The sequence below is a fragment of the Amblyraja radiata genome, chromosome 20 (genome assembly GCF_010909765.2).
Source record: "Amblyraja radiata isolate CabotCenter1 chromosome 20, sAmbRad1.1.pri, whole genome shotgun sequence".
Lineage (NCBI taxonomy): Eukaryota > Metazoa > Chordata > Chondrichthyes > Rajiformes > Rajidae > Amblyraja > Amblyraja radiata.
The window spans coordinates 25545534-25823386 of NC_045975.1; the positions used below are offsets into that span (position 1 = coordinate 25545534).

General features: G+C 42.8%; 7 protein-coding genes across 18 annotated transcripts in view; 6 read left to right on the forward strand and 1 right to left on the reverse strand.

Annotated features, from left to right (window-relative positions):
• Positions 1-24058, forward strand: part of LOC116984405 (sodium/hydrogen exchanger 10-like) — a 147787-nt gene extending 123729 nt beyond the window's left edge. The window contains exons 15-22 of the mRNA XM_033038559.1: positions 574-699; positions 3789-3887; positions 13724-13921; positions 15596-15733; positions 18418-18606; positions 20465-20576; positions 22191-22252; positions 23491-24058. Of these exons, the coding sequence (XP_032894450.1) occupies positions 574-699; positions 3789-3887; positions 13724-13921; positions 15596-15733; positions 18418-18606; positions 20465-20576; positions 22191-22252; positions 23491-23598 (1032 nt within the window). The 3' untranslated portion in view covers positions 23599-24058. The remainder of the gene's footprint in view (positions 1-573; positions 700-3788; positions 3888-13723; positions 13922-15595; positions 15734-18417; positions 18607-20464; positions 20577-22190; positions 22253-23490) is intronic.
• A 10916-nt stretch (positions 24059-34974) lies between these two features.
• Positions 34975-49728, forward strand: uevld (UEV and lactate/malate dehyrogenase domains). Of its 2 annotated transcripts, XM_033039102.1 has the most exons (12): positions 34975-35053; positions 35309-35393; positions 36676-36741; positions 37867-38030; positions 39531-39666; positions 41191-41309; positions 42277-42382; positions 43725-43895; positions 45247-45420; positions 47563-47656; positions 48581-48704; positions 49425-49728. In XM_033039102.1, the coding sequence occupies exons 1-12, from the start codon at positions 35012-35014 to the stop codon at positions 49587-49589; spliced, it is 1446 nt and encodes a 481-aa protein (XP_032894993.1). In that variant the 5' UTR covers positions 34975-35011; the 3' UTR covers positions 49590-49728. The 2 variants fall into 2 exon arrangements, with proteins under 2 accessions (XP_032894993.1, XP_032894994.1); XM_033039103.1 differs by lacking the exon at positions 35309-35393 and having other exon boundaries at positions 34997-35053.
• Positions 49729-61039: 11311 nt separating this feature from the next.
• On the forward strand, positions 61040-84936 carry tsg101 (tumor susceptibility 101). The gene is made up of 10 exons (XM_033039109.1): positions 61040-61192; positions 63403-63487; positions 67972-68037; positions 69553-69716; positions 71236-71362; positions 76235-76298; positions 78751-78854; positions 80716-80915; positions 82839-83078; positions 84643-84936. Exons 1-10 carry the CDS (start codon positions 61127-61129, stop codon positions 84730-84732), a joined length of 1206 nt encoding a protein of 401 aa, XP_032895000.1. The 5' UTR covers positions 61040-61126; the 3' UTR covers positions 84733-84936.
• Positions 84937-85127: 191 nt separating this feature from the next.
• LOC116984754 (L-lactate dehydrogenase A chain) lies at positions 85128-99538 on the reverse strand. 2 transcript variants are annotated; one of them, XM_033039110.1, is made up of 8 exons: positions 99433-99538; positions 92250-92383; positions 91532-91649; positions 89909-90082; positions 87882-88055; positions 87216-87333; positions 85675-85798; positions 85128-85532 (listed from the first exon to the last, which is right to left on the reverse strand). In XM_033039110.1, the coding sequence occupies exons 2-8, from the start codon at positions 92376-92378 to the stop codon at positions 85368-85370; spliced, it is 1002 nt and encodes a 333-aa protein (XP_032895001.1). In that variant the 5' UTR covers positions 92379-92383; positions 99433-99538; the 3' UTR covers positions 85128-85367. The 2 variants fall into 2 exon arrangements, with proteins under 2 accessions (XP_032895001.1, XP_032895002.1); XM_033039111.1 differs by having other exon boundaries at positions 92250-92386; positions 99433-99518.
• Positions 99539-112607: 13069 nt separating this feature from the next.
• On the forward strand, positions 112608-152948 carry gtf2h1 (general transcription factor IIH subunit 1). 5 transcript variants are annotated; one of them, XM_033039105.1, is made up of 17 exons: positions 112626-112885; positions 116778-116831; positions 122591-122758; positions 130260-130461; positions 134356-134518; positions 135163-135256; positions 135594-135743; positions 136277-136356; positions 137397-137518; positions 140362-140449; positions 141003-141091; positions 142458-142575; positions 144505-144595; positions 147060-147175; positions 148170-148262; positions 149115-149215; positions 152364-152948. In XM_033039105.1, the coding sequence occupies exons 3-17, from the start codon at positions 122605-122607 to the stop codon at positions 152377-152379; spliced, it is 1677 nt and encodes a 558-aa protein (XP_032894996.1). In that variant the 5' UTR covers positions 112626-112885; positions 116778-116831; positions 122591-122604; the 3' UTR covers positions 152380-152948. The 5 variants fall into 5 exon arrangements, with proteins under 5 accessions (XP_032894998.1, XP_032894999.1, XP_032894996.1 ...); XM_033039104.1 differs by having other exon boundaries at positions 112626-112811; XM_033039106.1 differs by lacking the exon at positions 112626-112885 and adding an exon at positions 114352-114404.
• A 3089-nt stretch (positions 152949-156037) lies between these two features.
• Positions 156038-204330, forward strand: hps5 (HPS5 biogenesis of lysosomal organelles complex 2 subunit 2). Of its 4 annotated transcripts, none has more exons than XM_033039112.1 (23): positions 156038-156202; positions 160482-160686; positions 162995-163105; positions 166244-166308; positions 167364-167556; positions 171060-171190; positions 172692-172907; positions 174050-174121; positions 174216-174304; positions 176303-176481; positions 178087-178245; positions 179740-179896; positions 180347-180470; positions 182014-182163; positions 183032-183103; positions 185467-186344; positions 187896-188016; positions 194483-194638; positions 196964-197083; positions 199630-199743; positions 201827-201933; positions 202443-202728; positions 203940-204330. In XM_033039112.1, exons 2-23 carry the CDS (start codon positions 160582-160584, stop codon positions 203998-204000), a joined length of 3666 nt encoding a protein of 1221 aa, XP_032895003.1. In that variant the 5' UTR covers positions 156038-156202; positions 160482-160581; the 3' UTR covers positions 204001-204330. The 4 variants fall into 4 exon arrangements, with proteins under 4 accessions (XP_032895003.1, XP_032895006.1, XP_032895004.1 ...); XM_033039115.1 differs by having other exon boundaries at positions 156102-156202; positions 180380-180470; XM_033039113.1 differs by having other exon boundaries at positions 156123-156212.
• A 5531-nt stretch (positions 204331-209861) lies between these two features.
• On the forward strand, positions 209862-234204 carry saal1 (serum amyloid A like 1). 3 transcript variants are annotated; one of them, XM_033039116.1, is made up of 13 exons: positions 209862-210033; positions 212235-212387; positions 218998-219105; positions 220100-220183; positions 222183-222262; positions 223390-223449; positions 224533-224648; positions 227920-228097; positions 228618-228700; positions 230183-230368; positions 231328-231548; positions 231892-231984; positions 233174-234204. In XM_033039116.1, the coding sequence occupies exons 2-13, from the start codon at positions 212262-212264 to the stop codon at positions 233258-233260; spliced, it is 1422 nt and encodes a 473-aa protein (XP_032895007.1). In that variant the 5' UTR covers positions 209862-210033; positions 212235-212261; the 3' UTR covers positions 233261-234204. The 3 variants fall into 3 exon arrangements, with proteins under 3 accessions (XP_032895007.1, XP_032895008.1, XP_032895009.1); XM_033039117.1 differs by having other exon boundaries at positions 209892-210033; positions 212244-212387; XM_033039118.1 differs by lacking the exon at positions 209862-210033 and adding an exon at positions 211908-211944.
• The last annotated feature ends 43649 nt before the right edge of the window (positions 234205-277853 follow it).

The window sequence follows — 277853 nt, forward strand, 5'->3', positions numbered from 1 at the left end:
TGAACCCGGGTCTCCAGCGCTGTAAGGCAGCAACTCTACCGCTGCGCCACCATGTCACCCCCTAAGGTGTGATCTCTGTTACTAAATTATTGAACATGTACAATAATAGTTTTTTTTTTTAACTATGGTAATAAGAGTATATAAACAACACCAATATAGTAAAAACTTGGTTATTGCTTCACCAACTGGAATTCTCTGGTAACTTGCACTTCAGATGGAGCATCTGGGTTGATATCAGGACAGCACCGAGCAGGCATCCACCGCCACTACAAATTGTTTGTGTCAGTTTTCCGACCTGTTCAATAATGGTTACAAATTCATTAATGAATATAGTATAACAATTCTCTTTAGTATAACAATTCTCTTATTCTTTAACCTTGAGTATTATCAATGAATTGAAAACATACTTAACTCTTAACTAATCTACATGTTTGACTAACAAGCATCCAAGCCTTGTACCCTACAATCCCCACGGATGCCATATTGCAAAGCTTTGCTGTATATACACCTGCAGATACTATTCTATGTTAAGTTTGGACTAAGATTTTATTTCCTGTTATTTTTGGGAAATAGATGATTGAAATAAAGATGAAGCGTCTTGTGAAATTCCCTCCTTCTATACAACCTCCAACTGCTGAAGAACTGCTAAAAAATTTGCCATGGCTGCAGAATGCAGATAAGCAGATTGAGTTCATTAAGGTATTAATTTACTGATGCTTTCTTTAAATGTTGCTTTTTTTCAATACCATACAAATTCATTGAAGATGCCAAATAGCAGAATCCCTGCTAAGCATGAAGGTAATTGAAAGGGAAATATATCTGTCATACAGAAGAAGAATCCATAACAGATATTTTGATCACGATAAAGCATATATTTATGAATGTAGGAGCAAATCGGGAAACTTTGAAAATATTGTGGTTTGACCCAGTATTTGCTTCTGCATTGATATGAAGTCATGAAGTCATCAGCATCTCCCGTTCCCCTTTCCACAGACTCTGTGTGAAGAAGGGTCTCGACCCAGAACGTCACCTATTCATTTTCTCCAGAGATGCTGTTGACCCACTGAGTTGCTCCAACTTTGTCTGTCTGTCTTCAGAATCAAACAAATATTGGCCTGAATGTTGCTGGTACTTCTCCAATTCTTTGTAGAAGATTTGTCTCGCTAACAGGAGTTCGAGGTTATCCAGTATGACTGTTGAAAACAACTGAGAAGTTGGCACATCAAAAGGATCTTGCTAGTAAATGTATGCAAGTCTGATACTTGCACATGTGTACTCAAATATTCAATTTTTGAATTATTTCACCAGTGATTGGCACTATACCCTTTAATGTATTCCTTCAAACAACATAACAAAAAAGCCTTGCTTCTGAAACTCAACTCAACTGAAAGCTTTTGACAGTATACAAAATGCTGACCACTGCTGTGCTGACTGCCAAAGTATTCAGAAAGATTTAAGAGCCATTAAAAGTGAAGTAACCAATGAAAGAAAATGAAAATTAATGAGAGGAAAAAATTAATCAAGACAGTTATTTGAAAACATGAAACAAAACTCAATAAATTAAAAATAAAGAAACTTCCCTCCTTACCTTTTTTCCCCAGCATACAATTTCCATTCCAAATAATTGGGACATGAATCTTGTACCAGCTGTAACCTGGAGTGGGATGTGGCAGCTGGATTCTCAGAATAAATGCAAGATGAATCCTTGCCATTGCACTCCATAGAGTATAGTGGTGAAGTACATTGAATATTTGAGTACACCTGTGCAAGTATCTGACTTGCAGACGTTTACTAGTAAGATCGTTTTGATGTGCCAATTTCTATTAGCGACTGTCTGATCTTTTTACACAGATAACTTCACACTACTGTTGATTTATTTTGATTAAAGCAAGGGGGGAAAGTGATTTTTGTAATGGAATTCACCTGTTAACAATAAATGTAAGACTCTTCTGTACAAAGGTCTTTCAGGAAATTTAGTGAAATGTTTAAAGATTTTAGGAAATTATTTTGCATTCTATAAGAAGTATTAAAACTGGACTGTGAATGGACACTCAACTTGTACAGCAGAAATACAGTTATTCTAGTTCCTGTTATGCATGATTTGAGAATGCAAATAGCTTGTTACTGTGTGTTAAGTACTTATTTTTTCCAATACTGCTGATGCTTTGGTCCACTAATTGACATCAGAGCTCCATCCCATAGGTACACCCGACAACAAACCATTTGTCCAAATTAAATTCCATCTGCCAATACCTCTGCTCGATTTCCAAGTTGATCTAGTTCCAAGTTTATCATTGCTACCTGAGGAAAATGGCAGGCAATCTATCCTATCTATGTCTCGAATAATTTAATAAATTTTTGCAAACTTCAATTATGTCTCCCCTCAGCCTTCGACACACTCGAGGAAACAAGCTAATACTCTCTAATCTAGACAACATCATGGTGAATCTATTTTGCACTCTTTCTAAAACCTCCATACCCTTCCTGTAATGTGTGATCAGAACTGCACACAGTACTTTAGATGTGGCTCAACCAAAGCTTTATACAGCTGCAACATCTTTCTGGCTAAATAAATTGTTTATAAAACTGGCCATATGGAGGTAACCATGTTGGGTTGGTGTACATTATTATGGGAAGCTCCTAAGAATTTTCCTTCCATTCCAAGTGTATCGTGATTCACACTGTAAGAAGTGTGCTTTCAGTCAGCAGAGGAGATGGGTTTCAAAGTGCAAGGACATATTTTGACCTTAGCTTATTCATTGTTAGTCAATTCTACTTTTTCTTTTAAGACATTTTTTGCATCCCATTTAAGTAGCTCATTGCAGGCTTTCTACAGATGCTGACTACTCAGTATAGATGAAAAGTACCAGTGTGATAATTAGCATGTGGTTCTGGAGAAGAAGATAAACGTGATGTGATCAGCAGGGCTTGTGGAATGCCAAGTTATATTGACGATCGGGGGAAACAACAGTTCTGAAGCTTCTGACCAAAGCCAAAGGGAACCAAGGGCGCCCATGGTTAATCAGCTTTGATTGCATGTTTTGGAGCAGTATGAATATTCTTCCAACAAGGTTTGATATAAGCACACATTAGTGCTTAGAGGACATTGTATTCCCTGATCACATGTTAATCATTTCACTGACTTTCACACCAGCTGACTTATGTATGTTCTATAACAATGCCAAAACATAAACAAAACATATAGTAATGTTCCTCATGTTATCATCCTTATAACATCCTAAATCCCCCTATTAATGGAGGAGAAATTGAATAATCTAGAACTGAAAATATGCAGTCAGGTCACACTAATTTGACATGGTGCAGGTTACACATAAAATATGTTTTATCCCTCACTATTGTCATTGTAATATCGAGCAAAAGCAGATTACACTGACTTTTGCAATAGTGTGTGTTCAGGGGGTATGGTTTTGCATGACTAGCACCAGGTTAAATTACTGGATTGAAATTCTGCTTCCTACTCTGAAATGGAAGTGGTCATTCATCCAGCTGACACTGGTGGTCACCCCAATTCCTGGGAAAGTTTATTGCAAACTGCTGGAGCAGAGCAGAGGTGGGCCACTGATTTTCAAAGACAGCTGTTGATCCCTTGTCAGATGAGATGGAGCAAAGAAGACAAATCTGGTTTGCCCATTCATTAACCTCATTAATGTAAAATGCAAGTTCACTGTTCATTAGATTTATGATTTAGACTGGATCTATCTTTAATTATTAGCATATTTGATTTCTGTGCATTTGAAATTTCATTTCAACTATTTTTCTTTCTACAGTACAGAGCAAAGCTGCTATATTTCGATTATGGTGATATTGTTGTGCACCAAGGTGAACAGCCACGAGGGATTCATCTGATTGTATCAGGAATGGTTAGGGTAAGTCTTCAGTTAAATAGTCAGATTTGTGTCTCAGCTGAAATCATTCATTTCAGTAAACTTGCAGAACCTATTCCCAGTGGTGTAATTACCAATATTTACTATGTTCTGACGTTGGATCCACAGTAGCAATTATGATAGGGTAATCTAGATATGTTGACTTCCACTGATCACCTCACATTTTAAAGACCAACCTCATGAGTAGATTGGTCATCTAGTTCAGATCCAGTTTATGTTAACACGAAAAGTGATGTGTTGGGCACATCTTTTAAGGGATTAATATAACCTCTCTATTTTGATCTGTGTACCAAATTTAGGAGACAAGAAAAAATCCTTGTATTTTATTTATGGCATCACAACAGCAGTAATGTTTTGACTCACTCACGGCACACTTTTTTAAAACTATTTTACTGTTCTTTTTACTTGTACTTTTTACTGTTCTTTTTTTTAACTATTATTCTATTATGTGATGTGGGAGACACAATTACCTGCAGTTAACTGCCCTTGAAGAAGCAATGGTAAGTCATCCAGTGGCGAAGCTAACTTGTTGTATGGAGTTCCATTGCTTAGATCCAGCAATGGTAAAGGATGAAATGTTTTCTGCAACATACAGTGTAACCTGAACGGAAACCTCTGATGACCTTGCGCCCCACCCAAGGTTTCCGTGAGGTTTTGGTCACTCTCCCTAATGGTGGAAAGTGGTTTCTGCGTAGTCGAGGCTTCTTCTAATTTCTGCGATTATTTCAACAAAATCAAAACCGTCTTCGACTAAAAATAGGTTGCCGTTTGGTCGAAGCCAGTGGAGTGGGGTTGCTATTTACTTACAGGCTGTCGAAGGCAATCTCCTTCGCTGACCGGCCATTTTGATTGGCTCATTGGAGTTTTCAGCAAAGATCCTGTAGGATCTTTGGTTTTCAGGACCTAGAAGATCCGCCGGAAGGTAAAATGCCTGCTAACTTTATTAAACTTCTTAAAACTGTCTCCACTCCTTCTCCCCCCACTTTTCTCCCCTTCTCTCTCCCCGTCTCTCTCCCCGTCTCTCTCCCCGTCTCTCTCCCCGTCTCTCTCCCCTTCTCTCTCCCCCTCTCACTCTCACCTTCTCTCTCCCCATCTCTCTCCCCATCTCTCTCCCCCCTTCTCTTCCCCTTCTCTGTCCTTCTCTCCCCTTCTCCTTCCCGTGCTCTCTAAAGGACTTACCGTGCTCTGTGGCAGCTGTTTACCTTCCTCTTCATCGCGCAGACAACACTCCTCCGCTGTCCCTGGCCCCCACCTTCGCGATGTGTTTGTTTGTGTGTGTGTGCGGTCGGTAGCAAAGATCCTGTAGGATCTTTGGTCAGTAGATGCAGCTCACGCTTCGGTCGAGGCTTTCCAGGCGAGTGACCATAACCTCTGGTGACGCATGGAAACCTTGGGTGGTCACCAGAGGTTTCCGTTCAGGTTTCCTAAGTGGGACAGGGGCATAAGTATCCTTAGGATTCCTCAAAGCAAGGAGGAGTTCAGATGCAAAATACGCCATCCATGCAAAATGATTCATTATACTTATATCCACAATTTTTAGAGATATTTATATGTAAATACTTATTCAAAATGATACTCAAATACTTGGACGGTTTTTTATGTACATGTGTGGAAATTGGATTTTGTTATTTTTGATGCGTTTCAACACGAGCATTGAGCCAAAATTGTAATATTGGTCAAAGGGACATTTGAAATTAGATAATGGTTGTTTACATCTATGCAGGGTGCTAAAATGAGACCTGTGTGGTTCCTGACTTGACATGTTCTGGTGAATTCAGCTGCCAATATTTTGCTGAAATGTAATTATGGAAAGGTATCGGTTCTTAAAAGGCATTATTTCCATGGAAACCAAACAGTGGAAACATAATTGACCAGAGATTGCCATTTTCATTCCATGTTTGTGCTAAAAGGGTACTGCATGTAAGAAAATTGAGGAAAAACAATTAAAACAAATAATTTGTGGTGTTTTAATCCTGATTTGAAAGTAAAATCAAGACTGTGAAAGAAGAACTCTTTGTTTGAGAGTAATGAAGCAACTCCAGGAAAGACTACAGAAAAGATGAAGAAAAGCATGGGGAGGGGGAACAGGTATATTATTGGTGTCTGGGCAGCTCCAACTAATCGTCTACACAGATCTAAGTTCCATGGTGCAAGTGGCCATATGTCACTGCAAAACATGGACTCTGGCTGATATGTCTGTGCTCTATGTAGAAAGGCTACAATAAGTAAAGGGACACCTAGCGATACTCTTTGAATCGTGCAGTTGGCACATGCAGAGAAAATACACCCTTGGTATAATGGGGACCCTTTCACTGATGTCTATTTGATGATATTCACTTGTTATCTCTGGAGAGTCTGTGCCCCTGTGCTCCTGGATAATGAGGACTTCATGTAATTGCACAAGTGATGCTGAGGATTTGGTTATATTATTAAATGCACATCTGATAATCGGCAAATGTTATTTCTGCTCAGGTGATTTTTCTCCGAAAGTACTTGAATCAATTTCTCAGAAGCCACGCTGAAATAATTGCTGGCACGCCATGCACAAAATAGTATACACCATATAACTTTTATGCAAATTTGTATAGCTAGGTCCAGCTAGGCAATTATGACTGCTGTGAAAGTGAGAGGCTGAATTGTAAAGACCGAGCCATCCTAGATTGACTATGTGGGTGGAAATAGACATTGTGCAGCTGGTGACATTTTGACGCGTACCTGACCTTGCAAAAAGACCAAGCATTTTTATACCTGGAAAGCTTGGTCTAATTTATTGAATGGTACAGTTTCACCTGGAAATGATCGCAAGCACAATTTGCTCCACAGAACATCAAAGTTGGATTGCATAGTACTAAAGAAATAAGTGCCCTGTGATTTAATTTTAAGACAACCTTAAGTTTTCCAGCTGTTTAATCCTGGAACTATTTTGTTCAAACAGCAACTTATTTGATAATATATAAAAGTTCCTAATAGTTATTAATTAATCCTTTTCTGTGCTTATGTTGTTGTGATAGTGAAGCTAAATGACAAAAACGGATTAATTGCTGTTTGTCATCAAAGTATTTAAATTTGCAAGATTTGCAATCAGTTGCTAAGCTACTGTCGGGATGCATTGTTTTGAAAGAAACAGTGAACAAATATGAGTTTGTATGCAACCATGCAGCTGTTTCTCCTTTTTTATCAGTTATACTCTTCAGTTATTTAACTGTTGAATTCACCTGACATTGAAATAGAACCATTGAAAAAGCATTCCTCATGCATCAGACATCCTTTCCTAGGCTAGTGGTCGGCAGTGGAATGGCTTGGTGGAACAAGAAAATACAGATAGAGGTGGACCACATATGTTTCCATGCTGATCCAGTTGGGTCACCCTGGCCCTGTTGGCTGTTTGGCACTGGTTGATAGTAGTTGAGAGGATGACAGCCCGAGAGTAGGAGCACCAGAAAACATGTGCTGTTATCGCACATAATTTCCAAATAACTATGGGGAACAGATTTTTTTAATGCTGAAGGAGCTCGTGAAAGGTCCTATCCTTTTGGCCCATCAATCAGCTTCAGCTGGATGTTTATCCCATAAAGACAAGCAGGGTGACCTTTTCTAAGATAGAGCAAATACTTGAGACACAAGATCAACATGTGCAATTGGAGCCACCAGCAAATGGCAAACACTGAATGCACGAAAATCACCCTTGTCATAATATGTAGCATTAGTATATCTGCAGATGTGCTACCATAGAGGCTGGAAGTGAAATTTTAATATAACTAAGGTTTATTACTGGGTCTCAATCCGCTTCTTGGTTCTGCAGATCAGATGGCAGGCAGGCACTATGCCCTCACTGCAACCTTCAATGGAAGATTATCATAAAGGAAAACATAAGGTGCTGGAGGTCAGGCAGCATCAGTGAAGAAAAATGAAAATTGAATTCTCTAATTTCAAGTAACATCCACTCCCTGGTTCTTTCCCCTTTCTGCACACGTCTGATATCGCCAATAACTTGATATCTCTCCCCCCCCCCCCCCCCTTTTACCCATATCCCACCCCACTGGGAATAGATTTCATTCCTTTCCATATGTGACACCCTTTTGTCTCCTCACGTGGAAGATAGAATCCATAGCAGCCAGTCCATATCTGGATCGGAGCTGCATACCTGCTGGCTTCTCGTAGAATTGTTAAGCAGGAAAACATAGCCCAGCTTGTCCATGCCAACCAAGATCCAAAGTCAGTATTCATTGAAAGTGCTATCCAAAGTTGAGATTCAATTTGGCGCAATAGAAGTCTCAGTGGTGAGTGGGAGCTTTAATAACTTTTTCTGAGAAAACTACAGAAGTTGCAAATGAGAGTGTAAATTTAATTAAATTGGGCAGTTGTAGAGCAAGGAGAATACTGAAACTTTGGTTGTTTTAGGAATGACTCGCAACAAATGTATTATGAAGTAATGTAACTAAATTTCATGCAGGAAGGATGGGAAAATGCATGAAACCTGGCTGCAAAATGTGTCAAGTGTTGAATTTGAGAGAGAAAGTGAAAATGACTGCTCTTGATGTCAAGGTAGCATTAGACCTAATATTGCATTATCGAGCTTTCATACATAGTGGGTATAATTGGCTGGAATCATTTTGCTTTAGAAGAAAAGTGGTTGTGGTGATTGGAGATAAGTCAACATGATCCTAGGACACTTCTACAAGAGTTCTTCAGGATTATCTCCCAAGTCTTAACCACTTACAGGTGCTTCATCAATCCTCATAAGGTCAGAGGTATGAATGTTTGTCGATGATTGTGCAATATTCAAATTCATTCACAACTCATGCCTTTATTTGACAAGCCTACACCACATTCCAGTTTAGGCTGACAACATGGCAAGTGACAGAAGAGCCAAGACTATCTCCAACAAGAAAGAGAGTAACCACTGACCCATTACGTTTGATAGCATTAAGGGGCGGTCCCAATGTGGCGACCTAATCCGCGAGTTAAGAAGAATGTCTTCAACCTTCAAGCTCGAGGGCACTCGCCAGGAAAGCCTCGAGCTGGATCGACCGTCCGCGTTGAAACCGCGAGCTGGATTGACCGACCGCGCACACACACACACACACACACACACACACACACACTGCAAAGGTTGTGGCCAGGGAAAGCGGAGGAGCGCTGTCTGAAATTCACACCCGCGATGAAGAGGAAGGTAAATGGCGGCACAGTAACGGTAAGTCCTTTAGAGAGCGAGGGGGGTGGGGAGTGAAGGCACTTTTAAGAAGTTTATTAAAGTTTAGCGGGCATTTTACCTTAGTCCTGAAAACTCCAATGAACCAATCAAAATGCCCGGTTAGCGAAGGAGATTGCCTACGGCTACCCTCGACTGCCTGTAATTAAATAGCGACTCCACTCCACTGCACTACGAGTTCAAAAGAACCATGCCGACCAAATTTTACTCGTGGAAATTTTTCACATGCTGAACATTTATCGTGACCTAGCTGAGGCCACAAGTATTCGGGAACTTCCCTCGAGCATGAAGGAGAGTTCCAGCGACTTCATAGGACCTCCTAGGAACACGTGTCGACCATGCTGCAAGTTTGAAGGTGGAAGACACTCTTCTAAACTCGCAGATTAGGTCGCCCAAGTGGGACAGCCCCTTAAGTATTACCAAGATTTCCACCTTCAACATTCTGAGGTGTCAGCTTTGACCGGAATCCTCAACAAGATTAGCCACATAATTGCTGTGATTAAGATTTGGCCCTCGGCTTGCTTGCCAACAAGTAACTGACCCACTGACACACCAAACCTTTTCCATCAGTTATTGTGCACAAATCCACCGTCCACATGCTCTCCACTTATCTGTTTGAATACACTCTAACAAACATTGAAGATGTTTGACAATTGCAAACACAATGAGCTGAATGATCTTTCTCTTGTATAACATTTTATCGTATTCTACAACATTTGCACATTTCGTACTGGATAGTTGTAAGCGAGATTTACAGTTTATAGTTTTTAATAGCTAATTAAAGTGTTAATGAAATGTAAACTATTAAATTATTCCCATCTCCTGGCCAGAAATCTTATCCTGATGTTTCTGGCTTCTTTGTTATTGGGTCTGCCCCATATCACAACAGATGTATATTTACAGTCTCTTCAAACTCCGTAAAGATCCCTGATGTAGAATGCTCATGTTATTGTATTATATTTAGGTCATGTGCTCCTTGAGATGTTTTTCTTTCATTTATTGTGCTTTCTCCCTTTTGATCATGTGAGCTTTTTGCCTTTCATTCATTTTATTCTATCAAATAATGGAGGCTTGCTGCCACCTACAGAGTAGACAAATAAGTTCAACAATAAAATCAGAAATTGTTGGAAGTATTCAATAGATTAGTTAGTAGAAGGAGGACAGAGAAAGACCATTTAACCCATTGTGTTTGCACTTCCCTTTGGATGTGGTCAAACGTCAGTGCTGTATAGAAAGAAATAGCATTCCAGCTGGACGTCTCTTCATCAGAAGTAGGTAAAGTTAGAAATCATACACATTTGAAGTTGCCAAAGTGGGAGGGATTGAGAGAATAAATGGTTCTGATGCGTGCTGCGGCAGGGCGATAAGAGTTTGTTAATTTGCAGTTGATCAATCGGGAGGAGATGTAAATGTGGAAGGGAATAAAATGCTGGAACTGTAAAATGCAAAACACTGCACTTAAATGTATTTTTGTCAACATAAATGCAATTTGAAATGTTATTTCTACTATTTTCTCTAAAATAAAATGTCCGAAAAATATATAGCATTGTCTTTGGCTACAAAGTGGAAATTTTGTAGCAATTTTTTTGGTGCGATTACTTCAATTTTGATAAGGTCCTTGCTTTATCTGAACCCCATTTCTTCACTCAAGTGATGATACAGGGCATTCAGAAAGTATTCAGACCCCTTCACTTTTTCCACATTTTGTTACGTTACAGCCTTATTTTAAAATGGATTAAATTCTTTTTTTTTATCATCAATCTACACACAATACCCCGGAATGAAGAAGCAAAAACAGGTGTTCAGAATTTTTTTGTAAAGTAATTAAAAATAAATAACTGAAATATCACATTTACGTAAGTATTCAGACCCTTTGCTATGACACTCAAAATTAAGCTTAGGTTCATCCTGTTTCCATTGATTATCCTTGCGATGTTTCTACAACTTGTTTGGAGTTCACCAGTGGTAAATTAAATTGATTGGACATGATTTGGAAAGGCACACACCTCTCTATATAAGGTCCCACAGTTGACAGTGCATGTCAGAGCAAAAACCAAGCCATGAAGACGAAGGAATTGTCTGTAGACCTCCGAGACAGGATTGTCGAGACACAGATCTGGGGAAAGGTATAAAACAATTTCTGCAGCATTGCAAATCTCAAAGAGCACAGTGGCCTCAGTCATTCTTAAATGAAAAAACTTTGGAACCACCAGGACTCTTCATAGAGCTTGCCGCCCGGCCAAATTGAGCAATCGGGGGAGAAGGACCTTGGTCAGGGAGGTGACCAAGAACCCGATGGTCACTCTGACAGAGCTCCGGAGTTCTTCTGTGGAGATGGGAAGACCTTCCAGAAAGGCAACTATATCTGCAGCACTCCACCAATCAGGCCATTATGGTAGAGTGGCCAGACGGAAGCCACTCCTCAGTAAAAGGCGCATTAGGCACTTAAATCCATTGATTATCCTTGAGATGTTTCTACAACTTGATTGGAGTCCATCAGTGGTAAATTAAATTGATTGGACATGATTTGGAAAGGCACACACCTGTCTATATAAGGTCCCACAGTTTACAGTGCAAGTCAGAGCAAAAACCAAGCCATGAAGAAATTGTCCGTAGACCTTCGAGACAGGATTGTGTCGAGACACAGATCTGTGGAAGGGTATAAAACAATTTCTGCAGCATTGCAGGTCTCGAAGAGCACAGCGGTCTCTGTCATTCTTAAATGGAAGACATTTGGAACCACCAGGACTCTTCATAAAGCTGGCCGCCCGGCCAAACTGAGCAATTCGGGGAGAAGGGCCTTGGTCTGGGAGGTGACCAAGAACACGATGGTCACTCTGACAGGGCTCCAGAGTTCCTCTGTGGAGATGGGAGAACCTTCCAGAAGCACAACTATATCTGCAGCACTCCACCAATCAGGCCTTTATGGTAGAGTGGTCAGACAGCAGCCACTCCTCAGTAAAAAGCACATGACAGCCCGCTAGGGGTTTGCCAAAAGGCACCGAAAGGAGTCTCAGACCATGAGAAACAAGATTATCTGTTCTGATGAAACCAACATTGAACTCTTTGGCCTGAATGCCAAGCGTCACGTCTGGAGGAAAGCAGGCACCAGTCATCACCTGGCCAATACCATATCTACGGTGAAGCATGGTGGTGGCAGCATCATGCTGTGGGGATGTTTTTCAGCGGCAGGAACTGGGAGACTAGTCAGGATCGAGGGAAAGATGAACGGAGCAAAGTACAGCGAGATCCTTGATGAAAACCTGCTCAGGAGCGTTCTGAACCTCAGATGTTCACCTTCCAACAGGACAACGACCCGAAGCACACAGCCAAGACAACGCAGAAGTGGCCTCGTGACAAGTCTGTGAATGTCTTTGAGTGGCCCAGCAAGACCCCGGACTTGCACCTGATCGAACATCTCTGGAGGGACCTCAAAATAGCTGTGCATTGACGCTCCCCATCCAACCTGACAGAGCTTGAGAGGATCTGCAGAGAAGAATGGGAGAAATTACCCAAAACCGGGTGTGCCAAGCTTGTAGCGTCATACCCAAGAAGACAAGGCTGTAATCGCTGCCAAAGGTGCCTCAACAAAGTACTGAGTAAAGGGTCTGAATACCTATGTAAATGTGATATTTTAGTTATTTCTTTTTAATTACTTTGCAAAATTTTCTAAACACCTGTTTTCGCTTTTTTATTATGGGGTATTGATAAAAAAATGAATTTAATCCATTTTAGAATGAGGCTGTAACGTAACACAATGTGGAAAAAGTGAAGGTCTCAATACTATCTGAATGCACTGTATGTCTAATTTATGGTTTTCCCCAAAGCTATAGAAGTACTGTGTTTCTTTTTGGTGCTATAATTGACAGAGTGACACAAAACATAATTGAAATTTGAGTCTGTTACAAATAATGGTGAACTAAGCATCTTAATATCCAATTAATTTTGGTTCTTGTAACGAGATATAAGCAGGATTCAAGGATTCAGATCAATGAATGGAGAAAGCACATGCTGAAGAGCATTTAATAAAGCAAAATACAAGTAAAACACAGAAAAACTATCAACGATCAATAAAGTAACAGTACAATAAAGCATCAATACAAAATAACAGGTCTGGCACCCCTCTGAGTATTCGATTCTCATGTCTCGCTGTCACCAAGCTCATTCTCTCCCTCTCCCTCTACCTCTCTGGAGAAGTGCTTTTCGTCTCCCTGAAGGTGAAGCTTATGCTCTAATGGTAGAAGCATGTATTTGTATAATAATTCTTATCTCCAAGAACAACAGGTGATTATGTGTCAAACTAGCTATCATCCTTGGTACCACAGTGGCGTGAGTTACATGTCTGATCAGATGCCAAACTAGTTTTGGATGTCTCTGGGAAAGCAAAGCTTATCTTACTGCCCTCGCAGGTATCCTCATAATTTACTGGTCCCTTTAAATTAGCCTAAGCATTCTTTGAAAACATCTACTTGTTTTCCTAAACAGGGTTTGAAATGCGGTGCTGCTAATTTAGCTGACAACTCAATTTTAGCTGACATAGTCTGTTTAACCCTTACATTACAGTTCTCTAATTTACTCTTCTCATTTCTTTGTCCCATTTTAATAGCTTCACGGTGTCAAACCCTCACTTGGAACCAGCAGTAAAGGGTTGGAAATAGATGATGAAGAAGATGATGATATACCGACAGACAAAGACGGACCCACCTTCACAGATTACAGAAGCAGTGGGGCCATTATTGGAGAGCTGAACTGTCTAACCCAGCAAAGGATGGAAGTAACTGTTACTTGTGAAACTGTAGCACAGGTTAGGAACAAACCCTTCACTGGTACTACTAATGATCATTTAAAGCGCATCATTTTAAATAGAAATTAATTAATGGGATACATTGGAGGAAAGATATACATAGATAGTTATCCATCCAAAAGTAAAACCCACGCGGTCACGGGGAGAACGTACAAATACCGTACATACAGCATGCGTAGTCGGGATCGAACCCAAGTCTCCGGCGCTGCAAGTGCTGTAAGGCAGCATCTCTGCCACTGTGACGCCTTAATACATAAGGAATGCAAATAATTTGATTTTTTTTTACAATGAGTTGTGGATGTTTTATCTTTAATATTTAACCTTTAATATTTTTACCATTAAAGTGGCCTCAAAATTGTGCACTTAATTGGTGTGGAATTGGGGAGGAAAAGTTATCCATTGCATTAATATTAGGACAGTTCCAATAAACTAGATAACTGATATTTCATTCTCTTCATGGAAGCATATTTACCCCCTAGCTGAATTCTATGCTTAAAAGGAAATCATATTGCAGACCGACAATATATTTTAGCTGCCTCAGAAGTTGAGGTGCAAATAACAAATAACAAAATAACAAATCATTCCGATCAATCTGATGGAGTAATTGAATTAAAAACATATTAACTAATTGCCTGCTTTTGCAATCTGCTCAAAATCTCTGATCAGCAGGGTCTAAAGTTAGATCTTGACACTACCCTTTGTTGAACATCATGTAGCTAAATGACAAGATTAAAAAGATGGAAGGTGTGAGACAAAAGGATTGAAGAGTTGCAAATGGTGAAGCTAGAGGAAAGAATGTAGATGGAAGGGAAGGGCGAGGAGAGAAATAGGTGTGAGTCAAGTTAGGGCACAGGGGAGGGGGGAGGGAGAAAAGTGAGGGAGGGAAGCTCCCCCCCCTCCCTCCCTCCCCCCCCCCCCCCCCCCCCCCCCACCCCTACTGCTCTCCTGTGCCCTGTCTGGACCTGCCGTTCCTCTCCTCCAGCTTTTTTCTTCCCCCACCACCACCACCACACATTGAGTCTGAGGAAGAGTCCTGGCCAGAAATGTGATCTATCCATGTTCTCCAGAGATGCTGCCTAAGTTACTCCAGCACTTTGTGTCTTCTTCTATGGGTAACCCAGTTCTGAATCTAGACCACCAGGTCACCATGGATCTCATGAATCATAACCTTCTGGATCAGCCAACCATGAGGGAGTTCAGTAAATGCCTGACTAAAGTCAATGTAGACAACATCTATGCCCTAAATATATCAATCAGCTTTGACACCACCTCAAAAATCTCAAATTTGTAAGACATGACTGAGACAACCATGCTTACTGTTCCTAATTAGCCCATTCTCTTCCAAATGTAAATCATTTTACTACACCCAATATATCATCATCTAATTTTTCATAGGCTTTAAGTAAACATACTTTCAAATTGAGTAAAATAAAAAGGTTGAAGCAAACTTTATGTAGGCAAAATATATACAATTTGCAATCTTGTGGCTATATGAACCTTCAATGTTCCTTCTCGCTCCAATATGTCTTTACACAAGTAAGTCTAAAAGTAAAATCACAACATATATCAGTTAATGTAAAACATCTCTAGATTTATTTTTTAGCAAATAATGCTTAATTTTCTTCATACTAACATTTCTTTAGACACAGTTTATTACTTTTATTCCTTGTTTAGACTTGTTACATCTCCATTGATGACCTCTTTGAAGCTTTTGATGTCTTCTCTGAATATCCCTCTCTTGAATATAAAATTTGGTTGGCATTGGGTATCCGTACTGCTGTTACTATCATGCTAGAAGATATTACATATCAGGTAACTATGTTTCTAGTCTTTAAAAAGCATAGAGCACCTCTCAGGTAATTATATTTATTCCTTGAAAATATTTAGTAATTTCACCAAGCCTGCACTTTGACCAGACATTATCTTCAAACAGAACATGGATCAGATTTAGATACAACACTATTGCATCAATTCTTTGACTCTTCATGACTAATTTGACAGAGTAGCATATGACCAAGAAAGTAATTGATGAATCCAGCATTTTTGATGAAATGCGATCGACTTTTGCTTTTAAGAATGGCTCACAGAAACAATATTTGTGATTTGCGCAATTTGCAAAATAAAGAGAATAATCTCACCGTGTAACACTTGTTTGGAAAAATTGAATCACATTTTCCCGTTTTAAAAATATCAGGACACTTAGATGGAATCAGCTTGGTATAGTGCTTCTTTTACAGCAGCTGAACTATTAAAAGGCTCTAAGGTCATTCTTCAGTGAGTTGAACCTTGTACTAGTTTTGGAAACAGCGACAGTAAACAGTCTCTGATAATACTGGGTAAGCTGCTTGAACATTTCTACAGTTGGAACGATGTTGCTGTGGGCTTTGTGCTGATCCTATAGATAGGATGACACAGAAGCTGAATATAGTTCAAGTTCAAGTGAGTTTATTGTCATGTGTCCCTGTATAGGACAATGAAATTCTTGCTTTGCTTAAGCACACAGAAATGCATTTACTACAAAACAGATAAATGTGTCCATATACCATGATATAAATATATACACACATGAATAAATAAACTGGTAGTGCAAATAACAGAAAGTTATATGTGGTGATCCTGAAGGAGAGGACAGTGATTGGGCTCATGCGTTTAGAATTTAGTTCCCAGTTTGTGTGGGAAAACATGCTGCTTCTTCAACTGTCTAAGGTGAAAAGTATCCAATATTTAAAGTTTTTGAGGACATATGTAACAAGAATATGTTACAGACCAATGTCAGTCACACTGAACCCTGAGGTTCCAGGTAATTCTGAGTATTAAAGGTGAAACTTTATAATTGTTTTATCATGTAAGCAATGATAATATATCATATTTGAATGGTCCAAAGTAACCAACTTTGCTTTAATTTTAATTTTGCTTGGCCTAAAACCCCTCCGACGATTTAATTAAACTTTTCATTGTATGAAATCCCTCTGTGGACTTGCTCCATTGCTGTAACATTTTCAATTTGTGCAGCCCATTATCAAATGGTGGTGTTACATTCACAACTAAACTTATACAGTAGTGTTTTTTTCGATAGGACATTGCTAGGTGAGAAGAGAATGAACTCAAAGAAAGGAGCAGAGATATAAATAGGTAGGTCTGGTTCTGGTGAGAGGGAGAAATGGTGGAGGATAGAAAAGAGAGAGATAAACTGTTAAGGGAGAGGGCAAATGGAAGGACAGAAGGGGGGAGAAGGGGCAAGAAGGCAAAGGGAGGAGAATCCTTTCATCTTTCCTCAACTTTTTCCCTCCCTCCTCTGCCCCACTTTATTTTGCCCCCTCTTTCCTTCCTATCCTGTCCCTTTCTCCCATTTGCTGTCCCTTAAACCATATTTTTCACTCGCCCAATCTCCTTGTCCACTTTTTCTACCTGCTTCTTTATTCCAGACACTTTTCTTACCTTCTACCATCTACAGGTCTTTCCTCGTCCTCTCTCCACTCTTCACGTTTTTCCTTTTGCTTCACCTCTCTATGGACATTCTTTCTCGTTGCCTCTTTCTTCTCACTCTCTCAGACCCTCTGCCCTTCTCCATTCTCTCCCAATGTCTCCCCATCTCTCCCTTTCCTTTTTGCTCTCCCCATTCATTCCTTTTCTCCACCTACTCTCTACCTGTCTCCATTTTCTCTCCCCAATTCCACTATCTCTTCCCCATCTCTCTTCCCTCCCCTCATTTTCTCTCCGCACCTTCACCCATTTCTTCTCTTCCTGCAATCATTTTCTACACTTCCCAACTCTCTCTGCTCTTCCCTACACTTGTGTTCCCTTTTACACACCCTCTCACTCCTTGCCCACTTGCGCCCCTTCAGATTCTTATTCCTTACAGCTCTCTTAACTGTTCTTCACCCTCCCTTTTTATCATTTTTTCTCCCCATTGTCTCTTCCCTTGCTCATTCTTCCTCTCCTATTCATTTCACCTCTGTCTCTTACCTCTTCACTCCCTTTCTCTTCCCTTCCCCAACTATTTTTATCTTTACAATGCTAATTTTCATCTTTCCCCACTGTCCCTCTCTCCCTGTTCCTTATCTTCATTCGTAATTTCCTATTTTCTCAGTCTACCTCTCTTATCATCCCTCTCTCTTACTCACAAGTTCTATCTGTCTGTTTCTCGAGTGCTCCTGCTGCCCAACAGATTAAATGAAAAATAGGTTGGAGCTAAGTGGAATTACCTGCAATGCTGCAATCCTGTCTTTATTCGAGTTAATAGGGATACTTAGGGGAGCAGGAAGAAGTTGGGTGAGCAGGGTGCAGTGGATTCTGAGCTTTGAAGATAGGGAGTGTTTGTGCTGAGACGGAGGATGTCTATTTTCACATTTCCACAGACCCCCTGAGTGCTGTACTGGAGTACAATCTACATTGTGACTCAGGCGAGAGTACTACCAAATGCCTGGTAAGAAAGAAAATTATACAAAGTAGTAATCTATTTCTATGAGAATTCAATTATTTTAATTTTATTCTAGGGTTGGGCATATAACAGCATCTGTGCTTACCTGGTTCGTTCTTATATTGTGGATATAGAGAAAAACAACAAATTTGATCTTTATGATGGGACAGTAGAGGATGCATTTCTTGTTTATGGAAGTGCTGAGGATGTACAGTCACAGAAACAGTATGATGCTCCCTGTTATATTTCCAAAACGACACATCAGGTATAACCCATTTTTAAATATCAATAAGCATGGCAGAAAGTACAGTATTGTACTTTATTTGTGCAAAATTAGTAACTGTACAGAAATGTAACTGCTTCTCAGCTCTTATCTGATGCACAGAATACTAGGGAAGTAGTTTCTATTGTGGACATTGCTGAAGATACATGCTGCATTTTAATTGATATCCCTGTAATATTTTGTGACACATATTCTGTATTTGCCAATGTCTTGGATGAAAACTAATTAAGTGAAGATAGATTTTTATTATTTCATGACTTTTAGAAACAAATCTAAAGGCCCCAAAAATAGAAAAGTGCCTAATTTTTACCATAATCTTCCTCATAATCCATGGTCAGGTGGCCAGTGCCTATCTGTTCCGAGGATTGTAGGAGGACCTATTGCTTTTGTCATTCTCATGAGAACTCCAGAGCAACCAAAAATATTAGTAAGAAATATATCCCCGCAATCTTAATTTTTGTGTACATTCTCAGACCTCTTCAACGAACTCTTGAGATGACGTACACACACGTGATCCAAACATCTTCACCAAAATTGGTCTTTACACTATTTCATTCATCTAACATGACAATGCTTGCAAAATAAACTCATAAAGAGTATCATCATAATCATCATCATCATCGTTGAAAACATTAGCGACGCAGTGGTGCTGGTTTCCGACGGGCACGGTGACGGACGCACCACACATCTCTGTCCTCCATGCAGCTGGCAAGCTCCTCTTTTATCTCTACACATGCATCTTCCATCAACGTCCAGCATTGTCTTGATTAAAAGAGTACCTGATCAAATAAACGTCACAATATATTTGTCTACTTGTTGGAGGGATGTATTTCCGTTATTCCTTCTATCCAGAGATGCTGCCTGTCCCGCTGAGTTACTTCAGCATGTTGTGTCTATCTTTGTTGTAAACCAGCATCTGCAGTTTCTTCCTACACATTTCACTAAATTGATGTCTGGAATTAAGTTTTTGCGGTTGAACGGGTCGGGCCAATACCATTCGAATTTTGAAAAACCGAAGGTGATCTTGCATAACGTTTAAAGGGAGTTTAACAAGGTAGAAGATGTGATTATTTGCACTCATGAAGGAAGTTTTCTAAATAAATGATTGCTTGTTTAGAAAAGAAATTAAGAGGATTTTTTTCTTCCTGAGGGCTTGAGTCTTTGGAATTATCTACTCCAAGCAATAACAGATTCCTCAAACATATGAAAAGGAAGATAGATACTAGACAGTATCTAGACAGTAAATGTCCTTTGGAGACCAATGAATGAATAATGGGAAATAAATAAAACAGATATTTTGAACAAATATTTTGTATCTGTGTTCACAGACAAAAATACTTAAGGTATTCCAATAAAAGAGAATTCAAAGCCATAAAGGGAGATAGAAATAATTCAATATCTATTACAAGAGAAAACTAATGGGACTAAAGGCTAACAGGTTACATAGTGAAAGAAGTATTGCAAAAAATGTGTTGGTTGTGATCTTTCCAAATCGGCTTGAAAACTAAATGAAACTTCCTTAATTAAAAAAAAAAAAATAGACCAGATAGCCTGATAACTGTCATTGAGAAAATATATGGATCCATCATTAAGGAAGTAGTAGCAGAACGCTGGGAATACTAGCAGTATCTATATGGTTTAATGAAATAAAAATAGTGTTTGATAAATTTACTCAAGTTCGTTGAGGAGATAACAACCAGGGTGGATAAAAAAGGAACCAGTGGATGAAGTATATTTGTATTTCCTAATTTGTAGAATGTGTATTTGAATTTAGAATTTCTTTGCTGAAACTTTCTTTGGCATTGCTTAACAGATGTTTACTTTTCTGCGATAATCTTAGGTGCTGGGATTGGCTAATATAAATAAAGTGTTGGTTGTCGGTGCAGGAATGAGACATTTCGATGAGTGCAATGGTGGCCCATGCCCTCAACATTCATCACCATCAAAATCTGGTAAGCAATATATTCCAATTTATCTTCATCAGTTGGCTGGCAAAATGATGAAATGTTAATAATGCCTCTCTGATATCATAATAGTTTAGCAAATTTCCCCATCTTTACATAATAAAGGAATGGAGAGTGAAGCCGAGGTTTTCACCTAACATGATGCCCTAGGCTTTGCACAAGTGGTCAACATGTGGCACAATGCTTGAAGCTTTGCATGGCCTTCAAGACTGGAAGCTTCACTACTAACTTCCACCCTTTCCTCACATTCACCTGGATTATCTCTGACACCTCTCCCCTTTCTGTCTCTCTGTCTCCATCACTGGGGACAGACTATCAACCTACTGACACCCAGAGTTATCTGGACTACACTTACTCCCACTCTCCCACTTGCAAAAACACTATTCCCTACTCCCAATTTCTCCTTCTCCGCAATATCTGCTCCCAAGATGAGGCTTTCCATTCTATTCTAGGACAACTGAGATTCCTCTTTCTTCAGTAAATGTGGTTGCCCCCATTTTGTTATAGATGAATACCTCACCTGTGCCTCCTCTGTGACCCGTAGTTCTCCTCTTGCTTAACCCCCACCACCCCCCCCCCCCCCCCCCCCCCAGACGGATCAACAATAGAGTTCCTCTGGTCGTTGCCTTTCATCCCACAAGCTTTCATTTTCAACATATCAACAACATTTCCGTCACCTCCAATGCAATCCCTCCACCTGTCACATCTTTCCAGCTCCACTCCTTTCCGTCTTCAAGAGACCGCTCCCTCAGCAATTCCTTGGTTCACTCATCCCTTCCCACCCAAACCATCCCCTATCCAGATCCTTACCCCTGCAACTGTAGGAGATATAACACTTGTCCCCATACCTCCTCCCTCTCCTCCATCCAGGGGCACCAGCAATCCTTCCAGGTGCAATGGAGGTTCCTTTGCATCTCCGCTAATGTTTTCGACTGCATCTGGTGTACCCAATGTCGCCCCCTGTACATTGGCGAGACCCAGCGTAGAGTCAGCAACAGTCTGGCTTTTGTGCTCTAGTTTAGGAATGATTACATTTATTTTTTCAGGATGCTTTCAAGGTAACAATATATTGGAGAACCAACAAGATTATCAATTGTGTCAATATTCAAACTAAGAGAATATTTCTGAAACAATATCTGTTGTATGATCTAATTTAGTGTTAAGTATGTTTGATGCTTTGATTTCCTTCCCATAGTGGAATGATGAGAACTGCACACACTAGCCTGACCTAACAAAAAATTCAGTTCTTATATTTTTGCTTGTGCGTAGTCCAGCTAGAAATAGGGGTTGGGGGATAAGGAGTGAGGAGCAGTTTTGGGGGCTGGTTGTTGCTGGAGGGGGTTTGGGAGGAGGCAGTGATGGTAGTGATACTGCCGTCTTCATCCATAACATCAGTAGATTTGGTTTTGCCTGGGACTGTGATTGTTATTCTGTTCGAATGGAGCAAACTCAAGATACTCGCTGGGTTAGCATTAACATGCCAGAGGATTGCAGGTAAATGCAGATAATAGATTTGTGGAGACTTTCAATTGAATTATAATGACAAAGCATGAATTTCCAAGAAGTTGACGATAATTTTAATTTTGTTATTTTCTGTTTCAGCATCAAAATCAGCACGTTATACAGAGTCCTACAGTGCCAGCCAGATGGAGATCCACACTGTGGTATACTATTACATAGAGAACTATATTTTGATTGTCAAAGAACTACTTTACTTGACGTAATCTAGCGGTTTTGTTTTACTTTCTGCACACTCCCCTTCCGATTTTACTTCTATTAATTTTAATGGAATGGAAAATCGTGGGATATAAATTTCAGAATAGAATAAATTCGACTTAAGGTTTATTTCATTAACCTCACAGCAAAATCATAGCAGAATTAATGCTGCACATAGAGGTGTCCAGTATGAGCAGGAAGTGCACTTGGAAGGAATTAAAATGTAAAATATGTACATACAGCCATAACCAACATAATCTCATGCATAATATCCATCATTATCTATAATGGAGGATTTTGGGTCATTCAATCATCATCATCAGCACCATCATCGTTGAAAACATCAACGAGCACGGTGCCTTACAATGCTATGTACGACAGTGATCGCAACTTCTACTGAAGTGTGGATGACCGTTGGCTCACTAGGAGCTCACCCGCCCTTTGACATGTCTTGTTTTTGGTCCTGCTGGGGGTCCACAGCCCCCTCCTCACCTGGCAAACCAGGTAGGGGAGATGGTTTATTCGCCGACTACCCGACCATGGAGCAGGTAGCACGGGATTACATGGTACCCTTGGCGGGCCTTTTTCCAATCCCCAGCTTTATCTCGCTTCCAGCCAGATGCATGTTTACCCCCTATATGATTGTCAATTTACTCCCCAATCATTGCTAGTCTTTGATTACAAACCTTTGTTCATCTCCTCGTGCCAATCTTCGTGCTTCCAAATTAGTAATGATTTTCTCATATTCATCTTGTGAGCTAGAAATTAGCTGAGTGCTGACCACCATTACTGAATGTTCCATCCACTACTGATCCCCACCTCCCAAATGCTGACTTCTGAGTATCTACTTGAAGGACGTTGGATGACTTGAACAACACAGCAGTAGCTTGGATAAGGTCAGGCAGGCCCTTTGATTCATACCAAAGCAACCCTCATGCAAGAGTCAACACTAAAATTTAGTGCACCTCTATTTTAGGGTATCTGAACACTCAAAGCCTTGGTTTAACATGTTATCCAAAATATGGCTACATCACATATCCACAGCTATAATTCTACCTCTAAATGCTTTTCCTTAAAACTAAAATATATGAAAGGAACTACTTTACGAGCTATCTTTGTTGTTACATTATTTGAAAGACCAAACATATAACAAAAGGTTATAAATGTCTTCTTCTAATCTCATTAGGATACCACATTCAGCAAATTGACACAACCATCATCAATGCTGTTCCCTCGAATGGAAGGAGGCCGCCTCCAAACTTCCACATCAATTGCCAATGTAAAGCTATTTTGACTGAAGAAAGCTTTTAACTTTCTGATTCTGTATTATAAGAGTCCTATGCCATTTCATATTATTCTCACAATGTGCTTAAAATGAACATTTGAGCAATAAAAAGTTTATATTCATATTTATTATATAAACACATTTTTAGTTCTACTGAGACAAATCTTTGTCTATTTTATCTTCGGTGGGGTCACTGTATGTAAATGTTATTTATGTGTTTGAAGCCTATGCACGGATATTACTGTCTACAACTATCTAATGCATTACATTAAGTAATGGTACTACTTTCTATACATAAAAAATGAAAAAAAAAAAATGTGTCTGTTAAACATTATTTAGTCAAGGTGTATGGGGATAACACCATCAGAAAGATCCCCTTCAAGTCATACACTATTCTAACTTGGAAATATTTTGCCACTTCTTTATCATTGGATTAAAATCCTGATATTGGTGTTGGTTTATTATTGTCAGCTGTACTGAGATGTAGTGAAATGCTTTGTTTATATGCAGAATATATTGTTATAGCATTATAGTGTTACAGTTATAGAGAAAGGCCAGATAAAAAAGTGCAAGGTCCATAATGAGGTAGGTTGGAAGATTGGGAAGACTTTGCTTATGGGAAAACTATACAGTATTCTGATAACAGTAGAGAAGTTGTTCCCGAAGTTGGTGGTATATACTTTCAAACTTTTGTATCTTCTGCCTGACGGGAGAAGAGGGAATGATTAGGGTATAAAGGGCCCTTGATTTTGTTGGCTGTTTTCCCAAAGTAGCGTGAAATGTGGATGGAGTAAATTTGGGAGGGAAACCGAAAACTGAAAATTTTGAGTAAATTTGGTGGTGGTGATGCTGAGGCTGCTTTCTATGGAGGACTGGGCTACATCCACAACTGCAATTTCTTGTAGTCTTGGGCAGTGTTGTTGTCAAATCAAGCTATGATGCATTCAGATAAGGTGCTTTCTCCAATACATCTGTAGAAGTTGGTAAGACATGTTAGAAACATACTGAACTTTAGTCAGAGTAATTACAGGAGTTGATGTGCTGTCTTGGCCGTGGCTTCAATGTGGTTGGTTTAAGATAAATTGTCGGTGATATTCATACTGAGGAACTTGAAGCTGTCGACCATCTCTACTTGAATACCATTGAAGCTGAAGCTGACTGGGGCATATGCATCACCTCGCTTCCTGAATAATAATAATAATAATAGCTCTGTTGTCTTACTGAGGTAGAGGTTGTTGTGTTGACACAAATTATGATGATTTATCTTTCTCCTTCCAATACTTCGTCTCGTCATTGTTTGGGATCTAGCCCACTATAGTGGTGTCATCTGCAAACTTGAAGATGGATGTAGAGAAGAACTTGGCCATACCGTCATGAGTATATAGGGAGTATAATATAATGAGCCAAGAATGAATCCTTGAGGGGCACCAGTGTTAAGAATTAATGTGGAGATTGTTTTGTCCTATCCTCACAGATTTTAGTCTTTGGGTCAGGAAGTAGATCCAATTGCAAAGTGGGCCGCTGACTAAAGCTCCAGGATCTGGAGATGAGTTTGGTTAGGATTATTGTGTTGAAGGTGGAATTATAGTCGATAGATAAGAATCTGATGTAGGTGTCCTTGGTGTCTTGATGTTCTAGTGATGGGGATAGAGCCAGCAAGATGGTGCCTGCCATGGACCTGTTACGACAGTGGACAAACCACAAAGGCTGTCTGGGAAGCTGTTAATGTCCAGTCTCTCAAGGTACTTCATGATGGTGGATGGCCGAGCAATTGGATGGAAATCATTAAGTCACGCTACCTTGCTTTCTTTTGGATGACAGTGATCATTTTGTTGGCATCTCAGAATGGAGTGAAGAGAAGTAGCAAATGTCTGAATAGTCCTACCATTGGTCTCTGCAAGTCCTGAGGACATGGCTGCACTCTCCAGCTTAGTTTAGAGATACAGGGTGGAAGCAAGCTCTTCAGCCCACTTAGTCTGTGCTGACCAATGATCAACCGTACACTGGTTCTATCCTACACACTAGGGACAATTTACAGAAGTCAATTAACCTACAAACCTGCACACCTTTGGAATGTGGGAGGAACATCTGGAGAAAATTGGAACACCTGGAGAAAACCCATGAGGTCACAGAGAGAACATACAAACTTTGTACAGACAGCACCCATAGCCAGGATTGAACCTGGGTCTCTGGCACTAAGGCAGCAACTGTACCATTGTGACACTGCTGCCCCAAGGCCAGTTGCTATTCACAGGTTAAACTCTCTGGAAAGCTAATCTGGCATCTGTTACTGTAACTGTGAATACAGGTGCACCAGAGGCTATTGGAGTGGATGATGTCGTTCCACTTCCGTTCAAAGCGAGCATAGAATGCATTGAGTTTGTCAGGGACGGACATGTTGTTGCCTGTGATACCACCTGACGTCCATTTGTAGCCTTGTATGATGGATGGGTGACCATGTGGTTACCCTGGAACTTTAGTTTGGTCTGGAATTGTACCATACCATCTCCCAAACCTTGTTTCCAATAATACCTGGTAAAAATGTGTCTGTGCATGATAGATGTCAAAAGGACTAGCTTAGCTGTAATAATTCATGGATCCATTTGTTGTTGATGTTAAGGTAGACTTTTGATCAAATGTACCAATAAATTGTATTAATGAATTTGAGGTTAATCATGGTCAAAAGGAAATCTCTCCAAAAGCAGGAGTTGAACAAGACAAGGAGATATTTTTGTCAAACATCACCACAAGGGCAGGAGATCACTACATTAGTATGTTGAATATTTACTTTCCAATTCTAGACATGCCTTGAGACAAACTGGCTCAATGGAGTCCCAAACTGTTCCAATTCAAACTTGGAAATGTTCTATATGGCCAGGTATTGTATTGTATTGTATTGTATATTAACGACCACCTAGAAAACTTCCCAAGTGTGTCCTGTTCAAACAGGGACAAGTCCAATTTGGTTATTTACTACTCACCAAATTTCTTTTGATCATCAACAAAGAGATGGAACGTGCCATGATAGTGCGGTGAAGCAACGCTTAAACATTAATAACATACATACAGGCAGTTTGGATATCACCAGAACAATAAATTGCAAGTTTCCCTCTTTGTTAAACACATTCCTGACTAGGAAAATATCTGCTCCTTCATCGTTGCCAAGTCTACATTTTATATGTTGTTGGAGTTTCATCATTGGATGGGCTGCACTCAGTTTAAGAAGGTACAGTGCCCTCCATAATGTTTGGGACAAAGACCCATCATTTATTTATTTGCCTCTGTTCTCCACAATTTGAAATTTGTAATAGAAAAAAAATCACATGTGGTTAAAGTGCACATTGTTAGATTTTAATAAAGGCAATTTTTATACATTTTGGTTTCACCATGTAGAAATCACAGCAGTGTTTATACATAGCCCCCCCCCCCCCCCCATTTCAGGGCACCATAATGTTTGGGACACAGCAATGTAATGTAAATTAAAGTAGTCATGTTTATTATTTTGTTGCATATCCTTTGCATGTCATGACTGCTTGAAGTCTGTAATTCATGGACATCACCAGTTGCTGGGTGCCTTCTCTGGTGACGCTCTGCCAGGCCTGTATTGCAGCCATCTTTAACGTTTTGGGGGCTAGTCTCCTTCAGTTTTCTCTTCAGCATATAAAAGGCATGCTCAATTGGGTTCAGATCGGGTGATTGACGGCCACTCAAGAATTTACCATTTTTTTGCTTTGAAAAACTCATTTGTTTCTTCAACAGTATGTTTGGGATCATTGTCTTGCTGTAGAATGAATGAATGAATGAATGAATGAATGAATGAATGAATGAATGAATGAATGAATAAGTTTATAGGCCAAGTATTCAAATTCAAGGAATTTGCCTTGCTGCTCCGCCCACAAGTGTCAACGACATACAGTGACAGTTAGGAATGACACATAAAACATTAAACATTAACAAAACATTATTGATTAAACGTGATACGTAAATATGTGAACCGCCGGCCAATGAGTTTTGAGGCATTTGTTTGAACTTAAGCAGATATGATGTGTTAATACATGTCAGAATTCATTATCCTACTACCATCAGCAGTTGTATCATCAATGAAGATAAGTGAGCCAGTACCTTCCAGCAGCCATACATGCCCAGGCCATAACACCCCCACCACCGCATTTCACAGATGAGGTGGTATGCTTTGGATCATGGGCAGTTCCTTCTCTCCTTCATACTGTGCTTTTGCCATGACTCTGATATAAGTTAATCTTTATCTCATCTGTCCACAAGACCTTTTTCCAGAACTGTGGTTGCTCTTTTAAGTATTTCTTGGAAAACTGTAACCTGACCATCCTATTTTTGCGGCTAACCAGTGGTTTGCATCTTGCAGAGTAGCCTCTGTATTTCTGTTCATGAAGTCTTCTGTGGACAGTGGTCATTGACAAAAGTATAAGAAATTAAGTGAACGAGCTTGAGGCTCAGTTAGAAATTGTCAACTATGATGTGGGAATTACAGAGACATGGCTGCAAGAGGATCAGGGCTGGGAACTGAAAATTCAGGGGTATACGTAGTAACGAAAAGATAGACAGGTGGGCAGAGGGGGTGGGGTAGCTCTGTTGGTAAGGAATGAAATTCAGTCCCTTGCTAGGGGTGACATTGCGAGGAGATGTAGAGTCAGTATGGATAGAACTGAGGAATGTAGAGTCAGTGTGGATAAAACTGTAAGACCCTAATGAGAGTTATCTACAGGCCCCCAAACAGTAGCCTGGATATAGGGTGCAAGTTGAATCAAGAGTTAAAATTGACATGTCGCAAAGGTAATGCTATGGTGGTTATGGGAGATTTCAACATGCAGGTAGACTGGGAAAATCAGGTTGGTACTGGACCCCAAGAAAGGGAGTTTGTGGAGTGCCTCTGAGATGGATTCTGAGGGCAGCTTGAACTGGAGTCTACCAGGGAGAAGGCAATTCTGGATTTAGTGGTGTGTAATGAACTGGATTTGATAAGGTAAAGGAGCCATTAGAAGATAGTGACCATAATATTATACGTTTTAATCTACAATTTGAGAGGGAGAAGGGAAAATCGGAAGTGTCAGTAATACAATTAAGCAAAGGGGACTATGGAGCCATGAAGGAGGAGCTGGCCAAAGTTAACTGGAAAGAGATTCTAGCAGGGATGACAGTGGAACAACAATGGTAGGTATTTCTGGGAATAATACAGAAGATGCAGGATCAATTCATTCCAAAGAGGAAGAAAGATTCTAAGGGCAGTAAGATGTGACCGTGGTTGACAAGGGAAGTCAAGGACAGTGTAAAAATAAAAGAGAAGAAGTATAACAGCAAAGATGAGCGGGAAGCCAGAGGATTGGGAAACTTTTAAAGAGCAACAGAAGATAACTAAAAAGGCAATACTGGGAGAAAAGATGAGGTATGAAGGTAAGTTAGCCAAGAATATAAAGGATAGTAAAAGCTTCTTTAGGTTTGTGAAGAGGAAAAAATTAGTTAAGACCAAAGTTGGACCCTTGAAGACAGAAACAGGTGAATGTATTATGGGGAACAAGGAAATGGCAGACGAGTTGAACAGGTGCTTTGTACCTGTCTTCACTAAGGAAGACACATACAATCTCCCAGATGTACTAGTGGCCAGAGGACCTAGTACATCTGGTCTACCCAATACCTAGGAAATGGTATTGGGTAGACTGATGGGACTGAAGGCTGATAAATCCCCAGGGCTTGATGGTCTGGATCCCAGGGTACTTAAGGAAGTGGCTCTAGAAATTGTGGACGCATTGGTGATCATTTTCCAATGTTCTATAGACTCACGATCAGCTAATGTCAGCCTGACATCGGTGGTGGGGAAGATGCTGAAGTCAATTATAAAAGATGAAATAGCGGCACATTTGGATAGCAGTAACTAGACCAGTCCGAGTCAGCCTGGATTTACGAAGGGGTAATCATGCTTGACTAATCTGGAATTCTTTGAAGTAACTAGGAAAATGGACAAGGGAGAGCCAGTGGATGTAGTGTATCTGGGCTTTCAGAAAGCCTTTGATATGCTCCCACATAGGAGATTAGTGGGCAAAATTAGAGCCCATGGTATGGGGGGTAGGGTACTGACATGGATAGAAAATTGGTTGGCAGTCAGGAAACAAAGAGTAGGGATTAACGGGTCCCTTTCAGGATGGCAGGCAGCGACTAGTGGAGTACCGCAAGGCTCGGTGCTGGGACCGCAGCTATTTACAATATAGATGAATGACTTAGATGAAGGGATTAAAAGTAACATTAGAAAATTTGCAGATTACACAAAGCTGGGTGGCAGTGTGGACTGTGAGGAGGATGCTATGAGGATGCTGGGTGATTTGGACAGGTTGGGAGAGTGGGCAGATGCATGGTAAATGCAGTTTAATGTGGATAAATGTGAAGTTATCCAATTTGGTGGCAAGAACAGGAAGGCAGATTATTATCTGAATGGTGTCAAGTTAGGAAAAGGGGAAGTACAACGAGAACTGGGTGTCCTTGTTCATCAGTCATTGAAAGTAAGCATGCAGGTACAGCAGGCAGTGAAGAAAGCAAATGGCATGTTGGCCTTCATAACAAGATGAGTTGAGTATAGGAGCAAAGATATCCTTCTGCAGTTGTACAGGGCCCTAGTGAGATCATACCTGGAGTATTATGTGCAGCTTTGGTCTCCAAATTTGAGGAAAGATATTCTTGCTATTGAGGGAGTGCAGAGTAGGTTCACAAGGTTATTTCCTGGGATGGCGGGACTATTATATGATGAAAGAATGGAGCGACTGGGCTTGTATAGGAATTTAGAAGGACGAGAGGTTCTCTTATTGAAACATAAGATTATTACGGGAGTGGACATGCTAGAGGCAGGAAACACGTTCCTGATGTTGGGGGAGTCCAGAACCAGGGGCCACAGTTTAAGAATAATGGGTAGGCCATTTAGAACGAAGATGAAGAAAATCTTTTTCACCGAGAGAGTTGTGAATCTGTGGAATTCTCTGCCTCAGAAGGCAGAGTTTGATAGAGCTCTTAAAGATAGCAAAGTCAAGGAATATGGGAAGAAAGCAGGAACGGGGTACTGATTGTGGATGGTCAGCCATGATCACAGTGAATGGTGGGTGGTGCTGGCTCGGAGGGCCGAATGGCCTATTCCTGCACCTATTGTCACACTTGACTCCTGAAGCGTTTCTGATCAGTCGGACAGGTGTTTGGGGATTTTTCTTTATTATAGAAAGAATTTTTCTGTCATCAGCTGTGGAGGTCTACCGTGGCCTGCCAGTCCCTTTGTGATTAGTAAGCTCACCAGTGCTCTATTTCTTCTTAATAATGTTCCAAACAATTGATTTTGGTAAACCTAAGGTTTGGCTGACGTCTCTAGGAGTTTTATTCTTATTTCTCAGTCTCATCATAGCTTCTTTGACTTTCATTGGCACAACTTTGGTCCTCATGTTGATAAACAGCAATAAAAGTTTCCAAAGGTGATGGAAAGACTGGAGGAAAGACTCGGTGCTGAGAGCTCTATTATACCTGCATTTAAACACACCTGAGCAAGTACAAACACCTGTGAAGCCATGTGTCCCAAACATTATGGTGCCTTAAAATGAGAGGACTTTGTATAAACACAGCTGTAATTTCTACATGGTGAAACAAAAATGTATTAAAAAAAAATAAAAAATCTGACAATGTGCACTCAGATACATATGATTTTTTCTATTACAAATCTCAAATTGTGGAGTGCAGAGGCAAATAAATAAATGATGGGTCTTTGTCCCAAACATTATGGAGGGCACTGTAGCTCACCACAGTCTTCTCAAGAGCAATTAGAAAAATATAATAAATACTAGCCTTGCCAATATCTGTGGCCTGTAACCAAATGTGAAAAGAAAGAGTTACTTTTATCCCAATTAATGAGCTCGTGAAAAAAAAGCAACTATAGTTGAAGGGCATCATCATCTTTTAGCTCCAACCATCAAAACTGGCAATTACGTTGACCGAATATGAGTTAAACCAGCTGTTTCAACATCATGATCCCATGAACAGAACAGAAGCTGAGTAATCTCTGACTAGTGTTTCCACATTCAGACCACTGGAGTATTGGCTTTTTTATACATTGTTTCTCGTGAGCAATAGCTGTCAATATCTATCGCAGTGTTTCCACTTTGAAAGAAATTACCCGAAATTCGGGAAATTCTGGTTGTCTTCGGGTAATATTAGGGAAATTGAATAATTTCGGGAAATTTACGCATCCGGCCCGCGAAGGGGTCTAAAGGTAATACACACAGCACTGCCGGTTTGGCTCTCAAAGGTTTAAACAGAGCGCTGTCAGTTTAATGCGTGGGAATTGAAACAAAGAGCTGTCGGCTGTAGCACTATGGGTTCTAAATATAGGCTGCAGCGCTATGGGCTTTAAACATAGCGCTATGGCCACAGCGCTATGGGTCACAGACTGTTCGGGGAAATTCTCGTATAACATTGTCTTTGGAATTCTCTTTCTCAGTGGAAGTTGAGCCTTTGATTATTTTTCAGGCAGTTATAGAATTCTGGATAAGCCTAGTGATGAAACATTACCAGTGGGCGGTGGGATTGCAGTTACATTGGGATTGGCCTTGATTTTACAGAACGGTGGGTCTGCTCTAGGGGCTGAGAGGGAGGGGTGGAGAGAGGGAGAAGGGAGGGAGAGAGGGAGAAGGAGGGAATGAGAGGGAGGGGGATCAAGAGAGGGAGGGAATAAGAGAGGGAGGGAGAGAAAAAAGGGAGAGAGAGGGGGAGGGGGAGAGGGAATGAGGGAGAGAGGGAGGGACGAAGAGGGGGCGGGAAAGCGAGAGTGGGAGGAAAGGGAGAGGGAGCGAGGGAGGGAAAGGGGGAGGGAGGGAGTGAGAGCGAGAGGGAGGGAGAGAGAGCAGAGACTGAGACACATGAGAGCAGGTTCCAAAAACGAAGACAACGAACGCTGTTGGAGGCAACGAAAGCTGCCATGCATAACACTGTACAAGTGAGTAACAGAAGCAGGCAGATACGGTGTACATAGATCTGTTTTGCCTTGTTCTTCTTTGTGTTGTTAAAGTGTGCCCACAAAAATAAACCCAACAAATAGCACGCAGGAAGCATTTTTTTACATTTCAGGAAATACCATCAAATTCCAGGAATATTTGGGACCACTGAAGGACATTTTTTTGAGGTGTGGAAGCACTGATCTATCGCCCCTTCATGCACAGGTTGTAAGTGTAAAGGGCCTGTCCCACTTTGGCGATTTTTTAGGCGACTACAGGCGACTAGGCTGTCGCCACATGGTCGCCGGGGTATCGCCTGTATGGTCGTGAGTAGTCTCAGTAGCCCAAAGAGTCGTAGCGTCTTTTTGGGCACCACTGGATTTTCAACAGAGACAGTCGGTGACAGTGGGTTTGACGTCAATAAGCGTAGCTTGACTTCTCCTGATGTAGGTGCTGTCGTAATTGTCGCCAGGTTAACATAGGTTGTCGCCGGGTTAACGTAGGTTGTCGCCGGTGCTGGCTTTGTTATTTTGTTGTTGTTAAAGTAATGATTCTAATTCAAATTTTATGACGAAGAGGGTCCAGTCGCCGGTTTTTCGGCGACCTGCTACGACTATGATAGTCGCCAGCAGTCACCTAAAAATAGCCCTAGTGGGACAGGCCCTTAAGTTGCACCCGAGTGTTAAGCAAGAAATCCAGGCAAACACTCTCCCAAAGGAGCATTGCAGAGTTGAGGATAATGTAGAAATTCAGTCATATGGTCATAAATGCTGTCCAATCGAATTTGTGCATTACAATCCTAGTTTTAATCAGCCAATTATTTTTGATCATGCTCCATTATTTGAAGTTGTATTGGTAGCTCCCATATACATATGGGATATAGATATAACTCGTGTACAGGGAATGCAAAGAGCATCGTCTATGATTATAGGGTGACTTCACGAAAGGTCCCTGGAGCGTAAATCCCCACTCACGTGACCGAAAATTTTAACTGGGGGACAAGCGTCACTTCCGGTACATGTTAGTGAATGGGAAAACACGCACTTTCACACCCGTTAAAAACATCGAAAACGGCCAGTTTTTGAGCTGCAATTAACTGTACCAGTCGGGGTGACCGTGAGGCACAGCTACCTAAATTTACAGTTAAAAAAAAGATAGAAACTAAGGTAAATGCAAGAGGGAGCTGAAGGGGCCAAAAAGGCGGAGGTTGATTCCCGACATTTTTCGTGGAGATGTAAAGTTCCAAAATATCGGGAATTATCGCGTTTGCTCGCTGCATTTCATCAAAAGTGGCATTATTGACTTTGTTATCTTTATTCATTTGTTATATGAAAAGTATTAAAAGTTAGAAACCCGTCAGTAAAATTGCAAAATCGCCCATGGTTCTCGGGTGGGTTTTAACATGCAAAATGAACACGCTTCTGAAGCTCCATTTACCATTTAAATAATCGTAAACTATCAATGCGTTTGTAAATCAATTTTACTCAGATGCAAGCTTACGATTATTTAAATGGTAAATGGAGCTTCAGAAGCGTGTTCATTTTGCATGTTAAAACCCACCCGAGAACCATGGGCGATTTTGCAATTTTACTGACGGGTTTCTAACTTTTAATACTTTTCATCTAACAAATGAATAAAGATAACAAAGTCAATAATGCCACTTTTGATGAAATGCAGCGAGCAAACGCGATAATTCCCGATATTTTGGAACTTTACATCTCCACGAAAAATGTCCGCAATCAACTTCCGCCTTTTTGGCCCCTTCAGCTCCCTCTTGTATTTACCTTAGTTTCTATCTTTTTTTTGGACTGTAAATTTAGGTAGCTGTTCCTCATGGTCACCCCGACTGGCTCCGTAAATTGCAGCTCAAAAACTGTCCGTTTTCGATGTTTTTAACGGGTGTGAAAGTGCGTGTTTTCCCATCCACTAACATGTACCGGAAGTGACGCTTGTCCCCCAGTTAAAAATTTCGGTCACGTGAGTGGGGATTTACGCTCCAGTGACCTTTCGTGAAATCACCCTATGCGCAATTCGAAGCTTCCTGAGAATTATAAGTAGAAACAAAGAAGTGCAGAAACTGGTTAATGCACAAAATTATAAGCACATAATTGCAATGTCACCATGTGGAACACAGATAGGTCTTACAATCGCTTTGTATCTATTAGACATCACTAGGAACACAAAGCACTGGAATAACTCAGCAGGTCAACCAGCATTTCTGGAGAGCAGGGATGGATCGGTGATGTTTCGGGTCGGGACGCTTCCGCACACGTGGGTCGCGCTCCACGGATTGGCTGGCCGTGAACACAATCCCGCCCCTCTGTTACGCCCCGCCCACACTGCCCGTCCGGCCAATCGCTCGTCTCCGTTTACCTGTGTGACGAGCAGACGCAGCCGGAAGTCAGGGAGCAGCAGTAGAGGAGCCAGAGGACATGGCGTTTAATGAGGAGATACTGAAGAGACAACTGGGGAAGGTGAGAGAGTTACAGGAGAGAGACAGGGTGAGAGGGGAAACATATGGAAATCGACCTTGTGTGTGAGAGAGGAGAGACTATGAGAGGGAATGAGACAGGTAAAGTGTAGGTGGGAGGGAGACAAAGTGTGAGAGGGAAGGGGACTGGCGCAGCGTGAAGGGGATGGGCAGAGTGTGAGAGGGAAGAGAAAAAGTATGCCACAGATGCGCGCACACTGCATCTCATCGAGATTCTGACCAGGCATTTATTTTTCAGTATAAATTCCGGGATTTAACAATCAATGAAATGAAGGATGTGCATCAAAAATTCCCTGATCTTAAATCTTCACAGGACACATACAGTAAGCTTTACAATTGTTTTATTTCTGGGTTTATTATTGCCATGTGTACTGAGGTACAGCAAAACAACTTTATTCTACATGCTATCCAATCAAATCAGAACTTTTTTTATACTTTTCTCTGTAGTTGTATTGCATGTTGATATGTGTTCAATTAAATGAAGGATCGCTATGTTGAAATATTACAATAAATTAGGAAGTATTTTTTATCCCGTGGAACACAGTTCTGCAGGAAAAGACAAAGTGCTGCAGGAACTCAGCGGGTCGGGCAACATCTATGGAGGGAATGGACGGAGGATGTTTTTGGTTGGGACCCTTCTTCAGACACTCACCTGTGGAGTGATGATAGACTTGTGTTATGGCATGTGTTGTTACTCTTGTTGTAGAACCTTGCTCACACAATTTCCTACAAAAGTTGGGCTTCTCAAGAATCAAGTCAATTCAAGAGTTTTTTTGTTATTTGTCCTGAAGCACATAAGGTTACATAAATCCTAAATGGAGACTGTCACCTTACTGCTGTACATGGATTTGGATTATTTTCTCTGGTATTTTCGAGACTGAGTGTTGGCTTGGTAGAAGTATATACAATGATCAGAGGTTTAGATAGGGTAGCCAATCGGAGCCTTTATCCTAGAGTGGAAATGTCAAAAACTACAGCGCGTAGCTTTAAGGTATGAGGGGCAAAGATTAAAGGAGATGTGCGGGGCAAATGATTTTACACAGAGTGATGGGTGCTTGGATCACACTACCAGGGATGGTGGGGTTTAATTTTCTTTTAGACAAGCACGTGGATATGCCAGGAATGAAGGGATTTGGATCGCATGCAGGCAAAAGAGATTAGTTTAACTTGGCATCATGTTCTGCATGGACATTGTGGGCCAAAGGGTCTGTTCCTGTGTGCTACTGTTCTATGTTTTATGTTATGACTTGTGCTTCATCCCCCACATGACCCTCTATTGTTTGTTTTCTGGTTAGGGGGCCCTTATTCTGATTAGATAGATGACATGAACGTGAAGAAAGTTCCCAACCAGCAACGCCACCCATCCATGTTCTCCAGCGATACTGTCTGACCTACTGAGTTACTCCAGCACTTTGTGTCTTTCTTTTTCTTTCAAAGTGTTGATTTATAAAGAACATGATAGTTATGTTTGTGAATAAAGAGCTCTGCATTGTGATGAAAGCAAAAATTGAGACACTTTGCACCCTCAACTAAATATATTACATCCTGAAATTGTGAGATTCTCTCAGATTCATGGGACTAAAAAAACATGTGTTAAAATTTCAGCTTTCAGTGATGGCTCGCAGAAAGATTTGTTGAATATAATTGGAACCATTCCAGTACGACATCAAGGTAAGTCCCTTCTCCATAATAGACACAAAGCTGGAGTAACTCAGCGGAACAGGCAGCATCTCTGGAGAGAATCGTCTGAAGAAGTGTCTCAACCCGAAACGCCACCCATTTCTTCTCTCCAGAGATGCTGCCTGTCCCGCTGAGTTACTCTAGCTTGTTGTGTCTATCTTCGGTTTAAACCAGCATCTGCAGTTCGTTCTTACACAAGTCCCTTCTCCATGTTGAAAAAGGGACAGGTTTCTGTTGGATATTGAGGTTCTCAATGCCTGTCAAAAACAGGAGTCCAATATTCAACCATAATCTATCATCTGGAGATTATTAGGTCTGCACAATCTAATATTGCTACTAAGCATGTAGTAGATTATGCTGAAGAGAAAAATATTCATTAAAATGGCCATGGTCTTAATTAAGGCTCATGTTTTCTCTTGTTTCTCCCAAGACAATCTGAAAACAAGCTTTGCTTGGCTCTGCCTTTATGCCTATCTATGAATGTTGTTTATCTTGAATGGATTTTAAATATGTTTTCTTTACTGTATTTAAGTTGCTGTTATTATTACAAGATGCCCAATCATTGTAGCTTTTATATATTTCAAACTTCAATAGAACATGTACAGCACAGGAACGGGCCCTTCGGCTCACAGTGTTTGTGCTGAATATCTGCCTGCACGATCCATGTCCCTCTATTCCCTGCACTTCCATGTGTCTATCTAAAAGCCTCTTAAACACTGCTATCGCATCAGCCTCCACCACCACCACCATTGGCAATGCATTCCAGGCGTAGACTTGCCCCACACATTTCCATTAAACTTTACCTCTCTCATCTTATAGCGATGCCCTCTAGTGTTGAACATATCCCCTCTGGAGAAAGGTTGTAATCATTTTATATATTTCAATCAAGTCTCCCCTGACGTTCCAGAGAAAGCAATTCAAATTTATCCAACCTCTCCTTTGTAGCTGAAACCCTCCAATCTAGGCTGCCTTCTGGTCTTATTGGTATATTCTGTTGGCCTGGTTTCCATGTCTCATTGCTTGTAATGAACGTTTCTAGGATTTTGTTGGTGGGCTGTGTAATTTGCTTGATCAGATACAAATCTCAGATATGATTTTCTTTCCTTGATCATCTAGGATTTCCCTATAATATTCCTATTCGAATATGGATTCTTGACTCTCATCCCTTTGGTCCTCCTTTGTGTTTCCTGAGACCAACATCCAAGATGGTCTTACGCGTTGGAAAGCATGTGGACACAGGGGGACGCATCTATTTGCCATACCTGCAACACTGGAGTCATGTAAGAAATCAAAATCCCCAGCATCGTTCTGGCTTGATCAGCAAAGAATTCAGAAAAGCCAGGAAACATTGGCACAAAAGTCCGTCAACACAATGGTGGCACAGTGGCACAGCTTGTGGATCTTGCCTCACAGCGCCTGAAACCTCCGTTTAATTCTGACGTTGGGTTCTTTCTGTGTGGAGTTTGCACATTCTCCTTGTGACAGCGTGGGTTTCCTCCTTGTGCTTCGGTTTCCTTCCTTATCGCAAAGATGGGTGGGTATGTAGGTTAATTGGTCCTCTGTAAATTGCCCCTAGCGTGTAGGGAGTGGATGAAAAAGTGATGTAACGTGGAACTAGTGTAAATGGGTGATCGAAGGTCGGCATGTACTCAGTGGGTCAAAGAACCTGTTTCCATGCTGTGTCTAAACACAACGAAAAACAGTGACAGGGTTGTATTGTGTGCCTAGAGCTCACAGTGCTGGTGTAACTCGGTTGGTCAGGCAGTATATCTAAAGGGTGTGGATTGATGAAGTTTTGGGTCAGGTCCCTTCTTCAGACTGATGACAGTAGAGGGAGAAAGCTGGAAGAGAGGTGGGGATGGGTCAAAGCCAGGCAAGTCGTATGTGAATGCAGGTGAGGGGGATTTTTAATTGAGAGGTGGGTAGAGATGAAAAGGAGACAATGACATGTAAAGCCTGAGAGAAGGATATAGGTGGAAGAGGACGGGGGGGGACTGGGGAAAGGGGTGTGGGTTAGTGTGAGATATGGGTGTGAGCTAGAGTGGTATGGGACAGGATAGAGAGAAGGGTAAAAAGTGGGGGAGACCATTGGGTTGTAAGCTCCCCAAATAGAACATGAGGTGCTGTTCCTCCAATTTACCTGTGGTTTCAGTTTGACACGGGTGTGATGTTTTTATTTAGGAATTTAACAAAATGTGTGCTGTTAGTCTTTGGATTTGGTTAAAGCAGATAGAATCCAGGGATAATGGCAGAGTGGTTCGTCTGGAGGTGAGGTTGCAGCTGGCATGGCGCCTGTAGGCCCTGACTGGTTAGCACGCAACCAAAGGCTTTTCACTGTACCTCGGTATATGTGACAAAAAACTAAACTGTAGGAGAGTACGTCTTTGATCTCTGAGGGTTGGCAGTGGCTTTGCTTGTGCCCTGTTGTGAAGACCCGTCCCCCAAGGGAGAACTTGGGATGTGTCTTAATTAGGATAAAATCAATACTGATGCCAGGACTTCATGGAAGGAAAACTCTTAACTTAATCACTCGGTTCAAGGTGTTTTGTACAATGTATCACTAAATGGTGAATTATGCCAAGTTCCCCATACATCATCTTATCACAGACTGACTGTAGGTACTTGGTAGCCGAAGGGTTTGGCATTTCTCATTGTGACTGAGAATGCTGGTTACGATTTATCTGGTGCACAATATATGACCTGATCATAAAAGGGAATGAGGAGAGAAAGGTAGCTACTTTAGTCATTACATGTGCACTAATTGAATTTTCATGCTTTAGCCAAAGACGAATATCACTGGTTTGCTGAATGATATGATCGCAAAGTTTGAGGAAGTAATACCATTGTATACGAAACGCTCTGCTGAGGCTCCATCCTTGACGGATCTCAACACCATCATAGCCAAGATTTCATCGGGTTTGTAAATTCTATTAACTTTCACCTGGGCATAGACAAATAGACATGGAAAGCACCAGAATATATATCATCTATCCAGTCACAAGGCTCTCTTTTATAACACTCTTTCACTTATTTCTCAAGAATAATTATCCATTTCCAAAAACATGTCATCACCAACTCGCTCCACATAAGCCTTGGGCATTGGATTATTTATGAATATAGAACTGTACAGGGACAGGTCTTTTGGCCCACAATGGCATTTCAGAGAGTTTTGAATAGGCACATGGATATACAGGGAATGGAGGAATATGGATTACATGCATGTACATCATGTGCGGCACACATATCATGGGCCATAGGGCCTGTTCGTGTGCTGTATTGTTCGAAGTTCTAATGTCAATGCTGAACACAATGCCAAGATAATCTAACCTCATCTGCCTGCACGTGATCCATAACCCTCCATTCCCTGCATATCCATGTGCTTATCTAAAAGCCACAATTGTTTCTGACTCCACCACCGCACCTGGCAACATGTTCCTGGCACTCACCATCCTCTGTTTAAAAAAGAAACCCGCAACATTCCTTGAAACTGTGCCCCTCTCATCTTAAAGCAAATGCATTTTGATCTCTGTGTTAAGTAGTTCATTTTAATCTCGCTGGTCTGAGTTGAAGTCCATGTTCCCTTTGTTTTGGCAAGGGATAAATATTGGTATTTTCATTCTGCCCATCACTTGAAATATTGAATTATTTATTTCTCCAGACTAAACTCCTTACTCTGCCAGAGAACCTAGGGTCTTCAATTTCCACTGTAACTTTAGTTGCATTCCTCAGTGCCATAGCAATTGCCTTAAAGGCTCCCATTGAAAGTCTGATACCCAGAACTGTTCACTGCTAAACCATCAGAGCTTGTCTGGTGACATGTGCCATCGCACTAGATCTTTATTCTTTTTGGGCCTCAGATTTTCCTGCAAATAGACATAAAATTGCTTGGACAGTGAACGAGGTATAGCTGAGCATTCTAGTTATGCGTTGATTTGAAATGAGTTTTAAATGAAAATAGTGTGATCTTTTCATGATCTGGCCCTGAACTTGAACAAACAACACAGCTTTATGTAGCAGCCTAGAACTGGGCCTTATGATCTGCTGTTATAATTTTACTGATTTACTTTGAAGGAAAAAGTGTACCATACTTAACTGGTCTGTATTTGATGTGACTCCAGACTTGGCAGAATAGTTGACTCCTAACAGCTTCCACAGTTCGGGGACAATTGGAGATGAACATAAGGTTCCTGCTTATCTTGTGAACACATTAAAAACAAAATATAATATGTAATAAAAAGGAACTGAAAATGCTGGTTAATATCAAAGATAGACACAAGGTGCTGGAGTAATTCATCGGGTCAGGCATCATCTCTGGAGAAACAAAAGATACTTGTCAGTACTGTGAGGAAAGATGGGAAGAAAATAGGGAAAGTTAAACTGAACTTTCCCAAAATATGTAAGATTAAGCATGTGTGATACCATCTTATTCGTACCATACAGGTGCCTCTGATATCAGTGCTGAGCCACCAATGCAAGCTGCCGACTATCACCCCAGCAAAGTCACGGTGCTCGGAACTGGTGATTTGGGAATGGCGTGCACCATGAGCATCTTGGCGAAGGTAAAGCAATCGAATCACGCATACTCCATGCGTATAATCGATCTCGGGCTGGAGTACCACTCGCTGGTGGTGTGTATGGTATTTGTTGTACATGAGAAACTTCATTAGTCGGGAAGTGATCGTAATGTGGAAATTGCTGCCACGTGGATTTCACTTGCAATATGCACGGAGAAGCTGCATCAATGCACACATTTGAAAGAGAGATGGATTGAGGGTGGATGAAGGAGGAGGGAGGAAGGAAGGTTTCTGTGGAGCTTAAACACCTGGCTGGGTCAGTCTCTTGGAGGTCAGGTGGATTTCCCCAAGGTTGTCACTACTTGCAGGGTTTTGGTAAGATTTGCTGAACCACATTGAAAATGTTCTTGGGGCAGTCAGGATAAAGCCACAGGCAACAAGTGAGAGCAGAGAGTGGGTAGGCGAAAGTGGTCAAGGCTGGAGAGGGTCACAGGATGTGGGAGTCGATTTTCATCTGTTCAAGCAACTAGACAGTTGGTCAATCAGGTTCCAATGTGCAGTGATTCTGAGTGGGAAAGGCACATGTGAATCTCACCTTGACACTGCATTAAGCTCAGCTTAGATAACAGTTAACTGGCCAGCTAAAACTGACATCTTAGACTGAAACCTGTAGAATGAATGTTATACTGAACAGTTCACTACACCAGAATGTAGAAACGAGGAACTGCTGATGCTGATTTATCAAGGAATGGCAGAAAATGATGGAGTAACTCAGCAGGTCAGGCAGCATCTCTGGAGAACATGGATAGGTGACTCGGGGTCTGAAGAAGGGTCTGGACCCGGAACGTCACCTATCCATGTTCTTCAGAGATGCTGCCTGACCCGCTGAGTTACTCCAGCATTTTGTGCCTTTGATACAACTGGTGTTTGTATCCACTGAAAAGATGGAGGGGTAAGGTGGAAAACTGGAAAAATTAAATCATGCAAATTTGTTTTTCTCTTCCATTTTTAGGATATTGTGGAAAAAATAGTATTTATTCCTACCACAGAAAATACAGTGAAGAGTGGAACATTGGACATGGAGATCTTCCATCTGCCCAAAGTTGAATTCAGCAGAGGTTTGTGATTGGAAAAATTCAGTAGAAAATGTTTTTGTTCCATTAAACAAACTTTGAAACAATCCTAATCAAATGTTTGAAAATTAGTAATGAAATGGAACTACAGATGTTGATTTATACCGAAGGTGGACACAGAATGCTGGAGTATCTCAATGAATCAGACAGCATCTCCAGAGAAATTGGATAGGTGACGTTTTGGGTCCAGACCCTGTGTCTATCTTTGTGCTTTTCTTTATTTCCAAAGCTCACTTTTAAAATTCCGGGTAGGCTGTGGGCCGAGCATCAAAAATGTGTCTAGAAATCAGCTTTCATGACCCATGTCTTGGAACTACATGAAATTTTGCACAGATTTAGATAAAATATAATTGAGAATAACTCGTCAGTACCAAAAGTTGCACATTAATTAATTAAACTAATTAGAAAATGAGTTCAAAAAAGTAAGCGCCATCCAATGCCCATATTACACCATGGGGAGCCTATTTCCGTGCTGCAGTCTATTTAAACCATATTATTATACTATATATATATATCGGAGGCCCGACCCAACTCTCACCACCCACGGGAGGCCCGGTCCAACTCTCACCACCCACCTGAGGCCCGACAGCCCGACAGATCCTCCACAGCATCCATCAGCCTACTGACAAGCCCGACCGACAGATTGACCGACTGACACTGGCCCTAACCCTTGTTCTACATTTGTTATTGCTCATTTTTATTTAACAGTTCACATCATAACTTTATAAAGATAAAATCAATTGAAAAACAAAACAAGGTTCGCATTACCTTTATTCCTTCAAAACCTTGTTATTGTTTTGATGTAATGAGGAGGCAGAGCGACCATAAAACAAAACGCGGGATTGGTCAATTTGCGACCGACCTCAATGTCAAATGTGCATTGATTGGGCAATTACTACTCGGAAAATTTGAGTTTTTTCTCATATTTTAAAAACATTTGCAGGTTTTGGTCTTGATGAGTTCCAGGTATGATTTATATATTTTTACACAATATGTTAAAAATTCAGGTAGTTCCGTGAGTTGGGTCACGAACTTGAACGAAAAAGCTCCTCGGCCCACAGCCTATGGGAATTTGTTTTGTGTAAGATTTTGTCATTAGTCAAAATGACCAAAGAACACATTTGGGGTCGAGTTACAGCTAATTCATTAGTCGATTTAAATCTTCTTCCCTTCAACACTTTGTTGGCTACAGTAGAGTTTGCTCCTTTGATTCCAGCAGCCTCACTAACAACAGGGAGACATCTGCACATGAATTTGCTGCACATGGCTTTTTCCAGAGGTTTGTTCAAGACCCTTCCCTGAACTGATGACACTTTTCTCCCTCCAGATTACTCGAAATCGGCAGATTCTTCTGTGGTGATCGTCACTGCCAACACCTGGGGTGATGAGGAGTCCTACCTGGAAGCTTTGCAGAGCAACGTGGACTTGTTCAGGAATATCATCCCCAACATCGTGCAACACAGTCCCAACTGTGTTCTTGTTATTGCCTCCCAGCCAGGTACACAGGCCGCTGATGTCACTGGGAGATGGGGGAGAGGATTTATAAGGCAGTCGGAGGTAATAACACTTGTACAGGAAGTGTTATGGAGTATTGATGCTGGTGATGTGTGATAGAAAAATCATTACCAGTTGTCTGATATTGTGGAAAATCCAGGATAAAGTGTGTGTTTGGTGAGGGAGGGGGGAGCTTAAAGCCTATTTCAATTTCAGAGAATAGCTGTTGTATTGGGCACATCATAGGTGTTCCATACTGCATGTTATTTATCAATGGGACTTTATTGTCATACTAGACCAAGTGCAGACCCGTTGGGTCTGTTCCCCCAACGTGCGGTTGTGGGGGGGGGGGGAGGCGGCATGCAGCGTCACACACACTAACGTGAAGGGGCAGAGACAGAGAGAGAGACACACAGAGAGGGGCAAGAGGGATGGGGGGTGGAGAGGAGGAGAAGAGGGAGGGTGGGTGAGGGGGGAAAGGTGGGGGAGGAGGGGAGGAGAGAGAGAGAGGGTGAGTGAGGGGGAGAGAGAGGGGGTGCTGAGGGGGGTGAGGTGGGGAGCAGGGAGGGGAGGGAGGGTGGAGGGGAGGGGGTTTAGGGGAGGGTGGGGGAGGGGAGAGAGGGGGGGGGAGGACGGAGGGGGGGGGGAGAGGGGGTGCTGAGAGGGGGGTGAGGTGAGGGGAGGTGGGGAGCAGGGAGGGTGGAGGGAAGGGGGTATGGGTATGTGGAGGGGAGGGGGGTTTAGGGGAGGGATGGTGGGGAGGGGATGGAGGGGGAGAGAGGGGGGAGAGGAGAGGGGGGGGGGGAGAGAGGAGAGGGAGGGGAGAGGAGAGGGAGGGGAGAGGAAAGGGGGGAGAGGAAAGGGGGGGGTGATGGGGAGAGGAGGGGAGAGAGAGAGAAAGGGAGAGATACAGGGGGGGGAGAGAAAGAGAGGGGGATAGGGAGAGAAAGAAGTGGGGAGAGAGAGGAGGGGAGAGAGAGAGAGGGTGCCTTTTTACTTCAACCCAAACAACCATTTGCAGGCAGTGCTTTTTTCCTCAAATTAACCATATTTTCATTTTCAAACCACATTATGGGTACACAGTTGTGGAGACATTTGTTCAGTGTTATTCAGAGCTCTGATTGAGGCACACCAGTTGCAGAGACTGATTGAGGCACACCACTTGCAGAGACTGATTGAGGCACACCACTTCCTGGTTTTATAGTCCCTCCCCCTCCCTCCAGCAGGGGCAGCAGAGAGAATGGGGAATTTTGTAAAAACATTAATATCTCTGTCATCGTGTGCACATGCTAGATGGGCTGAATTACCACATGTTACGTTGCATGGTGATTAACCTTTGTCTTTTGCCTTGTCAGTTGACGTGATGACATATGTGAGCTGGAGGCTGAGTAGGTTTCCTCCGCATCGTGTGATTGGGACAGGTTGTAATCTGGATACTCGCCGCTTCCAGTACATCCTGGGGAAATCAGTGAAAATGTCACCGGCTGAAACGGAGGCCTGGATCATTGGAGAGCACGGGGGTAATGAAGGTATGCACTTCATGAGTCACTGCACTGTTATTAGACTGGTTACTGACAGATAATTCAAATAAAGTTATAGTGGGTTCTTTATGTGCCCTGCTATTGTTGTCATTTCCTCTCTATTCCCAGCTCTCTTAACTTGATGTAGAGGGTACAACTCTTTCTTAGACGTATTGTACAGGTATTAAACCTTAATTTTTCACATTCACCTCCAACATGGATGGTGCAGCTGGTGGAGCTGCTGCCTCACAATGCCTGAAAACCGGGTTTAATCCAGACCTCGGGGTTACATGTTCACCCTGTGACTGCGTGGGTTTCTTCCAGGTGCTCATGTTTTCTTCAATGTCCCAAAGACATGCGAGTTTTTAGGTTAATTTACCTCCTGCATTGTCTTGGCTGTGTGTTTAGGGTTGTTGTCCTGTTGGAAGGTGAACCTCCGCCCCAGTCCAGAACGCTCTGTAGCAGGTTTTCACCAAGGATCTCTCTGTACTTTGCTCTGTTCATCTTTCCCTCAATCCTGACTAGTCTCCCAGTTCCTGCCGCTGAAAAACATCCCCACAGCATGATGCTGCCACCACCATGCTTCACCGTAGGTATAGTATTGGCCAGGTGATGAGCGGTGCCTGGTTTCCTCCAGACGTGACGCTTGGCATTCAGGCCAAAGAGTTCAATGTTGGTTTCATCAGAACAGATAATCTTGTTTCTCATGGTCTGAGACTCCTTTCGGTGCCTTTTGGCAAACCCCTAGCGGGCTGTCATGTGCTTTTTACTGAGGAGTGGCTGCTGTCTGACCACTCTACCATAAAGACCTGATTGGTGGAGTGCTGCAGATATAGTTGTCCTTCTGGAAGGTTCTCCCATCTCCACAGAGGAACTCTGGAGCCCTGTCAGAGTGACCATCGGGTTCTTGGTCACCTCCCAGACCAAGGCCCTTCTCCCCAAATTGCTCAGTTTGGCCGGGCGGCCAGCTTTATGAAGAGTCCTGGTGGTTCCAAATTTCTTCCATTTAAGAATGACTTCGAGACCTGCAATGCTGCAGAAATTGTTTTATACCCTTCCGCAGATCTGTGTCTCGACACAATCCTGTCTCGAAGGTCTACGGACAATTTCTTCATGGCTTGGTTTTTGCTCTGACTTGCACTGTAAACTGTGGGACCTTATATAGACAGGTGTGTGCCTTTCCAAATCATGTCCAATCAATTTAATTTACCACTGATGGACTCCAATCAAGTTGTAGAAACATCTCAAGGATAATCAATGGAAACAGGATGAACCTAAGCTCAATTTTGAGTGTCATAGCAAAGGGTCTGAATATTTATGTAAATGTGATATTTCAGTTATTTCTTTTCAATTACTTTGCAAAAATTTCTAAACACCTGTTTTCGCTTCTTCATTCTGAAGTATTGTGTGTAGATTAATGATTAAAAAAATGAATTGAATCAATTTTAAAATAAGGCTGTAACGTAGCAAAATGTGGAAAAGTGAAGGGGCCTGAATAATTTCTGAATGCACAGTATGTCTAAGAAAGAGTTGTACCCTCCACATAATAGAGCAGATAACCTCCCAACCCATATGAATTCAATGAATGGGATGCACTATATCTTAGATGATCCTGGTGTCTAATGGGTTTAGCTGTTAATTGTGGCATGTTGGGAATTGTTATTGATTTAGGAATTGTCTTTTTTGTGGAATCTGAAGATTTGTATTAACTCAGATTGAGAGAATGAGGTCCACTTTCCAAGTCAGACATAGCAATCCTAAAAAAAATATTTAAGAAGGAACTGCAGATGCCAGAAAATTGAAGGTAGACAAAATTGCTGGAGAAACTCAGCGGGTGAGGCAGCATCTATGAAACGAAGGAAATAGGCAACATTTTGGGTCGAAACCCTTCTTCAGAAAAAAATATTTTCCCCCATTATTGTCTCCCAGCAAGGTTCCCATTGGAGCTTTGTTTTGCATACTAACTGTAGACTATCAATCTGAGAAATGTAAATGTTTCAAAACACTTCTAGATTTTTCTGCATATTTGGGAATGTGTTGACTCATTTCAAAAACACTCATTTTATTTTTGAGGATTTGATATAGAGGGAATGAAAAAATATTTGAGAAGGATAATTCTTATAAACATTTGGTTTTACCCTTGGTTTTCAGTGTGTGTGTGGAAAGGCTTGGAAGGGGATAATGGCCAGAATAATAACCCGGGTATGGTAACGGACCATGAAACATGTAAACAGCAGGCATACAGGTACACTTATTTGAGTGCACACGTAAACATATTTTATTGTCTTCATATATGAAGGACAACTTTCCCACAGGCTAAGTGGTATTCACTACTTGAATTAATTGCTTGAAAAGTACGGCATGGAAACAGGCCCTTCAGCCCACTGAGGTTGATCATCATGCAGAGACCATCACCTTTTTGTACTTGTTCTATGTTATCCCACTTTCTCATCCACATGATCTGCACACTAGGGGTGATTTACAGATGCCAATTAACTTACAAACCTGCAAGCCTTTGGAATGTGGGAGGAAACCGGAGTACCTGGAAGAAACCCACGTGGTCACAGGGAGAATGTGGCAACTCAGCACAGATAGCACCCAAGGTCAGGATTGAACCTGGGTCTCTGGCGCTGTGAGGCTGCCAGCTCCACCAGCATACTGGCGTGGACGGTCGTGTCTGAAATGCATCCTTGGTTCAATTCAATACAACACACTGCAAACATAAACATTAACTAGACATTAAGTGTAAATACTTTATTAGTGATTTTATCAGTAGAAACCTCTTGCTGGGGTTCACTAATAGTTTTCAGACGTGCATGGAAAGATTAGAGGGCATAGTTTTAAGGTGAGGGGGATAACATTTAAAGAAGATGTACAGGGTCATTCTTTTACACAGAGTGGTGGGTGCATGGAATGTGCTGCCAGTTATCCTGGTGGAGTCAGATACGATAGTGACATCCAAGAGGCTTTTGGATAGCAGTATGGGAATGTATGGAATGGAGAGGTATGGACACAGGAGATTAATTTAACTTGGCATTATGTTTGTCACAGACATTGTGGCCAATGGGCGAGGTCCTGCACTGTACTGTTCTGTTTTCACAGCTGGGGATAAAACTTGTCAATTATATTACTGCAGTTATGGATTTGAATGCTTTGTTTTATGTTCTAGGGCTTTTAAAGGGTTAAAGGATAAAAGTCAAAGGTCGTGGTCTGTTGGCTTGTCCGTGACTGATTTAACTGAGACTGTCTTAAGAAATCTGGATCATTCGCACTCTGTCTCCACGCTGGTGAAGGTGAGTGGAACATAATTAGGTTGTAAGTCCGCAATGACCAGGTATAGAGAATAATTCAACTTTTGTTGCTGCATTGGTGATTGGAAGTGTCGGTCCAACTGTTTGCCTTCAGTGCATTTCTGGGTAGCTTCCCTCCAGCTCTGGTTATGCTGATTCATGGATTCCAGTTTAAAATTAATATTCCTGAAGGATTCTTTTTTTTTTTTTACTTTCACTGGATATCTCACTCAAATATCTAAAACTGGTGAAACAAGGAACTGCAGATGCTGGTTCGCAAAAATAGACACTAATTGCTGGAGTAACTCAGTGGGCCAGGCAGCATCTCTGGAGAACATGGATAGGTGATGTTTTTATCTGAGGAACTGAGGTTTTTCCACCTTGGAAGGAAGAGCAGTAAAGGTCTTTCTTTCGCATGACAAGTCCTGCAACATTCAATGGGCAGTCTTGCCCCAACACCACCTGTTTGCAATATTTGGAGATATTACAACAGTAAAATATTACACATGCCAGTGAAAAGTATATAGTGTCTACCAAGACTATGAAGTCTTCGTAGAGTCTGAAGAAGGGCCCTGACCGGGAAGAAAGGTTGTGACCCACAATGTCACCTATCCATGTTCCCCAGGGATGCTGCCTGACCCACTGAGTTACTCCAGCGTTTTAAGTCTTTCCTTGGTTTTCTTTGTCACACTAAGGATTAACCCCAGTGCATTGTTCCCACAGGGCTGGTACGGAATCAGCAGCGAGGTGTTCCTCAGCCTGCCATGTACACTAACCAGGGCTGGAGTGGTCAGTGTAAGTGCGCCAAAAATATCGGAGCAAGATGAAGAAATGTTGCAGAACAGTGCAGCAACTCTCCAAAACCTCTTTCAGCAACTGAAGATTTGAGCTGCTTTAGACTTCGGAGATACAGCGCGGAAACAGGCCCTGGGACCCACCACATTCGCACTGACCAGCAATCATCTGTACACTAACACTATCCTATGCACTAGGGACAATTTCCAATTTTACCGAAGCCAATTGACCTACAAACCTGTACATATTTGGTGTGTAGGAGGAAAGTGGAGCACCTGGAGAAAACCCACGCAGTCACAGGGAGAACGTACAAACTCCATCCAGGCAATACCCGTAGTCAGGGTCTCTGTCACTGTAAGGCAGCAACTCTACCACTGCGGCACTGTGCCACCCCTGTTATTTGTACAATTATTCGTAACAGTGAAGGACACTCATTGTCTTCCTGTGCTCATGCCTTGAGAGCATGGGCACTCTGCAACTGGAAGCAGTTTGCCTTAAATGGACTTGCAGCCTAAGGCACTTTATACCCCACTGCCATGTAGCCTCTGCTTAACTCAGGAGATAGGCCTGATTCTGTTATTAACAGTTTCTGGTTAGGTGCACGTTAAATGATCTTGCATAAATTTAGAATAGATAAAAAAGACACAAAGTGCTGGAGTAACTCAGTGGGTCACGCAGTATCTCTGGAGAACATAGATTGGTGATGTCTCATTTTGGGCCTCTTCTTCAGACTCTAGTTCAGACTAGAAGGATCCTGACCAAAATGTCACTTATCCATGTTCTCCAGAGATGCATGCTGCCTGACCCTCTGAGTTACTCCAACATTTTTTTGTGAACCAGTATCTGCTATTCCTTGTTTCTACACTCAGGAAAGCAAGTTTTGCCAGTAACCTGGCTGACATTCCTTAATCAAAAATCACAAGGAATATAGATTTTACTATTACATACAACCCTACTTGGCATCTTCACAAGTCCAAAGTGGTGACTACAGGTCTACATGGCAGTTATCAACTCTGAAGGGCAGTGGATTGCTTTTATTTTCCGGGGGGAGGGGGGGGGGGGGGGGGGGGGTTATTGACGATTGTCTCCTTGAAACGAGTTATTTAACATTTTTAAATGTTTTTTTGTTAAGGGCCTGTCCCACTTTCACAACCTAATTCACGACCCTTTTTACTCGTGGACATTTTTCATCATGCTAGAAAAAATGCCCCGAAATAACGAAGGTAGACTACTTATAAAACCGCTCTTTGAGTTTAGTTTTGAGTTCTGAGAAACAGGCCCATCAACCAACCTGACCATTGATCTCCCATTCACACTAGTTCTATGTTATCCCACTTTATCATCCACATACTACAAACGGGGACAATATTTAGAGGGCCATTTAACTTACAAATCCTTTGGGATGTGGGAGGAAACCCTAGGTCCCGGAGAAAACCCACACAGTTACAGGGGGAATGTGCAAACTCCACGCCTACAGGATCAGAGGTCAGGATCGAACCTGGGTCTCTGGCGCTGTGAAGTAACAGCTGTGCCATTCTGAGGTACTTGACCCCTCACTCAGGGGAAACGTTCTCCCTGCATCTCTGTGCATCAGCCCCCTTAAACATCTTCACAACTCCAAAGAATGTTCCCAGTCAGCCTAATCTGTCCTTCTATGGCACACCCACCATTCCCAGAACCTCCATTGCATATGCTTTATGGCAAGTTCATATTTTAAGAAAGCAAACCAAAGATATGCACAGTATTCTAGGTGTGGTCTCACCAAGGTTCCATACAATTACAATTAGTCTTCCCAACTCCTGCAATCAGACCTTTTAATGAACATTAATATTACCCCTCCAAAATGCTTGCTCCTCCTCTACGCTGTCGTGCAGTGATATGTCCACAGCGACGTGAGGCGATATGAAGAATAAGAGTCTGGACAAGCAACAAGAAGTATCAAAATAGCGGTGGCTGAAGTTCATGCTGCAATTAGGCCTGTTTGTGAAATATATTGTCCCAGAATGAGACAATAATTAGAGCTATGAGCAAATGCTTAAAACACTATACTGTACATGTAAAATATAATAAATAATAATGCAAGCCAGTCCAATGTAATTGTCAAGTCTCAAACTTATTGATAGTGGGCTGTCGCATTCTATTGAGCAATGAATAATGAGCAATGATTGTCACTTTGTGAATTCATGTGATAGGAGCAGAATTAGGCCATTTGGCCCTTCAAGTCTATTCTGCCATTCAACCATGGCTAATCCATCTTTCCCTCTCAACCCCATTCTCCTGCATTCGCCCCATAACTCCTGACAGCTGTATTAATCAAGAATCTATCAATGTCTGCCAAAGATATCCATTGACTTGGCCTCCACAGCCTTCAATGGCAACATAGTTCTCAGTATTGTAGCGCATCAGTCCTAGAGATAAATTACAATGTCCATCCACATTGTGGTGAATTTGACAGTAAGTACCTTAGTGAGGAAAGTTTGAAATATCTTGACAAGCAAGCTTTTGATATCTGGAGGCATGAAAGATCTCATTTGCTTTTGTTTGCATTCTCCCTCCCTCAGACACTGATATTGTAGCAATCGGTAGCTTGGTGAATGACAAAACCAACATTGTGACAACCTCCAAGTGGTTTCTTTACATTAAGTTCCCTAATCAAATCTGGTTCTCCAGTGATGTTGCCTGATCCCATGACTTACCCCAGCACTCTTTTTAAAGGACAAATTGTACAGTGGACATTTTAAAAGCTTTGGAATACAGAAGCAAGGATTTCATATGACATTTATATGGGCCAAGGGAGAGACTAGACCTGGTGCGTCATGGCTTGGGGCAGAAAGGCGAGGAAGGACTCTGATATTGGAGGCAATTTTCCACAGATGGGATGAGACAGCTAGAAGTGAAATTTGTAATAAATTCCATAAACTGAGGTACTGTCCAATTCACCCCATTGTGGACATTGGACTTTATCTCTGGAACTGATGTGCTACTATGGTGAGAACTATGTTCTGTACTATGCATCTTCCTCCCCTTTGAGTGTAGGGAGGTTTCACGGCAGTCGGGTCACGACCCATGACCCGCACTGTTGCTAGGCTACTCCAAATGGATTACACGCGATGAACTGCAGGTAGGCACTTACCATTGTTTCCAGCGTAGCGGGCCCGTTAAAACCCGCTGAAATTGTCAATTTTTGCGCTGTAAATAATTATGGAAATCGGGATAACCGTGTGAGACATTTAGCCTACTTCCAAACGAATTCCAAAAGTGAGGAGAAATGACGGTAGATAGAAACAAGAGCTGAAGGGATAACAACAGCCAGAGTGCTTGGCGAACATTGGCCGTTTGCTCACTGCATTTCATCAACTAAGGCATTATTTGTGTTTTTTCTTGATTCCTTTGGCATCTAAAAAGTTTCAGAAATGATCAATCTGGCTGTAATTTTTTTAAATCGCCCATGGTTCTCGTGGGTTTTTACATACAAAATGAAAACGCATCTGAAGAAAAATTTACAGCCAGATTTATCACTTCTGAGAATTTTTAGGTGCCAAAGGAATCAAGAAAAAACACTGAGATATATTGTTTGTGCTCACAATCACTACTCAGAGACTAAATCGTGGAAACAAGAAATGCTTTATTTGCGAGTCTGCAGAATCGGGTGCCTCTCCAAGTTGAGACACACTGAGCTAAGGAAAAACGTCTATTTTTATACAATTCAGTATACAGTCTTTATTGATCGGACTACTCCCCTTCTGACCCCTTCCAATCAGGGTACCGAGGTTCACAATCTTCCAACCCTCCCCTCCGTGCGTCATCAATCATTCCCTCTCCTCCCACATCATACATCGCATGTACATTTAAATTAGGTTCTTTGTCATGAGGGGCGTAAAGTTAATATTCATTTAACTTATTAAGCATGCGCAGTATCTGTTGGCCTAACCTATTTAATTGCCTTTGACCTAAAGAATAGCTTCTGTGTTGTCAGCTACATTCCTTACCTCATCTTGTTATTCTACAATGTTATCAACAGCTCTGAAGGTCTGACTGTTTGTTCGAATCACAAGGTTGGTGATTCCAGCTACTCGGCCCATCACAAGATCGGTGACTACAATCACTCGGCCCCTCACAATGTTGGTGGTTTAATCATCTTATCCCTCACAATCCTCCCTTTTTCTTTTGCTACGCATCCTGTATTAAACCCCATTCCTAGACTTCCTGCTGTTCCAAAGCTAATAACATTCTTTTTATCTCTCTTTCCTCTGGGTCCTCTCTCGGCCTCATTATCATTATCTTCTGGACGCCCCCTTTCTCCCCCATGGGGACTACAACTGCCTGCATTTGGCTTATACTTCTAGTTATAAGAACCCTGAGACATGGTATACAACAGGGGATAATGATCAATGCAGCTAATGCCCATAAAATCACCAGTCCCACCGCTTTCCACCAGGCTCCTCCTAAGATGTAATCCCACCATCCTGCTCCCATGATTGTGTTCCATCTCTGTACCGGGACATGTGCTATTTTTCTGATTCCTTCTGATATATCCATTACTGCTTGCCCGTTGTCATCTATGTTTAGGCAGCAATTAGAGAGGTTGAATTTTCCGCATACTCCTCCCTCTTCGGCTAGTAAGTAGTCTAAGGCCAAACGGTTTTGGTATATCGCTGTTCTCATCTGTGTCTGCTGCTTCGCCAACATCTCTAGTGCAGATGCAGTCTGGTTAGTAATTACTTCCAGCACTGCCTGTAGTCTTATGATCCGATTTAACATATACACTGGGGTCCGGTAGCCCCAGGATCCGTCCTGTGCCCAAGTGGCTGGTCCATAATATGAGATGATTCTTGCAGGTGGCCACTCATCATTTTCCCATTTTCCGATGTCCATTCCTCTCTTCGTTCGGTGTAGATCGTCAAAGATGGGTGTTCCTAGCGACCGCCCCTCCTCAGTGGTCAACAGAAAAAACCCTGGTTGTACCAGTCCAATTAAACAAGTCCCACTCCATTTTTCTGGCAATACCGAGTATGCCTTGTGTCCGCCTATCCATAGCAGTCCTTCAGGGGCCGGTCCACTAGAGGTAACATTGTCCCATATGCCCTGCAACACTGGGATTCCCTGGTAAGGGTTGTTCCCGGTGCAATTCCATAATCCAGTCGATTCGCTTCCATCAGTCTTCATCCAGATAGTACAGTTTCCTTCATCCTTTACAGTGGGATACCATTGAGGTTCCTCTGGCCACCACACTCGGGATTGATTTGGCCACTGGGTGATGATGCACTGGCAGGGGCTGCTGCCTACTAGGATGGCATCCTTTGCCCAGGGCCTGGCGATACACTCAGTTCCAACCGGGGTGTGTGTCAGGACCCATTCCTGGGGACTTCGATCTCTTCCCACCGTCAAATTCCACTTTATCAGGTCCCATACCTCAATGATAGATCCTCTCCATGGCCAGCGTGAGCTCATCAGCGGTCCTCCACAAACCCAACAGTTAGTCACATTCAGGGTTCTGGCTATCCGGAGGGCCAAGTCCACAAACAGGTTTCTCCCCACTTCGGGGATCTCAATCTGCTGCTTTATTTCATCATACATAGTCTGGTGCAGTTGAGGCTGGGAAGGTGGGGAAGGTTTGTTGACTACTGCTTCTGCTAACTTCCCTATCACTACCTCCTTAATTTTGACTAATGTTTCCTCCCTGGCTCGGGAAGGGATGCCTAACTGTCCTCTCATTTCTCCCCTTTTGGGCAGGTAATGTGCCCAACACTTCCTACATGTCCCTTATTTTCTACTACATAATATCCCCTCCCCCCGTCCTGACAAACAGCTCTAGTCCTTAGGTCGTAGCAATCATCACTTACATGGGAATGATAGGTAAATGATCTGGTTGCTCGCCCTCCATATCTGATAGGATGGTAGCACTTATCACAGTTATTAACACTTCTTATAATGGCTACATACATAGTTAGTAATACTACAACTGCTCCTTTCATGCTGTTAGTTTCATACACTTATTTCTTACTGAAAGTTAATGCCAGGGGCTTATTCCCTGGTTTTACCGTCCACTGATCGTCTTTCTCAGGAACTGAGGGCGGGTCAACGGGTCCTTTAACCCGGGTCGCATGTGTCCACCCTTTTTCTTTTGTTCGTACTGCTGTCTCCGTTGTCAGCAATGCCAGGTATGGGCCAGTCCACCGGGGCTGCAGTTTCTCCTCCTTCCAACTTTTAATCAGTACCCAGTCACCGGCCTTTATAGCGTGTATTGGAAAGTCGAGTGGTGGACTTTGTGCCAACAGTCCTTTTATTTTTAATTCTGCAAGGGAACGAGACACTGCCAGTAAATAGTTCCTCAGAAACACATCGCTGCCTTCGAAGGTCGGCATGCCCTCTACCTTTCCAAGATAGGGCAGCCCAAACAACATTTCGTAGGGAGACACCGCAATATCTTTACGGGGTGCCGTTCATATTCTTAATAATGCAATTGGTAAACACTTAGTCCAGGGTAGTCTGGTTTCCTCCATTAACTTAGTTATCTGTGTTTTAAGGGTTGCATTCATCCTTTCCACTCGCCCAGAACTCTGGGGGTGCCAGGGTGTATGCAATTTCCAATTTATTCCCAAGGTACTGCAAACCAACAGGTGAACCTTAGAGGCAAAATGTGTTCCTCGGTCGGAATCTATGGATTCGATGACCCCGTATCGGGGAATGATTTGTTCTAATAATATCCGGGCTACTGCCTGAGCGGTGGCATTTATCGTGGGAAATGCTTCCACCCACCTGGTGAAATGGTCTACAACTACTAGGAGGTACTTCCACCTTTGTATTCTTGGAAGTTCTGTAAAATCTACCTGTATTCTCTGGAAGGGTCTTATAGCCAATTGTTGTCCTCCACCAGGGACAGCTCTCATTACCTTCTTGTTAACCCTCTGACATAACACACAACCGGAGACTGTCTGCTTAGCCAAAGTATAGATACCTCGGCAAGCGTAGGTCCGTAGTAGTGTGTCACACAGGGCCTGCGCTCCCCAATGTGACTGGGAGTGCAGTTGTGTCATCAAATCCCGAGTTAATCCTTTGGTTAACATTTGTTTCCCATCCGGCGTCCACCACCTCCCGTCAGTGGAACGCCGAGCCCCTAACTCATTCATTTTATCCTCCTCCTCCTGTGAGAATACAGGTATCTTTCCTACTCCTTCCCTTAATGGTATTAAAGACAACATCCTCACTGTTCCTTCTGTCGCTGCCTTTTTGGCGGCTCCTTCTGCCGCTTCATTTCCCCTTGCTTCTAATGAGTTCCCCTTTTGGTGTCCCGCCACATGGACCACCGCTATCCTTTCTGGCAAATGTAATGCTTCCAGCACCTTCTCAATTAATTGCTCATGTGCCAACTCCTTTCCTCTTGCTGTAATCATCCCCCTTTCTTTCCATATTCTCCCAAACGTGTGCACTACTCCAAATGCATATTTGGAGTCGGTGTACACCGTTCCTTCCTTCCCCTCCAACAATTCTAACGCCCGTATTAAGGCATACAATTCACATGACTGAGCCGACCAAGTACCTGGCAACCTGCCCGCCTCCACTCCTTCAAATCCTTCTCCTCCTATTATGGCATACCCACTATATCTTTTTCCATTTATACAGCGGGAAGAACCGTCTATAAACCACCTTTCTCCCTCTACCAGAGGCTGCTCCTCCAAATCCTCCCTGCTCTTGGTCTGTAGTTCTATAACTTCGCTACAGTAGTGTTCTGGTCTCTGCCCTTCCTGCTCGTCGTCCGCCGAGTATAAAAACTGGGAAGGGTTTAAATTCTTATCGGTCAGAATGGTCAAATCGTCTTTTTCCATAAGTATCACTTCGTACTTTAGGATCCTGGAGTCAGTCAACCACCGGTTGGACTTCTGAGTTAGTATTGTCCGGACCGTGTGGGGAGTAGATACTACCAGGTCACCTCCAAATGTCAATTTTCTACTTTCTTCCACTAATATTGCTGTTGCTGCGACCGCTTGAATACATACAGGCCACCCTCGTGATACCGGATCCAAGAGTTTAGAAAGGAATGCGACTGGCTGTCGCTTCCCTCCTCTCTTTTGTGTCAGTACCCCCAACGCAATTCCATTCTCCGCATTAACAAAGAGATGGAATGGTTGATCAATGGACAGGAGGGTCAGTACCGGTGCGGTGATCAGGCTATTCTTTATTTCTCCAAATCTCTGTTCGTCCTCAGAATCCCATTGTACTTTATCAGTCTCCTCACACAATTTATCATACAAGAAATTGACTTGTCGGGTGTAATTGTCTATCCATAATCTACAGTATCCAATTAACCCGAGAAACTTCCTGATTTCTTTTTTGTTCCTTGGCATCGGCAGCCCGGTGATCCCAGCTATTCTTTCGGGGTTTATTCTCCTTTTCCCGTCACTAATCAGGTGTCCTAGATATTTAACCTCCTGTTCTACAAATTGTAGTTTATTTTTGGACACTCACAATCCCTTTACCCCTAAAAAGTTTAAGAGGGTTATGGTTGCATCCCTTACTGGCTCTTCTTCTCCGCCTGAGAGTAACAAATCATCTACGTACTGCAATAATTGTGTCCCATAGGTCCTGGGAACATCCTCTAATACTTGTACTAATATTTGCCCGAATAGGTTCGGGGATTCAGTAAATCCCTGAGGGAGCACAGTCCATCGATACTGTTGCTTCCTCAGTGTGTCTGGGTTTTCCCACTCGAATGCAAAGAGGTCTCTACTTTCCTCAGCCAGGGGGCAGCTCCAAAAGGCGTCTTTCAGATCTACTACACTGAACCACCTATGGTTAGGGGGTATACGTCCCATTATGGTATAAGGATTTGGGACTACCGGGTGTCGAGCCCTAACTACCCTATTCAATTCTCTTAGGTCCTGGACCAGTCGGAATGTTCCGTCAGTCTTTCTTACAGGGAGTATTGGCGTGTTGTAGGGGGACATACAACTCTCCAATACTCCATCCTTCAGTAAGTTTTCTATAATTGGCTGCAGCCCTTTCCTTCCTTCCATTGAAATCGGATACTGTCTTACCTGTACTACTTCACTTCCTTCTCGCAAGGCTATCCTCAGAGGTGGTATTCTTAGCCCTCCCCTATTTCCCTCTCTTGCCCACACCTGTGAGACTATTCTTTCTTCATCTTCGGTCGTCAATTTATATAGTTGTACTATAATCTGTCCACCTACGGGAGCTGTGCCCATTCCTAATTGAACTTGTATGTCCCTTCCCATCAGATTTATTCCTGCCTGGGGCACCAGGATTAAGTCTTCCATGGCCTCTCGATTTTCATATCTTACCATTACTCCTTCTATCTCGGAAGCTTTCATTACCTTTCCCCCTACTCCAGAGATTTTGACTTGCTTTTCCCCTAATCCCATTCCCTCTGGTATCCTGGTTACATTTGATCTTTCCGCCCCTGAGTCCACCATAAATACCGTGTCTTCTCCTTGGGGACCTAATTTTAAGTTTACCAAGGGTTCCCGTGTACGTCCTACACACCCCAAGGAGGGGAACCCCTGACCCCCCTATTCCTCCATCAGTGTGTACGATTGTACTTCGTGCCTTATGTTTGGACATTCTCTTTTAAAGTGTCTTTCTTTGTGACAATGATAACACCGGGATGGCCCGGTGTGCCATCCCCCTGATCCTTGTTCTTTATTTCCCGGGGGACCCCAACCTTGGTCCCTCCATTCACCCCTTCCTCTTTCTCTTCTTTGAAAGTTTGGGGTCCCTGGTTCTCGCCCCCCCTCACGGGAGGAGCAGATGCCCTGACCACGGGGGTTCTTTGGGTTGGGTTCCAACGCCACTTATTTCTCAATCCGACAACTCTTCGGATGTCTCAATAAGCCAGACGCACACCTCACCCCCCCCCTCACCCCATCCGTGCAACATCCGCCCCAATGGACTATCAGGCGGAATGTGCGGCTCTTCACCAGTTTGAGCCTTTTTCCCCCGGGCCCTTACTTTGCCCGTTCCGGTTACCCATCCCTGTCAGACCTTTTCCCGTCCAACAGAACCCAATCGCCCGAGTAATACTTAATAGTCAATATTCTTACCCGAGTCCTGTGCACAGAAATTGCTCGATTGATTGATCCCTTTCACCGGATTCCCTCTTGTTTCCAGAGTCTCTTGTCCGAATATCACTCGCTCAAACCGCTGACGGCAAGCAAGGAGATCAGAGACTGCTGAAATCAGCAGGGTGCACCTTCCCTTCCTTTCGTGCCTCCGTCAAGCGGCCGGAGTGGCGATCCCGGACGAGCCCCCAACTTGTGAGATATATTGTTTGTGCTCACAATCATTACTCAGAGACTAAATCGTGGAAACAAGAAATGCTTTATTTGCGAGTCTGCAAAATCGGGTGCCTCTCCAAGTTGAGACACACCGAGCTAAGGAAAAACGTCTATTTTTATACAATTCAGTATACAGTCTTTATTGATCGGACTACTTCCCTTCTGACCCCTTCCAATCAGGGTACCGAGGTTCACAATCTTCCAACCCTCCCCTCCGTGCGTCATCAATCATTCCCTCTCCTCCCACAACATACATCGCATGTACATTTAAATTAGGTTCTTTGTCATGAGGGGCGTAAAGTTAATATTCATTTAACTTATTAAGCATGCGCAGTATCTGTTGGCCTAACCTATTTAATTGCCTTTGACCTAAAGAATAGCTTCTGTGTTGTCAGCTACATTCCTTACCTCATCTTGTTATTCTACAATGTTATCAACAGCTCTGAAGGTCTGACTGTTTGTTCGAATCACAAGGTTGGTGATTCCAGCTACTCGGCCCATCACAAGGTCGCGGACTACAATCACTCGGCCCCTCACAATGGTGGTGGTTTAATCATCTTATCCCTCACAACACAAATAATGCCTTACTTGATGAAATGCAGTGAGCAAACGCGATAATTCCCAATATTTTCAATGTTTACCAAGCACTTTAGCTGTTGTTGTCCCTTCACGTTTGGAATTCTAAAGTTAGGTACATGTCTCTCACACTTACCCCGACTCCCACATTTTTTTTCAGCGCAGAAATTCAACATTTTGGCGGTTTTTAACAGGTAGGAAAGTACGCGTTTCGATCATTAATAACATATACCGGAAGTGCCGGATGTCTTCCAGTTGGATTTAGCGGCTCCGTGCGTCGAGCCCTATGACCCAGTGACCTTTCGTGCAACCACCCTATTTAGGTATCTGAGGTACACAAAATTGCTGGAGAAACTCAGCGGGTGCAGCAGCATCTATGGAGTGAAGCAGCATCCTTCGCTCCATAGATGCTGCTGCACCCGCTGAGTTTCTCCAGCAATTTTGTGTACCTTCGATCTTCCAGCATCTGCAGTTCCTTCTTGAACTATTTAGGTATCTGTTGGGATCGCAAAACAAGCGCATAGACCACGCCCCATTGACCCGTCACAGAGCCCCGCCCACCGCCCCATCACGTGTCAACGAGCCCCGCCCATAATCATCGTCACTTTACCGCGCCCCGCCCATGATTTATGTCGCGATGTGGCGCTCCGCCCTCTTCTCTTATCACGTGACGGCGCTCTCCGCGTCTTCGCTTCCGCTCGGGGCCTGCGTGGGCGGAAACGGAAGCAAAAAGCAAATCAGAAGACGCAGTGAAGTAAATACATGGAAAGTAAGCGAGCTGTCGCCATGGCGGTCACCGAGGGGGCGCTGAAAAGAATGGTGCCAAAGGTAAGTGCCGCAAATGGGGCGTGTAGATATACGGCCGGAGGTCTGTGGGTATCGGTCAGTGGGGAGGGGGTAAAGGAGGGGGAGGGGGGCCAGTGTGAGGCCGAAGCTGGGCGGTGGGGAGAGGGAGAGATGGATGGATGGGAGGGGGAGAGACTCGCTTTTCGTCACGTAACCGCGCACCGCTCACAATTCGTCACGTCAAGGTGGGCTGTTCAGGAGGGTGGGGTCCAGGGAGGGAGAGCTGAATGATTAGAAAATTGTCTTCATGGAACATGTCTTCATCACCTCTGTGATGGTGGGAGGTTGCTTTTCGGACTGAAGACCAGTGCCTCAAGGTTCAGTGTTGGGTCCATTGCTGTCTGTCGTCTATATCAATTATTTGGATTAAAACGTACATGGCATGATTGGCAAGTTAGCAGGTGACTAAAGTGGGTGGTATCCATTTTGGTGGCAAAAACAGGAAAGCAGACTATTATCTAAATGGTGGCCGACTAGGAAAAGGGGAGATGCAGCGAGACCTGGGTGTCATGGTACACCAGTCATTGAAAGTAGGCATGCAGGTGCAGCAGGCAGTGAAGAAAGCGAATTGTATGTTAGCTTTCATAGCAAAAGGATTTGAGTATAGGAGCAGGGAGGTTCTACTGCAGTTGTACAGGGTGTTGGTGAGACCACATCTGGAGTATTGCGTACAGTTTTGGTCGCCAAATCTGAGGAAGGACATTATTGCCATAGAGGGAATGCAGAGAAGGTTCACCAGACTGATTCCTGGGATGTCAGGACTGTCTTATGAAGAAAGACTGGATAGACTTGGTTTATACTCTCTAGAATTTAGGAGATTGAGAGGGGATCTTATAGAAACTTACAAAATTCTTAAGGGGTTGGACAGGCTAGATGCAGGAAGATTGCTCCCGATGTTGGGGAAGTCCAGGACAAGGGGTCACAGCTTAAGGATAAGGGGGAAATCCTTTAAAACCGAGATGAGAAGAACTTTTTTCACACAGAGAGTGGTGAATCTCTGGAACTCTCTGCCACAGAGGATAGTCGAGGCCAGTTCATTGGCTATATTTAAGAGGGAGTTAGATGTGGCTAAAGGGATCAGAGGGTATGGAGAGAAGGCAGGTACGGGATACTGAGTTGGATGATCAGCCATGATCATATTGAATGGCGGTGCAGGCCCGAAGGGCCGAATGGCCTACTCCTGCACCTAATTTCTATGTTTCTATGTATTGTAGACATTGAAGATGGTTGTCAAAAAATGTGGCAAGATCTTGTACGGTTGGGCAGGTGTGCTGTGGAATGTTTGATGGGATTTAATACAGAGAAATGTGAGATGTTGCATTTTGGGAAGTGTAACATGGGCAGGACCTACCCAGTGAATGGTAGGGCTCTGGGGAATGTTGTACAGCAGAAGGATCCAGGCGTGCATGTACATAGTTCCTTGAAAGTGGCGTCACAGGTAGATAGGGTAGTCAAGAAGGTTTTCGGCACATTGGCCTTTATCAGTCAGAGAAATTAGTATAGAAATTGGGAGATTATGTAACAGTTATATAAAATGTTGGTGAGGCCACATTTAGTGTATAGTGTTCAGTTTTGGTCATGTCATTGGAAAAGGGTCAAGCTGCGAAGGGTGCAGAGAAGATTTTACGAGGATTTTGCCAGGACTCGAGGGCCTGAGGTATAGGGGGGGGGGGGAGGGGAGGAGAGGAGGGGGATTTAATACGAACCTGAGGGTTAACTTTTTCACACAAGGGAGGGTGGGTATATGAAACAAACTGCCAGAGCATGTAGTTGAGGAAGGTACTATTGGAACGTTTAAGAAACAGACAGGTACATGAATAGGATAGGTGTGGAGATTGAGGAAGCGTTGGGAAGGGGGGAGACAAGGGTGGCATTGGGAAAGGGGACAAGGGCGGAGCGGGGGAAAGGAGGAGACTAAGGTGGGTGGGGGATTGGATTGTGAAATGGGTTGGGAGTGGGGTGGCCAGGAAGGTAGTGGGAAGAGGTGGGAAGGAGAGAGACATGGCCGTGGATGGAGAAATCGTGGTGGGGATGTGGGAGGAGAGGGGGGGGGGGGACTAGGGTGATGGTAGGAACGGGTGAGGAGGGGGAGGCAAGGGTGGTGGAGGGGATGGGTCAGGAGAAGAATGAAGCGCAGGGAGTGGAAGAGACCTATGTGGAAACTGCTATGTGGAATATTTTATCTCTTGCAGTATAAATACAGGGATCTGACAGTGCGAGAAATTCTAAACGTTACCTCAACATATAAAGACCTCAAGCCTGTGAACGATTCATATGGTGAGTATTAAGATAACACTTGTAAGATGCATCTGTTAATTTCAGTGATGTTGGTTTTGACTTTTCTAATGGCATGGCAAATGTGTGTTTTGTTTAACCCAATGTGTTGTGAAGATCTGGAATGCATTGCACCGAAGATATTGGTAAGGCAGTGAATATGAATTCACTGTATTCACAGATGGTTGATTGTTGATTTAGTTCAGCTTTGAAAGTGCCGGTCTGGATGAGCAGAATCTTCTCTTCTGGCATAAATGACTGACAAATGCAGATAACACAACTTCAAAGTATTTATCGGAACTCAGCCAATGCCCAAAACCCCTGGTAATGGAATGTAAAAAATGATACTACCTGCATCAAATGATTCCTATTTCACTTTGCTTTGACGCATTCTATTTAATTATGTACTTTCAAAGTGACAAACTTTCTATTTCTTTGTCCTGATGGAGTTGCTGCAGCTGGACTGGGACTGCCGATGATGAAATGAGAATTGACAGAGGAACAAAGCATTTTCCAGCACAATATGGACCTATAAAACACAGGAACAGGCCCATCTGGTCTGTGCCGACCAAGATACCAATCTAACATATGTAACGCATGATCTGCAGCCCTATCTGTTCATGTGTGTTCAATTCCTCTATTCTAGACGGTCATTCCCCCCCCCCCCCCCACCATGCCCAAATCTTAAACCTATTCCTTCTAGTATTTCATATTTTAATCCAGAGATAACAACTCCATGCTATCTATGCCCTTCGTAATTTTACATACAGGTATCAAATTTCCCCACCAACAGCCTCCCCCTTGGGAGAGCAGCTACCATAATCGAGGATCACTCGTACCCAGGGCTCTCGCTTAACTTTATTTCCCTGTTGCCAGCCGGGCAACCTTGGCAGCTTTTTAGGTTGCCAAATGACAGTTTAGGTGGTCATTTAAGATGGCTTGCATGACGCGTGCGATAATGTGCTCGGACGAAGTGCGTAGTTACCAGTCGGAATTATACTCAATGAAGCATTCACATATTATTTCTGCTTCAAATAAAGTCACAAACTAAACATTCATCAATCAAGACATGATATATCCCACAATGACATGCAGCAAAATTATAAGACAGTATCTCAACTCTTTTTACACATTGCAATTAATGCAATTTCTATTAGTTCTTTCCACTTCCAAACAAAATAGTGGTTGAATTATTCAGCATATGATCAACCTGTGTCAATAAATCCTGGACCATGGTAACATATATGCGTACGTATAGTTGTGAATGTTGCTCTTTAAATAACTACAGTACTGATATTCCATATTAAGAGCATTGATTTGCCGTTAAAATGAATTCTGTAATAACGTGTCAACGGTAGCAGTGACAATCGAACATTGCGGTTTTAATGTTTCACGTGTTCACAATATAATTAATCCATCTTTATGGATTAAAACAAATAATAACATTGGGAATTAAAACATATTTGATTGCATTCCATTATCAAACATAATCAATGTTCGCTCTGAAGACATTTCCAGGACAATAGGGTCAGGGAGGGGGGTGTTCGTGAATCAGTGCGGGGTGGATAGATGGGGGGGGGGGGGGCTAGAAGGCAGTCGGTGCAGAATGGATGGATTGAGGCAGGTGAATTAGTACGTGTTGGAGTAGGTAAAATTGTGAGGGGAGAGCACGACGGATGTCAGTGATGTTGAATGGGGGGGTTCAGTACGGGATGGATGGGGTAGACAAAAGTGCTGGAGAAACTCAGCGGGTGAGGCAGCATCTATGGAGCAAAGGAAATAGGCAACGTTTCGGGTCTAGACCCTTCAGACTGTTCCCCCCATTCTTCTTGAAAGGGAGGATCAGTACAGGATGGATGGGGGGGGATCAGCGCAGGATGAATGGGGGGGGGTCAGTACAGTGTGGATCGGAACGTCTGTGCAGAATGAATGGGGGATCACTACAAGATGAATGAGGGGAAGGTGCAGGGTAAATGGAGGGTAGGTCAGTACGGGATGAATGCGTGGATTAGTACAGGATGGATGGGGGATCAGTACAGGATGGATGGAGGAGAAGTGCAGAATGGATGGGAAAGGGGTAAGTACAGGGTGAATTGGGAAACCAGTGTAGGATGGATGTGGGGGGGGGGGGGTGGCAGGAGGATCAATGCGAGGTGGATAGGGTGATCAGCGCAGAATGAATAGATTGGGGGGGGGGGGGAGATGGGGAGGGGAGCACAGGGGATGTCAGTGAGGACTGAATAGAAGCGGGAATGGGGATCAATGCTGGATGTAGAGGAGGGGTCCCAGGATAAGGGGGGGTGGGTGGAGGGGGCTTACAAGAGAGAGAGAGAGAGAAGGGGGGCGAGGTGGGGAGGAAGGAAGGTCAGCGCTCCTCGGACAACATCGGCCCGCTGCCAGCCAACAGCGAGGTGCGGGGCCGAACGGTGCAGCTCAAAGATCCTATAGCTATAGTATCTTTGGTGCAGATGCGTCGGAGCGAATGACGGGGCCAGGAGGGAGGGAGAGGCCTCGGCGTGCAGGAGGGTTTGTTTTGAAAGTGCGCCGTTAGCGGCAAAGATCCTATAGCTATAAGATCTTTGGTTAGCGGGTTTGCAAGCAGTGGCCCTTATCAGGGCGGGTGGGGTGCGGGAGGAGGAGGAGATGGAGACGCTGCCGCTCGCTGTTCAGCGCCCGTCATTCGCTGCGACCCTTCCGCACCCCGCACCTAGACCTAGTATCTTTCCCACGCAATACAGCCGTCACCGCCGACACAAAACGTCGCGTTCGTTTTGTACAGAGATGCTGCCTGACCCGCGGAGTTACTCCAGTTTTTTGTATCTATCTTCGGTACAAACCAGTATCTGGTTGCCAAGCCGGGCAAAATTACTCGGTGTTTAGTTGCCCGGCGGCGCTTTGAGTGGTCAATGGCACCCGGGCAACCGTTAATTTTGAGCCCTGCATACCCGTCGTTCTCTCTTCTTGCTGCTCCCTTTCGGCAGAAGATACAACAGATTGAAAGAACGTACAAACCAGACTAAAGAACGGCTTCTTCCCTGCCATCCCGCTGCTATCAGACTGAAATGGACCTTTCGGATGCTGAGGATGAACTTCCATCTTCCAGTCTACCTTGTTCTGGCCCTTGCATTTTTTCATCTGCACTTTCTCTGTCGATCTAACACTATATTTTGCACTCCGTTTATTTCCTTTTGCCAACCCAAAGTACCTGTGTATGATATTATTTTGCCTGATTAGCATGCAAAATATTTTTTTAATTATGTCTTGGTACACGATAATAATAAACCAATAGTGTAGTTCAAGGATGTAAAATCTGCCATGCTTGGCCCATTTGCTCTATGTTTGATTTAGTTCCTAACATGGCCCACCTTAACCAATAAGCTACTCAATTCAAGGAATAATTTGGGATGTCCACATTGTGCGATGAGTGAAAAGATCATATTCGCTGCGTGAGCCATGCATCAAAGACTGATGTAAAGGCAATTGAGATGCGCTGACATTGGTTACAGTGTGCTGCTGTCATGCATAGGCTGACTACCTGCTCATTGCATTGGATGGCCTCAATGAATTTGGTATCCTTTCTGGGTACTTTGAGTTTTCTCCCAATGCCTTCAATCTATCTGTGGTTTGTGCACTAGAATTATTATTGCGTAGATTAAATTTACGATTTTGCTAAGTGACCTACAACTCCATGGCCCCCTTCAATTCTACTGCATCTGTGGCACATTTCCACCCCATTTGCAACCGTCCAGTGCCTCTCGCTAATGGCATTTTGTCAAATGGGGAATGTGTATGTACATTGAGCAGTGTTGTCCTGTTTGACTGCAGGAACATATTGTTGCCCTTGTGCCCACATAATTTGCCCCTTAAGGTAGGATCCAGTAGTCATCAAGAGTGTTTAATTGTCATGTGTACCAAAAATGAAACGGTGAAATTCTTGCTTGCAACAGCATAACAAGCCTGTAGACACAGTAAACAAAAATCATAGCACAGAAACAGGCTCTTTAGCCCAACTCATCCATGCTAACTAAGATGCCCTATGTATGCTAATCCCATTTACCCATGTTTGGCCCATGTTCTTCTAAACCTTTCTTATCCATATACCAATCCAAATGCCTTTTAAATATTAAAACAAGGAACACAGATGCTGGTTTACAGAAAAATACACAAAATGCTGGATCTCTGGAGAACGTGGATCGGTGACATTTTGTGTCTGGACCCATCAGACTCGAAGGTTCATTCCCACTGACGTTTTGATTGTGGTAGGTCACAAATGTGTAGACTTCTTCAGCTCCACACCACATGCAGCTCTACTACTTGTGGAATGTGTATTCTTCCCTGTGCTAGTCTCCTTTGCTGCACCAGGTGGCATGGTTTCATTACATATTGGTGGTGCTTGAGCATTTTCTCCGTAGACCCAAGTCCTTTATCACTGATGTTTGTGATAGAATGAAATGTTGATTTTATTTTCTTCCTTTTTCTTATTTCAGTATTTAACAATGGTTCTTCTCAGGAGCTGATGAGTCTCACTGGAACGATCCCAGTTAGCTACAGAGGTAAGAAAGGAGAAGTGAACAATTGTTGGGCTTCTTTTTCTGTCAGCTGTTGCTGATTTTAAACCCTTTAAATGTCTTAAAATAGTTACAACTTTAAAATAGTTATTTGAAACATACAAACATTGAGATAAATGTAAATTAATTGAAGCAAGCTCTTTGCCTCTGTTCTCGAAACCAGTTGAAATTATTGGGCTCTTGGTTATGATGGGTGTGGTTTCACTGGCTGTCTGTTGTATGACAGGAAAATCACGAATGCTTGTATCATTAATGGGCGACATATCTGCTGCATTATTTAAATAGAAAGTGAAATCTTTGAGAAATAGTCCATTCTATATTAAATATGAATGCTCTTCAACATATAGTTTGACATTAAGATATTTAGTAGGTAGTTCTCAGGGGCCATGTGGCAAATGGTTAAAGCGCCTGATTTTGACATTTGTTGCAATGTCATCAGAACATTGGGCAGTGCAGTAACACAGCTGGTAGAACCGCTGCACCAGAACCTACAGCATCAGAGACCCGGGTTCGATCTTGACGGTGGATGCTGTCTGTGTGGAGTTTGCATGTTCTCCTTCTGACCATGTGCGTTTCCTCCGGGTGCTCCGGTTTCCTCCCACATCTTAAAGATGTGCGGGCTTGTAGGCTAATTAGTGTCTGTAAATTGCTCCCTGCTATGTAGTGAGTGGATGCAAAAGTGGGATAACATAGAATTGGTGTGAGCACGTGCTGAAGGGCCTGCTTCCATGCTGTATCTCTCGAACTAAAACTAAAAGTTGTATCACTGAAGGGAGATTATACTACATGCACTGTGGAGCAATGCCATTTTGAGTATGAGACAACCTGTGAGCTGAGCTAACTTGTGAACCAAGCTACCTAATGGGTGTGATCCATTAATTTCCGGCGGAGGTCTTCCTGTAATTTTCTTTTTGGATGCATGGTTGGGGGCAGGTGGTAGGGGTTGGCAGTGAATAGGGAAGATTTTGAGTGGATCATTGGTGATGGCCTTCTGACCTGGTGCTTCAGTCTTAATTTTAGTTTAGTTTAGAGATGCAGCATGGAAACAGGCCCTTCGGCCTACCGAGTCCACACTGAAAATTAATTCAGACATGATTCCAGTTTACACTAGTTCCATGCTATCCCACTTTGTCTGCACTTTAAAAGCAATTTTACAGAGGCCAATTAACCTGAAAACGTGCACGTCTTTGGAGGTGTGGGAGGAAATCGGAGCACCCGGAGGAAACACGCGGTCACAGCCAATTAACATGAAAACCTCTCACAGACGGGTAGGATTGAACCCAGATCTCTGGCACCGTCAGGCAGCAGCTCTACCAGCTGCCCCATGGTGCCGCCCCAATGTGTTAGTTCATAGATATAGATAGGAATATAATGTTTATCATTGTGAACTTTTCTTTGTATTTGAAATAAATCCTGATCTCCTGCATTTATCCTATTTAAATAAACTATAATGTTTTTTGGCGACAAGAAGTTCTCTGTCTGACCTCTTTATCTTTGCAGGAAATATGTATAATATCCCTATATGCGTGTGGTTACTGGACACTTACCCTTACAATCCTCCAATCTGCTTTGTAAAACCCACCAGTACCATGATGATTAGAACAGGAAAGCACGTTGATGCCAATGGGAAAATCTACCTCCCCTATCTACACGAGTGGAAACATGTGAGTATCACAGGATTTAAAGAAGACAATTACTTGTGCCCCTGCGTTCTACTGAAGAGGCAGATATTGGCACCTACGTTTTTGGGGAGAGGCATTTGTTGGCAGCTGTTACCCCTAGAGGTAGTCAGAGACAAATACCCTGAGTAATAGAGTATGGAAGCGATGGAAGAAGTTAGATTATGGAGTGTCAACAAATTCATTTAATGGAAATCTAGGTCCTTCAGTCTGTACAAAATTATAAACTAATGCACGAGAAATCTCTTCGACCCAGTAAAATGACTCTCCTCACGGCTCTAACCCTGTCATTGTCTAACTTAATTTAAGAATGCATTTAAAGTGTATGGAGCCAACATTCCTAGAATCCTGAAGTCTTGGTGGCTTTCAATGCGGATTGCTACTCTGAAGGAGAGGGAATTTAGAGAATTGAGATTTTGGATAATGCCTGCCGAAGTATGTCGGAGGAATCGGGACAGCAGAGGCGACTGAAGTCAGAGCTCCATTTTGCTGCTCTTTTGAATAACATCCCTCGTTTCTTTTCTGTGGTTAGTTTAAGTTTGTGAGTTTATTCTGTTGCGCTTCTGCTGTTGATCTGGTTTGTATTTCTTGACATTGTATCTCTGTCATCTTTGCAAATGTATTCAGTAGCATCTCTACGGAATTAGGAATAGAGAACATTGGTGAGAAACATTAATAAATGTCTTAGGTACACAAAATTGCTGGGGAAACTCAGCGGGTGCAGCAGCATCTATGGAGCGAAGGAAATAGGCGACGTTTCGGGCCGAAACCCTTCTTCAGACTGATAGGGGGTGGGGAAAGAAAGAAGGACAAAGGGAGGAGGAGGAGGAGCCCGAGGGCGGGCGGATGGGAGGGTGGGAGGAGACAGCTAGAGGGTGAAGGAAGGGGAGGAGACAGCACGGGCTAGCCAAATTGGGAGAATTCAATGTTGATGCCAAAGGGACGCAAGGACCCCAGACGGAATATGAGGTGCTGTTCCTCCAATTTCCGCTGTTGCTCACTCTGGCAATGGAGGAGACCCAGGACAGAGAGGTCGGATTGGGAATGGGAGGGGGAGTTGAAGTGCTGAGCCACCGGGAGGTCAGGTAGGTTATTGCGGACTGAGCGGAGGTGTTCGGCGAAACGGTCGCCCAACCTACGCTTGGTCTCACCGATGTAAATCAGCTGACATCTAGAGCAGCGGATGCAGTAGATGAGGTTGGAGGAGATACAGGTGAACCTTTGTCGCACCTGGAACGACTGCTTGGGACCTTGAATGGAGTCGAGGGGGGAGGTGAAGGGACAGGTGTTGCATTTCTTGCGGTTGCAACGGAAAGTGCCCGGGGAGGGGGTGGTGCAGGAGGGAAGTGAAGAATTGACGAGGGAGTTGCGGAGGGAGCGGTCTTTGCGGAAGGCAGACATGGGGGGAGATGGGAAGATGTGGCGAGTGGTGGGGTCACGTTGGAGGTGGCGGAAATGGCGGAGGATTATGTGTTGTGATAAATGTCTTGTCTTTTTATATTAGCCACATTCTGACCTCTATGGGCTGATTCAGATGATGATCGTCATGTTTGGAGAGGAACCTCCTGTCTTTTCAAAGCTCGCTGCACCTCCATCTTACCCTTCGTATCAAGCTGCAGGGCCGCCAACTCGTAAGTAACTTTTGCAAGGAGACATTGTCGGCACGGTGGCACAGCTGGTAGAGCTGCTGCCTCACAGCACCGGAGCACCCATTCCGATCCTCACCTTGGGTGCTGTCTGTGTGGAGTTTACACGTTCTCCCCATGTGGCTATCTGGATTTTCTCCATGTGGTACGGTTTCCTCTCACATCCCTAATATGTAGTGAGTGGATGAGAATGTGGGTTAACATAGAACAGTGTGAATGGGTGTTTGCTGGTCGGCACGGACTTGGTGGACCAAAGGGCATGTATCCATGTTGACGTATCTCTCAACTAAACATTAGAGCTATTTGCTTGCATATTAAATTCTGTTCATGTAAACGTATCCTTTTTACAGTTGGAGATATATTTGGAATAACCCTTTCACTGCTGAAGCAGAAATTCATATTTTGTTTATTTTAGAGATGCAGTGTGGAATAGAATAGAATAGAATATGTTTATTGTCATTGCACAAAACTGAGCAACGAAATTCCATTTGCTTCTCCTCCGTTAAAAGAAATACAACACAACAACCAATACACATATGTACAGTTAATAGTAAAATAATAGATACAGTTTTGAAAGAGTTTAAAAGAATTTAGCGGTATTCCTCGAAGTTACTTCTTGCTTCCCAGTGTTCACTATTGGAGTTAAGCTCTTTTACCGTACATGGGTAGAAACTATTTTTTAGTCTGCAGAGACCTGAGTCGCCTCCCCGAGGGTAGCAGAGTAAAAAGGTGGTTGGCAGGGTGGGATGTGTCTTTCTTGATATTTATGACCCTGCGCAAGCATCGGGCCTTGTATATGTCATCCAAGGAGGGCAGGTTAGCGTTTGTAATGCGCTGCGCAGTTTTTATAATTCCCTGCAGCGCCCTCCTCTCAGCCACAGTACAGCTGGCAAACCACACCAGGATTCCATAGGTGAGGATACTTTCCACGGCGCATCGAAAGAAGGACAGCAGCAGCGGCTGTGAGACGTTAGCTCTCCGTAGAGACCTCAGGAAATACAGCCGCTGATGAGACTTCTTCAAGAGAGTGACGGTGTTCATTTGCCATTTGAGGTCCTGGGAGATGTTTATTCCCAGGAACCTAAAGTCGTTGACTCTCTCCACCATGTCTCCTTTGATGTATAAGGGAGCAGGTTCCTCTCTCCTCTTCCTCCTGAAGTCAACGACAAGTTCTTTTGTCTTTGATGGGTTTAGTGCCAGGTTGTTTTTGGTACACCAGACGGTCAGTTTTTGGACTTCATCCCTGTAGGCAGACTCGTCATCGTTGTTTTATCAGTCCCACCACAGTCGTGTCATCCGCAAACTTGATGATCCTGTTTGTACTGTGTGTTGGTGTACAGTCGTAAGTGTATATTGTATACAAGATTGGACTCAGCACACATCCTTGTGGCGCACCTGTGCTAAGCGTCAGGACTGGGGAGTAATTGGACTCCATCCTGACAGTCTGTGGGCGGTCTGTTAAAAAGTCCTTAATCCATCCACATGTGTTTGCATTAACACCTAGATCAGACAGTTTGTCCACCATTCTTAAATGCAGAACTAAAATCTACAAATAACATCCGCACATATGAGCCAGGACGCTCCAGATGTGCCAGTGCAGAATGTAGATCTGTGTTGATGGCATCTTCCGTTGACCTATTAACTCTATACGCAAATTGATGCTGATCCAGGGTGAGTGGGAGTGAGGACTTAATGTGGGCCTGGACCAGCCGTTCAAAACATTTCATCACGGTCGAAGTGAGAGCAACAGGTCTATAGTCATTCAAGCTCGTAAGGAATGTTTTTTTGGGTACAGGTACGATGGTAGCAGTCTTAAAGCATTTAGGGACAGTGCACGTTAACAGAGAGAGAGGTTAAAGATTTTGCTAAAAACCTCCGCCAACTGGTCTGCACAGTCCCGCAATACTCTCCCTGGGATGCCATCTGGTCCAGCAGCCTTTCTGGGGTTGACCCTGCGGAGTGTTCTTCTGACGTCCTCCGTACTCACAGCGAGTGGCGGGTTGTCAGTGCTGGGTGCGGCTGCGGCTGCAGGTGCATGCTCTGCCTCATTCAGCTCAAACCGGGCGAAAAAATGGTTGAGCTCCTCAGCTAGCGAGTTGTTACTGCTGCAGATGATCGGCCCCCCCTTGCCCTTATAGTTTGTGAGTTGCTGAATGCCCTGCCAGACACGCCGAGGGTCCCTCTCGTTGAAATACCCCTCTATCCTTCTTCCATAGGCCATCTTTGCCTCCTTAATGGCTCTCTTTAGTTTAGATCTGGCAGTGCTGTACAATTCATCACTGCCAGATCTAAAGGCTGAGTTCCGTTCTCTCAGCAGGTTCCTGACATCCCTGGTCATCCATGGTTTATTGTTTGGGTAGCACCTGACCTCCCTGTTGACAGTGACGTTGTCAAATCAGGCCATTCGGTCCACCAAGTCTGCACCGACCCCGCACACTAATACTATCCTACACAAACGAGGGACAATTTACAATTTTACCAAAACTAATAAGTGCGTTTGGTATTCCCACTGCGCATGCCCAGGTCGTAGGTCACTCGCGATAAACATTATAGTTAATAAGTGAGGATACGAAGGAGCTTAAAGTTGTGAGATGCAATGCTGTGGGAAATGCTCAGAGAAGAGCAGAATCAGTATCACACATTCATCCCTCCAACTGCCTTCCTTAATCCTTCAATTAAGTGGCCCTTCCAATTTATCCCCAAGGCAAATAAGGTCATGTGATAGGAGCAGAATTTGGCCATTCAGCCCGTCTAGTCTACTCCACCATTCAATCATGGCTGATCCATCTCTCTCTCTCCTAACGTCAACAGTGACCAGATAGTATACAACATTTCCTATTTGTGTTTTTGTTCCAGTGAAGTTAAATTAAAGCACATTAACTGTTGTGTTTCAGTCTGATCACACACACATTTATGCCTGTAATTCTTAAATGCCACACTCCCATAATATGTGGTTAGGTTTAGAGTGAAATGCTGAGATGTAATGTTGTGATGGACACATCACTCTGAAAAAAATCTAAAACTATTATTTCAGGCAACTTATGTTACTCCTAGCATCTGATATGATATAATTTAACAAAATTGGCTGACCATCTATCTAGAGGGAGGGTGCATATAGATAATGCTTCGCAAGCTTTGTGAAACAATTTGCAATCTGAGACTTGTAACACAAATGTCATTGTGGTGACAATGTATAACTGCATGAACATAATTGAAAGTCTAAGCGAAGACATAATTGGTAAATTATACAGCAGAGAGTAATGTGGAACATATTATCTCAGCCACTGTTTGGTTTAGGTTTGTTATTGTCACGTGTAGCGAGCTTTGTTTTGTAAGCTATCCAGACAGATCAGATACACCATATATACAATGAAGTCTAACTCAAGTTCAATACAAGAGAGAAAATAAAAGAGAGGAAAGGGGAAGATACAGAGTGCAGTAGATAGTTCTAGTGCATCTGTTCCATAGACTCTGCTTCTCAGCATGGGAGCTAACAATAGCTCAGTACATTTTCAACATTACATCACCAATAGTAATTATAAGTTATTGTTTTTAATCAGTAATGCAGTTTAGAAACGTTGTTTTTTTATTAGATAAATATATACAGAAATATTATAGTTTTAAATAGGATGTAACTGCAATAAATCACAGATTTGTTAATATTTCCATTCAGATGAATAAACAGTGGTGAGTTGACTTAATCATCAGGTGGAAGCATTAATCCACAAGATAAGATGTTCTACCTGCATTGTTATTTATAACACACCTCTCTGCCACTAAACCCCACCAATCACTATCTCCAATGCCCCCTGTCCCTAATCCCAATGATAGTAGACCTACCTGAACACTTCTTCAGTCTAAGAAGGATTCCGACACTAAACATCACCTGTCCATCCCTCCATCGATACTGCCTGACATGCTGTGTTCCTCTAGTACCGTGTTTTGGTCCAAATTCCAGCATCTGCAGTTCCTTGTGTCTCCTACTTGAACACTACGTTGATAGTGTTTTCATGATTCTGCAGCAGCAGCATGGTAGTGCTAAAACCCACGAGAATTTGCAGGATATTGCACAACAATTAGATGCAACTGCTTCATTCCCTTGTGGTGTTTGTGGGACCACCTTTCAGCAGTCCAGGTGAAGCAAATATTCTGGATTAATTATAGAGGAGACTTGGCTCCTAGAAGGATTATAGGCTGGCATGTGGGTGGTGGGCCCATCAATCACTGAGGGACTCCGCTGATGCACCCGCCTTCTCAGCAGAAACCGCCATATGTACAGATAGTTGGCGATCAGTGTCTGCACATCAGTCAGATGATCCGGCCCATGGGCTTACATCTTCAGCTGGAAGGTTTGTGCATGGACTCTGCACCGATAACATTAATTGCACCAAAATTAATTGTACTTTTAAAGCCACAATAAGACTCAATAATTTCTAAGAACTTTGAAACATGAAAGATACAAGATACAAGAAACATGGCGACTCTTACGTGCTGCCTTAGTGTAATCTAGTATTCTTTCATTTGGGTATGATTGTGCTTATGTTTAGTAAGATTTCACTGAATTGTTTGCAAAAACATTTCACTGTATCTGGTTATATGTGACAAAGTAACATTGAACCATTAATTCTGTTTATGTTGGTAGTATTCATATATAATTTATCTGATGCCAATGTGTAAAGAACTAATATGTTCTCAACCATTAACACTGCATAAATGTCTAATACATAACTGATAGAATTTCTTTATTATTATTATAAAGTAATTATTTCAGTACTTATTGTGGTGACGTATGCACATTGTTATGTGTGCTGTTTGAACACACCATTAATAGCTATGCTGTTTGTTTTCTTATTTCAGCTTCTTACATGCCTGGAATGACAGCAGGAATGGCACAATATCCAGCAGGCCATGCCAATACTGGGTACAATTTATATTTACAAGATTAGCAATACTGAGCACTTTTATAACAATTTGAATGCTGCCTTTTACCATATAGCCTTGGCTGGTATTCCTCAGTACTGTGCGTGTGTGCGTGTCCCAATCAGTGTTCCCTCTAAGCTGTGCGCGTGTATGCGCGCACACAAGTTTTGAAACCAGCGCACAAAGAAAATTTATGTGCGCACAAAGGATTTTGAAATTTGGGGGGAGGGAAATCGCCGCTATGACATTTCTCTGCTATAAATGATAGTGGAGGCATTTTATAGCGGAGAGTTTTTTTTCGAATGTCAAAATCCGCGTCCCGATCCGGCATCGGGGACAGCTGCAGCCCCCTCTGGCATCGGGAAATCCGGTCCGCATCCCCACGCTTCACCAGGGGGAGGGCCAGGGCCATCATCTTTGGCCAGGACCGCCCTCCTCAAAGATGGCGGCGCTGTTGGCTGGAACCCAGCGGTAAATGGACAGGACTCGACCTTGGAGAGGGAGGTAGGGAGGGGATGGGAGAAAGGGAGAGAGGGAATGGAGAAGGGGAAGGGGAGGAGAGGGAAAGGAGGAGAGAGGGGGGGGAGGACTTGTTACAGTGTTAAACTAAAGAACGGTTTCATTTGAAAAAACAAAAGCATTTAAGAGTCTGTATGTCATAGACACTACAATGTTACCTAAAATGTAGTAATCAATAATTATACAGTATCATTTATACTTATTTGATAAAATCTCATAATCATATTGACTTTGTTGTACAGTTTACGAAGATCCATTTCAAATTCTGTAGCTGGCTATTGAGTTTTTATTGAAATAAATTTTCATGTCAAATTCAAAGGATGGAAAGGGTGTGAAGCGCAAAAGAACTGCAAGCTGGTTTAAAGTTGAATGGCTTAACGAAATAGTAAAAACTGCTACACCAGAAGCTCATGAGATCATATATTTGCACAATAATTCAGTGCACGCACACATTTGTAACAGCATAAAATATTGCACAATAGAAAATTTCTGCGCATACGAACTACTAAATATTAGAGGGAACATTGGTCCCAATCCATTCGAGTAGATACAAAAGATCCATGGACCAAAAGAGTGTGATAATCTTCAAATAAAGGATGGGCTCCCTCAACAGATGCAAATCATAAGAAATGTCTACCTCTAAAATCACTGCTTAAACTTGTGTTAGTTTGAAATGCATTTAATGTTCTGGAACCAAGCTCGCTGAAAAGAAATATAAATCCTTGCATCCTCAGACAGAAACCCCAAAGAAGCTGCATGTTTATTGTCACGTTTGTGTTTGCTTGGGATCCAACAATCTTTGAACTTTCTTGTCATGAAAGTTGGGGGTGCTGTCAGTAATCAGCTAATCAACTCTCAGAATGGAACATTCAGATCCTTTCTACTGGAGTGACTGATTCTTTACTTTCTTAGTAATGAATAATTTCCCCTTCCTCGGTAATGTATCTTTTTCTTGGCAACGTTGCCTTTCCTATTAAAATTAAAAGCATTCTTGGGATGTGGCCATCTCTCTGAAAGTTAGCGTTCATCCCTCTCCCTTACAACCCTAGACAAGGTAAGTTATCTTTGAATTGTTGCACACCATGTGATACTCTCACAGCACTGTTGAGTTGAAGTATAAAGGTTAGGTATTGTTAACCCAGGGTTGCTGTTAAGCACGGGGGTTCAGGGTTTGAAACATTTCCATCATCAACAGATTGTACAATAGGTTGAGTAAATACAGTTTGTTGATGAAATATAGGTTTAATTGAGTATACTGATGTCCAAAGAATAATGTGGTATACATAGATAAAAACGTTATTTCTTATGTTTGACAATGATGAAAGAAATTACGTGGTCAGTGAATTAATTTCCTGACTTGGAAATCTATCACCAATCATTCAGCATCACTGCTTCTGAATCCTGGAAGTCTGTGCTCGGCAACCTGTGGGAAACCTCTGCCAGAAAGCTGCAATGCCTAATGTATGAAATTTATCACCATGCGCGTTATGGTAATTGGTGATGGTATTAACTGCTTCCCTTTGTCAGGAACATCTACTTCCTGTTGTAGATGTACGGATGCCACATGCAATTCCTATGTTATATCTGTTTTCAGCATCTACTAGGAAAGACACTGCAGGCTACAGCTGGATGAACCATTTGAGGAGATGGAAATAGTCAGTAATGTCAGTTGGGTCATGAATATACTTCCTCCTAAAAGACATTTTCCAATATTCGATGTTTGTGTGCTTTATTGTGTACAGTCAGAGATTGTGATAACAAGAGTCCATGTTGATCATGTGGCCAGACATCAGGCTGGGATCTGGTATCAATGATCCTCTGGCAACTGTCTGTCTGCTGCAGAATTTTCCTTCTCTTCCATCTATTGTACTTTGATTTTACTAAAATATTTTATGAGATGGTGAGGTTTGGTTTTCTTTCTTTCATGTTTGCAGAGGGTTTCCAGGATTTCCTTATCCCCCGGCAGGTGCATATCCTCCAACCACAGCCACAGCGCAACAGCATCCATATTCCAACCAGCCTCCTGCCGCAGGTGTTGGTAAGAACACAAATACTTGATCGTCTGTAGGTTGGATACTGGAAATACTGGGCTGTATAAGCTGGCATCTGACCTGATATCAGTCGGTTCCTTTTAGCATGTACTCAGTTCCTGTCTAGTGGGCATGATGGAGGAGCACTGAGAGCTGATTGATGTTCCATTGATCCAGTGTCTCACCAGTGACTTTGCAAGTTGGCAATATTGAGTTTATTTTAGAGTGGAAGCAGGCCCTTTGGCTCACTGAGTCTGCCCTGACCGCGATCAAGCCATACACTAACACAATCCTGCACACTAGAGATCATTTACAGAAGCCAATTAACCTACAAATCTGCACAGGGAGAACATGCAAACTCCACACAGACAAGCACCCACGGTCAGGATCAAACCTGGGTCTCTGGTGCCGTAAGGCAGCAACTCTACCACTGCGCCACTTTGCCGCCCCCCTGCCAAATCATGAAAGTGTCGGATCAAATTATTTGCGATGGGGATCACAACATAACCTTTATTGCTGTCCAATAGTAAATTCCCACATGTGTGCTTGCTTGCAAAAATCATGACGATCAAGAGAAGAAACACTGGTGCTTTCACCCCTCTCTTAACCCAGGCGCACAGAGTCCTCATCACTACTCTGATCAGTGCCTTAACTAAGATCAGCCACCTCGGCTTTTTAATGTCACTTGGCTATATCAGGAACAGGAATCTTAGCTGACCTCTAGCTCCTCATAGACCACGCACCAGAAGCCTATTAAGTTTAACAGAAAGGAATCTTCTGCATTTTGCTGATGCTAAACTTGGCGGACAGCTACAAGCAACTACTCAGCAGTGGAAAACTTGCCTCTTATACTTGTGTACAATACAGTATACCAAAATCCCAATCGAGATCCTCAATATAAAACAGCATTTTAAATCATTTTATTTTCATATTTCTTAGAATGATTTAAAAAAAAATATGACAGGCAGCACAGTGGTACAGCTACTGCCTTGCAGCACCAGAGACCCGGGTTAGATCCAGACTTCGGGTGGTGTCGGTGTGATATTTGCACATTCTCACTGACCACCTGGGTTTTCCTAGGGGTGCCCTCTGCTCCGGTTACCTTCCACATCCTAAAGATGTGTGTATTTGTAAGCTATTTGACCACTATTGCCCCTAGTATGTAGGATGATACAGATTTACTATGAACAAGTGATCGATGGTCAGTTTGGACTTGGATTGCCGAAGGATTTGTTTCCATGTTGTGTCTTTTAATCAATGAAACTGGAGATAAAAGTTCCTCTTCCGTCAGGCCTATCGACCCAATATTTCAGTATGTGAATCCACTCTTCTTGGCCCAACATACCATTTTTTGGGATTCCCAATATTTTCTTATTGCTAAATGTGGAGTTTCACCAATGCCAACAGGAATACTTTCTTCCAGTGTTTTTCATTTTAATTATGGAACTTAAGTTCCAATGTCCCCCATTGGTTTAATCAGACGGTAGTTTTAACCACTTGAGTCCATTCACCATCCACAACTAAAACATTTTTCTTGATGTCCATGTCACAATTTTGTTTTCGTGTTTCTCCGTTTGCCTCTTCCTGCAAAATATTTCCTTTAGGGACTCTAAATGAAAACATTTATAAAAGCATAAAATGAAAGATTCTGAGCTTTCACTCAGTTCTTTTGAAGTGCTATTAAGGTTAACAGCAACACCAGAAGAAAGATGTGGTCTGTCCTGTGTTTGGAAATGGCCAGATCAAAGTGTGTGAATTGAATCTATTCCAAGGCTCAGGGACAATGTGTATATTTTGTCCTGGACAGTTTGCTGACTGAGCCTAATAAGAGTTTAATTATTTGTCAACATCAAGCTGTTTGTGTTGCAGGTCCCGGCAGAGACACCATTAGTGAGGATACAATCCGTGCTTCACTGATCTCTGCAGTTAGTGATAAACTGCGCTGGCGGATGAAAGAGGAAATGGACCGTGCCCAAGCTGAACTTGATGCCCTCAAACGGACAGAGGAGGACCTAAAGAAAGGCCACCAGAAGCTGGAAATGATGGTCAATCACTTGGATCAGGAACTGGTAAGATCAAGTCACAGTAAAGGATTGCAACCTTTTCTAATCTAGTAATGGCAGCTCTCATTACTTATTGCACCATAAATTTGCCAGGAGGACTAAAAGATTAGCCTAATAATTTCTATTTAAACATGTTTCAGGTCAGATTTTTACCATGCAAGTTGCAAAGATCAGGATTACACCCTCCAGTCTGACTTACTCAATGATCCTGTCAATGTAGTAAAATCAGTGGAACAGTCTTAACTGCAGGCTGTAAAACACGTGTCTGGACATAATTTGGAACATAGTTATATTAAGAAAAGTAAATTATCAACCTGCAAAAGGGTTGCTCCAAACTAGCCAGTTCCAAATTTAACCAAATTTCCTTGCCTCAGAGTAAAACACAAAGTGCTGGAATAACATGACGAGTCATGCAGCATCTGTGGAGGGAACGGACAGGCAACATTTTGTGTTGGGACCCTTTGGCCCGAAACCATGCCTATCTATTCCTTCCACAGATGCTGCTTGACCCGCTGAATTATTCCAGCACTGTGTTTTGCCCATCTTTTTGAATAGTGGATTGCCAACCTTCGTTTAAGGGAAAAATTATATTTTTATTTCAGTGGATATTATATTTATATACTAGGAACTGCAGATGCTGCTTTACACAAAAAAAAAGGTGCTGGAGTAATTGAGCAGGTCATGCAGAATCTGGATAGGTGGGTATGTTTATAATCAATCTAATGTTTTCATATTCATTTTTGAATATTTTCTAACTATTTTAAACTCCATAAGCTTGCAAGTGGAAGTGGCGGCACTGCCATGCAGCTGCGGCTCGCCTGCAGTCCGTCTGTCTTTTCCTTTTTTTGTTTTCTTTTGTCTTGTTAGATGTATGTTTTAGTTTATTTTTAGTTGAGTATGTGTGGGGGGTGGGGGAAACTTGTTTTAGTCTCTTCCTTCGGGGGGGATGCGACCTTTTCTTTGTCGTGTCTCCGTCTCCGTCTGTGCTGAGACCTAATCGCGGAGCTGGAGGCCTCCAACTGGGACAAACCTCGAGGCTCCGGAGGCAGAGCCAGGACTCACCATCGCGAAGCTGGCTGACTTCGGGGCTGTGGTGGCGCTGCGGCAGCGGCCCGACTTCGGAGCCTCAGAGGCTTCGGCCACGGGCCCAGTGGATGACAACATCGTGAGCTCACAGGTCCCAGGTTGGTGACCGATTCTCCGGAGCTCCCGCAACAACAGCTTCGTCCGCTGGACTGGAGGATGGCAGCTTCGTCCGCCCCGGGCCGTAGAGTGTGAACCGGCCCGTTCACGGAGCTTGGATTCCACACTTACCATCACCCGGCGGGGGCCACAACATCGAAAGCCTGGATCGCCTCAACGCAGAGAGAGAACGCAAGGAAGAAGAGACAAAGACTTTAAGACTTTTGCCTTCCATCACAGTGAGGAGGAGCCTGGTAGACTCACTGTGTTGGATGTTAAACTGTGTTCATTGTGCGTTCTGTTATTTTATTTTCTGTCATGACTGCAAGGTACGCAATTTCGTTCAAACTAAAAGTTTGAATGACAATAAAGGAAACTTTATACTTCATGGAAGGGTCACACCGGATCCATTAGAAATAATGTAATCATCTGTATGTTGGGAGTTTAGAGCTGGCAAAGAAGAACAGAGGCATGGCCTCGTTTTTGCAATCGGGCCCCTCAAAGAATTAGTCTTCCTGCCTCCTCTCCTTCACTCTCATTTATCACAGTACTGAATATTAAAATATAAATTGTCATAAGTATTGTCAAAGTACTGATGTGGGACTACCATCAGTAGAGCTTTGTGTTATTAAATATTGATTGGGAAACACCTGCCTCTGGTTTTTAAAGTATTCCTGCAAACTGTCCTATCCACTCAGTGATGTTTGATCGTTTTAGTGTTCAATTACTCAAAACCTTCTTTTTCAGACTGATGTAGACAAAAACATTGACGCACTGACGAAGAAGGATGAGGAGCTGAGTGTTGCACTGGAGAAAATGGAGAGCCAGTCTGAAAATAATGACATTGATGAGGTTGTTGTGCCAACAGCACCCCTCTACAAACAAATCCTCAATCTTTATGCTGAGGAGAATGCCATTGAGGACACCATTTTCTATCTGGGTGAAGCCCTGAGACGAGACGTCGTTGATTTGGAAGTCTTCTTAAAGGTGATTAGTTTGAACTGATGTGCTAACTATTTATGGTATTGAGTTCCTGCATCATCCACCTCATTCTCCTGAGTGCAGTAGCAACATTGAATAGTAATATGATCAGGTTGAGTGTTTAAAGTTCTCTGATCAATGTGGTGTGAGCCCCAATCCTAAAGTTGCATCTCTGGTTCCATACCTATCACTCTTTATTGCCCCCTTGTCCGTGAAATCTTATTGCTCATCTATCCTTGTTCCATTAAATTATGTTTCAACTTCCCTCTCTAGTACCCATTTTAGTGCATACGAGAGATCATCCATGGGTACTGACCCTTTACTTTCATATCTGCCATCATAATTCCCTGTTCTTAGCTCTCACCTATATCAACAGTATTGTAGTCTGTCATCATGAATAATTGTTCTGACAATAATGCAGTAGCAGAGTCCATTGCTAATGTCACATTCCTCGAGCGCTTTGATGACTAGTTTCATGTTCTAGAGCATGTTCCAAACAAGCTCTTTTCAATAAGACCTTTTGTGGCTTGGTGCCAAAATTTAGTTAAGGCTCAGGTGAAGCATTATGTAATGTTTTACTTGGTTAAAGACAATGTAAATTACCAATTGTGATTCAACATTGTCAAGGGAATCAGTTCAAATTATAATGATAGTTTGTTTACATTTGTTTGTAGATTAGGTTATATTAAATACACTTGATTATTGTAGAAAGCCCAACAAACTGCTATATCGTTATTTAAATAGATTTTTTGTAACTTGAGGGGCAGGTATCAGTTCATTCATAATTTATGAATGCGCAATATGCTGTCAGTTCGTAACTTAAATCAATCTAGCAAATAGTGTACCATTAAGCATTGGTTATGAACCAGCAAGTAATGCATTAAAAGGAGGAAATAGATAAAATAATACAGCTCTTAACCATTACTTCAGAAAAATACAGTAGCTAGTTCCATCTGAATTTCCTTGTATAGTTCTGGTCTTCCCCATAAGTGGTAACATTCCCTCTGTATCCACTATCAAAGCCTTTCAACAATTTAAAAGACATCACCAAATTCTATTATTCTTAAGCCTCTAAGGATGTGTAAAATAACGTGGGGATAAGTATGCTACACTGGAGTGGTCTAAACAAGATTTTACATAGGTATTGACTTTATTTTATTGGTGGTCTTTTTTACCTCCGACATAACTTTAGTGTATTGATATACTAGGATCTCTGTCCCTTATTATCATGCAGACTTGATCTTCAATGTTATAAATGACTTTCCTATTCTTACCAAACTGCTGCTTGCATTTGTGTTGATCCTCTTCTGCAAGTTTAATGTTCTCTAATACTGTCAGTATCACCAAGAATGATTTTGTTGATGATCCAGAAATCATACAACTGATTACTCTATATATGCAATGATTATAAAAGTGGTCATGATTTGAAATCATTCATGGTAACTTGTTAAAGTTAATGAAACAGAATTGAAACACTAGCGTTTAAGCTTAATCATATTTCAAGATTACAAAACATAGCATGTCACCATCTACACAAGTGTCACAAATTTTATTTTTCTCCTCTCCACAGCATGTGCGTCTCTTATCTCGCAAACAATTCCAGCTTCGAGCGTTGATGCAGAAAGCAAGAAAGACAGCTGGCCTTAGTGACTTGTACTGAGTGATTCTTTGATATTTAGAACCGGATCTGACTGACTGCAATTAACCAACTTTAACGAAAGGATAAGTTATTGGATATTCTAGCTGTAAATTATGTTAATTGATTGTTTTCTTAAATATGGTTTTGCGAAGGCACTTTGTATTTACCTGTAACTTTCAGGAGAGGTAGAAATTGGAATAAAGATTCTTCAACTTGTAAGCTAAATGTAATTTTATCACATTTCTAATTTTGGTAGCTTTCTTATAAAGGCCTGGATCATTTTCTCTTTAGAATCTTGACTTCTACCAACACCATTCCAAATTAATTAAATGCACCTCATTAAGAATACTTAAATCAACTTCAAAGCCGATTTAATGATGAGCAAGTTTTCAGAAATCAAGAAAAGTGAGCTTGGGTTTGTTTTAAAGTGATTGACTTTATTTAAAGCTGCATCCTCTACATAAATACTGGCAATACTTGGGTAAGTAGAACAACATGATCAAACATTACAACACTGTTCTGACCAGGGTTAGAAAAATAGTCATAATTTACTCAAAGTAAATCCTTACAGTCAAGATAAGGGGGGGGGGGTTTACATACAACTGGTGATCTTGTTAGCAGTGGAGTTTACTTCTGCATCAGAAGACAAGAGGGATTCAGAATTTCAGGTCTTTCTGAATGTTCCACAAGGTGGTAGCACTCTGCTGAAGCTTTGCTTCTTCATCAGACTTTAGTGTCATCTTCACAACATTAGAAATTCCATGATTATCCAAAACACTTGGGAGACTCAGGAACACTTCATTGGTAATACCATAGAAATTCTGGTGGAAGAACAGGATGGTTAGTGTGCTGAAGCTGTTATTCAATTATTTCCCCCTCCCTCAAAGAGCTACCATCCCAGAGTGAGGGCAGGATATAATACTAGTTCCGCATTGCCCTGGCATGCAGCTTTGCTCCTCTTACCTTAACCATTGTAGATACTGGATGAACTCTACGCAGGTTTTTCATTAAAGTTTCTGCCATATCTGCCACGGACATCCCAATAGCCCAGGATGTGTACCCTTTCAATTTTATCACCTCATAGGCACTGTGGAACAATGAAACCCCATGTCACTCAGCACATTGGTAAGATTATGATACATTATGTTACCATTAAGCAAAATATTCTACCTACAACTGTCATTCTTTACTGCCATATTATTCCCATTGTGCATGCAGTGCCAGCCTTGCCCAAGTGACACTACATGCCCACGCCTACAACTAACATTAATTGCTTGACCATCTCCATAAACACTTCAGATGTGGGTTACTTCACTGTGGTGCTTCAAATATTTTTGGCATATCATTTATTTATTACTGTATGGGATGCTATGACTATAAATAATTTCAGGTTGTGTAGCAGAATTGTCCCTTTTATGGTATACTAGACCAACTGGGACCTGTTGGGTCCCTGTCTCACGGGACGCCTGGTACGTGGTTCCCCCAACCTAAGATTCCACCCATCCCCCAGCACTGGACTTAAAAAAAAAAAATTTATAAAAAAAATCCAATTACAATTCACTCTCACCCTCCTGTTCAAGCACTTGCTGCCAGGAGCTGGAGTTGCAAATGTCGGATTGAAGGACTGAGATTCCATTGTGACGTTATAGCTCCTTTCAGGTGAAAACCTGGTGGAAGCACAGTGTTCCTGGATTGCAACTTTGAATGGAAGTTTGTGGCAAGCTGGGCCAGCAAGGATTTAACAGTAAAAGCCCTGTCCCACGGAACGAGTTCATTCCAAGAGCTCTCCCGAGTTTGCCCTGATTCGAACTCGGAGATTTACAGTAATGGGTACTCGGGGCTCTCGTGGACATTTTTCAATGTGTTGAAAAATCTTCACGAGTCTTGCCGTTAGCGAGTCTTCCCGAGTACCTGCAGTTAGCGTTACGAGCCGCTAAGAGACGTCCCCGCTACTACGAGACGTCCGTGCTTACTACGAGTTTGATTTTTTTTTAACTCCGGAGAGCTCTTGGAATGAACTCGTGGGACAGGGCTTTAAAAATCTGTTTAAACTTGAATTTTTAAACTTAAAAGTCATGAATAACTTGTGAAATATAACATCAAATCTGAAGGCAACTTAACAAGACTAAGGTGAGTAAGGTCGTGCAAAAATGTTCGCGCTACCCTGTACCGTTTTGGTGGAGTTCCAGGATCACATAGGACAACAAACAGCATTGCAAAATCCTGGAAAAGACTGCTCCACCTATTCCAACTCTACATGTCAATAAGTAAAAGTATACCATCTCCAAACCACGTAATTTCTAGTATTGCTATTTAAAATTAAGAATGAGATCAAACTTAATTTATAAACAGAGGAGGCATAAGTTTTGGTGGCATTTTGAAAACCTGCAAAAACATAATTACAAGCTTCTCTGATTTCTGTTCAAAAGACCATTGCAGATGGAACTAATGTGCTAATATTGACAGTCTGGTGTTGTCAATGGGTTGGTCACTGCATTTATTACCTGTCCACCACATCCCTGTGCACCTTCTTCCAGTTCTCCTTGTCTTTGTCAGTTCCTATCTCAGGGTGAAGTTCCTTCAGGTTCACACCCGCAACATTCATGCCACTCCACACAGGCACTGATGAAAGAACCAAAAAAAAATCAATACAAAGCAGCACTTGAAATGACACAGCATTTCTCAATTAGCATGAACTCAAAATATCTGTTTTCTTTTTTAAAAATAGTTCTGACATTGTGGCAAGATTATAGTTACTCCATACAATCAGGGTTGGTTTATTATTGTCATGTGTACCACGATAGTGAAATGCTATGGTTTGCGTGCTATCCAGCCCTTCCTTGAAAGAGAACGTTTAATTTCATTTCCCCCTTTTGATTTAGCCCTTTATACCATTAGTTCAGAACAATAATAAAATAGGTTAAGACACTTGGTTCTTCAAACCTCATCACCAGTCAGTGATTGTGGCCAAGCTGCCCCAGACTGTCTCCTCTCAGTTCCCCTGAGCTCTCAATCCATATAGTTCTAAGTCTCTCACAATTACTGCAAGCAGCTGTTAAAGATATCCGACAGCTCTCTGTAGTAACTGACCTGTTCAACATTGACATTTGACCTACTTCAATTTCAACCATAAGTTCCAGCATAAATTGGAACAGCTCCGGTAGACATACCGCTTGAGTCTCCGTGCTCGCCAATCACCCAGCCATGACAGCTGGAGCTGTGGATTCCAAGTCTCTCCCCCATGAGGTATCTGAAACGTGCAGAGTCCAGGTTGCAACCACTACCAATAACACGGTGCATGGGAAGGCCACTCAACTTCCACGCCACATAGGTTAGGATGTCCACTGATGGGGAAGAGAGGGTGTAAGAGAAAAACAAATTAATGCATGTAGAATAAGTCTCAATGTAACAGATTTGTTCACTTCTTCCTCACTCTATAATAAATAGATCCTCTTCTGTAATTATTAAACAACCACTTATAACACTGGATGCTAATACACAGAGTACACTAGAGCTAGTTCATTTGCTGGACTGCCTTTGCCATTTTAAAAGCTTACTTCTGTGTTTTAATTCTGGCACCTAAAACAGTGAAGAATAATGCAATGGATTTCTGAGATTTGTTTTGACGCTGGGGATTAAATTCTGAAGTTTTATTATTCAAATACATGTTATTGCAGTAAACTCCAAAGTGACTCGGTCACCTTTGTTGTTGAGACATTGGCAATGATGTTTTGTACTGGTGTTCCCCGTTCAAGGTATTTAACAGAAGGACTCCAACCTGCTCAGCTTATTCCGTCACCCATTTCTATTGTGCCACCAAACCCCACCCTAATTCATTCTCACGTTTGCCTCGTTTATATGCCACTTGCATTTCCCTGCCACCATCCTTCCACAAATGCACAAGATCTGCAAGAAACCTCGAAACATGCAGATCGAGTGGCCTTTAACTCATGATACAAGCTGTAGGTTAAATACTCTGGTGTAATGGGCTCACAGAGCAACACCAGCCATTGCAGGCTGAGAGCTCTTCCAACAAAGTACAAGTGCAAGCAGAAACAAATGGGCAAGGATGTGTTAAGCAATCCTGAGGGCAGTACACATGCACAGGTAACTTAACAAGAACAATTTGGTACCAGATAAAAAAATTGGTGTTTTCCCAATTTGAAGTGATAGGTCAGTGGATATGGAATAGGCAACATGAAAATTTTACTTACAACAAACATGTCAACAAAGATTAGGAAGGAGAGTCTTGATGATTTGGAATAGAAGTCATTCTAAAGATAGAATTTGAAATGACCAGAGAAAAAACCCCACTGCTGGAGATTTACTGGATAACTGAAATAGATAGGAATGGATCCAAACAATGCCACACTAAAAGCACATCGAAGAGAAACAGGGATAATGGTCTAAAGAGATTTCTCATCAATTACAAATGTTGCCATAGATGAACAATTATAGTTTGCAGGAGTCAAGAATTTCCGTCATTTCATGGCAACAACATTAAATTAATAGGCCAGATGTACAAGTTTTGAATACAAAGCAATAGGCAAAGAATGCATTAAGCCAAAACCATGGACTAGATGGTTGGACAAAGGTCTAGCCCCATCACCTGTATTCACCCATCACTTGCCAGGCTTTGTTCTGTCCTCACCTCTTCCAGCTTTCTTTCCCCCCCCCCCCACTACAATGTCCTGATCCAAAACATCCCCTATCTATCTATGTTCTCCAGAGATACTGCCTGACCCGCTTAGTTACACCAGCACTGTATTTTTTGTATAAACCAGCATCTGCAGTTCCTTGCATTTGTTATGTACTAGATGCATTGAAACTGGACCAATTAGGGATGGCGAATCAAAGATGGGCTCTATTGTAAATGATGCTGCAATGCCTTCAAGTATTTATTTTGTTAATTAAAATTCCAATTTAACTAGACTTCCTGTGTTTTTTATTTAAGACTATGTTCAATATTAGATAATTGTTTGCCTTACTTAGAATATGGAAGCATTAATTCAGGATGGATGTTGTCATCAGCTAACCAGACTAATAACCCATCCTACTATGCCCCCCCAAAAATAGCGACCCTTTCATTAATAATGCTTCCCTGCTGAACACAGCACTAAGTATTTGACCACAACCTCATTTATAATGTCAAACCCACAATAATTTCAAGCCCTTGATCCCTCCCACGTGCACTCACCTGGGTTGCTCACGATGAGCAAGATACAGTCTGGACTGTATTTGACTATATCCGGAATAATATGTTTGAAGATATTCACATTACGCTGAACCAGATTCAAGCGACTCTCTCCCTCCTGTTGTCGAGCGCCAGCTGTGACAACAACCAACTTGGAACCAGCACTGACACAATAATCTGTCAAATGAACAAAGTAATTAGTCTCGTCTGCCAATGACACCATTACATCTCATTTATGATCCAATAAATGCTGATAACTGCTCTGAAAGGTTTGCATAACTTCCACCTCCACAATGTGTACAGGAAATAATATTCCAGCCCAACCCATACACTAAAGTCCCTGATCACTAGGAGGCTAAAAAAACTCTTGCATAGAATTGCAGTACTAGATCTTGGCACCCAATTTCATGCCACCTTGACCCATTGTTCATAGTTTAAGTCACTGACATTCTTCGTGATATATTTGATCTAACAATTCTATGTCAAGATTACCAAGTTTCCCGCATTATTCTTTCGTTTAATGCTATTCTCTACCTCCTCAAACTGTCCATGAAGGACATTTATTATCACCACTGTTTTTGAGTTTCTGGTCAATTCAAAGCACATGAGGAAATGCACTAGCTAATCCTAGCATGACCCTACAACATCTGTAATATGTAATCAGTCCAACAATATAGTCGCTCTAATAGTGCCCTCATTTTTAATACTGCATCGTGTGATTAACTGGTAGGATAGCACTTTCTGGAGGCAATCTGAAAACAAACAGGATAAGCATGCCTGCTGATCTTGTACTCTTCTGGTTTGCAGGGTTTTTTATTTGCGCAAAAACGGTATATATATAATATAAGAGACGGAGACGGGAAGACACACGGAGAGGCGGAGGGGGAGGGAGAGAGGGGCAGCTGTGGAAGGAAATAACTGCAAATGCTGCTTTTTATGGATGGAGGGAGTGACTGAGGGTAGGGAAAGGAGAGGGAGAGATTGGGGGAGTGGAGGAAGAGAGGGGAAAGATCCTGGGGAGGCGAGGAGATTGAGGGAGAGGAAGAGGTAGGGAGGGAGAGGTGAGGATAGTGGGGGAGGAGGGGGAATAGAGGGAGAGGAGGGGGAGATAGGTAGTGGGGAACAGGGAGAGAAGGGCAGTGGGGAGAGGTCAGGAAGGATAGCGGGGCGATAGGAGGGGGGGGGAAGTTATAGAGGGAGGGAGTGACGGAGTGGGTAGGGGAAAGGTGAGGATAAAGAAGAGGGAGGGTGAAGACGAGGAGGAGGGAGTGCTGGAGGATGAGATGAAATGAGCCATGCCTGCGCAGTTGGGGGCTATGGGTGAGTGGTGAAATATATTGTGTTGGGGAACTGGTTGCGTTGGGGGACCAGGCCTCCCGTGTGACGGACCCAACGGGTCCCACTTAGTCTAGTTGTTCATTAAAAATGCCTCTATTGACCAATTAAATTATTCATCTCAGAAACACAATCAATCAGGGAGATGCTGAGATAATGCTCGCGTTGGTGTCACACCGCTCCCCAGCAGGTCCCACAACCTATCTTCTCCTCACCCCCAACCAAAATACTTGCTGGCATTCATCACGATTCCCACCTCTCCCATTCCCTAGTCCAAAACATTACACTCACCCTTGCCCGACACAATCTTGGCAGTGTGGAGGAAAAGGCTACCATGCTGCAGGTCCATCATCTCCCCCTTCAATTTATCCTCCATTACATCCACTAGAGCCAACTCATCTGCCAGATCCTGAAACAGACAACCACAAATCACACATGTTCAAGTGGGCAAGACACCAGGAGGCTAATGCCATGAAGTCCTGCAGTGTTACGGTTTGATTGTTTTTTTCTTTCAAGTTACCTACTTCTGGCTTGGATAGCATTTAACTACAAGTTTTATTCCCAGCCCCATCCTCCTTCTACACGGTCCCACAAACTCTCTCTCCCTCCACCAAAACACCTGTTGATACTTTCACGATTCCCCCCACTCCCAACATAAATGAGTGTGGGACGAAGTGGGGGTGGAAAATTATACAGCATTTCTATTGCTGATAGCTCTCGGAAAGGTTTGCTTGGTGGTTGTTCAACTACAGGCGACATCATTCCAGGGTAGCCAGATGAACAATTGCAAGGGATCCTCAGCCTGCTAGAATCAGCATCTTGAGTGGAGGTGTGGATAATAGAGAGATGGTAAATGAACAGAATTCAAATTTGGCAAATATCACAATCACATGCAAGCCACTTTAGGGCATGCCAGATTTTCCATTTTTGAAGGGTTCAATAACTATGGCATCTACATCACTCTTGTCCTGGTGGGATTTACAACTCTGTCACCCAAACCTTGTCTTACCTTCATCAAGACGCTGATGGCACATGCCATTCCTACTGCACCCACACCAACAACTGTTATCTTGTTGTGTGAACTCTTGTCTTGGGATGTCTCCAACTGGCCAATTAGCTTTTCCTTCAGGTTTGCCATGTTTGCTGCTAACAAGAAACAATAGACATCAGTTCACTCATCTTCAACCACTTCCCCAGAAGTCAATTGTAAATTTAATTTTAATTTTAAAGACATTTTCTGTCACCAATTCAAAGTCACTTGGTCTGCTCGAGTCCTTGCTGCTCGAGGCATGATAATAACCAAATTCACTCGTATATAGTCCAATTCCATTGCTGATTTTAAAAACTGCCAAGTTACATTTAACTCAACTTGCCTCTTTATGATGGAATTTCTAATGTGAGAATTTCTAACATAGGAAGAGTAAAAAGGATAAGCTCTGCCGATGAGCCGATTAGCAGTCTGGTTACTTTCGCCAATGTACCAAAGGATTATAGTCGAATGCCATAGACAACAGTTTCAGGTTCACTGCAGTTCAAAGTATATTGATAATAAAAGACAGAAAACACTATGAAATAGACAATTTGAGGCAAGAAGCTTGGGTAGCTTCGAACAATGAGAAAATCAAAAGGAACAAAGTCAGCAAAATCAAGTTATGTGACTTGCAGCTCAAATCAGGACAAAAATGTTAGAGCAGGGAAGCAAAAAGAAAATAGCTGAATAAATTTGAACGCCATTCTAATCTCTGATTGCCAAGCTAAAATGACAAGCACATAACGTAGATTTAGGCATCGAGAATCAATTCATTTAGGGTAAGGAAGGTTTAAGGAGTATACTATTCAAGTTTATCAATTGCTAAAATGAAGGTTAACTATTGCTCCATTTTCCAGAATCAGGAAACACTTGGTCAAGTTAAAAGTAGAAAATAGCTTCGACACAAGCACTTCTGTCTAAACTAGATCTGGGAAGTAGATGGATGGAAACATCTGCATAATGTTATATTAAAGGGGGCGAACAAAATGACAGGTGACATTTATTTTATTCACTATTTTCTTTTTATTTATTTATTTATTTATTAGAAGTACAATAAGTTACAGTAATACACACCACATATATCTTATTACATTTGTTGTACCCCTTCATTTTTTGAGCTTTAAGATTTAAGGTTAAATTTTGATTGTCCAAATTGACCACTGGGACTTTGTGCTGCACACTTCAGTATTTCCAGAGATCACTCCATTACTCTTCCCAGTTACTCTGCACATTGTTTCAGAATCAAATATGCACAATAAATAGACTGTGTGATGAAGATTTGAACTTACTTTGCTCTTCAAAACCCTACTATGCCTTTGTAATTGTTTCTCCATAATCTCACATTGCTGGTAAATGTCATTGACAGGTTCTTTATTTTTATTTTTAATACAATAATTTAAATTATTTCTGCTAAGGTTAATTTTTTTCTCAATATTGAGTCAGTATTATATTTCAACTAATCTGCTTGATTATATACCTGACCCAAATCAGTAACCCCTACCCAAGCGCAAAATTAGTTTCTGCATCCAGGCTATATATGGCAATAATGTCAGGTTAGCCGAGACGTAGAAATCTTGCCGAGTTACAAGCCAATAACTACTCGGTCGCAATCAATAAAATATGACAAACTGATTTATGTGCTCAAGTTTCCACCTTTCTATTCAGGAGTGGGGTGGGGTGGAAGAGGTTTCCGCAAGTAGTAAATCTCTCTCTCTGTTCCCTAGGTGGAATGCATTGCAAATAACCTTGTCCTGTGACCTTCTTTCCTCCATTTTATGTTGGTATCAGGTTTTCACATTTCACTCATCACATTTCCTCGGTCTACAGAATTTAATTTCCCTCCCCACTTTTTTGCCTTTTAAAAATATCCAATTCTTCACAACGCTGGCTGGTTCTGACTACTTGTCCTTCATGTTGGTTTCTCACTTACCAAGGTAGGAGTAACATTGAGTATTACAAGTGCATTTACCCAGGCACACTTGCCTTCCACCAATCTCTTACAGATCATCACCCAGCCAAACAATTATGCAATGTTGTGGACTCTTAAGACTGAACCTGGGCTGCTCAGGACCATCTTTGTCCAAATCTTCCAGGCTATTAACTAGGCTTCCCTCAACCATTCCGACCTCAACTGATTTATCATTGTTCACTAACACATAAAATAATCATATCACCAATATCCACATCCCAGTTGCCTCAACAACATTTGGTTCAATTTGAATGGTCCACTGCTGGATGCTATTTCATCAGGACAAAGAATGGGAACACTTATATGACATTATCCAGCCACTCCGACTTGTAAGGCATGAAATCTTCAAGTCTGTCGCAGCATTTTCAGATGGCCCATTGAGGCACTCGTCACTATCGCTCAAGAAATAAAATAACCACTCATGGCCCATCCTACCTCTTCTGCATTTTGCAGGCTGTGACCAATCACAACCGCATGTTCTAGCTTCCGATTTACTGCAGTACTGGCAATAAGTACAGATGGCCATTTAGGATGGAGACGCAGGAGAAAGCATGGAGAAGCATTTAGTAGTTTCATATTTTAAACATTCTAATCATGGTATTGATAACCTTTTCCTGGGAACCTCTGGTCCATGACCACTTAAGTGCAGAAGACTATTTGAGGTGGCATTTGAGTACAGAAGCTACAGAAGTCCTGAGTAAGTGGCAAAAGAACACACCTCACAAACCACCCATTCACACCCTCACTGCCACATTTGTGGATGATTCCACCATTCCCACATTGATCTCATTCACCGCCTCAAAAACAACAATATCAAATCATCCTTAATTCCTAGCGACTGCCTATCAAGTTGAGATAAACTTCCACTGTTGCCAACCAGCATCAGTCCAGTGATTAAGGAAGGAAGAAAAATTACAGGGGAAAGCAGCAAATAAGTCATTACTGCACAAGGATCACATGGCCATATAAGAAACTACAGATGGCGGAATCTTGAGCAAAAAGCGAAGTGCTGGAAGAACTCAGCAGGTCAGGCAGCAGCTATGGATGGAAAAGACAGATGATGTTTTGGTTCAGAATGCTTCTTCAAACCGATGGAGAAGGGGTGGGGAGAGAGAGGGGGGGGGGGAGAAGCTGGTAAAGAGAGGGGTGGAGCAAAGCTTGGCAAGAGAGATGTATACAGGCGAGATGGGGATTGGCAATGGATAGAGGGTGGCAAAGGCTAGAGGTGAAATAAGAACAAAAAGGTGTTGGGTAAGGAAGGGTGAAATTTAAAGCAGGAGGGAGGGATATGGGTGGAAGGGGACTAATCAGTCTGGAGGGTCCCGAGCCAGAATGTCAGCTGTCAATTCCCTCCCCAGATGCTGCCTGACCCACTGAGTTCTTCCCGCTTTGTTGTTTTGCCAAAGATCACGTGGTACTTTGAAGCACTAAAACATAATGGTTAACAGATGAATCAGCAGAGAAGTTATTCATTGTTCTGCTATTAAAAAGTAAGTAATCTTTACAAAGAATGTTATCTATCTCATGTAACCACACCCAATAACGTGCAAACAGCTACACAGTGACACAGGTGAAGATCTTGAAGCAGCCAAAATATTTTATTTAAACATTAAATGGCCGAGAAGAGGTAAATTACCTCAATAGTACAAAACTAGCTTTGTACTAAAAGTTATAGTTCAAGCACTTAATAAAATTCAGCAATGGCTAATCTGCACATTGGAAGAAGTGGATAGAAAATTTACTCATGCGGATGTTGCCAAATCAGCTTCCTCTTGCATTAAACCAGGTCGTGGCCTTACATTGCCAATGCAATATAGAAACATAAATAGGTGCAGTAGTCGACCCATCGGCCCAGCACCGCCATTCAATATGATGATGGCTGATCATCTACAATCAGTACCCCATTCCCACTTTTTCCCCATATCCCTCGATTACTTTCGCCCCAAGTACTAAATGTAACTCTTATGTACACAAAATCTTAGGTACACAAACACTGTTCCTTAGGTAACAGTCTTTGTGTACCTTCAATTTTCCAGCATCTGCAGTTCCTTCTTAAATAAATTTAACTCTTTGTTGAATCTATCAACATCCATGAAATTATGCAACCATTAGCTTCCTTGAATAAGAATTGCATAGTAAAGGAATCTATTTTGAATGATGAAACTGGCACAAAATACCAGTCTTTTATCACGTAGTATTAATCGTTATTGAGCTAACATGTCGAAGTCAAGACCTGAAATGCATGGGTACACATGTAAGAAATGTGTAGAAAAGGAAAGCAACTTTGGTTAGGGTTTGTGTTTTTAAATTAGCTTTCATTGAATTTCCATACAAAATATACAGTTTTGAAAACCCTAATTGCCTTTTGCATTTCTTGCATTTGTAAGTCAAGTTCAGTAGGTAGGTTTAATTTGTGTGATTGTGAAATTTCTTATTAGACAAGAGATCCATTCTCCATGGGGAGCTGTAACCAGTGATCCAGTAGTAGGACTGCCTTTTAACTCCATTAAAACATCCATCTAACCATCTTTGCAAGTTATTAAAATTTTAAGTTAAAAAAATGCAAGTTCATAATCAGTGGGATTTACGTGGATCTGAAGATACTAAAAGGTCAGTTATTGAAAGCTTTGGGAAATATTATTTAGTCATTTCAAAATGCCACAAGCTTAATTGTGCAAGTTCCACATTTTGCTCAGAGAAGAAAAGCATCCGTCATGAAACCAGGTTCAGTAATATGAAACCATCCTTTAATCATCTTGAGCAGCGTTACAAGTTTAATCATACTATCGTGCCAGATCATAAAGCACCAATGGGTTTTGCTTGGTAGAGGAAACTATTCCACAAACGGAAAGAATCACTAATTTGCACTCTTACTGCAAACAATTTTTCCGAAAGAACAGATTTAGTATGGTTGACCACATTGGGGAGGTCACCACCTCTTCTATTACACAACACTAGTTCCATTCTTCACTGTCCAATCATAGCCAGAGAACCAACAGGCAATGCACTCCATGTTCTCTTATGATTCCATTGAAGCTCCATACCTTATTTGTCTATTCAAGTCAACTGATGCTCACATAAAAGTAGACCATCTGTTTTACTGACGACATTCTGCTCACTGTATTGTTACCTCTCTCAACTCCTCCAAACATCTCAGTTGTCTGGTTGCCTGGATTTTCATTCTGGATCAATCAAACACAGGGGAGGAAATCAATGCCACCATCTTCTCGTGGTGTGATGAAGGATAGTGCTAGTTGCTAAATTCAAGGGAATACTGGTGTATTCTTGATAAAAATCAACCTCTATTGTGATTCTCATTCCACCAAGAATGTCTACCTCTATATCAGCAGACACTGTGCCTGTTTTGCCTAATTGCCGCCTGAAGTGCTCTATGCATGTTGCTATTTATAGATTTGACTATTTGCGCGCCCTTGGCTGAGCTCATGTCTACCTTCCCTAAAATAGAGCTCACCCATGTCCTAACTTGCATTGCCCCATTGACTTATTACCTGTACTTACTGAACGATACTGGCTTCAGGTTAAGCTGTTACATTACTTAACTCTGCACCTTGGTGATTGCCAGTCACCACCCACCCCCCCCCCCCCCCCCCGACACTCCTTCCCCCAGAAAAATTGCACTACTACTACTGTATGTATATATATATATTTATTGCTCATTATTCTATGTTCGCTCTTTTGGGGAGATGCTAACTGCATTTCGTTGTCTCTGTACAGTACACTGCACAATGACAATAAAGATTGAATCTGAATCTGAAATGAAGGTTGAAAATACGTTCCCTTCAGTTCATCTGCTGCTGCCACTAACCCTGGATCCCAACCCCCACTCCACCTCTTCTCCAGCCCCAGAAATGAAATCTCTGCTTCCTCCATTGGTTCTCTTGAACTCTCACATTAATGACATCACCATCCCTTTAAAGCTCAAAAATCCCCAAATCTCCAAGTCTACGTTTCCATCCTTCTCAGGATACCAAAGATACTCAGTCATGATATGGTAAATCGCTGTCAGAATTTGTCAGAAAACACTGTTGTTCAGCACCGTTTAACGATATTGAAGGCACAAAATACATTGTTGCTCACCCCTCCCCCACTTTGAAAGCCCAAACCCATAATTACACTATTCCTCACATCAGCCCATTGACATAAATGGTTTCTAATGCAAATATATCAAAGAGAAAAAAACATTATATTTTACATGTGAATTTGCCAAAGGAATTTTGGAAGTCATTTTACACATGCCATTCAGGACAAGACATGTCGTCACGTACGTCATATTTATCCCGCTAGATTACAAATCTTCAAGTATTCTCCCACATTTATATAGAAGTGTGCAGGTTCGAATTTCATTTTACACAAACATCGTATTGATCAGTCTGAAGAGGGGTCTCGACCCGAAACGTCGCCCATTCCTTCTCTCCATAGATGCTGCCTGTGTCTCTACCTTCGTATTTACTGATGCCAACTTCACGTGGTTTCAAAAGTGACCAGCATATATTTGATAGCCTTTAATGGTTTTATACCACAATTTTGAAGGAAACATCGAGTTCACCACCAACTGGGTGAATTATAATTCAATGTTAGACCAATCTTAGCTCAATCCATGAAAGTCACCGCAGAAAATGAACGAGAGCAACGGCAGGATTACTTTTGCAACTAAAGGGCATCGCATGTATTCTGTCAACGGTGCTGGGTCGAAGAAAGCAATTGTTTAAATACTCGAATGGAATGAAGGTCCATATCAGAGCTGACCTGTGACTCCAAGTCACGGCAGAGCCGTGGTGTGGGTGCAGGTTAATTCATTTATAAATCCAATCCCACCCCACCCCGGTCGGGAGACTAGTGCTGCCCATTAGCACTTGTGTGCTCAGCAAGGCGAACCCTGCGCCATCGCACCAGGAACTCAGCACCATCCAATACAATTTCAATGGGGCTACGCCAAACACTAAATGAAAACAAATACTCTTGCACCATGCTGCGACAGTGTACAACGATATTTTAGTAGCGATGCAACTTCATTTCCTAAAAAAACAATTTACGTCAACACAGAGCTTCCATTTATAACATGCAAAATTGCGCAAAGGGTAAACTGCATGCAACCATTTACGTATATTCAGGTGATAACTTTTTGTTTAAATACTGTAAACCACTCCAGCCACTCTATCTGTTGCAACTTACCTTCTTCGCCTGTCCAAGTACTGCAGTGAGACGCACGCTTCCGACACCCCTCTTTTAAGCAGCGCGTCACAATGCATCACGCATCGATCTGCATATTACGTCAGGGAGGTGCATCCTGCCCTATACGCTGCAACAGGGAAGACGGTCGTGTCCGGAGTCACGTACTGTGGCGAAGGGGAAGTGGTTGGGTGGGGTGAGGGGGAAAAAGTGCTTAGTTAAAAAAATGGACAATGTAGTATTTGCATACATATTACTACACGTTCAGAGCAAATCGCCATAGAAAGATACTGGGTTAGAGGTGCATCCTTCACGGGGTTTGTCTAATTTTACTAAACTGCCCAGAACATGATACCAAATAAACGGTATTGTATATTGTATTCTTAATAATGAATGAAAAGTCTGTCGTCGCCATCATTTTAAATGAATGGTCATTTGCACCAAAGATCCTATAGCGGATCTTTGATAGGCCCTCCATCTTTTACCCCAAGCAGTTTCCTCTGTGGCACGTAGAATTTCTAATTCAAGTTGTTCTCTGTACAATATTTCATTTTCTACGTACCATGACGACGCGTTTTCAAATGGATTGCGCGCATTTACTTGGAATTTATAAAGCCTTTAACTCAAAATATAGCGTAATTTGCTCCTAATAAATTACATTTGTGTGGCGCACTAAATCTACTAAACATCTCCTTCAAAAAAAGTATCAAACACGATTTCACATTGAAGAGATTAAAATAGGACAGCTTCCGAGTAAAAAATGTATAATGACATTGAGGTCGCGAAACCACTAAACACAGAAGAAACATAATAATTGAAATTTGTGTGGGATGGAGAGGTTTATTAAACTTAAAACGACAGGGAACGAATAACGTATGCTTGTCTCGGCAGTGATGCCTGGGGATTACGAGGTCAAATTACAAAGTAGAAACAAAAAACTGCAGATGCTGGTTGTAAATGTGATTTCGTTTAGATAAGGGGGGGGCAGGGCGGTCATGACGAGAAAGTGATTTCAGTAAGAATGGCGTAATTATACTGGAAACTCGCTTTCCTTCTGGGTTATTTAAGTCAAGTTTTGTTGGCACGTCGATATTCCGGTGTGTAAAATACTCTGTGAAAATAGTTCATATTGAGGTGATTTTAAAAATAATCACGAAGAGGAAATGTTTCAGCAAATGTTTATAGGTTTATCTAAATGATGTGGTTTTTATTTTAAACAGGGGGGTTTGGTCTCAATTATTCTGGCTGCCAATTTACCAATTCATTTTGTCTTTAATTCTATTAATCAATGTAATAAGCGAGTTTGGTATTCTGACTGTGCATGCACAGATCATAGGTCACTCGCTATAAACATTCTCGGCGATGCTGTGTTGTGTGCTGGCTTGCGTTTCGTCCCTAGTCCGGGCACTATTGAGTTGCTGCTACCGAACTAGCTTATTATTTGCAATCCTCCATCAAACCTAACGGGAGGAGAAAAACACTGCGAGAGCCTACAGTAAAAGCCTTCAGCACGGCATTACACCATTACCTTCCTTCTCTCTTTCAGACTTCAACTACTACACCTTTAAAATTCTGGTTCCTCGTCAATTCTGCCCCTGCTAATTTAACATTAAATTTGGAAAGATGTTTATTGGGACTATAGTCGTTCTGGTAATATTCACTCTTTTGTTGTCACCTCCATACTTTTATAACTGCCTGTAATGGACACATAGAAATTGAGTTTTGATATTTTGTGAAATTTCCGAGACTACTAATTCTCAACTGCAGTACATCACCTAATTCCACCTTTGCTACAATTCAGCTGCTAAAACCTATTTATTGCACTAAGATTAGACTGGCCTTCCAAAGTATTGAATGGCCCCCTATTTAGCAGGCTATTCAATACACTGCTGCCCTTATTCTAGTTTATAATAACCAGGTTGGTTCAGCATTAAACAATGTATTGATTTTAAGTTCTTGTGTTTTGTTTTCAAAATATTTCATAACCTCTCCTCACGTGTGATCTCCTCTGGGCCTATATTTGAGACAGCATCCCTAGATTAAATTGCTCTAACATGGTGACTGAGCCTTTAGCTAACAAAGCCCAATCTATCAAAATACCCACCTCAATCCTTCGTAGGTAGACAAAAATGCTGGAGAAACTCAGCGGGTGAGGCAGCATCAAGAAGAGGGAAGAAGAAAAGAAGAGGCGGAGACAGTGGGCTGTGAGGGAGCTGGGAAGGGGAGGGGAAAGAGGAAGAAAGCAGGGACTACCTGAAATTGAAGAAGTCAATGTTCATACCGCTGGGGTGTAAACTACCTAAGCGAAATATGAGGTGCTGTTCCTCCAATTTACGATGGGCCTCACTCTGGCCATGGAGGAGGCACGGGACAGAAAGGTCGGATTCAGAATGGGAGGGGGAGTTGAAGTGCTGAGCCACCAGGAGACCAGGTTGGTTATTGCGGACCGAGCGGAGGTGTTGGGCAAAGTGATCGCCAAGCCTACGTTGGTCTCACCGATGTAGAGCAGCTGACACGAAGAACAGCGGATGCAATAGATGAGGTTGGAGAAGGTGCAGGTGAATCTCTGCCGCACCTGGAAAGACTGCTTAGGTCCTTGGATGGAGTCAAGGGGGAAGGTAAAGCGACAAGTGTAGCATTTCCTGCGGTTACAAGGCAAAATACCAGGAGAGGGGGTGGGAAGGAACAAATTGACCAGGGAGTTACGGAGGGAGCGGTCTCTGTGGAGGGGAGATGGGAAGATGTAACCAGTGGTGAGATCCCGTTGGAGGTGGCGAAAATGTCGGAGGATTATCTGTTGTATGTGACGGCTGATAGGGTGGAAGGTGAGGACAAGGGGGACTCTGCCCTTGTTACGAGTGAGGGGATGGGAACAGAGTTAATGGGTATAGAAGAGACCCGGATGAGAGCATAATCTATAGTAGAAGAGGGGAACCTCCTCCTCCCCGTTCCCTAAAGAATGAGAACATCTCCGATGCCCTGGTTTGGAACACCTCATCCTGGGTGCAGATGTGGCGTAGACGGAGGAATTGGGAGTAGGGGATGGAGTCCTTACAGGAAGCAGGGTGGGAAGTAGTGTAGTCCAGATAGCCATGGGAGTCTGGGTTTATAGTAGATGTCGGTCAGTAGTCTGTTAACTGCGATGGAGATAGTGAAGTCTAGAAACGGAAGGGAGATGTTGGAAATGGTCCAGGGGTATTTGAGTGCCGGATGGAAGTTAGTGATGAAATGGATGAAGTCAGTGAGTTCTGCATGGGTGCAGGTAGTACCAATGCAGTCTTCGATGTAGCGGACGTAGAATTCGGGGATAGGGCCACGGTATACTTCGAACAAGGATTGTTCGACGTACCCTATAAAGAGGCAAGCATAGCTTGGGCCCATGCGCGTGCCCGTAGCTATGTCTTGGATTTGGAGGAAATGAGAGGAGTCAATCTAAAAGTTTTTAAGGGTAAGGACCAGCTCCACTAGGTGGAGGAGAGTATCGGTAGACGGGGGTTGGCTGGTTCTGCGGTTGAGGAAGAAACGGAGGGCTTTAAGACCCTCCTAGTTGGGGATGGAGGTGTAGGGTGACTGGACACCCATGGTGAAGATGAGGGAATGGGGGCCTGGAAAACGGAAGTCATGGAGGAGACGACGAGTGTGTGAGGTGTCATGAACATAGGTAAGGAGGGATTTAACCAGGGGGGATAGGATGGAGTCAAGTTATGTGGAAATAAGTTCGGTGGGACACGAACAAGCAGAAATAATGGGTCTGCCAGGACAGTCAGTTTGTGGATTTTCAATCCTTCCATCTCTTTGGGTCTTGCTCCTAGATTAAGATTTTTTTTGCTGCATTTGAGTAGTATTTTTAGGTCACAGGCGTCTAAACGTAGAGATAGGAGTCTGCTCCCTTGGTAATTATGGTACAAAGTTCTGGTTTCACAAACTGATGCACTAATCAAAATTGAGCAACAATAAATTGCATTTACATGGCCTATTCAAAAAAAGCACTTCTGAGATCAACGTAAGGGCATCATAGAAGAAATGTTTGACACAAAAAGCTGGAGTAACTTAGCGGGTGAGACAGCATCTCCTGTCTATCTTTGGTTTAAACCAGCATCTGTAGTTCCTCTTACACATAGAATAAATGTTAATGCCCAAAAGGAGATATGGGTTGTTAGTAAGTTTGCAGACAACACCATAATTAGTGGAACTGTGAGAAAGGCTGACAAGTGTTGACTGTTTTAGGCTGTTTTATTGTCATGTGTCTCAGATAGGACAATGAAATTCTTACTTGCTGCAGCACAACAGAATATGTAAACATAATACAGAACAGGAGATAAAAGTTCAGTGTGTCTATATACCATAAACCATATATATATATACACAATAAATAAACTTATAAAGTGCAATAGTAATAATAGATTGTTATTGTTCAGAGCTTGTTTGATGTTGTGTTTAATAACCTGATGGCTGTGGGGAAGCAGTTATTCCTGAACCTGGATTTTCCTGATTTCAAGCTCCTGTACCTTCTTCCCAATGGCAAAGGAGAGACGAGTGTGTGGCCAGGATGGTGTGGGTCTTTGATGATGTTGGCAGCCTTTTTGAGGCAGCGACTGCGATAGATCCCTTCGATGGTGGGGAGGTCAGAGCCGATGATGGACTGGGCAGTGGTCACAACTTACTGCATTTTTTTCCGCTCCTGGACGCTCAAGTTGCCGAACCAAGCCACGATGCAGCCTTTCATTATGCTCTCAACTGTGCACCTGTAGAAGTTCGAGAGAGTCCTCCTGATGTGCCTTCTTTATAATTGCATCAGTGTGCTGGGACCAGGAAAGATCTTCGGAAATATGCACGTCCAGGAATTTGATGTTTTTGACCCTTTCCACCATTGATATAAATGGGATTGTGGGTCCCTATCTTACCCCTTCCAAAGTCCACAATCAGTTCCTTGGTTTTGCTGGTGTTGAGAGCCAGGTTATTGTGCTGGCACCATTTGTTCAATCGGTCGATCTCACTTCTATACTCTGACTCATTACCATCAGTGATTCGTCCCACAACAGTGGTGTCGTCGGCGAACTTGATGATGGAGTTCGTTCTATGTCCGGCTACACAGTCATGAGTATAGAGTGAGTACAGCAGGGGGCTGAGCTCGCAGCCTTGAGGTGCTCCTGTGCTGATTGTTATCGAGGATGACACATTTCCACCAATACGGACAGACTGTGGTCTGTGGATGAGGACGTCGAGGATCCAATTGCAAAGGGATGCGCAGAAACCCAGATCCGTGAGCTTGGTAACCAGCTTGGAGGGGATGATGGTATTAAACGCCGAGCTGTAGTCTATGAACAACAGCCTGATATATGAGTTTTTGTTGTCCAAGTGGTCCAGAGTGGAGTGGAGTGCCAGTGAGATTGCCTGTTGTGGCGGTAAGCGAACTGCAATGGGTCGAGGTTCTTGTCGAGGTAGGAGTTGATATGTGCCATAATCAACCACTCAAAGCACTTCATCACCACAGACGTTAGTGCCACTGGTCAATAGTCATTGAGGCACGTCACCTTGCTCTGTTTGGGCACCAGTATTATTGATGCCCTTTTAAAGCAGGTGGGAACCACAGACCTCAGAAGTGAGAGGTTGAAAATGTCTGTAAAAACTCCAGCCAGTTGGGCTGCACAAGTTTTGAGAACACGACCGGGTATACCATCAGGTCCAGGCACTTTCCGAGGGTTCACCCTTGTGAAGGATCTTCTGACGTCGGCCTCTGTGACTGTAACTGAAATACCATCACAGCGAATGGGGGCTCGGGAAGGCACGTCAGTGTTCTCTCTATCAAAGCGTGCGTAGAACGCATTGTGCTGATTTTGCCTTGTAGGAGGTGATGGCATTCAAGCCCCGCCACAATTGCCGAATATATCCGTCTCATCCTACAGCTTGGAGCAGAAGTCCCTTTTGGCCTTTTTGATGGCCTTACCAAGGTCATATCTGGACTTCTTGTAGACCTCTGCATCTCCAGACCTGAATTCCCAGGATCTGTTCTTCAGAAGAGTGCGGATCTCATGGTTCATCAGTGTGCTGGGACCAGGTTAGGAAACACTCTGAAGGTTATTGTTGGGACGCAGTCCTCCACATATTTCCTAATGAAGTCTGTAACGACCGTGGCGTATTCATTCAGGTCCATTGCCGTGTCCTTGAACATTGCCCAGTCTACAGATTCCAAGTAGTCCTGGAGTTGTTCCTCTGCCTCACCGACCAGCTCTGTGCAGACCTCACCTCCGAGGGTGCTCTCTTCAATTACTGCCTGTAGACAGGAAGAACCAACACGGCAGTATGATCGGATTTACCGAAGTGAGGGCGAGGGATAGGGCGATAGGCATCCTTGATGGTCGTGTAGCAGTGGTCGAGGGTGTTTGAAGTGGTAGATGAAGTTTAATGAGAGCAAGTGTGAGGTGTTGCATTTGAAGCATTGCTTGCAGTTCTCGTCATCCCATTACAGAAAGGATATAGGGGCTTTGGACCGGAATGAAAATATCAAAGACTGGAGGGCATATCTTAAAGGTGAGATGAAAGGTTTAAATGAGATTTGCGGGACAAGTTTATAAATACAAAGAGTGTTAGATGCCTGGAACCCTTTACCACTATGGTATCAGCTTTGAAAGCAGACACGATTGTGGTGTTTACGATGTTTTTAGATTGCACATGCATGGAATGGAAGTTTATATGCACTCAGAGGAGATTAATTTATCTTGACATCATGTTCGGCACTGACATTGTGGGCTGAAGAGCCTGATCCTATGCTGAAGATAGACACAAAAAGCTGGCTGTCCTTTATTCTATTAGAGCAGAGGACTAAAAGCTTTGTAAAAACAAAATTATTTGGATGTAGTTCTGAAAACTAAACCTATTCAAAATCTATAGCAATTGCATTGTGGGTGCATCAAACGTAATATTCAAAGTTTGCTGATGGCACTTAACAAAAGTGGGAACACGAGAAGTGATAAGGGTACACAAGAGACTTTCAAACAATAACAGACATACCAAGTAAGTGTGCAACAACACAGTAGATGGGGAACAATGTGAAAATTAGTTTTTTAGTTTAAAAAAAACTAGAAATGCTATTTTTTATAATGTGAAATGTTGACTTCACCAAAATTATATACGGTAGTTTATTAAGTCCACACTTAAAATGTTGTTTCCAATATTGGTCCTCAAAATATACTTTCTATAGAGGGAGTGCAATGAAGATTATTAGACTGTAGATACAAGGACCTGCAGATGACACAAATTGCTGGAGTAACTCAGTGGGGCAGGCAGCACCTCTGGAGAACATAGTGACGTTTCGGGTCGGGTCCCTTCTCCAGACTGCAGGAGTGGCAGAACAGTCACATATAGTGAGGTAAGACTCAACGTCTCTTCATAGTTCAGAATTATAGGAAATGTCCTAATTGAAATACACACAATTCTTGTAGGACTTGACAGGATAATAGGGAATTGGAGGGAATAGGATTCTTCTGGTGAAGAGGTCCAGAACAAAGAGTCTCATTCAAAAAATAGCATAGGCCATATAGAATGAAAATAAGGAGATAATTCTTCAATCGGAGGCTCTGATTTTTCATAATTTTCTACCTCTGAAGGATATAGAGGCTTGGAGACTGAATTACTTCAGGACATATTTCTGGATAGGTGGAAAACAAAAATCGAGGCATGTTGGAATAAAACAGCAAAGTAATATTTGAACCTCATCACTTATGATATTATTGAATAGCAGACCAGGCTGGAGGGAATGAATTGCCTACTTGAGTAGTAGTGTTTTATTGTCATATGACCTGAAAAGAAACAATAAAATTCTAACTCACATTCCTTCTATTTTTATCTAAAACCATGATCATTTTAAAATAGTATCCATGGAATGGAATGCATTCAAGACCCATGCCTGGTTGCAATGCACCCACTGAACTTGATGCATTATCTCCTTTACAGGTCTCTCAACCATCATATCAGTTAAACTAGTTTTTTTTTGCAAACAAAAATTTTCCTTGTAAATGATCACATATCCTTTTGTCTTTTGTTTTCTAATTGGTAAATGACGGCAGCACAATGTTAAGAATTAAAATCTCTGTGAGACTGTCACAAAATTCACTCACTAATGCATAACCCAAATTTATAATCTGGATTGACTGTATGTACTTCAAGTTAGAAACGTAATCTTTTTAGCAATACATTGCGCAAAGACCCCGTCTATCTGTTCTTTAACAAAAGGGAAGCTCTCCAATGTTCTGGACAAAAGTTCTCCATGACCTGTGTCATAATATCAATTTACTAGCCATTAATTTATTGGTGAGATCTTGCTCCCACAATTACTCAACATTACACTCATTGCACTCTTCAGAGTTATTTTACTCACCGCAAACTATCAAAACTTTTTTAATGATGCAATAATGAATGATGTAGGTGTAAATGTTTATCAAATTATCACATTTTTAACATGATAACAGCGTGGTAAGTGTTGGAAGAACTAGTGAACATACTGTTTTCAAACATAACTAATTGGCTACTCAGTGCCAGATAACATTTCTTGGCTCTTGTATCATTCCTATAGGTGATTTGCTAACCATGTTTTCAACAACCTGGGTACAGAGATGAGTCTGATGGGGGTGGGAAGAAGCAAAAATGTACGCTGTAGTCATAGCTCATAACATCAATTGGATAATAAAAAATTGATGGAGACAAAACTACTAAGGTATGATGTCAGGCAAACAGCAGCTCAGAGGAGGAAATGTTATTAACATTTTCAAGCTGCATATCACTGTATGTATGAAGCAAATTGGGGAGAGCTTTTACAGCATAATGAAAGCACAAAAGATTACTGGACATCTATTCATCCTTCATGTATCTGGCTACACAGGATTCCTCACATACTACAATTCATGGTCTCAAACGATTGCTATATTTTCTCTACAAAGATATTTTCTTTTGTGATAAAGCAATCTATTCTATTTTGGGCCCATTGCTGTGCTGCACTGCTACGCAGTACTACTCCCCTGACCAACCTAACAATCTTTCATGTTTAGTAAACTTCAAGAACTCTGCTGTAAATCATATCTTTCATAGTTCTGTTTGAGATTTTAGCACCTAAAAGTTAAATTTCTCTTCAAGTCAAGACTTCAAGTCAAGAGAGTTTATTGTCTTGTGTCCCAGATAGGACAATGAAATTCTTGCTGGCTGCAGCACAACAGAATATTGTAGGCATGAATACAGAACAGATCAGTGTGTCCATATACCATAGAATATAAGGATCTTCTGACGTCGGCCTGTGACTGTGGCCGAAATACCATCACGGCGAATGGGGGCTCAGGAAGGCACATCAGTGTTCTCCCTATCAAAGCATGTGTAAAAAGCATTGAGCTCGTCAGGGAGTGATGCTTTGCTGACATTTGAGCTGCCTCAAATGTCAGCATAATCTTACAATTACTACCTTTCTCCTAATGTTCACCATATGCTTTTTTAAACCACAGAATCTATTTGCCATAATATATTTTAGGACTTGGGCACATGGCAACCTGGGCGTCTCTGCTCATTGGCACTTTTCAAAATCCTAATATTTAATTTGTCATTCCATATTAGTTTATTCCAGGAGTACATCATTCAATTCTTCATCATTGAAGGCCATGAATTATTGCCATTGCATGATCCTAACCTGAAACTTACTGGCGGCGCAGTGGTAGAGCTGCTGTTTCACAGCACAGATACCGAGGTTCAATCCTGACCCCGGGTGCTGTTTGTGTGGAGTGACCGCGTGGTTTTCCTCCAGGAACTCTGGTTACCTCCCACATCCCAAAGACATGTGTGTTTCTACGTATATTGACCTATGTAAAAATTATCCGTAGTGTGTAGGGAGTAGATGATACAATGGAATAACATAATAAGAAGTGTGAATGGGCGATCGATGATCAGTGTGGGGAGACAAAAATGCTGGAGAAACTAAGCATGTGAGGCAGCATCTATGGAGCGAAGGAATAGGTGGTGTTTCGGGTCGAGACCCTTCTTCAGCCTGATGTGGGGGTGGGTGGGGGGGGGCGGGAAGGAGAAAGGAAGAGGCAGAGACAGTAGGCTGTGGGAGAGCTGGGAATGGGGAGGGAAAGGAGGGAGAAAGCAAGGACTACCTGAAATTGGAGAAGTCAATGTTCATACCGCTGGAGTGTAAACTGCCCAAGCGAAATATGAGGTGCTGTTCCTCCAATTTGCTGTGGGACTTACTCTGGCCATGGAGGAGGCTCAGGACAGAAAGGTCGGATTCGGAATGGGAGAGGGAGTTGAAGGGCTGGGCCACCAGGAGATCAGGTTGGTTAATCCGAACCAAGCGGAGGTGTTGGGTGAAGCGATCGGCAAGCCTGCGCTTGGTCTCACCGATGTAGAGCAGTAGATGAGGTTGGAGGAGGTGCAGGTGAACCTCTGCCTCACCTGGAAAGACTGCTTGGGTCCTTGGATGAAGTCGAGGGGGGAGGTAAAGCGACAAGTGTAGCATTTCCTGCCGTTGCAAGGGAAAGTACCAGGGGAGATGGTGGTTTGGGTGGGAAGGGACAAATTGACCAGGGAGTTACCGAGGGAGCGGAACTGCGGAAAGCCGAAAGGGGAGGAGATGGGAAAATGTGGCCAGTGGTGGGATCCCGTTGGAGGTGGCGAAAATGTCGGAAGATTATAGCAGACCTCACTATCTCCATCGCAGGTAACAGACTACTGATCAACATCTACTAGAAACCCACTGACTCCCATGGCTATCTGGACTACACTTCTTCCCACCCTGCTTCCTGTAAGGACTCTATCCCCTACTCCCAATTCCTCCGTCTACACCGCATCTGCACCCAGGAAGAGGTGTTCCAAACCAGGGAATCGGAGATGTCCTCATTCTTTAGTGAACGGGGATTCCCCTGTTCGACTCTAGATGAGGCTCTCACCAGGGTCTCCTCTATATCCCGTAACTCCGCTCTCACTCCCCATCCCCCCCCTACTCGTACCAAGGACAGAGGCCCCTCCTCTTGTCCTCACCTTCCACCCCATCAGCTGTCACATACAGCAGATAATCCTCTGACATTTTCCACCCCCACATCAGTCTGAAGAAGGGTCTCGACCCAAAACATCGCCTATTCCTTCGCTCCATAGATGCTGCCTCACCCGCTGAGTTTTTCCAGCATTTTTGTCTATCTTCGATTTTTCCAGCATCTGCAGTTCTTTCTTATACGATGATTAGTGTGGACTCGGTGGGCCAAAGTGCCTGTTCCATGATATATCTCTAAACTCTATAGCTATCCTCTTCACTGGTACTTCAATTGTCACAGCATTGAAGTGCAAATAATTTACCTTTCTTTTCCTGGACTTAAAAACTGACCTCCATGGAGCACCATTCAAAAGCACAACTTGGTTTCAAAAACATTCATCCACCACCTGAAGGGGGAGAAATATTTATCTGGAGGCTTTGATGAGCTTCTGTCCTTTTCAATCTATGCCAAAACCCTCTCTGTGGTGATATGTTAATTGGTAATCAAATTATGCACAACAAAGTTCCATAAAAGACAAAGTGATACTGAGAATAAAGCCTTTTAGTGATCAATAAAAGGTCGGTGTTGGCTTGGGTACTGGGGGAGAACTCTCCCTCTCCTTAAAATAGTGCTGTGTGATATGTGTCTACATAAGAGATGGGATGTCTGACTCAAATGCCAACACTTCTAAACACGTAATGCTCCTTGAGTACTTCAGTGGAGAGTCAGCCTAGATTTTATATTTTTTATTTAAACATTTATACCATGGTGTCCCAACTTTTTAATAAGCTCCCTGAGTGGGACTGGCACAAATCTGCATTAAAATGTATTGTAGTTTCTTGATTAGCTCTCTGTTAACTTTTATCAAATAATTCAATGGAATTAGTCAGATTAATGTTTTTTTGATTAATCCATGCTTTCCAATTGATCTTTTTTTGCTCTGATACAAGTTTTGAGTAACATCACTGCAACTTGTCTGTAGTTATCAGAATTAGTAATTTTCTCTTGAATAAAATCTCCATTGGTGATTCATCGTGGATCAAATGCTTCTTTTACTTGTAACTGGGATGAATTTCATCTGAATCATCTGATTTACCTACTTTCAGTATGCTATTTCTTACATTCATTTTTTTTACTACATGTTTGAGGTACATTGGGACACTTCAAACCAAACAATTATATTAATTCAAATAACTATTATTATGGAACATTCTGTTTCCAGGAAATAATTTAATATTCCACGCCCTCAAAATTATGTCATAAATTATATGGGGTAAGGAAATAGAGAAGAGAGCTCACGTTCAATAATCTTTGACCACCCACAGAACAACTTGACAAGGCTCTGACAATAAAGCGGGTCTTTGATCTAATGGAAGCTAGATGTAAAATTAATGATAAGCCTACTTATACCTCATCTGGACAATTGCCCATTTTTGGGTCATCTGCTCATTTTTAGAGAGGAATGCATGATAAAGAAGCCGAGAAAAAAAGATGAATGTAGGGATACTTCCGTTATGCTATGACTGATCAAGGTAGGATTGATCTCAGATCAAAGGACATTAAGGAGAAATTTAATGGCTTGGAAATCTTGAAGTGAATTTGAAAGATAAGGACAGTAAGCAGAGGGCACGTTTAAGGTGAATTACATTATATAAAGTCCCCCACTTCCTCCGTAGCTAATTGTAATTATTTGAAGCAGCGGTGAAATTAGTTCAGTGTAACTTTTCGTTAAAAATATAAGCATGAAAGTGAAAATTGTAGTACTATTGGGGAAAAGGGAGGCGAAATTGTTGCGTATTTTATAATGTGCAATGAAATTTTAGCTAAAAGGCAAACCGCACCTAAAATCTGGTAGAAATGTATCCTTGACCCGAGACATCGGCTGCTTCTCTCTCCACTGGTGCTGTTTGACCAACAATTCCTCTCACTGTCGGATCTCAGCCTCTGAAATGTTTCTTGCCCTCGACTTGTTATTTGCTTTCGGATTGCTCATTTTTCCTCACCTAATTCTACATGGAAGCGTCTATTGTTTATAAACGATATTTTTAAACAGGAGCGGAAAGCAAACTGTCAACGCCGTACTGCGGCACCGTCAGCTACTTAATTTAGCCCCGGGCCTGAGGTTGGTTCCCGGAAGTGAAGGCCGCGCTCGGCTCCTGAGCCGGGGTCCTGTCGCGCATGCTTCACCGCCGGTCACGTGTCCTGAGGCGGCGGTAGCCGCCGCTAGGAACCTTTGTGCGCGGCCCAATTGTGTGGGTGCATAGTTCCGGGGGGTGGGGGTCCGGAGAGACGCAAAGGTGATGTTGATGGTGGGTGTCAGATAAGTTGTAGTCGAGTTTGGAACCAGAGCCTGAAAGGAACAAGCGTTAGGAGGTAAGCAAGGACGAGACCTGGGGCAAGCTGGGCAGGATTGATCTTGTGCAGAGTGGGCTTGCAGCAATGTGCCGGTGAGTGCTCGCTGTACACTACACACACCAGTTTGTCAGGGTAGAAGATGCACCCACTGCGTGTACGTGGGACACATTATATATATATATTTATATATATATATATGCGTGTGCAATAACCGTGCCAATATATCCAAGATGGTGTCTACATCTAATAGTGTCGACACCCGGATCGTGTGCAGTAAAATATATAAGCAGAAATTGTTGGAAGCACCAGGCAGCATGTATGAAAGAGAAACGGAGTTAACGTCTCGGGGCGAAGACCATTCGTTTGAACTGTTCTTCGATTTGAAACGTTACCCTTTTCCTTTCCAGCGATACTGCCTGAATTAACGAGTGCTCCCAACATTTTCTGTTATTATATCATCTGCTTTCGATTTCACTGTTTGTCTAATATAGATCCCAAACATTGCGTGCATATAAAATAATGCCTGTACTCTTGCGATAGAATGTAACTAGTAATGTCTCATAACAGGCTGTCGATCTAACACTTTGCGGGATGTTTTCAGAATATAAACATCAAGCATTTGTTGGCTTGTTCACCGTGAAAATGTATAGGTGTGCCAATATTCAAACGGCAGGAACACTGCACATCACTGAAATTCCAATGACAACAGTGCAGAATTAACAGAAAAACACGATATTACAAATGCTGGAAATCTGAAATAGAAAATGCAGTTGGCAGAAGAAAAAGCAGCTAGTATCAGTGGAAAGGTAAAAGAAGATAAAGCCATTTTTAAGGTGCAGTAAGTAAGGCAAGGAGATCATGGAATCCTGTGATAGGAAATAAAAGCAGAAGTAAATGACAAAAGGGATATGACAATACAAAGTGAAATGGGGATTAATCGGTAAATTTGATTTGGAAATTATTGTAAAAGGGAGAAGTAGAATAATTGTATGACAATACAAAGAGGAAAAGAGCAATGTTGATTATTTGAAATTATTAAAAGATGTTGATTCCAGAGGTAATGATGTGCACAGTGGTTAGGCGCTTTGCTTCATAAGTTTCATTAGAACATGATGAGTACAAGGTGAGAGTGGGAAAAGGAGTGAGAGGGAAGATTCAAGCGACATGCAGCTGAAACCTTGGTCATATTTGTGAATTGGCAGTGGTGGTTCCTAGACCGATCTATGTTTTCATTTACGCTTGCTATCTGAACAGAAATTGAAATATTAATTGGAGGAGCTTGGTGACTGAATCTTTTGAAGTTAATTAAATGTTTAGAGCTATCAGCGTTGGGAACGGAGAAGACATAGCACAAGTTGAAGCTTTTCTTGCAGTTGTACGTTGTGAACATGGAAGAGTGAAATGGAGAGTACGAGAGGTTGGGGGAAGGGAAGTAGGTAATCCTTCAGAACCTGAAAGGTGAGAAAAAGGAAAGATTGCCTTTTTGGAATAATCTACTATTCTTGTCTATTCAGTCCTTTGATACCAGACCCAGCAATGTGGTTGATTCATAAATGCATCTTCAGCCAATAAGACGGACAATAAATGTCAGCAGTACCTGTGATGTTCTTTGTAAGTAACAAATGAAGAAAAAGCTCTGGTGGCATGATTTTGAAGGTGTCAATTGAATGCTGCTGTGGTAGCAGGTGGCCACAATCCTTGTTTGAGGTTGGTGTGGAAAAAGGGAGACCAAGATTGCAGGAGATAGGATGTAGAAACAACTAACTGCCAAATATGGACACAAAATGTTGGAGTAACTCAGCGGGACAAGCAGCATCATTGAAGAGAAGGAATGGGTGACGATTCGGGTCGAGACCCTTCAGACTGCTGGTTTACACAAAAAGACACTGGAGTAATTCAGTGGGTCAGGCAGCATCTCTGGAGATTGTGGATAGATGACGTTTCGGGTCGGGATTCTTCTTTAGACAGACAAAGTTTGAAGAAGGGTCCCGACCTGAAACATCAGCTATCCGTGCAGGAGACAGAGCAGCTGTGGTTGAGGTCCCTGACAACTGTGGTGGTGAAGCTGCAGCTAAAGAAAACGGACCATGAATTGGAATTACTTTTGTGTAAAAAGAAAAGTATAGAAAGCATTTAGCCTGTATGAATCTCAGCCTGGTATGGCATTGTTCTGCTCTTGACCACTTGAACCAGCATGAATGCAACTGTAATTAAGAGAGAATGGATTGGAGTCTGTAAAGTAACCAGGATGAGTCGATGGCGCTTTTCTACTGAATGGCTTTTGGCAAACCGACTGTTGACAGTATGAAAATGATATCCAGTGCATTAGCAAGAACGCTCAAAGTAACATCATCATAAGAAATGGAGGCACTAATAGGCAATTTGGCCTGTCATTTCTGCTCCACTATTTAATAAAGTGACACTGACAGTTTCCATACAACCAGTTCTTACACTAACTTTGCCTTAACCTTATTTCTCTTGATACACTTAATCTTTCAATCTCTCCCTTCACTGCCTATTTCAGTAGTAAATTCTAAAGATTCATTGACCTTATGAAGATTCTTCGTGTCTTTCCTGAGAGGGCAGTCCCTTGTAAAGTTCAACCCCCTGATTCTGGACACTTAAGTTAGAGAAATCATTGTCTCTGAATTCACCTTGTCCCTACATCTCCTCTCTCATTTCTGTTTGGGGACCAATAGCCGTTACAGGTGAGACAGAAGTTCACTTGCATCTATTGTGTTTTATGCGCCCAATGCGGCCTCCTCTTCATCAACAAAACCAAGTGTAGATTAGGTGACTGTTTTGATGAACACTTGTACTCTGACCTTCAGGTCTGTTGGAGGTCCCTGTTGCTAACCATTTTAACTTTTCTCATTCGCATTCTTACCTTTGTCTTTGACCATCTCCACCCCCAATGAAGGCCACATACAGACCTGAAGAGCAGCACATTTTATTCCGCCTGGGCAGTCTACAACCCAATGGCATGAACATTGAATTTATCAATTTTAACCCCGCTCGCATTCTCCCATCTCATTTCTCTCCCCACCCTGGTGTCTCTACCTTTCTCCGATACACCCTGTTCTTTTCCCTTCCTTTTGCTCATCTCCCATCCCTCCTTATTTGGAGTCTCCCATTTACCTCTTATCCCCCTCTTTTCATCTCACCCCTGTTCCCTTCCACCCAAATCCCTCCCGCCTGCTTTACATTTCACTCCTCCTCTTCCTTATCTGACACCTTTTTGTCCTCATTTCAACTATAGTCGCTTCCCTGTGCCCCACCTGGACTCTCACCCATTTCTGGATGCTGGAATCTTGCGTAAAACAAAATGCTGGAATAACTGGGATTGGCAACATTTCAGGTCAGGACCAAAATCTGAAGAAGAGTCTCTGCCCATAAGGGCATCTATTCATGTCCTCCAGACCTCCTGCCTAACCCGCTGGGTTACTCCAGCATATTGTGTTTTGTTTTGAAGATTGCTCCCTGTTGATCTATTTATTTCCTTGCTCATTTCTCTGCGGGTGAAGCATGTGAAAAGGCTCTCATAGAAATAATTGTTGTAATAACATTGTCGGTAATCTGACACAATGAAGCTGTTATATTGCCGGGATGAAATTTGTGAACCTGGAGTTGTGGACTATTGGATTGAAGAACTAGAGATAGCTACACATCTATCATAGGTGGCAAAGCTAAAACATAGATCTTTAATTATACAGAAAATGTTCCAACCTGTTTCAAGGAGCATTATCACACACTATTCCATATAAGGGATATTATGCCATTAGCTAAAACCTATCATCTAATATTCATGGCCATGCCTCTTTACTTGCTGAGGGTGGGATTGTTCTCTTCATCCTGGCCCAGGGTGCGGATTATCGTTGGATTTCATTGAAAATATTTTTGTACGTGACTTTATCTGAGTTGAGCATGGAGTAGAAGTGTTTAAAACCTTTTCCACTTAACAAGAATGTTTTTCCCTCCTCCCAGTTCCCACCTTTGTGTCTATCATCATTGCTCATGCTGAAAGTTAAAGGTTGGTTGGTAAGTACATTATTTGCATAATTCATTGTTAACTGTTTAATTTATAGGTACAGCATGGAAATAAGCCCTTCGACCCACTTCGTCCACGCAGACCATTGATCACCCGTTCACACTAGTTCAATGTCATCCTACTTTCCCACTCCATACACACTAGGGGGCAATTAACAGAGGCCAATTAACCTACAAACCCGCACATCTTTGGTATGTGAGAGGAAACTAGAGCACCCGGAGGAAACGCACGCAGTCACAGGGAGACCCTGCAAACTCTGCACAGACAGCAACTAAGGGCAGGATTGAATTTGGCACTGTGAGGCAGCAGCTCTACCAGCTGCGCCACTGTTTTGTATATCAATATCCAGATATAGAACCTGGGAGACAATCTTATGTTTACTATGATCTTTTAGTGTCAGGGTTGGGAGTGTACTGGGGCCAATTGTATTATCTCCTTTGCTGCACCTCGCTTCGCTAATTCAATATGCTTCACTGGCTGTGCTCTCTCTACTGTGAGTACACCTGTGCCTTCGGAGTCAGAAGCGGGAAATCAGCAAAGTCACAGAGAGAAAGTATGTTTAAACAGGATGTGGTGTTTAGATAATTTCAACCCTTGGTTGCATAAACCAGTAGCTGGAAATAATGAGGAGCAAAGAAGTTTTGCTGTTTTGAAATCTCGAGAATAATCAATGAAGGAGAGCATGCAGTTTGTCTTAGTCTTGATGCAGCAACGTGGAAGAATATGTTTGCATCTATGATGATTGACAAGCAAACTTGAATAATGACCACAGTAGAGGAAAGTTAGTTAGAGTGAATACATTGCATGCTATATGAAAGAGGATCACTGATCTTAGGAAAATCTATTTTTTACTTAATAGCTGTCAATCTGTTGCTTCAGCATTTATACTAATTCAACAGTTTTAATTTGGGCTCATTCACGATTTAAAAGTGCACCACATTTCCTCCCGAGACTCTTTAAAACAAGTCAACAGTGTTTAATTTTCATATGTATTGAAATGGAACAATGAAAATTTTCATGCAGCAGTATAACGAGTCTGTCAATGCAGTACTCATAGAAAACATAATAAACAAAAAAAAGAATAAATTAACAAAAAACAATATTATTGCAAAGCTCGAAGTCCCTAGTGCAACCAAGACAGTTCGTAGTTGGTGTTCATTGTTTTAATAGCCTGTTGGCTGTTGGGAAGAAGCTATTCCGAAACCTGAAAGTCACGTTTTTCAGACTCCTAAACCTTCTTCTGGATGGCAGGAGTGAAATGAGAGCATGGTCAGGGTGGTGTGGGTCCTTGATGATGCTGGCTGCCTGTTTGTGGCAGTGTCTTCTATAGATACCTTTGATGGCAGGAAGTGCAGAAGGAACTGCAGATGCTGGTTTAAACCGAAGATAGACACAAAAAGCTGAAGTAACTCAGCGGGTCACACAGCATCTCTGGAGAAAAGGAATGGATCGAGACCCTTCTTCAGACTGAGAGTCAGGGGAAAGGTCAGTATCCATGATGGACTGGTCAATCTCTACCACATTTTGTAATCTCCTTCATTACTGGGTGTTTGAGTTGCTGAATCAGGTCATGAAGCAGCCTATCATATGCTCTACCATACACCTGCAGAAGTTCAAGAGAGTGTTCGTCGACATGCCAAATCTCCTCAATCTTCTACATAAAGGCGTTTTTTATGATTGCATCAATGTGCGCTCGACCTAGAACATACCTTCACAAATATGCATGCCCAACAAACATATGAGAAAAATGAAAGAGTTATTTGGAAAAGGTATATTAACTCTACAAACCTAATAACACAACATCCCCGAGATCAAAGTTCAAATCGCATACAGCTGGGTAATTTAAATCCTTTAATAATCTAGTTTAAAAATAAATTGCCATTGGTAATAACGACCGCAATGACACTAAAAAAGTAATTGGTTCACTAGTCCCCTTCCAGGGAGGAAACACCATTACTTGCACTGGCCTATAATTGACTTCAGGCATCAACAACACTTTTAAGTGCACCTTAAAAAAAGTCTAACACACTACTCAGTTGTTGAAATAGAGATAGAATAAAACCAGACTGACCACCCGACATTGACCGAGGCAATGTGTTCTGACGCTGCGAAATTGGTCTCAGCCTTATGAATCCTTGCGAATAAGTGAATAAGATACACTGGTATCTTAATTGGGATCTAAACTGGTATCAAAGTTGTTCCAAAGAGTAGTCAAGCTACTGCCTGACTATCATGGCAGACTATTCGATCACAATGACTGCATGTGCCGGCACAATGGTAGTATACACAGCTAGCTCTGTAAATGCTCAATATTGATATTAAGACTCCATGATGTTTCATGGCATCAAGCCAGCACGGACACAAAACTCTTTCTGATCACCACCTACTTTTCTTCAGCTAACAAATAAACGATGGTTCATGTAATAGTAATGGTGCAGAATGAACCTCTGGATGAGGTTGCTATCACCATCCATTATTGAGCTTTTTTAAATGATAGAAGATTGAATGGTGTTGGTGGTTAGTGGACCGTGGTTTCCTAGTAAACAGATCGTAAAAGTTCACCTTCTGCTTCATTAAATAGTTTTGAAGGCATGGAATATATTGACCTTTGTCCTTGTCCTATTTCAGTAGAGCGGAAATATCTTGCTCGAGTGAACCCTGGAGTGTTTTGTACAGACCTGGTGACTCCAACAAAGGAAGGCACAGAGTGTATTGGATATACTTGCAATAGCAGGACTGCACAGCAAAGCATTGAGATTAGACAATCCAGTAATCACAGGAATTGTGGAGTGGTTAAATAGACTGACCATGAATACATACTTTCTTATGGGCCTTTCCAGGAGAGATATGTTGCTGATTCCTCTAGCAGGGATGTCTAAAGCCCAGGATTATTATAATTTTGGAGAGAGCTGAGAAGATTTTTTTTTCCCACTCAGAATGAAAATGTTATCAGGGTCACTACTCTAGGGGTTTGCAGATGTTCAAGACAAAGTTCAATATTTAGATTTTAAGGAAATTGAGGAATATTGGGTTAATGCAGGAAAGTGATGCTATCATGCTATCCGATGTTGGGGAAGTCCAGGACAAGGGGTCACAGTTTAAGGATAAAGGGGAAATCCTTTATGACCGAGATGAGAAAAACATTTTTCACACAGAGAGTGGTGAATCTCTGGAACTCCCTGCCACAGAAGGTAGTTGAGGCCAGTTCATTGGCTATATTTAAGAGGGAGTTAGATGTGGCCCTTGTGGCTAAAGGGATCAGGGGGTATGGAGAGAGGGCAGGTACAGTATACTGAGTTGGATGATCAGCCATGATCATATTGAATGGCAGTGCAGGCTCGAAGGGCCGAATGGCCTACTCCTACACCTATTTTCTATGTTTCTATATCTGTAAATTAGCCTATCAGTGTCATCCTTTAAGCCTACATTGTCTCCTAGCATTGTATCAGCAACAAACTTGCAATAGGTTACACTTGATCCACATTCAATTGATGCTGATACTCTGTAATATATCAATAATAGTGTGAATGTGGTCCTTGTGAAGCAAGGCAAATTGCGATTATTCTTTTTATCTTATTTATTTATTTATTTTTATTAAGAAGATAAATTAATGTAAGACATAATCTAATTCAATTTAAAATTTTACATAGATTATATTATTCAAAAACAAGATTGAACAAATTTTATCCAAATATATCCGCCATTTGTGATAAATGTCTATCCCAAAATGCAACTATAACACACTCCTTAGTTTCCTGCATAAAACTTTATAGATTTTGGAGTGATATTTTCGAAATATTTACAAAATTATTCAAGATAAGAATGGAACCTAATACTGAAATGATTATATTTGGCGTAATGGAAGATGGGAATAAATTGAACACATCTCAAAATTTATTTTTTAACTATGGTTTAATAATAGCAAAAAAATTAATACTTAAATTTTGGGAAAATACATCAATACCATCGCTTAAAATGTGGATTGCAAGTATGTTGGACACCGCACATCTTGAGGAAATGCGATTCCTCCTAATGGATAAATCAGACCAATTCATAACAAGTTGGTCTCCATTTGTCGTCTTTTTGGAATCATATGGTGCAACACAATTGTAAAAAATAACTGTTTCAGGACTGGACGAGGGTTGGTCAAGATTATAAACAATGGTCTCCTTACTTTTTAATTTTTTTATTTTAATTTTTTTATTTTTTTAATGTTTTATTCTCTTTTTTCTATTTTCTTTTTCTCAACTTTCTTCACTCATTCGTCTTTTTTTCTTTTTCTTCACACACTATATATCTCATGTCTTTCTATCCTTTACTATCTAACTTCTTTATCTTATTCTAATCTTTCTTTAATATAACAACAACAACAAAAAAGAAGCTGTACATAAAATGTATTATGAAAATATATATTAGGCACTTTGGTGCCATATGATTGTACTTACTTCTAATAAAATAAAAATTAAAAAAAAAAGATAAATTGAAATTGTAAGCTGAGAGGAAACCCCCAAATATGCATTTGGAAGCAACTTTTCCCCAGACTTTCATAGAATTGTAAACAAATCTAAAGATATTCATGGACTTATCTTCAGCAAATCTAATGGTCACCTTAAATTAATTGACCTACAATATCCTGATTTTTCTTTGCAGGAAATTATATGATGCAAATCTGTTCAATTCTTATGCTTGCTTTGATCAGGAACAGTTTACAAAACAATGGCAGTGAACCATGATATTTAGTTGTGTTATTGCCGGCATGCCTTCTCTATACTGATTCTCAATAAATCCAAATTATGCAATTGGATTAAAAAGTATGTTGAAGCTGTGACTGGTTCTTTCTGACTTTTGATGTCTGGCGACATGCATACAAATGTCAGGTATTCCCTAATGCCCCTGTCCCACTTAGGCAACCTGAACGGAAAACTCTGGAGACTTTGCGCCCCACCCAAGGTTTCCGTGCGGTTCCTGTAGGTTGCAGGTGGTTGCCAGAGGTTGCAGGTAGTGGAAGCAGGTAGGGAGACTGACAAAAACCTCCGGGAACCGCACGGAAACCTTGGGTGGGGCACAAAGTCTCCAGAGGTTTCCGTTCAGGTTTCCTAAGTGGGACAGGGGCATAACTCTTCTTGCATTGCATCATATCAGAAATGATTGTGGTGTACTTGCAAAATAAACTGTTTTAATTGCTAAAACTGTAGACATTTTAACATTGTTAATAAAATCTTGCTTTGGCCAATCATGCAATTTTTGCTTTATTAAATCGACTCAACAGATCAGTGTCTAGTTATGTATGGTTATAACATGTTGCTCATTAGTGGACCTCCTTATGTGCTTTTGATTGTTGAAAAATTGTGAATCACCGGCCCTAATTCGGTTGTAGTTGGCTCGGAACTGGAAATCTGTCTTGCCGAAGACACAGGGCAGAGATCTGTGAATTAAACAAAGTTGTATGCAAAACATGGAGTTAAAGACACACAGTACTGGAGTAACTCATCAGGTCAGGCAGCATCTCTGGAGAATATGAATGGGTGATGTTTCAGGACAGGATCCTTCGGGCTGATTGTAGTGGGGTAGGGAAAGCTGGAACAAAACTTGGAAAATGATAGGTGAATGCAGGTGAGGGAAGTTTTTGACTGATGCTAGAAAAGACAAAAAGTGTGAGATGAGGAGATAAAGATAGATGAAAAGTTTAAAGACTAGGTTCTTTCATGATTTCATATGAAGAGGTGGTGCCTTTGTGTTTACTTTGCAGAACTCACTCCCATCATGGCCACTTCATCAGAAGAGGTTCTGCTGATTGTGAAAAAAGTACGGCACAAAAAACAGGATGGGGCCCTGTACTTGATGGCAGAGCGAGTGGCCTGGACACCAGAAGGGAAGGATCGGTTTGTCATTAGTCACATGTATGCAGACATCCGCTGTAAGTACTTTGATATGAGTGATTGGTCTGATTGACACTATTATTTAAGAGTTTTGTATCGTATTGTATTGTATTCAAATTTATTGTCATTGTCTCAATTAGAGACAACGAAATGAATTTTCCTTTACAGTCAGTATCATAAAAATAAATAAATAATAAATAAATAATAAAACATTAAAAAAATAAAATAGAATTTAAAAAAAAAGCACAAACACAAAGTCCACGACACAACATAACACAATGGCACCAAGGTGAGGAAGCCTCCCCTCCGATCTTCCCAGATGTTCACCCGTGGTCGGGGCCTTCCGAGCACCCGCAGTCGCCACCCGGGCGGCCCGATGCTCAGGCCCTCTCGCCGGGCTGATAGAACGCCGACGCCGAACCCCGACGGTGAAAATCCTCCTCAGCGGCCCGGCCTGGGTCCAAACGTGGTTACAAGGGTCAGCCTAAAGCATTGGGACATGGTGTCAAACTGGTCCCAATTCTATTATAATTTGTACTAAAACAGGCTTTCGGGCTTGGATGTATGGAATCTTTAAATAAAAAAATTTTAAAAAGATTATAGGAAGATATGCTTATTGAAAATAAATTAGGAAAGTGAACACAAGAAACTGCAGGTGCTGGAATCTGGAGCAAAACAAAATAATGCTACAGTAACTCAGCGGGTCAGGCAGCATCTGCGGAGGGAGAGATAATAGTAAGATTAAACGAGAACTTACCAGTTTGAAGTTTGATCTGTATTTTATGAGGAGTTACGATGAGGGATAACGTGAAGAACCCGCTCAGTGCGCAGGCGCGGCATACTTCCAAGCAGCGGTGTGGAATCACAGATAGACACAGTTATTTGAAGTAACATAGTAAAGACAAGGAGACATCAGTTTATTAGTTTGATCCATATAAAGAGGGTGGGAGCGGAGGGCACGTTATCCCTCATCGTAACTCCTCATAAAATACAGATCAAACTTCAAACTGGTAAGTTCTCGTTTAATCTTACTATTTTACTTCGGAGTCACGTGAGTGACTACGTGAAGATTTCAAAGCTCTGTGATTTCAAACCGTGTAGCAGTTTATCTCACTCACTGCCGAAGTTCTTGAGGGAGGAAGTGTTATCGTAATCAACCAATGAATCTGTTTCCAAGAAACAAAAGGTATTTATTAACAATAACAAAAAAAATTTAATTGGCTCCCCCGGGCTTAAATTAAACATTTGCAGCTTGTAATATCCTGTCTGCAAATAAGTCAGGCTTCATCAACAGCTTATTATAAAAAGTTCTGAATGTCGTTTCCCTCGACCATCCTGCTGTATTGAGGATATGGTCAATCGGTACGTCCATTCTCTCGGCCGCTGATGTAGATGCTGCCCTAGTGGAATGAGATTTAAACGTATTAGTGTCTATTCCGGCAGCCTTCAGTACCTGTTTGAGCCATCGTGAGATGGTTTGGCTCGTTACCTGGCCATGAGGTTTTTTGTGGCTGACCCATAAGGCTTTTTCACTCCCTCTAATATCGTGGGTTGTGTCTATGTATTGTTGTAGATGGGTCACGACACACAACCGTGGCTCTGGTGGGTAGGCCCGGAATGCCACCAGTGGATTAGCTGTTCCTGGCCTGCTTTGTTTCACCAGACCCTGAATGATGAACGTGATCTGGTCCGGGGTGACCACCATGTTGTCCAATCGTAACTTGTGTAGTGACTGGACCCTCTAAGCGGATACGAGTGCCATCAACATGAGCGTTTTTAATGTAGATTGCTCCAGGCTGAGGGATCTGGCTGGTGGCCATGCCCTGAGGTATGTCAGTACCACACTGATATCCCAAATGTGGGTATACCTGGGTTTAGGGGGCTTGGTATTATAAATGCCCTTCATGAGTCTTGCCACCAGTGGATGGGATCCCATTGCCTGTTGTCCTGCTGGTTTTAGATAAGCAGAAAGGGCACTTCGTGCTGTGTTGATGGCACTGTAACTGATCCCCTCATCATGGTGTAGATGGGCCAGGAACTCCAGTACGTTGGTGGCTGTGGTAGTTTCATATGTTGTCCCTGTTTCCTGGCAGTACTTCTCCCATTTTCTTATGGTGGTTAAATACTGCCTCCTGGTGGATGCTCGCAGGGATGCCGACATGGTGGTGATGGTTCGTTCGGACAATCCCAGTCCCAGGTAAGGTCTATTTAAAACCTGCAACCCAGGAGTTTAATTTTTTCATGGCATGGGTGGCTTATGCCTGATACTGGGTTAGTTAATAATCCTGGGTCACTGGGGAAGACCATAGGTGATTCAACCACCATGTCATGTAGAACTGGGAACCATGGCTGTGTAGGCCAGTCGGGCACCATCAAAATTCCAGAAGCAGAGTCCATCTGTATTTTGCGAAGTACCCGACTGATGAGGCCGAAGGGAGGGAAAGCATAGAAGAAGAAATTTCCCCAATCCAGCGTGAAGGCATCTACCACTGCTGCCTCTGGGTCTGGTTCCCAAGCGACATACATAGGTAACTGGTGATTTAGTCTTGATGCAAATAAATCGATATCTGGCGTTCCATATTGCTTAATAACTTTAGCAAATACTTTAGGGTTTAACATCCATTCGATGTTATCATTGAATTTGCGTGACCTGGTGTCTGCCACTATGTTTAGCTTACCTGGTAAATAAGTAGCTGATAGCCAAATATGTCTTTCGACACACCATTGCCAAATCACGTTGACCAATTTGTCGCATGATAATGATTTTATGCCGCCCATATGGTTAATATAAGCCACCACCGTAGTATTGTCAATTTGTAACCGAACATGCAAGTGCTGCATATTAAATACATATGCTTTTAAACCATAAAAGGCCCCCAACATCTCTAGATAGTTGATGCCCAGTGTGAGTAGTAATGCTGACTCTGGGTTAGTCCATCTACCACCTGTGCTGGATATGGAGTTAGTTGCTCCCCAGCCTTGAGCACTGGCACCTGTTTGAATAACTAAAGTAGGGTTAGTGATGATGATAGAGCTGAAACTATGCCAAACATTTTCTGCCCACCACTGTAGCTGTGATATTGCTTCAGTGGGTAATTTCATGACTCGATCGTAATGACCTGAATGTCGTTTTAGTGCCTGTACCTTTGCTCTTTGTAAATTTTGACAGTGCAAAGGTCCGAATTGTGTAGCCGGAAATGCTGCTACCATTTTCCCAATCACTCTAGCTACTTTGCGAATAGTTGGTCGTTTGTTGACGATTAAATTGTTGCATGATTGTGCTAATTCAATCATTTTTGCCTTTGGCAAGGTAACAGTCATATGGACTGTTAATTGTGAAGCCCAAGTAGTCCATGATAGTGGATGGCTTCAACTTAGATTTATCTGGATGTAGGACGAACCCCAGAGTTTCGAGGAGCTGTTTTGTAGCTGATACTGCTGCCACAGCTAATTCCTTCGTTTTCCCTACTATCAGAATATCATCCAGATATGCCATGACAATATGTTTTTGTTTCCTTAGTATTGCCATGGCTACTTTCAATATTTTTGTGAATAATCTTGGGGCTGAAGTTAGCACATTGGGCAATGCTTTGTACTGCCACAGCTGCCCCAACCAGATACATTTTAGGTATCTGCAATGATCCTTGTGTATGGGTATTAAATAGTAAGCATCTTTGAGATCAATGCTTGCCATAAAGTATCCTTTGGAAATCAGTTGTTTGGCAGTAACAAATGTTTCCATTTTGAAATGTATATACTTAACAAATTTATTTAGTGTTGTTAAGTCAATGATGATGCGACATCCACCATCTTTTTTAGTTTTAGTGAATATATTTGATACAAATTCCAAAGGTTCATGTTTGGTCTTTTCGATGACCCCCTTTGCGATAAGCCTTACCAGTTCAGCCTGTCCCTCACGTTTCTCTTTGTTGGAGGGAGAAAATACCCTTTGGGGCCAATGTTGAACTGGTGCCGTTTTTTCTGATATAAATTGAATTTGGTATCCACTAAGTTCAAGTGAGTTCAAGTGAGTTTATTGTCATGTGTCCCTGTATAGGACAATGAAATTCTTGCTTTGCTTAAGCACACAGAAAATAGTAGGCATTTACTACAAAACAGATAAATGTGTCCATATACCATGATATAAATATATACACACATGAATAAATAAACTGGTAGTGCAAATAACAGAAAGTGGTTGCTAATAATCAGAGTTTTGTCCGAGCCAGGTTTAATAGCCTGATGGCTGAGGGGAAGTAGCTATTCCTGAACCTGGTTGTTGCAGTCTTCAGGCTCCTGTACCTTCTACCTGAAGGTAGCAGGGAGATGAGTGTGTGGCCAGGATGGCGTGGGTCTTTGATGATACTGCCAGCCTTTTTGAGGCAGCGACTGCGATAAATCCCCTCGATGGAAGGAAGGTCAGAGCCGATGATGGACTGGGCAGTGTTTACTACTTTTTGTAGTCTTTTCCTCTCCAGGGCGCTCAAATTGCCGAACCAAGCCACGATGCAACCGGTCAGCATGCTCTCGACTGTGCACCTGTAGAAGTTAGAGAGAGTCTTCCTTGACAATCCGACTCTCCGTAATCTTCTCAGGAAGTAGAGGCGCTGATGAGCTTTTTTGATAATTGCGTTAGTGTTCTCGGACCAGGAAAGATCTTCAGAGATGTGCACGCCCAGGAATTTGAAGTTCTTGACCCTTTCAACCATCGACCCGTTGATATAAATGGGGCTGTGGGTCCCCCTCCTACTCCTTCCAAAGTCCACAATCAGTTCCTTGGTTTTGCTGGTGTTGAGGGCCAGGTTATTGCGCTGGCACCATATGGACAGTTGCTCGATCTCTCTTCTGTACTCTGACTCATCCCCATCAGTGATACGCCCCACAATAGTGGTGTCGTCAGCGAACTTGATGATGGAGTTCGCACTGTGGTTCGCTACGCAGTCATGGGTATAGAGTGAGTACAGCAGGGGGCTGAGCACACAGCCTTGAGGTGCTCCCGTACTGATTGTTATCGAGGCTGACACATTTCCACTATATCACTATATCAAGTATATACTCAACAGCATACTCACTAATGCTGTTGAGTATATACTTGTCAGTCGTGACAGTACCCCATGCTTCCTTAAACAAGTGTAATTGCCCCCCTATTAGCAAAACACCCTTTTTCTCTATATGCTGGCAGGAACCAGACCCACCTACCTCCATGGTTATTGGCGTCTCCTTTGTTTCCTCTTGTAGGCTTTGGTTGCCTGACGTGCTGGCGATGTTGGGGGCTGGCGCATTTTCCATGGGGTCCGCTCTGGGCCCTGATCTAAAAAAGACCTTTGGGGGTAGTAATATGCGGTCCCTAAGCTTTCACCAGTCCCATATTGAGGACGTCGACTGGTGGATGCCATGGGGTGCTGCCGCTTTGGTATTGTTGGCCTTGGTTTGCTCGTTCCAGGGCCTGCCCTCATGAGGCCGAAAGTTTTTGCTGCCTCCTCTATGTCCCTCAGTTTCTTGTTGAGGTCTTTCCCAAAAAGCAGAGTGTCCGTTTCTGCAGCTGGAGCTTTGCACAACCCCGCGAATTTGGGATTGAGGGCAAGTCTTATGATATCCCGTCGGAGATTATTGATCTCAAATTGTGTATTACACATGAGTGCCAGCACATCCTGCTGGCAGGGATCCATCTCCGTGTTTTCCACGGAACGAGCATGGGCTGTGATGGCCGACGTCAGGAGCTTTAGGATCTGCTGTAGCTTTAATTCTTGGCTTCGAATATGTGACCCCACGTGCCCCCAGATCTGGCTGTTCACACTCTTCACTTTGAGGGCCTCACAGTTGTCTGGTGCGTTATAGAGTTCTAGAGCCTCAGCGAGCACCTTGTCCTGTAAGGGTTTGTTTGGGAGGTGATTGATGCTGGCCGCCATCTTTGGTTCCAGCGGTCTTCCTGCACGTGGGGTTGCTACATAGCGGTCCACAACTTCCAGCAGCTCTTCCTGTTCCTGCACCCCTTGCATACTCCCGAACTCGTCCGCCAGCCAGCCCCTGTTTCAGACCAGCCCAGCCCTGGTCACCAATGCTAGCCTCCAGTAATGAGGGAGCAGAGGGCAGTGCACAAGACACTGTGGAGGAGGTGCCTGACCTTCCTCCGCGAGAACGCTTTTTCTGCGTATCCCGCTGGAGCATCTGCTCCAGGAGCTGTTGAATACAGCTCAGGCGGCTGTCTCTCTTCCGTTTGGGTGGAGACATTTCCCCCTCCGACGAATCGGAAATGACCGGCCGATTTGTTTTTCTAGTAGATTTTTTCCCTGTCCGCCGTTCAGGCGTTAGCGAGACTGGGCTTGGCTCGGTCTCGGGGATAGCGGAGCGCTCTATGAGCGGTCCTGCCGCCTGTTGCTGCCCCCCTAAGATTGAACGCTCCTGTGGTGGAGTAGAGCAGTGGGCAGTTCTCTTCGAGAGTCTTTTTCTCTGTGTACTCATTGTGTAAGACACTCGGCAACTCTCGTCTTCCGTTGAAATTTCTCCAGTACTTCTGTATACTTACCAACGGTCCTGTTTTTAAACTGCAGCTGGAGAGCCTGACTCCAGCTGCCGCCGCTGTTGCACTGCTGGCGTAATGCTGCGCCTGCGCACTGAGCGGGTTCTTCACGTAGTTACTCACGTGACTCCGAAGTAAAATTGATGTTTCGGGTGAAGACCCTACATCAGTATGGGTAGTTTTCTTCCCTTTATGTTAAACTTATCTAGGCTGACATGAACCTTTCATGAATCTGAACTAAATACGTCAGACTCTTGTTTAATCAATGCCATTTTCATTCCAATATTTTTCTTTGATCCAGCTTGCGGTTCTAATCTTGATTTGGAATTTTGAGGAGGAAAGTGGCTTTAGTTTTCTAACTGACAAAGACTACCATTTCCTGACTATCAAGCAATCATCTATCCTATAAGGATAGTATCCTAAATCCATGTGGTCTAATTTTATACATCAGACCCGGACGCACTAGATGATGGAAGGGGTACTGTGGTGAGGCTGAGAGCAGGGATGGAGAAGTGAGAGTGGGTGTAACCTAAGGAACTGAAGCACCCTGATGGGAATATGACAATATTCCTTGATGGTGGGATTGCAAAGGGTAGTCTGAGCCTATGGGGAGGTTGAGCAGACAGTGATGGCCAGGCATTATGAATGAAGAAACTGGAAAATGCAGGTCCCAAGAAGGGGATGAATACCTGGCGCGCAGGGAGTTAGTTGTGATGGAAACCCTTCCCTTCCCTCCAAGTGAGGCAAAGCAAAGGAAGGGGGCCAAGGAATAGTTTCTTAACTAGTGGAGATAGAGAAAGATGTAAAAATGAATGTTGTACCTTGCTGTATTAAGGATATTTTCTATTGTGTGTTTTTTTGTGCTACATAGACATTTTGGGTCAGGACCCCACTTCACCATCAAAAAACATTTTTTTTAAACGTGTAGAAATGTATCACTCTTTAATTTGCAGTTCCTCCTTTAGATCAATAAATGGAACTGTTGTAATAATTTCTTGTATACAAAAATAATATTCCAGGTCAGAAGATCAGCCCTGAAGGCAAAGCTAAAGTGCAGCTTCAGTTAATCTTGCATACGGGTGACACTACAATCTTCCATTTCACCAACGAGAACATCGCTAATGCTCCAGCCAAAGACCGCGATGCTGCTAAAGACTTGCTCCAACAGTTGCTGCCTAAGTTCAAGAAAAAAGCAAACAAGGAACTAGAGGAAAAAAACAGGTACCAGCAGGGAAAGAAGCTAAAGTATAAAATGAACACACACAATTGTGGCGATCTTCAACAGGTCAGCGCTGCTATAGACAGTGAGAGGAATACTAAAGATTTTGGACCAATGATCATTATACCTAAAAAAATGTGAAAACAAGCATGTTTTAATTTGTGGAATGGGTAAACTGAATGTTTGTGATAGGACGGCGCCAAGGTTGTCCAGTTGATGCAATTGTTTTTGATAGGAAAATAGATGCTGGTTAATTGTAACTGATCTCTTTAAGGAGTACATGTAGTGGAAATTGAATTAGCATAGTTAAAAAAAGCATTGGAACTGAGATGTTGAGTACAGCAGTTGACGAAAAATTGAAGTAAGAGATTGCAGAAAATACTCAACACATCAGGTAGCATTTTTTAAGAGAAAAGCTGAGTTGACATTACAGACGGTTGCCCTAATGTCAGAACTGGTAAGTTCAGATACAAATAGGAAAAGCTGGTTATCTTAGTCACCCATGCGTACTGAAAGGAGAAGTTCTGCATTCTGTGTTTATCTCCTCCAAAGTAGAGGAGGCCACATTGTGAGCACAGAATACAAATGCTAAACTGGAAATAATGCAACCTGATTGATGCTTCGTTCAGAAGGAGTTTTAGGCCTTGGATTGTGAGAGATAATGAGAAAAATATCTTGGGTATTGCATCTCCCGCTTTTAAGTACAAAAAGCTTTTTTTGAAATTTTTTACCAGCATGGAAATGCTGCACAAATTCCAAAGTGCTGTTTCAATAGTGAGTTACATGAAACATCAGTTTGACCTTGAATAATTCATGATTGTCATTTTAATCAATTAACTAAAAATTAGAGAGGAACTGTTACTCAGTCTAAGAGAGTTGGTAAATTTTCTCAGACACTAATTCTGACTGAAATTTGGCACAGGTGACTTGAGTTATTAGAGCAGTGTGTAACCAAATTACATAAATCAGATGATCTCTTATTCAATTTCTCTTTTCAAGGCTTCGCTAAACAGAGAGACCAGAGTTCCTTAATTACATTCTTTTCCAGTGTGTTCATTGAAACCAGGCATGTGCCGTCAGGGTAGGCAAGGTAGGCACTGTCTTCCCTGACTAAAATTATAAAATGGTGATTATAAAATATAAATAGTAAAGGCATGGGAGAATTATGCCTACCTAAGAGATCGATCTCTTAGGTAGGCAGCTTGAAGCATCGTCGACGACACGTAGGCTGCACAGACCTTCGGGTGTTACAAGCGCTGCGGATGAAAGGCACGGAGAATTATGCCTACCTAAGAGATCGATCTATTAGGTAGGCATAATTATCCGTGCCTTTCAACCGCAGCGCTTGTAACACCCGAAGGTCTGTGCAGCCTACGTGTCGTCGACGATGCTTCAAGCCGTCAATTTCCGGGGGACTGAAGGCAACTGAAATTCTGCCTTTGCACTACTGGGCATGCGCAGCGCAAGTTTCTTGGCGGGTTTTTCAAACACGGATTGCCATTATCTTAAGAAACAAAGAGAGAAGAATGGAGTTTGTGTACAAATGATGTGGTAAGTAGATTTCTTGGTGCTATATGTTTTTAAGTACCGTATTTCCCAGCAATGAAGACGCAATTTTTTTAAAGCACGAAAATTTACATGTGTCTTGGAAGATGAAGTTGGAAGGTTGTTAGCCAAGAAAGATAGACTTGGCTATCCCTCAGTACAGAACGATGTTGTTGTACAGAGGGATGGGCAAGTCTATCCCTCATTGCTGACAGCTGATGGGAAGCGGCTGTAAAAGGACAGCGCTGCTGGGGAGGGGAGAAGGAGGGGGTCGGGGATCATGCCAGCAACTCATTTGCTGCGATGCACCGGGCGCGGAGCCACCGCATTGTGGTCGGGAGGAGAAGTAGCTCAGGTGGCTGCGAGCGGCCGCTGGGACCGGACAGCTCGGGTGGCTGCGAGCGGCTGCTACCTCGGCTCCTTCTGCCGGCCCCCGCTCACCTCTGGCAGTGCTCTCCGTCTGAAAACCTCTCTCCTGCCGCTCGCTGGCCTCACTCATGTCAGCCGCTTCCCGCAAATCCTTAAATTCCAACAACGCGATCAAGGGACCAATTGTGGTTACTCGGCTGTTGGAAATTAAGGATTTGCGGGAAGCGGCTGACATGAGTGAAGCTGGCGAGCGGCAGGTGAGAGATGTTCAGACGGAGAGCACTGCCAGAGGTGAGCACTGCCAGAGGTGAGCACTGCCAGAGGTGAGCACTGCCAGAGGTGAGCGGGCCGGCAGAAGGCGCTGATGTGGCGTCCGCTGTCCGGTCCCAGCAGCCGCTCGCAGCCACCAGAGCTACTTCCCTCTCCGGCCACAATGCGGTGGCTCCGCGTCCGGAGCGCCGCGGCAGCAGTGAGTGAGTTACTGGCATGAACCCCGACCCCCTCTTTCTGAATGCTTCTTCCCTCCCCGCAACTTTACCCCTGACGAGACTCCCCACACGCTGTGAAAGGAACTCTCCCCCCAATTGGTCCCTTGAACAAGTATTGTCATTCAATAAGATCATAACTGATTCAACTTGTCCCGGTGTGCTCCCGTTTTTCTCACCATCTCTCCACCTGCCGTCACCCTCCACGCCCCACCCATTCAGTATTTCAGAATGAAGGAGATTTGGAAGCCTTGGGCAAATTGCTTTCTTTATTTTTATTTTTTTTGAGCGTGAGAAATTCCATGTCCCACCAGCCTTCTTTCAAAATGTAGCAACTCAAAATGGGGGTGCGTTTTCATTGCCGGGAAATACGGTACTTTATTAAGAGATTTGGCTTTTGAAAACTTTATAAAAGTCGACTGACAGCTTACGGAGAGAACAATCTGCGCATGCGCAGTTTAAGATTTTTAAAGCCGACTGACTGCTTACCTTGAGTAATTACTCACGGCACGTGCATGATTGGAACTGTCATTCAAAAGTGGTTTTGATGAACAGATGTGAACTGATCTCATAGAATAGTCCAGAATCCTATTTCACAAGGTGAAGATGACCACCCTGGGCTTTCGTGATGCATTGGCCGATAATGGCAGTGGCTAATTTTTAATTGTGAATTCCCTTTTGGCAGTTAGTTAATTTTTGCTTGGCAGCTAAAGGGAATTATTGATGGTGTTTGGTGCCCTGGAGCTGGTAAATAGTAGAATATTTTGTCATAGTCCTCAGAAGAAAGGGAATATGCATTGCCTCCAGAATTCAGATTGATGGTAATAATGACCTTCATATTTTGTATTGTCTCCTGCACAACTATCTTCTCTTTGCTAGCATCCCCACCCTCATTAATACTCATCAACTTGTAAGCTCATCAGAAGAGTTACCTTGGCTGAGGTAGTTGGATAGGATGCTTATAGAATTGGAATGAATAAAGTCCAGAAGAAAATGCAATGTTGCAATGTGACACCATTACCTAGAGTGCCCTCCATAATGTTTGGGACAAAGACCCATCATTTATTTATTTGCCTCTGTACTCCACAATTTGAGATTTGTAATAAAAAAAAAATCACATGTGGCCCTGAAATGGGGGGGACTATGTATAAACACAGCTGTAATTTCTACATGGTGAAACCAAAATGTGTAAAAATACTCTTTAATAAAATCTGGCAATGTGCATTTTAACCACAAGTGATATTTTCTATCGCAAATTGTGGAGTACAGAGGCAAATAAATAAATGATGGGTCTTTGTCCCAAACATTATGGAGGGCTCTGTATAATGTCCATAACTTACACTGAGTTTGTTCCCTGCCCCTCTTCCTTCCTTCTCTTTCTCTCTCACCGTTCTTTCTCTTTCTCACCATCTTTCTCTATCACACACTTTCTGTCTCCCTCTCTCTCTCTCTCTCTCTCTCTCACTCTCTTACTGTCACTTTCCATCTATGTTCCAGAATGCTGCAGGAAGACCCAGTTCTCTTCCAACTCTATAAAGATTTGGTTGTGAGCCAGGTAATCAGTGCTGAGGAATTCTGGGCCAATCGTCTGACTGGGAATTCCATGGATAACTCTGTTTCCAACAACAAGCAAGATATTGGAATTTCTGCTGCATTCCTGGTGAGTTTATTGTTGTCTTTGTGTTAGACACGCTATCGCAATCAGTAGATTTTCCTTGATGATGTAAAATGTGGAAATAACTGCATTGGGGAGGGATTGCTTGTGATGAGGGAAGGATGAGTGTGAGCATTTATGTTGAGGTGAGTGGTAGGTGGTGGTATGGCAGAAGAGAGAATGGGAGTATGTTTGGTAAAGACATTTGTTGAGGAGAGTAAATGTAAAGTAATGTCTGAAGGCTCGGGTGTAGGAAGGAACTGTAGATGCTGGTTTACACAGAAGATAGATATAAATTGGTGGAATAACTCAGCAGGTCGGTCAGTATCTATGGAGAAAAGGAATAGGTGACGTTTCGGGTTGAAACTCTTCTTCAGAGTCCGGAGTCTGAAATAGGGTTTTGACCCAAAATGTTGCCTACTCCATTTCTTCAGATATACTGCCTGACCCGCTGAGTTACTCCAGCATTGTGTGTCTATCCAGGGTGTGGAAGACATAGACAAGCAAGTAAAGTGAGCATGTTCCATATTCTGATGAGAAATGAAAGAGAAGGTTCACTATTTGTAATTATTTTATTAAGGAGGGAGAATTTGAAGTAATCATTAGAGGATGTTTATTATAGTATCAAATGAAGCATTTCCTGCTTGTAGGCGGATATCCGACCTCAGACTGATGGATGCAATGGCCTCCGGTATAATCTGACCTCTGATATCATCGAGTCAATATTTAGGACATATCCTGCAGGTAAATATCATTTCAACAAACGGTTTATGAACACACTGTGGTGGTGTTAATTTGTGTTTATTGTTGTTTATTATTGTATGATTGTATGTATGACTGCAGGCACGAAATTTCGTTCAGACCGTAAGGTCTGAATGACAATAAAGGTATTCAATTCAATCAATCAATTCAATTCAATGAATTTATTCAGGCAAGTGAAGTAACCCAATGTTAATCTAGGCTTGAGAGAAATCAGTTTCTGATTGATGCTATTGTTTCTGGCAGGATTTTTAGATAGTCATTCTTTCATCTTCACACACGTTTGAATATAGGATTTGTGTTTTTTTGTTGTTGTTTGAAGTGAAACAGAAATATGCAGAGAATGTTCCTCACGATATGACAGAGAAGGAATTCTGGACGCGCTTCTTTCAGTCTCACTACTTCCACCGGGACAGGATCAACGCTGGCTCGAAGGATCTCTTCTCTGAATGTGCCAGGATTGATGAGAAAGGTAAGCCTTGAATTCCCAATTCAAAACCAGAGGCTTCACTAGATAATGACAGGGCTGAATATGAGTGCCTGCAAGTGGGGGAAAAAGATTGGGATGTGCAAAAAAATCTCATTGTGGTTGTGTGCAGGATGATGTCAGGAGGGGCACAAAACTCCTCCAATAATTGTTAACTTGTTAAATGTACAGATGTATAATATATTATTGCAAAACACAGTGCTGGAGGAGCTCAGCCGGTCAGGCAGCGTCTTTGGGGGGTGGGGGGGGCTTTGGACAACGCTGTGTTTAAAACTCATTAGACATCCTTGCTGCTGCTTTCTGACAGGAATTTTCTGATTGTTGTGCTTTCATGCTTGTGAATGAGTTTGTGTAAGGAATTCATTATCACCAGGCTACTGGCACCTGGGGCCCTTGTTGGGTATCCTTTTAAAATGATCAGTCATTTTAGCTATACCAATTTGACTGCATTAGTGCTGTTTTTAATACCATTAGTACTATATCTAAGAGAGGATGGTGTAACATTTTTCTTTGGTCAGGTTTGAAGACTCTGGTTAGTCAGGGAGTGAACAACCCTTTAGTGGACTTGACGTCGCTGGAGGACAAATCACTGGGTGAGGTGAGCATTATATCCTGTTACTAGATTGAAAGGATCCATAATCTATTTGTACTGTATCCAGTTGGCAACCATACATTTTATGAAACTCTCATCAGTTATAGTAGGTGCATTGGTCATTGTCATACAGCATAAAATGAACCCTTTGGCCCAACTTGCCCATGCCAACCAAGATACTCTATCTACATTAGTCTCGCCTGTCGGCGTTTGGCCCATATCCCTCTTAACCCTTAATAACCATGCATCTGTGCAAATGTTTTAAATGCTGTTATATGGCTCGTAAACTATTGGTGATAAACTAAAATGCAAGTTAGAGGAAATGCAGATGCGGCCATTTAATTAATCACATTTGTGTTGACCATAACTGACAAAAGGTTGACCCATCTTGAATAGCAGGTCTAAATTATGATTACAGTGTTAGGCAATCACTTGATAGGTAGGTTTTCTCGGCAATATAAGGAATTTGGGAACAATAAACCTTTCCCACCTCTCCATGCCTAGGAGAATGGAGTTGGAATCAGCTAACTGTCCAAAAATTTGTCTTAATGAAGTGATGTGGGAGGTTCATTGAGCTACTATTGACCTCAGATATATAGGCTGTCCTGGCTTCATGAGTTTGGATGATCTGTGAGACCAGTAAAGCAACTTTCCATTGTTGCATGTTGGAACGGTAGGTGAGAGATCATTTGCCTTTAACATTGCGGTAGGAATTTAACCCAACATTAATTTTGACTCAATATTTTAATTAACTTCCGACAAGACCCCATGCTGCTGAAATTTTGTTAGCAAATTCTAAATGTAATGCCATTTACATTTCGTGCTTGATTATTTGTGTCACATTTTATAGCAGTGTATACTCAGGAAAAAAATATGCTTGTGTGCATGCAGGATTAAATTGGGCAATGTCTACAAGTGTTTGTGCATGTTTGCTCATGGTTGTTTAACTTTGTTTGGGGTAAGGGGACAATTCTATGTCAATGTAAATTTGGTTACATTTGGATGTACACCAAATAAAACAATACGTGCAAATTTACCCTTCACAGGGTTATGGATCATCCTCAGCACAGTCGTCCTCCAAATCTAATAAGGAGAGCAGCAATGCTGCTATAATCCGTCGCTTCAATCATCACAGTGCCATGGTGCTAGCAGCTGTCCTCCGTAAACAGTATGTATCGATACAGTTTAATTTTAACTTCCTCAAAACTCTGTACCCCTTTTGGACACAGTTTCGAAGCCCACCCAACCTAGTTAAAGTTGAATGGACCAAAATAACACTCTAGCCCGCGTCCTTGTCATCAACATTGTATTTTCTATGACATGTTTGACTCTATGACAACAGGGACAATTTACAGAGGCCAATTGACAAATGTTGTGGGCTGGATGACGTCTTCTTGTGTTGTTCTAGAACATAGATCAGTACAGTCCTGGAACGGGCCCTTTGGACCACCATGTATGAGCAGACCATGATGCTGATCTAAACTGATTCCATCTGCTAACACATGGTCAATATTCTATATTACCTGCCTGTTCATGTGCCTCTAAAATGTTGCCTTTGTATCTGCTGCTATTTCCTATCTTGATATCATGTTCCAGGACCCACTGCCCTCTGTTAAAAAAAAATAAAACTTGTCTTGCAATTCTCCTATAAACTTTCTCCCATGCCTTGTAGTAGGTGACATTGCCACTCGGGGTGAAAAAAGACACTGACTATGTATGCCTCTCATATTTTATATGCTTCCATCATGTCCAAGTGCCTGTGAGAAAATTGGTGGGTAGCTACTCCATGAACCACAACAGTTACCTGGAGAAGGTACTCCCTCAGAGTTGTTAGTAGGGTATTCCAAGATTTAGAATCAGTAGTGATGAAGGACAACTGATTATATTTTCAGTTCTGGGTGGCATGAAACATGGAGGTGAACATGCAGGTGGTAGTGTTTCTGCCCTGTTTTGCAGCCCTTTCCCTTCTTGTTTGTAGAAGTTGTAGGTTTGGAAGAGGTGCCATTGGGACTGGATAGGCAAGTAACTTGATTTTGTAGATGGGTAAATGCTGCATTTACCATGTGCTGCCGTTCAACAGAATGAATGTTTAAGGTGGTGGATGGAGTAGCAGTTATTAGTCATCTTTATCCTGAACTAGACTAAGTGGGACCCGTCGGGTCCTTGTCACACGGGAGTATTGGTCCCCCAACGCAATATTCCACCACTCACTCATAGCCCCCAACTACACAGGCGCAGCTCATTTCCCCTCATCCCTAGCACTCTCCCCCTCCTCTTCACCCTCCCTCTCCTTTCCCCTACCCTCAGTCACTCCCTCCCTCCCTCCATAACTCCTCTCCCCTACCTACCCCCCTCCTATCCCTCTATCCCCCACTCACTTCCCCCTATCCCCCCACTGCCCTCCTCTCCCTCTATTCCCCACTCCCTACCTCCCCCAATCACCCTCCTCTACTCCCCCACTCTCCCTCCTCGCCTCCTCCCTCTTCTTTACACTCTACTCCTACCCTCCTCCAATCCCTCCCTCACCTCTCCTTTTCTCTGCCCTCAGTCACTCCCTCCATAACTCCTCTCCCTTCCCTACTCCCCTCTATCCACTCTCCTCTATTTGTCGCTTCAATCATCACCTCCCCAGGATCTCGAGGTTGCCGCTCCTCTCCCTTCTTGCGTGCCCCAGTGGAGCATCTGCCATCGGTGCCCTTAGAGCCAGGCCTCGGATCTTCGGCTCGGCCCGGAAGCACCAACAGCTACGGCCGCGCAGGCGTGTGGTTGGGGGGTTTGTGTGGTGTGGGGGTCGGGGGAGTGCTTGGAGAAAAGACGGGGGAAGAGCCATGGGGGAGAGGGGGGTATCAAGGGGGAGGGGGCAGGAGCCAGCGAGGGGGACCAGAGGGGAAGGGGCTGGAGTTGTGGAGCATTGCGATGGTGGTGCGATTGGGACTCACGGGGGGCGCTGGACGCTCTCCTCCACTGGGATCGGACTCTCCGCTTTCCATTTGGCGACATCTTCGACGCCGGGCCGGGCCGCTTCCGGTTCCTCCGAAAATTGTGTCCTCAGCCGGCCACCCACAGCGTCCCTCAGCTCCAGTAAAGGTGTGATGGCGTAGGAAGGGGCGGACCGTCCCGGGCAGTGACAGGAGAAGAGACCAATTCGCGCGGCGCTGACTGGCAGGAGAGATCGATCTGCGCATGCAAGGTTTTTACGATTTTTAAACCTCGCTATCTTTTACAATATACGACCAATCAGAACTAAACTTGTTGCACTTGCAGCACAGGAGCACGGTGAGTGAGCTGACGAAAATCATAGCGCTATCGCGTGCCTTTTTTTGCGCAAATAGAAAAACCGCACAACCGGAAGAGCACAAGAGTTTTAGTTATGTATAGATGGTGTCAGGTATCTTGAAAGTTAGCCGAATCCATCCTAGAAAAATCAGTGCATTCCATCTTAGATCTCAGCAAAATAAGTTATTTTACTTGATGAACAATATTAAATGAGCAGAGGAAATAGAAATAAACTACAGCAAAAATCAACAACAAATAAAATCTGTCTATAAAATTGCAGTGAATCAAAGATTATTGCAAATAAATTGTGCCAAGGTTAATCCTAGTCACATATAGTAATGTGATCAAGTTTGATTGACGCTGTGGCAATTGTGTTGACATGCAATTGAATTGCTGATGCTGCTTTAGCAAAAAAGACAGTGTTGGATTAACTTGGCGGGTTAGGCAGCATCACGGGACCTGAAATATCACCTATCAATGTTCTTCAGAGATGCTGCCTGACTCGCTGAATTTTGTGGGGTTTTTTCCTAATTATGTTACTGTGGCTATATTATCACACATGGCCAGTTTATCAAATTTATACAGCAAACAAGTAAATTACAACTTTTTTATTTTTGAAATGCAGGTTACTGGCATTAATGCTCTATTGGTTACTGATTGAACAGTTGCCAATGAGGGGTGAATATGAGATCAGAGGAAGGGCACGTGTAATTCCGTATTGTCTCTTCTTTGCAGGGAAATGCACAATGATCAGAATAGCGAGAACAGCAGCACTGATGGTAATTCACGAGATTCTGATTTTTTCCAGCCTCCAGTCAAAAAGGTAAGGATAAAGCAAAAGCCTAGAAGTACATAAAACTGGGGAACTGCGCAATTCTAAAGCATGTAAAATATTGATTAAACAGAACAAATATGGGTCTGTGGTAATGAGTAGTTTAGATGGCAACCAACAACAAAAGAGCAAGACCAACTGAACATGGTCCCTGTCATCTCAGCAATTTATACCATTGAGAAACAAAGTCTCACAGACAAGGATAGTCCATTGCTTGATTTCCAGTCTTTTGAAATTGGTTGTGGCAGTAGAAGGAACATTATAGTGAACTTTGACATTTCTACTAGAAAGGAAATATAGGACAAGCTCCTCCTAATTGATGGTCATTTAGTTCAACCAAAGAGGATCTGTGGAGATAGCAGGAAAGGGGTTCAGTGTAAAGAGCACAGCAAGAGGTTGGGCAAGTATGAAGGTAGACACAAAATGCTGGAGTAACTCAGCGGGACAGGCAGTAGTAGGAATGGGTGGCGTTTCGGGTCGAGACCCTTCTTCAGACTGGGCAAGTATGATGCAGTTTGATTGTTGGAGATTTTCTTTTGCAAAGGTGAAGTTACAGGAAGCCATAGAATATGAAGACCTGGGAGAAAAGAACTCAAAGAAGACTGTAGCACTAAATTTGAAGAAGGCTGACAGGTAGGGTTTTGAGTTTGGTTATTGGATGGCATAATCTAAATTTGCCATCAAATTAAACACAGAATGCAAACAATGTACGCATTGACATTAAAACTGAGTCTGTAATGTACATTGCACATTCGTTAGAAGGGTCCAAATTGGTTCTTTCAACCTTGCACTGTTTTTTATGATATTTCTAGTATAGGGACTTGATTGTTTTTTTTCCGAGGCAAGGTGCACAGTCTGGGACCAGAATAAGAAACTGAATGAGGGAAAAAAACTTCAAGATGCCCAATTAAAATGTTCTTACAGTGTAGGCAATATTAAAGTATCTTTTCTGGATTGATGAATGATTTGTCTTCCACAAACAGTGTTAGGAGAATAAGTTGTATTATATTCTTAAAATAAATGTAGTAGCTTTTGGGGAAGAAAAAACATACATCTTCTGTCCTTTCAAAGAGGAGAATAAGTTAACATTAATTTTCTCTGTGGCTGGTAGCAGAGGCTCTTCCATCCTTTATGTAGAAAAGATAATTCAAACCCAGTTTAACAATGTGCAGAAATAATGGTAAATAGTGATTGTGTAGGAAGGAACTGCAGATTCTTACACCGAGGACAGACAAAATGCTGGGGTAACTCAGCGGGACAAGCATTATTTCTGGATAGAAGAAATTCTGGATAGAAGGTTTTCATAGAAACATAGAAAATAGGTACAGGAGTAGGCCATTCGGCCCTTTGAGCCAGCACCGCCATTCAATATGGTCATGGCTGATCATCCAAAATCAGTACCCCGTTCCTGCTTTCTCCCCATATCCCTTGATTCTGTTAGCCAGAAGAGCTATGTCTAACTCTCTCTTGAAAGCATCCAGTGAATTGGCCTCCACTGCTTATTATTCAGAACTCTCTGGGTGAAAAAATATTTCCTCATTTCAGTCCTAAATGGCTTACCCCTTATTCTTAAACTGTGGCCCCGGTTCTGCACTCCCCCAACATCAGGAAGATTTTTCCTGCATCTATCCTGTCCAATCCCTTAAGAATTTTATATGTTTCTATAAGACCACCTCTCATCCATTTAAATTCCAGTGAATACAAGCCCAGAATACGACCCGTTCTTTCATCATATGTCAGTCCCGCCATCCCGGGAATTAACCTACGTTGCACTCCCTCAATCAATAGCAAGAATAGTTTTGAGTGGAGACTTGTTGTTTTCATCTCAGGTCTTCAAATTTATTTTCTGCATTTTACTTGTTTTCAATAAATACAATGATTTCTGCACCATATGTTGCTTATTATTGTTCAGGCAGATTGTCTCAAATAACAAAAATAAAGTTTGCCTAATTTTGCTTTTTCCAGATTTTTAGTGAATGTCAATCTTTTTCCTTTTTAGGTATTTTCATGGTCCAACACCTGTCCAGTCTCAGCACTATGCATCTAGCCAGGATATTATTAACTCAGTCCACTGTATACGGCAAGAAATGGCTAACTATAACCCCAGACTTACTCAGGTATGATATATCTTTTTTTTTTAAAGTAGAAATATTTTGTGCCTGACCCTGTCAAATTTAGTTTCAAAATGTGAGAAAGAGCAGAGTAGAAATAATCTTTGTAAATGAAGAGGCAATGACTGACTGAATTTGAATGAGGATCTCCTATGACAGGCAAACTATATGTACATCTTCCATTTAACTAAGAATGAAAAATGCTGGAAACATTCAGATTTGACTTGCTGTTTCTACTAGTCACATAGATTAAGGTTAACAACTGAGTACAGTGATAAATGTGAGCCTTAGCTAAAGATAAAACAGCTTGCTTGCTTGGGTGCCAATTTGCATTTTTAATATTTTATCATTCTATTTAACAACATACTGGAGATTGAAAGGATTAGGATATTGAATTCATCTTTGTAGGTGTAAAGCTTGTTCAAAACTACTGTTATCTTTTTGAACTTATGACAATTTGGAATTTTAAGGCATGCTGGTTAAATTGCTTCCTATTGTAGAAGTAAAACTCTCAAATAAAAAATCCTATATTTTTGGCTAGCACAGTAATTGAGGGTACAGGAAGGATACAACACTTAGAATTCTAAAACATGTTACCTTCTATAAGCATGTATATGGGCATTTCATTGGTCTATGCATCCCTTCTTGAAGCCAGCTACTGCCCTTATTGCTTATTACACTTGCAATTATGCCCTGCCATCTATGTCCCTATACAGCACTAAAATATTTGTTTTACTTGTACAAAATTTAAGGGCACGTCATTCATCTCAATTGACCACTACATGCTTTTTGTCTGCAACGAGTTTTCATAACTCTTCTTTGATTTAAAATTTTTTTTTTTTTTCCCACTCAAACTAATAAAATGACTTGCTCTTTCCCATCCTCTGTCATTGGTTTCCACTAAAACTACAACCTCCAGGATTCTCCTCGTCTTGTGCTGACACGGCTCTACCCTCCACCACCAGATAAGGAATAGGAGTAGAATTAGGCCATTCGGCACATCAAGTCTACTCTGCCATTCAATCATGGCTGATCTATCTTTCTCTCTCTCTCCTAACCCCATTCTTCTGCCTTCTCCCCATAACCTCTGATACCTGTACTAATCAAGAATCTATCTATTGGCCTTAAAAATATCCACTGACTTGGCCTCCACAGCCTTCTGTGGCAAAGAATTCCACTATTTGGATTCCATCCAGATGTCTTCCGTCCTCTAATGCCCTTTACACCCCCCCCCCCAGTCCAGGCATCTAACTCGTCATGCTTGACTAAAGATGCTTTGCAGACATTGCTGCTAATTTTTTTTATCATTTCTTACTCTTGCTGAATATTCCTTCCATTATTAAAAAAAATCATCTCTGATTGTCAATAAAAATCAGTGAATTCAGTTGGTTATTTGTGGTGTGAGAATTTTGATGTTGAATATCTACAAGCTAGATATCATAAAGAAGCCTTGTTGTACCTTTGTGTGATTTTCTAATGTCCTGCAAGAACAGCTATGCTGTTTATACTTCTCTAACCCAGGTATAGAGAGAGTCGAGAATGTTTAATTGTCAAGTGTACTGACAACAGACCAATAAAATTATTTTATTTAAAAAAAGACAAAGTGCCGGAGTAACTCGGCGGGTCAGGCAGCATCCCTGGAAAACATGGATAGGTGCCCTTTTGGGTCAGGACCCATCTTCAGACTTGCTTGCAGCAGCATAACAGGCCTTAATATTATGTAGTTGCTGTTCCAGTTCCATGCAAATTACTTTTTTATTTGATTCCCTTTGAGGTAGTTTAGAAACTTTATTTCACTACTATTGTACTTTGTGTTCAGGGGGATAATAGAAGTTTAAACTGGGATAGAGATTTTATTTTCATCTCATAAAATATGGAATGAAAAGTAAAGTCTAAGGTCATTCACTGACATCTATGTTCCATGTTCATTGGTAGGTTCTGTCCAGCAGTGTGGCCAGCAGTGCCCTAACTGACCTCTCACCTGGTGGAGTACTCATGCAGGGAGGAACATCACAAGCTATCAATCGTAAGTATTTGTCCAAATACACGCTGTTGTTAAAGATTTATGCAGTTATCACTAATGTGAAGTTTGCAAGACTGCATTGCCACTAATGTTTCTATAAAGCTGCAGCAAATAAGAATTTAATTATTCCACTTCATATCTGGTGCATGGATGAATGCTCTTGGTCTTGACTCCTCTCTGTTCCCACGATCTGTATCGATAAAACATGGTATGTTGCATACCAACTGTTTACATCTTTGTTGATTTAGGGGCTGCAAAAAAACGGTCTTCTAACATTCCGTGTTATGAATCATCACGGAAGCGGCCCCTTACATTAAAGCCACTACTGATTATGTCTACAGTATTTGCCCCTGACCTCATCTGCCTCCTTTCTGCTTCGGGACCATCCTAAACTCTCTCTCTAGCAGACTAGCAGCAAATCTCCTTCCCAAGATGTTGGTCCCCCTCCAGTTCAGGTGTAATCCATCCCTCTTGTACGGATCACCTCAGCCCCTGAAGAGTTTCCATCGATCCTAGAACCTAAATCCCTGCCCCCCCTTCACCAGTTCCTCAGCCAAGCATTCATCTAGCCTATACTTGTATTACTGCCCTTACTAGCCTGTGCCACTGGGAGTAATTTGGAGATTACTACCCTTGAGGTTCTGCTTTTTAACCTCTTTAATGCCGTACATTCACTCTGCAGGATCTCATCCCTTTTTCTACCTTTGCAACTGCTACTTATGTATGCTACATGCAACATCCTCTGTCTATTCACCCTCCCCCTTGGGAGTGTCTGCAAGTAGGGCGGTGGTGCAGTGGTAAAGTTGCTGCCTTACAGCGCTTACAGTGCCAGAGACCTGGGTTTAATTACGACGACGAGTTTGTACGTTCTCCCCTTAACCGCATGGGTTTTCTCCTAGATCTTCGGTTTCATCCCACACTCCAAGGATGTACAGGTTTGTAGGTTAATTGGCTTTGTATAAATGTAAAATTGTCCCTCGTGCGTGTTGGATAGTGTTAGTGTGCAGAGATCTCTGGTCGGTTCGGACTCGGTGGGCCGAAGGGCCATTTCCATGGTGTATCTCTAAATCTAAAACTAAAATACTGCTCTGAGTTAAGCAGTAATGCACTGTATAGAATAGGAGAGTCCTAGGATTCCTAATTGAACTGAGCTGATACTTCGGCTACTGCGAGTGGGAAGGTTTGAAACAGAATTCGACCAGAGCAATTGATCGTCTTTAACCTAAGATTCAACCCTTAGCTACATGACTTTTGTAACTAATAGTAGATTATCAGCAAATCCATAAATTCTCAAGACACCGCATTAGGCAATGAATTGAAGGGGGGGAAGGGGCGGCAGAGTACATGAGTCGCTGGAAACCTTTATTTTCAGTAAATTAAATTTGCTCGGGGTTTTAAATGAAAATGTCAGCAGTTTCTATCAGTCTCCCAAAAAATAGTGATGGCATAGTTATTATCGTCCAGAGTTGGGACCCAGACTTGTGACTCTAAGCGAGGAGTCTGTTAACTCCAACAAACTGGGTTTGATTGTGAAAACTTGGCTTGGTGTCCAGAGTACAGGGTGCGCCCGGTTATGAATGGATTCTGCTTTTACAGAAGTCTACTTTATGTTGTCCATTAGTCAGAAAATGCACAAAAATCATTCAGTATGGTCGCAATACTTCCACACTATTATAATGGTACCAAAAACATGCAAGAATTGTAGAGAAGAATAATTACTAAAAGTGGAGCAAGCAGGAACTGGCTCTGCCACTGACACAAAAACATGCGTGTGTATGGCGGATTTTCGTATTTAATCATATGGGAATCCATTCACATAAATACCTGTTAATAGGTTGGGTTTTCATAACCTGAGGATGGCTTGTGCCTACTATCTCCCTGCATTTATTTGAGTTTGTTGTGGAGGTCGGATCCTATGCATCTGGGAGCAGAAGCAATCAGGATTTAATGTAATGTGACTATGAAATATGCCTTCCCTAGATTAATTTGAGATAACTACTCTACAGAGTCTACAGAGTCCAGTCATGCATAAGATTACAGAATTTAAACATTAATAATTGTACAATAATAACAGCTAAACACATTCCAAAAAGATTCATTGGGTAATCTGTAGAAATTATATTGATCAGTTACAGGCTGCTAAAAGGAAAGATGAGGCTTGAACATCTCAATGCATGGACTAACCATGTAGTGAGCTGATCGTTTGAAGAATGACATTTAACTCCAAGAAATTCAACTGCAAATGAAGATTGTTTAGATGGGTTGAATTTGTAAATCAGATCTGGGGTGCAAAAATGGTGGGGTCTGTGACACAGTGCCAACAAGTGTCTGAACAAGGAAAGGTTCTTCTGCCTGGAAATTGTGCCTCTGTTCCACTAGATTTCTCATTGTATTTCATACTGGCCAGTGGTAGAACGATATTGGTTATTTCAACCTCTGCTTTCTAACTTTATTGCTTTTGTTGCAGAGATGGTGCCAAGTGATGTCCAGATGGAACTCAAACACTTGCATGTGGCTGTTGCAGAGTTACTGAGGCACTTCTGGTCCTGCTTTCCCATCAATACACCATTCCTTGAGGAGAAGGTGAGACAGCCGAGATTCTCTGTGTTGAACCAGCTGTCCTACGATTGCACGTCATTTTGGATATGAAGTTTTTAAAGTTATTTTAACACAATTGAAGCAAGTTTCTGAACTGAGAACAATGAAACCAATCTCAAATTTAATACAGGACGTCTTGGCTCCTGTTTAATTTAAAATGCATAACATTTAAAACTTTTTTTGGGATAACATTTTTCATGGTGGCAACCATTATAATTCAATAGAGGATTTTAATTTTTGGATTCCACATTCCCTTCAAGGTGTTGGCTTAGCTTTTATTTCAACTTTCCAGGTGCTGAAACCTTTCCATACATATGTGTGCACTCTTCTGCATTGTGCATCCATGTTAAAATTTGGTTCTATGTAATTGGGGTCCATCTTCAACTTGACTCAGGAATCCGATTTCTCTTCTTTTGAGATGCTGTACATTTCTATTTTTTGTGTGGCAGTGCAGTCTTTTATTTGGTTGTGGATCCAAATTTCAAAATTATATTTTACTTGTACTGGCTATTGGAAAAACACAATAAGAAAGGATAAAGAGTGTAACAGATACCACTTCTGATGCTAATAGTCCATATTGTGCTAAACCTGTTAATATTGACTGAGATGATTTCTAATGGAGGATATTTCAGCAGAGATCAGTCCTGTACTCCAGTAACATCTGTGTAGAATTACAACAAAAGATCACCAGATAGTGGTTTAATAATGTTTCTGGCTTGCAGCCTATTTGGGTTTCTTTTATTGTGGCTTCTCTCTTGGCCAAGAGGAATTAATCTTGCATTCCCTTGAATTAAATTTTAAATTTCATTTAAATGTTGACATTTAGCGATAGAAGTGTAAAGTTTTATTTTAAGTGTACTTAAAAACAAAAGGTTGTGATGTTCTTGGAAACCTCTGTGCAGTCTTCAGTCATACTTGTTTGTTTTCCATAAGAGTTTGATGGGATGGAATAACTTTTTTTTTTTGTCTGGTCTCACAGGTTGGGAAGATGATGAATAACTTGGAAAGATTTCAGATGACAAAGCTAAGGCCGTTCCGGGAGAAACTGCAGAAGCTGTACATAAGTACAAACGTGAGTCTGAGCAATTACATGCAAAACCATCTGGCGGTAGTGGAGGAGATGGAACAGTTATATTCATTAATGGGATGTGGACAACATGTTTACAGACACCGAATGTCAAGTCTTATTTTTTGCTCAATATTTCAACATCTATAGTCCCTTGTCTCAATTTCGAGGTGTATGGTTAAACTCTCTTTGGAGTTGGTCACTGCACAATACCAGGGTAATGTGAATATGACTTGCCATTTAAAAGTTCGCATCTTCATTGTCCATTTTTTGCTGAGGAGTTGTGAATGAAGATGAACATTGTTCAAACAACCCTATTTCTAAACCTAAAGTGCTGAAGGAACTCAGCGGTTCAGACAGCATCTCTGGAGGGCATGGATAGGCAAAGTTTTGGGTCAGGACCCTTCTTCAGCCTGCTGGCGCTCAGCTATGATCTGCTGAGTTCCTTAAACACTTTGTGTGTTTTGCTTAAGTTTCCAGCAAGTTCAAGTTCAAGTTCAAATCAAGTTCACATTTATTTATCACATGCACCATAAGGTGCAGTGAAATGTAATTTACCATGCAGCGTTACAATTAAAAAAGGACACAATACACAACATAATTCAACACAGATATTCACCACAGACACCATCTGCAGTTCCTTGTGTCTACATCCCCATATCTAAGATATGTTATGGTACTATGGATATTTGTACTTAGGATGATATTGTGAGCAATTCTTATTCTGATGTTCTGGAACAGAGATTAGCCTCCAACAACCAAATCCCACCATCATCGATTATATTCAATTTTAGTAAGACATTTTGATTGCAGATTTAAAAAAAATTTTGGTTAGAATCAACCATTTTGCTTTCATAGACCAGATTGGATCCAGAGAGCAGATGTCCTCTTCACAAGGATTTTAATGTAATTTTGCAGCACTCTAGTACTTTCATGGTCACCACTCTAAAGACGTACAGGTATGTAGGTTAATTGGATTGGTGTATGTGTAAATTGTCCCTAATGTGTGTGGATAGTGTTAATGTTTGTGGGGATCGCTGGTCGGCACGGACTCGATGGGCCAAAGGACCTGTTTCCGCGCTGTATTTCTAAACTAAATTAAACTAAACACTCCTGATTCCAGCTTTTTAATTCAACTTATTCAGTTAATTGAGTTTATAATACCCGATCTCTGAAGTAGAATTTACATGTGGTCAGCTCATTCGTCCAAGCTTCTGGATTGTTAGACCAATAATGTTGCTACAACAGACAGGACAGAATTTATAGTACTAAAGATCAAGTTGTCTTGAAATCAGTGAAAAGGGATATTTTAGTTCCCAGCATTTTTGTGCGTCCTAGGCTACTTTGAGGTCAACAAAGTATTTGGGATAAGAACAAGATGTCCTCTGTGCTATGGCCATTTGCAGGGCCGGCCTTAGGAGGTGCGGGGCCCAATTGGGAACAATCTTCATATAAATATAAATAAATAATTATAAATGAGTCATGTGTCGTGAGTCAGTCGGCTTAAAAAAAATCTTAAACCACGCATGCGCAGATTGCTCTCTTCTCCGTAAAAATTAAAAATAAAAATAAATAAAGTAACAATTCAATTTGCCCAAGGCTTTCAAATCTCCTTTCTGAATTACTGAATGGGTGGGAGGTGGGGGGTGATGGCAGGTGGAAAGATGGTTGGAAAAACGGGAGCACACCGGAACAAGTTAAATCAGTTGTCATCTTATTGAATGACTATACTAGTTCAAGGGACCAATTGGGGGGAGAGTTCCTTTCACAGTGTGTGGGGAGTCTAGCCAGGGGTAAAGTTGCGAGGAGGGCAGGAGCGTTGAGGAGGGGTCGAGGTTCATGCCAGTAACGCACTCACTCACCGCTGCCGCGGCGCTCCGGACGCGGAGCCACTGCATTGTGGCCGGGTGGGGAAGCAGCTCGCGTGGCCTCGAGCGGCCACCATCACCGGACAGCGGAACCGACTGCCATCTCAGCGCCTTCTGCCAGCCCGCTCACCTCTGGCAGTGCTCTCCGTCTGAACAGTGAGGGGACCAGCTCAAGAGCAAAGATCATAGAGCGGAGTGGCTCAGCGGGTGATGGATAACATCACAGCGGCCGGTGGAGCTTACTCCTGTGTCAGCGCGAACAAGGGATCAATTGAGGTTACTCGCACTGACATATGGAGTAAGCTCCACCACCCGCTGTCCTGTTATCCATCGCCCGCTGACCCGCTCTTGAGCTGGATGCTGGCATGATCCCCGACCGCCTCCTTCTCAACGCACACGCTGTGAAAGAAACTCTTTCAGTTTATTTATTCATGTGTTTTGTAGTAAATGCCTATTATGTTCTGTGTGCTGAAGCAAAGCAAGAATTTCATTGTCCTATCAGGGACACATGACAATAAACTTGAACTTGAACTTGAACTCCCCCCCCCCCCACCAGCGCTGTCCTTTTCAGCCGCTTCCCACTTTACAGCTGCCTCCCATCAGCTGCCAGCAATGAGGGCTAGACTTGGCTATCGTTCTTGATGTTGCTGTACTGGGGGATAATGAAGTTTATCTTTCTTGGCTAACAACCTAACCTACGGCCTCCAAGATGCAGGTACATTTTCTAGCAATGTCACAAAATTTTGAGATTTTAAAAATCAAGTCTGCAATTTATCCCATTAGATAAAGCATAAAACAAAGTTTAATTTTACACCTAATTCACTTTCATGAGAAATTTTATCTAACTCTGAAATTGAAGATAGACAAAAGCTGGAGTAGCTCAGCAGGACAGGCAGCGCAGTGACTCTGGAGAGAAGACCCTTCTTCAGACTGAACTGAACTCTCGTCGGTGAGAGTACTTGTGATTGTCTGAAGAAGGGTCTCGACCAGAAACGCAACCTCTCTCCCCGTCCCGCTGAGCCACCACAGACAGGGAGTTGAAGGTAGACACAGGGGGGTCCACCTTCAACTTCAGAGCCAAACAAAAAACACAGAGTGCTGGAGGAACTCAGCGGGCAAGGCAGCACCCGCAGAGGGAACATATCATTTATCAGGAGCCGCCACGGGCCAGGACTCTTTTCTCTCTCCCCCCCCCCCCCCCCCCCCCCAACAGAAAGGAACCGCAGATGCAGCTGTCACCGCAAAACGTCTAAGAAGGAACTGCAGATGCTGGAAATTCGAAGGTAGACAAAAATGCTGGAGAAACTCAGCGGGTGAGGCAGCATCTATGGAGCGAAGGAAACAGCCAACGTTTCGGGCCATGTCTGAAGAAGGGTTTCGACCCGAGACATTGCCTATTTCCTTCGCTCCATAGATGCTGCCTCACCCGCTGAGTTTCTCCAGCATTTTTGTCTACTGCAAAACATCAATGATTCCGGGAATGCCGAGTGAGCTAGAGAGAGATGAGATGGGGAGTGGGAGAGAGAGAGAGAGCGAGAGAAAGAGAGGGAGTTAGAGAGGGAGCGAAAGACAGAGACACAACATGGGTTGGTAGGTAAATTGAGTGACTAACCTGCTGCACACCAAGAAGCTCACCAAGAAGAAGCCCTCAATCATGATGGTGAGTTTTAAGAAATTCTCAATGTGTCATCAATGCATCGATCTACATTCCTAAGTAAATATAATTGTGTTTTGAACAAGTATTAATGACGCCGCATGAATTGTATTCAAAGGAACGCATCGTCGTTAATACTTGTACTAAACACAATTACATTTACTGAGGAATGTGGATCGATGCATTGATGACACATTGTATAACTACTTGTTAACTACTGGCTGTTAACAAGTGCTACAGTAGTAGTTAACAAATCGTTTGTGTCTGATCGCCGTGCAGCAGTTGTTATCCATGTTCGTTTTGTAAAAAAATCCGTATGGCGAGTTTAAAAAAAAAATTTCTTTATTTAACAAAGCGAATTTGTATTTCCGTACGAAATACGGAAAATTAACACGGGGCCCCCCCCTTGGGCGTGGGGCCCAATTGGGAGAAATTGGTCCAATTTGCTTAAGGCCGGCCCTGGCCAATTGTGTAATGGAAACGCACCCTTACTCCTCTGGTGTGTTCCTTTCTATATGTTGCAGAAGGTACGCTTTCATATGCATTGTGAAGTTTGCTCATATTATATTTTTTCTGTCTTTACAGTTCACTGGTCATTTAGAAGATATGTTGCAGGTAGCCTTCAATAAGTTCCATACCTGGCAGTCAAAGCGAATGCTGAAGAAGACGTGATGCTGATTGTAACAAGATGTTTGAGAGCAAGAGCTATTGTTACCTGCAAAGTCCTGGCAGAACTTTACTCCTGTTGACTAAACTGCCGTGCTGGACAGGGAGCGGGGAGCCCTACAACATTGTAGAGACTCGATGTAATTTACAGAGCTGCACACCGGGAGAAAGATATGCAATAAGGTGGACCACTCAGGGTGACTCTCACCAACCGACCAAAACCGGAGGGAGCTACAGGACAAATTCGGGTGTAAGACTGCTGGGGAAGGCAGTGCTGCTTCTGTGCACAAATATTCTGTAAAACAATAACTGAGTATATTTAGAAATGGTCTTTCTAGCCTAAACATTTTTTCATTTTTGTGTAAAGTTTTAAACAAGAATGGCACAATGTAAATGTGCAACCTTTTTCAGAAGTGTAGCCCTCTGTTTTTGGATCCTGTTTGTAACTAGGGAATGGAAGATGTGGATATTTTAAACAAATAATAAATGTGAAATTAAATTGGGCATTCTCATTATCATTAATATTTTTAATAAAAATATTACACATTATAGAAACTGTATAATAATGAAATCTTACAATCTTGTTTCCCCTGACTCTAATCACTTGGATTTGAATGCATTGGGAGCTTTGAAGAGGCAAGTAATCGAAGTATATTATAGTATTAGTATTGAAGGTAGACACGCAATGCTGAAGAACACAGCGGGACAGGCAGCATCTCTGGAGTGAAGGAATGTGTGACGTTTCAGAGTCTGCAGAAGGGTCTCGACACGAACTGGTCAGAAGAAGGGTCTCTACCCGAAACGTCACCCATTTCTTCTCTCCAGAGATGCTGCCTGTACTGTTGAGTTACTCCAGCATTTTGTGTCTACCTTCGATTTAAACCAGCATCTGCAATTCTTTCCTACACCTAGTATAAGCGAGTTTAGTATTCCGACTGCGCATGCCCAGGTCAAAGGTCACTGCACAAACAGCTCTGGAAAGCAGTGGAGCAGTGGACCTTCATTTCTTTTTTTTCCAGCTTTGATTCTTCTAGGTAAGAAAATACTGCTTTCAAACTATGAAATAGTTGTATTTATTGTTCCTTTGTTAAAAGCTAAGATTATTTTGTCGTATTTATTGCTTTATTGTGCTTTGGTGAGTGAGCGAGATTGTGCTCGTCCGTGGTCTGTGTCGGGCCCGGGTCTGTTGCGTTACTGCTGGGTCATGCAATGAAGCATGAAATTAGTCACCAGCTTAGAAAAAGCATTTTAAGAGATGGCAAAAAGTCCCCTACCCCTTATTACCATATCAGAAATAATAATTCTATCCATACAATGACTAAAAATGCCTAAACCAATTCAGATATAAACTGTGAAATCCAATCACCTATTGTGACTAGGTGAATAAAAATATAATATCAAGAACAACATGACAGTTGTTTTTCCACCTTTTTGTTCTTAGGATGGATTAAAAATAAATAGGACTGTGAACAGAGCTTATGAATTCTATTTCCATTCCTATATACTACATATACATTACCATTTACATTTGCCACTAACTTCTAATTAATATTAGCAACCTATAATTGGGCTGTTGTAGACTGCACATGTTTCTTCCTGAATCATAAGGAGAAATTAGCCTCATATTCAATTCAATTCAACTTTATTGTCATTGCACAGATACAAGTATGGGTACAACGAAATGCAGTTTAGCGTCAGTCCGTAGTAATAGTGCAATATAGAAATAAAAATACAGAATAAGCAAACAATGTGGACGGAGAGACTGGAGAAATCTATCGGCGGGACTCCGAGTTCAGCAATGTGATAGTGTTGTTGTAGAAGCTGTTCCTCATCCTACTAGTACGAGACCTGAGGCTCCTGTACCGCCTCCCTGATGGGACGAGGGCAAACAGTCCATGGTTAGGGTGGGAGGGGTCTTTGATGATCTTCCCGGCCCGTCTCAGACACCGTTTTCGGTGGAGGGCATCCATGGCAGGGAGCGGGGCACCGATGATGTACTGAGCGGTTTTCACCACCCGTTGTAGTTTCCCATAAAACTAAGAAATATTGTACCCGTCTAGTCTTTGGATGAGTCTGTACATAAATTGATGTCAAACGGCAACATTTGAACAAAATTATTTTGTTTTCCTTCGGTGTGGCGCTGCGCTCTGAGAACTCCGCTCTATGATCTTTGCTGAGAACCAAGCTGGCAAAGCATTGTTTCTCTTTTACAATATGTATGATGCACATATTTAAGCCCTTGTTTCCAATCACTGATGTGACATCTGGTCGGAGTTGGAAACAGTAGCTATTGAAAACACACACCCATAAACAATATGGATAATTGTAAACGACATCCGCACCGCTGCATTTACAAACGTTTCATGCAATAAAGCTAATAAAAGGTACATAGGATGGGTATTGATTAATTCTAGACAACAGATTAAAAAAATAATCTAACCTCATTAATTCATTCAAGGTGTATTATGATGTGCTCTGCTGTATGAAGTGTACAGCAAAACTTGCGCTTCCAGAGTGGTCTATCTGTGGATAATTTAGTTTAAGAGCAAAACAAAGTGCTGGAGAACTCAGCAGGTCAGGCTGAATCTATGGAGGGAATCAGAGGGCGGTGGAGACAGGTTCTCTGGATGCTTTCAAGTGCGAGCTAGATAGAGCTCTTAAAGATAGCGGAGTCAGGGGATATGGGGAGAAGGCAGGAACGGGATACTGATTGGGGATGATCAGCCATGATCACATTGAATGGCGGTGCTGGCTCGAAGGGCCGAATGGCCTACTTCTGCACCATTTGCCTATTGTCTAAAACGTCACCTATTCCTTCTCTCCAGAGATGCTGCCTGACCCACTCCAGCATCTTGTGTCTATCTATGGAGGGAATGGCTAGGCGACCTTTAGGCTCGGGTCCCTTCTTCAGACATTTTTTAAGGGGTTCAGAAAGATCGAAAATTTCACTTGAATTTAAATATGTTACGAATATAACTAGTAGTTTGTATTAAACTTGTAATTCTGTAATTCATCTAATTCCATTGTTCACAACTGCTTGTATGCACCCTTCAAAGGAATGTTAAAACCTCTTCAAGAAACGACAATTCAGAGGGGAATGGGTGGTTCTCAGGTCGCCTGCGAGCTCCTGGTCTAGCTGCAGTTCCGCTGTCCGGTCCTGGCGGCCGCTCGCAGCCACCCAAGCTGAGTAAATTTAATGGGGAGCCTGAAGAAAGACAGGTCGGGTCGCCTACATTGGCGATTCGAGCATTAGCAGAGCAGTAAGCTACGCTTGTAGATGTGAACGCCATGACCAAAGATCATAGAGCGGAGACGGGGTGCTGAAGGTTACCCATGACCTACTACGGCTATCTTGTTCCGCTCTATAATCTTTGCTGGGGACTGCCTCATGATACGTCACGATAGGAGGCGGGGCCTGCCCGGGACGTTCCACCAGACGGCCGGAGGCGTGGCTTGACAGTGACGCGTCAGGTGGCGAGCCTCACGGTAACACGCCAGGGGCGTGGCTAGATAGTGAAGCGACAAGGAGGCGGCCCCACAATACATTGTGGGTGGGGCTTGACGTTGGCGCGCCTGGGGTTGGGGACGTCGTGCCGGGGCGGGGCCTAATGGTGACACGTCTGGGGCGTGGACGTCGGGGCGGGGCCTAATGGTGACACGCCTTGGGACGGGGACGGCTTGCTCGGGGGTGGGACCTGACGGGGATGTCACGCCAAGGACAGGCGGTGGTCGACCTGGGCCGAAGCGGCGGCCCTTAGGTAGGTGCAGGTCAGACCTGAGCGAGGGCGAGATTACAGTTCGGCGGAGCGGCGACGTTCGCCGTCCGTCTTGCCGCGACTAACGAGCTTCACTGTCCGTGCCCTGAAACCGGCAGCCGTGGCTCCGCCGCCGTTCCATAACCTTCCCCGGGGTCGACAGCACGACCTCGCGGGACCCGGAGTTCCACTGTCACTCGCCCACCCTCCCCCTCCACCAGGGTCCCACCAAACCAGAGCAGACCGACCCCCTCTCCCCGCCCCACACGTGACAGCTGGACGGGCTGAGTGCCAAACTCCAGCAGCGGGACATTGTGACCGTCCCACCCCCAGGTCTGACAGATAGTGGGATCTAAGTATATAAAATGCTGTGAGGTACACATAAAGTAGACAGTCAAATCCTTTTTACCAGGGTGAAGACTAGAGAGCACAGATTTAAGGGGAGAGGAGCAAAGTTGAAAGGAAGATAAGACACAAAAAGCTGGAGTAACTCAGCGGGACAGGCAGTATCTCTGGAGAGAAGGAACGGGTGACGTTTCGTGTCGAGACCCTTCTTCAAAGTTGAAAGGAGATGTGTGCGGCAATTGTTTTACACAGGGTCATAGCTGCCTGTAACACACTACCAGGGGTGGTGGGCGAAGCAGATACGATAGTGGCATTTCAGGGATTTCGATATGCAGGGAATGGAGGCCAGAACAAGGGGTCACCGTTTAAGGATAAGGGGGAAATCTTTTAGGACCGAGATGAGGAAAACATTTTTCACACAGAGAGTGGTGAATCTCTGGAATTCTCTGCCACAGAAGGTTGTTGAGGCCAGTTCATTGGCTATATTTAAGAGGGAGTTAGATGTGGCCCTTGTGGCTAAAGGGATCAGTGGGTATGGAGAGAAGGCAGGTACAGGATACTGAGTTGGATGATCAGCCATGATCATATTGAATGGTGGTGCAGGCTCGAAGGGCCGAATGGCCTACTCCTGCACCTATTTTCTATGTTTCTATAGTCTGCTGCTTCCCAGGGCTGTGAAACCAGCATCTGGAAGTAAGACCATTGTGAACAATGGTTTAAGATAAGTAATTGAGGGAAGGTGATAGTGATCTTGAACTTCTGTGCCATTGGACCAAGATCTCTCGCTCTCAACAAGGCATGGTGGCTGCTGTGGCATAGCTATCCCCTTTAAAAGAGGTCAAACGCTGACATTTTCCATTGCTCTCAGCTAGTGTAGAAGCAAGTCTTATATGATCTGAGGGACTACAAAACATTGTTGTCATTCTCAGCCCACTACATTGCACATGTGAATTATGCTATTCACCCTGTCAGTCTTCTTGATATATCCCCAATAATTTTTCCATGATTTTTGTCAACTATTGTCCTGCATCACACCCAACCCCAAATAATTTATGTAATTAAAATACTTCAGCAGTCTGTTTTGGATATGAGGTACACGTGATGTTTAACTTGACCTTGTGTTGGTTCATGTGGGGTATTAGGTCATGGATTTACTAAAAGTGGACTTAACTTGGCCAACCTGTGACATTTGGGTCCCTGCACGCTCTTCAAACTGACCATGATTCCATTATCTATACCTTCCTTAAAATTACTGCGTCACTGGGAAATTATGTAATTAAAATGTAAGAATGAATTGAAAACAATGTATTAATACATATAACAACATTCACAAGCCCAGAAAATCTGCTTTGATTCTCTGCCACTATCAAATTCCCAAGTAGGCCAGAGTATCATGTTTAATGTTTGTTACTTTTCTAGTGAGTTTTAAGGGCTTAACAAAATTGTGATGATGCAAGCTCTGCAACTTGTATGAAGAAAGAAATGGATGTCACACACAGATGCTGCAGGAGCCAAGATTAGAAAATCTTAAAGGGCTCCAGACATCTACCAGTTACTGTCCTGAAGATAGACGCAACAAGCTGGAGTAACTCAACGGGACAGGCAGCATCTCTGGAGAGAAGGAATGTATGACGTTTCGGGTCGAGACCCGTCTTCAGACCAGTTAGGGATAAGGGAAACGAGAGATATAGACGGTAATGTGGAGAGATAAAGAACAATGAATGAAAGATATGCAAAAAAGTAATGATAATAAAGGAAACAGGCCAGTCATTGTAAGGTACACAAAATTGCTGGGGAAACTCAGCGGGTGCAGCAGCATCTATGGAGCGAAGGAAATAGGCGACGTTTCGGGCCGAAACCCTTCTTCAGACCCTTCTTCAGTCATTGTAAGCTGTTTGTAGGGTGAAAATGAGCAGCTAGTGCGAATTGGGTGGTGGAGTGTTAGAGAGGGAAGGAATGCCGGGGCTACCTGAAGTGAGAGAAATCAGTATTCATATCACTGCTGCCCAAGCAAAATATGAGATTCTGTTCCTCGAATTTGCATTTAGCCTCACTAACAATGGAGGAGACCGAGGACAGAAAGGTCTATGTAGGAATGGGAAGAAGAGTTAAAGTGTCCAGCAACTGGGAGAGCAGGTTGGTTCACGCAGGCTGAGTGGTATGAATATTGATTTCTCTCACTTCAGGTAACCCTGACATTCCTTCTCTCTCTATCTCTTCCCCACCCAATTCGCACTAGCTTCTCATTTTCACCCTACAAACAGCCTGTTCCCTTTATCATCGTTAATATTTTAGCATATCTTTCATCCATTGTTCTTTATCTCTCCACATCACCGTCTATGTCTCTTGTTTCCCTTATCCCTAACCAGTCTGAAGAAGGGTCTCGACCCGAAACGTCACCCATTCCTTCTCTCAAGAGATGCTGCCTGTCCCGCTGAGTTACTCCAGCTTTTTGCGTCTATCTTCGGTTTAAACCAGCATCAGCAGTTCCTTCTTACACAGTCACTGTCCTGAAGTTGGAATCACAAGACCCTGGTGCCTAGAGCCTCAAGTCACATGAATGTGAAGGAGAGGAAAAGATAAGTTGGCTCATTGAGTAAATCTTGCACATTAATTGGGCAACTTTGCATCATGATTCCAATTTACGGTCTCTCCACAAGCAGCAAGTCTTCAGGGAGAGTCAAAACAACTTTTTTATTTGTACAGTTTTTAAAATACGATTAGAATAAAATAAATCTGGTAGTTCTTTTCTGACTCCTAAGCCAAGTGTTTGCAGTAAACTCAAGATTATTGTGTACCTAGGAACCTGTTCCATTGTTAATAAATCTCAGTGAATAGTAATGTACTGTCCATTTAATCTAATTTGAGGAAGAAAAAAAAATAAAAAAAATATATATATACACACATGTATATCTTTCATAGGCACCCATTTATATTTTGCAGACCTATAATAGGACATATACCTTTATGATAGTCACACTTACCTTTGTGATAGTCACATATTATTGATTAGACCCCTGGATACTATTGCACAATGTGAACTATGTATTTTAATAGCTCAACAGATTATTGCTCAGAAGCTTTTTGACATGTAGTGCTTGATACTGCCTTATCCATGTGCAAAATATTATAACATGGTAAAAAACTACTTACCAGATGTGAGCTTTTTCCTACAGCACATCTAAATCTGCTTGCAGTTATTTCTTTATCCTAAGTCACTAATGCTTGTGTAAATCATTATTCCATCCATTAATTTGCGGACAGTTTCCCTTCTGCCATCATCAAAGTCAATTAATAAAGTCCACTGTGAACCTGAATTGTTACCACTTAGCACACAGCCACCACTAGTAATAACAATCTTTTCTACTTCAGAATGTATCCAGTTATATTTCTGTCAATCACACAAGATTCCAACTTACCAAGTAACCTAAAAATTAAGTGAAGATACTTGGGATCAATAGATTGATTACATTAAGGCTGCTGCCTTTTTTTTTTTTAGCCAATTCTGCCGTTAAATAATTGGCCTATTCCAAGGATTCGTGCAGGATTTCTTTCGTTCCCAATGTAACTGTCATAGTTATTTTTTAATTTTATAGACTACGCATTTCAATGGAAAGACAACATTTGGGGAAAATCTGTAATAGTCAGCTAATTTAGAATCATTACCTGAGTGGATGCCATTTCTCTGTGTGCACAAACACTGGGGTTGTGCTCTCTTACTCGGGGTTGTACAGAACATCCTTGTCATGTGGTACACTTAGTTCCACGTGAATATGGTGGTAAGATATGCCCTTGTGTTGTGCGTAACTGTTCTGTAGATTGGGAAGTGAGCATGTTTTGAAAAGGGAACAAGTTTTTGCCTGAGAGAATGTAAATTATGCTGCTTTGATGGAAGAGCAGATTTTCATTACAAGTTTGTTTTATCTGTTTTCTGCAGAATGAATGCAACACAACTTTAACAAAGATTGTAAGCATGATTACAGAAGCCGCATTATATCTTTTACCAGTTTTCTTAGTGCTGCTGTGAGTCTTCCACAATGTCATTACCAACGCTCCCAGATTCATGCAGCCATATCCTAGCAGAGCTGGACTCTCTGGATCCCCTGTTATCTGCACTCAGGCTAGATTCAAACAGGCTGAAGGTGAGTGAGAGGTCACACTTAACACCTGCTTTAACTAAATCAAAGGATCAATGCTTTGCATTTATCTGCAGAGAATGCAATAAAATGATCGGAATGTAGCACAGTGATCCTATTTTAACTAAATATGACCTTGTATGTTCCTAGTAGTTAAAGGTTGACATGTCAAAATCAATGCACATTGTGATGGTTTTATCCATCTTGCCTAGATTAGATGTGTCAGTATTGCAGCTGGGCATAGGGGACTACAGAGGGATGAGGGAGGAGCTGGCCAAAGTTGACTGGAAAAGGACCCTATCAGGGTTGACGGTGGAACAGCAATGGCAGGAATTTCTGGGAATAATCTGGAAGATGCGGGATATTTTCATTCTAAAGAGGAACAAAAATTCTAGGGGGAGAAAGAGGCGACCATGGCTGACAAGGAAAGTCAAGGACAGTTTAAAGCTAAAAGAGAAGGCGTATTACATAGCATTTATTTCAAGAAGGCTTGTTTACAAAAAGAGGGATGTAATGCTGAGGCTCTATAAGGCACTGGTAAATCTGCATTTGGAATATTGTGAGCACCATATCTGAGGAAGGATGTACTGGCTCTGGCCAAGGTCCAGAGATTTACAAGAATGATCCCAGGAATGAGTAGGTAAACCTATAATGAGCGTTTGTCAGAACTGGGCCTGGACTCGCTAGAGTTTAGAACAATGATGGGGGAACTCATTGAAACGTACAGAATAGTGAAAGGCTTAGATAGAGTGGATTTGGGGAGGATTTTTCCATTAGTGGGAGAGTCTAGGTCATAGCTTCAGAATTAAAGGACGTTATTGTAGGAAGGATATGAGGAGAAGGTGGTGAATCTGTGGAATTCTTTTCTGTAGGCTGTAGAGGCCACGTCAGTGGATATTTTAAAGGCAGAGATAGATTATTGATTAGTACAGGTGTCAGAGGTTATGGGGAGAAGCTAGGAGAATCAGAATCAGGATCAGATTTTATTCGCCAAGTATGTTTTGCAACTTACGAGGAATTTCACTGGCCAGGTCAGTCATACAATTAAAAGCAAAAGACTCAAAAACACATTTTAACATGAACATCCACCACAGTGACTCCTACACATTCCTCACTGTGATGGAAGGCGAAATAAAGTTCAAGTCCTTCCTTTTGTTCTTCCTCGGTCGGTGGCCTCAAGCTCTCCGTTGATGGGACGGTCTTGACTCCCGTAGCTGGCGGCGTCGACCCTCCGCGTCGAGGCGTTCAGCTCCTGCATTGGGGGGTTGTCAGCTCCACCGCGCCAGGCGATCGAACCTCGCGTCGAGGCTGGGCAAACCTACTGCGGCGTTGGAGCTCCCGACTAGCCTCTCCCGAGACTGCGAGCCCTTGATGGTAAGTCTGCAGGCCACGGTGGGAGCGATCCCAGGCAAGGGATCCGCTCCGATGTTAAGTCCGCGCCCCGCGATGGGGCTCACGACAGTCCGAGGAGGCCTCCAGCTCCAGCGATGGTAGGCCGCAGAGCCCGGAGAATGTGATCCGAAAAAATTGATCACCTCCGGGAAGGTAGGAACTTGAAAAAAAAGTTTCCCCCGATCCCCTCCCCCCTCCCCCCACATAAAACAAACCTAAGTACATTAAAACAAACTTTTAACAAACGCTAAAAATAACAAAAAGATGAAAAAACGAACAGACTGCAGGCAGGGCTGCCATCTCCCCAGCGCCCCTGGTGGTCTGATGTTAGGAGGGAGAGATAGATCAGCCATGATTGAATGGCGGAGTAGAAGAATGGCCGAATGGCCTAATTCTACTCCTATTCCTTATGACCTAGATAGGGTGGGTGTGGAGAGGATGTTTCCAGAAGAGGGAGACTAGGACCAGAGGGCACTGCCTCAAAATAAAGGAACATGCCTTTAAAATGGAAATGAGGAAGAATTTCTTTAGCCAGAGGGTGGCAAATCTATGGAATTCATTGCCAAAGGCAGCTGTGTAGGTCATCTTTTTAAAGCAAAGATTGATAGGTTCTTGATTAGTAAGAGTGTTAAAGGTTACAGGGAGGAAGCAGGACAATGAGATTGAGAGTGAAAAATAGATCAGCCATGATCAAATGGCGGAACAGACTTGATGGGTTGAATGGCCTAATTCTGCTCCTTTGTCTTAGGTCCTTATGGTTTTTGTGTACATTGTCACCTCTTGTGGTAAATTAGATTGATATGGTCAATTGGGATGAATCATCCTTCCAATATAATGGGGAACAAACCAGTAGAAGACAATAATGAAACTATGTCCAAGGAAGTATTAAGACAATAGTTTGAATAATTCTGTCTTTTCTTAGTGTACATGTTTGTCAGTTTCACGGAAATGGCTCGTGCTGGGCACTTCGGCAGGTGGACTTCATGTCATTCAGAAGGAAGGCTGGAAGCAGAGAATCATGTTAACTCATAAGGTGTGTTGGAAAAGAATAAGAAAAATGTGGAAAGTGGAATAGGTACAATTTTATTTTTAAATGTCTTGGTGAAGCCTGTTTTTCTTTCAGTATGCTGTGTGTTTAATACTTGAGACAAATAAAATGTTTTGTATATTCTTGAAATTTATTGTAGCACAGCAAAGAATTCACAGTAGTAAACCTACATCAGAGAATATGCCAGTATTTATATTGTTTTTCCTGACCTGACAGTCTCTTTAATAAAGTTAGTTCATGAGTGGGTCATCTGACACTGACACTGTTCCCATTGTGATTTGATCATTTTACATAGACCATTAGCAGTGGTGTAAGAATTACTTTAGCTATTCTTAGCTTAGTGATTCAGGTTTCTGTTCTTCATTTTCAGGTGACTTCTGCAAAAAAATGTTTTCTTGTGAATTTTGTTTGAAACCAGAATTGAGCTCAGTATCAAGGTTCAATAATGGAGTGTGGGCGGATAGATGTGACTCTGCCACTGTTACTTACTGTTAGCCAGAAAGTGTTATCTAAGAGTACTGGTATAACTTTTAGCTTTAATGAAATAATGGGTACTCCTTCGAGTTGTAATCAGGCATTCTCATAGAAACATAGAAAATAAGTGCAGGAGGAGGGAGGCCTGCACCGCCATTCATTGTGATCATGGCTGATCATCCACAATCAGTAACCCGTGCCTGCCTTCTCCTCATATCCCTTGTTTATGCTATCCCTAGAGCTCTAACTATCTTTTAAATTCATCCAGTGAATTGGCCTCTACTGCTTCTGTGGCAGAGAATTCCACAAATTCACAACTCTCTGGGTGAAAACGTTTTTTCTCATCTCAGTTTTAAATGGCCTCCCCTTTATTCTTAGACTGTGGCCCCTGGTTCTGTACTCCCAACATTGGGAAATTTTTTCCTGCATCTAGCTTGTCCAGTTCTTTTATAATTTTATACGTTTCTATAAGATCCCCTCTCAGCCTTCTAAATTCCAGTGAATACAAGTCCAGTCTTTCCAATCTTTCCTCATTTGACAGTCCCGCCATCCCGGGGATTAACCTCGTGAACCTACGCTGCACTGCCTCAACAGCAAGGATGTCCTTCCTCAAATTAGGAGATCAAAACTGCATACAATACTCCAGATGTGGTCTCACCAGGGCCCCGTACAACTGCAGAATGACCTCTTTACTCCTATACTCAAATCCTCTCGTTATGAAGGCCAACATGCCATTAGCTTTCTTCACTGCCTGCTGTACCTGCATGTTTACTTTCAGTGACTGGTGTACAAGGACACACAGGTCTTGTTGCACTTCCCTTTTTCCTAATCTGACACCATTGAGATAATCGCAGTCTGAAGGGTTTCGGCCCGAAACGTCACCTATTACCTTCGCTCCATAGATGCTGCTGCACCCGCTGAGTTTCTCCAGCATTTTTGTGTACCTACCATTGAGATAATAATCTGCCTCCTTTTTTTGCTGCCAAAGTGGATAACTTCACATTTATCTACATTATACTGCAACTGCCATGCATCTACCCACTCACTCAACATGTCCAAGTCACCCTGGAACCTCCTGGCATCCTCTTCGCAGTTCACACTGCCACCCAGCTTTGTGTCATCTGCAAATTTGCCAGTGTTACTTTTAATCCCATCATCTAAATCATTAATATATATTGTAAATAGTTGCAGCCCCAGCACCGAGCCTTGCAGCACTCCACTCGCCACTGCCTGCCATTCTGACAGGTTCTGTTTATTCCTACTCTTTGTTTCCTGTCTGCCAACCAATTCTCTATCTATGTCAATACTCTACCCCCGATACGTGCTCTAACTTTGCCCACTAATCACCTGTGTGAGACCTTATCAAAGGTTTTCTGAAAGTCCAGATACACTACATCCACTGGCTCTCGACTGATAATTCAATGCACTGTCATACTGTTCCTGTATTATTGCACTGCTGTTTGGCTAAATGGATATTTTAACTAAGACCTGCCTACTGAGGACAGCACAGTGGCACAGTTGGTATAGCTGCTGCCTCATAGGGCCATACACTCTGGTTTGATCCTTATCTCGGATGATGCCTGTGTGGAGTTTGCTCATTCTCCCTGTGAGCAGGTGGGTTTCCTCCCACATCCCAAGGATGAGCGGGTTGTAGGTTAAGTGGCCTCTATAAATTGTCCCTAGTGTGTAAGGACTGGATGAGAAAATGGGATAACATAGAACTAGTGTGAATGGGTGATCGATGATTGGTGTGGACTCAGTGGGCCGAAGGGCTTGTTTGCATGCTATATCTCTAAACTGAAACTTGTTGAGAGGATATTAACTAGGATATTGCCTTGATTGGAGCATGTTAGTTGTGTGAGGGATTGGATAGGCTGGCTTGTTTTCCTTGGAGTGTTGGAGGCTGAGGAGGAACCTGATGGAAGTACATAAGATCCTGAGGAGGCATAGACTTTCATGGGAGTATCAATAACAAACAGGATCTGCATGGTAAGTTATTTTACACAGAGAATGATTGACATCTGGAATGCACTGCAGAGGCGGTGGTGAAATCAGATACAATTATATTTAAGATGTATGTAGGCACACTTAAATAGGATGGGCATAGAACGATATGGTCCTAATCCAGGCAAATGGGATGAGTCTAAATGGGCAAAAAGGTAATCATGAACGTGGTGGGCTGTGTTGTACACCTCTGACTATGGCACTAAAAGATTGATGGCTTCATTCAAAGTTATCTTCGTATCCTGAACAATATCCTTTCCCTATTGGTGGTTAATTCAACTTTTAATTTGTGAGATTTGATCTGTAAATTAATCAATATGAAACCAAAAATAATTTATCTGAGATTTTGTCATTGGAAGCATCTCTATATTCTTTTGAACAGGAAAAAAGCGGGAAACAACATATAAAATTTAAACATGACAATTAAATAAATTTAGAAAAATCCGATCAACATCTTGACCTGTCTTAAAGAATGGATTCTAAAGCAAAATGATCTAAGACAAGGGTTTTGTTGATGTATTACTACCTTTCCCCTCACTAAATGTTCATGTAGCATTGCAGCCAACATAGACAGCAACCAAGCAATATGAACAAAAAAATGTGTAGGCCAATGATGTAAATTTCTAATAAATTATTGTCCTTCAGGAAGGAGCACTGACTTGTATTGCTTGCTGTCAGCATGATGAAGACTATGTCGCTGTATCAACTAGGTTAGTGTACTCTATTATTAAGCTTTCATTTTTGGTTTCTTTCTCTAGCAATGTTTTTAGAAACATAGAAAATAGGTTCAGGAGGAGGCCTTTTGGCCCTTCGAGCCAGCACCACCATTCATTGTGATCATGGCTGATCGTCCCCAATCAATAACTCGTGCCTGCCTTCTCCCCATACCCCTCGATTCCACTAGCCCCTAGAGTTCTATCTACTCTCTTAAATTCATCCAGTGATTTGGCCTCCACTGCCCTCTGTGGCAGGGAATTCCACAAATTCACAACTCTCTGGGTGAAAAAGATTTTTCTCACCTCAGTCTTAATTGGCCTCCCCTTTATTCTAAGACTGTGGCCCCTGGTTCTGGACTCGCCCAACATTGGGAACATTTTTCCTGCATCTAGCTTGTCCAGTCCTTTTATAATTTTCTATGTTTCACAATTAACAGAGGCCAATTACCATTTGGAAGAAACTAGACAAAAGTGTTCTACCACCTGGCACCTCATTTTCCATTTGGAATGTTGCAGCCAGAATTTCAGTAATTTCAGATAACTTGCTTTCTGTGTGTCATAACTGGCCAGTTTTGTTGTAAATTTATTAATCGCTAATATTAACTCAATTTCCAGCCTCTGCAAGTTTTTTATTTTCAAGGTAAGAATACAAATTTGCAAATGCTTCATCTCTTCTCCAGGTACCAATAGATGAACATGTTTTAAATTATAGCATTAAAGAATCCACATAATTAGGTAATCTGCCTATCATAGGATATACTCTGCGTGATGCCCTATTCCAAGCGAGAGAATGCTAGGCCACATAAAAGCTTATGCATGGGTGCTGAGTAATCCACACTACAGAATGAGTGAGTGAAAGCGCATATCTTACTGGGCAGCATAATTACATTTGTTATTGATGTTTGGTGTCGAGAGAAAGGTTCTGTGTATTGTTACAAACCCACTTCAGAGACAAGTTATCTGGATAGTAGATGATTTGTTCTTGATATCTACTAAATAAATCCCTAGATGACAGAGTCTTCCAGTTATTGGTTTGTTTCTTCTTGCAGCCAAGGTCATGTGATTGTATGGGAACTTCATCAAGAACGACGTGGAAAACCTGAGAGAATTAATGTGTCATCAGAGCACAAAGGTAGAAAAGTCACTGACCTCTGCTGGGATACAGCTGCTCTCAGGATCTTTGCAGGAGACAATTTTGGAAAAGTTTCCGTCCTGAAAGTTAATTCCTCTAAACAGGGAAAGGTCTGTCTTCTTTTATTTACAGTGATGAACTAATTGCTGTGTAATCTCATCCACTTCACACAATACGCACAGTCAAATGTTTCTAAGGCACTCCTTGATGATAAGCTTGTGATCAGTCGATCATAGAGTTAATTTCTGCGGTGGCTGTTAGCAAGTCTCGGCTAGTGCAGCACTATGCTTCAGTGCAGTTGTTTCACAGCTCCAGCAACCCTTGTTTGAACATCATTTCTAGTGCTGTCCATGCATACTTAATTTGTAGTTGTCTGGGTTTCTCCCCCACGTGTTGTTACAGTATGTGCTGCTGTACATTACCTTAAGTACAGCTGGTTGATGGTGGAATTGGTGAGCGAGAGAAATGTTAATAGTTTTCTGTGAGAGAATAGTGGAAAAAGTGGCGGAATGGAACTGGCCTGAGAGTTAGCGGAATCAAATGACATCCCCGCCCCCCCCCCCCTCTCGTTTCCCCTCAACATCTGACATTCCAAAGAAAAACTATCTGTGTTTGTCAAACCTCTCACTATAGGTCAGGTCGTGGAGAGTTCCCCCCCACCATATAATTCCGTGCTACCTGCTCCATGGTCGGATAGTCAGCGACTAAACCGTCTCCTCCACCTGGTTTGCCAGGTGAGGAGGGGGCTGTGGACCCCCAGCAGGAACAAAAACAAGACCTGTCAAAGGGTGGATGAGCTTCTAGCGAGCCAACGGCCATCTACACTTCAGTAGAAGTTGCGATCACTGTCGTACGTAGCATTGTAAGGAATGATGATAAAGCACACACACCAAAATCCTATACTTCCAGTGGCGGAAGTCCGCAGGAACAGGAGGACAGAGATGTGTGGTGTGTCCGTCACCGTTCCCGTTGGAAACCAGCACCTCCGTGTCGCTAATGTTTTCAATGATGATGAATAAATTAATCCTTATATCTAATACTCTCTAATCCAGGCAGCATATGGTAAACCGCTTCGGCACCCTCTAAAAATTCCTGTAATGGGACAACCAGAACTGCACACAATGCTCCAAATGTGGTCTAACCAGTCCTATAAAGCTGCAACACGACTTCCTGACTCTTATACTCTTGACCAATAGACAATTGGTGCAGGAGTAGGCTATTCGGCCCTTTGAGCCACATTGATTCAATGTGATCATGGCTGATCATCCCCAATCAGTACCCCGTTTTTGCCTTTTCCCCATATCCCTTGACTCCGCTATCTTTAAGAGCCCTATCTAGCTCTCTTGAAAGTATCCAGAGAACCGGCCTTCACTGCCCTCTGAGGCAGAGAATTCCACAGACTCACAACTCTTTGTGAGAAAAAGTGTTTCCTCGTCTCCGTTCTAAATGGCTTACCCCTTATTCTTAAACTGTGGCCCCTGGTTCTGGACTCCCCCAACATTGGGAACATGTTTCCTGCCTCAAGCGTGTCCGAACCCTTAAAAATCTTGTATGTTTCAATAAGATTCCCTCTCATCCTTCTAAACTCCAGAGTGTACAAGCCCAGCCGCTCCATTCTCTCAGCATATGATAGTCCCGCCATCCCGGGAATTAACCTTGTAAACCTACGCTGCACTCCCTCAATAGCAAGAATGTCCTTCCTCAAATTAGGGGACCAAAACTGCACACAATACTCTGGGTGTGGTCTCAGTAGGGCCCTATACAACTGCAGAAGGACCTCTTTGCTCCTATACTCAACTTCTCTTGTTATAGGCCAACATGCCATTCGCTTTCTTCACTGCCTGCTGTACCTGCATGCTTACTTTCATTGACTGATGAACAAGGACCCCAGATCCCGTTGTACTTCCCCTTTCCCAACTTGACACTATTTAGATAGTAATCTGCCTTCCTGTTTTTGCCACCAAAGTGGATAACCTCACATTTATCCACATTAAACTGCATCTGCCCACTCACCCAACATGTCCAATTCACCCTGCATTCACCAATGCCTTGACCAATGCATAACATATATCTTGTTTAACATACCACTCCATCTACTTGTATTGCATATTCAGGGAGTTCAGGGCCTTGGACACACAAGATTCCTCTGTACATTAATGTTGTTAAGGATTAAGAGCCAATAACTATACTCTCCCCTTACATTTGACCTCTCAAAGTGTAACATAATTGGGTACTTATCTTGGGGGAAGGTTCAGTGATACCAGAATGAGTCTAAAAGGGTTGGTCTAACCATAAGGTTTAGACTGGACTGAGCCATAAAGTAGAATGTCATCTGACACATAAACAGAATTTCCTGACATATAGCTGTTTAAAAATGAATGTCTGCAGGACCATGGCCATTGAATATGCATTTGCAAGTGTTTAAAAAAAATGTTAAGAACACTTTTTGTCAGTTTTTCATGTAATTTTACTGCAATTTTTCACTCAAAACACATCTCATTTGTTATCTTGGTAAATCTCTAGTGAAAGGGCTATTACACATTGTGAAGAATATAAACAAATGAAGAAACGTACAGGAAAATAATGATTATGGGAGTGCCAGATTTAAGTTGATATGCTAGTAAGAAGCTAGAGGACTTGATTAGAGTTCTATATATTTCAGCTTCTGAAATAGAATGAGTTAGAATATAAGGTGACATGCAAGCAAATTTGTGAAAGAGGACCTTCCTAATTTTCCCTAATGAGTGTGTTTTTCCAAATAATATTATCTAACAATATTCTCCAGTAGTTTCGCTACCACTGATGTAAGGATCACTGGTCTATACTTTCCTGGTTTGTCCCTGTTGTCCTTCTTAAACAAGAGGACAACATTGATTGAAAAGGATACAAGGCACTGGGGTAACTTAGCAGGTTAGGCAGCATATGCTGGAAAGAAGGAATGGGTGACGTCATTCCTTTTATTCAGAGATGTTGCTGAGTTGCTTCAGCATTTTGTGTCTATATTTGGTGTAAACCGGCATCTGCAATTCCTTCCTACACAGGTTAGGCAGCATCTCTGGAGAACATGGTTAGGTAAAACATTGGCATTCACCAGTCATCTGAGACCTCGCATATTGCAAATGAGGATATAAACATCTCTTTAAAGGCCACCATCTAAATCCTTCTTCATGGTGAAGTACTCATTCTGGCTGCACTCATAAATTCCCTCCATGGACCTTGAGGTGACCTGATAATGATGCAGTTTATAACTGAGAGAGGCTAGAGATGAGAAGAGGAAAGTTATTTTAATAATTTAAATTATATTTGAAATTTACACTTGTGTCGAGTCATGATTTGGTGGGTGTGAGAACATACTTTTATAGAGTATGGACTCCAAAGTAAATACTGCAAAAGCTGCAAATTTGAAATGAAATGGAAAATGCAGAAAATATTCAGCAGATCAGATGGCATCTGGTGGGAGAGAAACAGTGTCAAAGTTTAAATTTGCTGACCTTTCATTAGAACTGGGAAAACTTAGCGAAAATATGTTTTGAGATGTGGCGTAGTGCGGGATGCTGGGTGACACTGGGATAATTCCTGTTACTTTATTGATTGCTTTCTTATTCTGAATTAGGCTGCTGCATTTGTGATGTTTCCAGTTCAGGTGATTACAACAGTGGACTCACGAGTGGTGCAGCTTGACTACCTGGAGGGCAGATTGCTGATCTCCTCTCTCACTCGTTGCTATCTATGTGACACAGAGAGGTATTTGTCACAATTCCTTGTATATTTTGACCTTGAATATTGCCTTGAACCACCCCCACATCAGTCTGAAGAAGGGTCTCGACCCGAAACGTCACCTATTCCTTCGCTCCATAGATGCTGACCCACCCGCTGAGTTTCTCCAGCCTACATCTACAAAAAACCCACTGACTCCCATGGCTATCTGGACTACACTTCTTCCTAACCTGCTTCCTGTAAGGACTCTATTCCCTACACCCAATTCCTCCGTCTACGTTGCATCAGCACCCAGGATGATGTGTTCCAAACCAGGGCATCGGAGATGTCCTCATTCTATAGGGAACGGGGGCTCCCCTCTTCGACTGTAGATGAGACTCTCACCAGGGTCTCTTCTATACCCCGTAACTGCTCTCACTCCCCATCCCCCCACTTGTAACAAGGGCAGAGTCCCCCTTGTCCTCACCTTCCACCCTACCAGCCGCCACATAAAAAAAGATAATCCTCCGACATTTTCGCCACCTCCAACGATATCCCGCCACTGGCCACATCTTCCCATCTTCTCCCCTTTCGGCTTTCCACAGAGACCGCTCCCTCCGTAACTCCCTGGTCAATTCGTCCCTTCCCACACAAACCACCCCCTCCCCTGGTACTTTACCTTACAGGAAATGCTACACTTGTCGCTTTACCTCCCCCCTTGACTCCATCCAAGTACCTAAGCAGTCTTTCCAGATGCGGCAGAGGTTCACCTGCACCTCCTCCAACCTCATCTATTGCATCCTGTACTCTAGGTGTCAGCTGCTCTACATCTGCTCTACATCGGCGATCGTTTCGCCCAACACCTTCGCTCAGTTCACAATATCCAACCTGATCCTCCCGGTGGCTCAGCACTTCAACTCCCCCTCCCATTCCGAATCCAACCTTCCTGTCCTGGGTCTCCTCAATGGCCAGAGTGAGTCCCACCGTAAATTGGAGGAGCAGCACCTCATATTTCGCTTGGGTAGTTTACACCCCAGCGGTATGAACATTGACCTCCAATTTCAGGTAGTCCTTGCTTTCTCCCTCTTTCCCCTCCCCAGCTCTCCCACAGCCAACTGTCTCCACCTCTTCCTTTCTTCTTCCCGCCCCCACCACACCCACATGAAGAAGAGTCTCGACCTGAAATATCACCTATTCCTTCGCTCCATAGATGCTGCCTCACCCGCTGAGTTTCTCCAGCATTTGTACCTACCTTTGAACTTAGCATTTCTATTTTTGTTTACTTTAGGGTCCAGATCTCTCATAGAAGAAGCTGGCCCTAAAGTAACCAAAAACAGGACTTTATTTTAGAATATTGTTATTTAAATAGAAGCCTGAAGGGAAAAGTACCAAAAAAAAGCCCTGAAGTGATGAGAGTTCGAGTGATAATGAAACTGATTAAAAACAAAGTTGAATGGTCGTAATTGGTTATAATTATAGTTAATATGTCACAAAACTGTAAAGAGTTTGATGCAATCAGGTTTCCCTTCATTGATACATTTCATAACAGAGAGAAGTTCTGGAAAATTGGGAATAAGGAGCGAGATGGAGAATTTGGAGCTTGTTTCTTACCAGGGACAAAGAGTGCTGGAAGCCCACACCCGTTCATCTTCTGCGCACGTCCTGGTTCACGGATGTGGGAGGCGAACTTTGAAGGAGAGGTGCTGAGCACACACCAATTCAAACAGTTATTGGGAACACCTCCACTTCCCATTGTCTCTCTCAGGTATTGCTGTGATTGATGTATGACTGATATATTTATTTTTTTACTATCATTTTATCTATGCCTTATGGCATAGAAGCTGGCCATTCAGCCCATTGGGATCTCTCAAAACTATACCACTATATCTCTCAAAACAATTTTCCTCTTATTCCCTGTAACCCATTTGCTCTCGTGCCCATTATTTCTTCCCCCTACAACTTAACTGCACTAGAGTCAATTTACAGTGGCCAAATAACCTAGAATCGACATGTCTTTGGAATGTGAAATGAAACCAGATCACCCAAGGGAAACCCACATGTTCAGAATGAGAGCATGCAAACTCCTGACAGACTGTAGCAGAGGTCAGGGTCGAGTGGGAGGCAGCACCACCAACATGGTGTGCCACTCTGCACCCTAAAGCTGATAGAACCTCGCCTTAATTTACCATTTCTTGCTTCTGTCCTTTAATGGATGTGCCCAACAAAACTGTTGTCAGTTGTGAAGATTTTAATTCATTTGGAATCCCAGGTTTTTTGGCGATGTGAGTTTCAGATTTTCACTACTGAGTTGCTCAGTAGGGAAAAAATGCATCCTGATGGCAGTAAATATTTTAAATTTGTGCCCTTTTCAGCACAAATAGTATTTTCCCGATATTTGGTTCCAAAATTGAATGCTTTTACGATCTAATCAACCAGAGATCTAATAGATGCACCATCTTTTTCCATTTTTGAAGTCCAATCCCCTTATTTAATAATGCCAAACATTTGTTTTGACCTATGACAATTTATTTGATCCAACGGAGTACATTTTAGTGATTTATAAATCTAAATCTCTTTACTTTGCTACAGCACTCAGATTTTTTCCCCATTGTCAGTTATCTGCGTTGGATCACAGGAAAATAATCTCTACCGCACGTCTGCCAGTGTTTTGATCTTTTAGTTAGTATGTCTACATTAATTTAATTCATTGTTCTGATCCACACCACATTTTGTCTTTGAATAGTGTCATCCATAAACATGGGTAAAAATATGGTCCTTCACTAATATCCTTTAATTTTTAGTGAAAGTTGAATTTCCAATATCAGTAGGATAGTAATTTGCTGTACCTGTTATTTCTTTCTTTTGTATTTTGATACTTATTCAGAAGGATATTAATTTCCTTTTCAGATGTGAGCTGCAATACAACATGACTTCCCCTTCTCCACAATCTCTCTCTTTTCCCAGACTCTTGTGTTTAAGGTGAGCATAAATGAATAGATTGTAACATGGACCTGTGAATATTTATTAGATAACTATTAATAATTGGGCATTTCTGTTTCTTCCTCCCCAACAGTGAGAATTATGTTCTGAGCTGGACAGACCGAGGGATATATGTATTTATTCCGCAGAGTGTTCAGGTGCTTTTCTGGAGTGAGCTGAAAGGTACAATATTGTATCAGGTTATGTGTATTCTGATGCTTGCTTTTTACATTTGTTTTGTGACTTCTTTGATATATCCTCACACTGGGAAATAACTACTAACTCTGGGTATTCTTGAAGTGAATTCAGGTAGTTCATGTTGCCATTTACTGTAGCTATGGTGATCTACAAGATTGAACTAGTGTGGTCATCACTTTCATGCAGTCATTTGTCATTTTTTGGTTCATATTTTTAAAACCATCGACAATAACACAGCAAAATCTGATAAGCTTTGTTAATTGATTGAAGCTTTTATTGTCAAGTAGGTCTCCTTCAGCTTTTTAATCTTTCTGGATTACTTGGGTCAGTATTAACCAGAAGCCAAGTATTAACCGGACGCAGCTCATTCTATCTGATCCAAAATCACCTAACTAAATGCCGGAATAATATATTTTGCCTGGCTCATCCAATATTTCAGATACTATACAATATGGATTGAATTTAGGGGACATTTAATTCCTGCAAATACATCTTGGACTTGGATCTATCTGGGGTGAATAGAATGATGGATGCAAGTTCATTAGTGCCTCTGCTCTAGTTGATGCTAATGTTATGATCTTGCATTAGTGGGATGAGTATCCCCATTCTTTTGAATGAAATTTGGATGATAGACAGCTGATAGGTTATTTATAGTTTTCAATTACATATCAGTATTTTAATATTTTCATTAAATGTTATTTCTTGAAGACTTAATTAGTTAAAACAATTTAAATTAGTTTTATGCTTCTGTACGGAAGATATTTAATAACTTTTATTAAACCATCACTATTTTGACAGAAGGTGAAGCTCTGCCCTTAATTTGCCTCCTGTTAAGGGCTTTTAGAGCATTAGAGCGTTGTGGTGGCAAGGCTCTGGAGATTCTTGATAAGACTAAGCAGTGTTGACTATTGGACGCTTTAAGGGCATGTCCCAATTGGCCGTCATTTGCGCGCCATTTACGAGACCTGGTAGCGCATGGGTAGCGCGGGACAGGCGCATGGAGTGGCGTGGAGGAGTGTGGAGTTGCGCGCAGTATCGTGCAGCGCTCCAGGATTTCATTCTGCACGAAATCTTCGCGTGCCACCAGCCTGTCGCGTCAATGACGGCCAAGTGGGACACCCTGGCGCAGAGAAACGGCTCACCTCAAACAGCAGCAGAAGCAGGCAAGCGATCGCCGAGCTCGACCTGGGGCTCACGGCCGTTGCGGATCCGGATCCGCCCCCACTCATACTCCCAGAGCGGGGCCAAGACGATTGGAGATAGACACAAAATGCAGGAGTAACTCAGCGGGACCGACAGCATCTCTGCGAGAAGCAATGGGTAGCGTTTCGGGTCGAGACCCTTCTTCTGACTGAAGAAGAATCTCGACCCAAAACATCATCCATTCCTTCTCTCCAGAGATGCTGCCGGTCCCGCTGAATTACTCCTGCATTTTGTGTCTATCTTCAAATGATGTCACGCGCTCCAGACGGTTGTGCGGACGCATGATGACGCGTGCGACCGTCGTGCGTCAGTCTCTACCGGCCTGTCGCGTAAATGACGGCCAAGTGGGACAGGCCCTTTAGGCCATTGGGACATCAACATTCATACTAGATTACAATGGGCATGGCGAGAGCTGTGGGTTGGCCCTGCATTATATCAGTTGTGAATTTGGGCATTTTTTCGTAACGCAAGTATGTAGCCTCATTTTGCTGTGGTATTTCATTCACATGTTTAAACTGTAATGTTTTATTATTAATGTTTTATATGTCATTCTTAATTGTTACTGTATGTCTGTTGTTACTTGCGAGCGGAACACCAAGGCAAATTATTTGTATGTGTACATAATTGGCCAATAAACTTATTCATTCATTCATTCATATACATGTTAGATGTGCATACATTAATAGTAAAATTTCATTATTCTGGAAGGTTGTAAAATTCCCTTCTGTAACTACAGACTTTCCTGTTAGTTGTGATTTGTCCTTTTTTTTCCCTTGTCAGATGTTCAAAATGTGACCATCTTCAAAAACAAACTGTTCTGTCTGCATGGTGATGGGCGGATAACTCACATGTGTCTACTGTCAGGGGAGCGATGTATCGAACGTCTACTACGGCAGGAGATGTGGACTCTAGCTACACAAGTTTGTTGCCTCTTCCAGCATTCCATTATTCAGAGCAGGGTGAGTTAAGCCATGACTTTTTGAGATTAGCAATCTTGGGCTCTTATCTATATGTTTTTATACAGTTATGTATAGATTCTTTCACATTAAAATGATGTCATCCCAAAGAATTGTCTAATTATTGCAGTACTTTAGAAGTTTACTTACTGTAGTATAAAGTGAGGATGTAATCACATGGGCTATTATTTATTTGGGCTTCTGTGTGTTATGGTAACTCCAGTGGTGGGTTAAAGTTCAGGGATATTGGCTTAACGGGTTTGTGGTATGTAAATATAATAATGTATGAAATTATCATAAGTGATAAGAGCAGAATTAGGCCATTCAGCCCATCAAGTCTACTCCGCCATTCAATCATGGCTGATCAATCTCTCCCTCCTAACCCTATTCTCCTGCCTTCTCCCCATAACATCTGACACCTGTACTAATCAAGAATCTATCTATCTCTGCCTTAAATATATCCACCGACAGCCTCCACAGCCTTTTGTGGCAAAGAATTCCACAGATTCGCCACCCTCTGACTGAAGAAATTCCTCCTCATCTCCTTTCTAAAAGAACGTCCTTTAATTCTGAGGCTATGACCTCTAGTCCTAGACTCTTCCACTAATGGAAACATCCTCTCCACATCCACTCCATCCAAGCCTTTTAATGAGGTCCCCGCTCATTCTTCCAAATTCCAGCGAGTATAGGCCCAGTGCTGTCAAACACGCATCATATGACGACAGATGGCACAATGGGCTAAGTGTTCGGCTGGCAACCGGAAGGTAGCCGGTTCGAATCCCGCTTGGAGTGCATACTGTCGTTGTGTCCCTGGGCAAGACACTTCACCCACCTTTGCCTGTGTGTGAATGTGTGTGAATGTGTGTGAGTGATTGGTGGTGGTCGGAGGGGCCGTAGGCGCAGATTGGCAGCCACGCTTCCGTCAGTCTGCCCCAGGGCAGCTGTGGCTACAGAAGTAGCTTACCACCACCGAGTGTGACTGAAGAGTGAATGAATAATGCGATGTAAAGCGCCTCGAGTATTAGAAAGGCGCTATATAAATCCCATCCATTATTATTATTATTACTCATTCCTGGGAATGGAAGTAGGAGTTGGTCATACAGCCCCTCAAGCCAGGCCAACAATTCAATATTGGCTACATTTTCCTTCCTAATTCTCATAATTTGTGATTTCCCCTTCTCATCCATATATCAATCTAACCCAGCTCTGGAAATATTCAAAAGAATTCCATAAATTTACAACTTTCTGAGGTGAGACAATTCACCTCACCCCTATCTTAAATGTGTGACCACTTATCGTGAATCTCTGCTCCCTAGTTCTAGATTTAATCCATGAGAGGAAGCATCTATCCTGTCATAGCGCCTCAGAATTTTGTGAGCTTAAAGTGAGCAGGAAAATGTGATGTTATGTAAGGTCCGCATGTGGTATGATATCATCACTATTTCATGGATGAGAATATTTTGAAAATTTAATTAAAAATATCCACAACAGAGAAAATGTTGAAAATGTTTAGTCGTGTAATGAGAAATATTGCCAAATATCATGTTATGTATGTGAATCATTTCATTTTGTGTCATTTAACAGTATTGTTGGTGTTTGTCTCTTCAGACCCGTAAACTGTTGTCCATAGATAGATTGGAACATCTGAAGACACAGCTGGATTCAGCCACACAGGGCCACCTCGTTACCCACTTAGAGGAAATTTTGCTGAAGCTGGAACCCTTTGACTCAGCCTGTAGCAGTCGCAGGAGCAGCTTTTCTTCTCACGTATGTTTTTCTGTGATGATCTTGTGTCCTAGCAAAATGTTTGTACAAGATATCTGCCGAGCTTTGGGCTCATAAGTCATAGCAGCAGGCCATTCGGCCAAATGAGTCTACTCCACCATTCAACTATGTCTAATCTATTCTAGGTTCTAGGATCCATAGGTTGGGATGAGAATGATGGGGCCTTGCCAAGAAAGTAATGGGCCATGTTAATGATGATGCCCTTCACATTTTAAACAATATTTCAGTTTCACAGTTGATTCCATGGGTAAATGAACACCCAATCTTTTAATAATTTTATTGGTGTTTTTTGATTTGTTGGGCTTTCCCACGAACAATTGAGATGAATAACCTAGCTTCTTGTTGGTGATGGTCAGGCCTTTGGAAAAGATGTTAACACTGAACACAATCATACTGTCTCTTCGTAGTTAAGCAACTTACTGGCATGCTTTGCTGACATAGGTTTGCCAGAGCCCAGATTTGAAGTGCTTCGCAGTGCCAGGCCTTTGGATTCGGATGGAGTAGGGTGCAAGTCTTCTTATTTCCATTAGCCTTCCCTATTATCCCACCTTTCCTCAGATCTCCCACTTCACTCCCGAGTTCTGTCCTTGCATCACCATCCCCAATCTCCTTTGCCTTCCTGCTCCTTTCTGTATAATTCATACTAGATGCTGGGTGCCATGACCTGTTGGGTCTCCCTTTAGATTGGAGCAGAAGAATGGGGAAGGTGTTAGTGCAGAAGGAGAACATGCTCCCTAGATATCACAACATGATTTGTGGACCACTGTCTCCAGCAAAAGCTTTACCTCAGAACATCAAGTGCATTTGAGTTTAGGAGCAGGGAGGTTCTACTGCAGTTGTACAGGGTCTTGATGAGACCACACCTGGAGTATTGCGTACAGTTTTGGTCTCCTAATCTGAGGAAAGACATTCTTGCCATAGAGGGAGTACAGAGAAGGTTCACCAGACTGATTCCTGGGATGGCAGGACTTTCATATGAAGAAAGACTGGATAGATTTGGCTTGTACTCGCTAGAATTTAGAAGATTGAGGGGGGATCTTATAGAAGCTTTCAAAATTCTTAAGGGGTTGGACAGGCTAGATGCAGGAAGATTGTTCCCGATGTTGGTGAAGTCCAGAACAAGGGGTCACAGTTTAAGGATAAGGGGGAAGTCTTTTAGGACCGAGATGAGAAAAACATTTTTCACACAGAGAGTGGTGAATCTGTGGAATTCTCTGCCACAGAAGGTAGTTGAGGCCAGTTCATTGGCTATATTTAAGAGGGAGTTAGATGTGGCCCTTGTGGCTAAAGGTATCAGGGGGTATGGAGAGAAGGTAGGTACAGGATAGTGAGTTGGATGATCAGCCATGATCATATTGAATGGCGGTGCAGGCTCAAAGGGCCGAATGGCCTACTCCTGCACCTATTTTCTATGTTTCTATGTTTTCCATGCATTAACCTTTCAGATTTTAAAATTTGATATCTTCTTTATTTCAGGAGAGTTTTAATATCTTGGATTCTGGTATTTATCGTGTAATTAGTCGTCGAGGCAGTCAATCAGATGAGGACTCTGGTTCATTGCATAGCCACCTGTCTGAAGAGGAGAGGTTGCGGGAATTTTCTTTGGTACAGGAGGAAGAGCAAGGAGAGCAGGGTAAGGATGAATGATGCACCAGGGAAGGAGGCTGAGCTGCAAATAAATCTCTGTTTTGCAGGATTTCTGCCTGATTTGTTTCAATGGGGTTAGTGCAATTGAGAAATGTTGCACTTTGCACATTTGCAAAGAATCAGATTATTTATCAGTTCAGCAGAAGCATACACTGCAACCATATGTTAGCTCCAAATGCATCTTAACAGTACAATGCATATTTAGCAGAGAATATGTTATGGCATGTAGTGGTTTTCTGCCAAAGGTAAGGGCTTGCTGGGGCACAGCCTCCCAATAATCTATCAAGATTGTAGATAGTCACTTAACAACATTAAGGATGAAGAGATGTGCTCATTCATAAATTGCCAACAATAAAATCCTTCAAGCTGCCCTGATAGAAGACATTCATTATTTATGCTGTTGTCCATTGATGTTCTTTCTGTTTCCATTTGTCAGACAATGTCTCCCATTCTTTCCTGAATATTGAAGGTGATCGGAGTGAGACACTGATTCCATTCCATCTTCCATTGTCATTCCGTTCCACAGCATCACGAGTGTCTTTACAAGCTGTGAAGGAAAGGTAACCTAGTGATTGTTATGACACCCACAGTACTGCAGATGTCGATGTGAGACATCAGTAAATCCATTTCCTCCCAATGAAGATTGCATGTTTCTAAATCATATGGCCAAAGCATCTTGAGATTGGATCTTAATTTGTAGACATTGGGGAGGGTCAATAGTGAAAAGGGTACTTTTTATTTGTGCATCTGAGCCAGACAGGGAAAAGCTAATCCAGTATCTACCACTGGGAAGTCTGCATGATACTGTGCAATTACAAAATTGTCCTATGCTGTGGTTTCTCCTCATCAGATTGTCCATGAGCATTCGCTGCCTAGCCTCACATCTGAAGAGTAAATGAGAGGAATGAAAGTTCATTGGTATCTGTGGAACTTTAGTCTGGAAGCAGAGGAACTGTTGAAAAAAACAGTATTGAATTTTTATTCATAGCATTTCATTCATGAATTTATGTTTATTATTTTACATTTTAAATTCTTTCAAATTTTAAATTTCCCATGCCTTTGGTTCAGTTAGATAGCAAGCTTCCTTATGGAAAAAGTGACAGCTTCTTGTACCTTTTATTGTGGAGATGCGACACCTTGCGTGTTGGGTTCTGACATGACTCCTCAACGTAGGCCGAAAGTGGGTCATGCAGGGACACAGACCACCCTTAATCCAATAAGGTTATAGTTATAATGTGAGCAGAGAGATGGAGTTCAATCTCTGTGCAGTTACTAGTTTTACCTGGTTTAAGGTAGGATCCAAAATGAGGGGATCATAGGTTCAGGATTTAGGACTGAAATGAGAATTTCAGTCCCTTAGGGGAATGACGGCCAGGCTTACAGCCAGCACGGAGAAGCAGCGCTAAATCCAGATCAACTCTGCCCGTCTCGCCGGGTTAACGTACAGCCCTGCCAGAACTGACGGGACACCAGCCCGGAGCCGTGGAGTTAGCCCTGCTTCTCCGCGATGGCTGTAGGTTTGGGCCGTCGTTCCCGTAGATCCAGGCAGAGCTGGTATGTTAACCAGACGAGACAGGCAGCGTTGAGCTGGATTTAGCCCTGCTTCTCGGCGCTGGCTGTAAGCCTGGGCCGTCGTTCCCGTAAGTCCAGGTTGGGCTGGTAGGTTAACAGGCAGAGTTTAGCTGGGGAGGGGACGGGGTTGGTCCAGTGGCGGTTCGGCAACGATTGCGGCGCCGGAGACCCGGGATCAATCCTGACTGTAGATGAGGCGCAGGTCTATGTCCAAGCAGCGGCATGGCTGCCGAGATTTTTTATCGCTTGTGACCTATGACCTGGGCATGCGCAGTCGGAATACCGAACTCGTTTATTACCGAACCAGGCTGTGATGTTAGTTAGTTTGCCGTAATCTGTAGAAGTTCATGCCGAATCTCCTCAAACCTCGGTGGTGAGCTTTCTTTGTGATTGTAGCAATGTGCTGGGCCCAGGACTGATCATCAGAGATGGGGCGAAGAGGGAATGTCTTCTACTTTAGAAAATTGTCTACATTCTGGAGAAGTAATGCCTTCTTTGTTTGTCTGTTGAACTCTCTAATTTGTTTTACAGTGTCTCCAGTTTTGTCAGAAAAACGAAAGAAACTATCAGCACACTTCATCCCAATTCTGACTCCAGATTCAAACAGGAAATGAAAAATGATGATCCACAGTTTGAGATTCAGATTACTCCAGTAACAAATTCACCTCTGCTTGAGCAAAAGTAAGGAAACTCCTTTTTTCATGAGACATTCACTAGGTCAACTGCTTTCATTATTGAAGCAAAAAACTGCAGATGCTGAAAATCCAATACTTAATCAGAAATCCCTGGAAGCACTTACAGGTCAAGTGGCATTCATAGGGGGAAAACAAACCTAAGTTGATCTTTCAGATTAAGAACACTTCATCAGAATGGGAAAAGTAAAATAAAAATGTGTTTTAATTTGCAGAGAGGAGCAAGGAACATAACAAATATCTATCTTTCTCTGAGAGCTCATGTTTAATTGTAACTTTTGACAAATTTGGTCTACACCCATATAACAATTACAGCATGGAAACGGGCCATCTCGGCCCTTCAAGTCCGTGGCGAACACTTTTTTTTTTTTCCTGTTGCAGACACACTTTGTTCGTTCCATTTCTCCTACTCTTTGCATCTTTTTTGATGAGGGGTCCTTGATCTGAGATGCCATGGATGTTGCTAGACGCACTGAGTGTTTATAGTTTTTTTTTATGCTGCTGATGTAAAATTGTTTGCCTCTACCTTTTATCCCTCTTTGATCATGTGGTAGCAAAGCTACAATGGTTAATGATTATTGACCTTGTAAACATGGGACACCAATCCTGGTCTTGCCATCAAGTTCACAATCATTGCGGGCCGAAAAATTGTTCTGTTCTATTCTTTATTTGTCCTATGAATAGATTTATTGTAATAATATTTTTGAAGATGTGTTCAATTGAACAATAAATGTTGAAATAAGCCTAAAAAGTAGGAATGGGGGATCAGAGCAAGACACAAAGTATGAAGATTAAATCTTTCTTAAAGTGGTGCTGGATTGTTATTGATACTGTGATTTGCTGTCCAATTTGCACAGAATCAGAATTGTTGACATTTCGCAAGAGAAGGACAGACTGCAGGATTTGCGACAAGCAACAACAGAAACTCTGTGAGTGTAAACTAGGATGTTTTTCTTTGTGATTGTGATGTGATTCTTATTAGTTTAATGAGTGATGAGGAATAAGATGCTTGTAATTTTGAACACGTTTACAGCATTATATGTTAAATTAAAGACAGGTCGGTAGGCATGAAGATCTTACTCCGCATTATTCTGTATATCATCTTTGGTATGGATCTTATATTGCTGAAACCTGGCAATTATAGTTTGCCTGCCAATTTACGTCTTGTTTTCTCTCTCCCCGTTGAAATAGCCACCTTTTTTGTCTCTTTTCGGAGCCTGAACTCAAGGATGCTATACCAAGTACTAGAGAAAATATATATATTAAAATCTGAAATAACCTGGACTAATGATTCATAAATCAAAAGTTGCAATGGAAGCTTTGTACTTACAAATGTTTTTCTTGTTAGAAAATTGAATCAGAGGAAAGTACTTTATCAATTCTTGCTTACCTTACTATCTTTGAAAATCTTTCCCGTCATCACGCTCACTTCTCTTGGCAAAATGTAAGCATTTAAACTAATATTATCCTTCCAGTCACATTTGTATTCCTCGTGATATATTATTTGATAATTATGATTTTTGTTTATATATGCTTGCCATCGGCTATCACATCCTTTAAGTTCTCAATCTATCGTAGATAACATCCACCTCATAACTCTCTCACCTGCTTGGTTTAAATATTAGCCCTTTTTCCACAATTCAAACCACATTACTCTCAAACATAAAGTGAAATTCTGTCATCTTATGATAACTCTTTCCCAGGCCTTTATACTATGCCCCCAGCTATTAACAAGTTCCGCAGAGAGCAAGACTTCTCTTTCTGTATTGTCTACTCACCTTCCGTTATTCAACTATAGTTTGCCTGCCAATGTATGTGTCTTGTTTTCTCTCTCCCCATTGAAATTGCCACCTTTTTTGTCTCTTTTCTGAGCCTGAAAAGGATGCTATGCCAATCACACAGCATTATACACAGAATTAGTTAAATAGCAATAAACCACTACATGAACGTAGTAGTTTCTGTTCTAATAAGCCTATTCCGTATTCCGAAAAATACAAAGAATCATGGGATTTTTGAAAGGTCATTCAAGAATAAAAAAAGCGAACGGGATGCCTAGTAGTGGGGGAGGGCAGGGTGTAACAGCGAGAGAGAGGGGGTAGATGCGAGTGGGAGACAGGGAGAGATGGTGAGAGGTAGGGGAAGAGAGGTTTCAGTTAGACAGCCAACCACTGGTAAAGCCATGGCTCATTGCTTCTTGGAGAGTCGAGAAAATGTCCTCAATCGAGAGAGTGCAACTTCAGAACCCCCTCGTCTCAATCGCCGAAAGTTTGCATTGAGTGAACTGAATGTCCTTACTGTCCTTGTCGTACACCGCCGTTTTGTGTGTAGTTGGATCCCGGGATCGAGGATTCAGCGCCCGACAGGTGAGTAGGTCGCGGTAGCTGGTGCCCCTTCGCGCGCCGCTGGAAAAACTGACACCTACTCCCCGGGTCAGGCGCTGCCTCCTCGATCCCGCTGCTCGGCAGCGGCCGACCAGGATTCCAGAGCATTGTCGATGCCTCACATCAGCTCCTGATCTCCCGCCGCCTGTCCGAATAATGTGACCGACGTTGATTGAGCTGAAGCTGGGATCCAACTACTCTCACAAAACGCCGGTGTATGACGAGGACATTAAGAACACTCAGTTCACTCAACGCAAACTTTAGGTCATTTGTTCCTTGCCCGTGGAAATCCCCGCTCCCACCCATCCCAACCACGGCGCAAAAGTCTAACGTGTAGGAAGTGTGAAGGAGGGTCTTCTATCCAGAGGTCTGCGGACGGGAGTGTCGGCCTAGGCCCATAGGAAGCGCGGAGAGGAGGCGCCGGCCCCAGCTCGACTCTGCCTGTTCCGCCGGCGGGATGGGTGGGGTTGAGCTGGAGTTGGTGGTTCTTTTCCACGCCGCCTGCGGGCCTGGGCTGCCGCTGCGACGGGACAGCGACCCACCGGGACAGGCTGAGCCGAGCTGGAGCAGGCGCCACCCCCCCTCCTCAGCGCTACTCCACTCCCGTCCGGGAGGGGACGGGGAGTGGGACGGCCCAGCGACGGCTGGATAGGGACGAGATGCAGGTGTGTACCCTTGCAGTGGCACAGCCGCGAGCGACCTATGACCTGTACATGTGCAATCGGAATACCGAACTGGTTTATTTCATTAGCATTAAACTATCTGTTATCTGAGACTAGTAAAGAATTCACTAGTATTTAAAATGTACTTGAATTGATGTGTATCTACTTGAAATAATAATACCTAAAGCTGGAGCTGGACACCAATTTATACACCAATTTAAAAATGAGGGATTTTTTTTTAAATTTCAGAGTTAAGTTACAGGACCCTCTTGTCTTGTTTGAGACCACACCTCTGAAGAAAACAATGCGATGCTGGCTACCTCATTTGGAAAAAATATTTCAGTACAAGATGAAAACTAAAATTGTGAATGATACTGCCACCTTGAAGGAGTCAACAGCATATAGCCATCAAAACGATGAGCAGGATGAATCGGTAACAGTTGATTATCAAGAGAAATGTGATGCAGAAACATTTAGCCATCGAGAGACGGCGGGGCCAGAAGCAGCCAGCCATCAAGAGGATGAGAAGTTAGAAACTTTCAGCCATGTAGAGGGTGAAAAGGAACCAGCTACTCCATTTCAAGAGGAGGATGAGGGTGAGAAGGGATCACCTGCACTCTATACTGAAGAGGTGGATAAACCAACTTCCCTTCCTGGCGATGGAGAACAAGAAGTGGATTTGGACTCGGCTGAGCACCAAGAGCAGAAGGAAATCTCAGCACCAGTTGGCCATCAGGAGCTGGAGGAGCAGTTAGTCCAAAACTCTGCAGAGAAAATGGTGGAACAGAGAGATGATGTTAAGGACTCGGTGGTTGATGAAATACAGATTTCAGCAGATTTATCCACAGTGCCCTTTGTGACGATCCCTTCCTGCAGCATACCAACAGATCTCTTCAAGGACATGGTGGAACTGACTACCTTGTGTTTTGAGCTGAGAATATTTCAAACTGTGCGTGAGGACACATCCGATGAAACTGAATTAACTGGAAATGAGATTGAAACTCAGGCCTGTCTGTTCATGCGCAATTACTTCTTCCTGCTGGATTTGACAAGGGTGAGGCGCTGCATCACCATTTTCAACTGGGCCACTCCAATGGTGTGGCAAACGTTTCTCCTGGGATTAAAAGGTAATTGTAACTATTACTTTGTACTCATTTTGCCCTTCCGATTCTACAGATTTTTTTTCTGTCTCCCTTTCATTCACGGTGGGCGGCACGGCGCACTGCGGAAAATTTGTTGCTGCCTTACAGCTCTAGAGACTTGGTTCGATCCTGACTATGAGTGCTGTATGTATGGAGTTTGTACATTCGCCATGTGACCATATGAGTTTTCCCCAGGTGTTCCGGTTTCCTCCCACAACCCTAAAATGTACGGGTTTGTAGATTAATTGGCTTTAGTAAAAATTGTGAATTGTCCCTAGCGAGTAGGATTCTGCTAGTGTACGGGGATAGCTGGTCACTGCGGACTCAGTGGGCCGAAGTGCCTGTTTCGGCGCTGTATCTCTAAACTAAACTAAACTAATTACATCCTTCGGTATTATATCCATCAATCATATACCATGAGAGAGCAGTCTGCATTAATATTTTTCCTTAATTCATTTGAAACACCTCATCATTACTGAGAGGGGCAGCATTGATCCTTCATTTGCACCACCAAACTAGTTCAGTCTGAATATAGCAAGGATTAAAGGACTTGCTGCCTTTAATCTCTTCATTGACTTCACTAAAAAAATATTTTTGTCTTTAGATACTAGGTGAGTCTTAACAGGCTTATTCAGCAAACAGTTGAATTGCACAGTCCTGAAAAAGTGTTTGGTCGTTAGCAGATTGCAACTTCTACAACATTATTGAGTTACAATTGATTGTGTCAGTTGGGAAAAGGAATATCGGTCAACTTTCCTGTTCTGTATTGTTCTTCAGTGTCCATCCAGATATTTAATGAATACTTGATTATGATTGTTGCTTTTGATGCCAAGAAGGGTAGCAAGAGAATAAAGGTACATTACTGAATGGAAATGTCTGAAATCTAACAAATATCTGCCTTGGCATTGTATATTGTTGAAGCCTGGCTTTACCTACATTTTGCTATGTCCAGAATCGCTACCAGTGATTGTACAATGAGGGCTACCCTTCCAGATGTGAAACCAGTTGTGGTGGCGCTGGCTGGCATTTCACCTTTAGTGCAGTGAGACGAGACGAGAGCTGCGTGAAACTCGGTGCCACCAATAATTAGAGTGATGCATGGCGAGGGCTGAGGCTGAAATTGTTCTCGCTGCGGTTGAATAGGCTTGTGATCAGCATTACCTGTAGGTGCTGCTTCAAACTGAGTTGGTACTGGTTAAAAACAAAACGCAAAGTGCTGGAGTGACTCGGGTCAGGCAGCATCTTTGGAAGATGTGAACTCTTCTTCATATTCCTCTGACTTCTGTCAGACCCATGTGAAAAAGGCTTGGAACCTAAAATGTTCCCTGACGTCTTCCAGAGATGCTGCCTGACCTGCTGAGTTACTTCAGCTTTTTGTGTTTCTTCTGCTACATTTGCAGTTCCTTGTATCTCTGTTTTTGGGGCTGGTGTTTGACGATGACAAAGGTTCCAATAAGAACTATGAAGTCAGGGCGAGTGCAGTCACCAGGGCTGCGACTAACTACAGTATGCCTGTTTGATTTATTATTATTTCAGAGGTAACTCATTCAGACCCTATCACCAATACCATTAATGATGGGGAACTGCGAAAAGTACTGAAGATACTCAGTGATGAACAGAGGAAAGGGAGTTCTTTTCTACTGGCACATGCAGCGAGGTGAGCCTGGCTAAATTTGCTGTTAATCATCAATATATGAATATTTCCAGTTCAAACATATATTGTGGCCTCTTACAAACTAACCATGGTGGCACTGTAGACTTTCTGTCGCATCCTGTACTTGAGGCAGAGAGTACTGCCAGAAGCAACTAAGGATTGAAAACAATAATCTATCTAGCTATGTTTGGATCACCTTACTCACCATTGTCCTCTGGTGTGGTGTATCAAACTTTTATTCAGATTGATGTTATATTTTACATATTCAACTTTACAAAACACCACTTTGAGAAAAATTTCTTCCATCTGCACCGGCGGTTAGCAGCTATGACATCACAATGGGATCGAATATATCTAAACTGCCTGTCAGCAGTGTTCCGCTGGCGGTTAGCAGCGTATGACGTCGCAATGGGATATAATTTGCATAAAGTGCCCATCAACAGTGTTCCACCCAGTGCAATGAGAGATTTGTTACATTGTTGTTAGGAGAGGGAGGGAGTGGGGGAGTGGAGGAGGAGAAATGTTATTTAAACATTGTGTTTAGTGGGGCGGAGTGGGGTAGGGGAGAGGTGAGGAGTGGGGGAGCAGGGAGATAGAGGGAAAGGAGGAGGGTAAGGAGGGGAGAGAGGTTATGGGGGAGGTAGTGACTGAGGGGATAGGAGAGGTGAGGGAGGGAGTGGAAGAGGGGAGAGATGAGGCAGGGTGAAGAGGGGGAGGGAGTGTTGGGGATGAGGGGAAATGAGCCGCGCTTGCGCAGTTGTGGGCTATATGTGAGTGGTGGAATATTGCGTTGGGGGAATGGTTTGTGATGGCGGTCAAGGCCTCTCGTGTGACAGGGACCCAATGAGTCCCACTTGATCTAGTCTAGCTATCTATACTATTACTATAACTCATCTTGACCACATCCGGTCTGCGCTGTATTTAAATTTGCGCAAAAACGATCCCCCATAGCGCTACGATTTTTCGCCACCTTACTCACCATTCTCCTCTGCTGGAAGTCAAATAGCCGATCAATGAAATAGTACAAAAGTTATGAAGGTTTAAAAAGGGAGGAGTGGATTGGGGGAGGTAGGGAGTGGGGAATAGAGGGAGAGGAGGGCAGTGGGGGAGGTAAGGACGGATAGTGGGGGGGATGGGGAGGTGAGGAGTAGGGGAGGTGGGGGATAGAAGGATAGGAGGGGAGGGGAGAGGGATTATGGAGGGGGAGGGTGTGACTGAGGGTAAGGAAAGGAGAGGGAGGGATTGGGGAGGAGAGGGGAAAGAAGAGAGTGAAGAGGAGGGAGAGAGAGTGCTAGGGATGAGGGGAAATGAGCTGCGCCTGTGCAGTTGGGGGCTATGTGTGAGGTGGAATATTCCGTTGGGGGACCAAACTTCCTGTGTAACTGAAACTCTGATCTTGTTATCTTCCGGCTTGCGTGGATTTTCTATTTGTGCAATAACGGTACACGATAGCACTACGATTTTTCGCCACCTTACTCACCATTTCCTGTGCTGCAAGTGCAACACGTTTTGTTCCGATCTATGGTATATTTTAAAAGTTATTAAGGTTTAAAAATCTGAAAAAACGCACATATGCAGTTTGGTCTCCTCTCCTGTCAGTCACCGCCGGGATGGCGACCCATCTTCCTGCACCATCGCCGCACTGTTTGGCCGCGTCCGCTGTCAGTCACCGGTTCACGATCGCCTCTGCCGGCGCCAGCCCGCCTCTGCCCAAGGATCCGAGGCCTGGGTGCTGAGCCTGACTCTGAGGGCGCTGACTGCTGATGCTCCTCCTGGGCACGCAAGAAGGGAGAGGAGCAGCAAACTTGAGATCCTGGGGAGGTGAGGAGGGAGACTGGGGGGATTGAGGGAGAGTAGGGAGAGGGGTAAAATGGAGGAGGTGAGGAGGGATTCTGAGGGGATTGAGGGAGAGCAGGGGGTAGGGGCGGAGAGGGAGGGGAAAGTGGGGGAGGTGAGGAGGGAGAGTGGGGAGGAGGGGGTAGGGAGGGGAGGAGTTATGGAGAGAGGGAGGGAGTGATTGAGGGTAGGGGAAAGGAGAGGTGAGGGAGGGATTGGGGAGGGTAGGAGGAGAGGAGAAAGAAGATTATTTTTTAGATTTAGATTTAGATTCCTTTATTGTCATTCAGACCTTTCGGTCTGAAGGAAATTAGGTTGCCTGCAGTCATACACAGAACCAATAAAAACAAAACATACAATAAACACAAATTAAACATCCACCACAGTGAGTTCACCAAGCACATCCTCACTGTGATGGAGGCAAAGTCTTAGTCTCCGTCTCTTCTCTCCTTGTTCTCCCTCTGTGCTGAGGCGATCGATCCAGGCCGGAGATGCCGCCCTCCAGTTCAGCGGACCTCCGTGGTGATGTCGCCGCCACCGAAAGCCGGAACGCCGTCTCCGCTCCGAGACGGCCCGCCACAGCATCAGCTCCGGGCAGCCGCCCCAGCTCCAGGCCGCCGCCCCAGCTCCGGGTCCCGCAGTCTCCGCTCCGGGCCGCCGCCCCAGATCCGGGTCCCGCAGTCTCCGCTCCGGGCCGCTGCCCCAGCTCCGTGTCCCGCAGTCTCCGCTCCGGGCCGCTGCCCCAGCTCCGGGCAGCCGCCCCAGCTCCGGGTCCCGCAGTCTCCGCTCCGGGCCGCCGCCCCAGCTCTGGGTCCCGCAGTCTCCGCTCCAGGCCGCTGCCCCAGCTCCGGGTCCCGCAGTCTCCGCTCCGGGCCGCTGCCCCAGCTCCGGGCAGCCGCCCCAGCTCCAGGCCGCCGCTCCAGCTCCAGGCCGCCGCCCCAGCTCCGGGTCCCGCAGTCTCCGCTCCGGGCAGCCGCCCCAGCTCCAGGCCGCTGCCCCAGCTCCGGGTCCCGCAGTCTCAGCTCCGAGCCCCGCTGCATCAGCTCCAGGCCGCCGCCGAAAGCCAGAACGCCGCACCAGCAAGTCGGGCCACCGCTGCCTCAGCCCCAAACTCGGCCAGCCTCTCGTTGGTAAGTCCTGGCTGGCTCTGCCTCCGGAGCCTCAGGCTGGAGGCCGCCAGCTCCGCCATTAGGCCTCAGCGCAGATGGAGGCAGAGAAGGGGGATACAACACGAAAAAGTCGCATTCCCCCGAAGGAAGAGACAGAGAACATGTTTCACCCCCCCCCCCCCCCTCTAACACAACCCAACAAACTAAAACTTAACCAAAACAAGACAAAAAAAACAACAGAAAAAAGTAAAGACAGACGGACTGCAGGCGAGCCGCAGCTGTTAACAGCGCCGCCACTTCCGGATGGAGGAGTGAGGAGGTGAGGAGGCAGAGGGGGAATAGAAGGAGAGGAGGGGGGAGTGGGGAATAGAGGGAGTGGAGGGCAGTTGGAGACGTGAGGAGGGATAGTGGGGGGAATGTGGGGAGGTGGGGGCTAGAGGGATTGGAAGGGGTAGGGAGGGGAGAGGAGTTATGGAGGGAGGGAGTGAGGGAGTGCTGCTCCAGGCCCGCTGGTCCCACTTCGTCTAGGATATTACGAAAACTCTCATCTTGTTTGTTTCTATGAGTGCGTGTCTGTCCAATTGTGATCACGGAACTACGCCAAAACGGTACACGATAGCGCTATTTCACAAGTTATTTCACATTTTAAAATTAAATAATCCAAATTTGAGAAAAAATCCTTCCCTCTGCAGCTATGACTTCACAGTGGAAATGTAACCCTACCAGCTGCAATGTTGCAATCCTGGGACACTCAGTCCTGCCAGCACTTGCAAGTGCGCTTGCAAGCTACAATACTGCAATCCCTTTTTATAAATATTCCTGGCAGCAAGTATATTCCTGGCAGCACAGATTTTTTTAAAGTGCAATTGCAATTGCATTTTTTTTAAAGTCACAGTACACTGAGTTCTGCTAGCTAGCAGGTGCAATTGCATTTTTTTTTCAGTTTAAAATTTGGGAGGGTGAATAAGGCGAAATGAGCTGCAGTTGGGGGCTATGACTGAGTGGTGGAATACTGCGTTGAGGAACGGGTTGCGTTGGGGAACCAGGCCTCCCATAGGGGCTATGGATGATTGGAGGATTATTTTGCTTTGGGAGAACGGGTTGCATTGGGGGACCAGGCCTCCCATGTGACAGGGACCCAACGGGTCCCACTTGGTCTAGTATATTTATAAAACTCTCATCTTGTTTGTTTCTATCTATACATGCGTGTGCACGTATCCATGTGATCCCTGAACTAAGCCAAAGCGGTATACGATAGCGCTAATATTTTTGTACCACCTTACTCACAATTGTTCTATGGTGGTTTGTGTCAAGTTTCGTTCAGATTGATATTATATCTCACAAGTTGTTTCACATTTTTTAATTTAAAAAATCCATATTAGAGAAAAAAATCTTCTCTCTGCAGCTATGTATTCACAATGGGATTGTAACCCTACCAGCTACATTGTTGCAATTCCATGACACTCAGTTCTGCAATGTTGCAATCCCATTTTTTTATATTCCTGGCAGCAAGTATATTCCTGGCAGCATGGAGGGAGGGTGCATTTTTTCTTAAATATTTTAATGTCACAGTACACTGAATTTTTTTTAAAGTTTAAAATTAGGGAGGGTGAGTAAGGCAAAATGTGCAGCCCCTGCGCAGTTGGGGGGCTATGGGTGAGTGGTGGAAAATTGCGTTGGGGAACGGGTGAGTGGTGGAATCTTGCATTGGGGAATGGATTGCGTTGGAGGACCAGGCCTCCCATGAGGGCTATGGGTGTGGTCGAATATTGCGTTGGGGGAACGGGTTGCGTTGGGGGACCAGGCCTCCCGTCATCTTGTTTGTTTGTTTCTATCTATCTATCTATCTATCTATCTATCTATCTATCTATCTATCTATCTATCTATCTATGCGTGCATATGTGATCCTGGAACTACGCCAAAAAAGTACACGATAACGCTGAATTTTTTGTACCAACTTACAATTGTCCTGTGGTGGTTTGTGTCACGTTTCGTTCAGATTGATGTTATATTTTATAAGTTATTAACATTTTTAGCTTTACAAAATCCCACTTTCTTCAAATCTGCACTGGCAGCTAGCAGTTATGACATCACAATGGGATTGTAGCCCCACCGGCTACAATGTTGCTATCCCAGGACACTGATTCCTTGGCAACAAATGTCCTTCAGGGGAAGAATCTGCCAGCCTAACCCAGCACATATGTGATTGCAAAGTCTTTTAATTGCTCTCTAAATTGAAAGTTTAATGATTAGATTTGGATGGTCAAAAGATGGTCTTGACAGTGGGACCTACATCACATTAAAGAATTAAAAAATGTTAGTGCAATTGCATTTTTTAAAAAGTTTAAAATGAAGTCGAGCCAACCTGCACAGTTGGGGGCTATGGGTGAGTGGTGGAATATTGCATTAGGGGAACGGGTTGCATTGGGGGAACAGGTGAGTGGTGGAATCTTACATTGGGGAACGGGTTGCGTTGGGGGACCAGCCCCCCCTCGTGTGACAGGGACCCAACGAGTCCCACTTGGTCTAGTATATATTACTAAAACTCTCATCTTGTTTGTGATTCAGTGTGCGTGCGTGCGTGATCCCGGAACTACGTCAAAACGGTACAGGACAGAGCTACAATTTTTGAACCACGTTACTCACAATTGTCTTGTGTGTTTTTATCAAATTTCGTTCAGATTGATGTTATAATTTACAAGTTATTCACATTTTTTACTTTACAAAACCCTACTTTGAGAAAAATGACGAAGTTGTAGTGGCTGTTACAGCTATGGCATCACAATGGAATCTCATTTAAATAAACTGCCCCTCAATTGCTGGCCCTGCCCACTACAACATTGCAAATCCCAAGACATTGAGTACTGGCAGCATGTGCAATTGGATTTTTTATTTAAGTTTAAAAAGAGGAACCGCCCCAGCGCAGTTGGGGGCTATGGGTGAGTGGTCGAATGTTGCGATTGGGGGAACGGGTTGCATTGTGGGACCAGGCCTCCTATGTGACAGGGACCCAACGGATCCCACTTGGTCTAGTATTAATTAAAGATCTTTAAAAATCTTGCTTTCACTTACTTTTTCAGATCCTGGAGGGAGCCTCTTCAAATGAATAGGTCATGTTAGATACAGGATCTCAAGCTGGCTTAAAGCTAAGGGGGTCAGATACAAAGTGTTTCCAGCCTTTCAGTTTTGCATATTTTCAAATGCTTCTGAACTTGGTGTTGACCGTTTGTGAATTTTAGTGGTTTTGCGCAACAGTGGTATGGAAGTCCAGAACATTTAAACCTCAGTAAAAGCCAATGTTTAAAATGTAAGGCAGACACAAAATGCTGGAGTAACTCAGTCTGAAGATGGGCCTCGACCCGATACGTCACGCATTCCATCTCTCCAGAGATGCTGCCCTGAGTTCTCAGCATTTTGTGTCTACCTTCAATTTAAACCAGCATCTGCAGTTCTTTCCTACACACAATGTTTAAAATGTCATTGATCATTGTCCTCTATGCTAATTATATTTGTAATCTTTGCAGAATTTACGAGAAATTTGGTGAACTCGCATTGAGATCTCTTGTCCAGTTCTACCCTGACATTCTCCCATCTGACATAAAGGAATTGTGTAATAATCAACCAGGTCACTTCTTGGCATACCTGGACGACCTGGTTAAATCCAAGCTAGAGGACCAAAGGTGGGTGTTAGACGAATGTGACTCGTGGGATGTACACTGGAAGATCACGAGCCTGATATCCTCATCCAAATTCCATGCTACAATTACCCATGGGCATTACGGAATCTTTGCTCAGTTTTCTGTTTGCTCCCAGATCACATATTATTAATACAATAAATGCCTTTAATTGTTTTGTTGGTCATTTGTGTTACAACGTTATATACATAAAACATTTTTCTAATATAGGTGGGCAATATGCCACTGTTAAAGATTAACAAAGATCATAATGATTCATGTAGAAATAAAGAACTCCAGATACTGGTTTTTACCAAAGATAGACACAAACTACTGGCATATCTCAGCCGGTCAGGCATCATCTCTGGAGAAAAAGGATGGGTGACGTATTGGGTCAGGACTCTTTTTCAGTTTGAAGAAGGGTCCCGACCCGAAATGTCACCCATCCTTTTTCTCCAGAGATGCCGCCTGACCCACTGAGTTACGCCAGCACTTTGTGTCTATTATTATGATTTAATTAAATTTGTTTCTTAGATACATCTCAGTGTAAAGAATTCAAACTAGAGATCTTGCACTGTACTTGTAGCCAGCTTGTCAGTCAAATGGAGGACAATGCATGCTATGTTTACGTGTCTGTATTCTCTCAACTTCCAATTTCTTCAGATGGTAGTATTCAAAATGTTGAAAGCTATAGAGGTGAGTGCGTTTTGCAACAAATTAATATAAATTACAAGAGGCAATATAAATTCTCTAAGATTTACTGGAAAAATAAGATCTAAGGAATACATGCACAAATGTTGGAAGAAGCAGGGCTGGGTGAGAAAATGGTTAAAGATACATGGGGATCCTGGGCTTCATAAATAGAAGCATAGAATGTGATCACACTGTTCAACCACAACTGGAGTATTGTTCCAATTCTGGTTACCACACTTTGGGGGGGAAATTGGAAGACCTTAGGGTGGTCAGACGAAATTAACTAAAATTACCCTGTGCTCCATGGAAGTGCACACACCTCAAGGACTACAGTGTTTCGAGGGCAGCTCACCACTACCTTCTGAAGGACAACTAGGAATGTGCAAAAATGTAAAACAGGTATTGTTACTACTCTTTAGACATCACTCTAGGAATGAATCCAATATTGCCCAAAGTTGAAACCATCCACCGGAAGTACCAGTTGGATACAGATCTTTAGACAATATAACACAATTGGCCTTTACCTAATCATACCCTCAGATGTGCTAAAGTGCACATTCCAGCAAAGATGGGAGAATGATAATAAGCATAAAATATGATCAATTTTTGTTCCTTCCTAATCAATTTTCTCTCACTTCTCAAGGATGTATTGGTTGATAGATTAATTGGCCCCTGTATGATGTCCTGTATGAGGTTAATGGTAGAATCTGGAAGTAATTGATGGGAATGTGGAGAGAACAATATTGAATTGAAGAAAGACATAACAAGCTGGAGTAACTCAGTGGGTCAGACAGCATCCTGGAGAAAAGGAATAGGCGATGTTTCGGGTCGAGACCCTTCTTCAAACTGGAGTCCAAGATGAGGGAGAGCAGTGGAGTTGGGAGAAGGGGTCATCACTGGGTGGTAAAGACTTCTTCCCATAGAAAAAGGCATGGAGGTGGAGGCGATGTAGGAAAAGCTCTACATCATGATGGACCCGGAACTCTTTGGGGTGGGGACGAAGGGGAACGAAGGTGAGGCCTCTATTGAGGACAGATGTATCGGAAAGGGGGAGGTTAGGGGTGATGGAGAAGACAAGACACAGATGGTGAAGGGGGGGGGTTGGGGTCATTGGAGGGCAGGGGAGTGGATGGGAGCTTGCGATGAGGTCCTGTGGGAGGATAGTAGGTGTTCAAAGTGGGGGGTGGATGTGAGGACTAATGTAAGGGTGGGGGGTGGTCGGGGTTACCTGGTCTGAAGAAGGGTCTCAACCTGAAACGCCACCTATTCCTTTTCTCCAGAGATGCTGTTTGACCCTCTTTTTGTTTACAGTTTGTTAATCTACAGTTTAAACCAGCATCTGCAGTTTCTTCCTAAACATTGAATTTATATAGGCTTAGTGTAAATGGGTATAGGTAGTTTCCCTACGATGCATGTCTTCATGATATCAATTGGATATAATGCGTTGGAACTCTATTTGAGGGGTGCCTGTCAAGCAACTGTTCTATTCACTGTATGGTGTCGAACTTCACGAGTATTGTTGAAGGTGCACTCATCCAGGCAGGTAGAGAGTATGCTATCACACTCCTGACTTGATCCATATATATGATAGACAGTTCCACTCTTATTTTCTTAAGTTCTTGTGTTTCCTGTGAACAGATTGGACCTGTTGGAGGCTATCCTTCAGCCAAACTGTAGGAAAATGGAATGGCTGCAACTTGCTGTGTCTCATGATGCTCCTCAAAGAGCTGACACCACAGATATAGATGAAAATCCAAGGTAAGGAGATATATTTTTCAAGTTCACTATGCTGGCTTTAAAACTTTGCTGCACTGTGATCCTTGCATCACAGTGTGCATGGATTATAAATAGAGTAAATCGTTTCACACAGTGCAAATCTGAAAACACAGTGGCCATCTGAAAATACTTGAGGATGTACAATATGATTTGTTTCCCAGATTCTGCAGTTTTACTCACAAAACCTGGAGGCAATGGGATTTTAATTTATTTTTTGTGGGATTTGAGAGTTGTTAACCAGCATTTCCTAGCCCCAATTATCTTTGAAAGGATGGTGAGCCCCTTAATTGAACTGCTGCAATCCCTGCATTAAAGATACAGTGAATAATAAGGATACATTATTGACACAACAAATGACTTGGCATATTTAGGCAGTTGATAAAATTCTGTAATTTGTTGCATAACCCATGAATAAATTCCAAATTGCATAATTACAGTACGGTGTTACAGAGTTTGTGTTTAGTGAGTAATATGTCAAGAGCCAGATTTTGTAATAGGGTCACCACAGTGCAGAAGGAAGATTTACCTTGTAACAGTTTCAATTATTGTTTCACAATATCTTTATCTGCTAGTTTACAGCTTTGCCAAGCAGACTGAGCTGCCTATGAACTGAAAGCTAAATCCCCAAATTTGGAAGAAATCTACCCTCATCCATTGCAGCATGACAAGTTATTTATTTATTTGTTTGTTTATTATTTATTTATTTATTTCGAACAGAATAAAAGAATAAAAAGCAAGTGTGAAACAGCATACAAAAAACAAAACAAAAATATTTATAAAGTGTCATAAACAATATCTATAAATAAATGAAATCATATGTGTCCGAAAAGGAGCAGGAAGAAGCTTAAGCTTATTAATTCCCACCCCTTATTCAACTGCTTGTAATTATCTTGTACAAATTTAGCAGCTATATGTACACCATATGTACACCAGCCACTATATGCACACCAAATTATTTACATTTGAACACTAATCAAATATTTACAAAGCCAAACAAAAAAGAAAAAAAAGAAAAAGAAAAGAAAATACCCTCATATACTATACAGTATCTTAGTCATATATACAACCCATCACTATAATCACCCTTTCCAATACAATCAGTATAACAAATATCCCACTCACAATCACCTATCATCATCCCAATATCCTTTTAAACAAGTGTTTTTGTACATCTTTTTAAACTGAATTATGCTTGTGCCAAGTTTTATCTCCTGTTCCAGACCATTCCACAAATTCACACCACAGATTGCTATGCACATACTTTTAAGAGTTGTTCTGACATTGAGTTTTTTTAAATTATGTTCCCCTCTCAAATTATACCCACCCTGTCTTTCCATAAACAGTTTTTGTATATTTCATGGAAGTAAATTATTTCTTGCTTTGTACATGATTTGCGCAGTCTTAAATTTAACCAGATCAGTGAACTTCAGTGTATGTGACTTTAAGAATAATAAATTGGCATGTTCAAGATATCCAACGTTATCGATAATTCTTATTGCTCTTTTTTGTAATGTGCATAACGGCTGTAGGTTGTAGGTGTTACCCCATATCTCCACACAGTAACTCAGATATGGCAATATGAGTGTATTATACAAAGTATGTAATGATTTGTGGTCCAGAATGTGTCTTGATTTTCCCAATATTGCTATAGACTTTGTCAGTTTTGCTTTGACGTGGTTTATATGTGGTTTCCAGCAGATTTTGTGGTCTAAGATCACACCAAGAAATCTAGAGACGGAGCTAATCGTGCTCGGTTTGCTAATGAAAATTATTGTGTTTTCAGTTTATTACACTGAGGGCAAGGTGTAGATGTGAAATAGTGGAGGGTCAAAAATAGAGCTGGTGGAGAAACCATTGCAAGTGATTCCCTCAGGATAGATAAGAATGGAGGGCTGTTGACAGACATTGCACTAGGATGGTGTGGTCAACCATGTCAAAGGTTGTAGATAGGCTGAGAGAAATAATTGAGGAGCGTTTACCATGGTTTGATGTGCACTGTTTCAGTACTATGGTGTGTGGAGAGCTTCTCACAGGATTCAGATCTAAAACCTCTGAGAAAAATGACCAAAATTTGGGAGTAACAGTATCCAGGCATGAGAGAAAAGAACACTTCAAAAGAAAGAAAATACTTCTTTATTTGATCTTTCAGAAGCTAGTATAGCCAATGACCACTCATCTGTCACTTACAGGGTGGGAGACATGGCAGGCAATTTTTGCATTGCAAAACTCATCAAATTGACACTCACCGGGTCATTTGGTTTAGGTGTTGTTTAGGCAGAACATTGCTCATCTTTGAATGAGCACACTGGGATTTTTTATTTTTGAGGGGCAGAGAAAGTCTTAGTTTAATGTCTCATCTAAATGATAGCATCTCCAGCAGTGCAGCGTTCCTTAATATTAGTGTTCTCAAGTCCCTGGATTGTCACTGCATCCACAACTTTTGATTCTAAGCTATGGTTGAAAAAAAGGGTAAGGCTTATCCAACAGTGGGGTTTTCACTCAAATAATTGCTTCTTTGTACGTCTCAGGCCTCACTCTCATCGATTTACCTGGGGTTATGCTCAACTAATCAGTTACTTTATTGAACTGCCAGGAGATCTTGCAACAAAGGAAAACATGTTGGACATCTGCAGATCTCATGGGTAAGTCAACCAGAGTCCTTCCACTATACTTAGTTGCTGTATCTCTGTTTACAAAGGTCCAATATTATTTAAGAGTGAGTTGTAGTTCTCCTAGTTGTGTAATGAGTGCAACTAATACATAAAGATCAGAAAGTTCCAGTTCTGATCCCTGAATTGGTCTTCCTCAACATTGGCAGGTCATAAGTCATCTGAATTTCCTGCATTATAGAGGAAGACAAACAGTTATCCCATTGGTCATTTGAGTAAGCTTTGGGTATAATCCTGCTGGAGTACATTAGGGTTTATTCTTAGCTAAGATATTCCAACTTTTGATGAGTCTTCCACTACTATCCATTCTCCCATGAGGACTCAATAGTTAGCTGAGAGAAGGTCCGCACGTGTAACATTGAACCTTTGAAGGAATCGGCACCATTAGAAGCAGCAAACAATTTAGAAAATGGGGATAATGGACAAAGCTAAAAAACTGTCACTTGATCTGCAGTGGAATAAACTGAATCGTGTCAATGAGGAGACAAATGAAGGAAGTTTGATTTTTTTTTAAGACTTAGAATTGGGGAATTAATAGGCTGCAAATGACTGGGATGTAACCAATTATCATCAGCTGTTAGAGAAATTAATCGAGGACTCAGACTTACGGAGAATGAGACTTTATTACGTGATATCACAAAGGAACTGCCCCAGGAGACAGTTACTTCAGAGTACAGACTGCTTATATTCTGCCGAACAATCAAGTGTATGTGCAGACCAGCACGTATCTTAGTTTCTTAGACAGCTTAGTCAGGGAGAGGCGATTTTATCAAAACTGCTAAATTACATTACTCAGACCCGTACATAGGCGCTGTTGCTTTTGCAGATAACAGACAATAGCATCAAGCACAAAGAAACAGATATATATACACAAGGCTGCAATCATTCGGCCAAGGCTTTCCTAAGAACAATGCAGCATCTTTTGTTTCGCAATACGTGTCAACAAGCAGAACAGTTAAAGTTTAGCAAGACTCTCTCACATCAGCACTGATGGGAGAGAATGAGTGTTGTTTTTGCTTGCTCATTTTAAATGGCTTGCAATTCCTGAAGAATGAAGCATCTTTTACCAAATTAAATGAACAGCATGTTGAGGTGTACCAAGGTTGGGGATTTGGAGAGGAAAGTCCCTGAGAGGCAAGGATGGCTCACTTCCTCGCTAGTTTTAAGGTTCAGAAGTGGTTAATTTGGTCTAGGTGAGATCATCAACTCTGCCACAGGTGGTGCAGGAGAGACTGAATGGTGTAGGAGGGGTTTGGTAGATGCGACGCTCCTCCCATTGTCTCTGGGGTTTAACATGCTTCTGACAAAAAATCATGCAGTTCTAGTCATTTTCCAGATGTTTCTCCTTCATTTAGGAATGTATTTGAAACAAACTGTTGTGTCGTGAAGGCAGTTGAGCAGGAATTTAGTGCAAGCCCATTCCCTTCATTGTTCATGGTTTGTAGATTGGCCTCTCTGTTCAAGTTTGCAAACACTATCTGCTTACTACAGCTTGATGACTGAGGTTCTGGTGACTGAAGCTACCTTACAGCCCTGTAGCTTTGCTTCACTCCAGCAGAAACCTTGTTGGATTTAAGATAAAATGTTAGGATAAGACAAGTTGAGTTGAGTAAGGTGGAAATATGATGGTGAAAAATGGAGATAAGATACCCAACAACCAGTGAAAGAGGATTGGAAGAGCGCATTGTTGGAGAGAAAAGATAGCACCGCAGTGAGTGACAGAAAAGCAAAAACGTGGAGATCAGTAAAGTTAGGGACAAGTAAGTTGTGTAAGTGGGAGGAAGTAGAATCAGTGACTACGGGAGCATCGAAGTTGGGAGGTACGAAGTGGCTTGGTTACAAGATAATTATGAACCTGCATTTTGAGAAAAATCAGTGAAGGAAAGGACCAGTAAGGTAAAGTTAGGAAACAGAATTCAGTGCAGGCATTGGTTAAAGGAGAGAAAGTGGGATCTGTGAGCGTAAACAGCTCTCTTGATCATGTCCATGCGGTTCTGTGGTGTATTTGGCAAAAGTAACAATGTGTGTTTTAACATCGGATCATTTGTGTTCTCAGATTCTGGACTGGTTATCTGTCACTCTGTCTGCAGCTGGAGCACAGAACTGAAGCGTACACTGTCATTGTTTACCTTGATGATATAAGTCTGCTTGACGCACAGAATGGTTCGTATTTCGTTGTCTGTGTGTTTCTTTTGGAGTTATGTCAAGCAACATCCCATGAGACAATTAAATTCTCACATAACTTCTCCTTTTGTTTTACAAGTAATATTTGCAGAAGCAAATTTGATTTTGGAGCACTATTCATCTCATAAGAACAGATACTAGATGTATGTGAAGAACTGAAATGTGTCAACCACATGCTAGGGTTATCAGTGCAGACCCCTTTCCATCTTGACTGTCATGTTGGTTTGCTTCTGGATGCATCTTGTGTGTTAGAGTCTGTCCCCATTTCCTTATTCGGAGTGACTCTGGTTTGATTAAGTCTGTCCATATCATATTATCTTCAATTATTCTGTTCACACTGCACAACCTTGCCCAGCTGCTGGCTAACCCAGTCCTCATTGCATCATCTTGTTTAACGTAAGCTGGACAGAAAGGTAAATGTGTATTTTATACTAACCTATCCGAACCACTAATTGAACTGGTGTAAACATTATGTCTGTTTTGTTTAGGTATAATACCCAAAACCCTGGAGGAGTGGAAGTTTATTCTGGAGCTAGTTCGGAATCACCATGGCATTACTCACTGTGCTGCTTCACACAATGGAGCCAATGTCACCAATGATGATACTGACTGGTCAAATTGCATCACTCTGGAAAACATTGCTCTTCTCCTTGCAAAGACAGTTGGCCCGGACCAGGCACTCTCTTTGTTACAGGACATCGATCTGCACGGCAAGATGTCACAGAGATTTCTCAGGGTGTGTGACATACTGAAGATTGCAGAGAAAAGACAGAGGTGAGAGTGGGCTTGAATAAATCTGTTCATAGTCAATTAGTTTGTTCTGATGGATTAAGGTACTTAGCATAATACTAAACCACACAGAAGAATCTATCGTTTCTGGCCTGCGATGTTTTAGTTTGGGTCGTTAATGTACTCAAATGAACCCTTAGTCTCATTTCGTTCACTCAGAATTAATTTTAGTTAAACCTTGTATACTTCTATCAACGTTTTGTACTTGCTTTACCATTCCAGCTGAATTCATCTTTCCCATCAATTGTTGGATCTTTCCAGTCTAATTTCTATCCTTTTAAACAGCAAATAAATGTCCTTTTCATATGAAGCTCACAGAGTAAACAGTATAGATACAATGATGATAAATACAACATTGAATGCAATTACCAATGCAAAATAGCAAAAAGGTACAGGATTGTAGTGCAATCTGAAGTTGGAAAAAAGTTATAAGAGTAAGAATATGTATGTGGCAGCACCTCCAGGAAGAAGGGTGTGAAAGAGTGATTTGCTCAGGAGTCTATTGGTTGTAGGAAAGAAACTGTTCTTCATTTTGGATGTCCGGTCTTTCAAGCTCCTGGATTTTATCCCAGAAAATAGAAGGGGGAAAAAGAAATGGCCTGGTTGGCAGGCTTTCTTGAGGATACTTCTAGACTTCCTGATGCAGCACACCATGAAGACAGACTGGATGGAAGGGATGAGCCTGTGATCAACTGCACTATGCTCACCACTTTATGCAGGCCCAGGTGGTAAAGAGGAGCCTCATACCATATAGGAGTATCATACCAGCCTGAGATGCATCCCATCAGAATATGTTCAATAGAGCATCTGTGAATGATCGAGAGAATCCTCATGGACATGTCGAATCTTCTCAGATGCCTAAGAAAGTAAAGGCGCTGATGCGTTTTTTTGATCACAGCATCAGTGTGAAGGGGTTAGGTTATATGGATACCTTGGCATGTGGGTGGCATTGTGCCAAGTGCGAATCGCATCGGCAACTGTAAAAACCACTTCCCTAACTACAAAATCCCCGTAAGGCATTGTTCTCTTGATGTTTTAACTCTCTTGCAAAACAGCTGAACCCATCTGTATTGTGATGTGTTGGGTCTGGCAACGTTTGCCAGGGAATGCCTCTTCCCATCTTGTTCACCTGCATTACCTGCCTGCTCTTTAATGTTTCGTGATGTTTTATTGCATTTGTCTGTCCTTGTTTGCAGGGCCCTAGTCCAGACCATGCTGGAGCGATGTGATCGTTTCCTGTTGTCTCACCAAGCATAAAGAAGTATGCTGAATGGAACCAAAGTTGCTTTACGCCCATCTCCAATGTGCAGTGATTTTGCTTTTCCTCTTGCATTGTTCCTTTGAGAGATCCAACTGGTGCTTGTTTGTCAGAGGCTTGTATTGAAATATACCATTTATTTTGCCTTAAGAATTGACAGAAAACGAGTAATATGTTAATTAGGATCAAAATCTAGATGCATGATGCAATACGATTTTTTTTACATGACATATCATGTTGACCAGAACTAATTGCATTCCCATTTTTTAAAGTCTAGTGAGAGAAAAGTTGTCAAATTTTATGAATTAAATGCTTAGTTTACCCTCTGGGGTTGTGTTTGGAATTCACTGTGTCTGTACAATGCATTTCCAGAGGTTAAAAGTCATTGATAGACCTCATAAGAGATGGAGAAGGTTATTCAGTCTGAAGAAGGGCCTCGACCGAAAGCGTTGCCTATTCCTTCTCTCCATAAATGCTGCCTCACCCACTGAGTTTCTCCAGCATTTTTTGTCTGCCTTATTAAGAGTTGGTTATATTTTACTCAGATGCAAGCCAAGGAATGGCATATTTGTTAAGGGCCTGTCCCACGATGCGAGTTCACCCAAGAGCTCTCCCTTGCTTTAAAAAAATTAAACTCGTGGTAAGTACGTAGCGGGTACGTCGGAGCTCGTGGATGTCTCGTAGCGGCTCGCTAATGGCAGGTACTCTGGAAATGCGGAAACTCGTCAAGTTTTTTCAACAGTGAAAATTTTCCAAGAGTAAAAAAATATTTGTGATGAGGTACCATGAGTTTGATTTTTTTTTAAACTCGGGAGAGCTCTTGGGTGAACTCGCATCGTGGGACAGCCCCTTTAGCTGTTAATTGGACATAATCAACCTCAGCAAATTGACAATATCTTTGAAAGGGAGTGGGTGTTTAAGCTATTCATTTAAGCTATTTTATTATTTGCCAAAATATACATCTCAATAGCTTAATGATAGAAAACTTACTTTTCCACACACCACTCGTAAGTCTGGAGATTTTTAAATGATAAATTTAGCTTCAGAATCGTTTTCTTTTTCAAAATTGTTAATTTGCTGAGGTTGATTTTGTACAATTAACAGCTAACAATTATGCCACTCCTTGGCTTGCATCTGAGTAAAATGTAATTCAAAACCCACGTATGGTTTGCAATTTTTTTAATGATAAATTTAGCTTCAAAAGCGTTTTCTTTTTGGATATAAAATCCCACTTGAGAACCATGGACGATTTAATTTTTTTATCACTTCTGAAACTTTTTAGATACCAAAGGAATCAAGAAAAACACGAATAATACCTTACTTTTGATGAAATGCAGTCAGCAAACGCGATAATTCCCAATATTTTCAATCTTGATATCTGCACGACCAATGTTCGCCAACCACTTTAGCTGTTGTTGTCCCTTCAGCTGTCGCTTCTCTCTACCATAATTTCTCCTCACTTTTGGAATTCTGAAGTAGGATAGATGTCGCTCACAGTTACTCCGATTTCCACAATTATTTACAGCGCAAAATTGACTCTTTCGGCGGTTTTTAACAGGTAAGAAAGTATGCGTTTCATGTATTAAGTGTATGCCGGAAGCTGCCATGTCCTCCACATGGATTGAGCTGCTCCATGCGTCACGCCCTTTGACCCGATTACCCTACGTGCAACCCCCCTATATATAACTTATACTTATTTGTAAAAGACTCATAATCATATTGACTTTGTTGTACAGTTTACGAAGATCCATTTCAAATTCTGTAGCTGGCTTATTGAGTTTTTATTGAAAGAAATTTTGATTCACCATGTCAGGGCTGCCAATTCTTACACATTGAGCGTGAGAATCACGCAATTCTCGCGCTGATCACAGAATTCCTCACACTCAAAAAAAATTAAATAATTAGAAATAAAAAAGAAAGAAAGTCACGAACAATTCAATTTGCCCAAGGCTTCCAGATCTCCTCCACACTCACCAATGAGAGTAGTTTTCTGTCGGCGGGTTTCCCGTAAAGAACAAGCAATTTGATTGGCTTAAGCCCATCGCACACTATTTAAAATGACAATGTAACTGCAGTAGTAATGATTCAATTTGACATTCATGGAACCAAAATCTGCAGGTGCTGGAAATTCAAAATAAAGCAAAAAATGTTTTAGAGGTGAGTAAAAAAAACCATGAGGGGAATATTTAAGGTGAACGCATGTCTTTTTCCTGGGATATGTGATCCTCCTCTTTCCTTCTCCCTCTCCCCCTTTCTCATTCTCCCTCCCCCTTTCTCATTCTCCCTCCCCCTTTCTCATTCTCCCTCTCCCCCCCCCGTTCTTCCCTTCTCCCTTCTCCCTTCCCCTCTCCCCTACCTCTCCCTTTCCCCTCTCCCTCTCCCCTTCTCCCTCTCGCCTTCTCCGTCTCCCCTTCTCCCTCTCCTCCTCACCCCTTCTCTCCCCCTCTCACAACATGCAAAACTCCAAAACACTGATGAGCCTTGTCTCATTCCAACATGTTCCACGTCTCACCCTTAATGTCTGTGCTGAACATGGGTAAGATTCCTGAAATACTTGCATTTTACAGAGAACATAAAATAGTACAGCACAGGAACGGGCCCTTCAGCCCACAATGTTTGTGCCAAACATGATACGAAGTTAAACTGATCTCATCTGCCTGTACATGATCCATATCCCTCTATTCCCTGCACTTCCATGTGCCTATCTAAAAGTTTCTTAAACACCACCATCTAATCTGCCTCCACCACCACCCCTGGCAGCGAGTTCCAGACCCCCACCACCCTCTGTGTAAAAAAACCTGCCCCACACATCTTCATTAAACTATTCCCCTCTCACCTTATAGCCATGCCCTCTAATGTTGAACATTTCCACCCTGGGGAAAAAGGTTCTGAATGTCTACCCTTTCCCTATATTATGCCTCTAATAATTTTATACTTCCATCATATTTCCCCTCAACCTCGGACATTTCAGAGAAAACAATCCAAGTCTATCCAATCTCTCCCTGTAGCTCTAATCCTCTAATCCAGGCAGCATTCTGCCATAGCTCCTCTGCACCCATTCTAAAGCCCTTACATCTTTTCTGTAATGGGGCGACCAGAACTGCATGGAATACTCCAAAAGCGATCTGACCAAATTCATGTAGAGCTGGATCATGACTTCCTGACCATTATACTCAACGCCCCTAGCAATAAATATAAGTATACCATATGCTTTCGTTACCACCTTATCTACTTGTGTCCTGCCTCCTACTGTAGGGAGCTTTTGCATTTTTCAGCTTGAAATTGTGCATTCTGGTGCATACTGCAACGAGTCTTTTAACTACCACTTGAATGCAACATTTATGCTTTAAATTGGATTAGGTATGAATAAGGTTAGGCTAAATTACATTCCGAATTACATTGCACAGTAGAGCCAGGCTCTGATCAACAGGTGCAGCACATGAATGACCTTAGTATATTCACGTGTGGAAATCAGATTATAATTCATACTGTTATGCATATATATAGATAATAAATATATAGAAACATGGTAAGAGGAGTCGGACTTCCATCACTGTTCTGCACAAATAAATTTAATCAACTTTACCCTTTGACTATAGAAACAAGATGAAAATATTGCCACATATTCAACCAAGTATATGGTTCAATGAAATTAAGATATATATGTAAAATTGTCTTACAACAGAACCCTATTGAAGCTAAATGTTCAAAAGTTCTATTATTAATATGTGACCAGCTCTACATGACAAGGTTCACTTTCTCTGATCTGTGAAATTTGGTCTGGATGGTCTCTGGGTTCTTAATTTTATGTCCATGAATCTCTTAACCTGAGCATGTTCTTTGTTGCAACTGTAAGTTGCCCTGCGAGGTGCTTTAATCACTTAATTCCTTTGGAGTGTAAGAATTTAAAGCTAATCCTATTCACAACTAAGTTATACTGGTAGTTGGGACATTGATCCCTACTGTTGACTAGCTAGATGAGTCCTAGCAATAGTAGTGATAACTATATGCGATAGATATATACAGTTGGCGCTCTACTGCTATGAGGTTGCAGTGAAAATGTCCCCAATTATAAACACAATAAAATCAGCCTGGAAATGACAGAAAAAACTCCTGCCGCGTCACAACGGCGATGCTTGGTGAAATACAGCTAAATGAAGTATCGACGGCAGTCCTGACTGGGGGCCAATTAGCAAAGCCAACCTCTCCAGTCTTGATGGCTTATCGATACAGGAGGGTTGTATTTGAAAGAAGGGTCAGGAAGAAACCAAAGATCTAATAGCGAGCAAGATGGTCCACTCCGCTAAAAAGTAGTAGTAGGGTCATGGGTAATCTTCAGCGCCATTTCTGTAACCGGCTTCCGTCATGGCCTCAAGCTAATTCAGGGAGATTCTGCTACATCAGACTGAGAGATTAAAGGATAGACACAAAATGCAGCGGGTCGGACGGCATTTATGGACAAAAGGAATAGGTGACATTTCAGGTCGAGACCCGTCTTCAGACTGAGACAGGGGAAAGAGGAACTCAAACCATCCTTCCCTCTCCCCTTCCCTCCGACACGGAGCGATCGCCGGCCCCCTTTTTTTTGTTAAACATCTATTTCCTTCGGGTTTAAATTTTTTTCCCCCTTACCATTTCCGTACTTTATCGATAGCTGCCATGACCCGTTTGATGTCATCCTTCGCCCTGCTCCTGTTCTCGGCCCACACCGATCTGCCGGACATGCTGTCTGTGTGTGTCTGAGGGGAGAAGCACCGGCAACAAGAGCGAGCGAACGCGCGGACAGGCGGACGAAAGCAACGATCATTGAGCGGAATAGATGACCAAAGATCTTTGTCGGTGACATTTCGGGTCGAGACCCTTCTTCAGACTGAGTCAGGGGAAAGAGGAGCAAGAGGTAAGGACGGGTACTAAGGACAAATTAATGGAAGATATGCCTATATCTCCCGTTTTCCTTTCCCTTGACTGTCAGTCTGAAGAAGGGTCTCGACCCGAAATGTCCACCTAAGCCGCTCTGTAATCGTTGCTTTCGTCCGTCTGTCCGCACGTTCGCTCGCTCTTGGTGCCGGCGCTTCTCGCCTCAGACGAGTCATGGAGCTATCGAAAAAGTCCACCCGAAATATCACCTCCATAGATGCTGCCCGATCCGCTGATTTACTCCAGACTTTTGTGTCTGTCCGGTTTAAACCAGCATCTGCAGGTCATGTACAAGGTATGTGCCGTTTAAAAAGAAAATTAAAAAAAACATTTAAAAACACATAAACTGTTCCCCCGCAACACTGCGAGAGGCACAACTGAAGTCGGGTCGGGGTTACTGAAATGACAGAAGTTACGCTCCGGTGCGTACTACACGTCAGTCAATTGTATTTCGCAGGAGTGGACCATCTTGCTCGCTATAAGATCTTTGGAGGAGACTACTTGACCAGTCAACAATGTTCCTTATTGTACCTTACTGTGTTGAACACAGACACAGGCCCTTCGGCTCCGTCGGGCTTGGTCACTGCGCACCCTCACAATTTCTCACTCTCACCCAATGTAAGCAGCCCTGCCATGTCAAATTCAACGGATGCAAAGGGTGTGAAGCACAAAAGAGCTGCAAGCTGGTTTAAAGTTGAATGGCTTAACAAAATAGTAAAAAACTGCTACACCAAAAGCTCATGAGGTCATAGATTTGCACAAGAATTCAGTGCGCACGCACATTTGTAACAGCATAAAAAATTGCACAATACAAGATTTCAGCGCACTCGAACTACTAAAAATTAGAGGAGCTCTTTGGTGCGGAGTGACTCCGATCCGGCGGGAGGCGTCGTGGGGGGAGGGTGCGGAGTGACTCCGGTCCGGCGGGAGGCGTTGTGGGGGGAGGGTGCGGAGTGACTCCGGTCCGGCGGGAGGCGTTGTGGGGGGAGGGTGAAGCCAGTCAGATCGATGGGATGTCGGGGAGAATGGGGTGAAATGTAAACTAGTTTTCACCTGAAGAAAAGCCGATTTGAGGAGTGGTTTTGACAGAGATCAGCCCCAGGGACCAGTCTGTGGTGAGTGCGATCACCCGCGCCTGGTGTGTGAGCGCTCCCGGGTTTGTGACTGGGCAGCGCCGCTGCTCTCCGGCCTCCGGCTCTGGCTCCGTGTCCTCGGCGAGGACTCCAACCAGCTGTGTTCACACCAGGAAATGCAGATGATGCGATCTCGTGTAGGACACAGAGTGCTGGAGCAACTAAGCCGACAGAACCTGACCCCCCGGGTTTTACTCCAGCACTTTGTGTTCGACCTTCTGTCGTGTTTCCTTGCTGGTGGGAGCGGGGTGAAGGGCTGCGGGGGAGCCGGCGCGGCCGGGGGGGGGGGGGGGGGGGGGGGGGAACCGGACGGATTCGCAGCCCGTGAGCTTGCTACTGGATCCACATTCGAGGCGGTGAGCGGTTGGATCCGTCAGCCGCTGTGGCAAAGTTGGAGAGGTCGAGCTGGACCCGTCTGCAACTATTCACAACCCGGGCGATTTACTGGGCAGGTTTACACTTGAACCCCGGAGGATTATTTTACCCATCTCTACATAACCCGACATGTCAAAGACAATGGCTGGGTTACTGCAGAATGGAAAACAATTCTGGAACGCTGCGTAACTTTAAATTGTTGAAAACCAGTGAAGTTTTCACACCTCGCAGTCTGGGCGAGAAGACTGATATTGGGTGTCTCCATTCCGGAAGCATATGGAACGAAATAAACACTTCTCAGTCGGCATGTAAGGTCTCGACCTGAAACGTTGACCATTCCTTTCCCTCCACAGATGCATCCACATCATTTATCAGATGGTAATGAAATTTAAAAAGCCGATTACTGTTTCCAATGGGAGCTTTCACTGTGTCTTTATACAGAGACGTGTAGCTTAATGATCTATATACATGCTTTGTGTTATAGTCTAGCAATGTTACAAAATTTTGAGATTTAAAAAATCAAGTCTGCAATTTATCCCATCAGATAAAGCACAAAAATAAGTTTAATTTGACACCTAATTCGCTTTCATATCTTCAGTATTAAAAAAGTTATGGCCATTTTCATACTCGGAAATTAGCATCTTGTTCCCTATTGATTTTCCATTGACTTAACACAAAAGCTGTGATCGAGGACAGTGAAATGGCCATAACTTTCTTAAAAATTAAGAGAACTGAAATAATTTTTCAGTTATTATAGATTGAAGCATTCTGAAACAAATATGAAACAATCTTACTTGGATGACCTGAAATTAAAGCATATAATTAGTTAGTTGCCCAATTGTAGCTAATTCCAAACTTCAATTACTAGATCTAAACATCTATCCATTTCTTAAGAAAAGATTAACATTTTTAAATAGCCTAAGTGTCCAAATAACATTCACAAAGAATTCACAATAAAACATGATTTTTAAATCTCATTGACATTAATTTATAGGCCAAATGGAAGGAATTTAGTGTTCAATTGCTGTAAATTAATGGCCATTTAAATCAGCTTTCGAGTGGGATCCTGTGGAACTCTGTGGAACGCGCTGGTTTAGAACGTTCCCATTGCGGTAGATTTGTACCCCCATATGCCCAGAAAAATACTGCGGGATTTAATGGGGCCCCAAATTAGCTACTCGCAACTTAAAACTTTGTATAAAGGGATCTGAAGAAGCGCTTTTTAATGTAAAAATAAACAACCTACCTTCCGTTGTCCCCTGTATGAGATCCGTCCCGTTGTCGGCGGTCGCGGGTTTAGAGGATAATTTTTAACCTACTATAACAATTAAATTAACCATTTAAATTTAAAAATAGCTCCAGCGAACGAACCTGGCGGCGATTTTTCGTCAGCAACTAAGTAGGCTGAACAACCTCGATTTGAATAGCCTAGGGAAAATTGCGTTTTAAACCCACCCCCCTCTCAACGGCGCCAAAATCACGCACACGGGCTGGGACAGATCTGCAGCCCCGCTCAAGGTAGGTTTTGCAACATACCTATATAGTCACAGAGTAATACAGCAGGCTCTTTGGCCCAACTTGTCCATGCCAATCAAGATGCCCCATCTAATCTATTCTCATTTACCCACATTTTCTCGTATCTCTCTTAACCTTTCCTATCCATGTACCTGTCCAAATATCCATTAAATATTGTTATAGGACCTGACTCAACTATCTAAATTATGTGGGTTTTATTTTTATGGTTGCAGAGGTTGGACCAGAGTCTCTCATAATGAATTAACACGCTTTTCCTATGCTTCCCTCGGTAGGACATTTTCGACATTCAAAGTACTGGGATGGATCGCAATCCATCCCCACCACCGAGTGATGAAAGCGACAGTGAAACCACTGGAGACGATGCGATTGGAAACACGGTGTACAGCAAGCACTGGCTATTCGGCACACTTATGGAGCTAATCAAGGTAACACCCGCATCGAATGCATGAGCGGTGCACAAAAAAACACAACGCACATTTTGATGTGACACCAAAATAGATTTATTTGATTATAATTAGATTTTTAAAGTTGTTTGATGATAACTTTTATTCAGTTATATAAATTCTTGGCCTGGACTGTTAACCAATCCTTAGGTAATGTGGCAGTACACTCTGTAACTCTAAATATCCCGAGACTTTTTGGTCAAAGAGATGTGGGTAGGTTTAAAATTAAAACTTATTCCAACTGACCCGCTGAGTTACTCCAATACTTTGTGTTTTTTTTCCATCTAGAGACAAGTTGAGTCCTATTTTTTGCATGCCCAGATTAAAATAAATACTTAGTGAATGTATTTATGAGGTGTAGGCCTGACCTGAGCCAAGTTGGATTGCTTTAGATTTACTTGAAACCTAGGCTGAATCAGCAAGGTGTTGCCACATCCTGCATGCTTGACACATTTTGTCGTCTTTTTCTGAGGGGACATGCTAGAAAGTATTTGACTATGAAGATAAAGGTATGTGTGTGGACACTAGAATAAGGCTTGATAATAATGTTTGGCATGGGAGTGGCCTACGGGTGGGAAATGTGTCAAGATTGTGGGGAGGGAGGAGAAGAGCTTTACAAGCTTGTACCATGCCAGAGTAGGCCATTTGGCCTTTCTAGACAGCACCGCCATTCAATGTGATCATGGCTGATCATCCCCAATCAGTACCCCGTTCCTGCCTTCTCCCCATATCCCTTGACTCCGCTATCTCTAAGGGCCCTATCTAGCTCTCTCTTGAAAGTATCCAGAGAACCAGCCTCCACTGCCCTCTGAGGCAGAGAATTCCACAGACTCACAACTCTCTGTGTGAAAAAGTGTTTCCTCATCGTTCTAAATGGCTTACCCCTTATTCTTAAACTGTGGCCCCTGGTTCTGGATTCCCCCAATATTGGGAACATGTTTCCTGCCTCTAGCCTGTCAAAACCCTTAATAATCTTAAATGTTTCAATACGATCCCCTCATACTTCTAAATTCCAGAGTATACAAGCCCAATCGCTCCATTCTCTCAGAATATGACAGTCCCGCTATCCTGGGAATTAACCTTGTAAACCTACGCTGCACTTCCTCAATAGCAAGAATGTCCTTCCTCAAATTAGGGGACCAAAACTGCACACAATACTCCAGGTGTGGTCTCACTAGGGCCCTGTACAACTGCAGAAGGACCTCTTTGCTCTGATACTCAACTTCTCTTGTTTGAAGGCCAACATGCCATTCGCTTTCTTCACTGCCTGCTGCACCTGCATGCTTACTTTCATTGACTGATGAACAAGGACCCCCAGATCCCATTGTACTTCCCCTTTTCCCAACTTGACACCATTTACATAATAATCTGCCTTCCTGTTTTTGCTACCAAAGTGAATAACCTCACATTTATCCACATTAAACTGCATCTGCCATGCATCTGCCCACTCACCCAACCTGTCCAAGTCGCCCTGCATTCTTATAGCATCCTCCTCACAGTTCACACTGCCACCCAGCTTTGTGTCATCTGCAAATTTGCTAATATTACTTTGAATCACTTCATCTAAATCATTGATGTATATTGTAAATAGCTGCAGTCCCAGCACCGAGCCTTGCGGTACCCCACTAGTCACTGCCTGCCATTCTGAAATCCCTACTCTTTGTTTCTTGTTTGCCAACCAATTTTCTATCCATGTCAGCACTCTACCCCCTATGCCGTGTGCCCTAATTTTGCCCACTAATCTCCTATGTGGGACCTTATCAAATGCTTTCTGAAAGTCCAGGTACACTACATCCACTGGCTCTCCCTTGTCCATTTTCCTAGTTATATCCTCAAAAAATTCCGGAAGATTAGTCAAGCATGATTTCCCCTTCGTAAATCCATGCTGACTCGGACCGATCCTGTTACTGCTATCCAAATGTGCCGCTATTTCATCTTTTATGATTGACTCCAGCATCTTCCCCACCACCGATGTCAGGCTAACTGGTCTATAATTCCCTGTTTTCCCTCTCCCGCCTTTCTTAAAAAGTGGGATAACATTAGCTACCACAGAAACTGATCCTGAATCTATAGAACATTGGAAAATGATCACCAGTGCGTCCACAATTTCTAAAGCCACTTTTCTTTTTCATCGGTTGGAGCTGCATACTAAATCTCGTTGCACTGACGTGCAATGACAATAAAAGATATTATTATTATTATTATTATTAAGCACCCTGGGATGCAGACCATCAGGCTCTGGGGACTTATCAGCCTTCAGTCCCATCAGTCTACCCAACACCAGTTCCTGCCTAATGTAGATTTCCTTCAGTTCCTCCGTCACCCCAGATCCTCTGGCCACTAGTACATCAGGAAGATTGTTTGTGTCCTCCTTAGTGAAGACGGATCGAAAGTACCTGTTCAACTCATTTGCCATTTCCTTGTTCCCCATAATAAACTCACCTTTTTCAGTCTTCAAGGGTTCAACTTTGGTCTTAACTAATTTTTTCCTCTTCACATACCTAAAGAAGCTTTTACTATCCTCCTTTATATTCTTGGCTAGCTTACCTTTGTACCTCGTCTTTTGTCCCCGTATTGCCTTTTTAGTTATCTTCTGTTGATCTTTAAACATTACCCAATCCTCTTGCTTCCCGCTCATCTTTGCTACGTTGTACTTCTTCTCTTTTATTTTTATACTGTCCCTGACTTCCCTTGGCAGCCACGATCACCCCTTACTCCCCTTGGAATCTTTCTTCTTCTTTGGAATGAACTGATCCTGCACCTTCTGTATTATTCAATTCAATTCAACTTTAATGTCATTGCACAAATACTGAGTATGGGTACAATGAAATGCAGTTTTGCGTCAGTCCGTAGTAGTGCAATATAGAAATGTAAAAAAAAAAGAGGATACAGAATAATAAAAAATACAGAATAATTAAACAATGGGGACGGAGGGACCGGTGGAATCTATCGGCGGGACTCCGAGTTCAGCAATGCGACGGTATGATTGTAGAAGCTGTTCCTCATCCTACTGGTACGAGACCTGAGGCTCCTGTACCGCCTCCCTGATGGGAGGAGGGCAAACAGTCCATGGTTGGGGTGGGAGGGGTCTTTAATGATCTTCCCAGCCCGTTTCAGACACCGTTTTCGGTGGAGGGCATCCATGGCAGGGAGCGGGGCACCGATGATGTGCTGCGCGGTTTTCACCACCCGTTGTAGTGCCTTCCTGTCCGCAACAGTGCAGCTGCTGTACCATACCGTGAAGCAGGCGGTCAGGATGCTCTCGATGGTACACCGGTAGAAGTTGGTCAGCATCTGGGGGGACAGGTGGGCTTTCTTGAGCCTCCTCAGGAAGTAAAGGCGCTGCTGTGCCTTTTTGATCAGCTTGGAGGTGTTGAGGGACCAGGACAAATCCTCCGAGATGTGTACCCCGAGGAATTTGTAGCTGGAGACGCGCTCCACCTCAGTCCCGTTTATATGGATGGGGGTATGTCTGCCCCCTCTGACCTTCCTGAAGTCGACAATAAGTTCCTTCGTCTTCTTGGAGTTGAGGACGAGGTTATTATTGGCACACCAGGTTGTCAGGTGCTGGACCTCCTCTCTGTAGGCTGACTCATCGTTGTCACTGATCAGTCCTACCACCGTGGTGTCGTCAGCAAACTTAATGATGGCGTTGGATCTGTACTTAGGGATGCAGTCGTGGGTGAAGAGGGAGTAGAGGAGAGGGCTGAGCACACAGCCCTGTGGCACGCCGGTGTTCAGTGTTATAGTGGTGGAGGTGAGGTTGTTGACCCTAACAGACTGTGGTCTGTTGGTGAGGAAATCCAATGTCCAGTTGCAGAGGGAGGTGGAGATGCCAAGCCCGCTGAGTTTGGTGATCAAGCTGGCGGGGATGACAGTGTTAAAAGCGGAGCTGAAATCAATGAACAGCAACCTGATGTAGGAGTTGTTGTTGTCCAGGTGGGTCAGGGCAGAGTGTAGGGCCGCCGATATGGCGTCCTCTGTAGACCTGTTGGCCCGGTAGGCAAACTGATGGGGGTCCAGTGTGGGGGGGAGGCTGGCTTTGAGGTGAGCCAAGATCAGCCGCTCAAAGCACTTAGCAATGACAGGGGTGAGTGCCACTGGGCGGAAATCGTTGAGGCTCCCTGTGGCTGACTGTTTGGGCACTGGCACGATGGTTGATGTCTTGAGGCAAGTGGGGACAACACCCTGGGCCAGTGAGAGATTGAAAATGTCGGTAAAGACTGGGGATAGTTGTCCAGCACATGCCCTAAGCACCCGGCCAGGGATGCCATCGGGGCCGGCAGCTTTGCGCTCATTCACTTTGCTCAGTGCATCTTGTACAGCAGAGGTGGAGAGACTGAGGGGTTGTTCATTTGGGGGTGGAGCAACTTTGATGGCTGGGGTTTTGTTATCTCGGTCAAAGCGAGCATAGAAATGGTTTAGCTCGTCAGGAAGGGTGGCGTTGTCTGGGGGAGGGGTGTTAACTTTCTGGTAATCGGCAAGGGATTTGATTCCTTGCCACATGCGCCTGGGGTCAGAGTTGTTTTGGAAGTGCTCCTCAATCCGCCGTTTGTGATTGAGTTTGGCATTCCTAATTCCCATTTTCAGATTGGCCCTGGATGAGCTGTATCCCTCAGCGTCGCCAGATCTGAAAGCGGCATCGCGAGCCTTCAGTAGGAGTCTGACCTCCCTGCTCATCCACGGCTTCTGGTTAGCGAAGGTCTTTATTTCTTTGTGGGTAGTGACATTATCGGTGCAGAATTTTATATAGTCCATAACTGTTGAGGTGTATGAGTTGATGTCCACTTGTGAATTGAAGGTGGCCCCTCATTATTCCCGAAATACCTGCCATTGTTGTTCCACTGTCATCCCTGCTAGGGTATCTTTCCAGTCAACTTTGGCCAGCTCCTCCCTCATGGCTCCATAGTCCCCTTTGTTCAACTGTAACACTGACACCTCCGATTTACCCTTCTCCCTCTAAAATTGTAGATTAAATCTTACCATATTATGGTCACTACCTCCTAATGGCTCCTTAACCTCAAGTTCCCTTATCAAATCCGGTTCATTACACAACACTAAATCCAGAATTGCCATTTCCCTGGTAGGCTCCAATACAAGCTGCTCTAAGAATCCATCACGGAGGCACTCCACAAACTCCTTTTCTCGGGGTCCAGTACCAACCTGATTTTCCCAGTCTACCTGCATGTTGAAATCTCCCATAACAACTCCAGCATTACCTTTACGACATGTCAATTTTAACTCTTGATTCAACTTACACCCTATATTCAGACCGTAAGGTCTGAATGACAATAAAGGTATTCAATTCAATATCCAGGCTACTGTTTGGGGGCCTGTAGATGTCCCATTAGGGTCTTTTTACCCTTACAATTCCTTTAGTTCTGTCCATACTGACTCCACATCTGTTTCAATGTCACCCCTTGCAAGAGACTGAATTTCATTCCTCACAAACAGAGCTACCCCACCCTCTCTGCCCACCTGTCTGTCTTTTGGATAGGAAGTATACCCTTGAATATTCAGTTCCCAGCCCTGGCCCTCTTGCAGCCATGTCTCCGTAATTTCCACAACATCATACTTGCCAATTTCTAACTGAGCCTCATGCTCGTCCACTTTATTTTTTATACTTCGCGCATTCATATACAACACTTTGACTTCGGAATTCACCTCCCCTCTCACACCGCTCACATTTGGCCCTGACCTTACTCTCTTATCCCTTCTCGACTTTCCTTCCCATTAATTCGGGAGTCTTTTGTAACTTTACCTGTACTTACTTCCCCTTTAACCATCTTTATACTCCCAATTTGTCAATCCCCCCCCCCCCCCCCCCCCGCCACGATTTAGTTTAAACCCACACGTGTAGCCCTAGAAAACTTGCCTGCCAGAGCGTCTGTCCCCCTCCAGTTAAGATGTAATCCGTCCCTTTTGTACAGGTCACCCCTACCCCAGAAGAGATCCCAGTGGTCTATAAATTTAAATCCTTGCTCCCTACACCAGCCCCTCAGCCACACATTCAGATATGTGGGAAGACCAAATAATGCAGGATTGTTTTGAAGAGATATCAAATAAAAATTATGTTTGCTAATCTTCTCTTTGTACTGAGATACTAGATTTCATTAAGGATGAGAATTGAAGGGCAAGGGATTTGTGTGGGGGAGGGAGAGGAGGATAGTGTTAGTCACCAATGATAGCTGTCATACGTTAGTTGAGGAATATCATCCCATTTTTATGTGCTTATGTACATTATCTTATAATTCTAAATAATTTTTGGTTGGAGATTACAGAACAAATAAAAAATATAGTCATAGAAAGCATAGTCTGATGCATCTGGACTCTGAAATGTGCCTGACATGGGTTACTGGAGCCATTTCGTGGTAAAAAAAGCAGCTATACTTGCTGCCTTACCTCTATGAAATTAATTTGTTCTTCAGGACGGAGATAATCATAAAATATCGACCCCCCCCCCCCCATTTACAGTACTTGGTACAGAACATTATGATATTTACCACTTTAACAGGGTATATTTTAAGAAACATGCTTGTACAAAGCCAAATGTCAGATGCCTATGGATTAATTATCCCATTTAATTTCCCAGTTTGTTTCTATAGAAGGTGAAGAGGCAGAAGTTTTGAAAACAGAGACACAACTAGATGAGGATCTGGAGAATGAGATCTGTAAAGTCTGGGACATGTCGATGGACGAGGTAACCAAAGAGCAACGTGAAGCTTGAATGTGCTGGTACTTAACAACTGTTTGAAAGTAGATAACTTACTGTCAGCATTAGAGGCATAATCCATCTGAATGCAGCCAGACTGTCACCTGTGTATAGTTGTCCTCTTCCAGCCACATTCTCCGATGCAAGCTGTTCCATCTTTACATTTGCCTCTCTGGTTCCACCCCTCATCTCTAAATTGAGAGAATAAGAAGCTGACCTGGTATCTAGCTTCAGAGGTGAATGTAGCATTACATTGTCGAACCATCGGCATTGTTATTTCATATTCATTCAGATTTCAAGGTAGATGGGGAATGCATGCGTTCAGTTTGGTTTAAGTTAGAGATACACCATGGAAACAGGCCCTTCAGCCCACGGAGTCCACGCCGACCATCAATCGTCCATACTCTAGTTCTATGTGCTACACATTAAGGGCAATTTACAGAAGCCAATTAACGCACAAACCTGAACGTCTTTGGAATGTGCGGACCACCTAGAGAAAAGCCACAAGTTCCGCACAGACAGCACCTGAGGTCAGGATCGAACGCTGTGAGGCAGTAGCTCTACCAGCTGCACTTGTGCTGCCATTTACCATTTCCCCCCAGTAGTTTTTCCTCAGCACCTTGAGATAACAAATAAATTTATGCAGTAACCATCATGTGGAAATTTTGTTTTTAAATTGCACACACGTTTCATTCAGCTAAAGACTAACAGTCACTAGAATGGATTTACCAAGGTGCTTGTGGTCAGTGCCTGTGATATATGAAATACATGATCAATGCCAACAAAATGTGTGGCCCGTGCTGTATTAGTCTAACTCTTTGGAAAAAAAAGTTAAGAGCAGTTAGCAGACTATGAGATGTTGTATCACTGCTTCCTGATGTTTGAGCGTGTGATCATCAGCAATACAATGCTGTGCACTCAAACTAATGGCTTAGATGTATATTTTACTAGCCTGTAATGCAATCCTTGTGTTGTGTTGCAGGACGTTGCTCTGTTTCTTCAGGAATTCAATGTAACTAACATTTTGTTAGGGATCATTGGTAAATCTAAGTGCCCTCGGCTAACGGTAAGTGAATTGTTGGGGCTTAATTTTAGTATAGTTTAGAGTTTAACAATTCTAATGTTAAATGTTGCTATGTGACAACCTTCCACTGAGTTCTATTGGCAGTTGCACGCACATCATTAGGTTTGTAATAGTTTGATCAATTTTGTTGAGGCTGAGTAAATTCTCCAATAAAAATATTATAAGATTACTTGCAGTAATGCTATGTAGTTTATACGATGATATGTTCATCGATAGAGTATCTTGTTTAATATACAGAAGGTAAGAATTATCATTAGAGATATGGGTTTCTGCTTTATGATAAGATACAATTTGCTTCCCACTGTTCCTAATTGGCTGATGCACAACAAGGATTTAACTTTCAAGATGAAAGAAACGTAGTTTGCCCAAACAATGGCAGTCTTGGCCGATATGTTCTGAGCATCCTTTCAGCTGTTTTAGTCTGCAGACGTATATGGGCAGAGAAAACTGTTGAAGGCTTTTCAACTCTCTGCAAATAGCCTTGATGATCAGAAACATGCTGAAATGTTTGAAATACATTTATTATAAAAGTAATTAAATATTCTTTAAAATATATTAAACTATTGTAAATTAATTTAAAGAAATATAAGAATTGAAATAAAAATAATAAAAAAAACTTATCTTTTAAATGGGATGTGCTAGTTAGAGGAGCATTGTAACAAAACTGAGTGGCTTAGTTTTAGTTTAGAGATACAGTGTGGAAACAGGCCCTTCTGCTTGTCTGCACCAGCCGCCAATCGCCTGTACACTAGTTCTATTTTAGACACTAGAGATAATTTACAGAAGCAAATTAATCTACAAACCCGCACCTCTGGGTTGTGGGAGATAACCAGAGCACTTGGCGAAAACTCACGAGGTTACACGGAGAATGTATAAACTCTGTACAGACAACATCTATATTCAGGATCGAACCCGGGTCTCTGGCGCAATAAGGCAGCAACTCTACTGCTGTGCCACTGCCTAGATAGGCTATATGGGAAGACTATGTGAACCCTCAGTTTTGGATGGTGCAGAACCACTTCTTGGCGGGGAGCCTAGTTTGTTCCTGCAATGTAATATGCAAGCATTGAAGGTACAAATGACTTGAAGGCAGGACATGGTCAGCAGTTCTTAAAAGAAGGTTAGTTAAGGTAAACATTTGGTCCGAAGATAGACAAAAAAAGCTGGAGTAACTCAGCGGGTCAGGCAGCATCTCTGGAGAAACGGAATAGGTTTCGTGTTGAGACCCTTCTTCAGACTGAGAGTCAGCGGAAAGGAAAATGGGAGATATAGGTGGTGATATGCAGAGTTATAGAACAAATGAATGATAAATGCAAAAAAAGTAACGATGATAAAGGGAACAGGCCGTTGTTAGCTAGGAGCCGTGTAAAAACGAATTACAGACGATGAGAGTCAACAAGACGACTTTGAAGCTAGTACGACGGGTGGGGGAGGGATGGAGAGAGCGGGGATGCAAGGGTTACTTGAAGTTAGAGAAATCAATATTCATACCACTGGGTTGTAAGCTGCCCAGCGAAATATGTGCTGTTCCTCCAATTTGCGTTTGGCCTCGAGGGTTGTACCAGCCCTTAGCTAACAATGGCCTCTTTCCTTTATCATTGTTACTTTTTTGCATATCTTTCATTCATTTGTTCTATGTCTCTCGTTTACCTTGCCCCTGACTCTTAGTCTGAAGAAGGGTCTCGACCCGAAACGTCACCTATTCCTTTTCTCCAGAGATGCTATCTGACCAGCTGAGTTACTCAAGCTTTTTGTGTTTATCTCCCATTTAAACCAGCATTGGCAGTTCCTTCCTACACATTTGGTCATTGTTTTGGGATCGGATTAAATTGATACAGAATTTTCCCTTCAGAGATTAAACGGTGGAAAAATGTGTGTATTCTGCGGATGGAATCGTCGTCATCTATGGGCTCATTTCATATTTATTTTTATCAACAGTACAGTGAAATTATTTGATAATATGACATTTCTTTGAGGTTAGGAGATCTGCGTTGGTATCCTGGGCAACATGGCATGTTACAAGGAAACTTGTCAGTCGATCACAAACAATGATAATCTCGTGTGAGTACTGGTAGGCGTACAATGTGGCATTTTTTTGCATGTTGTTATTATTAATATGAAACCATGTTGTTGAGATAACTGGATGTACTCATTTCAGTATGTAAAATTCCTAGTATTCTATTGTCTATTCCATTTATCCACCAAAATATGTTTCCAGCATTGTGTATAGATTCAGTTCACTGATAAATTCTGCTACTTGTTTCCAATTGAAAAATGTCATTAAATTTTGGTTGCACCTTAATACAACATAACTATTGTTTTTTTTTTTTAACTAAGCCATCTGAATGAGAAAATGACATAGAATGTAAATGATTGAAATAACATAGAAACATAGAAAAATAGGTGAAGGAGTAGGCCAGCACCTGCCATTCAATATGATCATGGCTGATCATCTAAAATCAGATCCCCGTTCCTCTTTTTTCCCCACATCCCTTGATTCCTTTAGCCCTGAGAGCTAAATCTAACTCGCTCTTGTAAACATCCTATGAATTGGCCTCCATTGCCATCTGTGGCAGTGAATTCCACAGATTCGCAACTCTCTGGGTGAAAAGGTTATTCCTCATCTCAGTCTTAAATGGCCTGCCCCTTATTCTTAAACTGTGACCCCTGGTTCTGGACTCCTCCAACATCGGGAACATGGGAAAAAGTAGTATTTTTCCTTTGGAACAAAGCTTCAAATCAAGCGTCTCTATAATGTTTCTATATTGAGTCGTCAAATCCTGTTCCCAGTGGGTATATTATGCAAGATAAAAACTGCATGGGGAAAACACCATGGGCTTGGGAAATTGAATAATGCAATGGCTATGCGAATGTTATTCTGGGTTGTGGTTGAGACACAATACTGGGATTCTGCAGAAGGATCTTTAATCTTAATCTATATATTTAGCCTAATCTGGGAGTGTGCATTAGGCCAATGTATGACAAGATTTTCTTCTAATTAGCATCTGGTCATTAGGTACTGATCTTGAAGAGTACAGATATTGCCAAAGAAATGTATTCCAAAATCGAAGGAAGAAAACTAGGAAGAAATTGAAGATGTTAAAATATTTTATGTTAAATTATATGCTCATCTGATTTGGGATTAAGGGGAGTCTGAACTGATGGTCTGTTTCTCTCATGCGCTACAGTGAGGTGCTGCTGTTGCTGCTCGGAGATTCTGATCCACCAACTCTACTGGAGACCAGCAGGTAGATACTTGCATTTTACCTTAATTTGTCTATTGGTGTTGTGGAAATGGTATGTTGCTTACTTCATAGTGGAATCACTTCATAAATTACCTGAACCCAGTGAATCCAATGTCTGACTGCTAGCTTTTTTATATACTCAGTTTCAGGATCTGGATATTGCTAGCTAGGCCAGAGTCCATTCCCATCCCTAGTTGCCCACGGAAGGTGATAGTAGGCCTCACCCTTGAATGACAGCAATTCATCTGGTTAATGTACTCTCATAATGTTGTGGGGATATTGACCCAGCAACAATGGTGGTCTGGAGATATATTTCCAAATTAGGATGTGTATGCATTGGAGGAAGTGGTGTTCTCACACACCTACAGCCTATGTCCTTGATGATGTAGGTTGTGGGTCTGGGAGGTACTGTTGGAGCTCCTGGTCATGTAACTGCAGTGCATTTTGTTGACGGTACCCTCTGCAGCAACCTTGCAGTAGTGATGAGCAAATACATGTTTAGAGTGGTTGCTTTGTCCTGGACGGTATCAAATACCTTGAAATACCTTATTGGTGCTGCACTCATTCCATCCCACTTCTGACTTGTATCTTGTGGATAATGGAAAGGCATAGGTGTGTCATGAGGTGCATCACTCACCATAGTATAGCCAGTATAACGGCATGGTCCAGCTGGTCAAGGGTGACCATCCCCTTGCCCTCGCCAGGATGGTAGGGGATTTGGCGATGAAAAAGCTATGATACATTTGATCCCATTTCCAAAATGTGGAAATAGCCATGGTTCTTATTAGAAGTAGATGACATTCTTTATTGGTACTCGTTGACATGGAATTCTGTAAAATGTTAAAATGACCACCTTGTTAATCGTTTGACACAAGGAACAGTGGGATTAAATTCCATCCTTAGAATTATTATTTGTCATTTAGATGACCACCCATCCAAATGCAACTTTGTACTATAGCAGGAAGTGCTGATATTTACACATTTGTCATTAGTAACGGTAATAGAGCTGCACTGGTAGGATGCACTGTCAGAACCAGTGGCCTTTCCCTGATTGTAAAATTAAGGTAGCTCTTTCTTCTTTGTCAGGTTAATACTAACCTGCCTTTCCCAGCCAGATGTTGCCACCATCTGGGCGGACCAAATTCATAAGAAGCCTGCTGTTCGGGACCATGTATGCTTCATAATGCAAAGCTCCACCAATAGTAAGTGGTCATTATTTTTCACACACAACATATTCAGAAAGGATGCAAAGGGGAGATTAATTATCAATAGCCTTGTCTTTAAATTTCTCAGGAAAGAATATTAATGCTTGGCTGAGATTTTCATGATGGTGTGGTAAAATAATTAAGTAGTATGCACGCCCTCCCCAGTTACCTTCCCCTGCAACCGCAGAAGATGCAACACCTGTCGCTATACCTCCTCCCTAGACTCTGTCCAGGGACCCTGGCAGTCCTTTCAGGTTAGGCAGAGGTTCACTTGCACCTCCTCCAAGCTCATCTACTCTATCCGTTGTTCAAGATGTGGACTCTTGTACATCGGCAAGACCAAACACAGACTAGGCGATCATTTAGCGGAATACCTTCGTTCAGCCCGCCTGAACCAACCTGATCTCCCGTTTGCTGAACACTTTAATTCTCCTTCCCATTCCTACACAGAACTTTCTGTCCTAGGTCTCCTCCATTATCAGAGTGAGACTAAATGCAAATTGGAGGAACAGCATCGCATATTTTGCTTTGGGCAGCTTACAGCCCAGTGGTGTGAAAATTGATTTCTCTCACTTCAGGTAGTCCCGGCATTTCATCTCTCTTTATCCCGACCCCACCCAAGTTGCACTAGCTTTTCATTTTCACCCTACAAACAGCTTACAAGGGCCTGTTTCCTTTATTATTGTTACTTTTTTGCATATCTTTAATTCATTGTTCTTTATTACTCCACATCACTGTCTATATCTCTCGTTTACCTTATCCCTAACCAGTCTGAAGAAGGGTCTTGACCTGAAACGTCACCCATTTCTTCTCCTCGGAGACGCTGCCTGTCCCGCTGAGTTACACCAGCTTTTTGTGTCTTTCTTCATACAATGATACATTGTTTTGATGCATCTGAAATTGTAATGTGGAGACGAATGGAGTAATGCAATTATTGGATAAGATTTGCAATGTTACAGTGACCTGTGGGAGCTAGTCAGCTATTACCGTAGCTGCTGTGTTTGAATATCAATCCAGATACCACAAACTCTAAAGGCTGAAAATTTAGTGTAGAGTGCTGCAGTAATAGAATGACTTATTTTGGATGTTGTCTTCGAATGAAAGTTAAATTCAAACTGCCTGTCCCCTCAAATGAAACAGAGGGGTAAGGGAATTCTGATGTGTATCCTTCAACCAGCAGCTTGTGGTTATTATTATTATGTGTAGGACCCTTCTACAGACAGATTGATTGACACGCTATCTGCATTACATCATTGACTGTATTTCAAAAGTATTTCTTAGGCTGTAAAGTGTTCGGGATTGCCTGGGAAAGGTATTGTTTAAATTCAGTCTTTCTTGAATGAGTGGGCAAAAGGTTGGCAAATGGAGTTTAATCTGTGGAAGTATGAGGTCATGCACTTCAATAAGAGAAATTAAAAGCTAGATTTATGACCTAAATGGGGAGAAGCTACAAGTCAGTGAAGTTCAGAGGGAGAAACGAAGAACTGCAGATATTGGTTAATATACAAAAGGACACAAAGTGCTGGAGTAACTCAGTGGGTCAGGCAGAATCTTTGAAGAACATATATAGATAGGGGGTGAGGAGAAGGCTTGAAAAGGGGAGAGGTGGGACAAAGCATGGCAGATGATAGACAAGGTTGGAACAAAGGTCAGAGATAAGAACAGAAGGTTTGGAGCAGGTTTGAAGAGTTGTGAATTGTGAAGGCAGAGGGTGGAACAGGGGGGGGGGGGGGGGGGTTGTGGAGGGAGGCTAGTTATCTTTAGTCCGAAGAGATGCTGCCTGGCCCACTGAGTTACTCCAGCACTCGGCGTGTCCTTTTGAAGTTCAGAGGGATGTAGGTGTTCTCGTACATGAATCACAAAAAGTGGTTACGAAGGGAAACAGTATTTTGACTTTTGTTGCAAAAGGATTGGACTTTATAAATAGGTAGGTTGTGTTGCATTTGTGCAGAGAGTTGGTGACCTCTCACCAGGAATACTGCTTACAGTTTTGGTCCTCTCACTGAAAAAAGTTATGGTTACTTTGTACAAAGAGATTTCTGCAAGATAATTCCTGGTTGTCCTACCAAGGTGGAGTTGGGCTTATATTCCTTGGAATCTAGAAGAATGAGGAATGATTTGACTGAAACATTTCAGATGCTAACAGGGCTTGACAGGGTAGATGTTGTAATGTTTTCATTGGTGGGAGAGCTTCCAACAAGGGGACATTGCTACGTTAAGGGGCAGTAATTTAGAACTGAAATTCATAGACATTTCTTCTCACAGAGGGTGGTGAATCTCTGCAATTCGCTGCTCTTAAAACTGGTGAAAGCTGGATTATTAATAGCATTTAAAGTGGAGGTGAATAAATATTTGATAGATCATGGAATGGGGGAATGGAGAAATGGCACAGAAGAGTTGAGGACAGTCTCTATCATATTAAATGCAGTATGATCATATTAAATGGCTTGGATCTTAACACGATACTGTTATCTTCACCATTCTTACAGTTTTGTGGCAGACTGCGTAGTATACCGAGAGGAACACAATAAACTAGAAACAGATGAAGACTAATACAATGATGTTGCCAAGACTCGAGGGTCTGAGCTGTAGAGAGAGGCTGAGCATGCTGGGGCTCTCTTCCCTGGAGCGCAGGAGGATGGGTGATCCTACAGAGGTGTATAAAATAGATTGGGTGGACTCACAGTGCCTCTTGCCCAGAGTGGGGGAAATCAAGTAACAGAGGGCATAGGTTTAAGGTGAAGGGGGAAAGATTAAATAGTCAAGAGTCAAGTCAAGAGAGTTTTATTGTCAAGTGTCCCAGATAGGACAATGAAATTCTTGCTTGCTGCAGCACAACAGAATATGTAAACATAATACAGGCTGGCAAAATGTCGCCGCAGGTAGGCACCATCTTAGGTGTAATAGTAAAATGAGGGGTAACTGTTTCACGCAAAGGGTGATGAGTGTATGGAACGAGCTGCTGGAGGAGATAATTGAGGCAACTATTGTGAAGTTTAAAAAGCAATTAGACAGGAACATGGATTGGACAGGTTTAGAGGGACATGGGCCAAACACAGGCACGTGGGACTTGTGTAGATGGGACATGTTGGTCGGTGTGGGCAAGTTGGGTCAAAGGACCTGTTTCCACACTGTATGACTATGACTATTAGGCTTCAAGCCTACCCCGCCATTAAGGCTGAGTTGAATGCAATTGTAATGGAGCAATGTGACTGACATAGTTTTGTAAAGCTTGAACTAATTTATTTATTTTCTGAATTCTGTCCAGCTGATTTGTTGGGGAAAATTGGTGAGATGATTGATAAACTTTTTGACTTGGACAAGGAGCTAATGTTGAGCTGGATCAGAGAGTCCAAGAAGTTGCCTGGTGCACCAGAGACAGAGCACGAAAAAACAACAGATATTCTGCTGGTTCCTTGTTTGCTGGAAGCAGCCAAACAAGTCAGGTAAGTTTTGAGAAAATAAATGCATCCCTTATATCTAGATCGACAAGGTAGTTCTACAACTCAAGGGTAGTTCCTTCATTTGCACAATTAGACGGGATATAAGCAACCATTCATTTAAATCGGGTATCCTAGCCTGGGCATTGGTAAGGTGAAGGAAAGGTTTTTGAAATAAAATCAGAAAACATTGGAAACACTTAGCAAGCCAGGCATCATATGAAACAAAGTTAGAAATGCACATTGATGGCCTGTAGGAGAACCAAATTTCATAGGGTTAATTAGCAGTCCTGAACTGCATTGTTCTGAGATTTTGGAAGGTCAGTTATTATTTAGTTTGGGGAACTGTGGAGTGGGAAGCTGCATTATTATATCCATGTAACATTTGGATGGGCACACAATGAATCTTTCGGGTACTTAAGTACCACAGTTACAAGATTTAATCTTCCCATTTACATGATCTGTGGCTGCTGTTTCATGCATAGGGTGCAGACCAATATTATGTGGTCACATTGCTTTTTTTTAGGTCAAACAGCGTTGAAGTGCTTGAGATTTATGTTCATATACTGCAACTTCTCACTACAGTTGATGAAGGAATCCAGGCAATAGGTAAATTATTTATTTTCCAGCTTCTTAACTACCGGTATTTTTCTTCTGCAGTCCAGTGTTCTGAAGAAAAAAACAGCACTGAAATGTTGCATTTTATTCAAAGTGCATTATGAATATCTCTCTGACTCTAAAATGATGTATATGCTTCCTGCTCAATAATCTATGCGTGAAGTTGTAGCCGCAGTTGTGGCTACATTACAAATAGCCATTTTATGGTCATAAAGGCCAAGGAGAATCAACCAATTAAAAAAAAAATACGGAATAGGAATCAATTAACATTAGGAAGTTTATTTTGAATAATGGGTTCTGCTTTAGTTACTTTTCAGTATTCTTATAACACAGTATCTCTGTTGATTATTTATCTGCCTTTGTAGATAAAATGTTTAAGAACTGCAGATGCTGGAAAAATCAAAGGTAGACAATGCTGGAGAAACTCAGTGGGTGAGGCAGCATTTATTAAGCGAAGGAATGGGTGACATTTCAGGTCGAGAAGGGTCACCCATTCCTTCGCTCCATAGATGCTGCCTCACCCGCTGAGTTTTCCAGCATTTCTGTCTACCTGCCTTTGTAGATATGTAACTAGATCCTTTGTTATCCTTACAATGGCACTGTAAGATATTGCTGATTATGCTTCAGGCACACTGCCCAGAAAGGGTTAAATAACGAAGACAGAAAGTGATCAAAATACTCAGCAGGTCAGACAGAGAAATTATGCTTCCACATCAATTGTTGGCCTTGCATCAGAGTTATGCAAGATGTGTGTTGTAACTTCAGCAGTGGCAACCCAACCAGAGCCGTATACGTGGGACTCTGCGTACAGCCACGAGAATGCAGGAGCTGAAATTTGTAATGTTATATGTATTTGTAGAAATTGTAGAAATTGCATTTAATTTGCTGCATTAGTTTTGACGATAATGATGGGTATAAGCACACAGTTAAGAAAGAAACTATGCTGGGCTTAATTACAAATGGATTTGAGTGCAGGATTTTGGAAGCCTTTCCACACTTCTACAGGGATGTGTTGAAACCTCAACTGGAGCAATATGTTCAGATTTAGTCGTCTAGCCTGACAAAGAATGTTCTCACCGTGGAGGAAGTGCAACAAATATTTACAAGATTGATTTCTGTGGTGCCAGGACAGATATTTGAGGAGAAATGGGTTGATTAGGCTGATGTTCACTTTACTTTATATGAATGAGAGTGGTCTCATAGAAACCCATGAGGAAGGCTCCTGCATTAAATTAAAATGAGCTGAGTAAATCCTAAGTCGAGTCCCTACTCTGTGCTCACACTCCTTTAACCATCTGCTCGTATGGAGAAGCTCGGCTTTATTTTGATGGGATATAAAACTTCTTTTTTTTTTAAAGAAATGTCAAAGTAAGACATTTGAAAAAATACTGAACACACTTTTATTTTTTTTAAATTATGCTGAAGCAGAGTTCTGTTTGCTAACTGTTATTATGAATCTTTCCCTCTCTCTAGTGAAAACTCCAGACAAGGGAGAGGCCACTTGGACTCTACTGTATGACATAGTTTGCACTGACCTATGCCAGGACGATGACCCATCGATTTTCATAGAGGAGCAGGCAAGCGTGCTGTCCTCTGCTCTAGCTATTCTGTCCGCGATATTTGCTTCACACGTGGAGAAGTACAGCGAGATTGAGCAAAGTGAGTTCAGCAAGTTCTGGAAAAGGTTGAGGTTTGGATTTGGAGAAAAATAAATCCAGCCCTGGTATCTTGTGGGCACTAATGGGATTGCCTTTTGAGAAGGCCAAGCATTAATTAATTAAGGCAATTATGATGATTAATAGTTTCAGACTGAACATCTATCTCTCAGCCCTATTTGTGATGGCCTTTTCCACTGTCTCCCTTTGTTTTACCTGCATTGCCTTTGGGCTCATTCCTGTGAGTTATTTTGTGTTTTATTTCCCCCAAAGTTGAATACCCTTTTCTAAGTAGACTTTGATGACCGAGTACTATCATTTCAACTCTGCACTAAAATGGCTCAGATTGATGCCCTTCTTGACAAGTGTTAAACTTGTCCAAAGCTGATTGCCATCTTTGAAGATAGACACAGCTGGTATAGCTGGGGCCCATGTGAGTGCCCATAGCTACGCCTTGGATTTGGAGCAAGTGGGAGAGGTCGAATGAGAAGTTGTTAAGGGTGAGGACCAACTCTGCTAGGCGGAGGAGAGTATTAGTAGATGTAGTGTCCTGGGCCTCCTCGATTGTCAGCACAAATTGGAGGACCAGCACCTCATATTTCACTTGGGTAGCTCACACCCCAGCGGTATGAACATTGACCTCTAACTTCAAGTAGCCCTTGCTTTCCCTCTCCATCCCTTCCCCCTTCTCAGTTCTCCGACCAGTCTTACTGTCTCCAACTACATTTTATCTCTGTATTGCCCACTCCCCTGACATCAGTCTGAAGAAGGGTCTCAACCCGAAATGTCACCCATTCCTTCTCTCCAGAGATGCTGCCTGTCCCGCTGAGTTACTCCAGCATTTTGTGTCTATCTGCCATCTATGTGATCATTGGTCCCGACCCTATCCTGTCAGACATATATATTTAGCTCAGTTCAGTTCATTTATCCATTGCATTCTTTGCTTTATTTTCTAACGTGCAGATCTTCCCTTGCTCGGTACATTACTGCGAGTTCTGTTCTACGCAGAAGATTGTAAGAAGAAACCGTCAGAAGGAACAAGAAGACCCAGTGCAGACAAATGGTCTGTCCCATCTCCAGCAGGTGCTCAGAAAGGGAAAAGGCAGAAGAGTGACTTACACATGAAAATCCTGTTGAATATCTCTTGTGAATTCCTCTCTGAAATCTTCATGGATGTTTCTAAGGTATAACTGTAAAATGGGCACGTCAGTAGAGTGATACGCTTAATGATGAGCGATAATGTTGTTTTGATTGAAGAGGGGGAATAAAAGTGATTGAAACCCTCAGTGGGGAGTGAACATTTCATTGAGATTGCAGATTGTTAATTGAGGCAGTAAAGTGTGGGGCAGCTAAAATAGGTTTGCTGTGTGGATAATTGACCGTCTGGAGGTTAGTTAGAATACCACTTTTTGAAAATTGCTCATAAATCAACCATTGACCTTGGTATGACTGACAGTTCTTAAATTTGTGTAACTCTTTCAGTTTGAGTCAGAGTAATCATGCAAACTGTGTTCTTCTCTGATATAGGAGCTTGTGTCAAGAAGCTTCAAAGAAGGCTACCTGAGTCAAGAGATGTGTCTCTGTGCTGTTCACCACCTTCTTCCTGTGTATACCACTACGGTGAGTATTTTTTGCATGACTGATCTCGCCCTTGAATTTTTTGCAAACGTTTTACTCCTGCCGTGGATCTTAAGCATGACAACCCTTTATTCACACGCACAAGATCACCAGACCGTAAAGAACAATTAAAACTTTAACCTTGATTCTTTATCTGAAGGGATTTTGCTGCCGTAACTAGATCATGGGTTACTCTGAATCTGAAGGAAAAGCACAGATTACCCGCGTGACGTGGCAAACCTTCATCAAGTTGATTTGTAAACATGTCCTCCCTCTTTCTGAAACTTGTCAGAACTTTATTTTCTTTACAACTGGTCAATAATTTGTGAGTTTAGTGCGGAAGAAAAAACACTGAGCCTTACCGTTTTGAAAATCATGCCTGTTTTGTTAACAATATATACAATATAAACTTTGAAATTTTGTTTATGTTCATTTTTCTCACATTTGTATCTGTTGATTTCTACCTGAGCTTCAATCCGTTAGGCGCAAATATTTTGGACGTAGAGTTATCAGTAAATGTTAGCAAAGCATTTGATCTTTGACAGTACAGCCAATGTGATTGCATTCATTGAGATCAATGGATAATGATTGGGAAAGATAGAAAACATTTTTTTCCCTCTCCCAAGAATAGTCGTTCTTAAGTGGCTGAGATTCCATAGTCGATTGGTGGAATGGGATGAATGTGAAGGACGGAGGAATTATGCTCTTTTATAGCTGGCACTTATGTGCAATGTCACTCTGTACTAAACGATGCTGTACCAGACTTTACACTGGTTAATGATTTAAGAGCAAGTTAAAATCAGCTATATAAAGCTGATAGTTACAATCAGCTACAGTTATATATAACTGCTACATACAGTGCTTGACGCTTTTGTCTGTTAAGAAAGATGTTCCATTCCCAAAAATAATATTTCTCAGGAAAGACATAAATGCCAGAGTAACTCAACGGGTCAGGCAGCATCCCTGATGGGTGATGTTTCAGGTTGAGAACTTTCTTCAGACTGGCAGTGTTCTCCAGGGATGCTGCCTGATCCCCTGAGTTACTCAAGCACTTTGTCTTTCCTTGGTAAACCAGTATCCACAGTTCCTTGTTTCTAAATAATATTCCTCATGTGAATGATCACAAACAAATTGTGTTAAGGTAAACTAATTCTTGTACATATCATGACTGATTAAGTTTAATTTCTTCCAGGTTGAAAGGTTCCATGATATCTTAAAAGAAGTGCAACCAGACACAGCGGAGCAGTTACAACTGAAGTTCCACAATCTCAGATCCTGACTGGGCATTGGTACTAATGCTGAGGGAAACTATTGTACTGGAGCTTTGCTGAGTGAGGAACAGATTGTCAAAGGCTACAGATACTTTGCCTCTTAATCTTCAGTACATAAATCTTTGATGGAGCATAGGCTGGAGCCATATCAGTTTAAGAGGTACCACATGTATAGAATTGCATTTGAGTAGAATTTTAACTTGGCTATTCCAGTGCAGTTTCTGAGCATCACTGACGCTATTGCCAATAGTTGAGTTGAGACATTTTATTGAAATATATCTGAAGAGTTGTGTCTTAGTTTCAACCATGTGTGAGACTAGCAGTCACTGTGTGAAGTTTCAGGACCAGAGGGTATCTCTTTATCAAACCGTTGGAGAATGTGACAGTGGAACAGCAAATTCATCCTGTGCCTTCCACGGACATGGTATGTGAGCAGGAACTAACATCGGAAGCTTATAGCTCCCATCTGTTCCCAACCTGCTGAAGACGGGACACATTGTTGAGCAAGGTAGTTGTACTACCAGCGACGGTTTGCTGATGATTTCACCTACACTGTAGGGCATAATATTAAGCACAGAGTGGAATTATGCCTAACCACTCCCTAATAAATATTCTCATTTCCTTCTGATCAGTACTTACTATCTATAAATCCTAAAAATCTTTTCCCCTGGTGTTGTCTCTCAATGTGACGCTTAAATAAATAGTTGAGAATAACTTCAGGGAGCAACTGACTTCAACCTGCATCAAATAGTTTTTACTGTGGGTAAAGATATGAAGCCAACGTGATCAGAAGTCTTCATTATCCAACTGTGCTTGTTGCTATGACAGCGACCTCAGCCAGGCGAGCACAAGAGTTGTTACATTGGGCTTAGCACTTACTGGTAGTCATAGAATTGTACATTTCTTGATTGAATGTTCTAACAAATTGTTCAGAAAAATTAAAGATTTTTTTAAAAAATGGCCTCAAACTATACCGACATAAAAAGCAGAAAATTGCAAGCCGAAAAGGATGCAGAAAGGAAACATACATATTCCTTGTTCACACAGATTATAATGCGTATGTAATGACAGAAAGCTACGATTATGATAATGTGGATAAACACGCAAGATACAGTGCCCTCCATAATGTTTGGGACAAATACCCATCATTTATTTATTTGCCTCTGTATTCCACAATTTGAGATTTGTAATAGAAAAAATCACATGTGACTAAAGTGCAATAGACAATAGGTGCAGGAGTAGGCCATTCGGCCCTTCGAGGCAGCACCGCCATTAAATGTGATCATGGCTGATCATCCCCAATCAGTACCCCTTTCCTGCCTTCTCCCCATATCCCCTGACTCCGCTAAATTTAAGAGCCCTATATAGCTCTCTCTTGAAAGTATCCAGAAACCTGCCTCCACTGCCCTCTGAGGCAGCGAATTCACAACTCTCTGTGAGAAAAAGTCTTTCCTTCTCCCCATATTGTCAGATTTTATTAAAGGCCATTGTATACATTTTGGTTTCACCATGTAGAAATTACAGCATTGTTTATACATGGTCCCCCCATTTCAGGGCACTATAATATTTGGGACACATGGATTCACAGGCGTTTGTAATTGCTCAGGTGTGTTTAATTGCCTCCTTATTGCAGGTATAAAAGAGTTCTCAGCACTTAGTCTTTCCTCCAATCTTTCCATTACCTTTGGAAACTTTTATTGCTGTTTATCAACATGAGGACCAAAGATGTGCCAATGAAAGTCAAAGAAGCCATTATGAATCTGAGAAACAAGAATAAAACTGTTAGTGACATCAGCCAAACCTTAGGCTTACCAAAATCAACTGTTTGGAACATAATTAAGAAGAAAGAGAGCACTGGTGAGCTTACTAATCGCAAAGGGACTGACAAGCCACGGAAGACCTCCACAGCTGATGACAGAAGAATTCTCTCTATAATAAAGAAAAATCCCCAAACACCTGTCCGACAGATCAGAAACACCCTTCAGGAGTCAGGTGTGGATTTGTTAATGACCACTGTCCGCAGAAGACTTCATGAACAGAAATACAGAGGCTACGCTGCAAGATGCAAACCACTGGTTAGTCGCAAAAATAGGATGGCCAGGTTACAATTTGCCAAGAAGTACTTAAAAGAGCTACCACAGTTCTGGAAAATGGTCTTGTGCATAGATGAGACGAAGATCACCTTATATTAGAGTGATGGCAAGAGCAAAGTATAGAGGAGAGAAGGTATTTCCCAAGATCCAAAGCATACCACCTCATCTGTGAAACACGGTGGTGGGGGTGTTATGGCCTGGGATATGACTGATATGACATATGACTGCTGAAGGTACTGGCTCACTTATCTTTATGATGATACAATTGCTGATGGTAGTAGCATAATCAATTCTGAAGGGTTTAAACACATCCTATCTGCTCAAGTTCAAACAAATGCCTCAAAACTCATTGGCTGGCAGTTCATTCTACAGCAAGACAATGATCCCAAACATACTGTTGAAGCTACAAAGGAGTTTTTCAAAGCTAAAAAATGGTCAATTCTTGAGTGGCCAAGTTAATCACCCAACTGAACCCAATTGAGCATGCCTTCTATATGCTGAAGAGAAAACTGAAGGGAACTAGCCCCCAAAACAGGCATAAGCTAAAGATGGCTGCAATACGGGCCTGGCAGAGCATCATCAGAGAAGACACCCAGCAACTGGTGATGTCCATGAATCGCAGACTTCATGCAGTCATTGCATGCAAAGGATATTCAACAAAATACTAAACATGACTACTTTCATTTACATGACATTGCTGTGTCCCAAACATTATGGCACCCTGAAATGGGGGGACTATGTATAAACACTGCTGTAATTTCTACATGGTGAAACAAAATGTATAAAAATGGCCTTTATTAACATCTGACAACGTGCACTTTAACCACATGTGATTTTTTCTATTACAAATCTCAAATTGTGGAGTACAGAGGCAAATAAAAAAAATTATGGGTCTTTGTCCCAAACATTATGGAAGGCACTATGTCAGAGGAAATTTACTCCAGTGTGGGACAGCAAACATGAGATCTGCCATGCCATTTACGCTTCCTGTAGGTCTGCTTCATTTTAAACTTTCTGTTGCATTGGTGTGATGCTTTTTCATTTTCACTTGCATTTTTAGAATAACTTGATAAGGAAAGTTAGGTGTTACAAAAACCTCTGTTAACAAAAAAAAATTCACATAAAATGAGCTTGATAAGAAGTGATGGATGAGAATATCTACAAATAATCCCAACATTTACCATGTTGAGCTTTTTCCATTCTCAATTATAGTGAAAACGTCTTGCAATGCGTCATACTTACTGCATAGAATTTGAGTTATTTGGCTTAACTGGTGAGCCACCTCCTGTTGTATTTCGTGTAAATCTATCACGGTGTATCTATCTATTTCTCCCTCACTGTCTATTTGAATGCTTCTCTGACATTTGCCAATATGATAGTAGATGTCACATTCTCATCACTGAGAACAGGGAATTCCTTCCTTCTGGCATCTTTGTTGGACATTGTAGTTAAATCAAAAACTTAAATACTGGGATAGCCAGGTTTAGTGATGACCCACAAACAGCATTGTGACCTATGTAGATAGAGCCATGAAATTATATAGGTATTAATCATATGAATAGATTTCTATCTGAACAGATAGGAGATCATTCTCTTTGGACAAAAAGATTTAGCACATACTAAGTGTTGAAAATTCTAGAAGCAATAGTTGACTAGAGAGTTAGGACCTGGGTTTGATTGGGTTAACATATGAAGAGTGTTTGAAGTTGTGGGTCTGTACTCGATGGCGGTTAGAAGGATGAAGGGGAATCTCATTGAAAGTTACCGAATAATGAAAGACATAGATAGAATAGATGTGGAGAGGATGTTTCCAGTAGTGGGAGAGTCTAGGATGAGAGGGCACAGCCTCAGAATAAAAGGATGTACCTTTGGAATGGAAATGCGGAGGAATTCCTTTAGCCGGAGGGTGGTGAATCTGGAATTCATTGTCACAGACACCTGTAGAAGCCAAGTCATTGGGTATTTTTAGAGCGGAGATTGATATATTCTTGATTAGTAAGGGTTAAAGGTTACGGGGAGGAGGCAGGAGAAAAGGAGTGCAGAGGGGAAAATAGATCGGCCATTATCGAATGGCGGAGCAGACGCGATGGGCCAAATGGCATAATTCTGTTTCTCTGTCTGGTGGATCTGTGACCTAGGTCATTAAATATCACAAGTTTGTACAACTAAAGGGCTTTTGAAATACTGGTCTCATATCTGGAAGGTTAGAATACCAATGGAGAATTGGTATGTTACAGCCATATGTATCTCTGGTTAATTTACAGCTGGTGACAATCTTATTCCCAGGAATTTGGAAGATAAAAGGGTTATGGTAAAGTGAACTGGTGGAAGATGGATTTAGTTTTTCCAGTGGTTAGAGCATCTAGGACTGGAGACATTGTCTAAATATTAGAAACAGACTTTTCAGCAGTGATATTCAAAGGATGTTTTGCATACAGAGGATGGTTGCAATTTTGAATACACGGTCACAAATGACAATTGATGCAAAATCAATTATTAATATTCAAAGCTAAAATTGAAAGTGATGTAGGGGAAAGGTGAATAAATGAATCTTGGTTATAAATCAGCCATGACATTGTCATGATTTGTGGAGATAATTAATTAACTCCAGTTCCTATGAGGATCAGTCTGACTTCCTGCGTCAGCTAATTTCATCTGTAATATGTTTTTTTAGATTAGAGGTAGTGCATGGAAACAAGCCCTTCAGCCCACCAAGCCCACACGACCATTGATCACCTGTTCATGCCAAATCTATGTTACGGTTTATTATTGTTGTCCTGCCTACTGAGATGCAGTGAAAAACTTTGTTTTGCATTCCATCCAGATATCTTGTACCATATATAAGTACCTACATACATCAAGAACATGAAAATGAGAGAGGAAAAAACAAAAGGTAGACAAAAATGCTGGAGAAACTCAGTGGGTGAGGCAGCATCTATGGAGCGAAGGAATAGGTGACGTTTCGGGTCGAGACCCTTCTTCAGATTGATGTGGGGGAGGTGGGAAGAAGAAAGGAAGAGGTGGAGACAGTGGGCTGTGGGAGAGCTGGGAAGGGGAAGGGGAAGGAGGGAGAAAGCAAGGACCACCTGAAATTGGAGAAGTCCAATGTTCATACCGCTGTAAACTGCCCAAGCGGAATATGAGGTGCTGTTCCTCCAATTTGCGGTGGGACTCACTCTGGCCATGGAGGAGGCCCAGGACAGAAAGGTTGGATTTGGAATGGGAGGGGGAGTTGAAGTGCTGAGCCACCGGGAGATCAGGTTGGTTAATGCGAACTGAGTGGAGATGTTGGGCGAAGTGATCGCCAAGCCTGCGCTTGCTCTCACTGATGTAGAGCAGTTGACACCTAGAACAGCAGATGCAATAGAGGAGGCGCAGGTGAACCTCTGCCTCACCTGGAAAGACTGCTTGGGTCCTTGGATGGAGTCGACAGGGGAGGTAAAGCGACAAGTGTGGCATTTCCTGCAGTTGCAAGGGAAAGTACCAGGGAAGGGGGTGATTTGGGTGGGAAGGGACGAATTGACCAGGGAGTTACAGAGGGAGAGGTCTCTGCGGAAAGCCGAAAGGCGAGGAGATGGGAAGATGTGGCCAGTGGTGGGATCTCGTAGGAGGTGGCGAAAATGTCGGAGGATTATCTGTTGTATATGACGGCTGGTAGGGTGGAAGGTGAGGACAAAGGGGACTCTGTCCTTGTTACAAGTGGGCGGATGGAGAGCTACGGGATATAGAGGAGACCCTGGTGAGAGCCTATTTTGTTTACGAAAAACAATGTTACAGTTGCAAAGAAAGTGCAGATAAAACTTTTGTATCTCATGCTCAACGGAAGAAGGGTAAGAGCATGACGGGTTAATGTCCTGACACCGTGACACTAGATTATCTGCCAACATGCCACTTGAGGGCAGTGTAAGTACAGGAGAGTTAAATGCAATTGGAGCTTTACGTATTTCACCAGCCAATTTTGGTTTTGTATGTTGTTCCTGATTACCGAGTTGCATTTCTGTCAGTCATCGCTTTTTTTGCCTATATTTTTCCATGGAAAAAAAACGTGCTGCAATCAAGATATTGAAAGGAAAGAAATATTTGTTACAGGTAAATACACTATACACTGTTGGGAGTGTATAGTGTATTTACCAGTTTGATTCTGATATGTTTGAGGTACCCAAGCCAGTATCATAACTTAATGATGTGGCATTGGGTCCATCCTATTTTGAAAGAGATGGCCATAATCTGCACTCCTGCTGTTTCAGCAAAGGTCAGCATTTTGTCTTTTCTGTGTAATGTCCAATTTGGGTTGATAAATTATGATCAAATTTAATTTTTGCCACACTTTAAAGTAGTGCATTACAGATAATAGGCTGTACACATAAGCCGTCGCCGCGGGCGTCCAGATGTGCAGACAGGTAAAAGTCCAGGTAAGTCCAGAATCGGCTCTTCCCCACTGGAGACCGCGGCTTCAGGTTGGTGTAGGCCGCAGGCCGGCGGTCGGAGATTTAAAGTTTGCGCCGCAGCCAGAAGCACCCCAAACTGCCGCTGGCCGGCAGTTGGAGCTCTTCTTCCCCCACGAGGGATCCCAGGCTGTGGACGCCACGCCGGCCGGAGCTCTGCAGACCGCGGCTTCAGGCTGCCGCGGGCCAGCAAACGGTACGCTCCCCCGAGCTCGCCAGCTCCACGCCGAGAGTCCGCGCTGCGCCCACCGCTGAAGCCCCGGGCGCGTCTCCGGGAAGGGCCGCACCGATCCTTGCTGTTAGGCCACGGGGGAGGCGACATGGAAAAAGTTGCCTCTCCGCGGAGGAGGCGACCGAAGCGGTTTCCCCCTTACCCCCCCACACCACCCCCCCCACACAAGACACACAAAGAAACATTAAAAACATACATTAAAAGATACCAAAAAAAGTAGAAAAGAACGGACACGCTGCTGACAGGGCTGCCGGCTTGCAGCGCCCCCACCGACCAGGTGATATATCACATCAAGATATGTGTGCAAGTGCATATAATCAAAAGCGATAGTTGGAATGTATTTGATTCAACCTGAAGTCTGGTAACATCTTTGATCCCAGGGTTAATTAAAAGTTGCACTACTGCATCCACATTGGAGCTGTGACGTTGTCTCAATGGTTGTTCTTTGATAAACCGCTTTTGTCATCTTGAATCACATTTAACATTTTGATCAAGGATATTAATAGAAAGATTCTGACAAGTTGATTGTGATTAGTTGGGAGACCAGTGCGTTGCAGCGAACCAGTAATTTGATTGCAGTCAACTGGATTATCTGGTTTAAGATTTGTACACCCAGTGGACAACGTTGCCAGCAAAATATTGCATGCCATACTCCTACAGTATTAGTGGTATCCGTAAACATTAAATTGACAACATTAAATCTCCTTCCCTCTTTCTCTCCCCCCCATAAAAACAGACACACACATCACCCTGCCAAGCTTCCATACAACTTTGCAATTGTATTCGATAGATAGACAAAAATGCTACAGTAACTCAGCAGGTCAAGCAGCATCTCTAGAGAAAATGGATAGATGATGTTTCTTTGGACTGATTGTGGTGGGTGGGCAAATCGTGGCCAGCAGCAAATGACCTCAAGCAATGAGATTCCATGATAGTCCAATTGTTGGTTGGAGATGGTGTAAGCCCAAGAGGAATACATAGTTGCAAACTGTGGAACTGGTTAATGTACTTTGTATTCATTCATGTTCATAGAAAATATGAGCAGGGATAGGACATTCACACTGCTCCCAAGGAAGGGTCTTGACCCGAAACATCACCCATTCATTCCTTCTCCACAGAGGTGCTGCCGGTCCTGCTGAGTTACTCCAGCACTTTGTGCCAATCTTCTATCTACTAAGGTTTTAATAGTTTGAAAAATTGAGCCTGTCTCATTGTACATCCACCATCACCAAACTCAACCCTCCAATTGTTCTCATATTCAACTTTCAACTTCAACTGTTCCTATGTTCTCCCCTCCCACCCCAAGATTCTCGGTTTTGAAAATCATTAAGGTCAGTCAACATCTGTTTAAAATCCTCCCCTCAGGATCAGCCTCTCGGTCCAGATTGTCTCTTCCACTCAGTGTTAGCTTGGCACCGTTCAGAACTGTTGGTTCCGAGTGAGGTCTCCCCCACCACTCCTGCACACGAATGACTGTTCCAGTGCTGTTGTTGAAGTCCTTTATCCATCAGTGAGTTTTCCATTTCATTAACCTTTCAGCATCCACTTTGTTTATCTGCATCACAAAGAAGGCAATCTATCAATTCATCTTTAATTAAACATTTCATATTTTCCATGACTTCAATTAAGGCCGCATGTTGTTTGAAATGCCACAACCATACAGCTGCTTATGTGAAGTTCAGACAATAGCCAGCAAACATAAAGCAATATCGGGGTACAAATCCTCGCGGCTTGGGGAACAGATTTACTTGGGGGAAAAAAATGTTTTCTTAAATATATCTCCTCTGAGCTAGATTGTATTGACACTACCAAATTATGATGAATTGCATTGTCTCACATGCCTCTCATACCTCTGTCTTAAAAATATCTATTCACGGCCTCCACAGCTTTTTATGGCAATGAATTCCACAGATTCACCACCCTCTGACAATAAATTCCTCCTTATCTGCTTCCTAAAGGAACATCCTTCAATTCTGAGGCTATGACCTCTGGTCATAGATTCTCCCACTAGTGGAAATATCCTCTCTACACCCACTCTATCCAGGCCTTTCACTATTCGGTAAGTTTCAATGACGTCCCCCTCATCCTTAGTCCCAGTAACATCACATGTTAACTCACTCATTCTCATAAACCTCCTCTTGACCCTCTCCAGCGCCAGCACATCCTTCCTTGGATATGGGGCCCAAAATTGCTCACAATACTCCAAATGCGGTCTGACCATCACCCTATAGAGCCTCAGCATTACATCCCTGTTTTTGTATTCTAGTTCTCGCAATAAATGCTAGCATTGTGTTTGCCTGCCTTACTACCGATTCGACTTGCAAATTAACTCTGTAGGACTCTTACACCAGTAATCCCAGGTCCCTTTGCACCTCTGATTTCTGAATTCTCCCCATTTAGAAAATAGTCTACACCTTTGTTCCTACAACAAAAATGCATGACTCCTGTTATGTATTGTGCTGGAAATGGACTTAAAATAAGACTCGGAACACACAAGTACTTAACAAGCTTCTTGTATTGAAATTGCCAGCTAGAGTCTCTGCGCATGCGTACCATTGCGCAAGACATTCAATATGCTAATCATATTTTCATACACAACACTCCTCCCCCTTTAACTTGGAGGCAGGTAACACAATTTCACCTTCACAGTATATGATCTTTTACCCAAAATATAATTGACTAATGCACTGTTCCCAAGTCGTATTATTAAAGTCATCTTACAATTAGATCATCATAACCGTAATCAGAATCAGATTTTATTCGCCAAGTATGTTTTGCAACATACGAGGAATTTCACTGGCCAGGTCAGTCATACAATTAAAAGCAACAGACTCAAAAACACATCCAACATGAACATCCACCACAGTGACTCCTACACATTCCTCACTGTGATCGAAGGCGAAATAAAGTTCAAGTCTCTTCCTTTGTTCTTCCTTGGTCGGGGGCCTCGAGCCCTCCGTTGACGGGACAGTCTTAACTCCCGTAGCCGGCGGCGTTCGGGCCTTCCGCATGGAGGCGATCAGCTCCTGCATCGGGGAGTTATCAGTTCCCCCGCGCCGGGCGATCGAACCTCGCGTTGGGGCTGGATGAACCTTCTGCTGCGTTGCAGCTCCTGACAGCCTCTCCCGAGACTGCGAGCCCTTGTTGGTAAGTCCACGGTGGGAGCAATCCCAGGCAAGGGATCCGCTCCGATGTTAAGTTCGCGCCCCGCGGTGGGGCTCACGACAGTCCAAGGCGGCTCCCAGCTCCAGCGTTGGTAGGCCGCAGAGCCCGGAGACTGTGATCCGATAAATGATCACGTCTCCAGGAAGGTAAGGACTTGAAAAAAAGTTTCCCCCGATCCCCTCCCCTCTCCCCCCCACATTAAACAAACCAAAGAACATAAAAACAAACTTTAAACAGCCGCTAAAAATAACAAAAAGTTGAAAAAACGAACAGACTGCCACCTCCTGGCCATCTCCCCAGCGCTCCTGGTGATAATAATCATGCATAAAGTAAACTTGGCACTTATGATTTTTACATTCCACCCATCTTCCTTAAACATGGTGTGGCAAACCAAATAAATGACACATTGCTTTATGTGTTTTCATTTATAAAGAACAAAATCCTCAAATCTTTTAGATGTTCTTTTAGTCCTATTAGACTTGCGTCTCTCTGTTTGAGTTGGACTTTGCATGTTATCCGCGATATCAGGCTCTGGTTGTGGTTCTGATTGTGATGTTGTGTTATCACTATGGGCTAGAGGTTTGTCCCTCTCTGCAGTTCTTTCAGAATCTACCGCTGTGGTTGGAGTAAGCAGGACTATCAGTGGCTCCTCGCTTGGTTGAGCCACTTCTCTTTGCTGGAAGTCGGTGTGCTCGTCACCTTTTGGCAAATATGCTCTCATTTGATCTATATGACGACGCACGACTCTTCCCTCACTCAACTTTACGTTGTACATGACTTCACTGATGACTTCTGCTATCATTCTGTAAAACCAAGTAGGACTTGATGTGAAGTTCTTGACCATGACATGATTGTTCACCTCAAATAATCGTTCCTTGCTTCCTCGATCTGCTGCCTGTTTCATTGAGGCTTGCTTCCTTCGGACAGATTTGCTGAGATCGGGTCGCAGACTGTCAAGTTTAGTGCGGATCTTTCGTCTGAACATCAGTTCACTGGGTGACTTTCCAGTCGTTTCTTGAGGTTTAGTTCCAGGTCTGATCCTTTTCCTTTCTTCACACCTGCTTTCACCGTTTGTACACCTCTTTCGGCTAGTCCGTTGCTGGACGGGTGTTTGGGTGATGTTTGAATGTGGCAGATGTTGTTGCTGCTGAGCAACCTGGCAAATTCTTCAGACACAGACTGCGTACCGTTGTCTGTTACCACCATTTCCGGTAACCCATGAGTTGGGTCTCAGGGCAACCACTGTTGCTGCTGCTGTCGCGTGTCTCACCCGAATGGCTTCAATCCATTTGCTGTGAGCATCAACCACAATCAGCAAATTCTCATCATCGAGGCTGGTATAGTCACAGTGAATCCTACTCCACTGTTTCTCAGGAAACTCCCATGGATGGATTTGGGCTGCAACAGGACTATGTTGACTCTGCTGACAGCTTGGACACCTCATTTGTTCCAACTCTTTGTTGATTCCTGGCTACCTTGCCAAGGCCTTCATTTTCACGATGCCAGGGTGTGTGATATGAAGTTCTTCGAGGATTCTAGTCCTCATCTCCAGATTATCTGGAATAACCACTCGTGGTCCCCACAGGATTATGTCATCCTCAACTGACGGCTCTTCTTTCTTGCTGGCAAAGGGCTTTACTTCATCTGGAAGATTCCTTGCACTTGGCCATCCTTCCATGATGTGGTTCTTCACCTTGGAAAGAACTCTGTCCTTCTTGGTAGCTCTCTTCACGTCCTGTGCATCAACAGGGCGTGTGTCCAGATAGGTGAGCAAGTTGATGCGTGCCTCTGGTGCTTCATCAAGCTCCACGAGCTCAGGGTGATTCCATGACGAGTCCTCTTCGTGGATCGGCAAGCGCAACAACGCATCAACGCAATCAAAATAGGACGTACATGGTAAATGGTAGGGAATTGAGGAATGCAGTTGAACAGAGGGATCTAGGAATAACTGTGCAGTTCCCTGATGGTGGAATCTCATGTAGATAGGGTGGTAAAGAAAGCTTTTGGTGTGCTGGCCTTTATAAATCAGAGCATTGAGTATAGAAGTTGGGATGTAATGTTAAAATTGTACAAGGCATTGGTGAGGCCAATTCTGGAGTATGGGGTACAATTTTGGTCGCCTAATTATAGGAAGGATGTCAACAAAATAGAGAGAGTACAGTGGAGATTTACTCGATCTGCTGCCTGTTTCATTGAGGAGATTTCCTAGAATGTTGCCTGGGTTTCAGCAACTAAGTTACAGAGAAAGGTTGAACAAGTTAGGTCTTTATTCTTTGGAGCGCAGAAGGTTAAGGGGGGGACTTGATAGAGGTCTTTAAAATGATGAGAGGGATAGACAGAGTTGACGTGGATAAGCTTTTCCCACTGAGAGTAGGGAAGATTCAAACAAGAGGACATGACTTGAGAATTAAGGGACAGAAGTTTAGGGGTAACATGAGGGGGAACTTCTTTACTCAGAGAGTGGTAGCTGTGTGGAATGAGCTTCCAGTGAAGGTGGTGGAGGCAGGTTCAATTTTATCATTTAAAAATAAATTGGATAGTTATATGGACGGGAAAGGAATGGAGGGTTATGGTCTGAGTGCAGGTAGATGGGACTAGGGGAGAATACGTGTTCGGCACGGACTAGAAGGGCCGAGATGGCCTGTTTCCGTGCTGTAATTGGTTATATGGTTATCTGCATTCTGGTGTTTCTTGTCTTCTATATGGACAATTTTACAACTGTCGGCAGACAGGATCATATGCCATCTTGCTACGCAAGCAGATGCCATTAGGCTGACAGGCTTGTGGTCTCCAAATAGTCCCTTCAGAGGCTTGTGATCAGTCACAATGGTGAAAGTCCTCCCATGTAACTGCTTGTGGAACTTCTTCATTCCGAAAATTATGGATAAACCCTCCTTTTCATATTGTGCGTAGTTCACTTTGCTGGGCTTGAGGCAAAAGCTATCGGCCGTTCTTGTCCATCTGAGTCCACATGGCTTATCACAGCACCTAAGCCATAGGGGCTTGCATCCGTTTGGAGCAGGATTGTTTTGGCTGGATCGTAATGCGTCAGCACACTGTCACTGCAGGAGACGCTTGGATCTGGAATGCCTGCTCTTGTTCCTTTCCCCATTTGAACTTGGAATCAATTTGAAACGGCTCGCTGCTTCTCCTCCCACTCTTTGAATCTGCTGATCTGTACTCGTCCTTCAGCATTAGAGTCAAAGGTCCAATCTCCTGTGACAGGTTAGGTATAAACTTCCTGTAATACCCAAGTAAACCTAGGTATGCCTGCAGTTGGCTTTGGTTCACAGGCCACTTTGCTTCCCGCACCGCATCAACTTTGTCTTGAAGAGAACGAAAACCATTCTTGTTCAGTCGATGTCCGAGATAGTCGACTGACTCTTGCATCAGTGCACACTTCTCCTTCTTCAGACGTAGCCCACTGGTCTCTAGTCTTGACAGGACCGCTTCCAGGTTCCTGAGGTGCTCTTCGTCAGTCTTTCCGCTGATGATGATATCATCCAGATACGGCTTGCACATGGGAATATCTGCTAGCAGGCTCTCTATTGTTCTCTGGAACATGGCTGGTGTGCTGGATATCCCAAAAGGTAATCTGGTATACTCGAAGAGACCTTTGTGCGTATTGATTGTGGTGAACTTCCGAGCTTCAGGGTCTAACTGTCTGATGATAGGCATGGGAGAGGTCTAAGGTAGAGAACTTTTCTCCTCCTTCTAGTTCCTGCAGGAGATCCTCCAAGGTTGGAAGAGGATACTGCTCAACTTTCAGCACCTTATTTGCTGTGAGCTTGTAATTGCCACAACTCGGTTTCCCATTCGGTTTCGTAACAGCTATGATCGGGCATGCAAAATCTGCTGTCTTCACCCACTTGATAATGCCATCCTGCAGCAAGTCATCCAATGCGGCATCATTCTGCTTTCTAGCAGCATATGAAACAGGAGCTGCTTTGTAAAACTTTGCCCCACTGTTTTCGTTTTGTGGATACACTTTGGCTTGGTATCCCTTCAGTACTCCATGGGTGCTGTTATCAAACTGTTTGGCGTGTTTGTTCAGTACTGAGCACATGGCCTCTTGCAAACTGTGTATACTACTCGGTGGACTTAGGCTTGGACCCGGCGTGTTCTGGCTGGCTAGATTTGACAGCAATCCAGGGTACTTCCTCAAGCAGTCTCTTCCCATTAGGCTTGCACCTTTCTTTACTACCACTGGGGTCTGCGTTTCTGGCTTCCTATGAGGTTCGAGCTGTACCTGTACCGCTGCTTGTCCGTAAATGATAACCTTCTCGCCTGTGTAGGATTTCAGCTTGAGGCTACTGGGAACTAGTCTGGGGTCTTGACCGAGTTTTCTGAAGACTTCTTCTGGTATGATAGTCCATGGACTTCCAGTGTCAACTTCTAGTTGTACCTCACTGCCGTTCACTATCAAAGTGGTTCACTATCAAAGAGTTCGTCAACTTGTTGATCGATTCATCTTCCAAGTGTCTCATGGTTTTCGAATCGGCCTCCTAAAAGTGGTTTGCTTTTTTCTGGGATTGTCCCTTCCTCTGGTAAGCTCCAACAGCATCATTAATATACAACGTGAGGAGTAGCGACCCCAGCACCGACCCCTGCAAAACTCCGTTAGTCACTGGCAGCCAACCAAAAAAGGTCCCTTTCATCTCCACTCTTTGCCTTCTGCAAACCTGCTATCCATGCTAGTATCTTCCCTTTGATACCATGGGCTCATCTTCTTTAGCAGCCTCACATGCAACACCTTATCAAATGTTGAGAATGAGAGAATTAAAGAATGGGAGGTATGGCCAAAGGAGGGGGTGAGATTGTGGATTGAATTCTTGCAGTCCCATTTTGTATGAGTAACTAAATAAACCCACAAAACAATGAGGAAAATTGGGGGATGTGGGGGAATAATTAAAAATTGTACACCCATTGAACTTATGTGGATATAAATTCCTCAGTGTTGTGTTTCTTTCAAAAATCTTTATTCTGTCATTCAAAGATTATGTATTATGTGAAGAGACAGGTCCTTGAGGAATATCTTCAGGCTTTGGGTGCTCATTCCAGCATATTGGTAGTTATTTATATTAGAATGGCAAAGTCCTTCTTGTGTGAAAAACATACCTTACCTCAGATGCGCCAAGACTATGGAAACATTGCTATATAATATAGTTTGACATATCTGACTATTATTAAATCCCAGTAGTCCCTGGAGCAAAACATCAGTGGCAAATTCAATGCAACTTTACTGTTGATGATGAAGAAAACTTGAAGTTACTGATCTGTTGTTAATATGTTCAGTGGATACTAACATGTGAACTGCAGGGCTCCCACAATTCAGAAATTATCTGTAAAATGAAAACCATCAATCAATTCTGAAGTCTGAAGAAGGATCCCTACCTGAAAAGTTGTCTGTCCATTTCCCTCCATGGATGTTGCCTGACCCGCTGAGTTCCCCCAGCACTTTGTGTTTTGTTCAAGACCCCAGCAGTGTCTTATGTCACTAACAATCAATTTCCTTTAAGCCTATGCAAATGCTGATGAAGTGAATGGTATGTGCCACAATAGATTGGCAGTATATTTACATTTCTTGGGGGGAGGGGGGGTTACATTTTTGCCATATAGTTTGATATTTTTTAAGTTTACTAAACCAAGTGGGACCCGTCCCCTCAAAGCGCAGTTGCGGACGGGGGGGGGGGGGGGCAGCCTGTGGCGTCACACACACACTAACCACCCCCCACGCACACACTAACTACCCCCCCACACACACTAGCTACCCCCCTTGATATTACAGTATATGAATATTATTCATTGGCTCCTTTTACCCCATACCCACCCTATCCACTGATGCATAGCCCCCAACTCGCAGGCGAGTCTAGAGAGGGAGGGGAGCAGAGAGTGAGGGCAGAGAGAGAGTGGGCAGAGACAGAGAGAGAAGGGGCAGAGACAGAGAGAGAGGGGCAGAGATAGAGAGGGAGAAGGGCAGAGACAGAGGGGGGGAGGAGGGGGGGAGAGTGGTGGGGGGGAGGGGAGGGCATGATGGGAGGGGGAGAGAGAGAGAGAGGAGGAGGGGGGGAAGAGGGGGATGTCCCGGGCCGAGAGGGAGGAAGGAGGGGGAGGGGGGGACAGAGAAGGGGTGGCGAGAGAGGGGGGGAATCCCGGACCGAGCCGAGGGGGAGAGAGAGGGGAATTCCCGGACCGAGCCGTGGGGGAGGGAGAGAGGGGAGGGAGAGAGATCCGATGTCGAGGCACGAGCGGGCAAGCGAGTCAACCAAAGGAGCGCCGGTTGTGCCGAAGCAGTCTTCAGCTAAGATCTTTTGTCAGCGAGGGGTGGCGGCAACTCGGGGGGGAGGGCGGCAGCTCGCGGGGGGGGGGGGGGCAGTATCGTGCGTCGACCGAAGCTCTCGGGGGGGGGGGGGAATTTCGGAAATATAGGTGGAACTGCGACGGGAATATGTTTACCGCGGAGAAAATGTGAGTAGGATATGTGAAAATGGGAAAGCTGTGGCCTAGCGTTTGGAAGAAGATAGGAATTAACCATTGACACAGAGACACATCGTGGACACAAACCGAAGACTTTTAGTTATACAGAGATTTTACATTTCATAGTCTATGGCATTGTAGTGACTGTTTCGGGCAAAAGCTCTTGACTCATCTGGTTGACCTCTCCCTGGTGTTCCCGTGGAAGATTTCCAATAAATCTGAATCCCAAAGTTATCCTTGTACACATTAGAAGTGGGCCTTCATCTAGAACTCTACCAATACTGAATATCCACTTTGAAGTGGGGAGTAGCTAAATTGTATAGTTCCAAATACAAATGCGGAAAATGTGATGTGCTACAGCCTGCTTTGCACATTGGAGTGTAGACGGTGGACATTTTATTGTTTCTCACTATCATAATTGTTACATGCAGCCAGTATCAAACATGCTGTTCTTTGATGGAACATGTTAGAAGGAAGCTAACAATAATACTCGCTAACAAAATTTAACTCTGACTCTATTTAAAACCAATCGTGCTCGATGGCTCCACCTCCGTTCTCTATACAAAAGAATCACCATCTGAGTTGCTACAAGTAGCTTCTGTTCATAATCTAGGAAGGAAGGTGGTCTGAGAAATATCACAAAATCCTCCTGGAGGAAAATTGTGGAGAAACAAAGGCATGAGATGCTGTGTAACACATCTTCCAGGTTTCAGCACATAGCAAGGACATTGCAGCCAATGTTCAGGTTTAGTTAGAAAGTGTCTCAGCAATGTGCTGAGATAGATCCCAGATAGCAGTGTGATGATGCCCAGACTTTTTTTTTAAAAGATTGCTAACATTATAAGGAATGTGAGATCTAGCTCCAAAGGCAGATGGGCTCAGAGTACAATGCTTTATTAGAAAAACAAATTCTCCTCTCATGGGTTGTGAGTTTTGGAATTCCTTGCCCCAGAAACCTGCAGACGCTGAATCCTTGAATATGTTCAAAGTTGAAAGAGAGATTTGTGTCGGAGAATCATGAGAAAATATGACAGGGTGAGAGAGAGAATGAGGAAAGTTGGATCAGCTTGGATCTTATTGAATGGTGGAACAACAGGTTAGAGGGGGCAAATGGCATACTCTTCTGATGCCCCTGTCCCATTTAGGAAACCTGAACGGAAACCTCTGGAGACTTTGCGCCCCACCCAAGGTTTCCGTGCGGTTCCCAGAGGTTGCAGGTGGTTGCCGGAGGTCACAGGTAGTGGAAGCAGGTAGGGAGACTGACAAAAAACGGACAAAAACTCAACAGCCGGCATTTGTGAGGACTATTTTCAGTTCAGTCCATGATGTTGATGAAAGCATATCTCTCTTCTTTGATAGGTGAACTGAATATAATGTTCAAATATATCCCTCTTGTTTACTTTATTGACAATTCTTCTGACCTAAGCACATCTCCCTCTTAGATGGCTCTTAATGAGTTAATGAAATAGGCTTCTCTTGGATCTCTACATATAAGTGTTTGTTCATGTATTCAAATACCCATAATTCTGTGATATAGTCAGCGGTCCTGTCAAGCAAAACTAATACCAGATATCCAACTGCTCGCTCTGTAATAGTGTCTTCAATAACTTTTCTTTTGGCTTTCTGCTATTTAACGTGACCACCTTGAAGATTCCTATATTGCCTCTAGATGATCATTCTTTTACTTGTGTGTTTAACGATGTGTTTATACTATCCATATAATTTCCCATTCAATCTTCCTACATGCTTTCACAGCAAACATGTCAAAAGCCTTAGCGTATTATTTAATCAGACAAGACTTTTAGATTAAAATCCAGCTGTGCCTTCGGAATGGACCTCAATTAATGCCTTATTTTGCAATCCTCTGGTGTGAATCATACCATTTTGTTGGACCACATGGTTTATAAACCTGGTTGTTTTTGTACATTTCAAGTGCAGGTTTTAGGTTCAGAAGTGTCATTCACGACCTTGCAGATCCCTTCATTTAATGCAAGGAGCACCAAGCTTCAACAACCTCAGCAATTGTAATTCATCTTGTACTTGAGGCTCTCTTATTTACATTTAAGATTAGTAAACATTGATGGAGTTTCCACCCCTAGGTAGGAATGTGGGGAGTGCCATTTGAGTGAAATTATGTTCTCACCAACCATTGCACTCATCACCTTTCTAGCTGGAGTGGAGTCACTGGAGTGCAGTTAGGATTAGAACTGTTCGATTGGACTCCTTCCCAAGTCCTGAAGTACTAAAAATAATGTACCACATCTAATATCACAGTGCCGCTCTACCAGCGGGACAATGGTACAGCTGGTAGAAATGCTGCCTCACAGTTCCAGAGACCCGGGTTCGATCCTGACCTCCGCCGCTGACTGTGTGGAGTTTGCACATTCTCCCTGTGACCACTTGGGTTTCCCCCAATCTCCTCCCACATCCAAAGACGTGCGAGTTTGTAGATAATTGGCCTCTGTAAAATTGTCCGCAGTATGTGGGGAGTGGGATAACATAGAACTAGATTGAAGAGGTGATCGATGTTTGGTGTGGACTTGGGGGGACGAAGGGCCTGTTTCCCTGCTTTATCTCTAAACTAAACTAATATAAGTTTGATAAATGGAAATCAGGCACAATAAGAAGAAAATCTCTCTGCTTCCCAAATAACATCCAAATATCAGGGAAGCAGAAAAAAAGGACACAAATAGAACAATTCTCTCTGAACAACTCGATGTCAGCAAAGCAACCTATCCAGGTCATGACGCAAGACAGTTGCGCGTACGTGTTCCTTGTCTTGCAGATGCATTGTACAAACAAACACCGCAATACGTCCGGCATATTTCGGTTTGTTTATTAAGATGCAACTGACTTAATTAAGGATTTATCACAAGATGAGGCATTATGACAACGTCAAAATATCCCCATCAGTCAAACGCTTATATTAAAATCATTCTACAAATAGAGGAAGGGAATATTGGGTAATCATATATTGTGAGATTAGTATTACCATCTGTATGTGACATCATTCGTAGGGTGGAGTGGTCAAATACAATGTAAGTGTGGTGATTTATTAAGAATGTTGCAATATAAACTGATCCAACAATGATTGGAAATTGCTAGGAGACATTGTTTGCAGTTGGGGCTGAGCATGTAAGAGGACAGCAATACTGGACAGCAATCAAGAGCTCAAATAAGTCCAGCATCAATTTTTGAACTGAGAAACCAGGTTGTAACAGCCAAAGGCCAAGAATTAAAAAAGGAAACTATGGAAAAACTGGGAGATTAAAGTTTTTTGTTTAGTTCTTGTTTGCTGGAAAAATAAAAATATCAGGAAGAAACGGAATTGTGCAGTTTTGACTTTAATTGGATAGGAATGTGAGGAATACAATGGGGAATGAATGCAAAGTGGTGGTTATTTGGAAGAGCAGAGTGTTTTAAGTAGTGTTGATTATGATGGCATAGAATAAAATATGATGAGGTGTGGTCCATGAGATTAAAAACATTGTGATACATTTAGTGGTGTCATAACTGAAGAATTAGAAAAAAATGCTCAGATACAAAAGAATCAGCTCCTCGATCCTATTTCCCACCACACAGCTCACCACCCCACTTTCTTTTATAAATTCCATGTTTGCTGACATGGTTTACATTCCTTCCTATCTGTACCTTGCTGCAGTGTTATCATTTCCTCAACTGCTCCTACGTGCCTAGTTGCTGGTTCTCATTTTTGATTGCTCCACTATTGGTGACGCCACACAAATGGGTACCAGAATTCCAAAACCCTTTTATTTCAGGACTTCTTTTATCCTCCTTTTTAAAATCAGCTCTTTGACTGGACTTTGATCATGTCTGTTAATCTCTACATGCAACTCGGTGTCAGTTTATGTTTCGTTAGGTCCTGTAAAATATTCCTGGGACATTGATTGATTGATTGATAGACTTTATTAATCCCCTTATTCAGGGGAAATTCTGATGTCCTTGCAGCACACTAATAAAAACACAACACAGTATTCATGAAGAAATTCAACACCAAAACATAAAAACATCCCCCCACAGTGATTCCCACTGTGGGGGAAGGCACAAAGTCAAGACATTGAACGATTTGTCCTATATCATAATCATATTGCCAGCATAGTCAAGGACCAGTCTCACCCCAGCCACGCCCTCTGCTCCACTCATGTCAAGCAAGAGGTACAGAATTTGAAAACTCATACCTCCAGATTCAGGGACACTTTCTTCCCAGCGGCTATCAGGCAACCGAACAGTCCCCTCATCAGCTAGAGTCCTGACCTCCCATCTATCTCATAGGAAACCTTTGAACTATCTTTTATCAGACTCAATGTAGTACCCTTTATCCTTTATCTTTGGAATGTGGACAGCTTTATTGTATTCATTCATGGCCTTTGACTGGATAGCACACAAAGAAAAGTTTTTAATTGTACCTCAGTGCACATGCCATCTATACATAACTAAAACTCTGATCTTGTTATCTTCCGGTTTGTGCAGTCCTTCTATTTGCGCAAACGGTTCGCGATAGCGCTGCGATTTTTCGCCAGTTCATGCGCCGTTCTCCTATGCTGCAATTGCACCAAGTTTTGTTCCTATCGGTTGAATGTCGTAAAAGTTATCGAGGTTTAGAAAAATATTTAAAACCGCGCGTGCGCAGATTGATCTCTTCTCCTGCCATTCAGCGCCGCGCAGATTAGTCTCTTCCCCTGTCACTCACCGGAACTGTCCGCCCCTTCCTACGCCATCGTGTCTTTACTGGAGCTGAAGATGGCCGGCGGCGGTTTCCAACCGGACACAATTTTCGGAGGGACCCGAAGCAGTCCAGCCCCAAGCAGCCCAGCGTGGGAGACCCAGCCCAGCGTGGGAGACCCAGCCCAGCCCAGGGTCGGAGACCCAGCCCAGCCCAGGGTCGGAGACCCAGCCCAGCCCGGAGTTGGAGATGTCGCCAAATGGAAAGCGGAGACTCTGATCCCGGCGGAGGAGAACGACCAGCGACCAGCGCTCGCGGTGAGTCCCCATTGCACCGCCAATTCCAGCCACGACCCCTCTGTTCCCCCTCGCTGGCTCCTCCCCCGTGATACCCCCCTCTCGCCCATGGCTCTTTTCCCGTCTTCTCCGAGCTCACTCACCCCCACCCACACACCCCTCTCCTCCCACAACTCCCCCCCGCCCACACACCCCTCTCCCCACACAACTCCCCCCCGCCCACACCCCACCCCAACATGACCCCGCACCCACCCACCCCGCAACTCCCCCGCTCCCACAACCCCTCCCCCCCACAACCCCCCGCCCACACACACCCCCCCAACACACAACCCCATCCCACACCCCTCCCACCCACATACACACCTCCTCCCCAGCCACACACCACCATCTCCCCCCCCGTCCTACTCCTCCCCTTGCACACACACCCCACACCCCTCCTCCTCTCACCCCACGCCACCCCTCTGCCACACACCCTACTTCCCTCCCCTCCTCCCCTCCCACACATGGAGAGGAGGAGGAGGGAGTGCTCGGGGATGAGGGGAAATGAGCCGTGCCTGCGCTGTTAGGGGCTATGGGTGTGTGGTGGAATATTGCGTTGGAACGGTTTGCGTTGGGGGAAACGGGTGAGTGGTGGAATATTGCGTTAGGGAATGGGTTGCGTTGGGGGACCAGGCCTCCCATGTGACTGGGACCCAACGGATCCCACTTAGTCTAGTTGATAGACTAAATATAGTTATCAATAGTTGTTCATGGGACAATTAATGCTGGTAATGCAAGATTAAAGTGAAAAAGTAACCTCCTTTCCCTAAAACGAAGTAATAAAACGAAATAACCTCCTTTCCCTCATCTCCTTTGATGCTTTAAATTTTGTTCTCTAATACTTATATAATGTAGCTTTGAATGTTTTAATGTGATAAGCTATTTCCTAGGAACACTAATACTAAACGTAGTGCCCCAACTATTGTTGTAATTGTGGTTATTGATATAACACTGATATAGTAGTTGTGACTGTGTCACAGGCGGAATAATAGACTGAATTAATAACAGGAGAAGGAGTTACACAGGGAAGTGTTGGGTATGATGTGTTAATAATTTAATATTTGAGCTGAAGCTATCAGATATTGCAGTTTATTAAATTTGTGTAGCATTGCGTACATTTGTGTCAGGATTTTCCTGTGAGTACTGCCAGTTTTCAGTTGCCGTGCATCAGGAGCTGGGCATTTGTATCATATCTTTAAATAACAGCTAATGAATGGGCTGAGTGACCATCTGTCATTTCTGAGCTCGAGGGACATGGATAACAAGATAAAACAAGAATGAGTACTTCCTCAAGCCAAGGTTCATTCAACTTCCCCTTCAATTGCTTAGTTCCGTGCTAGAGAGCACGTTGCATCGTTCTCCAAACCTCACATTTCCCCACGCTGAGAATCATCAAATTTGTGACATGCTCTGCATGGTCAGCCTCCAACAACAATGTATAATGCCAGGGTAATATTCTCCTTGATATACCAGAAAATGATAAGCAAATATGATTCTTGTATCTGGAAGATGTTATTTTCAACTAACTTTGTTCCCACTTCCGCAGCTGTATCCATTCATAACCCATACCTCTTCCTACCCAGTTCTGTGTATTTCAAATAACTCTTTATCCTTGAGGGGAGGATCCTACAGCCGGGATGATAGATAATGAAGAATGGCTAATGTAGAAAGAAGCAGTAGAAATGGGGATCTCCTTTGTACTTTATGTTCACTCCCTGACTTGTATTCTCTTTGATGTACTTAAGTCATACGTGACTACTTCAGTGTAATTCTTAGCTAACATTTGCAATCAGATGTAACACAGCTGGAAGAAAACAGTAGTCTGACTTGGACATTTTTAGTCACTGCACTTCTGCAAAAGGATTTCACTCGGAGTGCCTAATATTGCGTAATTCAAATCCATCACCCAAAATGGTTTGGTTCTTTGATCTGTACTTCATAACTTGATTAAACTGTTTCACGATCTTTAAAGGCCTATCACAATAGAATGAATGAGCAAACTCATAACCATTCATATAATGCTTTAAAAAGATAAAGACCATGTGTGCTTAGTTCAAATTGCTGCTGGACTAATCTAATTGTCAATAGATTGACATTAGTGACTCAACATTTGATGAATATTAACATTTAAACTCTTTGTTTGCAGGAGTCAAAGCTTAGGTACATATTAAATGATTTTTTTTCGCCTCGCAAATTGTAATGGATATTCTTCAATCTATCAAAACAAAGCACTTTGTTGCAAATTTTTAAAAAAGCTGATAGATATAAAAATACATTCCACCTGTTCTCCATAAGCCATCTCCATTAATGTACTGAATCCCAAAGCTGCCTCTTCTCTGTATGCAGTGTATTAACCCTTTGAGAGAGAGAGAGAGAGAGAGAGAGAGAGAGAGAGAGAGAGAGAGAGAGAGAGAGAGAGAGAGAGAGAGAGAGAGAGAGAGAGAGAGAGAGAGAGAGAAAGAGTCAAGTGTGTTTTATTGTCGTTTTATTGTCATATGTACCAGAACGAAAAACAATGAAATTCTTACTTGCAGCAGAATAGCATGTTTGTTCACCAGGACTGCAACATAAATGGGAAGAAATGAAAAATAAATGGAAGAAAGCATAATGTTAATGTTTTCCATAGAATTATAAATACCCTATAAAAAATAATCAAATTAAATACTATTTTACAGAAAAGGTCGTAGTATGAGATGGTCCATGAATAGGTTGTATATTCCATTATTTTATATTACTCAGCACATCTCCTAACCTCTTTTGAGAAATATTAGTGATCTGCAAGTTCCCACCAGAAAAATTACCTGAGATAAATATCTATTTTTTACAGTCCTTTTATAGTTAACTAAGCTTTCTCCGGATGACAAATCCGTCCCTTTGTTTTATTTTGGCGATCTATTGCTAAAATGGTAGACAACACGGGTGTAACAGTCTACGAATAAGTATGAAAGCAGAGGAGAACAGCCTTCATACTTCTGGATTAATTGCCATGTCATCATCTTGATAGACTTTCTGGAAATCTATTATATGTACACAGTACTTTGGGTGCTAAAGGACACAGCTAGCCATATATATATATATATATATATATATATATATATATCTTCTGAGAAATTCTCTATAACCCTGGTAATGGAAATTTGACGGGTCTAGGATCTTCTATGGCTTGTAACTAATTGCTTGAGTAGAGGTTAAAGCTATTCTTGTTGCTGCTATTTTGTGATTTGTTCAGAGATGAAAGAGAGACTGTTAATTAAAACTGTTCTGCGTTGAAGAGTGTCTCCGCCTGTTTAGGCCTGAAAGGCTACCAAGACACTGGTAACAAGCAAAGAGCTTTCATCATGCATTGAATGAAAGTTAATTACACTTGCACTGAACCCAGGTGTGGTGCATCCTGTAGTGGAAAGCAGCGCAAAGCTGAGAAAGCAAGTACATTTGAACAAAGAACATTAAAACTCACGGTAGAAGATCATTCAGGAGAACAATGAAGACTCCAAAGTTATAAATAAAAGGTAAAGTAAAGCAGGTAGCAATGGTTAGCAAAAGCCATGGGGAATTTGGAAGAGGAAGCCTGAGGGAGCTAAGAACATATGACGTTGTCCTGAGAATGAATAGGTACACGTGAAGATCAATTGCCTCCAGTCTATGTGTGGGTTGAAATGTTTATGGTTGCTGATGTTGGCTTAGATCCTCCCACCTTCCTCCACTCTGTTCTGTATTGTCATTGTTTCTGTAATCAATCAATCTTGCAGAGTATGGATAGGTGATGTTTTGGGTTGGGAAACTCCTTCAGACTTCTTCAGGGTTTTTTTAGTCTGAAGAAGGATCCTGACCCAAAAATCCAATTCTTGATTAGGAAGGGTGTCAAAGGTTAAATGCAGAATGGGGTTGAGAGGGAAAGATAGATCAGCCATGATTGAATGGCGGAGAAGACTCTAAGGGCTAAATAGCCTAATTCTGCTTCTATGACATGAACATCATCTACCCATGTAATGCAGAGATGCTGCCTGACACGCTGGATTACTCCAGCACTTTTATTTGTATCTGCTGTTTGTTGTATCCACACAAAATATAAAAAAGTATCCACACAGACTCTAGCAGGATCCACATCCAGAGGCTGGTTGTGTGAGTGGTATAACAGGTTGCAGTGACTCTTTTGAGGGAGAAGGGAAGCATGGAGTATTGCATGAGTACAGGCAGAGGACTGGAGGAAGAGCAGGTGAGAAAAGAAAGTATTGCATTTAGGTTAACACCAGTTTCAAAACCTAGCTGCACATAAGCCAATCGAGTTTTTTTTCTGAACTGTATTTACACTTTTATTGGTGTACTAGACCAAGGGGGACCCATTGGTTCCCGTCCCCTCATCGCACGGTTGCAGGGGGCCTGCAGCGTCTCACACACACCCTAAAGATCAGATCAGAGTTTTATAATTATACTAGACCAAGTGCTGATCCGTCGGGTCTGTTCCTCCAACGCGCGGTAGTGGGGGAGGGGGGCGGCATGCGGTGTCACACACACTAACTACTCCCCCCCGCAGGCACGCTAACTACCCCCATTGATATTATATTAATATTATTAATTTGCTCCTTTTACCCCATGACCGCCCTATCTACTGACGCATAGCCCCCAACTCGCAGGCGCGTCTAGAGAGTGAGGGGGGGGGGGGGGTAGAGGGTGAGGGCAGAGAGAGAATGGGGTGAGACAGAGACAGAAGGGAAAGAAACAGAGGGAGAGGGGAGGAGAAGAGGGAGGGTGGAGGAGGAGGGGAGGAGAGAGGGGGGCTGAGGGGAAGGGGGTAGGGGAGGGGAGTAAGAGGTTTAGGGGAGGGAGGGCAGGGGGTGGGGGAGAGAGGGATGGGGTAGGAGAGGGGGGTGACGGGGGGGAGAGAGGGAGAGGGCGGAGAGAGAGGGAGAGGGGGGGGGAGAGAGAGAGAGAGAGATCAGTGGGGCGAGGACGGCAGGTCGCGGGGGCCCGAGCGATCCGAGGACCAAAGATCCTATTGCGAGCTATAGGCTCTTTGCTGACTGCCAAAAGTTTCCGCCAGCGTTACAGAGGATTGGGCCGTGGACACGGACACGGAGAGGTCGTCCCCTGTGACTGGTAGAGAGGAGAGGGGGGTTGGGGTGGGAGGAGAGAGGGAGGGAGGAGCACAATAAAATGGCGTCAACAATCATCCATGTCATACTACGCTTTTTTCGCAGAGTGGCGCATCTTTCTCTGCTCTATAATCTTTGCTTTCAACTGTTTACAAGCAGAGAAATTGAATGAATATGAATTTCGCACTGCGTGATATGTGGTCATTGTGATGTGGTTAAAACTTAGTTGTAATGTCCTAATTGCTACTAATTACTTGAAATAAGGCAGTGCCTTACTCCACCATAAATCAATACCTTCAGAAAATGAGGGGGGAAATTTGGAAAAATCAATAGATAATTACAGTGAGATGCAATACGGATGAAGTAAAATTCAGACAATTTCTTCCCTTTTTTTGCTTTCTCAGCCTCTCTTTTGCTGTATCTTTCAATTTATTATCCAGGAAGTGTGCCTGGTACTCGCTCCATGTACCAAGTTCCATATCTTAGAACATAGATGAGTACAGCACAGGAAATGCTCGTAGCTTGTGTAAATACTTGTAGCATGTCACAAAAGAGGCATTGTTAGATTGGATGTGTAATGTGTGACGGAGAGTTAATCTACTTTGAATCCCTTTCACAGAAATGCAAAGCTTCATTAGAAAATGGCTGGATTTGGAAGCAGGCTAATCGGGTAGCTAGGGGCATTACATTGCAGCCCCTTGAATATCAAAGAGGCTGTGTCTGAATTGGGTGTGGGGAGAAATGGATCCTCTTTATGTGAATCATCTGAAGTGTTCTCAGCTGCTCTCAGGAGACGGTCAGGCAGTGGGTGACGTAGCATGAGCTGTACTTACACATATTATTAAAAGCATGAAACCTGCTTGGATTTGTTCAGCAGCACACATATCTGATGCAAAGTGGTTCTCAGTCAATGTGTTCCTTTGACAATCTGTATAACATCATTTTTATTTAAGCATCTTATTATCTGTGGGAAATGAAGGAGATTTATTTTACCTTTTTTGTGCTCTTTGTGGGTTTATTACTGCTGTAACGGTCTATAATGCTACAACACCACTTAGTACTACTAATGCTTAATTGACATGTTTTCATAAGATTGATACTGTTGTAGATCTGAACAAAACACAAAGAGAAGTAATTGAGGCAGGGACTATCCCAACGTTTAAGAAACTGTAAGACAGGTACATGGATAGGACAGGTTTGGAGGGATATGGGTCAAACGCAGGCAGGTGGACTAGTGTGGCTGGGACATGTGTGAGCAAGTTGGGCCAAAGGACTTGTTTCCATGCCGTATGACTCTAACGTGCTGGAGGAACTCGGTGTCAGGCAGGATCTGTGGAGTGTGGCATAGGGAATGACTGGGTACGGCAGTGACCACACCGACACGCGCAGTAGGGTGAACTTACATACAGTATATATTTTATTTACAGTGGTAAGAAAATCCAGGACCACTAGAGAACGCAGTGCCTTGCCGAGGACGCCGTGCCTTGCCAACAGGGCGCATATGCAGTGGCACTGGCGATCTCGGGGTTGTCCCAGCAGCTCAGTCCTGGTCTTCAAAGGAGGAGGTGTGCCGATCTCAAGCTTCGCCCTGCAGTTCATCCTTACCTCAAGAGAAGGTGTTGGTTGTCAGGGTTATTCTGGTGACTCAGTTTTGGGCTTGGAAAGGTCTCGCTGGCAATACATAGATACGTAGGAGTAGGTGCAGGAGTAGGCCATTTGGCCCTTCGAGCCAGCACCGCCATTCAATGTGATCGTGGCTGATCATCCACAATCAGTACGCCGTTCCTGCTTTCTCCCCATACCCCTTGATTCCGCTAGCCCTAAGAGCTCTACCTAACTCTCTTTTGAATGCTTCCAGTGATTCGGCCTCCACTGCCTTCTGAGGCAGAGAATTCCACAAATTCACAACTTTCTGTGTGAAAATGATTTCCTTCATCTCAGTTCTAGATGGCCTACCCCTTATTCTTAAATTGTGGCCCCTGGTTCTGGACTCCCCCAACATCGGGAACATGTTTCCTGCATCTAGCATGTCCAATCCCTTAATAATTTTATATGTTTCTATAAGATTCCCTCTCATCCTTCTAAATTCCAGTGAATACAAGCCCAGTCGCTCCATTCTTTCATCATATGACAGTCCCGCCATCCCGCGAATTAACCTTGTGAATCTACCTTGCACTCCCTCAATAGCAAGAATGTCCTTCCTTAAATTAGATAATCTCTGGTTATCCTGGTGATCTCTGGGTTATCCTGGTGGCTCAGTCTTTGCTTCTGTGTGTGGGCGCAGTCCATGGGCAGGAAGAGGCACTGGTACCTCAGGCTTTCATGGTAGCACAGCAGTAGAGTTGCTTCCTTACAGCGCTTGCTGCACCAGAGACCCGGGTTGAATTCCGACTACGGGTGCTGTCTGCATGGAGTTTTTACGTTCTCATCGGGACCTGGCCGAGTTTTCACCGAGATCTTCGGTTTCCTCTCACACTCCAAAGAAGTACAGGTTTGTAGGTTAATGGACTTGGTATGAATGTAAATTTTCACTAGTGTGTGTAGAATAGTGTTAATGTACAGGGATCGCTGGTCGGCGTGGACATGGTGAGCCAAAGGGCCTGTTTTCACGCTGTATCTCTAAACTAAACTAAACTTTCCCCGGCCACTCGGTTTGGCCTCAGTAGAGAAGCTGGCTGTTTAGGGCATCTACCCTGCAGCTCACTCTAGACCGCACAGTGGTTGCAGGTTTGTCCCAATGTCTCGGTCTTCCTTGTACCTGCGACGATGAAACACAGCTTGCTTTTCCCCTAGCTTCCCCATTCCAGAAAGAATGCCTAGGTTTTATAAGGAGTAGGTTCAGGTGGCCAAACCAATATCAGCTCTTTGGACCCAGCTGTTACCAATGACACTGGGGATTGGCCTCAGTAACATTTTGAGGTTGGGACTTTTCTTCAAGAGTCTGACTCGCTGAGTTCCTGAGCACTTAGTATTTTGCTCAAGAGTCCAGTATCTACACTTCCTTGTGTCTCTGCTTTAGGCCTGTGGTTTAGTAACTTTTCAAGAGTCTGCAGTTCCACGTTGGCTTCATTAACTGCATTTGAACCCACAAATGGAAGTAAATTCACCTCAGGCCTGAGGGACTGCTGAAGAAGGTGAATATGAAGATAATGATGCATTGGCTGAGAAACACCACAGGTAGAGGACAGATCTACATGACTCCAATTCTAATTGGAAAGCTCTCTAACCCAATGATCAAAAACTCTGCTGTGAATGTGTGTACAAGCAGTTGGATCTAATTACAATCTCTCCTTACAACCCCTTTGAACAAAGCAAGAGCAACATTTACATGCACGATTGTTTGACTATGGCCTCCCAGGTGTAGGCTGAAGAATGGGTGCTGGAACTTGCAGGCTGCAATCTCCAGAGGTGGAGAGAGCAGGAGGGCCTCAGCCTGGTCAGACTGAAACATGCAAAAATGCGAAAAATGATGCCTCTCTATGAATGCTCAGGCATCATCCCTCTCACTTCCAAGCAAAACTTGTAAAGGGATGAAATCAGAAATTGGTCACTCTTCTTTGCTAAATCTTAATTATAGGATTCTGCCCAAGGCAGAGACAACATTTGGACAGGTACATTGATAGGAAAGGTTTAGAGAGATATGGGTCACTCGGCACATGGGACTAGTGTAGATATTGGTCGTCATGGGCTGAAGGACTTGTTTCCGTATGACTCTATGACAAGAGACTAATGATGCTGGATGCAAGGTCCTGATGCAGGGATTCGACCCAAAATATCGACCATTCCTTTCCATCCACAGATGTTGCTGAACCTGCTGAGTTCCTCCAGCAGATTGTTTGTTTCTCCTTAAGACCCATGCTCATTGGCACTAAACGCAGAGCTACACTGGGGTTGGTAATTCACCTTGACTGGATCTGTACGCTACCTGGCTGGAAGATCTCTGATTGTCTCCCGCTACTCAGGGATACATTCTGGTAAGGCAGGCATTGGCTCATCAGCCTTAACGAGGAGAGGCTTGGGCATGATATCTCGTGTGTAAATGTTTGGTCTTCCTTTCTTCAAATGGGTTGCGAGCAGAGACTGCACTTATATGCAATAAAAAGGAATTGCAGATGCTGGTGTAGACCAAAGATAGGCACAAATTTCTGGAGTAATGCACTAGGTCAAGCAGCATCTCAGGAGAAAAGGAACAAGGGTTGTTTCAGATCGGGACCCTTCTTCAGACTGATTGTTGTTGGGAGAGTGAGGAATAAATACTGGAATGCAAAAAGAACAAGACAAAGCAGGGGCAACAACAGATGACCTCCGTCAAGGAGGTTCCCTTATAGGCCAATTGTAAGTGTTGGCTTAGTGTAGATGATTGTCACGGATGTTGTGGGCCAAAGAGATCTTTCCTGGGCTGCACAAATCTGAGGCAGTAAATATAGAAGGTATGATTTGGATTTGAATTGATGATTTCAAACAGATCACCCTTTGGATCAGTGAGGAAGGATAATGGGGCAGCTAATACTTGGTGGCAAACATTAGCATCGGCATTGCTAATAGACCAAGTTGATAGAGCAGAGAATGTGCTGCAGAAACCTGGGCGTCAGGAAGCAGCATGGCAAGTTACAAATGTGGATGTAAAAATATTGAAATATGACCATACTTAGCACAGTGGGATAGACGGGAAGTGCACAGGGATATAAAATAATGATTGAGATTAGCAGAGTGTAGAAAAAGGAACTGCGGATGCTGGTTTACAAAAAAGGACACAACGTGCTGGAGTAACTCAGCAGGTCAAGCAGCATCCCTGGAGAACAGCGATACCTGTAGGTGACGTTTCAGGTCGGGTCCCTTCTTCAGACTGAATGAGATTACCATTTTGAATTCAATCCTGATCTTCAGTCTGAAGGAGGGTCTCTACCCGAAACGTCTGTTCATTCCCTCCACAGATGCTGCCTGACCAGCTGACTTCCTCCAGCACTTTGTTTTTTTGCACAGCATTCTAACATCTGCAGTTTCTTGTTTCTCTGTACCACTTTGAAGCTGAGCTGGGAATAGGTTTGTACACCAATAACATTGGATGAAACTCATTTCTTTAGACTATTTAAATTTATGACAGCATTGTATTGTGCTTGTTTAAGTGTTAATATTTGGAGATCATTCTGAAACTGTACAAAGTATATTTGTGACATTGATTAGTCCAACATGCGCAACCAATGTATTAACGTAATGAATGAAGTAATAAAACCAGAGCCTATCTGCATGGATTATTAATGTGATTGAAATGTCTCTTTGGAGTATTGAACAGTGTTTCTTTATGGTGCTTTCACACAAGCAGTGCCGTAAGATATATTTCCACTGTTTGTTTAACTCCTCTGAATGTTCCAGAATTGTGAAATCTACCTGAACTGAACAGTATTGACTTTGCAATGTAATTGAGACAAACAGGAGCCTATTAAAAGCTACATAGTAATTGATTATTGTCTTCAGAATATGTTTGTATTACGATGGCAAACACGAATGTATAATCCAGGGCAGGTGTTGTGCTTAATGTATGATACAGCCACATCAGTCACTGAAGGATGAAAAGGTCATTGATCATGGCTGGCCAGCTAATGTTTAGAGGGAGGAAACAGAAACATTAGAAGACAGGGTGAATGTCTTCTACATCCTTTCATAACATATATTTCCATATCAGAAGGGCTCTCAAACTATATGGAAGCAGGAGAGATGTTATATTTTGGCATGTTCTATACACTGCGACATTAATGAGATGCTACATGCAGTGAAGGTTTATATACAACAAAGCACCAAAAATAGTAAGATTAAACGAGCTTACCAGTTTGAAGTTTGATCTGTATTTTATGAGGAGTTACGATGAGGGATTACGTGAAGAGCCCACTCAGCACGCATGCGCGGCATACTTCAAAGCAGCGGTGTGGAATCACAGATAGACACAGTTATTGAAATAAACATAGTAAAGAAAAGGAGACATCAGTTATCAGTTTGACCCATATTATTGAGGGTGGGAGCGGAGGGCACGTAATCCCTCATCGTAACTCCTCATAAAATACAGATCAAACTTCAAACTGGTAAGTTCTCGTTTAATCTTACTTCGGAGTCACGTGAGTGACTACGTGAAGATTTTAAAGCTCTGTGATTTCAAACCGTGTAACAGTTATTACTTCACTCACTGCCGAAGTCCTTGAGGGAGGAAGTGTGTTATCGTAATCAACCAATGAATCTGTTTGTAGAAAAACACAATTATATTTTTTAACAATAACAACAAAGAAATTAAATTGCTCCCCTGGGCTTAAATTAAATATTTGCAGTCTGTAAAAAAAATTCTGCAAATAAAGCAGGTTTTGCCAACGGCTTATTATAAAAAAATTCTGAACGGTCTTTCCCCCGACCATCCTACTGTAGCCAGGATGTGGTCTATAGGCACGTCCGTTTTTTTGGCCGTCGACGTGGATGCTGCCCTGGTGGAGTGAGATTTGTACATGTTAGTGTTTATCGCAGCAGCTTTTAGTACCTGCTTGAGCCATCTCGAAATGGTTTGGCTCGTCACCCGACCATAAGGTTTTTTATGACTGACCCACAAGGCTTTTCCACTCCCTTGAATATTTTTGGTTGTGTCTATGTAGGACAGTAGGTGGATCATGGCACATAACCGTGGTTCTGGATTAGGTGTTCCTGGTCTGCTCTGTTTGGTCAGTCCCTGGATAATGACAGAGATCTGGTCTGGAGCTGTGAGCATGCTGTCCAGTCGCAATAGGTGTAGTGACTGGACCCTCTGTGCAGATACAAGTGCCATCAACATGAGTGTTTTGAGCATAGATTGTTCCAGGTTGAGGGATCTGGCTGGTGGCCATCCCCTGAGGTATGTCAGGACCACACTGACATCCCATGTATGGGTGTACCTTGGTCTAGGGGGTTAGAGTTGTAAATACCCTTCATTAGTTTGACCACCAACGGGTGGGACCCCATGGCCTGTTGTCCTGGAGCTTGTTTTAAATAGACAGACACTTCTAGCTGTGTTGATGGCTCTGTAGCTGAGTCCTTCATCGTGGTGAAGGTTCACCAGGAATTCCAGTACGTTGGTAGTTACAGTAACTGTAGCGGTTGAGTAGATGGTCCCTGTATCCAAGCAGTACTTCTCCCATTTTTTTGATGCTGGACAAGTACTGTTTTTTAGTGGATGTCCGGAGGGATGCTGACATGGTGTCGACGGTTTGTTCTAATAATCCCAGTCCCAGAAGTGGTCTGTGCAGAATCTGCAACCCAGGAGTTTGATTTTTTCATGGCACGGGTGGCTTATGCCCGACACTGGGTGTTAATAACTCTGGGTCACTGCGGAATACCATCGGAGTTTCAACAACCATGTCATGGAGTATTGGGAACCATGTCGGGTACTATCAAAATACCTGAAGCAGAGTCCATTTGTATTTTGCGTAGTACCCGACTGATGAGGCAGAAGGGAGGAAATGCATAGAAGAAGAATTTCCCCAATCCAGCGCGAACGCAACTACCGCTGCTGCCTCAGGGTCTGGTTCCCAAGTGACATACATAGGTACCTGGTGATTTAGCCTTGATGCAAATAAATCGATATCTGGCGTGCCATATTGCTTGATAACTTTTGCAAATTTTTTGGGGTTTAACATCCATTCGATGGTGTCATTAAATTTACGTGACCTGGTGTCTGCCACTGTATTTAGCTTACCTGGCAGGTAAGTTGCTGATAGCCAAATATGTCTTTCGACACACCATTGCCAAATTGTGTTGACCAACTTGTCGCATGATAACGATTTTATGCCGCCCATATGGTTAATGTAGGCCACCACCGTAGTATTATCTATTTGTAACCGTACATGCAAGTGATGCATATTTGATGCATATGCTTTTAAACCATAAAAGGCACCCAACGTCTCTAGATAATTAATGCCCAGTGTAAGTAGTAATGAGGACTCTGGGTTAGTCCATCTACCACCTGTGCTGGATATGGAGTTAGTTGCTCCCCAGCCTTGAGCACTGGCATCTGTTTCGATAACTAACGTAGGGTTAGTGATGATAATAGGGCTGAAACTATGCCAAACATTTTTTGCCCACCACTGTAGTTCTGATATTGCTTCAGTGGGTAACTTCATGACACGATCATAATGACCTGCATGTCGCTTTAGTGCCTGTACCTTTGCTCTTTGTAAGTTTTGATAGTGCAAAGGTCCGAATTGTGTAGCCGGAAATGCTGCTACCATTTTCCCAATTACTCTGTATTTGTCGAACAGTTGGTCGTTCGTTGACCATTAAATTGTTGCATGATTGTGCCAATTCAACTGTTTTGTCTCTTGGCAATGTTACAGTCACGTAGACTGAATTAATTGTGAAGCCCAAGTAGTCCATGATTGTGGATGGCTTCAACTTAGATTTATCTGGATGTAAGACAATCCCAGGGTTTCGAACAACTGTTTGGTAGCTGATACAGCTGACATAGTCAATTCCATGGTCTTGCCTACTATTAAGATATCATCAAGATATGCCATGACAATATGTTTTTGTCTTCTTAATATTGCCAGAGCTGGTTTTAGTATCTTGGTGAATAATCTTGGGGCTGATGTTAATCCATTGGGTAACGCTTTAAACTGCCATAGCTGCCCCATCCAGGTAAATTTCAGATATCTGCGATGATCCTTGTGAATGGTACTGAATAGTAAGCATCCTTAAGATCAATGCTTGCCATGAAGTATCCTTTGGAAATTAGTTGTTTGGCAGTAACAAACGTTTCCATTTTGAAATGTATATACTTAACAAACATACTTAGTGAAGTTAAGTCAATGATGATGCGACATCCACCATCTTTTTTGGGTATAGTGAATATATTTGATACGAATTCCAAGGGTTCATGTTTTGTTTTTTCAATGATACCCTTTGTAATTAGTCTCACCAGTTCAGCTTGTCCCTCTCGTTTTTCTTTAACTGAGAGGGAAAATACCCTCTGGGGTGAATGTTGAACTGGTGGCAATTTTTCTAGTATGAATTGTATTTTGTATCCACTAATGCCATTGAGTATATACTGATCATTCGTGATAGACTCCCGTGCTTCTTTAAACAGGTGTAATCTCCCCCCTGTTAGTATTAAGCCCCTACTTTCTATACGCTGGTAGGAACCAGACCCACCTACCTCCATGGCTATGGGTATTTCTTCTGTTTTCTCCCGGTCCAACGAGTCTTGCGCGTTGTCTGACGTGGCGGTGATGTTGGGGGGTGGCGCATTTTCCATGGGGTCCACTCTGGGCCCTGGTCTAAAGAAGACTTCCGGTGATAGAATGCGGACCCCGAGCTTTCACCAGTCCCATATGGTAGACGTCGACTGGTGGACGCGATGGGGTGCTGCCGCTTGGGAATTATTGTTTTTGGTTTGCTCGTCCCGGGGCCTGCCCTCATGAGACCGAAAATTTTTGAGGCCTCTTCCATATCCTTCATTTGCTTTGTGAGGTTTTTGCCAAAGAGCAGTGGGTCTGGCTCAGTGGCTGGGGTTTTGCACAACCCCGCAAATTTAGGATTTATGGCAGGTCTTATGATTTGTTTACGAAGGTTGTGGTCATCTCCGTATTGTCCACGGAATGAGCAAATGATGTGATGGCTGACGTCAGGAGCCTGAGGATCCGCTGCAGTTTTAGCTTCTGGTTCCGAATATTTGCCCCAACGTGCCCCCAGTTTTGGCTGTTTACAGCCGGCACTTTAAGGGACTCACAGTTCTCTGGAGCTGTATACGTTTCTAAGGCCTCATTGACCACCTGCTCCTGTAGGGACCTGTTGGAGAGGTGGTTAATGCTGGCCGCTAGTTTGGCCTTTAACGGCCTTCCTGCACGTGGGGCTGCCACGTAGTGGTCCACCACACCCAGCAGCTCTTCCTGTTCCTGCACCCCTTGCATACTCCCGACATCTTCAGCCAGCGTCCCCTCTTCTTGACCAGCCCAGTCCTGGTCACCAAAGCTACCCTCGGGTAAGGAGGAAGCAATGGACAGTGCACAAGATACTGTGGAGGGAGTGCCTGAACTCCCCCTGCGAGAGCGCCCCTCACGCAGCGCGTCTCGCTGGAGCACCTGCTCCAGGAGCCGCTTCATGCGGCTCAGGCGGCTGTCTCTCCCCCGGGCGGGTGGAGTGACGTCCCCGTCCGACTAGTCGGAAGCCACCGGCCGGACGCTTCTTCGGTAGTTTTACATCCAGCCCGCTGCTCAGGCGCTAGCGGGACTGGGCTCGGCACGGTGTCAGGGACGCCCGGTAAGCGGTCCTACCGCCTTGTTGCTGCCCCCCCCAGATGGAACGCTCCTCCGTTGGAGTCGAGCGGGGGACAGGTTTGTCCAAGAGCCTTTGTTCTCTGCCTGAAATAAAGCAGAAGGCTCTCCTGTGAAAGGAAACCCGACCTCAGGGTACTTACCTGACGGTCCGTTCTTTCACCCTGTAGCGGGAGCGCCTGACTCCCGATGCGGCCGCTGTTGCACTGCTGAACGCAATGCCGCGCATGCGTGCTGAGCGGGCTCTTCACGTAGTCACTCACGTGACTCCGAAGTAAAATCTAGTGAGGCAATGCAAAGGGAACATGTACAATAGGGTACCTTATTTTGACATATACTTGAAGGCTTGTATATACATTCCCTTTGTTATTTTGTTCATTGGATCTTGTATTATTTGAAAACATTCTGCCTCTTACCTCTTAAAAACCTTACTTTAGCCCTGGAATTATTTGGTGGCCATGCTTGCTCTCGTAATATGTAATGTTCTTACCCTCTGAAGTTGAGTTGAGAGTTCTGTACTTTCAGCCTTTTAGTCATGAGCCAATTGTCTGACCAATCTTTGTTTTTCTTTTAGGAAAGTTCAGGAGAGTCCTTTTTGAAAAAGTGTTCAAAGCGCTTCCAACTGGTTCTTGTTACAAAAGATAGACTCAGCAGGTCAGCCAGCATCTCTGCAGAAAATGGATAAGTGACGTTAGTGCAATAATATTTTATGAGAAATATTGAGAGCACATGTATTTACAACCATAATTTTAATTCATTACTTTATATTTTATATCCTATGACATTTTACATGGCAAAGCAGCGAATATAGACACAGGGAACTGCAAATACAGGTTGACCAAAAACACACAAAGTGCAAGGAGTAATTCAGCGGGTCAGGTTGCATCTATGGACAAGGGTCTGAAGAAGAGTCCTGACCCAAAATGTCATCTATCCATGTTCTCCAGAAAAGGTGCCTGACTTCCTGGGCCACTCCAGCACTGCGTCTTTTTCAAAGAATACAGACTCCCACTTAACTTGATATTTATGTTTTTGTATTACAGTTTATCGCTGCCATTTTATACTGATACTCAACTTTTTATTGTTTAAGAAGGAACTGCAGATGCTGGAAAAATCAAAGGTAGATAAAAATGCTGGAGAAACTCAGCAGGTGAGGCAGCATCTAGGGAGCAAAGGAAAAGGTGACGTTTTGGGTCAAGACCCTTCTTCAGACCCGAAATGTCACCTTTTCCTTCGCTCTATAGATGCTGCCTCACCCGCTGAATTTCTCCAGCATTTTTATCTACCCTCAACTTTTTATTTGTCTTTTGCTACATTATCAGCCTCTTGCTTTTGGGTGAGAAGTGGCCGAGTGTATGGTAATGAAAGGTGGGTGACCTCCATGTTGCCCTACATTTGGATTAGGACATTTATCTGTCCAAGCCCCCACTCTCTATTCCCCTTATTACTGTAGTTCCATTACTATTTCTCTCGAATAATCCACTCAGTCCCATTTCCTATTGCCATACTATTGCCTATTTCCTATTGCCATGGCTTTGCTGTCACTCATTTTACCCTCCGTTTTCCATCGTTCTCCCCACTTCCACCTGCTTGTCCTAAAGCTCATTGCAAAAGACTTAAATCCCTCTACGTTTGGTCCCTCAGAGATATCCAACAAAAGAAAATCAAATTAAAATTTGGAGAGTACATGCTTATCTATATTTCTGCAAATGTATGTCACTCTGTCTGCCTCATGGCATTAGCAATAAAAATCCCATAGATACAAATAAATAGCATTGTTTATTTCTATAAACACAATACACATGATTCTCTAACTGTCCTCCACCCACCCTAAACCAACAATCCTGAGTTTATTTATATACCCTTGTTTCATTGCACTTTCTGAGTCGAGATGCTTTTGGATTTTTGGACTATTGTATAATGAAGTAAAGGGCTTGAGTGTGATTTGTATTGAAACATATTTTGAGAAAGTTAGATTCACAAGACAGGAGTTTAGCCCCTGTCCCACTTTCCCGAATTACTCACAAATTCTCCCGAGTTTTCCCCTTGATTCAAACTCGGAGATGCCAGCCAGTGGGTACTCGGGGCTATTTTTTTAACTCGTGGACATTTTTCAACATGCTGAAAAAACGACCCGACTTACCTACGTACCTACGGCTGGCATTACGAGCCGCTACGAAATATCTACGGACTCCTACAGACATTCTCCGAGTTTGAATCAAGGGGAAAACTCAGGAGAATTCATGAGTAACTCTGGAAAGTTGGACAAGGGCTTTCGGAAGATCAAAATTTGCATGGAAATTTGCCCCGGGTAGTCTCACAAAAAGAAAATCTGTTCAAAATAAATTCCTGGAGCCGTTTTACACTTTAGGGATTGCATTGTTCTAGTCTTCTGACATTTGCAGCAATTAATTTCAAGGGAGGTTGCAGCAGTTGATGTTGGTATCTCGAGGCTAACACTGGACAGGAATGAGCTAGTGGCCAATTGCAAACATTTCATCTTGGAACACCACAAAAAGAACATTTTAAACAACTGAGTTGACATCTAGGTCAAGAACAAGGCTGGAAATTAGAATTAGTATAAATTCCATTGCCAGAGTGAGCAACAGCGGAAATTGGAGGAACAGCACCTCATATTCCGCCTGGGGACCTTGCGTCCGGATGGCATTAACATTGAATTCTCCCAATTTTGCTAGTCCTTGCTGTCTCCTCCCCTTCCTTAACCCTCTAGCTGTCTCCTCCCACCCTCCCATCCGCCCGCCCTCGGGCTCCTCCTCCTCCCCTTTTTCCTTCCTTCTCCCCCCCACCCCCCATCAGTCTGAAGAAGGGTTTCGGCCCGAAACGTCGCCTATTTCCTCCGCTCCATAGATGCTGCTGCACCCGCTGAGTTTCTCCAGCAATTTTGTGTACCTTGGAAATTAGATTTGTTCTGAGACGACCAAAATGAAAAAAGTCAAAGTGAGTATTTGTCCCTTTAACAATGTTTCTTACCTTGCTTTGTTGTTTTTAGTTCAGATTATGTTTAGAGATACAGTGTACAAAACAGGCCCTTCGGCCCGCTGAGTCCGTGCTGACCAACGATCACCGAAACGCTAGTTCTATATTATCCCAGTCTCGCATCCTACAAACTAGGGGCAATTTACAGAAGCCAATTAACCCACAAACCTGCACGTCTTTGGAATGGGAAGGAAACTGAAGCACCCGGAGAAAACCTACGTGATCACAGGGAGAATGTATAAACTTGGTGCACACCATACAGCACATGTAGTTAGGATCAAACCCAGGTCTCTGGCACTGTACTGCTGTGCTGCCCTGTTTTATTGATTATTATACATAAAATATTAGAAAAATTATCATGTTATGAAGATGATATTTTCTCTCAGAGGTACACTAGAAAATAAAATTGGCTTTCTATTTTTTTGTTGACTGCATAAATCTAGAACTTATCTCAGTGGCATTAATTAAGAGTAAAGCCTATTTATTAAGCTGAACATATTGAGGCACTATAATCATTGACACATTTTATTACTGCAGCTTTTACTGAATATCATTTTATTAATGCAGCTTTTATTAAATCTCAGAAGGCAGTGCAGAGTATCCAAAGAACCGGCCTCCACCGCCCTCTGAGGCAGAGAACTCCACAGACTCACAAGTCTTTGTGTGAAAAAGTGTTTCCTCGTCTACGTTCTTAATGGCTTACCCCTTATTCTTAAACTGTGGCCGCTGGGTCTGGACTCCCCCAACATCGGGAACATGTTTCTTGCCTCTGGCGAGTCCAAACCCTTAATAATCTTATATGTTTCAATAAGATATCCTCTCATCCTTCTAAATTCCAGAGTATACAAGCCTAGCCACTCCATTCTCTCAGCATATGACAGCCCCGCCATCCCAGGAAATAACCTTGTGAATTCAGTGTGGATATTGGGAGTGGTTAATAATCTGCAGCGGGGGATGTTACTTCACATAACCAATTTCTTAACATTATGGAAAAAATAGCAAAGAGACCATTTTTCTTTGGAAGACCTTGTTAATTTGTGTTTATTAAGATAAAGCAGAAGCAAATACAATTTGGGTAAAAGAGAGCAGTCACCTTTGTCGTCGTTTCCTATCGGTTCTTGGGAGAAAAGAAGAAAGAAAAGATGAAGCCATGGAATAATATGGAAAAGCAGAATCATTCCTCCCAGACCAGATGCCTGTTGGACTTTGCCATTTTGAGAGTCTGAAGAATTAAGCTCAAGGTATCATATGGTAGATATGAGAGACTGGGAAATGAGGATGGGGAGTAAAAAATACTCCTCTTCTTTGGTTTCAGCTTTCAGACTATCCCTCTGAGCAACTGAAGATTGCAACACAAAATGAAAACAAGTGGAGTGCTACCGAATTTAATGTTTTCAGAGAATGGCAAAAATACTCATAGTCAGGCAACGTTTATGGGGAGAGAATCAAATTTATAATTTCTTACCGGTAACCTTTCACCTGTTCTAAGAGGTCATCCACTGGAAACACTAAAGGGCCTGTCCCACTTAGGCGATTTTTCAACGGATTGCCGGCGACTGTCAAGTTCGCGGCACTTGCCTGAAAAACCGGGAACTGGAACGGCGACTGTCAGAGTGGAACACACACACACACAAACACATCGCAAAGGTGGGGGCCAGGGAAAATGGGGGAGCGCTGTCTGAAATTCACTTGGTGCAAAGCCAAGATGATACAGACACACACCGCGATGAACAGGAAGGTTAGGACGGCTAGCACAGTGTACGGTAAGTCCTTTAAAAGAGGGGGGGGGGGGGAGAGAAGATGGGGGGTGAAGGAGTGGAGACACTTTTAAGAAGCCAGACAAATTTTAATAAGCCAGAGATACACAGCTGTGAAGTTCGGCGGGCATTTAACATTACCGATCGGTTATCCTTGGTTCTGAAAACTCGTGCTTACGTTTTTCTTCCCCAATGAGCCAATGAAAATGCCCGGTCAGCTAAGGCGATTAACTAAAACTACCTACGACTACCTCGACTACCCATAACTATATGGCGACCCCACTACAACTGCACCTACAGGATTATCGATTATCTCCATGGCGACCAATGTTTGTTTGCAGAAAATTTTTCAACATGTTGAAAAATTTGCGGCGACCATACTGAGGCCGCAACTAGTTCCCAGAATGCGGGAACTCCTCGCGACCATGAAGGAGACTCACCAGAGACCACCAGCGAACATGTGGTGACCATGTGGTAATCATGAGGTGGGCACAGAGTCTCCTGCATTCGCCTAAAAAGTTGTCTAAGTGGGACAGGCCCTTAAGTCTCCACAGATGCTGTCTGACTTGCTGAGGTTTCCCTGAAGTGTCTTAGATTTCCAGCATTCACCAGATTTTGCTTTCCCACTTATTTATTTATTTTTCAGCATCTGAATGTTACTCTTCAGAAGGTGATGGTGAGCTGCCTTCTTGAACCAATGCAGTCCTGCTATTAAAGATACTCCCATGGTAATGCTCTGGAGAGAATTGCAGGTGTAGATCTTATGTGAATGAAAGAATGGGAATATATTTACAAATCAGGCCAGTGTGTATCTTGGTACAGAATCTGTACTTGATGATCTTCTAATGTGTGTCGTGTCCTTGGTAGTAGTGGATTAGGGAGCTGCTGCTGAGGTAGACTGGGTGTATAACTACTGGACATTGGTAGCTGGGATATTGATTTTATGGATTGCTTTGTCCTAAATGGTATTGAGCTCCTTGAGTACTATTGTAACTGCATTTACTCAGGCAAGCTAGTATCCAATCATACTCCTGATTTGTGCCCTGTTGATATTGGAAAGTGTTTGGGAAGTCAGGAGGTGAGTTGCCTGCTAAAGGATACTCAACCTCTGACAACACTTGTATTTATGTAACTAGTTAAATTGAGGATCTGGACAGTGGAGATATCTGGGATGGGAAGTACTCGGCAATGGTACTACCATTGAACATCCCTTTTTGTGATTACCAGGCACTTTGTTGGCTTGTATGTTATTGATCACAGCAGCCTCACTTGAAGTTGTCCCAGATTTGCAGCATGCACACGCTGAGTAATTCATTTACTGAGGTGATGCAAAGGGCATTGAACATTGTGCAATCATCTGCAAATATCTCAATTTCTGACCTTATGACGGAAGGAAAATCAATGAAGTAGATAAAGGTGGTTGGACCCAGGGCATTGCCCTAAGGAACATGAGAATTTAAGAAACTGAACCAGAAGTAGACCGTTTGTTTTTTCCTGCCTGATCTGCTTTTCAGTGAAATTCTGCTGGATCTTATATCTCATCATTGCTTTCCTGCACTAACCAATATTCATTAATTTCCCTTTCACTACCTCAGAAAACTGATTTGTCAAACATGATATTCTCTTCATAATTTCACAATTACTCTGCCCAATCTAAAATATTTACCATGTGCTTTGTTACCACTTCTTTATCAATTGACTACAGCTGTCTACTAATGTCAGACTAACAGGTCGATAGTTCCTTGTTTTCCCTCTTTCCCTTTTCTTAAATATTGGTTTGGCCAGAAATGCAGCTAATTCTGAAGCTGGGAAGTTGTCTGATCCTATTGGATTTGCTGTATATAGTGTTGTCCAGATGTTTTGATGTCATTGAATGGAATTGGCTAAAGACTGGCCTCTACAATGCTGTGGATCACAAATAAATCAATGGGGTATAGAATGAAGGGGGACAGAGAAAAAAAAAGGAGCAAAAGAAATCAGAAAGAATGTCAAATAGAGTTATTTGAAGTATAATGTCTTTGACATTCTCTGGCACATTAGTACATGAATAGCTGTTTGGGTTAATATTGCAATTGTTCTAGGAAGAGAGGAACATTGTTATTTATTCATCTTTCATCACACAGGACAATAACCTAAAAAAAATCACAAATATGGCATAAATATTTGGTATCTTGCACTCTGAATAAATGTTGAATCCACATTCGCTGAAACGGTGTGGTTCAAGGTAGGCACTTCCCTAAAATAGAATAACAACTCTGAGTGAACCTACATCAGCAATTATTAGAATGAATTAGGAATGGACAGGTTTGGAATTAGCCTCACCTAATCCTGTCTGTGAGAGGGTTTACCTTCTTATTGTTTTACAGCAATTTATTTAATGCATTAAGCTGAGGTACCTGAAGGTGCATGATCTAGTTGTAGTGTTACTGCCGAAAATCTCCTGGGTTGACCTTGACAACACTCTGATTTGGGCAATTATGATAGCAAATTTATGTTACTTCCACAAGTTGCAAGGCTAACAATTTCCTCTTGACGTTCAACGGCATTGCCATTGGCAGGTCCTCCACCATCATCATCCTAGGGGTCACCATTTCTCGGAAACTGACCTTGACTAGGTACTTGAGTACTATGGGTTGAGGTTTACATCCATAACTGTGTTCTGCAGCCAGTGATTCATTTCCTTATTTCAAGAGTCAAGAGTGTTTAATTGTCACATGTACTGACAACAGAACAACACCATTCTTATTTGCAGCAGCATAACAGGCCTGTAAACACAATACACATAGATAAAATAATAAACAAAATGAATATACAATAAATTAAAAACCTCTATACAACTCCAAAAAAGCCGAAGACCTTAGTGCAACCAACACAGTCCATAGTTCATAGTTTAGTGTTTTGTGGTATTTGATGGTTGTTGGGAAGAAGCTATTCTTGAACCTGGAGGTCACGTTTTTCAGAATCCTATGATAAGAGTGAAATAGGAGTGCGCCCTGGGTCGTGTGGGTTTTTGATGATGCTGGTTGCCTTTCTGAGGCAGTAC

What these genes read in the sequence shown, in the direction of transcription:
- hps5 (XM_033039112.1), top strand. Translation starts at nt 160,582, where the DNA reads ATGTCATTACCAACGCTCCCAGATTCATGCAGCCATATCCTAGCAGAG. An exon ending in CAAGCAACAACAGAAACTCT is followed by an intron (nt 183,104 to 185,466) that starts GTGAGTGTAAAC and finishes TTTAAATTTCAG; the next exon opens with AGTTAAGTTACAGGACCCTC. An exon ending in TCCAAGCTAGAGGACCAAAG is followed by an intron (nt 194,639 to 196,963) that starts GTGGGTGTTAGA and finishes TCCTGTGAACAG; the next exon opens with ATTGGACCTGTTGGAGGCTA.
- gtf2h1 (XM_033039105.1), top strand. Translation starts at nt 122,605, where the DNA reads ATGGCCACTTCATCAGAAGAGGTTCTGCTGATTGTGAAAAAAGTACGG. An exon ending in ATTTAGGACATATCCTGCAG is followed by an intron (nt 135,257 to 135,593) that starts GTAAATATCATT and finishes TGTTGTTTGAAG; the next exon opens with TGAAACAGAAATATGCAGAG. An exon ending in TGCCAGGATTGATGAGAAAG is followed by an intron (nt 135,744 to 136,276) that starts GTAAGCCTTGAA and finishes TTCTTTGGTCAG; the next exon opens with GTTTGAAGACTCTGGTTAGT.
- saal1 (XM_033039116.1), top strand. Translation starts at nt 212,262, where the DNA reads ATGGATCGCAATCCATCCCCACCACCGAGTGATGAAAGCGACAGTGAA. An exon ending in ACTCTACTGGAGACCAGCAG is followed by an intron (nt 223,450 to 224,532) that starts GTAGATACTTGC and finishes CTTCTTTGTCAG; the next exon opens with GTTAATACTAACCTGCCTTT. An exon ending in TCTTCATGGATGTTTCTAAG is followed by an intron (nt 231,549 to 231,891) that starts GTATAACTGTAA and finishes TCTCTGATATAG; the next exon opens with GAGCTTGTGTCAAGAAGCTT.
- tsg101 (XM_033039109.1), top strand. Translation starts at nt 61,127, where the DNA reads ATGGAAAGTAAGCGAGCTGTCGCCATGGCGGTCACCGAGGGGGCGCTG. An exon ending in ATCTACACGAGTGGAAACAT is followed by an intron (nt 69,717 to 71,235) that starts GTGAGTATCACA and finishes TTTTTATATTAG; the next exon opens with CCACATTCTGACCTCTATGG. An exon ending in AGCTGCAGGGCCGCCAACTC is followed by an intron (nt 71,363 to 76,234) that starts GTAAGTAACTTT and finishes TTCTTATTTCAG; the next exon opens with CTTCTTACATGCCTGGAATG.
- uevld (XM_033039102.1), top strand. Translation starts at nt 35,012, where the DNA reads ATGGCGTTTAATGAGGAGATACTGAAGAGACAACTGGGGAAG. An exon ending in CATTCCAGTACGACATCAAG is followed by an intron (nt 36,742 to 37,866) that starts GTAAGTCCCTTC and finishes TTGATCATCTAG; the next exon opens with GATTTCCCTATAATATTCCT. An exon ending in AGAGCACGGGGGTAATGAAG is followed by an intron (nt 45,421 to 47,562) that starts GTATGCACTTCA and finishes CTTGGTTTTCAG; the next exon opens with TGTGTGTGTGGAAAGGCTTG.
- LOC116984754 (XM_033039110.1), bottom strand. Translation starts at nt 92,378, where the DNA reads ATGGCAAACCTGAAGGAAAAGCTAATTGGCCAGTTGGAGACATCCCAA. An exon ending in CGAGCACGGAGACTCAAGCG is followed by an intron (nt 87,334 to 87,881) that starts GTATGTCTACCG and finishes TTCTTTCATCAG; the next exon opens with TGCCTGTGTGGAGTGGCATG. An exon ending in CACAGGGATGTGGTGGACAG is followed by an intron (nt 85,799 to 87,215) that starts GTAATAAATGCA and finishes ATTGTTCCACAG; the next exon opens with TGCCTATGAGGTGATAAAAT.